The 243527-nt window shown below is 46.5% G+C and overlaps 14 protein-coding genes, 2 long non-coding RNA genes, 3 other non-coding genes and 2 pseudogenes across 47 annotated transcripts; 10 read left to right on the plus strand and 11 right to left on the minus strand.

Moving 5' to 3' along the window:
- The first annotated feature begins 6168 nt into the window (after window positions 1-6168).
- FAM222B (family with sequence similarity 222 member B) lies at window positions 6169-82097 on the plus strand. Of its 3 annotated transcripts, none has more exons than XM_019423744.2 (3): window positions 6169-6311; window positions 67681-67802; window positions 78161-82097. In XM_019423744.2, exons 2-3 carry the CDS (start codon window positions 67721-67723, stop codon window positions 79765-79767), a joined length of 1689 nt encoding a protein of 562 aa, XP_019279289.1. In that variant the 5' UTR covers window positions 6169-6311; window positions 67681-67720; the 3' UTR covers window positions 79768-82097. The 3 variants fall into 3 exon arrangements, with proteins under 3 accessions (XP_019279289.1, XP_019279290.1, XP_019279291.1); XM_019423745.2 differs by lacking the exon at window positions 6169-6311 and adding an exon at window positions 35817-36061; XM_019423746.2 differs by lacking the exon at window positions 6169-6311 and having other exon boundaries at window positions 67688-67802; window positions 78273-82097.
- Window positions 47924-48465, minus strand: LOC109251834 (small nuclear ribonucleoprotein G-like; annotated as a pseudogene).
- On the minus strand, window positions 60581-62111 carry LOC128774301 (60S ribosomal protein L28-like; annotated as a pseudogene).
- A 2108-nt stretch (window positions 82098-84205) lies between the features above and the next one.
- TRAF4 (TNF receptor associated factor 4) lies at window positions 84206-90314 on the minus strand. The gene is made up of 7 exons (XM_019423749.2): window positions 90048-90314; window positions 87059-87110; window positions 86347-86451; window positions 86115-86276; window positions 85866-86027; window positions 85613-85768; window positions 84206-85336 (listed from the first exon to the last, which is right to left on the minus strand). Exons 1-7 carry the CDS (start codon window positions 90188-90190, stop codon window positions 84704-84706), a joined length of 1413 nt encoding a protein of 470 aa, XP_019279294.1. The 5' UTR covers window positions 90191-90314; the 3' UTR covers window positions 84206-84703.
- Window positions 90315-90859: 545 nt separating this feature from the next.
- Window positions 90860-99686, minus strand: NEK8 (NIMA related kinase 8). Of its 4 annotated transcripts, none has more exons than XM_019423756.2 (15): window positions 99577-99686; window positions 97550-97755; window positions 97077-97309; window positions 96715-96846; window positions 96017-96225; window positions 95770-95849; window positions 95506-95687; window positions 95252-95402; window positions 94491-94567; window positions 94045-94162; window positions 93015-93165; window positions 92617-92780; window positions 92353-92511; window positions 92029-92187; window positions 90860-91643 (listed from the first exon to the last, which is right to left on the minus strand). In XM_019423756.2, exons 1-15 carry the CDS (start codon window positions 99621-99623, stop codon window positions 91615-91617), a joined length of 2097 nt encoding a protein of 698 aa, XP_019279301.1. In that variant the 5' UTR covers window positions 99624-99686; the 3' UTR covers window positions 90860-91614. The 4 variants fall into 4 exon arrangements, with proteins under 4 accessions (XP_019279301.1, XP_053749269.1, XP_019279296.1 ...); XM_053893294.1 differs by having other exon boundaries at window positions 93015-93102; window positions 94491-94663; XM_019423751.2 differs by having other exon boundaries at window positions 94491-94663.
- On the plus strand, window positions 99327-101773 carry LOC109251838 (uncharacterized). Of its 2 annotated transcripts, XR_008418868.1 has the most exons (3): window positions 99327-99867; window positions 100190-100286; window positions 101185-101773. It is a non-coding gene; the product is annotated as an uncharacterized LOC109251838 (long non-coding RNA). The 2 variants fall into 2 exon arrangements; XR_002073722.2 differs by lacking the exon at window positions 101185-101773 and having other exon boundaries at window positions 100190-100482.
- A 51-nt stretch (window positions 101774-101824) lies between these two features.
- TLCD1 (TLC domain containing 1) lies at window positions 101825-103590 on the plus strand. Its single transcript, XM_019423771.2, has 4 exons — window positions 101825-102198; window positions 102532-102614; window positions 102701-102783; window positions 103048-103590. Exons 1-4 carry the CDS (start codon window positions 102005-102007, stop codon window positions 103429-103431), a joined length of 744 nt encoding a protein of 247 aa, XP_019279316.1. The 5' UTR covers window positions 101825-102004; the 3' UTR covers window positions 103432-103590.
- Window positions 103591-104035: 445 nt separating this feature from the next.
- RPL23A (ribosomal protein L23a) lies at window positions 104036-107131 on the minus strand. The gene is made up of 5 exons (XM_019423772.2): window positions 107020-107131; window positions 106234-106417; window positions 104811-104987; window positions 104306-104375; window positions 104036-104095 (listed from the first exon to the last, which is right to left on the minus strand). Exons 1-5 carry the CDS (start codon window positions 107042-107044, stop codon window positions 104081-104083), a joined length of 471 nt encoding a protein of 156 aa, XP_019279317.1. The 5' UTR covers window positions 107045-107131; the 3' UTR covers window positions 104036-104080.
- On the minus strand, window positions 104450-104498 carry LOC128774350 (small nucleolar RNA SNORD42). Its single transcript, XR_008418930.1, has one exon. It is a non-coding gene; the product is annotated as a small nucleolar RNA SNORD42 (small nucleolar RNA).
- On the minus strand, window positions 105074-105145 carry LOC128774355 (small nucleolar RNA Z17). The gene has a single exon (XR_008418933.1). It is a non-coding gene; the product is annotated as a small nucleolar RNA Z17 (small nucleolar RNA).
- LOC128774348 (small nucleolar RNA SNORD42) lies at window positions 106502-106568 on the minus strand. The gene has a single exon (XR_008418928.1). It is a non-coding gene; the product is annotated as a small nucleolar RNA SNORD42 (small nucleolar RNA).
- Window positions 107132-108500: 1369 nt separating the features above from the next.
- On the plus strand, window positions 108501-112535 carry RAB34 (RAB34, member RAS oncogene family). 5 transcript variants are annotated; one of them, XM_019423768.2, is made up of 12 exons: window positions 108578-108660; window positions 109328-109540; window positions 109748-109839; window positions 110748-110813; window positions 110917-111018; window positions 111125-111189; window positions 111301-111352; window positions 111540-111621; window positions 111706-111796; window positions 111929-112036; window positions 112118-112188; window positions 112288-112535. In XM_019423768.2, exons 2-11 carry the CDS (start codon window positions 109487-109489, stop codon window positions 112183-112185), a joined length of 780 nt encoding a protein of 259 aa, XP_019279313.1. In that variant the 5' UTR covers window positions 108578-108660; window positions 109328-109486; the 3' UTR covers window positions 112186-112188; window positions 112288-112535. The 5 variants fall into 5 exon arrangements, with proteins under 5 accessions (XP_019279315.1, XP_019279314.1, XP_019279313.1 ...); XM_019423770.2 differs by having other exon boundaries at window positions 108501-108650; window positions 109451-109540; window positions 112118-112535; XM_019423766.2 differs by having other exon boundaries at window positions 108579-108660; window positions 112118-112535.
- A 2646-nt stretch (window positions 112536-115181) lies between these two features.
- Window positions 115182-123598, plus strand: PROCA1 (protein interacting with cyclin A1). 5 transcript variants are annotated; one of them, XM_019423759.2, is made up of 5 exons: window positions 115182-115654; window positions 118537-118620; window positions 121868-122003; window positions 122280-122429; window positions 122532-123598. In XM_019423759.2, the coding sequence occupies exons 1-5, from the start codon at window positions 115567-115569 to the stop codon at window positions 123208-123210; spliced, it is 1137 nt and encodes a 378-aa protein (XP_019279304.2). In that variant the 5' UTR covers window positions 115182-115566; the 3' UTR covers window positions 123211-123598. The 5 variants fall into 5 exon arrangements, with proteins under 5 accessions (XP_019279304.2, XP_019279309.2, XP_019279303.2 ...); XM_019423758.2 differs by having other exon boundaries at window positions 115184-115654; window positions 122280-122438; XM_019423763.2 differs by lacking the exon at window positions 115182-115654 and adding an exon at window positions 115881-116312 and having other exon boundaries at window positions 122280-122438.
- Window positions 123599-124705: 1107 nt separating this feature from the next.
- SUPT6H (SPT6 homolog, histone chaperone and transcription elongation factor) lies at window positions 124706-157428 on the minus strand. Of its 3 annotated transcripts, none has more exons than XM_019423773.2 (37): window positions 157288-157428; window positions 147619-147751; window positions 146678-146836; window positions 146505-146581; window positions 145956-146148; window positions 145638-145722; window positions 144481-144754; window positions 143996-144097; window positions 143632-143748; window positions 143200-143289; window positions 142876-143018; window positions 142083-142231; window positions 141834-141932; window positions 141195-141324; window positions 140959-141109; window positions 140628-140782; window positions 140239-140434; window positions 139749-139888; window positions 139514-139631; window positions 138297-138373; window positions 137884-138019; window positions 137445-137582; window positions 137200-137367; window positions 135454-135581; window positions 134112-134319; window positions 133373-133520; window positions 132794-132936; window positions 131885-132025; window positions 130644-130839; window positions 129786-130024; window positions 129131-129244; window positions 128835-128959; window positions 127045-127157; window positions 126689-126766; window positions 126430-126596; window positions 125786-125973; window positions 124706-125503 (listed from the first exon to the last, which is right to left on the minus strand). In XM_019423773.2, exons 2-37 carry the CDS (start codon window positions 147725-147727, stop codon window positions 125317-125319), a joined length of 5181 nt encoding a protein of 1726 aa, XP_019279318.1. In that variant the 5' UTR covers window positions 147728-147751; window positions 157288-157428; the 3' UTR covers window positions 124706-125316. The 3 variants fall into 3 exon arrangements, with proteins under 3 accessions (XP_019279318.1, XP_019279319.1, XP_019279320.1); XM_019423774.2 differs by having other exon boundaries at window positions 157247-157428; XM_019423775.2 differs by having other exon boundaries at window positions 157292-157427.
- A 61-nt stretch (window positions 157429-157489) lies between these two features.
- Window positions 157490-166730, plus strand: SDF2 (stromal cell derived factor 2). 3 transcript variants are annotated; one of them, XM_019423778.2, is made up of 4 exons: window positions 157795-157908; window positions 158175-158335; window positions 161047-161258; window positions 165795-166730. In XM_019423778.2, the coding sequence occupies exons 2-4, from the start codon at window positions 158227-158229 to the stop codon at window positions 166080-166082; spliced, it is 609 nt and encodes a 202-aa protein (XP_019279323.1). In that variant the 5' UTR covers window positions 157795-157908; window positions 158175-158226; the 3' UTR covers window positions 166083-166730. The 3 variants fall into 3 exon arrangements, with proteins under 3 accessions (XP_019279321.1, XP_019279322.1, XP_019279323.1); XM_019423776.2 differs by lacking the exon at window positions 158175-158335 and having other exon boundaries at window positions 157490-157908; XM_019423777.2 differs by lacking the exon at window positions 158175-158335 and having other exon boundaries at window positions 157502-157908; window positions 161047-161243.
- A 1415-nt stretch (window positions 166731-168145) lies between these two features.
- Window positions 168146-169691, minus strand: LOC109251852 (uncharacterized). Its single transcript, XR_002073729.1, has 2 exons — window positions 169406-169691; window positions 168146-168271 (listed from the first exon to the last, which is right to left on the minus strand). It is a non-coding gene; the product is annotated as an uncharacterized LOC109251852 (long non-coding RNA).
- Window positions 169692-169794: 103 nt separating this feature from the next.
- Window positions 169795-197042, plus strand: BLTP2 (bridge-like lipid transfer protein family member 2). 2 transcript variants are annotated; one of them, XM_053892396.1, is made up of 39 exons: window positions 169798-169949; window positions 170821-170944; window positions 171454-171503; window positions 171801-171948; window positions 172126-172244; window positions 172477-172537; window positions 172704-172893; window positions 173031-173154; window positions 173563-173687; window positions 173933-174000; window positions 174114-174259; window positions 174876-174994; window positions 175106-175269; window positions 175429-175687; window positions 176797-177002; window positions 178348-179440; window positions 179875-180066; window positions 180197-180399; window positions 180541-180659; window positions 180774-180994; window positions 181287-181477; window positions 181600-181699; window positions 181825-182027; window positions 183051-183345; window positions 185770-185927; window positions 186196-186402; window positions 190475-190574; window positions 190786-190968; window positions 191305-191426; window positions 191909-192064; window positions 192150-192271; window positions 193566-193746; window positions 194389-194479; window positions 194680-194786; window positions 194923-195058; window positions 195163-195293; window positions 195474-195575; window positions 195922-196056; window positions 196479-197042. In XM_053892396.1, the coding sequence occupies exons 1-39, from the start codon at window positions 169885-169887 to the stop codon at window positions 196659-196661; spliced, it is 6699 nt and encodes a 2232-aa protein (XP_053748371.1). In that variant the 5' UTR covers window positions 169798-169884; the 3' UTR covers window positions 196662-197042. The 2 variants fall into 2 exon arrangements, 1 of the variants encoding a protein (XP_053748371.1); XR_008418593.1 differs by lacking the exons at window positions 195474-195575; window positions 195922-196056; window positions 196479-197042 and having other exon boundaries at window positions 169795-169949; window positions 194907-195058; window positions 195163-195278.
- A 128-nt stretch (window positions 197043-197170) lies between these two features.
- On the plus strand, window positions 197171-205185 carry RSKR (ribosomal protein S6 kinase related). 5 transcript variants are annotated; one of them, XM_053892402.1, is made up of 12 exons: window positions 197171-197723; window positions 198117-198365; window positions 198458-198541; window positions 198658-198726; window positions 199104-199173; window positions 199400-199504; window positions 199681-199721; window positions 199967-199994; window positions 200104-200193; window positions 200277-200365; window positions 200502-200612; window positions 204920-205185. In XM_053892402.1, the coding sequence occupies exons 1-12, from the start codon at window positions 197667-197669 to the stop codon at window positions 204992-204994; spliced, it is 1068 nt and encodes a 355-aa protein (XP_053748377.1). In that variant the 5' UTR covers window positions 197171-197666; the 3' UTR covers window positions 204995-205185. The 5 variants fall into 5 exon arrangements, with proteins under 5 accessions (XP_053748377.1, XP_053748376.1, XP_019279334.1 ...); XM_053892401.1 differs by having other exon boundaries at window positions 205007-205185; XM_019423789.2 differs by lacking the exon at window positions 204920-205185 and adding an exon at window positions 200992-203293.
- A 957-nt stretch (window positions 205186-206142) lies between these two features.
- Window positions 206143-238455, minus strand: LOC109251849 (uncharacterized). Of its 4 annotated transcripts, XR_008418594.1 has the most exons (3): window positions 238193-238455; window positions 216967-217929; window positions 206143-208825 (listed from the first exon to the last, which is right to left on the minus strand). XR_008418594.1 is itself a non-coding variant. In XM_019423785.2 (2 exons), exons 1-2 carry the CDS (start codon window positions 209638-209640, stop codon window positions 208495-208497), a joined length of 768 nt encoding a protein of 255 aa, XP_019279330.2. In that variant the 5' UTR covers window positions 209641-210525; the 3' UTR covers window positions 206143-208494. The 4 variants fall into 4 exon arrangements, 1 of the variants encoding a protein (XP_019279330.2); XR_008418596.1 differs by lacking the exons at window positions 216967-217929; window positions 238193-238455 and adding an exon at window positions 216499-216960; XR_008418595.1 differs by lacking the exons at window positions 216967-217929; window positions 238193-238455 and adding an exon at window positions 209149-213085.
- SPAG5 (sperm associated antigen 5) lies at window positions 217388-237850 on the plus strand. 3 transcript variants are annotated; one of them, XM_053892397.1, is made up of 24 exons: window positions 217388-217503; window positions 217745-217870; window positions 222672-223759; window positions 223853-224030; window positions 228768-228842; window positions 229082-229174; window positions 229266-229400; window positions 229619-229738; window positions 229858-229950; window positions 230053-230166; window positions 230541-230634; window positions 230839-230986; window positions 231066-231168; window positions 231358-231491; window positions 231691-231836; window positions 235302-235406; window positions 235579-235665; window positions 235929-236049; window positions 236159-236270; window positions 236647-236727; window positions 236892-237047; window positions 237135-237209; window positions 237341-237421; window positions 237654-237850. In XM_053892397.1, the coding sequence occupies exons 1-24, from the start codon at window positions 217453-217455 to the stop codon at window positions 237723-237725; spliced, it is 3588 nt and encodes a 1195-aa protein (XP_053748372.1). In that variant the 5' UTR covers window positions 217388-217452; the 3' UTR covers window positions 237726-237850. The 3 variants fall into 3 exon arrangements, with proteins under 3 accessions (XP_053748372.1, XP_053748374.1, XP_053748373.1); XM_053892399.1 differs by having other exon boundaries at window positions 229085-229174; XM_053892398.1 differs by having other exon boundaries at window positions 223856-224030.
- A 37-nt stretch (window positions 238456-238492) lies between the features above and the next one.
- Window positions 238493-242082, plus strand: ALDOC (aldolase, fructose-bisphosphate C). The gene is made up of 9 exons (XM_019423794.2): window positions 238493-238615; window positions 239674-239795; window positions 239884-240095; window positions 240207-240261; window positions 240356-240516; window positions 240637-240720; window positions 240937-241111; window positions 241238-241437; window positions 241586-242082. The coding sequence occupies exons 2-9, from the start codon at window positions 239684-239686 to the stop codon at window positions 241679-241681; spliced, it is 1095 nt and encodes a 364-aa protein (XP_019279339.1). The 5' UTR covers window positions 238493-238615; window positions 239674-239683; the 3' UTR covers window positions 241682-242082.
- The last annotated feature ends 1445 nt before the right edge of the window (window positions 242083-243527 follow it).

Below are 243527 nucleotides of genomic sequence, written 5' to 3' on the forward strand. Positions count from 1 at the left end.
CCGCTGTCCCCCTAAGGGCCTTTTTAGTTTTCTCTAGCCTCAGGCTTGCAGGATCCTCTCCCAGTGCCACCCCTGGCTTGGTCTAGCGGTCGGCAGCGGCCTCCATTGCCACCCAAGGAGTAGTCAGTCCGTAGGTCTGTGTTTCCGAGGAGCAGCAGACGCGATTTCCCTTCTGTAAACCTCCATAACTATCTCATCTCAGAGACCATTCCTTTCTGGAGAAAAAACAGAGGGTCTGTAAAGGGAGAAGCTGCTCAGACACCTACAATTCCCCAGACTGACTCAGCGGCCTGCAAAACTTGGTATATCTTAGCTGTTTGTGGCCTTAAGCCTTATTCATCCTTTGAAGCCTCTGGATTAAACTCGAAATTGAAGAGAGAGAGAGAGAGAGAGATGTTGGCGGGGATTGGGGGAATGGGGATTTACTCAGCATATGCTATGTACAGGCCATGTCCAGGTGCTGGGGATACATGAATGAAGAAAATGGACAAAAGCTTCTTATCACAGGACTTGTGTCCTGGGGACTGTGGTGGGAGGGTGGTGAGGGAGAGAGAGAGAGACATTTGTTAGTGACCTGACAGGAACTGTTCAGTATCATGGTCTGGGTGAAAACCTAAATAGAGTGTATTTAAGAGAGAATGAGAGGTGGGGGCCCCTGGCTGGCTTAGTAAGTAGAGTGTGTGGCTCTTGGTATCGGGCTTGTGAGTTTGAACCCCAGGTTGGGTTGGGCCAGAGTTTTATTTATTTTTTTAATGTTTATTTATTTACTATTTTTGAGAGAGAGTGTGTGAGCAAGAGTGGGGGAAGGGTAAAGAGGGGTGGGGAGCGAGAATCCTAAGCAGGCTCCATGTTGTCCGTGCAGAGCCTGATGCGGTGCTCGAACTCACAAATTGTGAGATCATGACCTAAGCTGAAATCAAGCTTCCCGATGGTTAATGGATGCTTAACTGACTGAGCCACCCAGGCACCCCAGGCTGTAAAGCTTTAAAAAAAAAGATATAAAATCTTTCTGGGGGAGCAGAGCAAAAGGGAATGGTAATAGAAAGGGGGGAGAGAGAAGTGAAGTTAAAGGCTTTTCTTTTTTTTTTAAACATTTTTTTTTTTTAACATTTGTTCATTTTTGAGAGACAGAGCATGAGCAGGGAGGGAGCAGAGAGAGAGGGAGACATAGAATCCGAAGCAGGCTCCAGGCTCTGAGCTGTCAGCACAGAGCCCAACTGCCTGCCTGCCTGCCTGCCCCTGCAGGGCTCGAATCCACAAACGGAATCCACAAACTGTGAGATCATGACCTGAGGGGAACTCAGATGCTTAACAGACTGAGCCACCCAGGCACCCCTAAGGCTTTTCTTTTTTAAGATCAGAGATTTTTTGTTTGCTCATGGCATTGACAAGGTAGAGAGGAGAAAATTGATGATATAAGACAGAAAGGAGAGGATTGTTGGGAGGATGGTGGAAACCAAATGACTGGGCTGCTCTTTTGGGAATGGCAGTGGAGTGTCCAGAGAAGCCCTGAGTGACACAGGATTGACAGAGACTGGGCAGCCAAAAGCACTGGTGGTTTGCAAATGGCGCCAGGCTCCAGCTTTCAGGCTGCCTGCTCTGTTAGTGGAAGAAATAACCTTTCTGGAACACGATATTCTGGATGTTCTTTGGGCACCCATATGCCCAAAGAACAAAATATCACTAAATATAGGACAGCTGGCAATCAGAAAAATATGAATATTCTTTCATCAACAATAAGGTGAAATTCAACTGCAATTTCAACTGTAATTAGGGTGAAGGGCAACTTCAGGTTAAGCAGTGGGTGAAGAGTTTAATTAAATAAATGCAAAATCACCCAAAGAACACATACTAAGTACTACAGCACTGGCAACAGATAACACCTTGAAAGAATCCCTGGGCTATCATGAAAACATAGAGGAAATATGTCAGTCAAAGTGCCTCATTAATTCTCTTCTTTCCCGGAGATTTTCCCTCAAAGGATATTGCGGGGGAATTTTGTATTTTGTGAGATTAGGAGAGAGGTTAATCAGATGAAACAGACTGCCTAGGTTCATATGTCAGCTTGCCACTTATCAGCTGTATGAATTTGGACAAGTTATTTCAACTCTCCAAGCATCAGTTTCATCATCTGTACAATGAAGAAAATAATAACAAACACATCTTCCTAATATCATGTGTTCATTTGAGTCTAGGATTTGGAACAATGTAGGATTTAGAAAAGTGTAGGCTCTCAATAAATGTCCTTATCTTAAGGCTAATTGTTTTACCCCTTCTGGCACCTTGTTACATGAATTATTCTCTTTTCTATATAGACAGTTCCTCTCTGTACTATATTCCTCTCATCAGCATTTAAAATTTTTTTAATGTTTATTTTTATTTTTGAGACAGAGAGAGACAGAGCATGAGCAGGGAAGGGGCAGAGAGAAAGAGAGACACAGAATCTGAAGCAGGCTCCAGGCTCTGAGCTGTCAGCAGAGAGCCAGACGCGGGGCTTGAACTTATCAACTGCAACATCATGACTTGAGCCAAACAAAGTCAGACGCTCAACCGACTGAGCCACCCAGGCACCACTCCTCTCATCAGCATTTATTTTTAAAATGCTTAATCTCGGGGCGCCTGGGTGGCTCAGTCGGTTAAGCGTCCGACTTCAGCTCAGGTCACGATCTCGCGGTCCGCGAGTTCGAGCCCTGCGTCGGGCTCTAGGCTGATGGCTCAGAGCCTGGAGCCTGCTTCCGATTCTGTGTCTCCTTCTCTCTCTGCCCCTCCCCGGTTCATGCTGTGTCTCTCTCTGTCTCAAAAATAAATAAACGTTAAAAAAAATTAAAAAAATAAATATTAAAACGCTTAGTCTCAAAATAAATAAGTAAAAATAAAATGCTTAATCTCAGGTGCCTGAATGGCTCAGTTAGTTGAGCATCTGACTTTGGCTCAGGTCATGATCTCATGTTCATGAGTTTGAGCCCTGCATCAGTCTCTGCACTGATGACAGCGGGAGCCTGCTTGGAATATTCTCTCTCTCTCTCTCTCTCTCTCTCTCCCTTTCTCTCTCTCTCTCTCTGCCCCTCCCCTGCTCGCACTCTTTTTCTCTCTCAAAAGCAAATAAACATTTAAAAATGCCTAATCTCTTCCATTTGAAAAGCAAAAACCCCAAACTCCCCTGATCTGAAAGTCCTTTTCTAACTAGGTGTCATTGTATGTTTCTCACTAAGATAATACAGTGAAGATGGTGGAAAGACACAGATGGATTTTAGAGATTTAAGGAGATAGCAATTGAAGGATGTGACTAAAACCCCTCAATGGCTTCCTATTACAACTAGATTCATCCAATGTCCTTGCATACATTGAGCCCTGCTTCTACTCTCAAGGCTGCCAGCACATTAGCTTTCTTTCCATCTTTTGAATATACCAAGCTCATTTCTGCCTCAGGGCCTTTATATCTGCTACTCCTGCCTTCTCTGTTCTTCTAGATTTGGCTTCTGCCCCCTATTGAGGTCTCAACTTAAATGTCACCTCCTCATAGTATTTATCACTACCTGCAACGATCCTATTTCAAAGCCTGAAATGCTCTATGAGCCTCATTAAGAGTCTTCACAGTCTCACCAACCTCTCATGGCCCCAATCTGAACAAGTCACTCCTTTGCTTCACTGCCCTCAGAATAAAGTACAAACTAACTTGGCTGTAACTGACTTTGCTGATCTCATCTCTCACTTTCTCTCTTTTAAAGTTTTTTTTTTTTTTTTTTTTTTTTTTAGTAATCCCTACACCCATCGTGGAGCTTGAACTCACAACCCTTAGAGCAAGAGCTACACACTCTTCCAACTGAGCCAGCCAAGCGCCTCCACTAGTCTCGTCTCTTGTTGTTCCTCTTTTTCAGCTCAACTGAAAAATTTCCAGTCCCCCAATTGCCTGGTAGTCTTTCTCACTTCCAGGTCTCCCCAGAGGCTGTTCCTTCCATGACTGGTTAAATTCTTAGGACCCTTTTTTCCCCTCCTGTGATAAGGCAGTTTATAATAGAGTGATTGAGCACAAAGATTGTATTTCTGGGTTTGATTCTCAGGTCCATTATTTACTGTGTGCCTCAGGGCAATGCCCCAGGGCAGGTAACTTCTCTCTTCTTCAGTTTCCTCATCTATAAAATGGGGATAATCATAGTACCCTCATAGGGTTGTTGTGATGATTGAAAGAATTCACATGTATAAAGGACTTGGAACAGTGCTTGGCACATAGTAAATGTTATTCAAGTATTTGATGTTTTTATTATATGTCCCCTACTAGACTCTAAGCTCTAGGAGGACAAAGATTCCAGCAGGACACTGACTGTGGTGATAGAGTTAGGAAAGTCCAGTTCCCAGAAGATTCAGGGTCAGCTTTGGCCTTCTTTTTAGTATTCCATTCATCAGAACATAGTGTCAATATCAATTCTTCCTCTTTTCTGGCTCTGCAATTCCCCCATGGTGCCAAATGTGCTCATTCCAAAGGGTAATATTTTTGCAAGTAATGACAACTATTCTAAGTTAGGAGCTAGCCTCTGGAATTAGTCCTGGGCCCCACCACCCTACTCTTGTCACCAGTTACATTTTACTGTATGTATGTCGAGAGATGGGAGGCAGTTCATACACGAGGCATGCACTTTTGTGTAGATCTGCTTTTCTAGGGACGGATTATGCTAATCTATATACTTTTCCCACAGCAACATATAGGTATGTACGTAAAAGTTACATGCATCTGATGAGAAAAAAATCCTCAAACTCCTAGGTGCTAGAGCGAGTAACCTCATTTCTTAGTGACTTGAGCATTCCATTATATGCATTTTAAATTAGTAATCTGTAATTAGAAATATTAGTGACACTCCAGTTTCAGCATCCTCAAACTTTACTCTAGGGCCTATTCTTGCTTCTTTCCAAAGAAGGAAAAAATTTCCTTAGTCTTAGATTAGGACTTTAAATATTCATATCAGATCCTGGGATCAGGAGTAGCTTTTCTTTCTCCAGAAGTACAGAGAATTTAACACCTTTCACAGAAAGAATGGAACTGCTTTCCTCCTCCTCCCCCCTTCTCTTCCTCGAATTTTTTTTTTTTTTTTTCCTGACATTATATCTTGGTCCCTATCTCTGCAAACTCTGGGCTATAGAGGTAAGACTGGGCTAGAGGTGGGATGAGGGTCATGGTGATAAGGAGAGAGTTTAGTTCTGTATCTCCTCTTCCCTTCTACTGCAGTGCATTGCCCTCAGCTGTCAAATCTGTATTGCTGAATTTCCAAGACTCAACTGAGCCTAGTATATTTTTTTTCTTTTTAGGTTTGCTTATTTATTTTGAGAGAGAGAGAGAGAGCGAGAGCAGCAGAGGGCCAGAGAGAGAATCCCAAGCAAGCTGTCAGCAAGGAGCCCGCGCTGGGCTCAAACTCACAAATAGTGAGAGCATGACCAGAGCTGAGATCAAGAGTCCAACGCTTAAGGACTGAGCCACCCAGACGCCCCTAGCCTAGTTTCTTGTTCCACTATGCCAAGGCAGCACAGTGGTCTAGGGGCTGATGGTTGGGTCTCCATGGGCTAAAGGTCTAGTTTTTTTTACCAGTTTGCAAAAGGGCCAGGCTCTGTAGTGAGAGCTGTAAAGTAAGAAACTATAGGCCTGCAAGTTCCTCGATGGCACATATGAGATGCCCAGAACATTTCTGTCCAATAAACAGTATGCCCTTGATAAACAGACTGAACTTTGCAGTGTCCCAAAGAAGTTTAAGTGCCGCCTTGACAAGATCCCCAGGGGCTTCTGAGCACCTCCTGGCCAGTAGTGTATTCTGGGATGTCAAAATTACCTCTTACACAATTACCTCCAATGTATTCTAGATGTGATCGTCTTTTTGAAAGAGATCCAAGTTCATTACCAGTCACCTCAGAGCACCTGCATTCGGGCCTTTAAGTGCAGGTAGGATCCAGAATCCTGGAAGTGTCATTAAGTCTATGATCGAGGTCCAAGCGTTTAGTAACCCTAGGCAAGGTAACCCAGAGGCCTTGGACCTAAGGGCGGCCATCGAAGCCTGAAAACCTAATCAGTCCTCGAGGCCAGCGGCCATGTCCACCTGAGACTCAGGGGTGCAGAGCATCAGGCACTGAAGAAGACGCCTCGGCTCCGGCTACGCATGCGCGGGCGTCCATAGAGGGCCCCGGCAATCCAGGCTGCGCATGCGCAAGAGCGGCTCCCGGCTAGTCCCGACGGCGGCGGCGGCTACTGAGGGGCCGGGGCGTGGAGTAGCGGTGGCGGCGGCGGGCAGCAACGGAGCAGCCATGAGGGCCGGGCCCAGTCACCGACAGTGAGTGATGGTGGAAGAGGGGTGGGCGGCCGGAGAGAAGAAGGGTGGCTTGGTGGAGGGATACCTCGACTTGGTGGGGGGGGGGGGGGGGGTGGGCTCTGCCTGTCGGAGGCGAAGGGGCGTGGGGGAGGGACAGTTTGAGGTGATGATGGGAGAATTTGGGGCATAGGTGGCCGGATCGCCGGCGCCAGGGCTGGACCGCTTGGCGGAGGGAAGGAGGTGAGTGCGGCAGAGTGAAGGAGCCCACGGCAGGGGCAGTGTCCCGCGCTTCCCCGTTTGTCATCGTCCCTTCCCCCAGGAGCTTTCGGTCGCCTCTCCCTTTCCGCTTCTTTCAGAGAATGGTCGCGGGGGGAGGGTGGTGGAGGATGAAAGCCTTGCTGGAGCTGAAGAAGCTAACTCTGATCCAGGCAGGGAAGGCCGGTCGCCTAGAGTCATGGGCTTTTCTGGGCGGAGGATGGGAGTCAGGAGCCCTCTGTTTAAAGCTGGGAGGGGTCTAGGGAAGAAAGCTAGGGGCTTAGAGTCTGACAGGTTCGAAACCACGTCCACCATTGATAAAGCTGATAGATAACCTTGGGCAGGTCCTACTTAACCTTTCTGAACCTCTGAAAGATGTAGTGCTTCGGTGGGCTATTGCAAGCATCAATGTACGTGATTGAAATTGTGTATGAAAATTGTAAATTTCATTGGTTGGTACTATTGTCACCAACAATATTACTGGATTTTAGACCTTACCGTTATTAGTAGAGTGATTGATTTCTTTGTCAAGGCGAAGCATATTGTTTGTAAAACCTCAATAGGCACATATGTGCGTTTTACGTAGGCACAGTAGATCATGTGCAAAAATACCAGTTTGTGATGTGACTAATTAGCCATCAGACTTGTGTAGGAAAAATACCATACTCTTGGGCATTTTTACAAATGGTGTGTAGCTCCTTACTCAAAAGGAAGAAATAAGAGAATGGAGGGCCAATCTGTTAAATGCTTCGTGAACATAGCTCACTCAGGTTCCTTGTCTTGTAACACAGTTGGTACTAATGTGCTTTATTATGAGTCGAGAAAACTAGTTGGAGACAAGCTGGGAGGGCTGCACAAAGAGGGGCGTGCAAATACAATTTGCTATTTTTAAATTGTATAAAAGTTTTCTCTTGCTAGGGAGCCTCTGGTTGCCCCAAGGGCCGTGTCTCCGTTTTGGAGGTCAGATAAGCGTATAGCAGCTTTGGAGCTCCACTTTTTGTTACGCTGCCCGTGGAACCTCCAGGGTGGAGTGTCTCTGAGAGAAAGACAGAAGCAGCTGTCCAAGAGGTGGCTGGTTCTTTTCTGAGAGGCTGAAGGAGCACTCCTGAGGCTTTGTTGTTGTTCTTGTTGTTATTTAGGGTAGACAAAGCAGAGGACAGAGTTAAACTGTGTGCTTCTAGAGAGAGAAAATGGCTTTCTAGCCACAGCTTTTGAAAGAGGTGAAACTTCTTTCAAAAGGACAGAATGAGGTGGATGCTTCAGCTTTGCTGGCCCTAAAGATGAAGAGCTTGAAATAGCGAGGCCTTTTGGAAATTAGTGAGTGGTTTGTCTTTCATCTGAGCAAAGGTAGGGAGTGGCTGTACTAGGTCCTTGAAGATTCACAGATAAGAACAGTGAATTATTTTATAGGAATGGGGGAAATGAACCCTAGTTGTCTTTAACTTCTCCATCTGGTAAAACGTGTTTTACCTCTTTTTCTTGGAAATATACAGTGATATATCATTTTTAATTTTTTGCTCTAGTTCCTTGGCTCTCCCAATAACTGCCCATAACCCCAATTGTTCTTTTTTTTTTTAATTTTTTAATGTTTATTTTTTTATTACATTTATGCATTTTTGAGAGACATAGAGAGACAGAGCACAAGTGGGCGAGGGGGCAGAGAGAGAAGGAGACACAAAATCTGAAGCAGGCTCCAGGCTCCGAGCTGTCGGTACGGAGCCCTATATGGGGCTCGAATCCACGGACTGTGAGATCATAACCTGAGCCAAAGTTGGACACTTAACTCACTGAGCCACCCAGGTGCCTCCAATGATTGTTCTTTTTTAGAGGATAGTTTTGAAAGAAAGCGCTTGTTACTGTTGTCATAGGGCATTTACAGAATACAAATTTATTTTGTCTTTGGTCACCAGATGGAACCTGAAGTAGAGGTATAAAAGTAGAGCTGGCTTAGTTGTCCTATTTTATTTTAATAATTGGACATTTATTTTTAATTTTGTAATGTGTTTTTCCCTCTACTGAAAATTTCCATTGGTTCAAATGAGTCCCTAATGCCATTCATGTCATGTTAAAATGATAGAGGCTTGTTCAGTTGTGATGAGAATTTCCTGTCCTCTCTATTCTTTTTCCTATTTGTGGTTATTTTTATGTGGTAGATGACTTACCAAATGGAGAGTCTTCCCTTGGGAGAGACGGCATGGTCAGTGCCTTGATTACCTGTTGTGGGAGCAGTCTATCTAAAGTGGGGATGTAAGGACTACTCATGAATCTCTGACACAGCAAGGGCTAAGAAAAAAAAAAGGAATTAAAGGTTACTAGCTCATTTTTATTATGATAAAATGAATAATTTTTTAAAAAGTATCTTCTGCCTCAGAGGAAAACTTTTTTTTTTTTTTTAAGTTTATTTATTTGTGTGTGTGTGTGGGGGGGGGGGTGGCGGGGGGTGGTGGTGGTGGTGGGGAGAGGGAGTCCCAAGCAGGCAGCACAGAACCAGATGCAGGACTTGAACCCACGAACCTGAGATCATGACCTGAGCCAAAATCAGGAGTCAGACGCCCAACCGACTGAGCCACCCAGGTGCCCTCAGGGAAAACATTTTAAAACAGTCTATTTAAAGACAACATTATGGTGTTAAAAAAATAATAAAAAATAAAACAAAATTATGTGTTTTTACCTTTTTTTCTTTGAATATTTGCTTATGAACAGAACCTTTGTTCCTTTAGAGCCCTTTGGATCTTGCCACCCATTCCTTAACTGAAGTCTTTTGTGATCTTTTCACAGCTGCTAATAATTGAGTACAAAGGTTTTTGTTGTTTATGTTTTTGGTTTTTGTCCTTTGGTTCTTGATAGAGCGCTAAAAACTTTAAAAAAGGGCTATATGGGAAGATGTTGAAAAGTAAAAGAGAAGAGCAGATTTAACTTAGTGAGTTTGTAGGTTGTTCTGATGTTTGGAGGGTAAAGGATTCAAGAATGGATATATGATTCAGAGTAGCCTCCAGAGGCCAGGTTTTGCTTACCCGTGTTTAGCACAGTACATAGTTGGCCTGGAGTAATTGCTTGTTAAATATTTGCTGAATGGAAAAATGATAACAAACAATATAAAACATAATCAGCAGAGATGAGTTCAGATCTTCTGGAACTTTGTGTACCTTTGAATGAGCTTCCCTATGTTTCTTTAGCTCAGTTTCTTCATCTATAATAACTGTACTTCCTGCACAGGTTGTTGTGAGGGTTAAATGTGCTTAATACATGTAAAATGTTTACACTACTACTTAATACTTAGCAAATGCTAAATAAATAACTATCCAACTAGTGTTTGTTGGATGCACCCTCTTTTTGTGCTCAAATCTATGCTGGTCAAAGATGTTTGTCATATAGCCCCGACCCTCTCAGTACACAGTTTGGCCTAGGAAACAGATGTATACAAAGTAATTATTATAGAATGTAATACTTTATTTCATCAGTTCTGTGGTGCTAATGATTGTAAGGCTCACAATTACTTTACATGCAAGGAAGAAAGAAGAAATGTTAAGAAAGACTGGCATGCTATCAGTTGTAAGATATATCCTATTTTCAGAGAAATGTGGAGGGGAAAGTATGTCTTACAATTGATGAAATACATTAAGCGCTCTACTAGAGGGAGGTACAACTTGTGAGAGTTGATGGATGGCTGGGTACAGGTATTCTCAGTAAAGACCCTTTGTATAACATGCATGATACACCCTCATAGATGGACGAGGAAGATAGGGCATTACAAGCAGACAGTAAAGTCTGAAAATGTGAAGGGGAGGGCATTATTGATGTGTACCACCATATCAGGACAAGGAGGAGAAGGAAATGAGCTAAGTATTTGGCAGAGTAACATTGTATAATGCAGCAGAGCAGGACAGGAAGCTTGGAACATTTTCAGAAAAGACATGAGCCTCATTCTTGAATTTCAACTCCTAAAATGTAATAGCAACTCCAAAAAGATGATACTAATATAATAAAGTGGAAAGTGAGAGTAGTGTGAGAAGCAAAGTGGCCAGGGGAAGGGTTGAAGCTTCACAGCTGACCAGAGTGGGGATAAGTGTGAAGTCACTGTGCTCATGGTGAGAGGTGAATGCTTTCTCAGCAGAGAAGTGTTTAGTATCTATTTCTGTCTTTTCACTGCCTATCAAGGTCTTGGTTATGTCCCTATTAGAGCTTTGTAACTTAGAGTGAAAGGAAGTACAACTCAAGTGGAAAAATGCTCAATTTTCTTTATGAAAAATGCATTTATTTTTATTTTATTATTTATTTATTATTTTTTTTTAATGTTTATTTATTTTTGACAGAGAGAGAGAGAGACCGAGCTTGAGTGGGGGAGGGGCAGAGAGAGAGGGAGACACAGAATCCGAAGCAGGCTCCAGGCTCTGAGCTGTCAGCACGGAACCTAATGTGGGGCTCGAACTCACAAACTATGAGATCATGACCTGAGCCGAAGTCGGACGCTCAACTGACTGAGCCACCCAGGCGCCCCTATTATTTATTTATTTTTAAGTATCATTTATTTAATCTCTGCTCCCAACATGGAGCTTGAGCTCATGACCCCGAGGTCAAGAGTCTCATGCTCTTCCAACTGAGTCAGCCAGGTACCCCTAAAAATCCATTTACTACAAGGAGGATAATAAATTACCAGAATTAAGGTTCAGTTATCAAATAATGGCTTAGTATTATAGCACTGGATTGTACTGTTTCATGGGAAAATATAGGTCATTTAAGGAGGGATTTAAAAGACTCAGTTACTAATTTTCTTTTTTTAAAAATTTTTTAAGTTTATTATTATTTTTTTAGCATTTATTTATTTTTGAGAGACACAGCGTGAGCGGGGTTGGGGCAGAGAGAGAGGGAGACACAGAATCTGAAGCAAGCTTCAGGGTCCAAGCTGTCAGCACAGAACCCGACATAGGACTTGAATCCACGAACTGTGAGATCATGACCTGAGCCGAAGTCAGACACTTAACCAGCTGAGCCACCCAGGTGCCCCAAGACTCAGTTACTAATTTTCTGGCAACCAGCCCTGAAGCTAGTGGGAGAAAGTATGAAAAACTAGAAATAGCATAAGCACAAATTTGTCTAGTGTTTTTTCTTTTCATCAGTAAACCAAAGCTAGGTTTGAATCTCTTAAGCTTTTTGGTCTCTGGTCTCATTAGAAAATGAGTTGGTCCTTTCAGCAATCAGTCAGCAGACATTTAAGTGCCTATTGTGTGTTAGGAATTGTGCTAGGCACTGAAATTAAAATATGAATGACATAATCTTTGTAAGGAGTGCACTTTTATTTTTTTAGCTTTTTTAATTTAGAGATAGTGTGTTTCCATGCAAGTTGGGGAGAGGGGGAGGGGCTGAGAGAATTTTTTTTTTTGTTAAGAATTTTTAAGTTTATTTTGAAAGAGTGAAAGATCGGGGGAGGGGCAGAGAGAGAGGGAGGGAGGGAGGAGGGAGGTATGGAGCCCGATGTGGGGCTCAGACTCAGGAACCATGAGATCATGACCTCAGCCGAGGTCAAGAGTCAGACAGCTTAACTGACTGGGCCACCCAGGTGCCCCAGGAAAGAGAGAATCTTAAGCAGGCTGCATGCTTAGTGCGGAGCTGGATGCAGGGCTGGATCCCATGATCCTGGGATCATGACCTGAGCCAGAATCAAGAGTTGGACGCTCAACTGACTGAGCCACCCATGTGCCCCTGAACTTTTTTTTTTTTTTAAAGTTTATTTATGTATTTTGAGAGAGAGAGGGAGGGAGAGAATCCCAAGCAGGCTCCAGGCTGTCAGCACAGAGCCAGATGCAGGGCTTGAACTTACTAACCGTGAGATCATGACCTGAGCTGAAACCGAGTCAGATGCTTAACTGACTGAGCCACCCAGGTGCCTTCTTTTATTTTCTTTTATTTTTATTTATTTTTTTAAGTAGCCTCTATGCTCATCACTCATCATGGGGTTTGAACTCATGATGCCAAGATCGAGTTGCATGCGAGACAGGCACCCCTAAAGAATGCACATTTAAAAAAAAGATTTCATTTAATTTGTTTATGTATTTATTTAAAGTTTATTTTTTTAGTAATCTCTATACCCAACCTGGGGCTCAAACTCACAACCCTGAGATCAAGAGTTGCATGCTTTACCAACTAAACCATCCAGGTGCCCCAAGAGTACACATTTTGTTTTTTTAATATTATTTTTGAGAGAGAGAGAGGGAGAGCATGCGTACACGTGTGTGCACATGGGGGAGGGACAGAGAGAGAAGGAGACATAGAATCCAACACAGGGTCCAGACTCTGAGCCGTCAGCACAGAGCCCGACGGCCTCGAACCCTGAACAGCAAGATGATGACATGAGCCAAAGTGGGTGCTTAACCGACTGAGCTATCCAGGCACCCCAAGAATGAACATTTTAATTGGAGACTAACACAAATAATTATGAATTATTAGTACAGTAAGTGCAATCATAGAGATCTGTACTAAGTGCTATGGGAGCACAGGTTCTGTGTGGTGGGGTGAGGGGAAGGTTGGACAAAGCTTCCTAGGGAAAGAGTCAGTTGGGTTTTAAAGGATGAATATAATTTGGCTATCTCAACAAAAAAAGATTGGAGAGGGTAGTGTTTCAAATACAGAGAACAGCTTGCACAAGGGTAGAGAGTATATGAGTATGGACCTGTGGGCCAGTGGTTTAATGTGGCTAGATCATGGGGCATGAGGAAGAAATGGAAGGAAGTGAGGTGAAAGATGAGTTGGAGCCCAGTTGTTGATGGCCTTGGTGAGGGGTCTGAATTTTACTTTGTAAGATAAAATGCCAGGGAGTCATGGGAGAGTTTTGTTTGTTTGTTTGTTTAAGTCATGGGAGAGTTTTGAGTCAGGTAAGGAACAAGTTCAGATCACTGTTTAAGAAAAGTAACACTGTTGGCAGTATGGAAGTTAGATTTTAAAGTGTGAAATTGGCTACGGCGGGGGGTTGCGGGGGGGACTAGTTGGTTATGAGACATTTGTGTGATGATCATTTGAGAGAGATTGAAGATCTCAATTACAGTGGTAATGGTGGAATTGTAGACAGGTTAACGAGCTTTTTAGGAGAATCACCAGGAGGGTCTTATTGACTTTATGTTGAGGAGTGGGTAAGGGGGAAGGAGTTGTCAAAGATGGATTTGAAATTGCTTGCTTGGGCAAGTGGATGGTGATATTATTAACCAAGGTAGGGAATACAGGGGTGAGAGGGTGTTACATTTGAGGGACAATGATTTTGGTATATTAGATTTGAGGTGTCAGGAAAATCTAGGAGCAAATGTCCAATAAGCTTCTGGGTATTTGGGTCTTGAGTTTAGTAGAAAAGTTTAGAATGGAGATGCAGATCTAGAAATCATTAGGGTATAAGTGATAGTTAAAGTCAGCGTAATTACTCTGTGAGTCAGTTCTAGTTGCTTTATTTGTTGTTTATTCACATCATCTGGAGGGATTGGTTTTATAATAATGTGGCACCAAGTACCTTCTCGATAGTAGTTCATGCAGTGCTAAATCTTTTCCTTATTTCCCATTATTTATTTATTTATTGAAAAAAAACTTTAAGGTTATTTATTTATTTTGAAAGAGAGTGAACCAGCAGGGGAGGGGCAGAGAGGGAGGGGGACAGAGGATCGGAAGCAGGCTCTGTGCTGACAGCAGAGAGCCCGATGTGGGGCTCAAACTCAGGAACCATGAGATCATGACCTGAGCTGAAATTGGATACTTAATCGACTGAGCCACCAGGGTGCCCTATTTTTCCATTTTTTAAAAAAGTTTTTATTTAAGTAATCTCTTTGACCAACACAAGGCTCGAGCTCATGACCACGACGAGATCAAGAATTGCATGTTCTACTGACTGAGCCTGCCAAGCTTCCCAGTGAAATTTTCAATAAAGAATCAGTGTGCATGGGTGCCTGGGTGGCTCAGTCTGTTAAGCATCGACTCTTGATTTCCGCTCAAGTCATGAACGTGAGGTCATGGGTTTGAGCCCCATGTCGGGCTCTGCACTAAGTGTGGAGTGTGCTCGAAATTCTCTCCCTCTCCTTCTGCCCCTGTCCTGCTTGTGTGCATGTGCACTCTCTTTCAAAATAAGTAAACATTTTTTTAAAACATTTATTCATTTTTGAAAGATGGAGAGAGACAGAGCATGAGCAGGGGAGGGGCAGAGAGACAGATGGAGACACAGAATCTGATGCAAGCTCCAGGCTCTGAGCTGTCAGCACAGAACCTGATGCGGGGCTCGAACCCATGGACCGCGCGAGATCATGACCTGAGCTGAAGCCGGGCACTTAACCAATTGAGCCACCCAGGTGCCCCATTACAAACATTTTTTGAAAAAAATGAATTGTGTGCATATTAGCTGTACATCTTTGTTTTCCCCTATTCTCAATGGTTTACCAGACTTAGGAAATCTGCCTTTTTAAATTTTTTAAATTATTTTTTTAGTTGTTTTTTTTTTTTTTAAATAGTCTCTATGCTGAACATGGAGCTTGACCTCTTGACCCTGAGACCGAGAGTTGCATGCTCTACTGACTGAGCCAGCCAAGAACCCTGCAACTGCCTTGTCTAACATCAGTTCTATTATAAAGATGGAGGAAAAAAGAATCTATTTCCACTGAATGCCTCTGAAGCCTGAATGGTTATTATGAATTAGAACCTCAGCAGATTTGTTTTGAGGACCACAGGACAATTTTGAACCAGTACCTGGTTAGTTCATAGTTGGGATTAGGAATTCAAGCTAACTGTCTAGTTTTCTGCTACTCCGTAGCTTTTTCACCAGTTATATAAGAACTGAAAACAATGAAATAAATATACCTGATGGTAAGTGAAAAATACACATGCTGTTGTTTTCTGGAAGGACAGTTTGGTATGATTTAGGTGCTTTTTTTATAGTTCATGATTTTGAAATAAAAGCAGAGACATGTTTTATGAAAGGAAGGAATATGCAGAGTATCTGTAGTTGTTGGTTGACTTTAGCTAAACATTTTTAATATTGACATTAAACAGGATGTCTGGCTTTGACAAGAAAATCAAATACTGAGAATCACAGACATCCCTAGGGTCTCACCTTGATTCAAGGCTTAACTCCCCATACTTCTCATTTTCTCCCTTACCTTAGGGATTTTATGTTAAAGAGAAGATTAATTCTGTAGATAGGCTTTCTTTTTACTTTTTTATTATGAAAATTTCAAATATATGCGAGAGTAGACATCAGTATAATGAACCCCTATCACTCCGCTACAGTAATTTTGAACTTGTGCCAATCTTGTGTTATGTTTCCCCATCTACTAACCCACCTAAGGTATTTTTAAAGAAATCTCAGATTCATAAGTTAATAAATATTTCCATATATATCTCTAAAAGATAACTAAAAGAAAAATCCCACAAAATTAACAAGCATTTCTTGAAAAAAATTTTTAGTTATATATATATTTATTTGGATGGGGCTAAAGATTTTAAAGATTTTAGGGGTACCTGGGTATCTCAGTTGGTTGGGCATCTGACTTCGGCTCAGGTCATGATCTCATGGCTCCTGGATTCAAGCCCCCTTTGTGCTGACATCTCAGAGCCTGGAGCCTTCTTCAGATTCTGTGTCTCCCTCTCTCTTTACCCCTCTCCTGCTCACAGTGTCTGTCTCTCTCTCAAAAATACATTGAAAAAACATTGAAAAAAAACAAAACATTGAAAAAAAGGTGGGGGTGCCTTGGTGGCTCAATTGGTTGAGCGTCCAACTTTGGCTCAAGTTGTGATCTCATTCATAGTTTGTGGGTTCAAGCCCTGCATCTGGTTCTGTACTGACAGCTCAGAGCCTGAACCCTGCTTTGGATTCTGTGTCTCCCTCTCTGTCTGCCCCTCCCCCACTCATGCTTTGTCTCTCAGAAGTAAATAAATGTTAAAAAAAACAAGAAAGAAAAAGAAAAGCAAAGGGACCAACATAACCAAAATTATTTTGAAAAAGGACAACAAAGTTGGAAGACTCCCACTACCTGATTTCAAGACTTACTGAAGAGCTATGGTAATCAAGACAGTGTGGTATTGGCGAAAGGATAGTTTGACAGATCAATGAACAGAATAGAAAGTCCAGAAATAGACCCACAGTATTAAATAAAGCCATTTGATTTTTGATAGAGGTACAAAGGCAAGTCAAAGGAGAAAAGATAGTCTTCTCAACGAGTTGTTGAAACAACTGGATATCTAAAGTAAAAGAAAGAAAAAATGTGCCTCAAACTATGCTTCATACCATTTGTAAAAATTAACTCAAAATCGATCATAGACCTAAATATAAAATGGAAAACTATAAAATACTTGGAATATTTTATACAGGAGAAAATCTTTGTTACCTTGAATTAGGTAAAGAGTTTTTAGATACAACACCAAAAACAAGATCCAAAAAAATTTTTCTTGATGAATTGGGCTTCATCAAAATTGAAAACTTTTACTCTGCAAAAGATACTTAAGTGAATGAAGAGAAGACACAGACGGGGCACCTGGCTCAGTTGGTAGAGATGTGACTCTTGATCCCAGGGTTGTGAGTTTGAGCCCCATGTTGGGCATGGAGTCAACTTAAAAAAGACAAGACACAGAGTGGGAGAAAATATTTGCAAATTGTGTATCAGACATACATAAACCTGTATCTAGAATGTATAAAGAGTTCAGAACTCATCAAGAAGCAAACAGCACCACAAAAAAATGAGTGAAAGATTTGAGTGACTTCACTGGAGCAGATAGATTGATGGCAAGTAAGTGTGTGAAAATCTCAACATCTCAGTCATTAGAGAAATGCAAATTAAAAATAATGAGATATGCCATTAGAATGGCTAAAAAAACAACAAAAGAAAACTGATTAGATTATGGGCTGGCAGGGACGTGGAACAACTAGAACTTAAGGAAACACTGTGGTAGTTTCTTACTAAGTAAAACAAACATTTAACATGTGACCCAAGTATTTACCCAGTGGAGTGACAACCTAGGACATAAAAACCTGTATGTGAATATTTATAGCAGATTTATTTATTTATTTATTTATTTATTTGTAAATGTATCTTTTTTTAAATATGCGTATTTTATTTTATTTTTTTAATTTTTTTTTAACATTTTTTATTTATTTTTGAGACAGGGAGAGACAGAGCATGAACAGGGCAGGGTCAGAGAGAGGGAGACACAGAATCCGAAATAGGCTCCAGGCTCTGAGCTATCAGCACAGAGCCCGACGCGGGGTTCGAACTCATGGACCGCGAGATCATGACCTGAGCCAAACTCAGCTGCTTAACTGACTGAGCCACCCAGGTGGCCCTATAAATGTATCTTTTAAAAAATATTTATTTTTGAGAGGGGGGAGAGAGAGACAGAATCTGAAGCAGGTTCCAGGCTTGGAGCTGTCAGCATAGATCCTGATATGGGGCTCGAACCCATGAACTGTGGAGATATGACCCGAGCCAAAGTCGGATGCTCAACCCACTGAACCTCCCAGGTGCTCCCATATTTATAGCAGCTTTTTATTTGTACTCAACTGAAAACTAGAAACAACCTGAATGTCCTTCATCTTTGGTATGGATTAACCAACTGTAATATATTCATATAGTGGAATACTACTCAGCAATAGAAAGGAACTATTTATATATGTAATAACATAAATGAATCTCATATGCATTATGGTAAGTGAAAGAAGCTAAACTGAAAAGGCTACTCACTATTTGATTGAATTTATATGATAGTCTAGAAAACTTAAAACTATAGGGACAGTGGAGAGCAGATTGATGATTGTCTTGCTCTAGGGGTAGGGGAATGTTTTACTACAAAGCAGTAGAATGAGGAAATTTCTGGAGGGTAATGGAACTATTTATTCTGTACCTTGATTGTGGTTACACGTCTGTATGTTTATGAGGACTTTTAGAACTGAGCACTAAAAAATAAATTTTACTGTGTAAAAATAAAAGAACAGTCTGAGGGCCCCTGGGTGGCTTAGTGGGTTGAGGGTCTGACTCTTGATCTCAGTTCAAGCCCCGCATTGGACTCCATGCTTGGTGTGAAGCCTACCTTAAAAAAAAAAAAAAAGTCTGGGGGTGGAAGAGGGAGACTTTAAAGAAGAATTCCAAAAATGTAATTTCCTAAATATATTTGAATTTTAACTTAATTTTCTTTCTTTTTTGAATATATTTTAAGTAACATAAAAGGTACACAGTATGGGAATGTCTGGCCGGCTCAGTCAGTAGTGCATGGGACTTTTGGGGTTGTTGGGTGTAGAGTTTACTTTAAAAAAAAAAAAAAAAAAGATACATGGTGAAAAGTGTCTGAGTGACAATTTAAGATCCTTTAGAATTTATTTTAATTTGTAATGCAGTTGTGTACTCTAATTCTTTTTTTTTTTTTAATTTTTTTTAAACGTTTTTTATTTATTTTTGAGACAGAGACAGAGCATGAACGGGGGAGGGTCAGAGAGAGGGAGACACAGAATCCGAAACAGGCTCCAGGCTCTGAGCTGTCAGCACAGAGCCTGACGCGGGGCTCGAACTCACGGACCGCGAGATCATGACCTGAGCTGAAGTCGGCCGCTCAACTGACTGAGCCACCCAGGCGCCCCTCTAATTCTTTTTTTTAATTTGTTTAATTTTAATTTACATCCAAGTTGGTTAGTATACAGTACACAAAAATGTTTTGAGTAGATTCCAGTGATTCATCCCCTACGTATAATACCCAGTGCTCATCCCAACAAGTATCTTCCTTAATGCCCCTTATCCATTTAGTCCATCCCCACACCCCCTCCAGCAACCCTCAGTTTGTTCTCTGTATTTAAGAGTCTCTTATGTTTTGTCCCCCTCCCTGTTTTTATATTCTTTTTGCTTTCCTTCCCATATGGTCATCTGTTTTGTCTCTTATGTTTTGTCCCCCTCCCTGTTTTTATATTCTTTTTGCTTTCCTTCCCATATGGTCATCTGTTTTGTATCTTAAATTCCTCATATGACTGAAGTCATATATTTGTCTTTTTTTTTTTTTTTAATGTTTATTTATTTTTGAGACAGAGAGAGATAGAGCATGAACAGGGAAGGGTCAGAGAGAGAGGGAGACAGAATCTGAAACAGGCTGCAGAGCTGCAGGCTCTGAGCTGTCAGCACAGAGCCTGATGTGGGGCTCGAACTCACAGACCATGAGATCATGACCTGAGCCAAAGTCGGACGCTTAACCGACTGAGCCACCCAGGCGTGCCCCTGTTTGTCTTTCTCTGACTGACTGACTTCGCTTAGCATAATACCCTCTAGTTCCATCCACATTGTTGCAATGTGTACTCTAATTCTTAAGACTTCAAGAATATTTTGCTGTTTATTTTCTACTTTAAGTTTGCTTATTCTCAAGCATAATGCTACTAGCTTTCCTTCCCTACTCTCTTTCTATCCTAGGACACTGCTGTGTTATCAGTATGTTTTCCACTTCAGTGCATGAAAAAGTATAGGGAGAGATTTATGAAGTTAATGGGGGTATATATGAATATTATCCAAAGTCTAGCCAAGCTATTCTCCCAGGGATTACTTAATGAACTGAATGAAGCTTGGACACTCGGAATATTGTGGCAGGACACACCCTTCAAATTCTTAGAAGTATTACAACTTCCAGGTTAGTGTGGATTTTTAGATTTTGTAAGACACAGAAAAACTTGGCTGTGATTTTTGGTCAGCTGGACCAGGTCCAATATTGATTAACAGCGTTCCTCCTCTGCTTGCATCCTTCCTCTTCCCTCTGCTATTGCTTTCTTGTGAGAGGCAATTTGAACTATTTGCTAGTGTTTCTGGATCGTCTCTGCTCTTTCTTTCCACAACTACTCTGATTTTCCATCAGATCTCAAATTTCCAAGTAAGAACTTTTATTTAGATAAAGTAAGATCAGGGGCGCCTGGGTGGCTCAGTCAGTTAAGCGTCAGCTCAGGTCATGATCTCATTCATGGTTCGTGAGTTTGAGCCCTGTGTTGGGCTCTGCTGACAGCTCAGAGCCTGGAGCCTGCTTCAGATTCTGTGTCTCCCTCTCTCTCTACCCCTAACCCATTCGTACTCTGTCTCTCTCAAAAATAAATAAACTTAAAAAAATGTTTTTAGATAAAGTAAGATCATTGTTCTTAGTAGGGGGTTGTGTGGGTGACTGGTTAGGCTCCCGTGTCTCACTGGAATATTTATTTGCCTGCTCTTTGTAAATTGTTAACCCAGCTGATCTCTAGTCCTTCAATGTTATTCTCTCCCCCACCTTTCTCTCAAAGGCTATCAAGTGGAAGTTATCTTCATTTTTTTCCACACCTGCAGACTTTACTGTATTCATCTGTTGGCCTTTCCTTTCTTCTCCATATTGTTAATCCCTCTGCGACCTTGTTATATCACTGTTTTTATGTTCGTATTTATTTCTTTTCCCCAATTCTTTGTCCCCACCCTACCCCCAGTTACTGCTCAGTTTCTCTACTATTCCTAAAAGTAGTCTTTCTCCTGCTCTCTTTACTTTCTCATAGCCTATTTATTCCTCAAGCATGTAATTTGATTTTGTCCCCAACACTCCACTGAAATTGCTCAGTGACCTAATTGTGAAACCCAGATGATGCTTTTCAGTCCTTGATTTATTTTGCCTTCTGCTTTTATTAATTTTTTTTTAATTTTTAATTTTTTAATTAAAAATTTTTAAATGTTTATTTATTTTTGAAGGAGAGGGAGAGAGAGAATGACTGAGGGAGGGGCAGAGAGAGAGGGAGACAAGAATCTGAAGCAGGCCCCAGGCTCTGAGCTGTCAGCATAGAGCCCAGTGTGGGGCTCGAACCCACAAACTGTGAGATCATGACCTGAGCCAAAATCAAGAGTCGGATGCTTAACCGCTTGGGTGCCACCCAGGCACCCCTAATTTTTCAGTTTTTGCTTCTCTGCTTCTTTAAACTGTCCATGCTTGGTTTTTCTTTTCTATTTCTTTTTAGTCTCCCTTTCTTCTATCTAGTCCTTAAGTGTTAATGTTGCTGACAATTCTGTTCTTAGCCACCCTCTTCTTGTTTTATTTTTCACAGGTAATGTAATTCATATCTCTATATTTAACTCAAATCTCTGTCTCCTGGGATCCAGACCTATATTTCCAGAATCCACCTGGACATCTTATGGGCATCTTGGAATTCATTATTTTTGCCACAAAATCTAAACCTTCTAGATTCCCTGACAGGTTGAATGCTATTAATAGCCATACAGTTGCTAAATCAAAAATATTGGATTTGACCTTGCTCCTTTCTTCTCCCTTACCACTCATATCTGCCTGATCCCTAGATTTGATTTTAGCGTTGAAGATCTCCTAAATCTGCCTCTTTCTTTCCAACCATATTGCCAAAGTCATAGATTAGACCATTTTTATTTCTCTCTCTCTTTTTTTAATTTTGTTGATGTTTTATTTATTTTTGAGAGAGCGAGAGACAGAGTGTGAGCAGGGGAGGGGCAGAGAGAGGGAGACAGAGAATCCCAAGTAGGCTCCGCACTTTCAGAGCAGAGCCCAATGTGGGACTCCGACTCATGAAACTGTGAGATCATGGCCTGAGATGAAACCAAGAGTTGGAAGCTCAACCGACTGAGACACCCAGGTGCCCTGACCATTTTTATTTCTTACTTGGTCAGTTGCAATAACCTCCTAACTGGTCTTCATGCCTCAAGTCTTACTACCCCTTCGGTTGATCCACCACATTGGTACAAGAGCAATCTTCCTAAATTGGAAGACTACTTATGCTCTTTCCCTTTAGGATTCTTTATCATTCACAGCACACTTAACACATAGATGATTGGTTCCATCTTCCTTCCTCCTTTCCTCATTACATTTTTGCTCAAGCTATTTTCTTTTCTTCCATGGACGTTTCTTCCAAAACAAGCAAACATAACCAATAATGTGGTGAATCTCCTAATTAATCTTTAGGATTTAGCTCATAGCTCATTTCTTCTGTGAGGTCTTCCTAGTTCTCAAGGCAGAATTAACCACTCCTGCTGCTGGGCTACTGTAACATTTTATTATACTGCTAGCATTACATTTATTATTTAAGTGTTGTTTTGTTTCTTCAACTGGATTGTGAGCTCTTTGTGGGTAAGGGTAACTAAGCCTGCCAAATTTTTTGAGTTTCTAGTATGTGTAGAGCACTAGTAATACACTGCTAATCAAGATGGACAGTCTGTCCTCTTATGGAGCTTGTATTCTAGGGAGGGTAAACAGACAACAGACAACTTTTTAAAACCCAGTTATGATAAATACGATGCAGAGAATTAAAATAGACTGATGTGTTAGAGAGTGAATGGGCAGCTACTTTAGGTTAGAATAGGGAATACCTTTCAGAGTATGGCAGTTAAGATCTAGGAGAATTCAGAGATTACCAGATCAAACATTCCAGTGTAGAACTAAAGAGGAATGAACTTCATATCTTGGAAGAACAGAAATAAGGCTAATGTGACTTGAATGTGGTGAGAGGGAGAGTGGTGCCAGAAGAAGGCAGAGACCAGATGACACTGAGGTTTGAAAGCTAGGGTAATGTGTTTCCTTCAGAGGTTTTTAAGCGGGCATATGATGTGAATTGATTTGTAATTAGAATGTTCTGCTTTCTGTGTGGAAATGGATTCATTGTAGGGAGATCGTGAGTAGAGGCAAGGAGACTAGTAACAAGGCTTGCACTAATTTAGATGAGAATTGGTGGTGACTTGGATTGGAGTGATGGTAGAAGAGCTGTAGAGAAGTAGATTTGGAATTTCTTTTGGAAATGAAGTCATCGGGACTTGCTCAGGGATTGGCAGCAGCCAGGGGGAGTGAGGCAAAGAGGAATCATGCCTAACTTATGCATTATTGGCTGTGGAAACTAGGTAGGTGATAATATTTATTGAGATGGGTAAGATTCTGGTGGAAGGATTTTGCTTTGGTCATATCAAGTTTGAGGTGCTTGTTAGATAGCCAACTGGAGCTATAAGATAGAAAAGCCTGGAATTCCTGGGAGAAATCTGGGCTGGCATTGAAGACTTGAAATCAACATGTAGGTAGAGTTTGAAGTCATGAAATTCAATCAGGAGGTCACCTAGGAATGGATTGTGGCTAGAAAAGAGGTATGAAGGAGAAGGAGCAGCCAGTGAGGTAGGAGGAAAACCAGTGATGCTATGGAAGCCAAGTAAAAAATATGTTTCAAGGATGGAGTGGACCACTGTATTGATTATTGTCTCAGAAAAGAACAGAGAAGTACGCGTGGGGTTTGGCAACCTAGTGGTTATTGGTGACCTTGACTAGAACCACTCATTGGAGTGATGGAGATAGAAGTCTGATTGTAGTGGATTAAGAAGAAAAATAAGATGAAGAAGCATTTGATCCTTTTTTTGTTTTCGTATGATGACATAGAGGTTTTGGGAACCAATTTCTGGAAACTCCTTGTGTCATTGTTATTAAATCCTTACTTATTTATATTCAAATGTGGTTGTGTATTTTTGGTGAAGTGTTATAACAATAATTTAATGTTTTTGTACCCTCATTTTAGGTGGGTTTCTGTGTTCTAAGAACCTACTAAAACTAGGACTATGAGCAATACAGATACACTGGTTGAGTGAATGATACTGTTTATAAGAATTAGCTTCCTGGTTTTGGAAAAGCAGACTGGCTTGACCTTGGCCTTATAATACATCAGTTTTTTCAGCTCTCAAATGAGGATAACAGGACCAGTTTAGCTCACGGGTGGTTGTGAGGCATGACTACTAATGAAAATATTGTAAAACACTTCTGCAAGTTAAAGTGTGATATAGATGCTAAATAATAGTTCTTTATTGGGATGTTGTGAAAATTAGCAACATGCTGTCTGTTAGAGGCCATAAGTTCCTTTTGAGAAAGGTGATATATTTTTATAAATACTATTTGAAGAAAAAATAGTTCCAGATTTGGGAAAAGATACTGCTACCCTAATTCTGGAGTGTAACAATTATGGAACCATAATGAAACAAATTTTAGTTAGAGAATATTTCCAAAAAATTTATTATATCACTTCAGAGGATTTGTATCACAAGATTTTTTTTTACCATTCTTGGCTTTGTGGTTCAAATGAGGGTATGACTGCCAGCCTATGGGATTATTTAAAAAAAAAGTTTTTTTAATGTTTATTTATTTTTGAGAGGTGGGGGAGGGGCAAAGGGAGAAGGAGACACAGAATCTGAAGCAGGCTCCAGGTTCTGAGCTGTCAGCACAGAGGCCAATGCGGAGCTCGAACCCACGAACTGCGAGATCATGACCTGAGCTGAGGTTGGACCCTCAATCGACCCAGCCACCCAGGTGCCCCTAGCCTATGGCAGTTATAATGCTGAATATTTAAAGGACCAGTAGGGGTGATTTATTATCTGTATTTAAAGCATCATAGCCAATTAGTAGAACCACTCACAAAAAAGCACTGAAAATGCACTTTAATTTATTTTAGATGACACCATATAGCCACTTTGATGAAAGCTTAGGTGATGGTTGCAGTTAGGCTTGGAGGAGGGACATGGTGCCATTTCAGCCAAAGCTAGCACTCCTTGTTCCACACCTGAGGTTAAATATAGAATCTGTGGCATCATTACCTATAATGCACTTAGAAAATGCTTGAAATTTGAATCGGATGAACTAAATTTTTCTCAGCCTCTAAACTGGCATTAACAATAGAAGAAACTTGGGATGTGGGTCTTTTATGTCTGAAACCGATAAGGGAAAACTGAAATGGTTAAGCAATAACGTGCTGACGTGCTTAGAACTTTACCCTGCTGACAGCTCAGTTGGGATCTTGTGTATTGTTTTTTCAGTAGGGACCTGTGTATTGCTTATTTTAGAACAAAGCGACATGAAGTTCTTAGCTTTACATAGGTTGGAATTGAATCCTTTTTTTCTGGAATTTGAGTTCTCCCACAGTTCTTTCCCTCTTTGTATCAAGGACAAGCAAAAGGCTTAGCTTTCTTTTCCTCTTTGATGGGAAGACTTTTGTCCCATCCAGGCATTATTTGCTTTTCTTTCGCATTTGGTGACTGGAAAGGGGGTCCCAGAATGGCCTGCTTCTACAGCAAGGCAGTTGAGTAAGCTTACTTTGTTAGAGATGCTTTACCTCTGTGGTTATATTTAGACTTTCTTTTATTTACTTCTATGATCTCCCTTGTTCATTGTAGGCTTGGGGATTGGCTTCAGCTGTTTTATGTTCACAGGTAAAGGTTCATCTTTCATTCTTATTTTAGTTCCTTTAGTTCGCAGTTTACCTGTATCCATTTTTTTAATAGTTTCCTTCCCAGAGTAGATGTTTCACAAAGCTTCTATTCTAAATATTTTTAGGTATGTATTACTTAGCTAGGCACCCTTATCTCCCCAACTCCCCCAGCTTATTTGGGCTATAATTGACAAATAAAATTGTAAGACATTTAAAGTGTACAGTGTGATTTAGAAAAAAAAAATTTTTAACGTTTTGAGAGAGAGAGAGAGAGAGAGAGCAGGCATGAGCCGGGGAGGGGCAGAGAGAGGGAGAGAGAGACAGAGAGACAGAGAATCTCAAGCAGGCTTCACACCGTCAGCACAGAGCCCAGTGTGGGACTTGATTTCCCAAACCTGAGCTGAAATCAAGAGTTACACACTTAACTGACTGAGCCCCTGTACAGTGTGATTTTAAATATCATTATCTTTTGTTTTGTTTTTTTTTCATTCTGAGTAGCCAAGGTTTTCTCTGAGGCTTGCAGTTGGCAGTACTATTAAGCCAAAATACCCTTAGGATTGTATGGAGAAGCACTTTCTTTTCTTTTTCTTTCTTTGGTGAAAGAAGGTGGTTTTATTAAATCGCCCATATGGGACCCAGGGGCAAAAAGAGCTGCCTGTATGGAAAAGTCACTTTCTATTGCTTTTTTTTTTTTTTTTTTAATGTTTATTTATTTATTTTGAGAGAGAGCGAGCACAAGCAGAGAAGGGGGAGAGGGGGAGAGGGGGAGAGGGGGAGAGGGAGAGGGAGAGAGAGAGAGAGAGAGAGAGAGAGAGAGAGAATCCTGATCAGGCTCCACGCTGCCAGCACAGAACCCAATGTGGGGCTCAAACTTCTGAATCATGAGATTGTGACCTGAGCCGAGACCAAGAGTTAGACGCTTAATGAACTGAGCCACCCAGGTGCCCCTCTACTGGTTTTTAACAATATAGAATTATATATAATATTTGACCTTACATATTTCTTCTGTGACTACCAGTTCATGCCCTTTGAAAATGTACCCTTTGGGAAAAAAGAAGAAAGAAAAAGAAAAGAAAATTTCCCCTTTGGTTGTCTTTTTCATATTGAATTGTAAAAATTCTTTGTATTTTGTGGCCATCAACTCTTTTCCATAAATGTTGGAAATTATTCTTTAAGGCTATGACTAAGAAGTGAGAAAGCAGACTATTGCATCAAATGCTTATCCAAGATGGTATTTGGTTAAAATGTTTGCCTTGGTTATTTGAGCAATAGTAAGCTTCTTTTGTCTCTCTCCTTCCAAAGATGCATAGAAAAGCTCCTTCTGTCTGAAGTAAAGTGTTGGCTCTGTGTTGGTTATAATTTGCTTTTTCTGGCTGGCAAAGCCTTCTTTTTGTTTTCTGTCTTCTGACAGATTATAGGATTGTGGGGAAACAGCGTCCAGGGCTTTTTCAGGAACTGTGCCATTTCATCTACAGGAGAAGCCATTGGCTTTGGCACTAGAAGAGAATCGGCTCTGCATTTAAAGATGCCAAATCATGCTTGATTCACAAGTTTGCCGCCTCATTTTGTGTATGTGTGTGAAACTTTTTCAAGATGCTGGCTTTTACTTTTTCTACCATGTGCCACCCTTTGAATATGAGAAATTTACCCTCAGTATGAGAAGTTAACAACTTGTTCCTTGTCTCCAACTCCCCAACCCCAACACAAACAATCCAGACATCCCAAACCATAGCAAAGGATGCAATAGTTATTTTAGGATTAGGGAAAAATACACCACACAAATGTTTCCATTCCATTCCATGGTGACTTTGAGTTCAAGTGTTAGTCTTTCCTGTGTAGGCTTGAATTATTTAGGTGTGGAAATGATTTGCTAAGCAAGATGTCTCTTTACAAAGGCATCAGTGAAAGCTAATTGTCAGAGAATTCTATTTCCTGACTCTGGGAAACTTAATTTGTGTAAGACAGAGCACATTTAGGAAACCTCTATTTTTTATCCTTGACACACTTTTCAGGGAGCTGTATAATTTATCATGATTTCAGATGAGAATTTTTATTATGTAAGCAGTCTTTTTTTTTTTTTTTTTTTTTTAATGATTATTTTTGAGAGACAGCATGAGTGGGGAAGGGGCAGAGAGAGGGAGACAGAAGATCCAAAGTAGGCTCCGTGCTGACAGCAGAGAGCCTGATGCTGGGCTCCAACTCACGAACCCGCAAGAACATGGCCTGAGTTGAAGTCAGACGCCTAATCTGCTGAACCACCCAGACACTCCTATTAAGTAAGCAGTCTTAACTCCAGTTGTATCTGTTATCTTCATGTTTGTTTGTTTTAAGTAGGTTCCACACCCACATGGAGCCTGTTGAGGGGCTTGAACTCATGACCCTGAGGTGAAGACCTGAGCTGAGATCAAGAGTTAGACACTTAACTGACCAAGTCACCCAGGAGCCCCAACTTTCATGTTTTTAAAACTGTGTATAATAGGGGTGCATGGCTGACTCAGTTGGAAGAACATGTGATTCTTGATCTCAGGGTTGTGAGTTTGAACCCCATGTTGGTTGTAGAGCTTACTTAAATAAACTTTTTATAAAAATTTTAAAAACTGTGTATAATAGGTTTTGAAACCTAGTCAGTTCGATATTTTAGCAAATCTTCCACACATGTTAACACTTCATGCCTCTCGTTTCTATAGATAATTGTTTAAAGTAACTTGTAGTTATATGTTATTTCCATTTAGATTAAGATGGGGAAGATAAATAGGGGAATAAGCCAGTTTGGATATGCTGGTTTGTCTAGTGTGAATTATTATATGGACATGGTTTTTTTTAGTCCCTCTGCCAGAAATGCTTCCCCTTCTGTCCTTCCCAAAACCCACAGTCTTGTAAAAAAGTTGAGGTTTGGCTCTTTCTTGTAGTTTGCTTTTTTTTTTCTTTTTTTTTTAACTGTTGTGTTTTCCCTCACTGGACTAAGCACCTTAAAGACAGGGACTGTAGCTTATTCAGTTTTGATATGAGTGAATGAATGAATGAATCCAAAGATACAGTGAATGGATTTTAAACTTCCCTCTAGTGTCCGAAAGAGAAAATACAGCCAGCTTAAAAAAAAAATACTTTGCTACATTGACATAATAAAGGCATCCTCATTTTTTTTTTTAAACTTTCACACTTGTTCTTTTTCAGACCTGCTGTTCTCTTTAAGACTGGTGGATAATAAGGGTTTTGTTTTTGTTTTTTGTTTTTGAATCAAAGTCTGTTGTGTCACATGGGTGTTTGAATTCTATAAAATGTCTCATAGCAGGTCTTTATGGTGAAAATGTGCTTTTAGTAGTTTCAGCTTCTGGGCACCTAGGTGGCTTAGTCAGTTAAGAGTCTGACTCTTGATTTCAGCTCGGGTCATGATCTCAGGGTTCTAAGATTAAGCTCCACTTTGGACTCCGCTGGGTGTGGAGCCTACTTAAGATTCTCTCTCTCTTTCTACCTCCCTCCCTCCCTCCCTCCCTCCCTCCCTCCCTCCCTCTCTCCGTCCCCCTCTCTGCCTTTCCCCCTCCCCTGCTCAAGCTCTCTCTCTCAAAAATAAACAAAAAAAAAAGTTTCAGCTTATGTTCAGGATAGATCGTTTTTATTGTTTTGTCCTTGTTATTCAGTTCTGAGTTGTATATATATGTATATGTATTTTAATGTTTATTTTTTGAGAGAGAGAGAAAGAGACAGAGTGTGAACCAGGGAGGGCAGAGAAGGAGACACAGAATCCAAAGTGAGTTCCAGTCTCTGAGCTGTTTGCACAGAGCCTGACCCGGGGCTCAAACCCATGAACCATGAGATCATAACCTGAGTTGAAGTCGGCGCTTGATCAACTGAACCACCCACGTGCCCCTCAGTATAGTTATCGTGATTGGAATAAATTGTCAAAGGCACCTTTGACACTTTTCAGTTTTGTTTTGTTTGTTGGTGTTTGTTTTTTTGTTTTTTGGTGTGTGTTTGTTATAAATGTCATTTGGGAAATATGCCAGAGTACTTAAGAAATACTGAAGTGTGATCATACTGGATGGATATTAGTTACTTGAACTAGTTTTCAGTCTAGCTTATTGATCTTTTCTTTCTGTTTTTAAGAGCCAGTGTGGTTTTGTTTCAGCATCTTTTACTGATTATAAAAGTTAGACATGCTCCGCATAAAACGTTTAAAAACTATAGAAAATGTTAGTTCCACTACTCAGCTAATCTATTAAAATTACAAAATTAATGCATGTTGCTTACTTTTTGAAAGATCCAGTGAAACAAATATTTAAAAAGTTCTTTGTGGGGGTGGGCACGTGGGTGGCTCAGTCAGTTGGGCATCCAACTTCGGCTCAGGTCATGATCTCACAGCTCGTGGGTTTGAGCCCCACATTGGGCTCTGTGCTGACAGCTCAGAGCCTGGAGTCTGCTTTGGATTCGATGTCTCCCTCTTTCTCTGCCCCTCCCCTGTTCATGCGCTCGCTCTCTCTCTCTCTCTCTCTCTCAAAAATAAACATTAAAAAATTTTTAAAAACAAAAATAAATTTAAAAAGTTCTCTGGGGGCGCCTGGGTGACTCAGTCGGATAAACATCCGACTTCGGCTCAGGTCATAATCTTGCGGTTCGTGAGTTTGAGCCCTGTGTCCGGCTCTGTGGGGCTCTGTGCTGACAGCTTGGAGCCTGGAGCCTGCTTCAGATTCTGTGCCTCCTTCTTTCTCTGCTCTTCCCCCATTCATGCTCTATCCCTCTCTCTCTCAAAAATAAATAAAAACATTTTTTAAAAAATTAAAAAAAAATTTCTGTCCTTTGTTCCCTCTTATTTTTCTAATCTTCCTCTTAGTGATAACCACAATTGACAGATTGGTATATATTATATGTTCCAATATTTTCTTGGACCTACAGACATATATAATACTACTATGTGCTTAAAAATAGATGTGATTATTTTATAATCTGAAACTTGATATTTTAAAACTTCATTGAGACAAAATATATACAGTATAGAAAAGTGCATATAAGTGTACAACTCAGTGAATTTTCACAAACATTACCGGGGTGCCTGGGTGGCTCAGTCGGGTGGGAGTCTGACTTCGGCTCAGGTCATGATCTCACAGTTCGTGGGTTCAAGCCCCACATTGGGCTCTGTGCTGACAGCTCAGAGCCTGGAGCTTGCTTTGAATTCTGTGTCTCTCTCTCTCTCTACCCCTCCCCTGCTCACACTCTGTCTGTCTCTCTCTCAAAAAAAAACAACAACACATTAAAAAAAAAAAAATTAAACATTACCTATGTAACTAGTTCCCAGATCAAGAAACACTACCAGCCCTTTTGAAGCCCCTCCGATCAGTTTGTCCATGATACTGGATAAGTAAGTAGTTAGTAGTGGCAGAGTTAGAACTTGATTGTTGTATCTTGAAGATGAATGAAGAGTATTATTAATGGTTTCAACTTTGGTGGCTTTTTTGAGAACTTGGGTGGTTTAAGTGATTTGGGTTATTCTTTTGCTATAAAGTTTACTGGTCTAAATATTTATTGAGGACTTTGCTATGTGTGCCTTACTGTGCATAATTGGGAAGGGAGACAAAGGCAAATGTAATACAAGTTCTGAGTTACAGTCTAAAGTAGGAAGACAAATCACATATTAGATAACAGAATAAGTATTCTATTGGGGTGCCTGGGTGGCTCAGTTGGTTGAGATTCCAGCTTCGGCTCAGGTCATGATCTTACGGTTTGTGAGTTCGAGCCCCAAGTCGGGCTCTGTGTTGACAGCTCAGAGCCTGGAGCCTGCTTTGGATTCTGTGTCTCCCTCTCTGTCCCTCCCCTGCTTGCTCGCACGCGCGCGCTCTCCCTCTCTCTCAAAAGTAAACATTAAAAAAATTTTTTTTAGGTATTAAATTGTGTAATAGTGATTCAGGAAAGGAATCATTGCTGACAGCATCAAAGAAGGCTCTACAAGGAAGGTGGAATTTGAACTTGAAGAATGGGTAGGATTTGAATGGCATGGTTATAACAGCACAAGTCATGTCATGAAAATAGAAATGGATGAACATGATAGACAGTGAGCAAACAGATTAGTTTGTCTGGTGTGGGGAAACATGCTAGGGAAAGGTGGGAAGTAAGTTTGATAGTGTAAGATAGGGCCAGATTATGGAACATGTAACAGCTATAGAGTGGAAATTTAGCTGGATGACATAGGTACCAGAGAGCCACATATAGCTTAGTGCATAGGAGTATTAGATTTGGAGCCAAAATGACTCAAATTCTTTTTTTCCCCCCAAATTCTAATACTGACTCTTCCATTTACCAGCCATATGATTTAGAGAAGATCTTCAACCTCTCTGCACCTCAGTTTCTTTATCTATAAAAATGGGGAAATTTTCATAGGCTTATTATGACAAAATAATAAATATAAATATATAGTTCTTGCCACAGGGCCTTGGCCCTAGTAAATGTGCAATAAATGTAACTTTCTGTGTTTTAAAAATTTTTTTTTAATGTTTATTCATTTTTGAGAGACAGAGAAAGACAGGGTGTGAGTGGGGGCAGGGCACAGAGAGAGGGAGACACAGAATCCGAAGCAGGCTCCAGGCTCTGAGCTGTCAGCACAGGGCTTGAACCCACAAACTGCAAGATCATGACCTGAGCTGAAGTCAGACTCTTAAACCAACTGAGCCACCCAGGCACCCCAATGTTTGTTTATTTTTAGGGGAGAGAGAGAGAGAGCACGCGCACGTGCCAAGGTGGGGGGAGGGGCAGAAAGAGAGGAAGACACAGGATTTGAAGCAGGCTCCAGGCTCTAAGCTGTCAGCACAGAGCCTGATGCGGGGCTCGATCCCAAGATCCGTGAGATCATGACCTGAGCTAAAGTCAGACACTTAACCGACTGAGCTACCATGGTGCTCCTAACTTTGTGTTTTTAAAAAAAAAAAAAATTTTTTTTTTAACGTTTATTTATTTTTGAGACAGAGAGAGACAGAGCATGAACGGGGGAGGGTCAGAGAGAGGGAGACACAGAATCTGAAACAGGCTCCAGGCTCTGAGCTGTCAGCACAGAGCCCGACGCGGGGCTTGAACTCACGGACTGCGAGATCATGACCTGAGCCGAAGTCGGCCGCTTAACCGACTGAGCCACCCAGGCGCCCCAAACTTTGTGTTTTTTAAGAACAAATACTTGAAAGCAATGGTATGCAGAATGAGGAAGACTAGAAAGAAATTATAGTTACCGCACAGACATGTTAAGGGTCTCTGTTAGGGTTATGGTAGTAAGATAGAGTACATTTGAGGGTCGTGAAAAGAAATTGGACTTGAATTCTTTAGAAGAAAATGTTTTGGGCTTCCCCAGTGATCTTTTATTAAATAGTTGTAATTCTTCTGTGGACTGTATAGATACTTGGGCAAGGTGAATTTGACTTTTTAATTTAGTTAAGGTATTTGAAACTCCCTAAGAGTTCCACGTTTATATTATAGAAGAGGATATCAGAAATTTTATCGGAATTATCCACTTTCCAAGAACATTTGTGATAATAGTGGTGAGACTGGTATGTTTGGTTCCTTGTTTTTGATGTCTTGGCAAATTAATTGGTACATGTGTGTTCTCGGAACAATGTAAATTTTAGTTTCTAGTTTAGTCCTTAAAGAGAAAAAATTTTCCTTTATCGAGAAGGCTAGAATCTGAAGGAAGGTACTGACACAGAAGTTTCCCTTAGACATCAAGATTACCTTTATGGTTAGCTACTTTGAGCAGTAGTTTCTTATTCTTTAGTTATTTTAATATGGAAAATGCCAGGGAATTGCTAAATGATATGAATTAGAGAGCTCGTGAATTTTTGGTTTAAGTCAGGAGATGATAGGATGAGACTGGACTTACCGGCTGGCTAGCTAGCTAAGCTAGCAGACTTTAAAATCAAAAAGTTTCACATTTAGTTCTTTTCATATGGAACCTAATGAATGCTACTCTATGAAACATCAGTGAAGTTCCTCTATAAATCTGTTTTAAGCCAGTCTTTTAATTTGGGTTAGAAAGAAGAGCTGTCTTTAAAATGGGCATGTCTGTACAGCTCCTTTTCCATCTTATAAGAAGACTGAGGTTATAGATATGAAATGCTTTGAACTCCAAATTAAGAAAGGACTACTTAGGGGCACCTGGGTGGCTCAATTGGTCAAGTGTCCCAGGTCATGATCTCATACCCTGTGAGTTCTAACCCCACATGGGGCTCTGTGCTGATAGCTCAGAGCCTGGAGCCTGCTTTGGATTCTGTCTCTCTCAAATATAAACAAACATTGAAAAAGAAAGGGCTACTTAAATTACAAATACCTTTTGTTGTCTTTTAAAAACTATAGTACTACTTTGGGGAACTAAGTGGGATTGTAGAGTATGATGTAGGTATTTAACATTAGTTGCAAGAATTCTGTGGACAAAAATGACAATATAGGTAATAGCTTACTTTCCCTGATCCCCATTTTCTTTTTCTTTTTTCTTTCTTTTTTAAAAAGATGTTTTATGTTTTTTTTTAAAGTTTATTTATTTATTTTGAGAGACAGAGCAAGCGGGGGAGGGTCAGAGAGAGTTCCAAGCAGGCTCCATGCTTTCAGCACAGAGCCTGACGCAGGGCTAGAACTCACAAACCACGAGTTCATGACCTGAGCTGAAACCAAGAGTTGGACACCCAACCGACTGAGCCACCCAGGTGCCCCAATGTTTTATTTATTTTTGAGAGACAGAGCACGAGTGGGGAGGGACAGAGAGAGGGGGACAGAGGATCTGAAGTGGGCTCTGCACTGACAGCAGAGAGCCCCATGCGGGGTTCGAACTCCCCAGCCGTGAGATCTCATGACCATGAGATCATGACTTGCGTGAAATCAAGAGTCGGACACTTAACTGACTGAGCCACCCAGGTTCCCCTCTATTTTACTTTTATTTAATTTTTTAATGTTTATTTGTTTTTGAGAGACACAGAGAGAGAGCCAGAACGTTAACGGGGGAGGGCAGAGAGGGAGGGAGACACAGAATCTGAAGTAGGCTCCAGGCTCTGAGCAAGCGGTGTAGAGCCTGATGTGGGGCTTGACCTCAGGAGCCATGAGATCATGACCTGAGCCAAAGTTAGACACTTAACGGACTGAGCCACCCAGGCGCCCCTATTTTTCTTAAATGAGTCCCATGCACTGCTCCACCACTACACCTAAGAAAATATTCTACAGTCTTTGACATATTCCATCCCAGCTGTGTTATGCCCCTAACGTTGGCATTAGTGATTGAAGTGTTGATGCAGCCTGCCAGTTATGCAGCGACCTGGCGGTTGCTGAGAGTTTTTTCTGAGATTTGGCATATGGCTTGAACAAGACTTAGATACTTGTTGCCTGATTGTAATGAAACCTGCTAAAGGAATGGTTAGCTTGGATTTAAATGGATGTAGATGTTTTATATCTGAACTGGATTCGAGCCAACTGTGTGTTTTGGTGTGTGTGTGTGTTTGCAGATTATTTGATGTATTCCTTCTCCTACCCCCACCAACTTCGAGATAACTACCTTCCCGATATGCCCCCTCCCCTCTTAATTTCTGCGTCACAGGAAGCAGGAGTTTCAGACAGGGTGGATTGATGTTTGCAGCTGATCTAATATGCAACCTAAGTCTATCCACGGTGTGAAGTTGATTAGCCTGAGAAAAGAAGGGCGAGGCAGAGGCCCCAGGAGCATCTTTTTAGTGTCGGGTGTCATCTGGTGGCTATTGCTGTGGAAGTCTGAGGCACTCTGGGAGGTATTGTCTGGATAGGGGCACTCTAGCACCCAGGCAGAGAGTGGGCTGGGGAGCGATAGAAGGGGCGCAGCATCACTTGGCCCAGCTGTGGTATGCTTGCCTCCCGGCTTTGGGGTGGTAGTCAGGAGAGATCCGGGCAGCTCTAACAAAGAGGAGCCGCGCAGGGGCCGGGGCCGCGGGTAGCTGGCCTATCCCCGGCGGCTGACCTCCCAGTGGGCCTCCCCAGTTGGCTGCTTGGCGGGTCGCTCTCCTGGCTCCCTAGCTTGCCATTGGCTGTGCGGGCAGGAGGGGGTTTGCGGAGGGCCGGGATGGAGTTGAGGGGGCGGGGCTGGCTTCCGGCAGCAAAGGGTAGCAAGCGGCTGCCGGCTGGGGGAGGGGGTGTCGGCGCACCGCGGAGTGCTGTGCTCCGAGAGCCTGGCACTCGGAGCTGCCACCTCCCCCTCCCCCAGCCAAGACAGCTATAAGCCCCTTCTCATCCCTCCTGCCCGGGCGGGGCGAGGAGGGTTCAGCTGCCCCAGGCGGGCGGGGCGGAGCCTGGAGCCCCACCGGGCGAGCGCTGCGGAGCGATCCTCACCTCCCTTCAAGGGCTCAAGGTGTGTGTGCGTGTGCGTGTGTGTGCTTTTTCTAATGCAGCCCCGACTTCAGCCGACTTAACCTTGTGAGGAAAGGGGAAATGGAATGGGAAGTAAGAGCTCCACATCCCATCAGTTTATTTTGATTTTCTGATTCTACCCTTCATTCTTCTTTCCCTCCCATCATCTCACCCCTGCAGCAGGGTAAGGAGATTCAGGACTCTTATCTTTTTTTACTGATACATCGATGTCGGTCTCTTATGAAGTAAAATGAACAGAAGAAAAGAGGAGCTCTTTCTTGCGTGGCATCTGATGCAGTAAACCGCAAAGAAAGAACGAAAGAGAAAGAAAAAGAAATAAAGAAAGAAAGAAAGAAGAAAGAAAGAAAGAAAGAAAGAAAAAGCTAGGAATGGGTTTTTGGTACTGTACTGCATCCATGTCCATTAAGGCTGTCTTCACCATTTTCCTACTTGGGACTGCCTTATTCAGCAAAAACAATCTGAAAACGGAGATGCTAGTGGAAAGAGGGAGCAGCCCATGTCAAACGGTGGTTAAAGGAAATCCTAATAGTTGTTAGCGATTAACTCTGTTAAAGTCTTCTCCTGAGTATCTTGTCACCTGCTTTGTTTAGTACTCAGCCCTACTGGAGAAATCTATCAAACGAGCAAACTTACCTTACTGTTACTGAAACCTAAAAGTCTTGTCTGTTTCTCCATCAGTTTATTTCTTATATCCATATGTTCAGAGAGGTTAGTTTCTGTCATGAAAGACAGAACCAAACTTTAAAAAAATCCAGGTGAATTTTGTTCAATTATTTTTTAAAGTTTCCTCCCTCCCAAACTTTATGAAATTGGGTGGCTGTAGCATTAACAATTTAAATTATATTTATTTCTTTTGAGTTCTTTTACTTCTACAATTTATAGATCTCTTCTTTCTGAAGGACACAGAGCTTATCTTCAGCCAAAATCAGGAGCCTCTTTATTAAGTTTTTAATTGAGTGGAAAGTTATCAATTGAAGATAGAAAACCCAAATTTTATGTGTTAGAAACAAATGGTGTGTGTGTGTCTGTCTGTCTGTCTTTCTGTGGTGAGTGGCAGTGTTCGTGATAAACTTGCTTAATCTAACTGGGCATTTTCACCAAAGGTGTTTGGACCAGATTTATCTTGATGTTGCTTAGCAAAGAACTAGAATACCAGACGGGATGAATATCAATTTTTGGCAGCATTCTTTGCTAAATATTAATTGAAATGATTGAGAGATTCTTATAATCCAGGTTCAGTTTCCACAGATTGTTCTAACTGGAATTCAGTTTTGAAGACAGAATTGATATGCTGGAGCTGTCTTATAGTTTTAATTGGATCAGTGTTTTTTCTTTGCATTGACCTATTGGATCTCTAATAAGGGGCAGTTTGTGGTGAAAGCCAAGTATTATGAGGAAGAAGTGTAATAGGATAGGCAACCATCTTAGTTGTAGAAGCTTACTAGGGATTAGGAGTCTGTCTCTCTGTTTGTCTGTCTGTCTGTCTATCTATCTATGTGTCTGTCTACCTTTTACATTTCAAGTAGCCTTGCTATAGAATTATACAAAAAAGGGGCACCAAACTGGCTAAGTCAGTGGAGCATGCAACTCTTGATCTCGTGGTTGTAAGTTCGAGCCCCATGTTGGGTGTAGAGATTACTTAAAAAATCTTTAAAAAGAATTGTGCAAAATAGTAGACTCATAGTAAACCTTTGTTGGATTTGGGTTGTCTTATTACTCATCTATCCCATACAACTCCATAATGTTTAAATTGAAAGGCCCCAGATGTTTTTAGTTTTTTTTTAACCTAACTTGTTACTGAGAATGAACTATTAAAAATCATCGAAGCTTTGACAGCTAGCTATTGTGTAAAACAACGTGCACTTTGATGTCTAAGCTAGCAAACTGAGGAAGTAACAAAGAAAATATTTGGAGGCTATATTAAAGCATGTATCACTTCATCTTGATTCTACTAAAAAATAAGTTGCCGGCCCATTTGGAATCCTAGGTGGTTTTTTGTCTACCCATGAGTAGACAGTTAATACAGCTTTGTAAAGTTATATTACACTTTGTTCACTTAATATTTTTATATATTTTCTTGCCTGATTTGTGTAATCAATATTTTGCATGGTACAGTGATTTCCCCAGAGAATTTCCCCCAGGAGCAAAGGCTATGTATAGAACTAATCATAGGTATATTTACACTGATCTCCAAATATCATTTAAAGGGGCTGGAACTCCTCAAATTTGGTCCTCTGCAAGGAAACCATTATATGAAGCCATGACTTCCCATAATCTCTTAGTTGAAGGGACATGGTGCTGCTGAAGTTAAAGTAGCTGATTTAATTTTCTTTAGCAATCTGTTTTTATCCATCCTGATTATTTCTGTGAGTCACAGCTTAGGATGTGTTAAGAAAAAGGGCCCTGTGTTCTCTCTAAAGGGAGATTCAAGCCCAATCCCCCATTCACATCAGAAGTATAAAATGATCCCCTTGAGAAGGTAAAGGAAAAGATTGGACCCTTGGCGTTGATTCTCATAATAATCAGCTTGAGTGTTGTACGGTTTGGAATTGGGAAAAGGTTGCTTGAGATGAGAAAATATTAGAAGCAAAAAGAGCTGGGAACGCTGTTATGTGAGAGACGTATTTAGAGACAATGAATGCATTCATATGGAGATGTGACTGGTGGTAGTTTTTAAGCTATTCAGCTTTGTCAGGTGTCTGAGACAATATTATGTGTGTTTTTAAACCCAACCCCCTCCCCCAGGGGTTGACTCTTGGAAGCTGAATCTTTTGAGGAAGTTGTTTGCTGTAAGTCTGAATACAGAGGGTAGAGGACTTGGTAGAGTCTGTTATCTGTTCAGATAAAGACATGGAATCGATTGTTGGTGAGTTACTGAACTCTTCCTAATGAATGGTTGCTAGGCAAAATGCATCTCAATCAGTTTAATCCACAGTAGTTTACAGGTCTGCTCTCAGTGAGGGCCAGAGCTGCCTTTCTAATGATACTGCCCTTTAAGAATCCTGTTAGATTTGCATATATGTTGCTCCATGGCTCACCAGAAAAAAAGGGGGGGGCGGGGGGAGGCTAGAATGACAAATGGATCTCACTTCATCCATCTAAGAGAATTAGCTTTTGGTAACATTGGGTCAGCATTGTCATTAACTTCTCTCCTGGATCAAGTGGTGGGTAGGGTTGCTCTTCAGTAGTAGGATACCATTTTGTTTGATTATCTTTGGTTTTGTAACTAGTTAGGCAGTGAACTAATAATACATTCATTTTGGAAACAGGCCAGTGATAACACTGCCCTTGGGCCTGGATGGATGGAAAATAGGACAGAGTAAACAATTGAGGGCATAAATAATGAATCTTCCAACTGAGCCCTGGGAGAGTGAAGGAGATTATCCTCAGAGCTGTTCAGTCTGTCAGTGAAAGGGGAAAAGTCCACTGAATTAATTACCCTATGTTTGATACTGCACTTATTATGGGATTGTTAGAGCTATTCAAAACAGTTGCCTTTTATTTAGATATAAACTTTTAACCCATCTTTTTGTTTTTGTTTTTTTAAACCACTCAAATTGCTCATCTTTTTAGAATCCAGGTCTTTGCTCCTTCCCCCAACTTTGTTCTATATATTAGCATTCTGTGAATACTGGACAGTCCTCCTTTTATTTAGCTGGATCTTAGAATTTTACTTAATGGGAGTTTTCATTATCTGTAAATACATATGGTGATAGAAGAAAATGGAGAAAGCCTGTGCGTGGTTTTAAAGAAATTCTTTGGTACCTTTAGTACATATTATATTTTGAAATTAAACGTGGAGTTGTAGGGTGCAATTATATAACAACTCACAAAAGGTTAAGACCAGAGTTTCTTCAGCCCAAGAATCATTTCCAGCATTAACATAAATATTTTTACTTTTTAGATTAGTTTTCATTCAGTGAATTAAATAAGCAGTCTCTCAGTGGTCTCAGCATTTCTCTGAGGTAGAAAAAATAATGTCCTGAGAATGTCTAAATAACTTAGTGATTTGGTAGTAAAGCTAGACCCAGAGCGAAGGTCTCTGAATACTTTAATTTGTTTTTTTAAGTAAGCTCTGTGCCCAAGGTGGGGCTTGAATTTACTACCCTGAGATCAAGAATCACATGCTCTACTGACTGAGCCAGCCAGGTGCTCTGTATTTCTAATATATTTAATTATTTTCTCTAAGAACTCCTTTGAGGATCCTTATTTGAAATGACTTGAAATTTTCCTGTTTCTGCTGTGAGAGACTGTTTTTATTTCTCTAGTCATGAAGGGAATCCAAAGTCCAAGATGCCACTATCAATCAAGAGAAGGAGGAAGGTTCAGGATGAGGTGGTAGAGGAAAAAAAGATAGAACCGTAAAGGAAAGGCCAAACTGAAGTTTTATTATATTTGGTGCTGATGGATCTGAGGGAGGGAGCATTGAGCTGATTAGATCAAATTCAGTCATCGGCTGAGTTGTTACATCTCAGCCTAGCTGAAAAGGGCAGAGGCGTCTTTACCAATACATGGGCAGAACTGTAGTTAAGGATTCATTCCTGATCCAAAGAACACAGTCAGTTCTTGATTATTCATGCAGAAGGGCAAGCAGACAAAGTACAGACAGGTAAAATCCAAAGATATTCCTAGCAATAGCTTTAGTAACTTCTTCTGCTTTTTAACTGGGATTTTCTAGCGGAACAAACTGAGTATTAGAGATTTGTTTTCTTTCTCTGGTCATTCAGGAGACCAGTAAGATACAAGCTTGGATTAAACTTTGTTTGTTTCTTTCTTTCTTTCTTTCTTTCTTTCTTTCTTTCTTTCTTTCTTATTTTTTTAAATATTGGTTTATTTTTGAGAGACAGAGAGACAGAGCACAAGCCAGGGTGGAGTGTAGAGAGAGGGAGACACACAATCCAAAGCAGGCACACAATCCAAAGCAGGCTCCAGACTCTGAGCTGTCAGCACAGAGCCCAGTGCGGGGCTCGAACTTAGGAACTGTGAGATCATGACCTGAGCCAAAATTGGACGCTTAACCAACTGAGCCACCCAGGCACCCCTAGTTTTTTTTTTTAATGTTTATTTATTTTTAAGAGAGAGAGTGTGGGGGAGGAAGGGCAGAGAGAGCGTGGGGAACACAGAATTCAAAGCAGCCTCCAGGCTCTGAGCTGGCAGTGCAGAGCCTGATGCAGGGCTCGAACTCATGACCTGTGAGATCATGACCTGAGCCAAAGTCAGATGCCTAATCAATGGAGCCATCCAGGAGCCCCCTGTTTATTTTTTAAGACTTTGGCCCTTGTCACCTAATTACACGGAGTCCTAGGGAGAATTGAGATCTTCCAAGTAGATCATAGATAAACTAGCTTTTGATACTAGCATGCTTTCTTTCTTGGCATCTTCTGGCCCCATGGTATTTGCCAGTCATTCATCATATGTGGTCAGGCCACAGATGGACAAGCCAAAGAAGTGTTATCAAAGTAAACCCCTCCTCTTAACACTGTGTATATACTCTAATGATGAGAACTGTTGGCCAAAATGAAATCCATTTAGAAGTCAGATACTAGGTTGTGATTAAAGAAGTACTATACATTATAAATTTTAAAGCTCAGGATTTCTTTAAGTGCTATTTGGTGGGAAAATGTTCTCTCTCTCTCTTTCTCTCTCGATCAACTGAATATTACAGCAGATTTAAAAAGCAAGGTTTCCATGACCAGTTGCTAATTCTTTGCACTCAGCAAAGTGGTTTTGAGGATCAGTTGCTGATCTGAATGAAAATAAGATTTTATGCCACTTGCAGAATTGAAGATTTAGACATCATCCCTGTTGCTTCAGAGGAGAAGCATAAGCGTTATTAGTCATAACTTAAATTTCTTCTTTCCTTCCAAAAGCTAAAGCATTCCTTCCATTGGCATTTCACTTATCACTTACTATGTAAAGGATAAAACTTAATCTATTTTGAAAGTTAAGAGGTATCAAGACTATGAGAAGTTAAAGGCAGCTCATCCCAGGTATATCAGTGGAAAAGACACATTTCCTGGGTTCCTGAATGGGCCTTATGTATTACCTAACTGTTCAGCTGGGAGTGGTTGTACTATTGTGAAGACATTAATTTTGTAACTGTGAAGGTTCTGGTTTGCCTTTTGCTTATCTTATCCTCCCAGAAACTTTTTCATTCAACAGAAAGACCAGTCGATTAATGAAGAATCCCGTATCTTGGTTTTAACCTGTCCTGCTAAGTGTTACTGTGCATTCACTAAAGTGCTTTACAAAGGATTTTAGTACTTAGGCTTCATTCAATCCCTGTGAGGTTATCGTGCAATTGGAGTGTGATAGTGTGCTAGAACATTTCCGCAGAGAGACAAGAGGAACCTTTCCTTTTAAGGAAACTCCTTTGGGGGCACCTGGGTGGCTCAGTCAGTTAAGCACCACGCTTCTTGGTTTCCACTTGGGTCATGGTCTCACAGTTTATGATATCGAGCCCCATGCGGGGCTCTTGCTGATAGTGCAGAGCCTGCTTGGAATTCTCTCTCTCTCTCTCTCTCTCTCTCCCCCTCTCTCTCTAACCCCTCCCCAAAATAAATAAATAAACTGAAAAAAAATTAAAAAGAAAAAAAAAAGTCCTTTGTTTCCATGGTCCATGGCAAAATTAAGTTGGAACAAGTTGCTTTTTCAGGAAGCTGTATTTTAATTTTTGCCTCTTCTCTAAGCTAAACAAATGTCCCAAATGAAATGTATCATTCTTATCATTCATAGTACATTTTCGGGAGATTGTTCCAAGTGCACTTTGAAGTGAGAGGCTGATGCCACTTAAGCCTGCACACCAATTCTGTAATTCTTTGAAATTGTTTCCACCAACTCCCTCCATCCACCTGTCTGTCCACATCTGCTCATCTCTGAGCTTTCCACAGCTACTTAAGAAAGAATATTGCTCAACCAGGGAAATGCTAGTCCTTAATCAAAGTCAGAGGTGTGTGTGTGTGTGTGTGTGTGTGTGTGTGTGTGTGTGCGCATGCGCGCGCACATGCGTGTGCACGCACTGGTGCATGTCTGTGCAGACTTACATTATTTTGTTGCATTATTGCTTGAAGAATATTTCTACATCACAGAAATAAGATTTTTTCTTCTAAACAAGTTGATGAATTGCTTTTTATTAAAAGTGCAAGTGTCAGGGTGCCTGGGTGGCTCAGTTGGTTAAGCGTCCAACTTCAGCTCAGGTCATGATCTCGTGGTTCACAAGTTCAAACCCTGTGTCAGGCTCTGTGCTGCCAGCTCGGACCCTGGAGCCTGCTTCAGATTCTGTGTCCCCCTCTATCTCTTTCCCTTGTCTGCTTGCTCTGTCTCTCTCTCTCTCTCTCTCTCTCTCTCTCAAAAATAAGTAAAAACATTTTTAAAAAGTGCAAGTGTCTAAGAGTTAAATTTGAAATGAGAGAGGGGAAAACTATATTGGTTGTAGTTTAATTGCTTAAAAAAATTCTGTTATGTAATTAAAAGCTGTATTGCTGTCTTGCACTGAAACTAGCAGATAAACCATGGAGAGAACTACAGTTTCTCAGTGAGGACCACTCTATGCTATTTAGAATGGCTATCTCATCCAATACTCCTCATCTTCTTATTCTGCTTTATTTTCCTTTTCGTAGCATTTATCACCTTTTGAGAGTAACTAACCTATTCATTAAATTTGTCTGACCCTCCCACTCTATACCATGTAAAAATGGAAGCATGAGTTTTTGTCTGTTTTTTTCTTTGCTGAGTCCCTCACTCCTAGAACAGTGTCTTGCTACATTGTAGGCTCTCAGTAAATATTGGTATGAAGTACTTGGAGAGGCACTTTTAATAGATACCTGGGGATTAGAATTGGAGTCTATGGGAAGAGTTTATTGTCTTCCTGGAGCTAGTACAAAATTGGGGATCACATTACTTGACGAGTTTAAGGAGGGAAAGAATATATGAAAAAAAAAAAACCCTCAAGGAATTGGGGGTAATTAGCCAGGATTAGGGAAGTGACAGACTTTTTATAGTATGCAAATATGAAGGAACATTATATAAGATAGATGACCAGCTCTTATTCACCTAGAAGAGGACAAAGGAATAGGCTGGAGCTTCTGGGCAATGAATATAAGACATGCAGAATTTCCTGATTTTGAAATAGACCTTGGAACAAGTGACCAAAGAAGGATGGTTTGTCAGAATTGATTTTCAGCAGTGACACTGTTGGAGGCAGTGATGAGAATGGAAAGAGCACAGAGCTAGGGGTTGTAGTCTAGGCACTTATGAGCTTTTCCTACTTTATCTCTGAAAAATGGACTGAGGATCCCTGTGCAAACTATCTCATAGGGTATTTGGGAAAAGCAAGTGAGAGAATCCATGTGAAAGCACTTAGAAAATTACAGACCTTTCTACAAAATAAGCAGTCATAATGACTTTATAAAATAATCACCTTTGTAAGTGGTTTAGAATCTTGGAATCTGGAAGTTGGTTTAATGGTCATCTATTCCAAATTCTGAGTTACTGAAAATAAATTATTTTCCATCATTCTTAAGGAATAGTCATTGCTTTTGCTTCAGCATTTCTATTAGTATGCCCACTATTGAATAAGCTCAAATTGTTGTTTATGTTAGTCTAAAATTGCCTGTCTTCAGCCTTTATTAACCTGTGTTTGAGCTCAGATATAAATCTAGGGGCACCTGGCTGACTGAGTTGGTGGAGCATGTGACTCTTGATCTTGGGTTTGTGAGTTTGCACCCCACATTGGATGTAGAGATTACCTAAAATTAAAAAAACCTGAAAGAAAGAAAGAAAAGAAAAGAAAAGAAAAGAAAAGAAAAGAAAGAAAGAAAGAAAGAAAGAAAGAAAGAAAGAAAGAAAGAAAGAAAGAAAGAAAGAGAAATCTACTCCCTCCTTTGTATGACGGCTCTCTTACGGCACCCTTAAGATCATCATCTCTTGCCTTGAAATCACTATAGCCACTTAACTGATTTCTGCCATTTCTTGTTTGTCTTTCACATTTTCAGCAGATTTATTTAAAATAGACATCTGAGGGGCACCTGGGTGGCTCAGTTGGTTGAGCATCTGATTTTAGCTCAGGTCATGATCTCATGGTCTGTGGGGTCAAGCCCCGCATCAGGTTCTGTGCTGACAGCTCAGAGCCTGGAGCTGCTTCCGATTCTGTGTCTCCGTCTCTCTCTGTCCACCCCCCCCCCCCCCCGCACTCTGTTTCTCTCTCTCAAAAAAAAAAAAAAAATACACATTAAAAAAAATTTTTTTAAAACAGACATCTGATCATGTTACTCTCCTTGAAACATGGGACTCCAACCCAGGTTTATTCTTAATCTGTTGTTTTGTCCCTCTAGTATGAAATGTAAGGCTTTTCATAATTTGGCACATCAGGCTCAGTCTCCAGGTTTGGCACATACATCCAGCACCCACCTCTTCATACTATACCACTTGTGGTTTCCCAAACATACATTTAGTTAGGCTACTTTTCTTTATAAGTAGGCTTCACACCCAGCATGAAGCCCAATGTGGGGCTTGAACTCATGACCCTGAGATAAGGACCTGAGCTGAGATCAAGAATTGGATGCTTAACCTACTGAGTCACCCAGGAGCCCCTAGTTATGGTAGTTTTCTAGCATAGTTGTGCATGCCTTTCATTATGCTAGTTTTCTCTGCCTAGAGTGGCTTACCCTTCTCAATCTGGTAAATTCTTGCTCGGCTTTCAGTGACCCATGTTATTGTTCTCCCTTCTTTCTCACTGTTCCTTGGAAGTATTTGTTTCATTATTTTGGTTTTCAAACAACTTTATCCACTTTTTTTTTTTCTTTTCAAAATATAATTGACACACAGCATTGTATTAGTTTAAGGTATACAACATAATTTGATATTTATATATACTGTGAAACATTCACTACACTAATCACATTTCTCATTTTTGTTTCCAAAAAATAGTACTGTCACAGTGCCTAGTGCATCACAGATGCTCAGAGAGCAAATGAATGAAGGATGTTCCTACTAAGTGTTCTCTTTTTCAGGTTAAGCTCTTTTTCCCTTTACTTAGCCATATTACAGTTTCTAGATCCTCTGTTTTTTTACATCTTGGCTGAGCTATTTCTAGGCTTTCCTCTATTTCCATCAGAAAGTGTATTTTAATGACTGCAGGAGTGAACTGAAACATCCTAAAATAACTTTTTTTTTCAACCCCCTTCCCCCCCCCCATAACTTTTAACAAAAAATGTACCAAATGAGCTGGTTGTCCAGCTACTGCTTTGGGAAAGATTCTGAACGCATTAATTTCTAGCCACCTCCTTGCCAGAATAGAGCCCAAATAAAATAAGAAAAATAAGCAGAGAGGTGGCACCTGGCTGGCTCAGTTGGTAGAGTATGCAACTCTTCATCTCAGGGCTGTGAGTTGAAGTTCATGTTGGGTGTAGAGATTACTTAAAAATAAAAAAAAGAGGCAGAGAAAAAGTAAGCAGAAGTGAGCATTGTGCACCTGCTTTTCTCTTTTACTTTTTTTTTAAGTTTTTTTTTTTTGATGGGGGGAGGGGCAGAGAGAGAGAGAGAGAGAGTGAGGGAGGGAGAGAAAGAATTCCAAGCTGTCAGCACAGAGCCCACATGGGGCTCAATCTCACAAACCACGAGATCATGACCTGAGCTGATATCAAGGGTCAGACGCTTAACTGACTGAGCCACCTAGGCGCCTCTCTTTTCCTTTCTGTCACCTTAGCAGTGTCATCCCACGTTATAAGTCACTGTTGATATAAAGACTACAATTTTCCCATTCTGTAAAACAATGGCTTCCTAAGATTCCACAATAACCTTAGGGGAGTGTTAGTCCCTTAGGCTGTAGACACAGTTGAAAAGCAGAGAGTGGTACTAAACTCCAGGGGAAAGGATGCAGCTCGTATCCAGAATTGAAGGCAGATGAGTCAGGCAGCAGGGATCTATCAACTCCAAAATCCATTCAGAAGTAATTTAATCTTTGCTGTTGAAGCAGATCAACAATGCCATTTGCCTGTATAAAAAATGAGATTACCCAGGATTCTCTTAGAAGAAGATAAATTATTAGTGTAATAGTAGCTTCTGGCCTTGTATAATGTCTCTTCTTAGTACTACATGGTAGTGGCACAGGGCACATCTAGTGCATAATACAGTGTATAGAGATCAGGCCACAGTGCCTTACTTAGGGTGTTTAGGGGAAATTTAACAATTCTCAGCAACCCTCAGCCTTAATGGACTTGGTTATTGTTAAAATTCATCTTTATCAAAGGAAGCACTGGTTAATGATTTTTCTCCTGGCTCAACATGCTGGGCATTAGCTGGAATTGCTGAGTGATTTGCACTGGGGAAACCATGAGAGCAATTTCTTGTTTGTCCACAAATTATCATTAGCAGTTTCATTTGCAGATTGAAGAAGCAAGAGGAGTGGGCTGTTTGCCAGTTGCAGCTTCCCTCCGATTAGGGCGTTAGTTCAATTATGTCCAATTAACTTTTATTGCAGATAGTGGTGATAATTACTTGCAAGTCAGTTTTTTGGCTGCAGTTATCCCAAGGCTGAAGTATGAACTTGATGGATTTTAATAACCAGAATGACACATTTTACTCCCTTCCTCCACTGTAGTTATTTCTTTTTACAGACCTCTTTTAGACAGGAGATCAAAGCATTGTAAAAATTCATCTCACAATTAAAACATATTGTCCTCCTTTTGAAGAGCTGTGTAGGATCATATTTTAAAAGAAGCTATCAGGAGCAGCCTTAATGGCTTTTTATATTCTGAGATCAGACCCTTGAGTTCATTGCTCCTTATCATAAGAGAATAGAGTGAGATGGAACTAAATGTCATTCACAGCAATTTGTGCTTATTGTAAGATTATAGTAATTGGCAAGGTGAAGTTTAGTCTTCTGCTTGCCTATGAAATTCTCTTCGAAATGCAGAAGTAAACTTTTGTTTGGGGCACTTTTAAAATCAGTGGGACACTGAGGATACGTTTCGTTAGTGCTATAGGAATTTTAGTATGTTTTTAAAAAAAAATTTGGGCTATTACAAAGGTTTATTCAACAAAATAGTTCAGTGTGAAAATGCACATGATCTTATTTTTATATTATAGTAAAGCAGGTGCTATGGAGAGGGGACATGTAGAAGCAGTTGGTTTCTTCCGGTGAACACTCCCATTGTTTATACTCGTTCCAAGGCTTCTAACATGATGGTACTATTTCCTCATATTACCACCTTCCAATATTATTCTGTTGCTCATTATTTGCCATCTCCACACATTCATTCATCACAAGATTCATAAAACGATTGAACTCTTACAATATTCCTTGGACATGTCTGCCACCATTTAATTTTGATGATAATTTCTTGTCCATAAATTTTTTAACTTGGAAGGGTGAGCTTTGCTCATGGTGTCTACCTGGAGAGCTCAAAGATGCCTCTCTAAAATATTTTTTTTTATTGTAGTTATTTTATTTTTATTTATTTTAAAAAAAATTTTTTTAACGTTTATTTTATTTTTTTTTTTCAACGTTTTTTATTTATTTTTGGGACAGAGAGAGACAGAGCATGAACGGGGGAGGGGCAGAGAGAGAGGGAGACACAGAATCGGAAACAGGCTCCAGGCTCCGAGCCATCAGCCCAGAGCCTGACGCGGGGCTCGAACTCACGGACCGCGAGATCGTGACCTGGCTGAAGTCGGACGCTTAACCGACTGCGCCACCCAGGCGCCCCACGTTTATTTATTTTTGAGACAGAGAGAGACAGAGCATGAACGGGGGAGGGTCAGAGAGAGGGAGACACAGAATCCGAAACAGGCTCCAGGCTCCGAGCTGTCAGCACAGAGCCTGACGCGGGGCTCGAACTCATGGACCGCGAGATCATGACCCGAGCCGAAGTCGGACGCTCAACCGACTGAGCCACCCAGGCACCCCTGTAGTTGTTATTTTAATAGGAAGTTCCATACATAATATCTTTGGAAACATCCTTGCTAGGTAAAAAAAGGGATAAAAGGAATAGTTTGTCTTTCTCTGAAGATGACAAACTCCCTTTGCTATTTTCCTTCAGACTTTCCCTTCAATGTTGTTTGATGGTAACCCTGAAAGTAAATGGTCTTATAAGTAAAAGCTGATCTTCTTGACATGCGAAAGACTAAAGTCAGTTCCAAGCTGGGGCTATTCCTAGATCTTCAGGTAACTTACTGTTTTTTTTCATTTCAGATGTCCTTGCTCACCTTAGTGTCTTTGTTACTAGGCTCTCTTCGCAAGGGCTCGTCAGTCTCCTTAGATACTTTATGGATGTGGCTGCATAAAAGCTTTGTTGAGAATAAGTGGCCAAGGAGTGTGGCAATGCATTTTAAGAATCTGTTTTTCTTAGTGTTTGTGTGAAATAAGGGAAGAAAGTTCATGGCTCCTTGGAGAAGAGCTGTCTGTAATACAGTTGTTTCTCCTCCAAAGCTTCCCTGATCACACTAAAAAGGAAAGAAGAGGAAAGGGTGAGTGATAAACATCATCCTTGCACTACTTCAAAGCTCTTCATTGATTGTTACCGAAAACCTTTGCTGTAGAATAACCCAAGACTGCCTGCCAGCTGCTGTTGGTGTGAAAGTGGAGAAGCTGGTTGTAGTGGGTAGTTTTCAGGAAGTCTGGAGATAAAGTTTATGATGTCATTTGAAACTTTTTGTATGGTTGGAGGAAGGAATGTCATAACTCTGTTATACTCTGGAAGGTATAACAAGGATTTCCCTTAGAGCATAGAGGTTTGCAGGCAGTATTGATGAGGTTCAGGATGTGTGCTTAGAAAGAAAGGGCTTGCTTGCAAAACTCTTACTGAAACATGAACTTGATGGAAATGTTAGTGAATGTCAGGCCTGAAAACGGAGGGTTATTAATAGCACCTTGTTCAGGAGACATTTCTTTTGGAACCTTTCCAGAAGTGAAATTCTCCTTTTTTGTTTGTTTTTTACATTTTATTTATTTTTGGGAGACTGAGAGCATGAGGGGCTGGGGAGGGGCAGAGAGAGAGGGAGACTCAGAAGCAGGATCCAGGCTCTGAGCTTTTGACACAGAGCCTGAGGCAGGGCTCAAACCCACAAACTTCGAGATCACGACCTGAGCTGAAGTCGGATGCTTAATTGACTGAGCCACCCAGGCGCCCCTGAAATTCTCCATCTTTAGGTTAAGAGGGTTGCATTGAATGCCACACAGTGGAAGCATTGCCAGAACAGAGTGGAGGTTGGGGGATAATTTGAAATATAGGCACTGGAGAAAATGTTATTCAGGTAAGTGTTGAAAAGAAATTGGAAGTTGATGAGGCAGAAAGATACAGGAAACCTATTCCAGATGGCAAGAACCCCAAATGTCAGCACTCACCAGTGTAGAGCTAAGTTACCTGCGTTAAGATGAAATGATAATAGTTACCAAGAGACCACTTTCTCCCAACTCTTCTTTATGATCTCCAGCCCCCACACCCTTTCTAGACTTCAACACTATCTTTTTTGTTTATTTTATTTTATTGTAAACTTCATTTGTTTTGAGAGAGAGAGAACAAGCAAGAGAGGGGCAGAGAGAAAGGGAGAGATCAAGCCCTGCATCACGCTCCACACATGACCTGAGCCAAAATCAAGAGTTGGACACTTAACTAAGCCACCCACCTAGGCACCCCTGTTTTGTTGATTTTTTTCTTACAATTTTTTTTTTTTAATGTTTTATTTATTTTTGAGAGAGAAGAGATAGAGCGTGAATGGGGGTGGGGCAGAGAACAAGGGAGACACAGGATGTGAGACAGGCTCCAGGCTCTGAGCTGTCAGCACAGAACCTAATGCGGGGCTTGAACCCGTGAACCAATCATGACTTGAGCCAAAGTCGCACGCTTAACCAACCGACTGAGCCCCCCAGGCGCCCCTGGTTTTTGTTTTGTTTTGTTTTGTTTTGTTTTGTTTTGTTTTGTTTTGTTTTGTTTTGTTTTGTTTTCTTTTAAGCTCCTCTGTGCCTTGCATGGAGCCAAACGCAGGGACTGAACTCACAACCCTGAGATCGTGACCTGAACTGAGATCAAGATTTGGACGCTTAACTGCCTGAGCCACCCAGGCACCCCATATTTTTTGTTTTGTTTTTTAAATAAAATGTGTAGAAACAATCTTAGATTTACAGAAAAGTTGATAGTACAAAGAATATTTTTCTTCCTTGGATCATTTGACCTGATTGCTTCATCATATCAGAATACTTTAGTCTTTATCTCAACAACAAACAAGGACACTCTCCATCCAGCATTACCACAATAAAACCATCAAAATCACTAACATTGATACATTATTGTCATTCTCAGACCCCTCTCAGATGTTGCTATTTGTTGTTGTTGTTTTTTTGTTTGTTTTGTTTTTTAACGTTTATTTATTTTTGATTCAGAGAGAGACAGCATGAACGGGGGAGGGTCAGAGAGAGGGAGACACAGAATCTGAAACAGGCTCCAGGCTCTGAGCTGTCAGCACAGAGCTCGACACGGGGCTCGAACTCACGGACCGCGAGATCATGACCTGAGCTGAAGTCGGCCGCTTAACTGACTGAGCCACCCAGGCGCCCCGTTTTGTTGTTTTAAAGTTTGTTTTTGAGCGAGAGAGAGAGAGAGAGAGTTTGTGGTGATGTGTGCATGAACAGGGGAGGGGCAGAGAGACAGGGAGGGGGGGAGGAGAGAGAGAGAAAGAGAAAGAGAAAGAAAGAATAAGAGAGAGAAAGAGAAAGACAGAGAAAGAGAAAGAAAGAATATGAGAGAGAGAGAGAGAGAGAGACAGAGAAAGAGATAGAATATGAGAGAGAGAGAGAGAGAGAGAGAAAGAGAAAGAGAAAGAGAAAGAGAAAGAAAGAATATCCCAAGCAGGCTCCACACGGTCCATGTAGAACCAGACCAAAGGCTGGAATCCACCAACTGCGAGGTCATGACTCAAGAGTTGATTGGGGGCATCTGGGTAGCTCAGTCGGTTGAGCATCCAACTTCAGCTCAGGTCATGATCTCACAGCTCATGAGTTCAAGCCCCATGTCGGGCTCTGTACTGACAGCTCAGGGTCTGGAGACTGCTTCAGATTCTGTCTCTTGCTCTCTGCCCCTCCCCCACTCATGCTCAGTCTCTCTCAAAAATAAATAAAACATCAAAAAAAAAAAAGAGTTGGTTGCTTCACTAACTGAGCCATCAAGCCACCCCAGATGTTGTTGTTTGTATGAGTAATGTGTTTCATTTCAGTAAGGACCCAGTTCAGAATCACATGTTGCATTTTTTTTTAATGTTTATTTTTGAGAGAGAGCACGAATGGGGGAGGAGCAGAGAGAGAGGGGGACAGAGGATCTGAAGCAGGCTCTGTGCTGACATCAGTGAGCCCCATGTGGGACTTGAGCTCACAAATCATGAGGTCATGACCTGAGCCAAGGTCAGACGCTCAATCAACTGAGCCACCTAGGCGCCCCACACATTGCATTTTTTAATTTATTTTACTTTTTTTTTTTCTTTTTAAGTAAACTCTGCTCCCAACTTGGAGCTCGAATTCGTAACCCTGAAATCAAGAGTCACCTGCTCTACTAACTGAGGCCAGCCAAGTGCCCCACACATTGCATTTATTTGTTGTATATTCTTGGTCTCCTTCAGTCTGGAACAGTTCTTCAGGCCTTTGACTTTCATGACTTTAATACTTCTGACAGTTAATTTGTAGAAAGTCCCTAAATTTAGGGTTGCCTGGTGTTTCTTCATGTTTAATTTAGGTTATATATCTTCAGCAGGAATATTACGAGTAATGCATAATTTAATTGCATAATTTCAAGAAGTGCAGAATTTTTATGTGTCCTATTACTGGTAATGTTCAATCACTTGATTAAGGTGGTGCCTGCTAGGCATTTCTAGTGTAAAGTTACTCTTTTTCCCTTTGCAATTAGTAAGTATTTTGGAAGGAGATACTTTGAAACTCTGCAAGTATCCTGTTTCTCTCCCCCCTTTCAATTTATTACTTTATATATTTACATTAGTATGGACTCATGCTTTTCTTTTTTTTTTAACTTTTTAAAAAATCTTTTTATTTATTTTTGAGAGAGGGAGACAGAGACAGAGAGAGAGAGAGAGATCATGAGCGGGGGAGGGGCAGAGAGAGAGGGAGACACAGAATCCGAAGCAGGCTCCAGGCTCTGTCTTAGCTGTCAGCACAGAGCCCAATATGGGACTTGAACTCACAAATGGTGAAATCATGACCTGAGCCAAAGTCTGCCACTCAACCAACTGAGCCACCAAGGGTAATTTGAGTATAGTTGATGTACAATGTTACATTAGTTTTCAGGTTATAAGAATAGTTATTCAGGGGCCACCTGGGTGGCTCAGTCGGTTGAGCTTCTGACTTTGGCTCAGGTCATGATCTCATGCTCTGTGAGTTCGAGCCCTGCATCAGGGGAGCCTGCTTCGGATTCTGTGTCTCCCTCTCTCTCTGACCCTCCCCCGTTCATGCTCTGTCTCTCTCTCAACAATAAATAAATATTAAAAACTTTTGAAAAGAAAAAAAGAATAGTTATTCAACTTCTTGATACATTATGGATTTTCTGTTTTATTCAATAGAATATAATCTTTTATCATTATTTGTTTGATGTTCAAATTATCCCAGAATTTGTCAGTATATCAGGAAAAAATTATATGTTTAATCCTAAAGATTATCAAATGATTTGCTGTCCTTTTATTTCATAAATAATTTTTTTTAATGTTTATTTTTGGGAGATAGAGAAACAGAGTGGGGGAGGGGCAGAAAGAGAAGGAGACACAGAATCCAAAACAGGCTCCTGAGCCTGTCAGCACAGAGCCCGACGTGGGACTCAAACCCACGAAGCTCGGGATCATGACCTGGGTCGAAGTCAGACACTTAACTGAGCCACCCAGGTGCCCCACTGTCCTTTTATTTCAAAAGATTGGCTGATACTCCCCAAACTAACATCTTATAAACAGTGGTAGAAAACAAGAGTTCATAATTCTTCTATTGCTAGGACATGCTTCCTTCACTCATGTACCTATTCGTTGTTCTTTTTGGTTTCTACTGTGTAAACTTCTCTTTCAGAGGTTTCCCTCACCAGTTGAATATCCTAAAGCTTCTGTGTTCTTCGACATGTCACCGTTAGTCTTTGAGCACTTCCTTCCTTTCCTGCACAATGAGATCTTCCAGAGTCATTTCTGTGCCTCAGCCATTTCTCCAAAGAGCCTCTGTTCCTGTTAGTAGAGAGATTTGGAAATCAGGTATCTAGAAATCAGGATCTGATTTGACCGTATTGGGGCTCATTGCTGTTAGATGGTGGAGTAGTCACTGCATCCCTCTGGGGATGCTCTCACACCATAGTGGGCCCCCCACCACTTTATGGCTGCCATCCTTACTCTGTTTGGGTACCTTCTATTTCCAATCTAGTTAAAGTGATTTAACAGAGGGAAAAGGGTGAAGGTTGGTGAGGACATTCAGTTGGTGAGGGAGGCCATGGAGAGAATTTACAGAGGAGAAATTAGGAGAGTGAATGGGTACACTGAGTGAAGGAAGCAGTGTACCAGGAATAGAAGAGTTGGGTGCTTTTGTTTTCTGCTCCTGTCATAGATGTTAATTTGGGTAGTGTTAGTCATATTTCTTTGAGGTATCTTTGAGATAAAGGAAAGCACATCATTTGGACATCTGTAGGATAAAACATCTACAATTTTTTCCCTGATTTATTCAATGCTAAAGTAATCTTGAGTTAAATTGCTTTGTTTGGGTGGGGCTTAATATGGTATAAGACATATTTGACCAGTTAGAACCAGCCACACACTGATTAAAAAAACAAACAAACAAAAACAGTGCTGAGTGATTATGGAATTTTTCACAGCTACAGAAAGGAGCAAAAGAATTCTGCTGATCAGTGTATGAGTTGTGTACTTTGAATCTTTGAGATGTTTAAAGGACTACTTTGTTTTTATTTTGTTTTACAAGGCAGTTCCTGGAATAAGGAAGCCTCTTAAACCTAAGTTCAGAATTTTATTTCAGTGGGCGTTTAGCTGTAAAATACTCTTCCAGCAGGGACTCTCTGTTCTCTCTCTTTTATTTTTTTTTAATGCTCATTTATTTGAGAGAGAGAGAGAGAGAGAGAGAGCCAGCGCAAGCCAGGGAGGGGCAGAGAGAGAGGGAGACACAGAATCTGAAGCAGGCAGCACAGAGCCCAATGTGGGGCTCGAACAACTCAGACACATAACCGACTGAGCCACCCAGGCTCCCTGTCTCTATTCTCTCATCTTCCTGTGGATTGAACCAGTATGCCACATCATTAGCTAGTTGCAGTGGTTTGTAGGATGTAGAAGGAGGAGGTGCTCCTGTTCAGTAGGCTTTCAGTTCCTGGGTGCTTTCGAGACTTAGCAGTCTCTACTACTTTCATAGACCCTTTAGCTTCAGAAACCTGGTAATTCCTTGGGTATGTGGAGTGTGAGCCAGAAAGCTTCAAGTTATAGTGAATCTCAATGAAACAGCAAGGTAAGATCTTTCGATTTTTACTAAGGCTACAGAAGCCCTCACCCAAAATTGTTACACATCAGGATTCCTCATGGTCCTCTACTCCTGTCCTCTACTCCCACTAGCAGAGAAGAAGGGAGGGCCTAAATGAACAGAATGTATTAAGATAGCAATTATGCTTCGTTTCTCCTCTTACCTTAAAATCTGCCTACTGTCAAACTAACCCTGGATGGCAATATGTTAACTATAAGTAAAACTTTGTTCCCTGTCGGCACTGAATCTGTTAGCCTTTCTGAAACTTCACTAGATATGTAAGGCACATAAACTCAAGGTATTGTGTACAGAGAACAAGTTCTGAGAAAGTAGCAGACGAAATGAATATATAGTGGATATAGTAGATGCGTGGCATTGAAAGGTAGGAGTCCAGCTTCCCACCCCCCACCCCCGCCCAAATTTAAAACACCTGAGAAAGCAGAGGGGTATTTCCTGTCAGAGACCTGGGTGGAGTCTATGATGCCCAGCTTCCAAATGCTGTCATGGCAGTGTCCAAATGGAAGCTGACTTTGAAAAGGTATGAGTTGAAGTAGGTTCAGAGTTCGAGTGTACTTCTAACATTGAGGGAACAGCATTAGGATGGGAGGGACAGAGTTTTCTGTGCCAGGATTGTTTGAGAATGAGAGAGAACGTTATTTAATCGTTACTTGTATTACTCTTGGATATAGTTTCCTCAGTGTAAATTCATACAACTTTTCCCTGAAAAAAAAAAAAATCTGACAAGTTGAACATAAAGTCTTTCTTGCCTTTATGCCCAGCTCATTCTTACCTTGGTTATAGTTGCTGGCTTTATAGTTCACCTTGAAAGGATTTTTCACTAAGAAATGATTGCTAAGTGTTAGGCTAGCCAACGTATACTAGAGTTCTAGTGAAGTGCTGATCTGGGCAATTCCCCAAATCCATAGGAAAGTCAATAATTACATTCACACTTAAGCAAAACCGTGGCTTAGAATTATATGTTTTTGTTGTATATAATAGTGTAAGAAGAGGGATATGATAGGTGGTCAGTAAATACTGACATGAGAGGCAGCTATGGCATAGTGCCATGTTTTTCAAACATTTTTGTCTGTGTTCACAATAGGGATTGCACTCCCAATAAATACACACATATAATTGAGATAATTGAAACGAGAATCATGAAACAATAAGCATTTTTGACTGTGAATTTTTTAATTAAAAAAAAATTTTTTTTGTTAATGTTTATTTTTGAGAGAGAGAGTGTGCACAAGGTGGGAGGGGTGGGGAGACACACAGAATGTGAAGCAGGCTCCAGGCTCTGAGCTGTCAGCACAGAGCCCGATGCAGGGCTTGAACCTACAAACCGTGAGATCATGACCTGAGCTGTAGTCGGATGCTTAACCGACTGAGCCACCCAGGTGCCCCTAATTCATTTTTTTTAAAAAAAAAAGACTGGTCACAGGGATGACTGGGTGGCTCAGTGGGTTAAGCATCCGACTACGGCTCAGGTCATGATCTCATGGTTTGCGGGTTCAATCCCTGCATTGGGCTCTCTGCTGTCAGCATGGAGCCCACTTCGGATTCTCTGCCCCCCCCCCACTGCTTCTCTGCCCCTCCCCTGCTCTCTCTCTCTGAAAAATAAATATAAAAATAAACATTTTTTAAAAATTGGGGGGCTTCTGAGGTTCAGTCGGTTAAGTGTCCGACTTCAGCTCAGGTTATGATCTCACAGTTTGTGAGTTGGAGCTCTGCCTCAGGCTGTGTGCTGCCAGCTTAGAGCCTGGAGCCTGCTTTGGATTCTGTGTCGCCCTCTCTCTCTCTGCCCCTCCCCTGCAAGTGCTCTCTCTTTCTCAAAAATAAATAAACCTTTTTTTTTTTTTTTTTTAATTGGGAGGCTATGGGGCCCCTGGGTGACTCAGTTGGTTAAGTGTCCGACTTCAGCTCAGGTCATGATCTCATGCTTCATGAGTTCGAGCCCCATGTAGGGCTCTGTGCTGACAGCTCAGAGCCTGAGTCTGCTTTACATTCTGTGTCTCCCTTTCTCCTTGCCTCTCCCCCACTCGTTTGAGTACACGTGTGCACGCTCTCTCTTTCTCTCAGAAATGAATAAACATTAAAGAAATTTTTCTTTAAATTGGGAAGCTCATGCTAACTTCATTAGATGAATATCCCATAATTTATGTAGCTATTTCCTTTTAGACATTTTAAATTTTTTTTTCAAAGTTTATTTGACAAACAGAGCGAGTGTGGGAGATGCAGAGAGAGAGGGACAGAGAATCCGCACTACGGGCACAGAGCCCGATGCAGGGCTCAATCCCACAAACCATGAGATCATAACCTGAGCTGAATCAAGAGTCAGAAGCCTAACCAACTGAGCCACCGGGCACTCCTACTTTTAGACATTTAGATTTGTTTCCAGTTTTTACTGGAACACTAGAGTGAAGAGAATCGTATGTAAATTTTTGTTTGCATCTCTGACTGTTCCTTAGGTTAGCTTTTATTTTTATTTTTGTCTCGTTTTTGTTTTTAAGCAGGCTCCATGCCCAACATAGGGGCATGAACTCAAGACCCCGATATTGAGTCACATGCTTTACTGACTGAGCCAAATGCCCCAGTTCCTTAAGTTAGATTTTAGAAGTATGGTTACTGTATCAAAGAATATGAATATTTTGGGGCGCCTGGGTGGCTCAGTCGGTTGGGCGTCCAACCTCGGCTCAGGTCATGATCTCGCGGTCCGTGAGTTCGAGCCCCGTATCGGGCTCTGGGCTGACAGCTCAGAGCCTGGAGCCTGTTTCGGATTCTGAGTCTCCCTCTCTGACCCTCCCCTGCTCATGCTCTGTCTCTATCTGTCTCAAAAATAAATAAATGTTAAAAAAAAAATTAAAAAAAAAAAAGGAATATGAATATTTAAGAAACTGTGCTATGGGGCGCTGGGTGGCTCAGTCGGTTAAGCGTCTGACTTCGGCTCAGGTCATGATCTCACGGTTAGTGAGTTCGAGCCCCGCGTCAGGCTCTGTGCTGACAGCTCAGAGCCTGGAGCCCATTTCAGATTCTGTGTCTCCCTCTCTCTCTGCCCCTCCCCTGTTCATGCTCTGTCTCTCTGTCTCAAAAATAAATAAACGTTAAAAATTTAAAAAAAAAAAAAAAGAAACTGTGCTGAGGCACCTGGATGTCTCAGTGGTTAAGCATCAAAGTCTTAATTTCAGCTCAGGTCATGATCTGGAGGTTCATGAATTTGAGCCCCACATTGGGGCTTTGGATTCTGTCTCTCACTATAGTGAGATCCTGCTTTGGATTCTGTCTCTCTCACCTTCTCCCTTCCCCTCCCCTATTTGTGTGCTCGCTCTTGCTCGCTCGCTCTCAAAATTAAAAAAAAATTAGAAAATTAAAAACTGTTTATGCTAATTTCCAGAAAGAATGTATCTATCAGTTTAAACATGTCATTTTAGTGACTCATCGCTATATCCTTGACTCTGTGAGTTTTAGGTTTTTTTCCAAACATTTTGCCATTTTATAAGCAAAAAATAAAATCTCATTCCATTTAATTTACATTTCTTGAATTATTAGATAGTTGTACTGTTTCTTAAAAATTTTTTTTAATGTTTGTTTTTGAGAGAGAGAGAGACCAAGCACCAGCGAGGGAGGGGCAGAGAGAGAGGAGAAGACCAAGGATCCAAAGCAGGCTTCAGGCTCTGAGCTATCAGTGCACAGCTGGAGACAGGGCTCAAACTCACGAACTGTGAGATCATGACCCGAGCCGAAGTCTGACGCTCAAGCGACTGAGCCACCTAGGCGCACTGTCTTTATATTTGTAGTTGCTTATGTTTCTCCACACAATTTTGGTGGGAGCCATGTCTTCACTCCCCTTACATGGATTCATATGTTGCTGTGGATCATGTCTTTTTCACTGCTTCTATTCATAACTCTTCAACACCTGTTCAAAATTTCATTTAAGCTATTCTTTGCAGTTTTGATAAACTACCCTCTTAAGTATTGTAAATCAATGTTATTACATAGCAAAAATTTTTTTAATGTTTATTTATTTATTTTTAGAGACAGTAGGGGGAGGGGCAGAGAACGAGGAGAGAGAGAATCCCAAGCAGGTTCCACAATGGGAGCAGAGAGCTCGATTCGGGGCTTGAACTCAGAAACCATGAGTTCATGACCTGAGCCAAAATCAGGAGTCAGATGCTTAACTGACTGAGCCACCAGGTGCCCCACATAGCGAAAATATTGATATAAATGTGTCTTGAAATTTCTAAACCCAGTAGTGAGCTTTGATGAGGCACTTAGACCCAGAAAAGAAAGACACCTCTGTACCAGGGTTAGGAAACATAGGCAAACGTGGATTCAAACGCTCTCACCTAGACTTGTTTCAGAATAACACCTTGTAGTTACATACCCAGAATGGAGCCAGCCAAGTGTCTTCCCTTAAGCCTCTTCAATTCCTGTCCCCCTTCAGACTTGAAAGTTGGACTGTAGACTGGGCTAGAGGGCCTGCTCTCTGGTGAGGTGATTCTGGGTCACTAGAGAAATCTAGCGAGACGAGAAAGGGCATGAATAAGCAACTTGTTTAGCTGTTCTGTAAACACATGATTGCCAAAAGTTTTTAACAGCCTGCTAAATTCTTAAAATTCTTTTTCTGTGTTGTGGCTGTTGGCTCTCTAAGTTTACAGAAGCTAACTGGGGAACCGCCTTTTTTATTTTTATCATACCTGTCTGCGGTCTGACTTGTTTTGGGCTCAATCAGGGCCTATTAAAGGTCTTTCTAGACACCCTAAGACTTAAAATTGCACCCAACTTTGATACCTTTTCAACAGATTCCCTTTAAACATTTTTTTTCTTTTTTAAGTTTATTTTGAGAGTGTGTGCAGAGGAGGGGCAGAGGGAGAGAGAGAATCTTAAGCAGGCTCCATGCTCAACGCAGAACCCAACGTGAGACTTGATCCCAGGACTGCAAGATCATGATCTGAGCCGGTATCAAGAGTCAGACATTTGGGGTGCCTGGGTGGCTCAGTCGGTTGAGCATCTGACTTCTGCTCACGTCATGATCTCATAGTTTGTCAGTTCAAGCCCTGCATTGGGCTCTGTGCTGACAGCTCAGAGCCTGGAGCCTGGTTCGAATTCTGTGTCTCCCTCCCTCTCTGCCCTTCTGCTGCTCATATTCTGTGTTTCTCTCTGTCAAAAGTAAATAAACATTAAAAAAAAAATTTACAAAGTGACGTTCAACCCACTGAGCCACCCAGGCGCTCCAACAGATTTCCCTTTTAAAAAAAACAGTTTGGGTCTTTTGCCTCAGTTTTTCCATCTAGATGTGAGATCATTGTTTCTCTGTCACTGGGCAGCTTTTCATGGACTTGTATGAGACTTGGGCTTTGAAGATTAAAAATTGCCACAAATTGTAACATATTTGCTGAATTACATCTCATCTGAATAATAATTTGAAACTTTCTGATTCAGAACGAGTTTCTACAGAAAATTGTAAAAGGTAAAAATCCAATATTTGTGTCTTATCTCAAGGAAGTGGTTTCTTGTTTTCATTGTCTTGCTAGGCACAGTCTCAGGTACTTGTGAGTAAAATTCTACCCGCTCTGACAGCTCTGCTTGCAGTTATGAATGTGGTTAAATGCAGAGTCAGTCTAAGATGGTTCATCTTAAGTGATTCATCCTTGATAGGCCTTTGGAAACTCAAACTATTACATACCATAATGAAAAGTTACAAGTTCTGATTTCACTGCCTACAATAAACACAGCCTGCATTTTCACATTTTTAGGAACACTGATTTCTACTTAATGGAGATTAAAGCACAGAAATCAAGTGATACTTTTTCAATAGAGTATATAGATAAAAGTAGTAGCTGGGCTTTTTGTTTCAAGTGCCCAGGCCCCCCCTTTTTTTTTTTTGGTGGTTGATATCTTTATGGCTTTGGAGGTGGGACACAGGTGCTCAGGAGCTCTTGGTGGGCAGCCAGCTTCCTCTTCACCATCTCGGGCTTCTGGCTGCAGAGGATGGCACTGGCTCTGCGGATGGCAGCCGTGCACAGATCTGGGCAGTGCTTGTTCTTAAGGATCATGTGCCTGATGCTGCAGAGGCTGCCCCGGACATTCTTGTTAATGGTGGTCCAGTCCTAGGAGGTGCGGGGTTTTCACTGGTGGGATCTCGGCCGCACGACCACCACTAACCTCTACCGTCAGCCACCGGCTCCATGCCCAAAGTCTTGTGGTGAACTCACCGGTTGTAGCAGGAGTTGTGAGCCTTCGGGATATTGAGTTCAGTGCTGTATGTCTGCTTGTTCCTTTTGGTCAGGAAGCTGGAGCACTTCTGCAGGACCATCTGTTGCAGGTAGGCGGATGCAGCATCAGCTCCTCTCACCATGGCTGCTGGAGGTGGAAAGAGCTGCCCAGGCATTTTTAATCCCCTCTGTTCTCTCACAGAGTGAAGGTACCTGTACACGCACAGGCACAGGCACTTGTCAGCACTCGTATTATCTATATGATTCAAGGATGCAAATTCAGATAATTTCCAGAGCGTGAGATTAAAGTATATGCTATCTTCAGGAATGTGAGCCAGTGATATTTATTCAAGATCTGTTATGTGATAATCTGGTTCCTGACTCTCTAACTTAGAAGGATAAATAAAAGACAGGTTCTGGTGTTAGGAAGCTCACACACACCTAAGTTGTAAGGTTAGAATGCCCAGGGAGAATACTTTCCCAGTACCTGAATAACACATTCAAGAGAAAGCACTGGGTCATGGATGAGTTAAATAATAAGAGGATCCAGGAAAGAGCATCCTTGCTGAAGAAAGCACTGGTAGAGAAAGTACCTTTTGGACTAGGATGGAGTGGGACCCAGGACAGGAAGATGACTTTGTGTGGCAGGTTCTGAAGGGTAGTTAGTAGGAGTCGTGTTTCCTAAGTGGGGGTGACTTGAAAAAATAAGCCCTGGGGCTCCTGGCCGACTCAGTCCCTGGGGCATGTGACTCTTGATCTTGGGATCCTGAGAGCCCTGCACTGGTTGTAGAGATTACTTTTAAAAAAACAAATAATTTTTTAAAAGTCCACGGACACCTAGGTGGCTCAGTTGATTTCTGCTCAGGTCATGATCTTGTAGTTTGTGAGTTCGAGCCCCACATCGGGCTTGTGCTGACAGTGCAAAGCCTGCTTGGGATTCTCCTTCTCTCTCTACCCTGACTCATGCGGACGTGTGCTCTCTCTCTCAAAATAAACTTAAAATAAAAAATAAAAGTGTAAGTGTTAAAAAAAAAAAAACAAAAAAACAACCCAGACTGAACATTCACCATCCCCCCACACCCCTCCTAGAGTTGTGAGGTCACGATTCCAAGTGAATTTTAACTCGCTGATGGGTTAAAAATAGAGAAGAAAGATGCCTTTGAGCAGTGGCTGAACTTTATTCAGGTTGGGTAATTAGTGAAAAGTAGAATTCAGCAGAAGTTCACAGTTAAATCTGGACAAAGTTACCTGTTGAATAGATTGTTTTATTGTAACAGACCATAAAGATGACTGATTTTGCAGTCTGATTTGATAAACATGTAATTTTTGCTGTCTTTTGCCCTGTTGATCCCCCAGAGCAGTAGTTTGGCGTTTCCGTTAGGTTTTAGCCTAATTTCTTGGACCCCAGGAGTAAAGGAACAGGGAGCAGTAGGATAAAATGTTTTTCCCCATTATCAAAAAGTAGTCTTTTTATTTTTTTGATTGATTTGAGGGGGAGCACACACACATGCAGGTGAGTGGGGGAGGGTCACAGAGAGAAGGAGAGAGAGAATCTTAAGCAGGCTCCATGCCCAGCTCTATCTCAGGACAACTATGGGCTCGAGTCTGATGCTTAACTGCCTGAGCCACCCAGGTGCCCCAATAAGTAGTCTTTTTAGATAAGCCTTTAGCTCTTGGATGAGAAGGCTTTAATTAGAGATACTAAGGACTATTAATGCAGTTTCTCAGTATCATATTCTCTAAAGATGCATATACATGGGGGGTACCTGGGGGGCTGTGTTGGTTAAGTGTCTGACTCTTGATTTTGGCTCAGGTCATAATTCAACGTGTGTGAGATTGAGCCCCACATCAGGCTCTTTGCTGACAGTGTGGAGCCTGAAGGTTGGCGGGGGGGTTGCAGGGAAGGGAAAGCAGGAGAGAGAATTGGCAAAGAAGTGTAGTGGGAGGCAGTGGATTGTGGGTGTTGAAACTGGGCTGGAAGTGATGGCTGTAGACCACTTCACCTCACCCCAGAGCCCTCTGAGTAAAAATAAATCCTTTTTCCAGCACTTTATCTTCTCTCCTCCTATCCCTACCTTTCAGTGGTCTTAAGCATAAACAGGGACAAGTAGCACAAACCCAGCTGAGGTTTTCTTACCTGCGCAGACCTGCCCTAAGGTAGAGGTAGTCCTTTATCAGATGCCACCCAGGAAAGCAGAGTGTGGCATCACAACTCTAATGTAACTGCTGGCAGTCTTCTGACTGGGGTGGGGGGTGGGGGTGGGTGGGAGGGCAGATGAAAGTACTTTTGAGTTTTCCCAGTGGGCACAAGGGTTTTGTTCCTCAATTAGAGATAGTCTGGAAATGCTAGCACTGGTGCGAATGCCCCAGGAGAGTTTGAACACCTTTCTGGGCTTACTGTGATACCATAGTCGCCCTGCTTAGGGAGCAGGCCAGCTGGCGGTGGGAACGCTGGCTGAGAGCGCACAGAGAGGCTTTGCCAAGGAGATCTTTTTTACTTTCTCTGTAATGTGTGCAGCTCATTTGGCCTGAGCTCTAGATTACTACTTGATTGTTTAGAAGTCAGAACTTGAATTTTGAGGCCTCTTCAGGAGGTAGTGCTAGCGTTGATTTCTGGCTCTCCTTGGGCTTCTGGAAGTGTCAACGGTAAACTTATATTGGGATTTTCTTTTTAGAAAAAGCCAGGTGGTAATCAGAATATGTGGGTGGTGTGAAGTTTTAAAAGAAAAGGCCTGGGCCCAGCTGCCAGCTTCCAGAGAAGTACTTTATACTGCACATCCCTTCTTTCTAGAATGGGTTGTGGAAGGGAATTGTTTCCGTCCTGTTTCATCACAACTTTCATGATTTTGCCACATTCCCTGCCTTCCCTGACGTAGCAGAATCTGATTCTTTTTTTTTTTTTTTTAACGTTTTTATTTATTTTCGAGACAGAGAGAGACAGAGCATGAATGGGGGAGGGGCAGAGAGAGAGGGAGACACAATCGGAAGCAGGCTCCAGGCTCTGAGCCATCAGCCCAGAGCCCGGCGCGGGGCTCGAACTCACAGACTGTGAGATCGTGACCTGAGCCAAAGTCGGACGCTTAACCGACTGAGCCACCCAGGCGCCCCAGAATCTGATTCTTAAGTGAAAACTGGTCAAGGGGCTTGAAGACCTCCTTAGTACAGAGAGCAGTCTTTTGGAAGGGATGGCAGATAGAACCTTGAACTCTTAAAGGGTCGCAAATTAGGGCTGTACTCTTAGCAGCCTCGATAATGAGTTTTCTCGAGTTGCTGGGTGGTTCTCGTTGGGGACGTCATCATGGAGGGCCCCAAGCTCTGGTATCTTCTTCTTCCTTCACCCCCTCCTGCCCAAACGAAAAATTGATTTCCTAGGGTCTTTTTTTCTTTTTTTAAAAGTAATCTCTATACCCAACGTGGAGCCTGAACTCACAACCCTGAGATCAAGAGCCACATGCTCCACTGACTGAACCAGCCAGGTGCCCTGACTCTCGAGTCTTTACAGAATTCACCTATTATTTTTGCTCCTTTGTTCACTATCAGTAAATCCATTAATGTGTCTTTGCTGCAGTTTAGCAATTTAGCTGGTTTAATTATCTCCTGTTCTTCCTATTGGAAATCCAGAGTTGTGGTTTGAGGTGCAATATGTTATGGTCAACTCTTAGGATCCACAGCCCCCCTCCCCCCCCATTCATCTCTTCCTGGTTGTAGGCATCAAGATTTAGTAGGTATGTCAGAGATTGCGGTGATCATGCTAGATTGGTTCTTTCCAGAAAGTACAGGGTAAGAGTGTGTCTGCAGGACAGCTTAGTGAATGTGTCCTCTGTAGCTCTGTCATCACAGTACTGCTGCTGTCCAGATGGAGTACAAGGCATGGAGGTGGAAGTGTGCTTGGCTCATTGGAGGAGCTGCAAGGAGACCACTGTGGCTGAAAGTGGAATCAGAAAGAAAGAGGGGCAGGGGAGGTTAGAAGATGAGGTCAGAGAAGGAGTAGTAACAGATCATGGAAGGCCTTATGGACCTGGTAGGATTTTGAATTTTATTCTATGGGAAATCATTGGAGATTTTTGAGTTGATAAGGTTTCTAATTAAAAAAATCAATTACTCTGGCTTTTGATTTTGATCTAATCTGGAGAGTAGATTGGGTGATAGGGGCAAGGGTGGAACAGAGAAACCATTTAGAAGGCTATTGTAGTAATCCAAGTGAGAGATGATGAGATGACAGGTGACAAGTGGAATTACCACCTGTTTCCAGGAAAGCCTGGGAGACCTAATTGAGAAAACATCACTAAAGCCCCTCATACAGCCCATTTCATAATATTAGGCTCCAGTATTTGTTAATTCCCTTCCTTTCCTTGGATTTTGCCTTCTCCTACATTAGGGCCATAGGGGAGAGGTTATTAAACAGAGAACAGCATTCACAAGAGAAGGGATTGTAAACTGTACCTCAGTCATTCGACCCCAACAGAAGCCTTTTTATTCCTTGAGGCGCTGCAGTTGGCACCCTGTGTACATTCTGTTATCCCACCCACCAGAGACCTGAAAAGGCTGAATCTGTGCCAGAACTCTTGGACAGCTCTATTCTCATTGAAGCGTTCGATCTTCAGTTCTTTCCGCAGTTGCTATCTTAGACACAGTTTGAGCAGCCCCTTTTACAAAGTGTCTTTTTAGCTACCTGGCCTTGCAAGCTGGAGCTCTCAGATACTCCTCGTGACAGGTAGTTTCACATAGCTGAGAGGGCCCTTCAGAGAGAAAGAAAGAGGGTTTGCGGTCTTTGTTTTACACTTGAGCTTTCCCCCCACTCCGCTTTTGTTGGGATTAAAGCTTTAACATAGCCACCTTGATTTCTGGGTTTTGCAGCTTGGGAAAGGAATTTCATGTATTCTAGCATAAGATATTTATTTGAAAAAGCTTGGTCCTTGGTACACAGGGAGCTTGCATTGCTCTTCCCTACAGAAGGCCACATCAGGTCTACTCTCTTGGGCAGGTCTTGTCGGTAGACACCACAGATGAAACCATGCCGTCTTGACATAACGTCAGGATTACCTGCCTAGAGAGGGTTGCCGGCAGCCTGCTACCTCACTGATTTACTCTGGGAACAATGTAAATTTTTTTTCTTTTCTGGGGTCCAGGGAGACTAATTGTGTGGTAGACAATAGGAAAGGTAAATCCTCAGAAACTTACAAACAGAATTTGCTTTAACAGTAGTTAAGTGTCTCCTAGGATGCTTTGCCCCTTCTTCCTAATAAAAGTAAGCTCAGATTTCTGCCATAGCCAGTTGGACTTTGGGTGTCTCTGCAACTTGTATACTGTACTGCCTCTGGAAATGTCTGACTGCCCCTGCCCCAACCAGGCCTGTAAATAGACTGAGCCAGGCCCTATTAGGGCCAGCTCTCTTCAGGAACCCTGTTCTATTTTCAGGGAGAAGTCATTTTTCCTTTCACCTCCGTTAGAATCTGCCCTAGCCTTTCTGCTCCTGCCTTAGGAGCTGGGACACAGAGGAGAGCTAGAATGTCCTGTATCTAGCTAGCAACCCCATGGGCCTATCCAAAAGCAGCAGGGAGAGGCCATCTACAGGAAATGCAAATGCCAAGAGTGCATGTAAAGCTTATGAACCGTAAAAGACTTTACCAGTACACCTTATTCTCCAGTTATTTGTGTGGTTAGGTATTTCCAGGTTTTATTTCCCCTCGTGGCCCATGTATCTGTGCTGACTGAAACAGAATTTTAGCCATAGTAACAGGGGCAAATTGTTGCTGTAGATATATTTTCAACCAACATCCTGCTAATTAAATTGCTTATCTATCTAAACTTGGGCCTCTGCTACTCATATCCAATGTCCCTGGTATCTTCCTTGAGTGAGTTGCCTTGTATTCCATGACCTTGTTTTTGTGTTCATTGCAGTGTGAGTGACTGCCTCATGTTGTGTTGATGCCAGTCTGCCATGCTAGCCTGTCTACCAGGGCCAGGTGACCTGTCCTTTCAGCTTCTTCCTCACACGCAGATGAACACTGGACTTCAGAAATGTAAGTAATCTGGATCCCGGAGTAGGAAGTAATCCTTATTTTGTCCCTACATTTGAGTAATCCCAGGGGAACATCAGGGGTATGTTGACTGTGAACTTTGGTACTTCCAAGATATTCTTCACAGACAGCAAGAAAGCAGCTACAAAACTTGTCCACAATGTGAACGCTTTTATAATCAGAGAGATCCTCTTAAATACTAGATTTCCCCAGTGTCTGTCATCTTAATTGTAATTGTTGCTGCTATCTGTTGAGCACCAAAGCCGTAAGGGGTTTTACAGGGATATATATATATATATATATATCACCTTTCAAAGGTGTTTCACTTTGAACCCCCATGAGGAATTGAATGAAAACTCACAGTCTTGATTACTTACTGTATCTTAGAAATAAACTATTGACCCTTTTCTGTTATTTTGGACTCTGAGCATTCTCTACTATGGAAACAGCTCCCTTTGACTTTGCTGTCTGCTGAGCCAGTGACCTCAGTTTACAAGTAAAGAAGCTTTCACCTACAGAAGGGATAGGGAGCTAGCTTTCTCAGTCTCTCTGGGTATACTCCTGCTAATAAACTTGCCCAAAAGATTGACCTTTTGAGAACTAAAAAAAAAGGAATCTAATAAAGTAAATTGTGCCCAACGTGGGGCTTGAACTCATGACCCTAAGATCTAGGAGATCAAGGGTCACATGGTCCACTGACTGAGCTAGCCAGGTGCCCCAGATTCCTGTCTTAAACTGGCTGGAATTGGAGCGTTAGGCCTCATATCTTCCCAGTTTCCTGGCTTCTGTCCCTGCACTACAATGATGTGCAAGGAAAAGATTCTATTCCTAGCTCATTACCATGTACAGTGTCTTCAAGTATAAAAATGGCCCTAAATTTGGGATAGACCTTCCTTTCAGAGCAAAAGGGGAAATCACTGAGGCTTAGGCTTACCCTTTAATAGAAAAGGTGCTTCAGCACTTTACCCAAATCCTTTATGGCAGGGGTTGGTAAACTTCTCCCGTAAAGGGCCAGATAAGCAAATTATTTTAGGCTTTGGGATCCCTGTTGCATCTACTGTTGCAGGGCAAAGGCAGCTATAGACAACATGTAAACAAATGAGTGTGGCTGTGTCCTGATGAAACTTTTTACAAAAACACAGCAGCTATATTTTATATTTTGGCCCACAGGCAGTAGTTTGCTGAACCCTGCTCGGGGAGATCATCTTCAGAAGTTAAAAGTGGTCTAGCCTCTTGACTTCATTTCTTTGAAGGAGAATAAGACCCAGAGCCTGATGAATTCTGGGATTTGGCCAACGATTCCAATTCCTGTAATGACAAGCTAAAACTAACAGTCTTCCTCCTGTAGCTGCCTGACCCAATAGGCAAGCTATGCTATGCTGTACCAGCTTTCCTCCCCATCTTTCTCTCAATAAATGATATTTGGGTGATAAAGTTGTCTGTGTTCCCTGGCCACTGAAATCTGCATGCTAACTGCATTTTGATTGCTTCTGGGGTTCCAGGGACACAACTGGATAAGGGAGTTTACTTAGAAGCATGACAGAGTAGCTCGCTGACCTTGCTTCTAAGTTCCTTCGTGTACTCAAACAGCTTTACCCAGAGATGGAGTATCAAGGGTGAGCCATTTGTGAAGAAAGGCAAATAGGCAGCTTTATCTTGGGTGCTGACTTCGGATCTACACTCCTTCCCAAAGCAGCCTCAAAGTATCCTCTGCCAACCACTGTCCTCAAATTTGTATTCAAGAATTGCAGTAACCTTCCCTGGTTTCAGGCTTGTCTGGGGAATAGCGTATTGGAATCCCTTTGTCTCACTTGATTACTATCCTTAACTACACACAAGCCTTTGCAGAGAAGAAAACCTGTTTTAAGTTGACTTGCTTTCTTTTCACCTCTCCCAAAATGTAGAAGAAAACAAATTCTGCCATATGACTTAGAGCCGTTAGCATTGAGCGTTTAAGGTGAGATGGAGCATCAACTCTACCCTTTTGGAGCCGGCACCAAGACCCACTCAAAGCCCAGGCTTCTTAGCATAGAGACCTGAGAACCAGTTTTGTAGTTGTGCTCTTCTTTCCCTGCCCCTCATCCTCAGGAGGGTCTTACAAAGTTGTTAGACACACAGAGCTTGGTATTGGGTGGGGAGGGCACAGGGATGGGGCACAGATGTTTATAGATTATTGTGCTTTATATTGTAAGAGCTCAAGGCAGGAGAGACGGGACATGTGGCTTCTTGGCCAGCTCTGTAAGTCACCTGGCTAATTGCCTTCCTCAGGCTAAACCCACCACATGTATAGAATCACAGAATTGGTCCCTTCCGACTCCAACATTTTCTCACCTCCCCTTCCTTTTCTGTGTGTGTAGGAGAATGTAACGCATTTCTCATCCTGCCATGGGGTAGTCTGGATTAAGGAACATCTTGGCTTTGGTAGTTCTTGCATTTGATACAGGACCACAGTTGGGGTTAGGTAGATACCCTTCTAGAGCTTTTATAGGTTTTATATTCCACACTGTCACTTGCTTTGAGAGTTCTCAGCTGTTTTGGAACTTTACTTGGCAAAATTTCCTCTGACCCATCTTTTCCCAATTCACCAGAAAATGTGTTTTTGGACACCGCCCCCCCGCCCGCCATTAACCCCAAGCCTCTGCTTCTCCTTCCCCAGCTCACTATCAGGTATATCGTAATATTTCTGGTTGAATGGCTGAAATGACCAAAGGTTCTTGGTCCTCAAATAATCTTTTAGACAACAACTTTGACCTCCTTCATTGTAGAGTAACAGGGCCTGAGACAAACATCAGAATCACCCACTTTCACTACTACTTTCTGTGCCTGTCCGCCCCCTAGTGGAAGGTCCTGGAAATGGTGCATTGACCCAGTAACTGGATAAACCCATAGAAATCTCAGAAATTAGTTAATATTTGTTGAGTGCTTATTGTATGCCAGGCAGTATTTTGAGTATTGTTATCTTTGTTCTCATTCGTTCCTCAGTGATTCCATATGAGAGACTCTCATCTTTCTTTTGAGGAGAAGGAATAGAGTAGCACTTGCCAGTGTCACATTCCTGTTCAACTGGGCTAGAAGTCATACTCGGGTCAGACTCCAGAGCCAGTGTTTGAAACACACTGCCTGGGCATCTCCCACCTATTGATAGTTTCCTGCCGCATATGGTACTTGCATCTTCTGACCTTCAAAATAAAACAAACAGGGAGGTCCCTGTGGGGAAGCTGGGATTCAGGGAGATTGCCCACTCTCCCCCAATCCCTGGCATAGACAGCAGTGCTTTCTGCTGCATTTAACTCCCAGACTCAAGACCAGCGGGCTTTCTTGGTCAGGTTACTTTTTCCTGTCTATGCACACACTCAACCAAACCTACTATCTTTGAATAATAACTTTCAATAGTCATGGTTCCTGTTCTCAGACCTTCTTCCTATTCATTGAATCTCTTGATCTTAGTGGTTCTATGAGGTACACCAGCAGGTATCATCCCTGTTTATAAATGAAGAGTGACTGGGGTGCCTCAGTCAGTTAAGCATCTGACTTTGGCTCAAGCCATGATCTCGTGGTTCGTGAGTTTGAGCCCTGCATTGGGCTCTGTGCGGACAGCTCAGAGCCTGGAGCCTGCTTCCGATTCTGTGTCTCCCTCTCTCTCTGCTGCCCTTCCCCTGCTGTTTCTCTCTCTCTCTCTCAAAAATAGATGAACATTTAAAAAAAAAATCTTCAGAAATAGGGGTGCCTGGGTGGCTCAGTCAGTTAAGCATCCGACTTTGGTCATGATCTCATCGTTCGTGATTTCGAGCCCTGCGTCAGGCTCTGTGCTGACAGCTTGGAGCCTGGAGCCTGCTTCGGATTCTGTGTCCCCTTCTCTCTGCCCCTACCCAGCTCATGCTTACACTCTATCTCTGTCAAAAATAAATACTTAATAAAAAAATTTTTTTTAATCTTCAGAAATAAAAATGATATTATGAGCAATTATATGCCTATAAAATGGGTGATCTAGAAGAAATGGACAGATTCCTAGAAACATATACACTACCAAAACTGAAACAGGAAGAAATAGAAAATTTGAACAGACCCTTAACCAGTAAAGAAATCGAATTAGTAATCAAAAAATCTCCCAAAAAAACAAGAGTCCAGGGCCAGATGGCTTTCCAGGAAATTCTACTGAACATGTAAGGAAGAGTTAACACCTAGTCTCTTGAAGCTGTTCCAAAAAATGGAAATGGAAGGAAACTTCCAAACTCTTTCTGTGAAGCCAGCATTACCTTGATTCCAAAACCAGACAGAGACCCCCCCCCTAAAAAGGGGAACTATAGACCAGTTTCCCTGATGAACATGGATGCAAAAATCCTCAACAAGATATTAGCCAACTGGATCCAACAATACATTAAAAAAATTATTTACCATGACCAAGTGGGATTTATACCTGGGATACAGGGTTGGTTCAATATCCGCAGAACAATTAACGTGATTCATCACATCAATAAAAGAAAGGACAAGAACCATATGATCCTCTCAATAGATGCAGAGAAAGCATTTGACAAAATACAGCATCCTTTCTTGATAAAAACCCTCAAGAAAGTAGGGATAGAAGGATCATACCTTGAGATCATTAAAAGCCATGTACAAAAGACCCAACACTAATATTCTCAATGGGGAAAAACTGAGAGCTTTCCCCCTAACATCAGGAGCAAGACAGGGATGTCCACTCTTGCCACTGTTATTCAACATAGTATTGGAAGTCTTACCCTCTGCAATCAGGCAACACAAAGAACTAAAAGGCATCCAAATCAGCCAGGAGGAGGTCAAACTTTCACTCTTCACAGATGACATGATACTCTGTATGGAAAACCCAAAAGATTCCACCAAAAAAACTGCTAGAACTGATCCATGAATTCAGCAAAGTTGCAGGATATAAAATCAATGCACAGAAATTGGTTGCATTCCTATACACCAACAATGAAGCAATAGAGAAATCAAGGAATCGATCCCGTTTACAATTGCAATAAAAACCATAAAATACCTAGGAATAAATCTAACCAAATAGGTGAAAAATCTATACACTGAAAACTATAGAAAGCTTATGAAAGAAGTTGAAGACACACACACACACACACACGAAAAATATTCCATGCTCCTGGATAGGAAGAATAAATATTGTTAAAATGTCAATACTACCCAAAGCAATCTACACATTCTTTTTTTTTTTTTTTTTTTTTAATTTTTTTTTTTTTTTAGCATTTATTTATTTTTGAGACAGAGACAGAGCATGAATGAGGGAGGGTCAGAAAGAGGGAGACACAGAATCTGAAACAGGCTCCAGGCTCTGAGCTGTCAGCACAGAGCCCACCCGACGCGGGGCTCGAACTCACGGTCTGAGAGATCATGACCTGAGCCGAAGTCGGCCACTTAACCAACTGAGCCACCCAGGCGCCCCAAGCAATCTACACATTCAATGCAATCCCTATCAAAATGATACCAGCATTCTTCACAGAGCTAGAAAAACCATTCTACAATTTGTATGGAACCAGAAAAGACCCCAAATAGCCAAAGCAATCTTGAAAAAGAAAACCAAAGCAGGGAGGCATCACAGTCCCAGACTTCAAGCTGTACTACAAAGCTGTAACCATCAAGACAGTATGGTACTGGCACAAGAACAGACACTCAGATCAATGGAACAGAATAGAGAACCCAGAAATTGACCCACAAACGTATGGCCAACTAATCTTTGACAAAGCAGGAAAGAATACCCAATAGAATAAAGACAGTCTCTTCAGCAAGCAGTGCTGGGAAAACTGGACAGCGACATGCAGAAGAATGAACCTGGACCCTTCTTACACCATACACAAAAATAAACTCAAAATGGATGAAAGACCTCAATGTAAGACAGGAAGCCACCAAAATCCTCGAGGAGAAAGCAGGCAAAAACCTTTGATCTTGGCAACTTCTTACTCAACACGTCTCCGGAGGCAAGGGAAACAAAAGCAAAAATGAACTATCGGGACCTCATCAAAATAAAAATCTTCTGCACAGCAAAAGAAACAGTCAGCAAAACTAAAAGGCAACCAACAGAATGGGAGAAGATATTTGCAAACAATGTATCAGATAAAGGGTTTGTATCCAGAATCTATAAAGAACTTCTCAAACTCAGGGGCGCCTGGGTGGCTCAGTCAGTTGACTGCCCGACTTTGGCTCAGGTCATGATCTCGCTGTCCATGGATTCGAGCCCCACATTGGGCTCTGTGCTGACAGCTCAGAGCCTGGAGCCTGTTTCAGATTCTGTGTCTCCCTTGCTCTCTGACCCTCAACCCACTCATGCTCTGCCTCTGTCTCTCTCTCAAAAATAAATAAACATTGAAAAAAAATAACTTTAAAAAAAAAAAAAACTTATCAAACTCAACACCCAAAACAGAAATAATCCAGTGAAGAAATGGGCAAAAGACATGCACAGACACTTCTTCAAGGAAGACATCCAGATGGCTAACAGACACATGAAAAAATGCTCAACATCACTTATCAGGGAAATACAAATCAAAACCACAATGAGATACCACCTCACACCTGTCAGAATGGCTAACATTAACAAGTCAGGCAACAACAGATGTTGGTGAGGATGCGGAGAAAGAGGATCTCTTTTGTATTGCTGGTGGGAATGCAAACTCTGGGGCAGCCACTCTGGAAAACAGTATGGAGGTGCCTCAAAAAACTAAAAATAGAACTACCCTACGACCCAGCAATTGCACTACTAGGCATTTATCCACGGGATACAGGCGTGCTGTTTCGAAGGGACACATGCCCCCCCCCCCCCATGTTTATAGCAGCACTATCAACAATAGCCAAAGTATGGAAAGAGCCCAAATGTCCATCAGTGGATGAAGGGATAAAGATGTGGTACACACACACACACACACACACACACACACACAATGGAGTATTAGTTGGCAATCAAAAAGAATGAAGTCTTGCCATTTGCAACTATGTGGTTGGAACTAGAGGATATTATGCTAAGCAAAATTAGAGACAAGTATCATATGACTTCACTCATATGAGGACTTTAAGACACAGAACAGATGAACCTAAGGGAAAGGAAACAAAAATATAAAAACAGGGAGGGGGACAAAACATAAGACTTTTAAATATGGAGCACAGAGGGTTACTGGAGAGTTGTGGGAGGGGGGATGGGCTAAATGGGGAAGGGGCATTAAGGAATCTACTCCTGAAATCATTGTTGCACTATATGCCAACTAATTTATATGTAAACTTAAATTTTTTTTTTTTTTAATCTATAAATGAAGAGTCACTGAGACAGACCCTGAGTAGTCAGATAATAAAGCCAGTACTTGAATCCGGATCTCTCTAACTTTGTTCTAACCACAGATTCCCTATTCTCTACCCTGCCTTATTCCCCGTTGATGACACCTTTGGTACCAGCTATTTAAATAAGTTGCTTACAGGGGCACCCTGGCTGACGTAGTTGGTAGAGCATGTGATTCTTGATATTGGAGTTGTGAGTTTGAGCCCCACTTGGGCAAAGAGCTTACTTTAAAAAATAATAAATAAGTTGCTTACAAAGCCATGGTATTTGTGTTAGCTGTACCCTTAATTAAGGGAAGATGTTACAGAAGAAAGCAAGCTTCCAGGGTGCCCTTGTGGGACTGAGATAAGAAAGTGTTTAGAAAAGAAAAAAAAAAAGTTTTCTTAAGTGCTAAGCTCAAGTCTGGTACATGAGGTAGGTGGTGCTGGATTCCAAGAATGTAGCCAGTTTTTTTGTGTCCAATATACTTATCTCATCCTTGAGATTCTTCCTTAACGAAGATACTGTAGGGCACCTGTGTGGTTCAGTCAATTAAGCATCTGACTTTGGTTCAGGACATGATCTCAGTTTGTGAGTTTGAGCCCCGCTTCTCTGTCTCTCCCTCTCCCTTTCTCTCTGCCCCTCATGGGATTTGCGTGCGCTCTCATGCTCTCTCTCAAAACAAAGATACTGTAGCCTGTATCCACCCTTCCCACCCTTATTTCCTTTTGATTCTGATTCCTTTATCTGACTACTGTCATCACCATGGTCAACATCAGCAGAAACAGGGAAAAGAGAACTAAAAGAGAACCAATCCGGTGTAAGTGTCCCATTCCATACTCCTGAATCAGGCCAAGCTACCTTCTGCCTCTGCTAGGAGAAAGAAAACACCCTGAGAGTTGGTACTGACTTGGAACAAAGGAACTCTATTGTTCAGTAAGCCAGTATACCTCTCTCACACACCTGGTCTTCAAGGAGAAAAACCTACCACTGTGGAGGAAAGCCCAGAGGCAGACCTGTATTACCTGTCTGAAGTAAAACCCAGCAGCTGTTGACTGCCCATTACTCAGCTGAGCCCAGAGTTGTTCAGTTGATTTTGACCAGACACCCGAGTGCAGCGGCTGACCTAGGCAGCTTCTAATGGAATTCTGGTGTCTCAAGGGACTATGTCTCAGTGATCCCAGACTTCTGGTATTTTCTTGTCCAGGAGAATGTAACAAGGGTCAGAAAAAGGCCCTACTTAATGGAGACTGAAGCCCATTGAGGGTCAGTGGCTTGTAAGAAGCAGCGGAACTGTCAGGGCTTTGATTCTGCTCACCAGCTAGTAATACCTAGTGGATAGGAGATTTCTGGGCCTCTCTGCCTCCCTCCCCTTCTTGCCCTCAACTGTCACGGTCACATTCATCCTTTTAAGACCTTCTTCAAATCGGTCATCTAACGAACATTTGTGGACTGAGCGTCTAACCTGTACAGTTAATAAAGTAGAACTTAAACGTGTGAGTCCTTGCTACTTCGAGGCATGGTGCCCCTAACAGCACAGCTCTTTTCCACTCTGTACTCTTTTGCTAAGTTCTCCATTGGTGAGCATGGGACCAAATCTCGCTGTGCCTTGTGGATGTCAGCTCTCTTTTTTCCTGCCTCCAAGAGCAGCATTTTCTAAGCAGTTGCTGGCAGGCTAACCAGCAGTGCCACCAAATGAGGGCAGCTGTGCCCTCTTCCTTCTGGCACACTCTTTGGCCCCCTTCTCTTGTAGTTGATGCCCAGTGACGTGACTGAATGGGGTCTTCTTGGGCCAAGGCAGCTGAGGCCACAAGCTGGGCATTCAGTCAGCTTGTTCCCTGCTCTATCCTGGCTGCCTTCTGCAAGGGGAGGAAATAGGGTGGGAGTTAGCTAGCTGAGCCTAGGTTCCCAGCCAAGCCCCTTCCTTCTGCTTGGGCAGACTGGGTACTTACTCACGCAGCAAGCCTTTATTAGGCACCTTCTGTGTACACTTGGGAGACACCCTACCTCAGAGAGGGAAAACAGAGCTGAGACCTTTTGCAGGAGCCTGGCATCCTTAAAGAGCTCTTGTTCTCAGAACCTTTTCCTTTTTGACTGGAGGCCCAACATCCGCTGGAGCCCCCTGCTGGGTGGCCCCTGGAGATGAGAACAAAGAAACTGTTAACATTAATGAGGCGCATTGAGTAGGTACTTCCGCCTTCTCCAAAGGCAGGCAGGTTTTTCCTCTTTTCATTTTGGAAAGTGACAGCTGACAAGGGCCAAACAGACTATTTTTGGCACTCGGGACTTAAAGATTCTCTGAAACCTTTCTTTTCAGTTCCCTCCCTGCTGCCCTGTCATTATTGCCACCCCCCACGAGGAAATAAATAAAGCCTTTTGATCTTCACCCAGTCAGGCCAAGGGTAAGCTGTAAACAAAAGTGAACTTGTGACATAAGGCTAGGGGAGGGATTTTGGCAGCTTATTCCTCTGCTCCTGAAAAAAAGACATCCTGTTTGCTGAGCCAGGATGCCCACCCAGTGGGTATGGTGCCCCAGCTGCCAAGGCACAAGAGAAAGCTGCTGCCTCACTGGCCACTGCAGACTGAAGGGCAGTCACTCCGGGCACCGTCTTTACCAGAGCGTCTGCCTAGAGCCTTCACTGCTGAGGCCAACAGGTAGGAACTTGGAGAGATTTCCACTTAGAGGAGCAACCTTCAGTTACTTCTGTGAGAATTGGCCAAGTTCAGGCTCTCCAAAATCCGGGACTTTGAAAGTTGCTCTGCTGTTCTGATCTTTGGTGGCCTCATTTGTAAATGAGAAGCCTGATAGTACCCACCTTCTAAAGCAGTAGCGAGGATTCACCGAGAGCCTGTCACCTGGCACAAGGCCTGGCTAGTTGTGAGCGCTGACTGAATGTTAGCAGTGCTTGTTACTTGGGGGCACAGTGAGGCCGGGTCTAAAATGAAGACTAGGGATAACTTCGTTAACCCCTACTCCACCATAGGCCCTCAAAAGGGGAATCTAGAAGGGCTGGTTGGCTTGGCACTGATGAGCTCCCTCTCCTTCTTTGCTCTCCTTACCCTTCTCTCTCTCTAGGGGACACTACACAGAAAATGAGAGCTGCTCACTATCCTACCCCAGCCGAATTGGACGCGTATGCTAAGAAGGTCGCAAACAACCCACTGACTATAAAAATCTTCCCCAACAGTGTGAAGGTTCCCCAGCGGAAACACGTTCGTCGTACTGTGAACGGCCTCGACACATCAGCCCAGCGCTACAGCCCCTACCCGACTCAGGCAGCCACCAAGGCAGGCCTGCTTGCCATTGTCAAAGTGCCAGCCAAAAGCATACTCAAGGACTTTGACGGCACCCGAGCCCGATTGCTCCCTGAGGCCATCATGAACCCCCCAGTGGCGCCCTATGCTACTGTGGCACCCAGCACTTTAGCCCACCCCCAGGCCCAGGCTCTGGCCCGCCAGCAGGCCCTGCAGCATGCACAGACCCTGGCCCATGCCCCTCCCCAGACGCTGCAGCACCCTCAGGGTATCCCGCCACCCCAGGCGCTGTCCCACCCTCAGAGCCTCCAGCAGCCTCAGGGCCTGGGCCACCCTCAGCCCATGGCCCAAACCCAGGGCTTGGTCCACCCTCAGGCCCTGTCTCACCAGGGTCTCCAGCACCCCCCCAATCCCTTGCTGCATGGAGGCCGGAAGATGCCAGACTCAGATGCCCCCCCGAATGTGACCGTGTCTACCTCAACTATCCCCCTTTCAATGGCGGCCACCCTGCAGCACAGCCAGCCCCCGGACCTGAGCAGCATCGTGCACCAGATCAACCAGTTTTGCCAGACGAGGGCAGGCATCAGCACTACCTCAGTGTGTGAGGGCCAGATCGCCAACCCCAGCCCCATTAGTCGCAGTCTGCTCATCAATGCAAGCACCCGGGTGTCGACCCACAGCGTCCCCACGCCAATGCCTTCATGTGTGGTCAATCCCATGGAGCACACCCACGCGGCCACAGCCGCGTTGCCTGCCGCAGGCCCTGTCAACCTGCCCACGGGCATTTCTCGAGCCCCTGCTGGCTACCCTAGCGACCTCAAGCCAGTCGCCTGGAACCAGCACCAGCTGGCCCACCTACAGCAGATGTGCAGTGAGGCCGGTGGGACGCCGGCCCCTGGCCTGACAGGCAAGCACGCAGCAGGACGCGAGTTGGCAGGGCCTGGCTTTGTGGGCAAGGCCCCTGCCTACCCGCAGGAACTCTGCCTGGCACAGTCCTTCCATCTGAAGCCACCCCTGGAGAAGCCAACCCCATCCCCACCTGTCAACGGCCTGGCGGCCCCACTGGCCTACCCCAATGGTCACTACTTCCAACCCCTGTGGAACAACATTCTGCCCACTCCCAATAGCGACAGCTCGGGGTCTCAGGACCTCGCCATGCCGTTCCACGGTGGGCAGCCCACGGGTGCACCCCTTGACTGTGGGACGGCTGCTGGGGCCCACTACCGAGCAGGGGCCGGGGGCGGTCCAGTGGCAACCCAGAACAGCTTGATGCAAACAGTGGATTACCTAAGCGGGGATTTCCAGCAGGCCTGCTTTCGAGAACAGAGCCTGGCTATGCTGAGCAAGGCCCACCGAGCCCCTGGCAACCGAGCCCCTGATCCCGCAGATAGTCGAAATCTTCATATTCAGCACCCTGGGTATAGATAGGTAGCCCCGGTGCCCTCCACAAGCTACACGTCATACATCACCCTCCTAGGTTTAGACTTACTTTTGAGTAATTGGATAGTTTCAGAGTTTCGCTGCTCCGATGTGATCATTCTTAGAGGTCTAAGAAAGGGAATTTGGTGGGATCTATTTGAGGACAGCAGGGGATCCCCTGCTGCCCTCACCCTCCCCTCCACCATCCCCAGCAACTTCTGGGTTTATGTTAGGACCTAATCCCAACTCCAAGCTTTTGTCTCTACTGCCTATCAGTCCCTCCACCTTGACCATTTCCCCCCAGCCACCTCCTGCCTTTTCTTGCATCTCTGCCCGTTTTCCTTAGGACTGAGGTGTGGGGTAAGGAAGGGCCCTAGGTGAGGTGGCCGTAGGTGCCCAGCCCCTTAAGCTAGGACTTTCCCTGTCTGCCTCTGTCTCTTTGGGACTAAGAACCCAGACTTCCCAAGTGCTCTGGAAGTTAATTCCTTCTTCACCCAAAGATCTCAAAACTGACCCAATCTTCACCTCCTCCCACCCCTCTCCATTCCTCAGGGCTTTGTTTAAATGTGGATTCCAGAGTCACTGCATTTGCCCTTGCTACATTCAAGGGCACCCTGTAGGCACTTGGCCATAGCCTTGAGACCTGGGGGGAAAAATGCGTCTTTGTGTTGGTATCTTAGTTCCTGACACCCCTTTCCAGCCCTAGAGAAAGGTAGTAACTGTCCAGCACACCCAAGGTCCCTTTCTCACTGTTGTCTCTCTCCCAACTCACCTGCTGCTCCCATCCCCCACACCCCTCCAAAAACACAAGCAAAACAAAATAGGATCTTGAGATATTAGGTAGGTAAAGAAAGGATGATCACATTGGAGTTCGGAATTAAAAACACCAAAAAAAAAAAAAAAAAAAAAAAGTTAAAATGCATTTGGTTCTCTACACTGGCTAAGAATATTGCTCTACACTGTAAGTTTTAAATGTCCTGTTTCTGTATGAATGTAGTGTGGGTTTGAGTAGCGTTGTGTGAGCGGCCCCACAGGTACATTCACCCTCTAGTCACCTCCTTTTGCAGCCCCTCAGTATAATGAAGAAAGAAAGAAAAAAAAAAAAAAACACAAAGCCTTAAGCTCTTTGAATTCTTCCTTTACCAAATGAGCATGGTTCTAACAGCTGGAGGCGGACCTACATTGGAAGCAGCCCCTCCTGCCCGCGCCCATCTGTCACGTGCCCATCCTCCACCCCACGCTCAACGTGTTTCATTCCCAAGTGGCAATTAGTTGGCTAGAAATTTAAAACTTTTCTGTAACTTTAAATTTAGATCATGTTTTGTAATTTTTTGCACCCTTCTGTTAAAGTTGGGCTCTGCCTTTTTTTTTTTTTTTTTTTTTTTTTTTTAAACCAAATAAGCCCTTGCCTTTCCTCTTGTCTCTGGGGAATGTGAGCTGATGTTCTTATTTAAGATTTGGGGTTTTGTTTACTATACTATCCACTGTTCTTTAGCCAGAAATTCTCTAGTGATCTGAAGCAATGTGACTGAAGACCAGTTTTTAAATTATGTGTTGGCAAGTTGCCTTATATTTAAAAAGAGAAAAAAAAAGAAAAAGAAAAAAAAATGCCTGATTGTGTTATGCCAAATGATAGCAACATGAAGTCCTAATTTATTTTCCTGCCGTCTGTGAACACTGGTACCTCCCTGTCCCTGAGCCCTCAGGAGCACCTGCAGCTTCTGGCGCAGCGCATTCTCCCAAGGCTTCACCGCCACCGTCTCACCCAGGGTCCCTTCCGGTTCTCACTTTCTCTGAGAGAACCCCACCGTCCCCCCTTATCCCTTGCTTGATCTCCAAACCAGATATTTTTGCTGTGAGTTTTTCCAATGCCTCTCCCCAAAAGGTGAGCTGCTATCTTAGGAAATGGGACCGGACACCAACTTGGGGGCTTTCAATCAAACCTCAAACCCTCAAATCTCTTCCTGTGTAGGGGTGCAAATCTCTGAAGCTCTCACTCCCACCCCTAGTCTGCATGGAAAAATGTACTGTGGCCCCTCTTCCCCCCCCCCACCCCCACTGCCCTTGCCTTTGGTGTGAGATGTTTCCTAGTTCACCCTGAGCCTCTCTTCCCCCCTCTGCCAGCCAACCCCCAACCAGCAATAAGGGTCCAAGCCAGGGCCTCCTATCCACACTCCCTGCCTCCATCCCACGCTGCCCCTAGGGAATACCCGGATTCCCTACACTGTCCACATACTGTAGCATTCATTCTCCATCTCCCTCATCTGCTCACCTGTGGTGGTTTATGGGTGTGATGGGGTTTTTAAGATTATTATAAACCAGTAAAAAGAAAAAACTCACCAGAACTTGTCCTATTCGTTGAATGCTGTGAATGTTTGAGGTGACTTTTCTTGTAATGATTTCTGACGTCCCTGCTCTCCACGAGAGAAGCGGGTCCTCAGTTGTAGGACGCGAGCCCTTATAGTGTTGGGCCCACTTCCCAGTCTGTGATGCCAGACCAGGTGCTGCGGTGATTGGGCAGCCGGCACGTGATAGGGCCTCCCCTAGGCGGGGCGCTCGGGGCGTGTTGGGACCCATGGGAAAGTGTGGTTTACCGCCCCGCTCTACAGGCTCCATGTGCTGCCACTTTCAGTCCACGGACCGTTGAAACACCAGGATCTGCTTTGCTGATGAGCCAGCCGAAGACTAAAACGCCCCTCCCTCCCCTTCTCCCACCTCCACCACTTGGGGATTTCTGAGGGCCTTTGACAGCTGGAGGTAATAGGTGCCGCAATCTGTAACCTGAAAAGTGGCCCCTCCGAGTACTGATGGAATTGAAAGTACAGTTCCCTTCGGAGCACGCCCTTCTCTGTAAGGTCCCCTTGCCTCCTTTACTCCTCACGCCATCCTTGTGAAAGAAAGCCTTCTACCTGGGTCCCCTACCCGCAGTCGGCCCAAGGTCCTGCAGCTAAGTAGACAGGTGAACCCAGCTCTGCCTGGCCTCTTTGGGCAGATGCGCTGGGAGACCAGCACCTCAGGTTTTGCATAGTTCCACATAGCGATTCTGACCGTCTGCCACAGCACTGGAATGAGGTCTAGGCCTGGGTGTGGGGGCGACTCTGGGAGGCACCATCCGGCTTTCCCAGTCCGTGCGTCCCTGGAGTGGTGCAGTGACACGGTCCTGCCGGCAGAGGGAGCCCAAGCTTGACCGAGGATGTACGGCCTGTCTTGGGAGACAGATGCCGGCCGGGTGGCCTATTACCTGCCGCAGGAGCTGAAGAGAAGGCATTTGCTGGAGCCCCTGGCAGCCGGCGGTTTTCCCTGCGGGCTTCCAGGCATCGCTGTGCCAAAGATGGCTTATCTGGAGAAGGGGCCATCTTTCCCAGCCGGCAGCCAGGGCCCCATCTCCCCCCACTAGATCAGTGAATTTGACCTTTTGAAGGCTAATAAGCTGGTAGTTTCCCAGGCTGAATGTCAAGGGTCTTTCCACCTCAACCTGTGTGTGGGAGGGTGGAAAAGGCAAACACTAGCACCCTTGAACCTTCTCCTTAGTAGATAATAGTTGCCATACATCGGGCCTCTTCACAGGGCCAGGCAGTAAGAGTAAGGGACTTTATGCTGATTAATCATAAAGTTTACAAGTCTAGGTAAACAGGGTTACTTTCATTTTACCAATGAGAGTAACGGTGCCCCATGTAACTAAGCAACTTGGCAAAAAGCAACCACAGCAAGGATCCAAACCCAACTCTGCTGCCATTATTGAAGGGAGCTGTATTACTAGGGATTGCTAGAGCTTAAAACCGAATCCAGGCCCTGTCCCAAACCAGCTGAAAGACACTGAGAAATCAGTTCACTCCTCTATTCCTATTTCATCAAATGAGGATAATCACAGGCACTCACTGAGGGCTGTATGAAAAATAAATGAACATGGATGAGAAAATCCAAATACCCTTCAAAAGGCCCTCGGCTCAGCCTAGTCCTGGGTATGGGCTGGGCTTTGGAGTTGGATTAACATTCTGTCAAGCACGTTTTGCGCTGGGAACAAGCATCGTCTCAGTAAATCTTCACTACAGCCGACTGAGCCGTCCTTTTAGTATGGTGATAGAAGCGATTTCGTTTGCCTGTTGTATTAAACGAATAATGTACATTCGTGCTTAGGAGTGTCTGCTACACGACAGCTATGATCATTGGACCAAGAAAGACTTGCCTGGGGGCAGAAGCAGTTAGTCTTTGGTGGGGTATGGATCAAGGACTGCAGGCTCGTAAAATGCACCTCCCCCATTTAACCACCAGATGGCAGCGGCAGGCAACTGTCTTCCGCACAAAGCCTAGTGCAGTTCCCGAGTCGTCCGCCAGAGGGCGATCCAGCAGCGCAGAGCGGCAAGCAGCACGGCGACCCCACGCCTTCCCTGTTGGGCCCAGCCTTAGGCGGCCCTAACCATCCCAGATAAGTCAGGCTGGAACCAAGTTAATAAATACAATTCAGGATTTATTAAAAACCAGGGCTCCCCTGCCGTGCCCTCCTGGCACTAAGTAAATAAATAACCAGAGGGGGCACAGCTGGGGAAAGGGGAAGAGAAATCAGATCTCAAGACAGATTCTTTGAACTACCCCTCACATCCCCACTCCCACCCCCCACTATGGCTCTTGGGACATAGCACCAGCAGGCGCCTCAGTCCTGGGTAGAGTGTGGCCGGCACCAAGGCATGTCTTCCCTGCCCAGGAGAGGAGACAGGCCCTGGGATCACTTTTTCCAAGCCCTTGATGACCCCAAGACCTGCTCCCCCCAGGGGCCAGGGCTGAAGCACCAATAGGAGGCACCTGAGGGTGGTAAGGAAGAGGAGAGGGGGAACAGAACCTGGGCAGCAGAAGCAGCTGAAAGGGGGTCCGGCCCCTTCTCCAGGTTCAGCCAGTTCCTGGCTGAGGTCATGCTCCACCCCCCTTTCTCCTGGAGCCCCGTCTGCACTCAGCTGAGGATCTTTCGGGGCAATTCAACAGAGGCACGGATGAAGACGGCATCATCCCGCACGTAGTTTCGCTTGCGGATATCCTGGTGGGAGATGAACTTGGGGTAACCAAAGCCCAGGGAACTCTCATCCAGGGAGCCCCGCCAAGTGCCCGGTTTTTGGAAATTCTTCCAGTTTGGGTCAGGGTGAAAGGTCTCAGTGACATGCTGTGGCTTAGCCAGCCCGGGGTCGCTCTGATCCAGCAGGGAGAAGGTGACGCGGCGGGCAAATGGCCACTCGAGGAGATTGTCAAAGGCACCCGGCAGCACGCGAATGTAGAGCGAGAGGTGCGTGCCCTCACCGCTGCCATTGCCATTGAGGAACGCAGACACCTGCAACTTGTAGCCATACTTGTGTGTGTAGAAGGCCGGGCTGAAGCACTCCAGGTTGGGCTTAGCCTTGGCCTCCTGAAGCCGCCGTCCGTAGCTGCCGATCTTCCAGATGAGCACGCCGTCACTGCCCACCGACAGCTCCTCCAGCTCTCGCCGCAGCTCCTGCAGCTCCTGCCGCTGCCGGCTCACCAGGGCGCACATCATGGCCAGGTGCGGCTTCACGCTCTCCTCCACATGCCGGGCCATCGCCAGCTTGGGGCACTGTTGGCAAAGCCCCGGGCCATGGGGGAAGGGAGAACAGTGATCAGTAGGGACGTGCCCAGGGGAGACGGGGGACAGAGGGGAGCGGCGATGGGGCTGCAGGCACCCAGCTCTGACCGGGGACGGTAGAGGACACTTGGGAGGCCGCTGCCGGCCAGCAGAAGGAAGGACCGAAGGCTTCAGAGCAGCAAGGCAGGGACCAGAGAGGGCCTGGTCTACATCTGAGGCTTCAAGGACTAAGAAGGGGACAGACAGGGAAGAGGAGGGGCATCTCACCCTGTGTTTGCAGCCAGAGTCTTTGAACGGACACAGCACCAGGGCGGTGCTACAGCTCTCCTTCAGGTGGCCCGGCAGGTCCTCCCGAGCCACCGTGCCCACGCCACACTGGTTGGGGCAGGGCACGGGCAACCTCGGGCACTGGTACTGGTGGCTCTACGGCCACAGGGGCGGAGAGACAGCGGTCAATAGGCTGACCCCCACCCCCACCCCGCCACCTGCCCCACGGCCCGCGGCTCAGGGAGGGCCTCACCTGGATGGTGTCAAAGACGAACTCCTTGGCGCAGTAGGTGCAAGGCTGGGTACGCTTGGGGCACTCAGAGGAGGCATGCTGGGCCAGCAGGCGCCGCATCATGCGGGCACCACACTTGTTCTCACAGTACACGCTCTCTTGGGGGCATACGCCCTCGTGGCTCTAGAAACGCCAGAGAGGCCGACTGAAGGGATCCCTGGGCCACCAGGCGCCCCACTCACCCTGCGCCCTCCACTGGGCCCCACCCACCTCAAAGGCCTCCCCGCTGAAGTCGCAGCCACAAAACTCGCACTTGAGGCGCCGCTTGGGGCAGTCGTGCTGCAAGTGTGCAGGCAGGTCCCGGCGGCTCAGCTTGGTGGGGCAGCGATTGGGGCAGGGGATTACATTGAAGCTGCAGGTGTTCAGGTGGCTCTGTGGGGGAGCGAGACGGTCAGTGCCTGCCAAGGAAGGGGGAGCCCCCTCCCTCCCACCGGAGACTCACCTGTAGGTGGCGCAGCGGCCCGCTCCAGCGGCAGCCCTCCTCACTGTGGATGCAGCGGATAGGCAGCCCCAACACCTGCACCTCCAGCTCCGGGTCTGGGTAGATCTGGGTAGACGGGGAGGAACCCGGCAGGGTCAGAGCCCGCTACAGTCCCCAGTTTCCACCCCCACCAGCCCCAGACGGGCCAGCTCTACCTTAGAGTCGGTAACAGCCTCTCTTGAGCTATAGTCCCCTCTGTGCCGAGGGATGGAAGGCAGAGCAGGTGGTGTCTGCTCCAAAGCTGGATACCAGGGTCCCCAACATGCCTGCACGGGACACTGCCTCCTTTTGGAACAGCAGCCAATCAGCCTGCTCAGTTCCGGGCAGCCTCCGCATCCTCTGCTTCCTTCCTCTTGGTAGAGGGGTCTTGGCCCTCAGCCAGGGGCCTGGCTTGCCACCCAAAGGGGAGGGGAGCACTGCTTGCGAGCACAGAGCCGCTCTGTGCACCCCCTGGCACCCCCACAGGCCGGGCATTGTGCCTGCCCTCCAGGGCAAACACAGGCCTCATTTGCAAACCGGCCTGGTGGGAGGGAAGGGGCCACCTTTGTGGGGGCACAGGATTCCACAGGACCGGGTTGACACTGGCCCTGAGCCAACTGGCTGCCGGCAGCTCCAGCCTCCACCAAGGGCAAAAGCCTGTAACTGGGGCCTCTGCCTGGCACTGTGGACTCACCTTGGCATAATCCAAAGGAAGTTGGTCCTCAGGGCATTTGAAGACTCCTTCACTGTGAAGGGGGAGGGGACAGAGTCAGGCTCCAGCTATGGGAAAGGAGAACCCAGGTCCCACCCCTCAACCAGGGCAGCCTCCCTCTCACTAGACCTGTCCTCAGCCAGAGGCCTGCAGGTACCCACTTGCCTAGCACCCCAGAAGATCCTAGCTCTTGTCCTGGGGAGAGGGTTGTGGGCCCAGTGGAGACAGACAGCTGCCTCAGACAGCATTTGGCCAACAGGTGGCAGCTGGTACCCCTCCCCCCAGGAGGGCAGCTGGACTGGGAGAGGGACAGGACACCTGCCCTCCACGCTGTTAAGTTTTCAGCGGCAGGGGGTGAGTGCTGAGACGGAGTGCCAGGGCTGCCCGGCCCCCAGCAGGGATCTCATCCCAGAACCCAGGGCAAAGGTCAGCTTGGGGCCACTTTACCCCATCCCTTCCCTCCTCCCGTGAGGGTGTGCCTCCTAAAGCAAGGAGGAGGAGAGGCTCACTCTAAGGCACTGTTCACACTCTCATCCAGTCCTGACCACCTGCCTCTGCGAAGGGGCTGCATGTTCCCATTTTGCAGATGAAAGAACCGAGACGGGGGGAGCAGTGGCTGGACATCGGTCTGACTCCCCGCCTCACACAGGTTCTACTACCCCACAGACACCGAGGAGAGGCTGGGGCGACAAAAACCGCCCAGACAAGCACAGCCAAGACTATGGTCACTGCAGGGCACGCGCTGAAAGCCTTCTGACCCTGCACCAACGAACCCACTGACACGCCTTCTTCTACCAACATGCCCTTGCTGACCCCAGCCAGGACCAGTCACACACACCTGGCATGGCCTGAGCAGAGCGAGGGCTCACCCAGTAGGGCTGAAGGCCCTCAGGCACGGCATTCCTGGCAGGTCTGAGTCAGGTAGGTGGGAGACAGAGATCAAGGCAGAAGCAGAAGCCACATGGCAGCCCTGTCCACGACAGAACTTTGTAGGCCCTGGGCAGTCTGTGCCCCGGCTGCCCAAAGGATTTCTAGCACCCATCTCCCCTGACCCCCACTACCACCACCGGCCATGCCGCCAACACCAAGAACAATACGTGTCCAGGCACCGAAGAGGTGTGCCCGTGCCCACAGGGCAACCAGTCTTCCTGGACCAACCTGAGTAATAGCCCCAGCAGGAATGGGGAAAGAGGGGGGGTGGGCCATGGGGGAGGGGTCTGCTGGGCTGCTTCAGGAATGTGCTGATTTAGTGGTTTTGGAGACAGGGAGGGGACTAAGGCAAGTCCCCAGGCTTCAGGCAGAAGATTAGTCGGAGCAGCTTGGGGCCCCACCAGGACAAAGGTTCTGCGGGGGCTATGGACACCCTTGCTTGTAGGATAAGGGGTGGTGGTGAGGGACAGAGCCTGCTCAACCACTTCTTTCCTTCGGGGGCCTCAGCAGCATCGCTCAAGCTCTAGGGGAGGAGGCAGTGGAGGGGGGGGCGTGGGGAAAGCAGGGGCCAAGACTGCTCCAGGCGGTGCAGTGGAGGCCCAGGCCCAGGGGAGAAAACAGGATGGGGGGAGGGGGCTGTGGGAGAGGAAGAGGGGATTTCCGGGAGGGGGAGGGGCAGAAGCTGGGGAGAAGGACGGAGGAGGTGGAGGGAAACGGCCTGACAGCCCCCTCCCAGGCAGTCGGGGTGGGTCAGCTGGGAGTGGGGGCAGGGGCTCAGCTGGCCTCATCTGGAAACCAGAGGGCCGGGGTAGGGCGCCGCGGAAGACAATGGGACTGTGTGTCTGTAGGGGAGTATGTGTGTACACTGAAGGGAGGAGGGAGGACAGAGGAGGGTGAGGGAAAAAGAGGAGGGGGCAGCACAGCAGCTCTTGCAGGAGCATATGTGAGGGCAGGAGCCGGCCCGGGCTGCGGGGAACTGAAAACAAAGGGCCTGCTGAGATTTCCGCCAGCTAGGGGCTGCGGAGGGCTGAGAGAGGGAGGGGAGCAGCACTGAAGGCAGGAGCCCCAGAAGCGCTCCCTGCCTGCGCCCCTAGAACCCCTCAGCGAACAACCTCCAGACAGGCGGCAGTGGCTGACCTAGCTTTTCCCTGGGGAAAAGGGAGCACGACCTCTTCTTGGGGCACGACCTCCCCAGGAATGAGGGCTCCCTCGTCTTGCCTCCCCACACCTGACGTGAGCATTTCCCAGCAAAGGCGTTAGATTCGGGACACCGCAGGGTGCCCAGAACTCAGCAAACGCCCCACGGGCCAAGGGGCCACCTGGTTCAGTAACACTCAGGGTGCGACCCCCTCCCTAACGATTTATAGACGCCCCGCGGTACTGAAGATCCCCAGGGGCAAGGAGGGACACCCAAGGGGTTCCACTGCTTCAGGGGCGATCTGTATCGTCACAGTCCTCCCACTGTTGTGGATCCAAAAGCAGCCCGGGCTTAAAACCCAGTTAAGCCTTTAAGTAACTGTGTGACCGTGGGCAAGCCGCAGCCTTTTTTGAATCTCTCGTTTCATCATCTGTGAAATGGGAGAACAATAGCTGCCGTTCTCGAATTGTTAGAATCAGAAGAGGTTAGATGGGCGGAAACTCCGGAGGCTTAAGGTACTGCCCGGGACAGAGGGTTTTGTCCTCCTCTTCCCGTAAGGATTCAAAGTTCAAGGATGAGGCCGCTCCGGCTTTCAGGTGAGGGGGAGGGCCGGCCACGGGTCAGGAAGGGCGTCTTCTCCCCCCTCCACCCCGCAGGCTGGCACGGAATTCTTCCGAACGGGCGTGGGCGCCAGTGGGCCCCGGGCCCCTTCGGATTAGTGCGTGGGGTCCTCCCTCGGGGTCTGACGTCACCGCCGCCCCGTGACGTCACGGTGGGCGCCCCTGAGGTCACGGAGCCGCGGCTCAGACAAAGGCCCAGCATGTCTCCGGCCCGGGCCCCTCCCCATGCGTCGTCCCCCCTCGCCGTCGCCACCGGCCGCTCCCCGCTACCCCCGGCCCGCACCTGAGGAACTCCTGCAGGCAGGTGTCGCAGAAGCGGTGGCCGCAGGTAGAAACCTGCACAGGCTCGCGCATGGGCTTCCCGCACAGCGGGCACAGCAGCCGCCGCTTGGGCTTCTCCAGGAACTTGTAGTCGAAGCCGGGCATGGCGGGCGGGCGGGCGGGCGGCAGGCACGGGCGAGCGGGGCCGGGCACGCGGCGGCCCCACAGCCCGCGCCTCGCTCCGGCCGCGCTCCCGGCTCCGGGCGGCGCCGACTGGCGGCCGCGGCCTGCGCCCAGCCCCCGAGCCCATGAGCCCGCCCGCCGGAAGAGGGGGTGGAGCCGCGCCCGCGCGGTCCTAGCGCCGGACACTCGCGCTCCCACCCACCTCGCGGGCTCGCGGCTTGCGGGGTGGGCGGCTGACCAGCCTCGCGCCCTCCAACCGCGTACGGGCTCCTCTCTCCCCTTCGGAAGGGAGATCGCGGCTCCGCTTCTCCCCAGGGCTGGGAGGCCCTGAAGCTGGATGGGGCGGAGGGCCCCGGCGGCCGGACTGGGCCGCGCCACAATGGTTCCTTCTCCCGAGTGTATAGTTCGGTCTCGGGGGCCACGTGTCGCCTAGGGGCCCGGGACTCCAGCTTGCAGGTGCTAGGCAGCCGAAGCTTGGCAACCAGATCTGGGGAGCTCGGCTGGCGCGGGGAAGGCGTGCTGGGCGCTAGGCCAGAGGAACCTCGGCCCCAGCCTCAGGCTGCGCCTACATTCCTCCCCAGGCCGGACCGCGGCCCTGCCCAGCCCTGGGGTGTCGCCACCCCCAACCCTGAAGAGACCACATTCTAGGCAGGCAGCTGATGTTTTTATTGGCGCTATTTCCCAGTCATCTGGAAAACTGGTCTGGCCCAGCCAGCAACCTTTCTCCCAACCTGCTTTGGGGGAAAGGCTGGGGTGTGGGGTGAGAGGCAACCTTCAGCAGGGATTAGCTCCGCAGTAGACACTTTGGTACCCTTGGCAGATGCATTTCCAGTCCACAGGGGACGAAAGAGCTCAGAAGTTGTGCTAATCCGTGCCTCAGGTTACCGAGCGGGGGGGTAAGGTGGCAAGACTCCCTGCCCCAGGCAATGCAGAAGCCAGGCTGCCAGAATGGCCAGTCCAGGCAGGACTGGGCTTGCCCTGCTCCAAAGTAGAGCTGCTCTCGCAGGGGGCACCAGCGATTTCTTTTCTAACTGGGCTGGGGGAAAGGGCATGATCTGGATGGAGCCACAGCCACCTCCAGCTTTTTTCTGCCAAGAGTCGGGAGACCACCCTGCTTCCCAAACTTAGGTCTGGTTTCCAGGTCTAGCCAGCCTGGTCCCTGGGGACACCAACTTAAGAGAAGAGGGGTGGGGAGAGAAAAGAGAGTTGTTGGGGGAACAGGGTGGGTTGAGGTTTTCATATCCAGGGCCAAAGGAGAGTGGGCGCTTCACTAGTTCTTCTACCGGGTTAATGACCAGCCAGGGGCTGGTGGGGACAGTCTTGCTGCAGGCATCCGCACATTTCAAGAACGTTCAGAGGAGAAGCAACAGCAGGGTGGTCCAGGTCCAGAGGTGTATCTAGGTGCCTCAGGGTGGGATTGGCTCATCCGTAACCGCTGGAAGGTATGGAAACTTGCAGCGACCCGGAGGGCAGTGCCTCAGCAAGGGATCCCCACCTCCGCTCCCACTCCCACACATGGCCCTGGACTCTGGACCCTGACAGGCCAGAAACAGAGGTTCAAACTAAACTGGACTGGAGGTAGGAGGAGAAAGAAGGCCTTTGGGCCCTGGGAAGCACCGGAGCAGCCCTTCAACAAGGCCCAAGACGCAAAAGCCCCTGTCCTCCCCAGGTAGGAAGCTGTTTTACCCGGCAGCTTCCGCTTTCATTTATCTGGGGGCTTTTAGTGATTTGGGCTGTGACCACTGGGGATGGGGGCAGGAGCAGGGCCCAGCTGGATTAACCCTGGTGTAGATGAAGTGGGAAAAGTTATAACAACTCACGGCGAACGGCCAGCAGAGTGTTTCCATGGCAACAGGACACAGAAGTCACTGTGTAAGGGTGCGTCTCATCCAGCTGCACTGGCCGAGGGAGTCCAGCATCCTCATCCCTTCTTCCCAGTCGACCTCGGGCCCCTTTGCCCCAAGAGTACACTTCGCCTTCTGCCAAACAGAATCCCAAGCACGGAAGTAGGAGGAGGACACGGCTCAGCGAGCAGCTCTCCTCCCGGATCGCTGCACGGGCCCCATCACGATGTTCAGCAACCCTGAACGTGATAACCACGGACTGCCCACACCCTATCCGCCCCCACAGTGCCCACTAATCACCTGCCCCAATGGCTACAGTGAAGGCATCCCCACAGGCCACCATCGCTGTCTTGATGTTCTGCAGGCCTCGGACTTGACAAGGTGCCCGGATGACCCGGCGGGCATTGGTGCCCAACTGCCCATGCTGATTGCTGCCAAAAGTGTAGCAGTCACCAGAGGCTGTAGGGGAGGAAAAAGGGAAGGAAGGAAAGGGATGCCTCAAGTGAGATTCCAAGGAGGCCAGGAGAGTCCACCCGTGGCCTCCCGTGCCCAGGTCCTACTCACCAGTGACGGCAGCTGAATGAGCAGTGCCCAGGTCCACACTCAGCAAGGGCTCCTGGTCCAGGGGTGCGGAACCTAGCGGTGTGAAGCTCAGGGCCTCCTCTACCTGCTGGTCGGGGGCAGGCTCCTCCCCCAGGGAGCAGTGGTCCAGGCCCAGTTTGTTGAACCTGAAGGTACAGGCAAAACCCAAGTGCAGCTGACACTTTGTATAGTCTCTCCTGCTCCCAGCAATCTGGGCAAGAGCCGGTCACCAGGGCACAGATCCCACCCTGGGTTGAACCCAGCAGCACTCTCAGCGCCCCCTAGTTCTGCCCCTCGGTTGGTGGCAACGACATGTCATGTTGCCTTAGCAGCCAGGGAGGGGAAGGGGACAGGCTAGTCATCCCGGTGTACCTATTTACCTGTTACTCCCACAAGCCAGGGCTCGGCCAGGCACGGTGAGGATCAAGGAGGAGTCAATGCCACATACAACCCGCTGGGCTTCCTGTCCTGGGGGTATGGATACCTGCTGGGGACAGCTGTGGGACTCCCTGGTGCCCAGTCCTAGCCGGCCTACAATGAGAAACCAGGATGGGGCTTGTTTGAGTTTTAGGGTCGGTGATGCCAGGATGAGGAGTCACAGAGAAGAGGGAACAGCGTGAGTGAAGGCTGTGCCCTCAGCCTGAAATGCCCATCCTTGGCCCCTCTATGGTCAAAATCCTACTCCTCCTCAAGACCCCGTTCAGATGCCACCTCTGCCTCCTCCAGGAAACTCCCATGCCATTCCTTGGGTTCTCACATCTCTGGACCTTGGGAGGAGCCCTCACACTGTCTGTCCTTTTTTTTTTTTTTTTTAACGTTTACTTATTTTTGAGACAGAGAGAGAGAGACACAGCATGAATGGGGGAGGGACAGAGAGAGAGGGAGACACAGAATCGGAAACAGGCTCCAGGCTCTGAGCCATCAGCCCAGAGCCCGACGCGGGGCTCGAACTCATGGACCGCGAGATCGTGACCTGAGCTGAAGTCGGACGCTTAACCGACTGAGCCACCCAGGCGCCCCTGTCTGTCCTTTGTCATAGGGAGATGTCATCCCTTCCATTAGAATGAGTCTGCCAGGAGGACAGAAACCCCACGTAGGTCTTCTCTAGTTTCAAAGCCCAGCGGGACATGTGACCCAGAGAGGGCCACCAGAAGTATTGACTGATGAAAGAAATCTCCCCCGTTACAACATAAGCCCCTGAAGGAAGTGACTCTTGTTCAACTTGTCTCTGCACCCAGCCCAGGGGGCTCACAGATGTGCAGTAAAGTTTCATAAGTCAATAAATGAATGGAATTGAAGAGAAAAGACGGAGAACGAGTCATGGGGTAGAAGGTGGGTATGAAGGGAACAAATCATGGCCAGGGTACTGGGAGATGCAGCCAAGAGGCTGGAATTGGGTGGAGAGCTTACCACCATCTCCGCGGCCCCACGCAAATAGTTCTCGCTCTGTGGACAGGGCCAGCACGTGAGAGGCCCCACAGGCCACCTGCACCATCTCATAGCCCAGCAGCGCCTCCACAATGGTGGGCTAGAGAGGGGGGGAAGCGAGAGAGACTGGGCAAGGGGCCTAGACTAGCTGCCTGGCCTCAGCATCCCATGTAAGGACGAAGTTGGAAGCGGCGAATTCTCACAAGACACGGCTGTCTCTTTAACTGCCCTCCCACCCCCACTGCAACCACTGGGGAAGGCCGGCCTTTCGGTACTTCCCCTGGTACTGCCTGGGACAGGTGCAGCCTGGAAGCTAGAGGGACCTAGCTGCTGGGGATCCCCTGCCCCCAACCTGGGTGTCAGCTCTCAAATGTGGGCTCCATGCCATCTCCCCACTTCCTCTTCCCCAAGGTATGTGCAACACCCACCTGGCTGATGTCATTGAGGCTGCCATGGCCTAGGCACCCGTTACTGCCACTGCCAAAGGTCATGATGATACCTCGGTCTGGAGAGTGGGGGGTGGTGAGGAACGAGAAGGGAGAGAGAGGTTGGGCTGTTTTTCCAGATAAGCCAGTCCATGGGTTGGGGGAGCAAGAAAAAGCTGGAAGAATGGGACAGGAGGTAGAAAAGGATAGGCAGAGGTGTCTCTTCTCAGATGTGTGAGTTGGGACAAGTGACAGTCTCTGAGCTTTATTTACTTTTTTTTTTTTTTTTTTTTTTTTGAAGTTTATTTTTGAGAGAAAGAGAGTGCGAGCTGGGGAGGGGCAGAGAGACAGGGAGAGAGACTCCCAAGCAGGCTCTGTGCCCTGAGCGCAGCAGCAAGGTCTGTTGCCCTGATGCAAGGCTCCATCTCCCCAGTTGTAAGATCAAGACCTGAGCCCAGATCAACAGCCGGGCGCTTAACCAACTGAACCACAGAGGCGCCCCTCTCCTCTTTGAGCTTTTAAGATCTGAGCTTTCCAGATCTCTCTCTCTCTCTCTCTCTCTCTCTCTGAGCCTCCCTCAAATGAGTACAATATACTGTAACTACCCGGCCAGGCCCTTGTGAGGGTAAAGGGGAGTGCGTGAGTAAAGAACCTGGTGCCAGATAAAGAGCAGAGAGCAGTATTGAGTGTGCAGATTGCAAATGACAAAGCAATGAGGGAAGGTGCTCTGGGGGTGCCTTCCCATAGTCCCCTGAAGGACTCACCGGTCAGGCAGGCTGTGAAGAGGTCCCCGCAGGCCACATGTTTGATAGTCACGCCCGACTGGCCCTCCAGGAAACGGGAGACGAACTGGGGCTGCGGCTGCTCCACCGCCCCGGGCAGGAGCGCGCCCCCTCCAGCGCCTAGGGGCGGGGCCTGTCGGAGGCCAGGAGGGCGTGGGCGGAGCCCCGGCCGCCCCTGCTTGGCCCCTGCTTGGCCGGACCCCCCTTGCGGTCCAGGGCCACCCCAGCCTGCTCACCTCCCAGAGGATAAGGCGCCCCGAGCGCGTGACGCCCGCCTTCTGCGTGCGCCCAGCTGCCACCTGGACCACCTCTGTGTTGAGCATCGGCAGCCGCAGTGGGGCGCTGAGCCCACCGCCCCACGCGTAGACCGCCGACAGCGGTGGCGGAATGGCCGGCCGTGCGGGCCCCCGGGGTATACCTGCGGGGACAGTGCATCAGGCCTATTAAACTAGTGGGAATGGCTTGGCGGCCGTGAGCACCGGCCGGGGGCTCCGACTTACCCCTGCAGCGGGCGCCTGTGGTCCTGCTCCCTGTGCTGCCGGGGGCCATGGGTGGCCCTGGGACCAGGGACTTCTCTGCCCTGTGGGTCGGGGGTGGGGGTGGGGGTTCAAGACCTGGCCCATTCCTGGCACTCCCACACGCAGGAATGGAGGACTTGCCCGCCCGGAGCTCCCTCTGCCCCAGGCTTATTGTGCTCCCATTGGGTGCTCCCCTGGGCCCAGAGTCCCCCTCCCTCCCTGCACAGGCCTCCTCATGCGGATGCTCCCCAGGTCGGTGTGGAGGTTGAGGAGGGCGCGGATGCAGAGTGGCTGTGCCATGATGTGGCTGAGCGGTGGCCGCTGTGCGGGCTCCAGGCTGAGCAGACTGAGGACGAGCTGGCGCAGCTCAGGGCTGTACCGGTCAGAGATAGGTGCAAAGGTGCCACTCATGATCTTCAGCACCAGCGCTGGCAGGTTCTGTGAAAGCATCAAGTGTGAGGTTGGCCACAGCCGGAGTCATGCTCTTGGGTGGCAGCGCCTCCCCGCCCCAGGTCTAATGGGGTGGTCATTGCCCTGCACTCAGAGCGTTCAGTCTGAAGAGGGGACTCCCAGTGATACAGTTGCCGAAGCCTGCTCTCAAGAACTCCTGATAGGGGAGCTTGGCTTCAGTTATGTCCTCAGGAACCCTAGGTTGTTGGGAGAACTCAAGCCTTGCCCTTAGGAGGGTCCCTAATCTGATGGGAGAGCTCTGCTTTCAGGAGTCCTCAGTTTAGTGGAAAGGCCCAAGCCCTCCCTCAGGAACCCACAGGCAGAGGGAAGTCACAGCCCTGCCCTGGGCTGACCTACTGGTCTGATGAGGGAAACATAACTCAGCCAAAAGAGAAGAAATAAGAGGTGGCTGGAGCCGAGGACTTCCTGAGGAGGGACAGAGATGTCCTAGTTGTCCCCATGGGGGTGCTAACTCACCGCAGCTTCGAAAGCCCTCTTGAGACTGGCCAGTTCATAGAGGACACAGCCCAGGGCCCAGATGTCACTCTTCTGGTTGTAAGGCTTGCCCTCACACAGTTCAGGGGAGATGTAGCACGGAGTGCCCACCACCTGCAGGGCGGAAGAGGATATTATTGTAGCCTGAGGGTGGGGGAGGGAAGGCTCTGTTCAAGGCCCACTGGGAGACAGCTTCTTCCCAAAGCAGGCCCAAGTGCTTCTTCCTGCAGCCAGCCAGGGCCTAAGGGGCCAAGGTCTTATGGTGGGGAGAGAGTTGGGACACAGAGTGGGCCTTGGCCATCAAAACCTCCAGCACCCTTGAGTTCCCCTCCACGCCCAGGCACCGTGTAGGCCTTGCTCTTGCTGCTAAGGATCTTGGAGATGCCGAAGTCCCCGATCTTGACAACCATGCGGTGTTTGTCAAGAAGGATGTTTTGAGTCTTAAGGTCCCGGTGCAGGATGAGATGGGTGTGCACGTGATGGAGCGCGAGCAGGATCTGCACAAAGAAGTGCAGGATGGTCTCCTCCTCCAGCAGGGAGTTACAGCGTTTTTGGATGAACTCAGCCAGGGTGCCACCTGCAGCCACAAGGAACCGCTTCAGATCCAGGTCTCCCCATACCTGGGACTCTCCTTTTATGAAACTGAGCAGCCCAGACAGGGCAAGGGCCTGCTAGCCTCACACAACTGGGATGAGAACTCTATACCTCTGACCCTCCATCAAACTCATTCTGAGGAGGGAAGCCGGCTGATCTGTGTCTGCCTGTCCCAGAAGTGAGAGGCCCTTGGAGCCAGGACAATGCAAGGAGGCTGGCCCACCTGGTGCGTATTCCATGGCAATCATGAGGGCCTTGTCCTCCAGGAAGTTCTCATAGTACTCAATGACGTTGGGGTGATTGAGTAGCTTGAGGACCTGGCACTCATTTTGGGCTGCCTGCCGCTCTTCCTTGGTCATCTGCTCCACTGGGATCTGCTTGATGATCACCAGCTTCTGGTCAGCCTTGCGCAGGCACAGGTGCACAATCCTGGGGACACAGAGTACAGGGGTGGGTACCAGCTGAGCCTCCAGCCACACATCAGGCAGGGCAGACCTGGTTACTGGATAGTACTGAAGAGAGGGGAAAGGAAACCCAGACTAAGAGATCATCTAACTAAATGCACAGAACACTGAGTTTAGGAACAGGGAGAATTGACCACAAACTCTGTGTGAGACCTTAGGCAAGTCATTTAACTTATTTGAGATTCAGTTTCACCAAAGACACAGTGAAGTTAGTCTTGATCTCCCTACGTTCCCACACACCCTGGAGTTAACTGCCTGGGTTCAAATCCTGGCTCCTCCTCTTACTACTTATCTGCTCTTGCATTATATGATGTTATCATCTGAAAAACAGAATCAACTTCCCTGGGTTGCTGAGAAAATGCATGTAAGGCACTTAGCACAGCGTTTGGCACATCAAAAATGCTCAATGAGTAGAAGCCATTTACACTATTATTTTCTTCCAGCTCTGGTTAGTATCCATAAAAAGCAGGATTCTTGTTCTCCTTCGCAACCATATCCCCAGAGCATAGCCCAATATTTAGCACACAGGAACTCAATAAGTATCTGCTGAATGAATGGATGATATGAATGAATGATCATCTAAGTATCAAATTTATATTTGATATCTCTCTCCTCTGAGCCCCAGACTAACAAATCCAACTACCTGCCTTGCATCTCTACCTAAATGGCTTGCATGCATCCTAAATCTTAACAAAAAAATCAAAATAGAACTTTTGATTCCTGCCCCCAAAACCTTTCCTTTCTCAGTCTCTTCCATCTCAGTAAATGACACCACCACAAAGTCAGACACCCTGAAAATCATGCCAAAATCTTTCCTCCATTTCAAACTTAACACATCAACAAATCCTGTTTCTACCTCCAAAATATTGTGAACTCATCCATTTCTCTCTCTGATTTCTGCTACAACCCTTGGCCAAGTCATAATTTCCTGCCTAAAATACTGAACGAGTCTCTTTAAAATGGTACCTTCACTTTTTGTCATCCTCAAATCTAAGTTCCATACAGCAGCCCGAGTGACATTTTAAAAATGCAAATCACATCAAGACCATTCTGCTTAAACCTCTTCCCTTTACACTTCAAATAAATTCAACCCCTTTATCTCCGCCCATAAGGCCATAATCTGGTCCCTGACCTCTGTGACAATCCCATTTTATACCATTCTTTCCCTTGGCCACTACATTCCAACTTCAGTCTTTTTCTCGGTTACTTGAATACTCTGAATTCTTTCTCACATGAGGTCCTTCCCATAGACGGTTTCCTCTGTTTGAAAAGCTCTGCCTTCACCTTCGAATTACTGGTCTTCATTCCTTAAGTCTTGGCTTCAAACTTCACCTCTCAGGGAAAATTTCCTTGACCATCCCAAATAAGTACTCCCTGGTGTATACTATGCTCGCAGCTTGTTAGTTACTGCTTTAATATCTTGTTTATTGTATTATTTCCCTACAGTCTGTAGGCTTCGAGAGAGAAAAGGCCACGCCTATTTTGGTCTTGACAGTATACTTGGCGCCAAGAGCCAGACCGGTAGAGTTGGCGCTCAGTATTTGTAGAATGAATGAATCAGGCATCAAAGAACAGAACTCTGTGGGGGCGCACAGGCTTGTTGGGGGCGTGACCTCCTTAGAGGCGGAGTCTCCCAGCAGGGACTGAGACCGGAAGTCTGGGCGGGGCTTTCCAAGTGTGCGCTCACGCCTCGGGGCGGGGCTAACCAGGCAGAGAATTCGCGGACAGAGTTGGGACTTACTTTCCCTCTCCCCGACCAGTTTCCTTCCCCAGATCCCTGGCTCACCCGAAAGCACCTCTCCCCACCACTCGGATCCGCTCGTACTTCTCCATCTCATTTCTCAGTCACATTTCCGGAACCCCTACACTCAGACGCGGCGCGTGCGCGGACCCGCCCACCCTAGGGCCACGCCCCCTACGTTGAAAGATAATTGGGGGCGGAGCAAGTGAGATTGGAGTTGGTTCGGCCTCGTATCTGTTTTGTGCTGTTTACTGGGTCTTACCAGCCCCCACCCACAGTTACTTTTTCAGGGTCCGAGGAATGGAGTGTTAACGCCGTTTCTTGGCGCGGTTAGCGGTACGGTACCAGCCACTTCCCACACACATCTCGGCAACCGGCCCTCAAAAAGCTTCCTTAGAGCGGAGGGGTGCCCTGCACAACCGTGTGAGGGTGGAAAGCCAGGACCGACCTCTCAGCGCAGCACCTCTTTGCCCACTAGTGACGCTATTTCGAAAGGGGAGAGCAGATTCTCATTGGCACGCAAATGATGAACTACCAAAACTGTACCGAGAGCGTCAGCACTCTCGGTCTGTGGGGCAGGGAGCAAGGTTAGCTGAGTTTCGTGTTTGCCTAGGGAGGGACCGGGGCAACCCCGAGCTGTGCAAATTGATTCACCTAGGGTGGAGGAGACACGGTCTCCAGGCCGTCCGGACTTGTGAGCACCGCGCTCGTCAGCACTTCCAACTTCCCCCTGCACACACACAACTTTGCCTCAGGTAATCTGCCTTCAACGCTCAACTATAGGGAGAATCTCCTTGAGAGGGGGATGAAAGGGAAGTGGACCATTATCTGAAAACATCAGAGAGAGGAGGAAAGGGAGCTGTTTGGCCGATGTGGGTTCAAAGCTTCTGCCTAAACGTAGGGGGCTGGTCAGTACGACTGTCTTGAACAGGAGTGAGTTTAATTCCTGTTGTCTCCCTGTGCCGCTCCTCTGTGTGAGCTCCATAAAAGCTCAAAGAGCGAGAGGATGATTATTAGCTAAGGGATAGCGTCCCTATTTCTGAGTGAATGAGGAATGTGAAGAAAGGATTGTTTATGTTCTGTCCAGCCCCACCCCTCAAAAGGGTACTCAAACCTACCCAAGTGGAAGGACCACTTGAGGGTCCCCACGAGGGGCCCTCGGTCGCTGCCTCAGGCTGCTCTTGGCTGATAAACAAAGCTGCCCTGTGACTAAAGGGGAGCACAGAGGGGAAAAGCCGCTCAACCCGGGACACTCGTGCTCTCACCTAGAAACCAATCGGGCCGTGGTTGACCCAGGAGCCCCACAGGGGTTAATATGTAACCGTGGAGCTATCAGGGGAGGCAGAGCAAACACCCAAACCTCTTGGTCCCCTAAGGCTTCTAGCTTTCCCTCCCTCTCGCAGCAGCTTTTCCCTAGCTCCCCCCTCCCCTCCAGCTACACCCTTCCACTCCCTTACCGCCACCCCAGCCCCAGGTTCTCAGCAGTTCTGGCGTTAGCTCTTCGTTCCACTGGAGGCGGGAGGGGATCCCGCCCCAAGGTGGGGATAGGCTGACACCTAGTGACCGCGAGCTGCAACTGCCTCGGGCCGCTGGCCTGAAAAGTAAGGGTCACCCCAGCAGCCCCGGCAAATCCGCGGTCTTTCCTCGTCCCAGTCTCCAGGGAGCCAGGAGAAGAGAGCTGGGACTGTCTGAGGGAGGATTGTGACAGCCGCACGGCCCCGGGAGCCCAAGAGCGAGCTGGGAAGAGGAGTGGTGATAGATTAGTCGATCCTTTCCAGGCACGGAGTCGATGCGGGGCGCCATACACGCAGAAAAACTGGCCTGAAGAAGCTAGACATCCAGTGGAAGAACAGGGTATGGGCGGAGATCATTGTCGAAGTGAGGCTCGGATCCATCTGCAGGACCAGGGCTTAAAGGACCCGGGTGTGTGACGGGCCCCGCCCCGCTCTGCCAAGATTGGAGTTGAGGGAGGAGAGAGAGTTCTCTCAGTGCCCGCCCAGGAGGGGGAGCCGGTAGCCCCGGGGAAAGTAGGGACGCGGGTTAATGAGGCCAAGCGAGGGAGGCGGGGCTCCATCGGCAGTCGGGAGGCGCCAGAGAGGGGTGCCACGGGGGCGGCGGCGCCCCCAGTACAGCTCCTTTTCGCCCGAAGTCCGCGGGAGCCAGGCGGGGCCGGGAGACCCCGGGAAACGGCGCTCTCGCCCTGGGTGCAGCCTAGGAGCCGGAGGGGCGGGAGCAAGCGGCCGGGGCGGGGCGGGGTGGGGCGGGGTGGGGCGGGGGCGATAGGGGGCGGGGACAGAGGCCCGCGGGGAGGGCCCGGGAGGAGCGCAGGGGCCTAGAGGGCTCCACGAAATCTGTGCGAGGCTGGCGGCCGGCAGCGAGGCGGCCGGGGTGGACTGGCCCGAGAGGGAGCCCCATTCCGGGAGCAGTCCGAGGAGGCCGCCTCGAGGGCAGACAGACGGCAGGGAGGGCCAGCATGCTCCCACTGCTTCACCCCGCCCTGCCGCTGCTCCTGAGCGCCACGCTGACCTTCCGGGGGCTCCGGAGAGCGCTCTGCTGCCTGCCGCTGCCGGCGCACGTGCGCGCCGACCCCCTGCGCACCTGGCGCTGGCACAACCTGCTCGTCTCCTTCGCCCATTCCATCGTGTCTGGAATCTGGGCGCTGCTGTGGTGAGTAAAGGACTGGGGTTTTGAAGGTGGGTGGCTAGGGATCCCGCGTTACCCTCCGCATCCCTCTCGGGCAGGCCGAGGCCATGCAGTCTTAACTGATTTCCCTGTTTGGAAAACTCTCCAACTAGGAGCGGCAGAGGACCCAGGGGGAGGGGAAAAAAAAAATCCCATCTGGGAAACGGGAGACACCTGGGTTTCAGCCAGGCCTCTCTCCTCACTGCCCAGTCAGCCAATAGCGCGAGCTCAGATCCCCGGGGACTGGGAAGGGTAATGGGGGATTAGAGGGTCCTTAGGGATGCCGAGATGTTGAGAGCCTGCTTTCTTCGCTCCCAGTATATGGCAGACCCCGGAGTTGCTGGTGGAGATTGAGACGGCATGGTCGCTTTCTGGCTACCTGCTAGTTTGCTTCTCCGCAGGTAGGTCTTGCCCAGAAAGCATTAAGTAGGTGGGGGACGGGGAAAAGCTTGTTCAGGTCTTTTCATGACCGTTTTCTCTCTGCTAGGGTATTTCATCCACGACACGGTGGACATCGTGATTAGTCATCAAGCCCGAGCTTCTTGGGAATACCTGGTTCACCACGTCATGGTAAATGAGACGCAGGGGATATGGTGTAGGCCTGGTGCTAGCAATCTAGTCTCAGCCTTGTCTGTCTGAACCTGGGAGGTAAAGACCCATCTTTTTCTTAACCCCATTTCTAACCTGTGTCCTACATTCCATTGCTGGGACAGAGGGTTGGCATTGTTTCTGTGCCCTTGGCTATTTTAGGCCAGCAATCCCTGGCCTTACCTAGTATCTCAACAAACTGATGGTATCTGGGTTCCCTAACACATTCTCACCCTTGTCTTCCAGGCCATGGGTGCCTTCTTTTCAGGCATCTTTTGGAGCAGTTTTGTCGGTGGGGGAGTCCTAACATTGCTGGTGGAGGTCAGCAACATATTCCTCACCTTCCGCATGATGATGAAGATCAACAATGCCCAGCACCTTCTCCTCTACCGGGTCAACAAATATGTCAATTTGGTCATGTACTTTCTCTTCCGCCTGGCCCCTCAGGCCTACCTCACGCACTACTTCTTGCGTTATTTGGGCCAGAGGACTCTGGGCACTTTTCTGCTGGGTATCCTGCTCATGCTGGACATCATGATTCTCATCTACTTTTCCCGTCTCCTCCGCTCAGACTTCTGCCCTCAGCGTGTCCCCAGCCAGCAACACAAAGACAAATTTTTGACTGAGTGAGAGGCACAAAGCCTACAACTTGTGGCAAGAGCAAACACAGCCAAGAACAGAGCCTCACACATATATGAAAGAATTAGCCCCAAGCCTGGGGCATCCTGGGGATAACCTCTCCACCTTTGAAGTCTGCACCTACTATTGAAAATGCTAATGAAAGCACTCCTCCGAAGTCCTTGTCCTTTCTTGGGCAAGGGGTGAGGAAAGCAGACAGACCGGTTGGACATGCTGGTTGGGTGCGGGGACAAGGTGCTATGAAAGGCAGCCATCCCACACTGCCCTGAAGTGGATGCTAATGAGAATTGTGTATTGTGTACTGGTTTCATACAAAGCCTCTTCCAGGGATAAAGGGAGGGGTTCTTGTTTTTTCTCCTACCACTATGATGGTGGCAAATCGTAGTTGTCCTAGGACAGACAACCAACCCTCATCTGGGCCACGAATATTTGAGTTCCTGTTGCTAAAATGTTAACAAGTGTGGTGAGGTACTAAAGCAGAGTGTTCCAACAGGGTAAATAGATCAAGGGTCTTGCCCAAGCCTTGTTACTGTGGTGTGTATACACCACGGTATGGCCTTCCTGAAGCCCAACCAGAAATCAACAGAGAAACATATATGTTGAAAAAATTTATATTTAGATTTAGCCAGCTGGACTCAGTTTAGATGATCCCAATCTGAAAAACAAAAGGGGAGCTTTATTACTGGGAGATAAAATGTGAAGATTAAGCTGGAAGGTCATGAATAAAAAGCAAAAATAAGGCAAGGAAAGGGCCTATTAAGGATAGGGGTTTAGTCATTTAAGACTAAATCAGCAAGTCAGGTTTTGGTCAGAATGGACACATCACTTGCACTTCAGGGGGGAGTTAACAGCAAAGGAAGCTTACTTTGTTGGCAACATCCAAAGCATCATAGTCAGGAGCCAGTCGAACATATGCTTTCTTTTCTCCATCGGGCCTAGGATGAAGGAAGCTTTAGTTCCCGCTGTTCTCACAGCCCCCAAACCCTCCCTTCTTCCCCTAGTCTTTATAGCACATCAGTGGTTCCTTTGTCCATGTCACTCTTTTCCAGCATTTGCATAAGAGGCTAGGGATGCCACCAAGCCACAAATGAAGTCAACTCCCTTTTACATGGAACACCATATAACATTTTAAAACTTAACTCCAAGTAATCTGACATAAATTTTATCTTACTCTAGGGCCTGTATGTCTAGAGGTATAGGGATCAAGAAAATGAACACTAACTCCATACATCAAGTCCTAAAGGCAGGAGAACTAATGTGTCCTCTAAAGTCTGTATAGATACAAAGGACTAACTACAGCAGAAATCACTCATTTCTCAAGGCTTGCAAGCTGTGAAACCTACTGACTCCATGCAGATTTCTTGGCTCACCTGATCAGAGTGTTGACCTTGGCCACATCAATGTCATAGAGTTTCTTCACGGCCTGTTTGATCTGGTGCTTGTTGGCCTTGACATCCACAATGAACACAAGAGTGTTGTTGTCTTCTATTTTCTTCATGGCCGACTCTGTAGTCAGGGGGAACTTGATGATGGCATAGTGGTCAAGCCTGGGGAAGAGGCAAAATGGTGTCATCTGGCCTGGGTCCAATAAAAGGATTAGGTCTCTTTTAGATCTCAAAGACAGAAGAGCCCAGGTGCATCAGACAATAAAGTAGCAATCATTTTTGTCAGACTTTGGTCGCTAAACAGTGTCATCATCTGCACCCTGTAACTTAGGGACCTGGAACCTCAGCCTGGGGGACAGAACCCTGTACTCTTCTGCTTGAAGGACTTTCACCCTTTAAGTGATTAAAGAATCAGCTGAGTTTCAAACCCCTCCATTATTTATTTGACCTCAACATTTTGGAGGGCAAACTTCTGAAAGAAACTTGACACCTCTGAGGTTAAACAACTTACCCCTATCTTAAAATCCAGGCTAGAGTTCCAAAGAATGTTGGTGCTCCATTAGATTAGCCAGACATTTCTGCTCCCTTTGGTTGGTGAAAATTGGTTTGAGGGCCATCAACTGAGAGCAACCCTTATTTACAGCCTCAGTTAAAATTACGGTGGCTTGAACACCCTACAACACAGCTTTCCCCCTGAAATTCAGAGAAACAAGTCTCCATTCACCTGCTTCCTGTTTTGAAGCTCGACATCAGGTCTCAACCTCTCCTCACACTAACTCCTAGGTCCAAATGGGGCAGAACCCACTCCTGCCTTTTTCTTAGGAAAGCAGTGGGAGGTGGCAATTACTACTGTTGTTTTAATCTGTGGCCCTTAAGGTCAGTTATTACCAGTAATGTGGCAAATACTCAAAAACTTCAACCTTCCCCTCCCCCCAACTATTCCTTGAGTTTAATGAGTTGAGAGTAAATGAGAAGAAGCTTCTATACACCGCTGCAGGCCTTCTGTGATTAATACAGATTATTAAATATCCTTATCAACCTAGAATCATCCCACACTGTCACCATCAAGGACTGTCCCCTACAGTAATAGGGAACTCCAAAACAAAAGCATGTATCAAAGTCATACTATATACTCCAAAAAAGCAGACTTTAAAACCCTGACCATATGTGAAGCAATAATTAACCTAATAACCAGAAGTCACTGAGTTGTCTTAAACAATGCCTGCCAATGTTGTAAAAATGCCTCCTCTTGTCCTTAAATAGGGCATTAACAATCTCTTCACACTATTAAGAGACGCACACTAGGTACCAACAGATATTTGACAAGGCGTGCTGTAGGTCTGGTAAATTTCCAAATTACGAATGGAGGATACCCAGTATCTTTTCATGGGAAAGGGGCAGTACTGACTTGTTTCTCCTGGGGGCGCTCTTTCGAGGATATTTGGGCTGTCTTCGGAGACGCAGTGTCTTGGGCCGTCGGAATGTAGGTGACGTACGGATCTTCTTTTTTTTATGACTGTGGACGCCTTTCAGCACTGCTTTCTTGGCCTTCAAAGCCTTTGCTTTGGCTTCGGCTTTGGGCGGGGCAGGGGCTAAAATAAAGAATATGAAGGCACGGGATTCAGAAACCATTCACTTCCGTCCTTAAGACCCCTAGCGGGCGCTCCAAGGCACACGTGCATCAGCGGTTCCTTTGAAGACATCACAAGTCTCAGGAGGTTACAATTTTTCCATCATATGCACGGTACTGGGGCGAACTTGGAATAACTCCAGCGACACGACGAAAAAAAAAAAAACACCTAGCAATGATCGAATGCTTGATACTTGACAACATATACTCTAGTAGTTTTAACTGTTCATAGCCCCGTCTAACACGTGGAAAAAAGGAAAATTAGGTGCGGGCAACAACTCAGGTCTGGAGACATTAAACTCCGGCCTATGGATGCGTGTAGTTCCCCAAAGCCAACAGTCTGGCAGCCCCGACAGGTGGTGGCGGCCGGACTTGCCTCCCCAAACCCTGTCACGGAGCTCAGTCCATGCGGCTGGGCCCACGCGCGCCGTAGGGGGGCAGAATGCTAGAAGCAGCTCCGGAGCAGACACCCCAAGAATTAGCTCAACCTCCATCCTCCCAGTTTGTTCACTCTGCGGGAATCCCAGGCCACCTAGCTGCGGTACCCCCAGCCCCAGCACAGACCTTCCTTCTTCGCCTTCGGCGCCATCTTCGTGAAAGGGATTTCCGAGGCTTGTTTCCAGGGGCTTATAGAGCCAAGTCTCACGGAAGAATCGCGATACTTTTCATTTAAAGCTCATTGGATAATCTATGGCGCGGAGGCCGCCGGGAATAGTAGTTAGGTTTAGTTTCCTCCCCAGAGTGATTAAGCATGCTCCACCTCTTCCCTCGAAAGACACTATAGCTTCTTGGGAGTTGTAGTGTTTTGGAGACACGTGTTTATTAGCTGCTGCGGGTGGATGGTGGATGGTGCAGCCAGCTGCCGCTTGCGTTTGGTCCTGAGCGCTTTCCATCTTGAGGAAAGAGGATCGTAGTTGCAGGAGACAGTAACACTGAAAACTGAAGTGAATATAATTAGGTTGATTTGGAGAGTAAAGCGAAGTTCTAGAACGTTAGAGCAGAGTTTGGTTCAAGTCCTCCAAACAACATCTGTAGAAATTTGGGTCCAGAGAGGGGATGTGGTTTATCAATAACAGTGATTTGGTGTTAGAAAAAGTCAAGGGGAGCCTAGGTGGCTGCCGGTTAAGCGTGGGACTCTTGATTTTGGCTCAGGTCATGATCTCACGGTTGGGGAGTTGACAGTTCGGAGCCCGCTTGGGATTTTCTCTCTGCCACGCCCCCATGTTTGCGCGCTCGCGGGCTCTCTCTCTGTCTCAAAATAAATAAGTAAACATTTTTTAAAAATTTAAAAAAAAAAAATAAAGAAAAGTTTGAGTCAGGCAGAGGGGAAGAGGAAAGTATCCGAGGAGGTAGAAGGTGGCCACATCTGCCCCTCTTTACCTGTGACAGTCAGATTTTGTGTGTTTTCCCAATAATACTCTTGAAACTCTACCAATATTCCAAACACCCAGTGTACAGATTTCTTCAGGATTTGCTAATTCTTGTGAATAATTTCATTTACAGTCCCCTCCCTTTAAGTAGTCCTCCCATCCTTGCTTCAGTCATGTTTGCATCCTCAAAATCAGTTCCTGACACAGAGCAAGTTTTAGTAAAGCTCAGGTTTGCTTCTGTGAGGGTCTGTGTCTATCCCACCTCCATCCTGACCTTTCTTTCTTCCTCCTCTCCTCTTTGGAGCCAGGGCTCCCCCTTTGACAGTGAGAATTATTGTGTGCCACACCCCTCTTTTATCCTGCAGAACTGCAGAATGGAAAAGTTGTCCTTGAGGGTTGGTTCCAATGGGACTAGAGAGAACGCCTATACCAGAGCGGAGGCCCCATGTCCCAAAGCGGTGACCTACCCAAAGGGCAGAGTTTCAGGTCTACCTACCCCTTCTTTATCTTCCATCCAGGCGTGGTCTTCAGCCTCCCCACCCGTCAATCTACACCGCTTTGAAGGAAAAGACACCAGACTTCAGACGTCTCTTTTCTCGGTGAGCATCCCATTCCGACCCTGGCATCTCCAGTGTGCTTCCCCCCACCCCATCCTATCCCAGGGCAGAAGGGCGAGCGAGGGCAGACTCTATGAGTCACGTCCTGGGCCTGGAGTTGAGGAGGGAAGCGCCGCCTCTCCTCGGGCCCCTTCTCTCCTCCTTTCCCCTCCCCGCGGGTTCCTGGCCTAGCCAGATACTGCGCAGCAATCACGGTTCTCCATCACCAGTTTGCCTGGGTAAGGGTCCCCTTGAAGCCGCAGCCCGGCACAGAGTTGCAAGGGAGAGCAACCTGGGAGACCTCGATCTGGACAGGTTCCAGCCTGCGTGGAGGCGGTCCCGGTGCCCGTGGGGCATCTGGAAGGGTAGCCAGAGCTGGGGCAGCGCAGTGGGGAGGAGAGGAGGGGAGGTTGGGACAGCCCGCGAGGCCGGGAGCTGCCGGGAGAGGGGCGGGGGGGCGGCCCTTCTCCAGGAATTTCCGGGGATCATGTTACAGCGCTCGCGGAGGGAGAGCTGAGTGGGACGCCAGGTCCTGCTGCGGTCTGGGACCCAGGCCCCCTCCTCCAGCAGCCCGCGGGCCTTGCAGCGCCATCCCTGAGCACACTGACCCCGTGCGGCGGGGCCGCTCCGCGCCCCCAGGCAGCTCTGTTATGGTAGGGCCGCCTGAACCCCGAGTTGTCGTCGGGTCACCGCGGCCCCGAGTCATTGTAGGAACTATCCGACCCCGAGTTATTGTGGGGTCTGCGCGGGCCCGGCCCCCTCCGGACGGGACTTCCCGCCCCCATTTGGCGGCGGAGGAGTCTCCCCGCCCCCGAGTCATCCTCGGGACCCCCCGGGCCCGGGTGATTGTGGGTTCGTCCCGGCCTCGGATGATTGTTTCATCCCCGTGGCCCGCTGTGGTCGTAGCGTCTCCGAGGCCGCGAGCTCCTGGAGGCTCCCCGTGGCCCAGAGTTATAGTCGGGACACCTCGGTCGCGGGTGATTGTCGGGTCTCCACGGGCCCGGGTCGCTGGGGCGGATCAGGCTCCAGTGCCTTCTCGGGGCTCCCCGCAAGGCCGTAGGCGAGATGAACATTCTGGCGCCGGTGCGGAGGGACCGCGTCCTGGCGGAGCTGCCCCAGGTAGGCTCCAGGGCCACGTCGGGCTTCTGGCTGCGGTGGGGTGTGGGCGGGAGGAGGCGGCACCAGATCAGTTAGAGGCTTGGGCCCAGCCCTGCCACCCGGCTAGGTCGGCTGCTTCTGGGTGGTCCCCTACCCCCGCCCAGCGCAGCTTGGCTGCGGGACATGGGCCAGGAGTGGGTGAGTCCCATTCTCTTCGATCCCTCTCAGTGCCTGAGGAAGGAGGCCGCTTTGCACGTGCACAGAGACTTCAACCCCCGCGTCACCTGCGCCTGCCAGGAGCACCGGACAGGCACCGTGGGGTGAGTTAGACACCCTTAACAAAGAAAGGAAGGCTAAGGAAACCCTGTAGTCAAAGCTAGGGTGCACAAGCACCCCTGGGGCTCCATTTCAGCTTCTCCCAGCTGTATGGTTATTCCCCCTTTTTATATCCATGTGTTCTCCCTTTTCTTCCCAGCAAGCTTGTGGTGAGTCCTATGAAATGGGGTGGGGTAGAAAGGTGGTAGTTCAAAAAAAAAAAAAAAAAAGAAAGGTGGTAGTTCACTTCCTGAAACAGAAGGTGTGCAAGGGAGAGGTGCGGGGCTGGCGTGGTCACCAGCTCAGCTTCCCACATACCATACATTTGAGCCCTAGGGCAGGGGGAAGTGCCTGGAGGGATGTGTCCCATTATGGGTAAAAGAAGCTAATACTAATAACACTTGCCAACCATTAACTGAGCATTTACTATGTGCCCAGGCAGTGTGTTGGTAACTATTATTGTATTTTATTAAATGGAAAACACCATCACTTTTAAGCTGTATCCTGATTTCAGAGATGTTATCAAATGTATGTGTGGAGGCTGAAGGGGAGGTATGTCTCAGAATATAGGACATTGATCTTACTTCAATTGTCACAACAACCCAATAGAATATATACTAAATCTTTACCTAACACATGTTGAAACTGAGGCTCAGAGAGGCTAAGTAACTTGTCCAAAGTCACAAAGCTAGTAAATGTAAGAACTGGGATTCCAATTCATGTTTCTTTGATGCTGAAGCAGAAAACACTGCTCCCCCGCAAGTGTGTCCAGGCAAGCTGCCTGGGAGGCCCCGTGCCTATGGTAACCTCAGCCTGGGTGCTGCTAACGTTATAGATCTAGTACGGAACATTGAGACTCTCTAGGTTGCAAGAGTTAGTGCTCATTCCTCCTGCCCACCTTTGTGTCCTGCAGATTTAAGATCTCCAAAGTCATTGTGGTGGGGGACCTGTCCGTAGGGAAGACTTGTCTCATTAATAGGTAAGAAGGCACCTCTAGTTGGGCTGGTTTGGGCCGGGCAGGGTTCAGCCAGACCTAGCCAGGTGGACTGGGCTCAGGGCCAGAGCATCTGGTACTCCTGCAGGTTCTGCAAAGATACTTTTGATAAGAATTACAAGGCCACCATTGGAGTGGACTTTGAGATGGAACGATTTGAGGTGTTGGGCGTCCCCTTCAGTCTGCAGCTGTGAGTGCTTTCTCCATACCTTCCAGCCATTCCTTCCCCCAGCACCTATACCCCACTTCACAGGCCCCTCCCACATACCCGTGTTTTACCCCCTGCTTCCTCCCAGCTGGGATACTGCTGGACAGGAGAGGTTCAAATGCATTGCATCAACCTATTACCGAGGGGCTCAAGGTAAGGGCGGGGGTGAGATGGGGCAGGTGGGTGTTCCTGGCCTCCAATCTAGGACTTGGGGGGATTTGGGAAATGAGCCAGTAATGTCAGCTGTTTTTGCCACTTTTCCAGCCATCATCATCGTCTTCAACCTGAATGATGTGGCCTCCCTGGAACATACCAAGTATGTAGGGATGCTGCACTATAATGGGGGCTTTGGGAAGACAGGGTTCAGAAAAGAGGGGTGGTCAGGTATATCGGTAGTGAAGAAGAATGCATCGGGGACCAGAGAGAGGGTAATGGGCATATGAGTGACAGCAGGAGGAGCCTGTCCAGCTCACTTATCCTTGATTGTCTACCCTCTATGGCAGGCAGTGGCTAGCTGATGCACTCAAGGAGAACGACCCTTCCAGTGTGCTTCTCTTCCTCGTGGGTTCCAAGAAGGACTTGAGTGTAAGTGTGCCAGTCAGGGGGTACTTCCGTTTTGGTGAGGGGCTCCTCCCCAACCTTTGCCGTCTGACTCTGCCCTTCTGTCAGACTCCTGCTCAGTATATGCTAATGGAGAAAGACGCACTCAAGGTGGCCCAAGAGATGAAGGCTGAGTACTGGGCGGTCTCATCTCTCACTGGTGAGTCAGCGGCTTCAGGTCTTTTGAAATGGCACTCCCGCCTCCCTGGCCTCTCATTCCTCTACCTTCAGCTGTGCCCAGTGACCCCAGGCTTGGAACTGCCCCTAAGCACCCATTTGCTCCACGTGTCAGGTGAAAATGTCCGGGAATTCTTCTTCCGTGTGGCGGCACTGACCTTTGAGGCCAACGTGCTGGCTGAGCTGGAGAAATCGGGGGCCCGGCGCATTGGGGATGTTGTCCGTGAGTGCCTACCTGGATGAGGGTGGCAGAGAGCACGGGGAACCTCTCATCCCTGCTTCACATATTTCCCACCTTCTTCAGGCATCAACAGTGATGACAGCAACCTTTACCTAACTGCCAACAAGAAGAAGCCCACATGCTGCCCGTGAGCGGTAAGGGGACGGTCGAGAGACTGGCCAGCCCTGGGGCACTGTGCCACCTTGATTGCCCTAGAGCTCGGCCCTGGACATTTGCACTGATTGTTTTTCCAGACCAAAGAGCTGCCCCTTCGTGGCAGTACCCCTGCAGGGGTAGCAGGGACCATGTTAGTCACTTCCTGCCCCAGACACCATGCCAAAGACTAGATGTCCTCCCTCCCCAGGGGCTCTCCAGGCTGCCCAGCAGTGGGAAGGTAGTCCCTGCTGCTTTTGCTTAGCCTGCTGGACCCCTTGAGTATGAGGATGCTTAATGATCCAAGCCTTACACTGTGCCTTATGCATTAAAATCTCTGTTATTAGCAGTTTGGGGACTGGAGTCCTTTGTTGGGGATGAGGGATGTGGAATGGGCAGAACTGTATGACTGTCTTGGGACTGGAGCTTCCTATGGGATTCTGGCCATACCTGACCCCTGGGCAGGGCTCAGAAAGGCTGGGAGCTCAGGAACCAGATTTGGAGGGCTATCCTGGACTCTCAGTGTTTGGTTTTGAGAGCTCTTTCCTTTGGTTCCTTATCCCCACCTGTGTCCTCCTACTTGGCGCTTGTTCCCAGATTTCTTCCACTGGATACTTTCTTCTTTTTTTTTCCATCCTCTTCCTACCTTCCCTTTAAAATATACTTCTCTGGGGGCGCCTGGGTGGCTCAGTCGGTTGAGTGTCCGACTTCGGCTCAGGTCATGATCTCGCGGTCCGTGAGTTTGAGCCCCGCATAGGGCTCTGTGCTGACTGCTCAGAGCCTGGAGCCTGTTTCAGATTCTGTGTCTCCCTCTCTCTCTGACCCTCCCCCGTTCATGCTCTGTCTCTCTCTGTCTCAAAAATAAATAAACGTTAAAAAATTAAAAAAAATATATATATATACTTCTCTGGGGGCGCCTGGGTGGCTCAGTTGGTTAAATGTCCTACTTATGCTCAGGTCATGATCTCATGGTTCGAGCCCCACATTGCACTCTCACCTGTCAGCGTGGAGCCTGCTTAGGATTCTCTGTTCCCCCCACCACCACTCCCCCCCCTCAAAAATAAACATTAAGAAAATAAAATAAAATAAAAAATATTTCCCTGAGGGGAACACAGTAAGGAGTGACTGAGTTTTGCATGCTCTTTGGGTTGACCAGAAGGCCCAGAGTGGGTATGGGCTTGGCTTTTACTCAGAAGATGTGTTATCTAACAACTAACTATATTAATGATATAAACATAAATGTATGAGTAGTATCATTTAAAATTATTATTATTCTTATTTTTTATTGTTTATTTTTGAGAGACAGAGCAATAGAGTGGGAGAGGGGCAGAGAGGAGACACAGATGTGAAGTAGCCTCCAGGCTCTGAGTTGTCAGCACAGAGCCCAATGCTGGACTCAAACACACAAGCAGTGAGATCATGACCTGAGCCAAAGTTAGAGGCTTAACTGACTAAGCCACCCAGGTGCCCCTCATTTTACATTTTAAAACAGGATTAAAGGGGCGCCTGGGTGGCTCAGTCAGTTGAGCCTCCGACTTCAGCTCAGGTCATGATCTCATACTCTGTGAGTTCGAGCCCCGCGTCAGGCTCTGTGCTGACAGCTCAGAGCCTGGAGCCCGCTTCAGATTCTATGTCTCCCCCTTTCTCTGCCCCTCCCCTGCTCATGCTCTGTCTCTCTCTGTCTCAAAAATAAATAAAAACATTTAAAAAAATGAAAAAAAAAATAGGATTAAATAACTAAGTTCAAAACAAAACAAAACAGTCTGGCTGGTTCAGTCGGTGGAGCATGCAACTCTTGACCTCAGGGTGTGAGTTCAAGCCCCATGTTGGGCCTAGAGCTTACTTAGAAAAAAGAAAAAGAAAAGAAAAACAGCCCATTTTTTCCCTCTTCAAAAAGAAAAAGGCATGCTCTGAGTCAGGAGGTTCCCCCATTTAAGTTCTCACTGTTCCCCTCAAAGAAGTATTTTTTTCCATCTCTCTTCCCTAACAGGACTGTGGTCATCACCTCTTGTCTTGTGGTCTTGCCCAGAGCCTGTATGTAACTCAATGGTGTGTGTGTGTGTGTGTGTGTGAAGCCTGCACTGCGGAACTGCTGTGGAATGTTTGTGCTGCATAGGGTGTGGGAGCAAGGATATGGTTCATGTTCTGGGTGATGTCTGTGAGGGGCATGTGCATGTGTGCATATGGCATTAGTCCATGTGTGATGAGTAGACTTTTTATGTATGCATAGAGCAGGTTACTATGAATGCAGCCGGCCCTGCTCCCCCTCACAGGCAAGCCTATGGAGACACCTGAGTTTGCGGAATAAATTAAACACTACTAACACACATAAGAAGAGTTCTAAAAAAAAGGGGGGGGGGGCGCCTGGGTGACTCAGTCGGTTAGGCGTCCCACTCTACATGATCTCACAGTTTGTGAGTTCGAGGCCCGCATGGGGCTCTGTGCTGACAGCTCGGAGCCTGCAGCCTGCTTCGGATTCTGTGTCTCATTCTCTCTCTGCCTCTCCCCAACGTGTGCTCTGTCTCTCAAAAATAAATACATGTAAAAAAAATTAAGAAGAGCTCAAAAGCCTTAACTATTTTAATAATTGTTTTGGGGGAATTGTAACCAAGATCCTGGCTCTTTGTGGACATCTTTATTGGCTGGTATTGTCTCTGGGACAGGGCGCCTGTGGGGGCCAGGAGCTGGGAAGGGGCTCTGGGGTGGGGGTCGGGTGCCACAAGGGGCTGGGAGCCGACATCAAGTCCTCACCTAGAGTGGTGGGCCTTGGACTCCTGTGGAGGGGCCTGAGGGCAGAGAGAGAGAGAGAGAGAGCGCGAACGCGCGTGAGTCGGAGACTGTGCTCCAGAGCGGGAGGGACCTCGGTAGGCTTGGGGGAGGCGGGAGGGGCTCAAGGGCCGGGGCTGAGTTCCGAAGGGTTGGAAGGGGCTGGATTGCGACCGAAGCTTGAAGTTGAGAGAATGGCTGGGGCGGGGCTAAGAACGGGGATAGGGGCGGGGCTAAAATCTGGGGACAGGACTAAGAGCTGGGAGTAGGTCTGGAAAGAAACTAGGGATGGGACTGAGGGCTGGGCCTCAGCGGCCAAGCTAAGGTTTAGGCCTGAGAGAAAGGGGAGGTACTAAAATTAAAGGTGGGACAAAAAGGGGCCTGGAAGAGCTGGGAGGCCCCGGATGAAGAGCGCCGTTGAAGTTTAGATTGGGCTAACACAACGCAGAACCGGGGGAAGGTGGAGGGAGGGGTGGGGAAAGCATGAGGCGGAGTTAAGGGCTGGACTGGGGTGAAGCGGAGATTGGGGTTTATGGTTGCCTCGACCAAGCTGAGGTTCAGGATTGGACTTCTGCAAGGAAGAGTCTTGTAGCGACGAAGAACTGGGCTGAGCGATGTGGGTCAGGACGACACTGACGACTGAAAGGTGGACTAAGGAAAAGGCTAAGGACAATACCAGCGCCTGGGATGAGAACAGCACTGGTAAGGAAGGGGCGGGGCAGGAGTTTGGGGGTGGGTTTCGAGCTGGGGGCGTGGCACACAAGGAGAGTGTAGAACTGGAAAGAGCCTGGAGAAGGAGGCGGGACCAGAGGCCGGGCTGGGTGGAGTTAGGGCCTGGGGGCGGGCTCACGCCGAGCCGCGGACCAATGATTGAGGACTGGGGTGCTGAGGCTCTGGGGAACGCCTGCGGGTTCGGCTGTGCCTGTCTGGCTGGAGCCCGAGCTGCTAACACCGGTTCTGTAGGCTGGAAGGCCTTGCCTTGTCGCAGCCGGGCCCCGGCCGCTGCCTAAGAAATTCGGGGCCTGTCTGGAGTCCTTGGTCCAGCACCCACCCAGTCGCCAGGCTGGGGCAGGAGGTTTCATTGACTCTAAGGGGAGGAAGGAGTCTGGGGGTTCCACGCGTGACATCACAATCGCCTTCAGATGTGGGCGGAGCCGGAGCTGCATTTCCCAGGAGACTGTCCTGCCTTGCTCCCTCCTTCTCCCTTCTTCCTTTCCTTTCTCCCTTTCCCCCCACCCTTCCTCCCCCATTCAGCTGCTTTGGTGCCCAACCTGGAACTCCGCCCCACCTGTGCCACAAGGTCAGGGGGAGTTCCTCAGCCCGCAGGACTGAGAAGATTCTGTACAAATGAGCATCACCTGTGAGTTTTGAGTTAGACCCCTGTTCTCCGGATGAATTACCTACCGAGAAAAAGACCACAAGCCTCCCTCTTCCTTTCAAGCTATCACTCTCCTCATTTCATTATGAAGCTCGCTCTGTGTCCCGCCACCATTATTTCTCCTGCAGGAGCGATGGACTGCTGCTTCAGTAGGAGCTCTCCTTCTGTCTGTGGAACTAGAGAGCAGATTGCCTTCCTCAGATCCGAGGAGAGTTACTAAATCTCACCCCTTGGCAAAAGGAGTTATGATTGTCAGAGCTTCTTGGGGGTTTGGGAAGAGTTAGTCAGTGGATCCTGTCTACAAGCCTCCTTCATGGTGACTCAGGAGACAGCAAAAACAGTGGAGTCAGATAAAGCAGATTTTGAATCCTGACACTGGCTCAGGTTCCTCTGACTCCTTCCGTCTGACCTTAGGGTGGAGGCTGGATATGGGAGGTTGTGAAGTCAGGAATGAGTAAAAACAGAGGATGAAGAATTGGCTGTGTTGGAGCTGGAAAACAGGTGCAGTAGGAAGTGACAGCTAGCAGGATGGGGTTTGGATAGGAACCCCAAGTAGACAGGGCTACAAGAGCACAGGTCATACAGAGCTCTTTCCTCTGCCATCTATTAACTTGTCTTTTTTTTTAATGTTTTTTTTTTTAATTTTTTATTTTTGAGACAGAGACAGAGCATGAACGGGGGAGGGTCAGAGAGAGAGGGAGACACAGAATCTGAAGCAGGCTCCAGGCTCTGAGCTGTCAGTACAGAGCCCGACATGGAGCTCAAACTCACGGACCATGAGATCATGACCTGAGCTGAAATTGGACACTTAACCAACAGAACCACCCAGGCACCCCTATTAACTTGTCTTTGAACAGGCTCCTTCCTGAGTCTCTGAGTCCCCATCCACAGACTGGATTGTGGTGGTGATTTAGAATCAAAAGCAGGGGCACCTGGGTGGCTCAGTCCGTTGAGCGTCCGACTTCAGCTCAGGTCACGATCTCAGGCTGTGAGTTCGAGCCCCTCATCGGGCTCTGTGCTGACAGCTCAGAGCCTGGAGCCTGCTTCTGATTCTGTGTCTCCCTCCCCTGCTCATGCTCTGTCTCTCTCTGTCTCAAAAATAAATAAAAACATTAGAATCAAAAGCATATTCTAAAAGCCCAGCACAGTGCGTTAACATTGGGAGGATGCTCATCCTGGGTTAATTCTCTTTTCCTAGAAAAGTCCCTGGCTTTGAATCCTGGGCAGAACCTCCAATGCTGTAGCTTCTTTGTGTGTGGTTCCAATAGTGGGTTTATTCTATTTTACTCATGTATTCTTCAAAAAAAACCCACAAAAAACAAAAAACCAACCCAGTATTTACTGAGCACTTTTCAGAGGCAGATAAAATATGGGTTTGTTCTCAAGTTGCTGTGGAATAACTTGATGAAGTACCATGGCAGGGTAAAAGGGTATAAGACATGTGTGACCAATTCTACTTGGATAGCTAGCTTTGTTCTTTCCAAGGTGAACGGGTATTTCTGGGGAGTGGGAGGCAGGAGAGAAAGAATGGAGAAGGGAGGGGTGGGAGGAAGGATGGATGGGTGAGAGAAACTTGTGACTGAGGAAGGAACCAGGGGCTGGGTCCTGGAGGGCCAGTTATGTCATGATAAGGAGTTTGCACCTCATCCTGAAGGCAGTGAAATGCTGTTAAACAGAAGGAATATAGTGGGCCAGTGCCCACTATATTGCAGGAGGCCCCTGCAGCTGTCTTAGAGATAATGAAGGTTTCAACCAACATAGAGGTAGGTATGGCGAGACTCGGATCATCAAGGTGGTGTGGAGGTGAGGGAAAGAATGATCCTTAGATTCCTAGCTGGGATGCCTATTCCTCTCTGAAATGGAAGAGACAAGAGATGGTTCATGGAAGGTAGGGAGAAGATGATAGGTTCGTGTGGGACATGCCAGCCTAAGAGATTTGGGGAACGCCCAAGAGGATATTGACCGTGTGCTCAGGAAAAGCGGGCTGGATTGGAGACCCTGATTTGTGTCATTTTATTGGTGGATGTTTACTGGCCTCCCTCTCCTCACCCCTCCCCCAGCCCCTTGAGAGCAGGGATTGTTGGGTGCCTGTTTTAATTTCTGTATCTCCAGGGGGCTGGTGGAGCTTCTCAGGAGATGTTTGAAGAGTGAATGGCTGGTGGGAGGAAAGGGGTGCTGCTGCTGTTGCCACTCTGTACTCTCTCAGATGTAAACAGGTTACCCAGCTGGGAGAGACGACACCTGCTGGCTGGCGTGGCGTCTAGCACTGATGCGTCTACCTTCTCCGAAGGTGGGTTCAGGGAATCTCTGGCCCCAGGCTTCCTTCCCCACCACCCCTCACTTGGGAACGCTGACACCCCATGGCAGGCAGGAGGGAGGGAAGTGTTTGGTCCAAAAGGGGTCCCTCAGCTGCCCCGTCCCCACCCCCATCCCTCACTTCTGCCAGGCAGGGAGGGCCCCTTCCTGGAGGCCACCATCACTCCCCTTTTTTTAAGTTTATTTATTTTAAGACAAAGGGAGAGAGGGAGAGAGGGAGAGAGGGAGAGAGAGAGAGAGAGAGAGACAGAGAGAGAGAGAATCCCAAATAGGCTCTGCACTGTCAGAGCCTGACACAGGCCTCGAACCCAGGAACCTTGGGATCATGACCTGAGCCTAAACCAAGAGTCAGACACAACCGACTGAGCCACCCAGGCGCTCCACCCCTGTCTTTGGCAAAACACTTTATCATGCACAAATTTCTCTGACATATGTGAACAGAGTCCTCCCAACAATCCTGCAAAATTAGGGATTTCCTCCATCCCCATTTTGTGGATAAGGAAATGAAAGCTCGGAGAGGTTACTTGCCCTAGGACATCCAGCTAGTAAGTGATGGAGCCAAGACTAGTACTGAGGTCTGTCTGACTACAAGTTCAGGGCACTTGCCACTATGCTGCCTCTTGCCCCCAGTCAGCCAGCAGTGCTGAAGAAGGTGGTGGTGGTCTAAGGTCGGGCCTTACATGCCTTATTCCTCCCAGAATGGAGAAGGGGCATGGGAGAAGGACAAAGCGGTGCCATCAAGCGTGTACAGGGGACCTGGGACCTTCATAGCCTGGTGGGGGAAGGGAAAGGTGGAGGAATGTGGGGCAGAGCTCACACCAAGCTGCTGCTCCCTTATCTCCCAAGTACTTTTTTAAAATTTCATTTTTTAAATTTTTAAATGTTTTATTTTAGAGAGAGAGAGAGAGAGAGAGAGAGAGAGAGAGAGTAGCTGAGCAGGGGAGGAGCAGAGAGAGACAAGGGGACAGAGGATCCAAAGCAGGCTCTGTGCTGAGACCAGACAGCCCGATGTGGGGCTCGAGCCCATGAACTGTGAGATCATGACCTGAACTGAAGTTGAATGCTTAACTGACTGAGTCACCCAGGTGCCCCTCAAATACTTTTTAAAAAAAGTTTATTTTGGGGGGCACCTGGGGGGCTCAGTCCATTAGCTGTCTGGCTTTGGCTCAGGTCATGATCTCACTGTTCCCCAGTTCAAGCCCCCCATCAGGCTCTGTGGTGACAGCTCAGAGCCTGGAGCCTGCTTCTGATTCTGTGTCTCCCTCTCTCTGCCCCTCCCCCGCTCATGCTCCATCTCTCCCAAAAATAATAAAACATTTAAAAATAATGTTTATTTTTGAGAGAGAGATGTGTGTGCAGGAGGGGGAGGGGCAGAGAGAGGGAGAGAGAGAGACTCCCAAGCAGGCTCCATCTGCACTGTCAGCACAAAGCCCAACTCGGGGCTTGATCTCATCAACTGTGAAATCATGACCTGAGCCAAGATCAAGAGCTGGACACTTAACTGACTGAGCCACCGACGTGCCCCTCAAGTATTTTTTTATTTTTATTTTTGAGAGAGCGAGCACACAGGGGAGGGGCAGAGAGAGAAGGGGACAGAGGATTTGAAGCTCTATGCTGACACCAAAGAGCCTGATGGGGGGCTCTAACTCAAAAAGTGTGAGCTGAAGTCAGACCTTAGCCGAATGAGCCACCCAGACACCCCACCCCTCAAGTACTTTTAAGGCCACTTGGACTAACACACCCCCAGGCTGGGTTAACTCCTGGCTGGTGGTCAGGGTGAGGTTTTGTCCAGTTCCACCCCTCGTAGAGGCTAGATAAAGGCTTGGTCCTCCTGGCCTGTCTGGAGGGAGTAAGCCAGCCAGAGGACCCCATACCAGCTTGTCCTGGAACTCATCAGTGCCTGCTCACTCCTTCCTCCAGGGGTGGGTGGAGCTGGAGTTCAAGGGGGACCTGCAGGAAGGTGCCCTGTCCTCTCTGTCCTGGTTCATGGAGCCACTTGCAGGCTCACCTTTAAAAAAAAATTTTTTTTTTTCAACGTTTTTTATTTATTTTTGGGACAGAGAGAGACAGAGCATGAACGGGGGAGGGTCAGAGAGAGAGGGAGACACAGAATCGGAAACAGGCTCCAGGCTCCGAGCCATCAGCCCAGAGCCTGACGCGGGGCTCGAACTCACGGACCGCGAGATCGTGACCTGGCTGAAGTCGGACGCTTAACCGACTGCGCCACCCAGGCGCCCCTAGGCTCACCTTTTAGATGGTGGCCTGAGGGAGAGCCATTGGTAGACTGGAGCTTTAGGCGGGGTCAGAGGGGAGGTGGTGGGGGTAGAGGCCGGGAGATTCCAGTGTGTCCAGGGCTTATGTTCGCCTGGGCGAAAGATGTGGAGCCTTTCTCCAGGGCCTTCCTCAAATCCCAAATCCTCACCCCAGCGGCTTCTCCCCTGTGCCCTGGGACCTGTGGTGCCTACAAGAGGTGGGAGGGGTCAGGCTGGGGGCCGGTGTTTAAAGTCTGTGGCTCTGAGGACTGGGAGCGGGAAGAGATGGGATGGGGAATGGGACCTTGATGAGTGTGGAGCAGAGAAAGAATGGAGGGTGAGCATGTGGACAGAGAAGCGAGAAAAGTGAGGAAAGGTGTCAGGGGGAGGAGAGGCTTGGAGAAGAGGAGGGAAAGAAAGCACCAAAGTCAGGAGAGGCTGAGGAGCGGGACCTAATCTGCCTTTCACAGCAGGTCTCGGGGCTGGAGTGACTTCGGGGCTGAGGGGTAGGGGGTGGGTTTCCTGGCCTGTGCAGGGCAGGCTGGGGACTCTGAAGGGGTGTTCCTGTCTGCCATGTGGCTCCACAGTCTGCTGGCCCGAGGACCTTCCACGACCCAGGCAGCCCGTGGAGGGCCTGGGTAGGATAGGCTCCCAGAGGAGGCAGAGAGTGGGAGAGGTGGGTGGCACAGGGCAGCAAGGGGGACTCAGTCAGACATCTTCCTGGGGGTCTGTGGGGGGTGGGGTGCGGAGCGCGAGGGCAGACAGGCAGATGGGCGCAGGGGACCTGAGGGGGAAGAAAGGTACATAGTTCCCACTGGAGGGTTACCCGCCTGAAGCAGAAAGCTGCCAGAGGTGGTGGGGTGGCAGCAGGTGCATTTGGTGAAGCTTTTAGATTGAGCTATGGGAGGGGAGACCCAGGGGCATGCTGCTGCCACTGCCCCGGTGTGACCCAGACTCCCGCCCCCTCAGGTGAATTCAAGGACCCGGACAGGTGCTGCTGGAAACACAAACAGTGCACCAGGCACATCATCCACCCCTTCACCCCTGACTGTGGCCACTGTAGCCTGCACCTGCACTCTGTCAGCCACTGCGACTGTGATTCTAGGTAAGGGCCCTCCTTTTTGGGGGGCCCAGAGCCCAGGACAGACTCCTGGGCAGAGCCAGGCCCAAACTTCCCCTGTGTTTCCCCGCTTCAGCTCTAACCTGGCACTGCCAGCCCAGCCCCAGCTTTGTAAACCTTGCTCTGCTCCAGAGCGATGGGAAGGTCTTTGGGCAGCCGGGGCTGAGCCGGGCAGAAGCCAGCTGTCCCTCAGGCTCCTCCCTCCAGGCCCCCGGGGGGTCACGGAGGCCCGGGAGCCAAGCTGAGTCCTCTCTGTGGCAGGGCGAAGGACTGCTCAGAGAAGGCCAACAGCAGCAGCTCCCGAGACGTAGGCCCAACCTGCTCCCGAGATGTGGGCTCAACATGTTTAAACATCATCCAGTCCCCTTGCTTTGAGCTCATCCCAGAGGAAAAGTGTGTGCAGCGGTTCTGGTATGGCTGGTGAGTGCCAACAGGCTGACGGGGTGGCACTAAGGGGCACCAGGCCCCCCACTCTGTGACAATCTCCTCTTTCCCTGTCCCCCTCCCTCCCAGGTGCAAAAGCTATAGGCCTGTCTCTGTGGCAGTGATCCACCATCCCATCCACCATGACTGTGGGGCAGACGATCTGAATGAAGAGGAGGAGGAGGAGGAGGAGGGGGAGGAAGAGGAGGAGGAAGAGGGAAGCAAGCCTCCCATCCCGACCCAGGTGGGGCCTGCCACCACACCCGCTGACACAGGCATGGGCGCAGTCACAGGTACCCCGGACTCAGCAGCTCCCATCACTATCTGGCGCTCTGAGAGCCCCACAGGGAAGTCCCAGGGCAATAAAGTGATCAAGAAGGTAAAGAAGAAAAAAGAAAAAGAGAAAGACAAGGAGGAGGAGACAGATGAGAAGGCAAAGCTGAAGAAAAAAGCCAAGAAGGGCAAACTGATTAAGAAGAAAAGCCCAGTTAAATCGGAATCTCCACCTCCAGACTTGATCCGATCAATAAGCCCAAGAGAGTTGGCCAGGATGTCAGAGTCCAGCCCAGACAGCCGGGAAGACCTGGAGAGTGAGGACAGTTACAATGACCCCAGGCGGGAGGAACCCTCCAGCGAGGACATCGTGGAGTCTTCATTGCCCAGGAAGAGAGAGAACGCGGCCCAGGCTAAGAAACCCAGGGCGAAGGCCTCACCAGTCAAGAAGGTCAAGAGGAAATCTCCCCCAGCATCAAACCCCAATCTCAGTTGAGGCCAGGGCATCCAGGGTGAAGAATAAATGAGATCAAGCCTGTAGCTGACCCCCTGCTGCTATTCTCTCTCCCTCCAACCTGTCACTTCTGTGGGGAGGGTGCGGGTTCTGGACACAGCTGGAGCCAAGGGGTCAGGGGGCTGCAGGAGTTTCTGAAGGGTAATCTATCTTTCAGGAGGCAGTCCATGGGAAGGCAGGAGGGACGGCAAGGGAGGGGCACAGTCTGCTTTTCTGTAACATCCTAGGCTCAGGGCAAGAGAGGAGTACACCTGGGTGGGGTGGGAAGGAGGCGTCCCATCTCCTGGGAGACTGGCCTGTGTGAAATCCACTCGGGGACAGGCAGTACTGTCTGCAGTGATAGCCCTAATAAACTGAACCTTTTAACCCACTCTGTGCCACTGTGCCTGGCCTTTCCCTCCTCTAAGTGGCCCTTAGGAGGATGCTGGTAACACCAAAGGGAACATGATCTTCCCAGCTGGTGCTCCTGCTAGGCCCTTCTAGACCTCTGTGCTGAAGGGAATAGAACTGAGTTCCTGGCAGACCAGCCCTTCCCTCCCAACTCTTGCCAACAGCCAAAGAGATCTTGAATGACAGGATGAAGTCAAGACGGGAAGCTCACCAAGTGTGGGCAGCAGTGACCTTTTCTGATTTCTCTGCTGAGCCCCAAATAGAGGAAAGGGAGGGAGAGAACCTCACTTTCTTAGCACCAACTTGCAAAGCTAGGAGAGGAGGCCCTTCTGAAGGAACACAGGAGACCAGGAGTCTGGAACAAAAAGAGGCAGTGAGGCAGGGGGAAGAGGCCAGGGCCAGGGTGTTGGCCGGTCCCAAGCAGGGAAGGCGGGGCGGGGACTGGCTTCCCCCACAACATCCCAGCACTTCCCTTTCCAGGGCGTGCGGGTGTGGTAGCAGGCGAGCTTGGGGCCCATCCTGGGGCAGACATACTGGACTTGTGCAGAGGTATTATCGGAGACTGAGGCTCAGCTGGCAAAAAGAGTGAGGTAAGAGGTACAGGGGCTCAAGCTGAGAAGGGCCAAATTTACTCATGGCCCTTCCTTGCTGTGCCAGAGAAGGCTAGTGGGCAAGCAGATGGGGCGGGTGTGTGAGAGTGTAGGGACAGCGGCTAACGTGTACAGAGGACTGATGAGGTCCCAGGCCTCCTCTTGGCAGAGCGCTTTCACACATTCTCTGCCTCTGCAGCTGCCCCAGGGAGGCAGATGAGGCAGGTCTCGCTAGCTTCACCATACAGAGGAGATGGCTGGCTCGAGGACAACAGGAGTTCCCTCGGTTCCCTTAGGGCACAGGGCACAGGGCACAGGGCTGGGAAGTGGAGCACGGATTTGGCCGGGGGCGGTCAGATACAGAAGCTGCTTGCTGTTGAGTCACTGCCTCTCTGGTGGCCTGGAAGAACCAGGGGGAGCTGTCAGAGCTCCAAACCCAGCTTGGAAAGCCACCCTTCAAGAGCCGGAGCGTTGGAGAGAGAGGCTTTGCCAAATGCTCTGTAGAAACACTGTTTATTCAAATGACAGGCAGGAAGCGGAGGCAGCAGCAGGTGGGTGAAGGCGGCCAGGCGGGGGCTGAGCAGGTTAGCACTGCTCCCGTGTCCCCTGCAATTCTGCTTTGATAGCCACCCAAGCTGTTGGCATCTGGGTCAGAAACACCTTCCCTCCTCTCCCTCCTGCCCGAAACTGAATAAATAGCATTCCTCTCCCCACAAGAGCTGGGGGAGACTCATGTGCTGAGCTTGGTGCCCCGGGGTCACAGCCCAGAGTCAGGTGAGGGCAGAAGCTCAAAATGGCTTGTAGGGAGAATACAAAACTGTTCCACTCTCATTCTCGTCTTCCTCTTCTTCCTCCCCGCCACACTCCCCGCCCAGCCTGGTCCCAGAACAGGTGGTCGGTGAGGGCCTGGAGTGGGAGAATTGTCGTCTAGCTTACACTGAGCTCAAATTCCCAAGGCCATCCAGCTTGTCACCCATCCAGGCTGACCACCAGAGAGAACGTCAACTCACGCCACTTTATGGACAGAAAAGGCGGGACAGGGAGTGAGGCAGTGGGCGGCTGGGCTCTCCCAGCCTCAGAGGTAACCAGAGTCCTAGGAGCAGGCCCCCTACCGGTCCATCTCGTCCAGGAGTGGGGTGGCATCGCCAGCAATGGACATGGGGGTGCTTTCGATCATGGGGCTGGGAGAGGGCCGAGGTGTTAGCCTCTGCTTCTGTTTCCGCCGCTCCGCTTCCTTCTCCTGTAGCCACTGCTCTGCCATCTTCCCCCAGTCGATGGCTGCATGGCTGTTGGACCTGGGAGGGAGAAGGGGCCTCTGAGATCAGGAATCTCTGGGGCCTCACCGGAACGAAGCCTTCCCACCAAACACTGCCGATCGTCTATCTTTACAGAAATGGACCTCATGTTTTTTGTCACATCACCTTCTTCTGTCTTTTCCCAGAAAGTGGTCGTTCTGGAGACATTGCTTGGGTCACGGCTTTCACAAAGTCCAAGCGACCTGCTTATGTTGAACTGCTTGGCCTCTTGACAACACCTGCCCCTAATAACCTGCTCTGTGCCACAAACCGCATACTTACTTTGGCTGCTGCTGCCGTTGCCGAGAGCTGGAGGAGGGCTGGGGCTGGGCCTGGGCAGACTGTGGGGTGGTGCTGGCCTGTAGCTGGTGGTACTGTGGTGTGGTGATGGGCTGGCTTGGGGTTGTGTAGGAGTAGCTGGGGGTCATTAGTGGTGTGGCCACTGGCTGCTGGGCTGGCGTTGGGAACACCTGGAGAAGGGTGAATAGTTAAATGGGGATGGGTTTGGGGCTTATTTGGCCTTGCTATGAACTTCTGGCAAGCTGAAAACCGGGGCTCAGCACCGAGCTTTCCAGCTGACCATCTCTTGAGCAATGTGTGGTCCCAAGTGGCAGAGAGAGGTCAGCAGGATGGGACCTGGCACAACAGGGCTCGCCAGTGTGGACCACTTGAGGGTTCCAAAGATCCCAAAGGACCACGGAAAAATCAGACTTTCTCTTACTCCCTCTACCCTCAAGAGGGCCCAAAGAAAAGGAACATGTGTTGGAGACCATTCCTAAGGCTGTGGTGGCCCCATCTGTACATATGAAGCCCCTTGGGGTAGACACCGCCAGAGGGCAGTCTATGTACACAGGTTGGCAAAGGATGAATGTTCCCTTTTGCTCTTCTCCACCCTCTGCAGGGAGCCTTGTCCCCAAGCCACGTACGTGGTAAGCGCTGCTGCCCCCTCCACTGCCGCCATAGCCATACTGGCTCGAGGCCCACTGGGCTGGCGTGGCGTTGGGGTTCTGTCCTTGGCCTGTCACGGCTGCGATGGCACTGAACATCTGCGAGGTCATGTTCTGAGGCAGGGCATTCACAGCCCGTGTCAGATCTGTAGGCACACAGAGGTGGGAGATGGGCATGTTAGAGGTCAAAGTCTTCTAGTGCCATCCCTCCAGCTCCCAGTCTCAGACGTGAGCTCACCTGCAAGATTGATATTGGCTGGGGTGGCATTGATAGAAGCAGGTGTCCGGGTCCTACTGCTGCTACTGGGGGTGATGCCTGTAGGAAACAGCCAAAGTTAGTTATGTCCCTCCAGAAACCTGTTTCTGTTTTCACAATGAAGGGGGCTGGAGGAGGTCCTGAGGTGGGAGGAAAGAAGGGAAGCTGCATCAGCAAAGTGGATGGAGGACCTCCTTGATGCTAGGAGCCTGGAGCAGGAGTGAGACAGCTTCAGTGACAGCCCAGGCCTCTTCCTTTCCACCAGTGGCTAGTGATCACCTTGATTCAGGACCTTCGTGTCCCTCTAAGCACATCCCAGAACTCCGAGCAGAACTCACCTGGTACAGGATCCTGGTAGTGATCCTTAAACCATCGGAAAAGTCCGTTCACAGTAGGGAAGATTTGGCCCCGGTACCGGAATCCTTCTGGAGTCACCGTTACGTATTCTATCCTGGGATTTTAGAAGGAAACCTGTGTCAGAGACCACTTGGGGCCGGCTGTGAGAGAGCGGCCAGAACAGATCTCCACCATGTGAAGTAGCCAAAGTGGGTGCTGGGGGGAAAGGAGAGATGAAAGAGCCCTGATCCTGTCAAAGGAGGCTGCACTGTGAGGAGGTGAGCACAGTCAAGGCCAGGAGTCAGCAGCCCTGGTGTGACAGGTACAGGCCATCAGAAGAAGGCCTGCTGGGGGCTGGGCCACCATGCTGGGGTGCAGTGTGATGGCAGCACACTGCAGGTGGTGGCAGGAGTTGAGGCCACAGTGTCAGGGCTGTTGTCCTGCTGTCTCCCCCTGCGCTGGAATCTTGAAATACCAGTTAAGGTGGTTAGTCTGACCTTACTCGACACTGCAGGGCAGAGAGTAGATAAGACGATGGGCTCTGGGTTCAGACCAGTTCTACTTGCAGTTTTGGCTGTCACTCACTACCTATATGGCTTTATGTGAAGTCACTAAACCTGAACCTCAGCTTCACTTGAAAAACAAAGGCAACAGCACTTAAACCTACAGAACTGTGTGTGAGGAATAAATGAGACAGCATGTATGAGGCACTTGGCACAACACCTAAGACAGGGTTCTGTTCAATAAAGGACAGCTGTCAATTACCAACAGACAATGACAAACATTGAAAAGGTCTCATTTATGTTAAGTTGAACCGTGCTTTCTAAATCATCTATCAAGTGTCATTAATGCTGCGACACAAGGAGTCTGCACACCTTTCTACGGGAAGTGATTGCGTTGCCTCTACTTCCTCATTTAAAGATCCCTCGTTTGCTCAACTGTTCCTCGTGGGACAGTGTCCAGCCAACAGCCCTGGCTGCCATCCTCTGGAAGCATGATGGTAAATCAGAAATGGCTTCTCAGAAACGACAACAATATTCTAGGTGTGCCCAAGGCAGTGCAGGGTCTGGAGTCCAGAGCTTCTTGTCACCCAGCCACTGAGCCCAGACTAACATAGTCTATGCTGTTTATCTTGCACAGGCAGTATAGGGATACGAGCAGAAACTCACTGGCCTTGGCCACGAGCCGAAGGGAAGGTGGGGGCGTAGAGAAGACTGATACGATTATCAGTCTGGGTAACAGACAAAAGGAAAGCAGATCCCAAAAAATGAGACTTTGATTCAGAGTGAGCTCTAGAGGGATCTAGACAAAGGCATGTCTAGGAAGGCCAGCCTGTTAGCCACACATAGAAGGGAGCAGAAGGGTCAATGATAGGAAGGAGAGCAGCTCTCCTGACCCACCCCTTCAGTGCAGGCAGAAATTATTCGGCACACCACAGCAACAGTGAGCCACCTTGTGTCAAACCCCCTGGTGAGGGGGAAGCAGAGAGTGAGGAGACACCTGTGTCCTGGCCCTCAACTTTGCCAGTCAGGTGGAGAGTGTCTGGTAATTTCCATCACTCTTTGGGAGGGAAAAACGGTGAAGGAAACTTTTCACAGGGTTGGGGAAAATATCTTTCTTTGCTTTTTACCTCTAAATCGTCACCCTCTTTCCCCACCTCCAACCTCCAACAGGTAAGAGGGAAAAGACAGTCAAGCAGAACCAGAGAGAGTACTGCTCCGGGGGTCTCTAACTCCCCTGCTAGCCTATCCGTGGACCCCAGTGGCAGCACCTTCTCAGGACTAGTGCTCACCTGGGTTTACCCCGGGGCTGGTATCCCAGTAGGAACTTGCCGGGCAGTTCCTTGCAGGCACAGATGAAATAAGGGATGAAGGTGGGCTTCTCCTTCTTAGTTTTGATGAGCAGCTCCTCTAATTTCTGGGGGTAGAACGAGGGGGAGAGGTTGGGATAGCAGCATGCTTGGTACACAATGTCTGGCGCATACATGAGGTACACCTCCTTCACCAGCTGAACGTCCCCTACGCTGAAGGGACACCATATATCCTGAAGTGACTGGGAGAGGTCATGCCTCAAAGAGCCCTGGCTCACCTTACGATCCCCACCACTGCAGTCCTGATAATACTTGTGATTCAGAAGGTCCCGGGCAAAGGATGCCATGGGCTGGACATAGCGAGCAACAATCTCATCCAAGTCTTCAAATTCCTGTGGGAATATGGTAAAGGCCCCATGTGTCACATTCAGAGCTGAGACTCCTTCATCTAATCTATTCGGAAGAGAACCCATGGGAGGGAGTGGACTTCCCAGCCCTGCTGTAGCCTCGCTCCCCTGCAAAGTCCCCTCAATTTATACATCCTGCTCAGATTTATCAGCTTACAAGGCATAAAATCCTTTAAATCATAACTTTGATTCTCCTCTGGTGCTTGGGAATAACAAGGAGCTTCATAAAATTTCCTTCTACTGAAAATGAGAAATGGTGTGTGTACGCAATCATGTGTATATATGTTTTCTCCTCTTCCTCCACTGGCTCTCTATAGGTAGTCTATTTTAAAATTGGGAGGAGAGAGAGAAGCAAAATACACAAAACTGTTATCAAATGATTCCTTTCATAATCAACCTCCTATTCTGTTCTACACAGCTAAAATATATGTAATGCATATAAGTTACTAACGTCACATGAAAGTAAGCAGAAATGGCTTGTTTCTGGAAGTAGGAGAGGGGATGGGAAGCAGGAGCTGGCTCTCACCTCACTATTGATCCACAGGGTGGCTCCCAGGCTGAAGGCATTTTCCTTGCCCTCTTCCCGCACGTCCACGTGCTGGTAGATGCCATCACTGACCTTCCAGGTCACTGTCAGGTGATTCTCACCCTTGCTGCTTGGTCGGATGATCACATCACCCTGGTCCATGGTCTCCATCATCTTTTCTGCTTGCTTGAAATTTATATTATGGAAGGATGGGTGTGCGATCACTCGCTTGATGTATGCTGAGGAGGCCAAGAAAGAAGTACAGATCAGGGGAGGGGACTGGGAGTCCACAGCAAAGGGACAATTTGTGGCTTTATTTCTGACCTGCTATCAAATTCTGAGACTCTTTTGCCCTCTCTGGACCTGAATTCTCTAATGTGAAGGTTTTGTGTGTGAACCTGGGTTCCTCAAGTGCTGAGAGAACGAAGCTTTAAAAGTCACAGTGTAGGGGTGCCTGGGTGGCTCAGTCCGTTAAGTGTCCGACTTCGGCTCAGGTCATGATGACGCAGTTCCTGAGTTCAAGCCCCACGTCGGGCTCTGTGCTGACAGCTTGGAGCCTGGAGCCTGTTTGGATTCTGTGTCTCCCTCTTTCTCTCTAACCCTCCCCCGTTCATGCTCTGTCTCTGTCTCAAAAATAAATAAACGTTAAAAAAAAAAAAAGTCACAGTGTACTAGCAAAGAACACGTGACCCAAGAAGACCCTGGCTTTCAACCCTGCCAGTGACTCCATCCATGATGTCTCTGAGGTGCAGCACCTCAAAGCCGAGCGCTCACTCCCACTGGGGTATAGCCATCAGCACATGAATCCTGCGGGGGGGCTGCCAAGACTTGGGCTGCACAGGTGGTGGCCACACTCACTGGTCCGCTGCTGCTTCCGTTTCATGTCCTCCTCCTGCTTGTGGTCTGCTGCTTCAGCGTCAAAGTCATAGTACGTGTCCTTGGGCAGTTTCCACTCGTTGTTCCTGTCCATGAGGTCTGAGGTTCGGCAGGTAAGGTCTGCGCTGAACTTCTCAATGTCAATCTTCATGATGCGGCAGTGAACGGTCATTCCCACCTAGATCCACAGAACATTTGAGCTGGAAGGGACAAAGATGATCTAGCCCGATGCCCCATTTTACACGTGAGAAAACCGAAGTCCAGGCAGAAAGATGGAGTGACTCGCCCAAAGCCAGCGAGCTAGCAAGTGGCAGGTTAGGAGTTCACAGGTGAGTCTGGTCTGCAGACCACCAGCCATGCCCTGCACAGATGCCTCTCACTCTAGACAGGAAAAACAACCGGAGCTTACTGGGATCTACCCCGCCACTGGCGCTGTTCCCTTTCCCCATAAAGTTACCTAATTATTGTTCCTGGGGTAAAAGCAAAGTCTGGCTGCCCTTTTTGGAGGAGAGGCAAAACAACAGCTTTCTGTTCTTTCCCCCTGACTTGAGCCCTTCCGTCTAAACACTGGCAAAAGCCAGTCACTGCATGGTTCTTCTTTTGAAAATCTCCCTGGCTTCCTTGATTGGGAATGTTTTCCCCAATCTTCCTAAGTCCACGGTTCTCAGGGGTTCGTGACACTTAGAACTAGAGAGTTTGGCAGACACGGTATATCAGCCATGTCACCAACTAACTGGGTAATCCTGGAAAAGGCACTCAAATTTCTCTGAAAAAGGTTTCCTTCCCCATCAAGTTGAGAGATCAGAGACAACACGTGTAAACGTCAAGTGCTGGTATCTACTGGGTACATAATAGATGGCAGCTGGCAGGAGAATACTAGAACAGAAAGGAAGCTCAGCCTTTCTGTTTCACAGCATGTAATGCTGGGCCCTGCTTCCTGCCTACAGACTAAATCACAGCCTCCCACATGGGAAGAGAGAGCCCTCTCCCAAAGGGCTGGCAACCCAATGAAATAATCACAAAGAGAACAAAAGCTGCTACTCATTTACATGCCTCTCACCCTGGCTTCTTTCAGCCAGTTATAAATCCTCCTGACTCTCTCCCCACCAGCAGCCACTGGGAACCAAGCCTCACTTCTAGGGAGGCGCAGCCCAAAGTTCCGGAGAGCCCCATTTGGGCAGCTGAAAGTTGCACTAGATGTCTTAGTTTAGTCTTCCATCTACCTTCACTCGCTCCTCGGGCCGCTTTACCACTTTGTCACTGAGGAACTTGGTGGGGATGAAGCCGGTGACACCATTGTCTAGCCGTGTTTTGACACCAATGGCCTGGCCTGGGCATGAACCGCTGTCAAAGTGGTTCCAGACCTAAAAAGTGCATCAGGAGAGGAGCTTGGTCATTAAGGTTCTGGAGATCTACGTTCAGAAAAGAGCTGCTGGGGTGCTGCAATTTATCTTGCCATAACACCTGGCAACATGGTCTGAAATGCAATGAATAAGCCACCCACCAACACAGATTTTGAATCCCTAATATTAATTATTAATTAAATTATTAATTTATATATTAATATAAAATATATTAATCTATTTGTATGTCTCTCTAGCTGCCACAGAGGCCCATCTCTCCCAATTCTGTTCTGACCTAGTGGACATATGAAATACATATGCCAGTCTCCCCAGAACAATCCACTTCAGGGAACCAGGTGCCCCTTGGCTTTATTATTGGGACAAATCCCACCAGCTTATTTATTGGGTAAAGTCTGGAAACTTTCTCGTGTGGAAAATGGAAAAAAAAAATCAAGAGAGCCTATAGATTCCTTCCAACTAGCATGTACAGGAACACCGTACCTGCCCTGTAGTAAGAAACACACGCCCTCAGGTCTATAATCTGGTTGAGTTAGATCCCCAGAAAATAGGAAACATGGGTTAAAGGCTGAGCCATAATAGAAGGAAGCACACTGATTGTTTCTGACCAGCATATAGAAGGACTTCATGTTAGACCTGTATGTGTTCTAGCCCTCGTCCCTGTTTATTTGTTTGGGAAAAGTGTGATCTAAAATAGCTGTATTCTAGACTCCGTTCTAGAGACATTCAATGGAGGAAACTCAGTGACCACAGTAACAGTGCAGCACATACCTCGCTTAGTTCAGGGAAATTGTCTTGCTGACAGAAGGGGCACTGCCACAGCCCTGTCTCATCGTTGCGGATCGCCTGGTCATAGCTCTCACCCTGTGGACGCCTGTGGGCAATGCCAGTGACGTTGCAGATGATGAGCTTTCCTGCAGGAAAGGGAGAGGACAGGGAAGGAAAGAAGAGAATGGGGACCAGGCTAAGAGAACTGGAGAGGTGTTCTTCCCACTGGCCTTTTAGTGTCAGAACATCTGGCTTATGGCATCTCTACTGATTTCCCTCACATCCTTAAGGAGATCTTCCCCTGATTTGATGACGGGGGAACATGATGCCTATAGAAGTGACTCCTTGAAGATCCTGAAGCAGCAGGTTAAGAAGCATAATTGGTCCCTGAACTCAGTTTTGACTTCTAGTTCAGGGCTGCATATATTAATAATAATCTTAAAAGCTCCCCCGGTCTTTTTTACCTACAGTATAAACCTGCCTCACTCTGCTGGAATCATCGCTTGGTTTGAACATAGACAGTAAATGCACCCTTCCACCCCACAAATTCTCCTCCAGCTGAAAACCAGACCCAGCGTTTACCAATGTAGAAGGTCTCTGGTGTTTCTTTGGTTAACATATTGAAGATTTCCTCTGTGTTGGGAGAGCGGTAGGCTGTCCGCAGGTCCTTATACCGACAGCTCAGCTCCGCCCGGATGTCATACAGGGTGATGTGTTTGTCACCATAGCCCTGGGGAAGAAGCCCAACAGGAAGAGCCTTGCAACCCTCCCCAACTGGAGCCATGGGGGGCTTGCAACAAAAGGAGTAGGACAGTTGGCTCCGCTCCTGTCAGGGCTTCTCTTCTTTCCCATCAAGATTTACCATAGAATTTTCTCAAACTTTCTATTTATTTTTTCATTTTTATTTTTTTAGAGAAAGTGAGAGAAGGCCCACAAGCAGGGGAGAAGGGCAGAGGGAGAGAATCTCAAGCAGGCTCCGCGTTCAGCGTGGAGCCTGATGCAGGGCGTTAATCCCACGCCCATGGGATCATGATCTGAGCCAAAATCCAGAGTTGGATGCCCAACTGACTGAACCACCCAAGTGCCCCCCCAAACTTTCTCTGTTATAACATGGAATGTTCTCGGATAAAAATGCTTCACAGAAACCCAATGTGGGAAACAGATACATGCAAAGCTACATGCAGCCTGGGCAGAGAGAAGAGACAATCAAGTCTCCCACATTAACACCATTGGAGGTTTTCTGGAGATTTGCTGCCTGAGTCTCCTCCCAATTAAGCCACTGCGGGTGACTTCTGTGCCAAGCCTCTACACTGTCACCCACCTGCCTCTCCAGTTCTTCTGCAAAGGCATCAAGGTCCAGATCCTTGAGTCGCTCTGGGTTTTCCAAGATCTCTTCGAGGGCTCCTGCGGGGTTAGCGTCCTCAGCTGATTCATCATATTCCAGAGCATCCACTGCCATCTTCCTGGCCCACTCATAGGTCTCAGGGTGGACTCGGGAACCATCAAGAACTTCAATGTATGAGTCGGTGCTGAATGAAAGGCAGAAAAGGGACAAGGATATAGAACAAGAAGCTTCTAGTAACAACCCAAATGTCCACCAATGGGGAACTGGTTAAATAAATCAGGGTACCTCCATACAATGGAATACTATACAGCCATTAAAAATAATGAGGTAGATCTATGTGTGCTGACATGGAAAGATGGCCACAATATACTGGTACGTGAAAAATGCACTGCAAAACACTATGAACCGTATGATCCCATTTTTGTAGTAAATGGGTAGTTAGTAAATGCATAGCAAAAATAAAATTTAGGAACGTTGTAGTACACACCAAATTGTTATGGTAGTTATCTCTGGGGGGTGGGATTATGGGGGACTTCCACTTTCTGCACAATATTGCTATACATTGGATTTTATATAATGAACTTAAACAAGTCTTATATAATAAGATAAAACAAGAAGGGGGAAAAGACCTCTGACAATTTGCTGACAGCTATTTTCCCCCATAAAGCCTTCCCAGGCTGGTCTTGCCCGTGCACTCACATGGACCTATGTTATTCGTGGAGTGTTACAGCAAAGCTGGGTGGAAAATGAAGTTTTAGAACTTGAAGCCTATTTCCCCACTGATTTCCATTACTGAATGAGGAGCTATGTGCCCGTGGAAAAGATCCTCCAAAGACTGAGTTGATAACTTCTGGAGAGGAAGAGGTCAATAGTGAAGTCCAAAGTCCAAGTGAATAGAACTTTCTCTCAATAACATCATCTGAAAACATACTGAATCTCTATCCCCCTTCCTTATCTCCTCATACCCCCACACTCCTTTTCCATTGCCCCTGCTAGCCCCACCCTTATCTAGCCACGGCAAATCATAATAACAGAACATGTTTGTGTTTACTGAATGAAATCTTGTATGTTTTCTGTCCTTAATTTATAAAATAAGTTGGTTCTTTTTATGTTTTCCTCATACAAAAAAAGCTTCACATAATTGAACCGATCTTTTCCATAGGTCAGATGCTCTTGACTTAATAAAGGGTTGCTCACCTTTGCTTTAAAATATTTCCTTATTCAAATACCTTGGGCCCTTTGACAGCCCTAATCCCCTGAATCCCCAAAGCAAAGCCCAAGGGAATTCTGCCTGGCCCACCCAGGAAGAGGGCATCACCTGTCCCCCAGGGAGGCCGTGTCGATCTTGAGGAAGCCAGCACAATTCATGAAGACTTTGGGACCCATGTGGCACATGGTGACCAGCTGGGTCCGACTCTCCAGCCTGGTGTTGTTCTGCTTCAGGATCTAGGAGAGAGGTGTGGGCTTTCAGGTTTCTGGGAAACCCTTTGTCTCCATGCCTCAATATCTAACTGAGCACTATACCGTACTGTCTGCTACTTAAAAAAAAAAATTATTTTAGTGAACTACATTACACCTAATATAGAACTAGTATGTAAGTTAAAAGTTAATGATAAAACATACACCCAAGTACCTTTCACTCTTCTTAAGAAAAAGGACGTTACCAGTACTTCCGAAGTTCCTTAAATCCTCCATTAACTTGACGGAAATCCTTTTTCTACCCACTGGAATAAACCACTATCCTGAGCTTTGCGTCTGGCATGCTTGCTTTCACCCATATTATTTTTTTGAAGCTTTTTTAAAAATTCATTTTGAGAGAGAGACAGAGAGAGAGGGAGAGAGGGAGAGGGAGAGGGAGAGGGAGGGAGGGAGGGAGGGAGGGAGAGAGAGAGAGAGAGAGAGAGCGCGCGCACACATGTGCACACATGCATGGGAACAGGGGAGGGGCAAAGAGACAGGGAGAGAAAATCCCAAGCAGGCTCCTTGCTGTCAGTGCAGAGCCCCACGCAGGGCTTAATCCCACAAACTGAGATCATAACCCGAGCCGAAATCAAGAGACGCTCAACCAACTGAGCCACCCATGTACCCCTCCTTCCATCCATTTAAAAAAAAAAAAATTTTTTTTTTAACGTTTTATTTTATTTTTGAGACAGAGAAAGACAGAGCATGGATGGGGGAGGGTTAGAGAGAGAGGGAGACACAGAATCCGAAGCAGGCTCCAGGCTCTGAGCTGTCAGCACAGAGCCCGACGTGGGGCTCGAACTTACAGACCAAGAGATCATGACCTGAGCCGAAGTCTGAAGCTAAACTGACTGAGCCACCCAGGTGCCCCCCGCTAAAAAATTTTTTTTTGTCTTTAGTTTTTTTTTTTTTAAATTTTTTTTTTCAACGTTTTTTATTTATTTTTGGGACAGAGAGAGACAGAGCATGAACGGGGGAGGGTCAGAGAGAGAGGGAGACACAGAATCGGAAACAGGCTCCAGGCTCCGAGCCATCAGCCCAGAGCCTGACGCGGGGCTCGAACTCACGGACCGCGAGATCGTGACCTGGCTGAAGTTGGACGCTTAACCGACTGCGCCACCCAGGCGCCCCATTGTCTTTAGTTTTGAGAGAGAGAGAGAGAGACAGAGACAGACAGACAGACAGAGTACAAGTGGGAGAGGAACAGAGAGGAGAGAGAGGGAGACACAGAATCCAAAGCAGGCTCCAGGCTCTGAGGTGTCAGCACAGAGCCCCACGCGGGGCTCGAACTCATGGATGAGATCATAACATGAGCCAAAGTCTGACGCTTAACTGACTGAGCCACCCAGGCGTCCCTTCTTCCATGCATTTTAAATCCTAGTTTATGGCTATCTTTTCCATGAGCCACTATAGTAATGAAGTACAGTAGTACACATAGTAGCTGTGGCCACTTGGGTCTGAAGTCTGACTTGGACTCTTACTAGCTGGATGACTCTTATACCAGTCTCTACTTCTCTGACCTCTGACCTCAAAATTATACTGGCAATTGTAAAGACTCAGTGAAATAGAACTTTTCTTACTTTCTCATTCAACCCAATCTTACCTTTAGGAGATGGGTCCCTTTTCGAGGTCCCAGACCACAGACGTACTGGATTAAGGCCTGGCTATATGGGTGGGCGATGGCACGGTTGACATCGACCCCAACCTCATTGACTCGGTTGATAAATTCACAGTATAAGGCATTGAGCAGCTCCTCTTTCACCACATGCTCCTGCCGATAAACAGCAGACAAGGATAAGGTTACTGTGCCCTTCTGCCCGCTAAGCCTGCCTGTTGAATCATACTCACTTGCAAGGGATGAAACTTGAGACACAGGATGTCTTCATCAGAGCTGCACACCTGGGCAAATTCAATCAGAGGGTCCTGGATGCGCCGGGCCAGGGAGACGGCCTGTCTCAGCACTGGAGGATAATCCCGGAACTCTGCCTAGAGTCAAACAAGGACCAGCAGGACCATTAAGTCCCCTCCGTTCCGAGAGCAAAAGGAGATTCAAACCGTTCTGGCTTTAAGTCACTTTCTTGTCTCCTCTGGGACCCCTTTTTCCTGGGACCAATTTAATTTGCAGGGCTCCCACTCCGAAGCATGACTGGCAAAATGAAGCAACTGCACACGGGTAACTGAACAAGTGCAGTCCTGTGCCCTCGATAACCTTCGTTTTCCTAGTAAATCTCCTAGGGATTGACAGCTCTTGCTTGTGCAGGTCTTAAGAATGGGGTTCCAGCATTACCTCCGATTTCTTGCTATTCATGTAGAGAATGGCCAACTCATTGTCAACCAGCTCCACCCCAATAGAGGACAGTTGTTGGCCCTGGTCCAGCTCATGCACAATGCGCTTCACATCTTCAATTAACATCTGGGCGTCCCTGGAGGGATGAGGGGTGTTGGTCAGGGCTCTTTCTGAAGTTTCTCAGGGATAGACAGACTCATGGCTGAGGTGGAAGTGGGGGTGGGGATGGGGGAGGAAGGGGCTTTGAAGACAAAGAGATACCCACCCCCCTCCCCGCCACCACCCCGGGGATGGGAAATTTACCAAGGGTCTACATGCTTATTGCTCTGTTAGAGGCATATGCCAGGTTCAACAAGAAGGAATGAATGAATTTAAGCCAGGTCTAGTCCCTGGAGTTCCCCTGGAGCCCCTACCTGTTTTCTCCTGCAACTGTCACCACATGAGGCTTTTTATTCAGAAGAAATTTCTTTAGGGTTTCAATGTCTTGAGCCTGGATTGAAATAAAATTGGAACTGAATGGCTTTGAAGACAGGGAGATTTCTAACAGTTCTCTCTCCCTAAGTAGCACAAGACCTTGTAAGACCAGAGAACAATAAACTCCATAATGCATAGACACGGTCTAGTGCACAAAACAAGGAGACTAAGACCTCTGGTTTGAATATTATGTATCTGCTAACGTTTCCTACAATTACTATACTTCTGGCTCATACTTGGTCGTGATGGTCTAAACACATTGGGTCTTCCTTTCTAATTAGTAATCTCTACACCCAATGTGTGGCTTAAACTCACAACCCCAAGATCAAGAGTCACATGCTTCTCTGACTGAGCCAGCCAGGTGTAAACATACTTGGGTTTTTTCTACCATAAACCACTGCTTAGCTATCAGGACTATTCTAATCTCAATTCCTTGTTTTCTTTTTCTATTTTAATTGTTTTTTTTTGGGTTTTTTTTTTTTTTTTTGAGAGCATGAGTGGGAGAGATGGGAGAGATGAGAGAGAGGGAGAGAGAGAAAGAATGGGTCTTAAAATCTTAAGCAAGTTCCATGCTCAGTGGGCAGCCCAACCCCATGACCCTGGGATCATGACCTAAGCTGAAATCAAGAGTCAGACGCTCAACCAACTGAGCCGCCCAGGCGCCCCGATGTTTCTTTTTAAAAAATGGTTGCGAAAAATTACTCTAGAATGCAGGTCTCTCGCAAAATTGAAAGATACCATTAGGTTAAGAAAATCAGAAGCATATACATGAGATGAATTCAAATTCCTCCTTCCTTGGAAGAAACACTGAAAGGCTAAAGCAGGCAAAAGGTTGGCTTAATGCCTCACTGGCTTTCAGCTACTGGAACAGGATGACCCAGATGCTGGGAAGAACAGAGGCTATAATGGCAGCTTCCAGAAGAACACAAGACCTAGGAATTGGCCTCCAGCCAGAAGTAAATTCTGCACCAGAACGTGAGTGCCATCTACTGCTTATGGAAGTTGAGACTTATCCCAGGACTCCAGTATTCAGCAAGCACGTGGAGATCAATCAGGGTCTTGCAAAGGATGTCGTGTAGACCATAAACACATACCCCCACAGAATTGTAAAACGCACTTAAGATGTACACTTGGTTGCCCTATCCTAGCCACTTGCCTTCTTTTCCCGTTCTTCCTCTCTCCATGCAGTTCGCCGTTTGGTAAAATGGGGCAGTCGAAGGAAGTCTGTCACTTCTCCTTCACCGTTGACCAGGGCGCAGAACACAGGGTGATCTCTGCCGACCAGACAAGAGTAGTGCAACAATCAGAAATAAGAAGATGTAAGTAAGAGTAGAATGAAATTAGGAAGACAGGTAAGGGGTGAGGCTGGGCAGGCACAAACAGGCAGTTACCTGGCAGAGGAGAAAGCAATGCCTAGGACGCGGATGCCCTTCCCTTGGTTCTCATCCATAAAGTCATCATCTTCCTCTACCTGTTGATCTGGCCGGTAGGGTGCCACCCTCAACCAGTTGTAGAGTTTCCGACTACAGGCCTGGGGAGGAGACACACCAGACACTATGGCCAACAGGCTCACCGAGTGTGCAAGGGAACAGATGTGGGTACACATGTGCACAGGCTGCGTTGACGTGTGCACGTGTTCCTAGCCCTTTGCAGGCTTACAGTGTGAAGGCATACCTTAATTGTGGAAACAGGAGAGTATACAGAGAACAGCAATATAAACAAAGAGTGTTTGGGCTGGGGGTGGGAAGCCAAGAATCTCCTCAAACGGGGGGGTCTTGAAGTGACCCATGGCTTGTTTGCTAGAAGACTACTTGTAAGGAGTTCTTTCACTCTCAGCTCTAGTTTGGGGAAATCACAGGCCTAAACACCGTGAGTCTTAACCTTTATGACATATTCTTTGGCTTCGGCCAGCAGCTTGTTCTTGAGCTCTTTGGCCATCTGCACATAGAGGAACTGCTGCAAGGCTCGCTCGATGGCCATGGTGCGCTGCCGGTTCCACTCCTGCACCTGGTGGCTGAACTCATCTCGGTAGTAAAACTGTTTGATCTCTTCGAAATAGGTCTGGTCGTTGCCGTAGCTGAGGAGAAACAACACTGCAGGGTCGGGGATGGAGGAAAGATGACACTGAAATGTCCACAAACACTGTGAACCAGGGACAATGGCCTGCTCACCTCTCAAACTGTGGTTCACATTCCTGAGGGACCCCTCCACCCAGCTGACCCTTCATCAAGCCCTCCCAGAAAGAGCTCCCACCCCAGAGCTTTGCTTACCCTTCTACCCCCTTCATATCTATGCTGATGTCAATGGTGAGCAGCCCTTCATCTTCAGCCAAGCAGATCTTGAGGAACTGGTCATCTCTCAGTTCCTTAACAGGCTTGTTCTTTAAGTACTTGAAGGAGTAAGCATAGTGGGCCTCATCCACATCCTGTACACATTAAGAGGAATCGTCAGCTTACCGACAGGCGGGGCTTGACCCTGGGAGAAAAGACTGCCTCTCTGCTTGCCAGCAGATAGCTCAGCTGAGCATGAAAGCGAGAAACTCAGTTCAGTCGAACACAGAGCTGGGCCACGTGTTGGATCAAAGCCCTTCACCCAGCTCACCTTTCTACCTTTCTTGGTGGGGGTTATATTTAGCTTGGCTCTCTCCTGGAAGGTCTGCCTCAGCACCTGTCGGACGAGGGGCTCTCGGGCAATCTGCAGGGCTACCATGTAGCGGGCACCTTCCAGCACAGCTTCAGGCGTAGGGAACTGGCTGTGGGGAAAATGCGGCAGCTGCAGGATGACAGTGTCTTTGCCCGCGGGCCCCTCCTCCTGCCAGCCACGTGCCACAAGCCTACCTGCAAACATAATCCTTGGCCAGCTCCAAAGGCTCTGCAGGGAACTGCTCTGTCTCGTGCCGCTGGTAGCTGTCCCGCAGGTTTTCCCCAAATTGTTCAGGAGTCAGTCCAAACTTTTTGGCCAGGCCATCTAAAGCAAACAGGAGTGTGAAAGGTAAGGCAATTGCTGGGCTGACAAATCTCTTTGGTCTCCCAGTCCAGAGCAGCTATTCTGGGCGCTAGACTTTAAGAGGGTCATGAATAAGCAGCACCAGGAAGTTTACAAAGAATAGTAAAAAAAAAAACAAAAACCAAAAAAACCTGTCTTTAAACACCTGACAGGCTGTTATAACCCAGAAAAACAGTAATTTTCTGTGACTCCTGGGCTCAGAACTAAGGTGGAAACTACAGTTTAATAAAGAACTTCTCAAGGCTAGGATGAACTCTGTCCCTCTGATTATATGAGCTTCCCATTCCTCTGGGAAATTAGGGAGAGGCTAGACCATTACTGTGGGTGGGCGTGGGTGCTGGGGGGGCCAGTGTTCACAACTGGATTAGTGATTCGCTCAAAAAAGTCCTCTTCCTGCCCACCAGTGACCATCTGGGAACTCCCCTTGCTCAAGGCTGGAACGCCCAGGACACAACACAGCTAGCTTTTACCTAGGCCAGCACTCTGGCAAATGGTGTACATGTCTCGGCGGGAGGCCTGCTTGAGCTCTGGGCCCCTCTGCTCCTCGTCTTCTGCCTCTTCACCCTCACCTGGGAAGAAAACATGAGTCAGTGCTCTAGTTTCCAGTCACTCCCAAGGAGCTGCCACATGCAGGGAAGCCCCAAAGGGCACTCAGCCAAGGGCATCCTTGGGGATGGAGTGGCCATCAAGCCTCCTGGGTTTTCTGTTCCAGCACTCACCTTCCTCATCTCCCTCTTCCCTCACACGCTTCAGCTTCTTGCGGCTGGCTTTGGCAGCATTCTGCATCTTGGGGATATCACGACCATAATATAGCAAGAAATGGTTGTAGACATCTTTCAGCTCATCCATTGACTGGACATCCTTAAGCCTGGAGGAAAAGGGATGTAAGACCTCAACTGTCACTAAGGGTACACCCCAGTTCTGCTACAACAGGTCCAATTCCCAGGAGGGAAGGTCCCAACTAGGATAGGTGTCTGTATTCTTCAATTATTAGAGACACACAACAACCCCAGACGGTGACTTCCTTGAGAGCAAGGTATCTTAAAGAAGGAATATGTCAAACAAATGGTGGTTGGTGGTTGTCAGAAATGGAGATGAAAAGGGAGAGACAGATGAAGTACCACGTCTCTAGCAAAGTTCAGAGTTCTTGAGATGGTCTGTCCCTCCCCCACCAGCTCATGACACTGGCCACTAAAGTCATCTGCACCCTTCCGGCACTCCACCGATTCCAGGCTCACCAAGCTCCTTTCTGGTTATAATTTGGTTTTCCACATACCCTTATGTACAGGGAATTTTCAGATCAGCAAACGTGAGTATCTTATCCTTTTCACCTTTTATACCCATATAGGTAACTAAGATGAATTTGTTTGCCAGAGAGATCACTTTTGGTGTGGTGACAAGTTGGGTTTCTAAGGGATGGGCCCTGTGCTGAGGATTCTGTAGGTTACACTGCTCCCTGGGGGCCTTTGGTCTGAGGGCACCCTGTAATGGAATAAACCTTGCATACTTTACCTCTCCATGTCGGTGGTATCTAGAGCCCGGATGCCATCAGCCAGGGGTTTGTCAGGATCAGCAGAGATCTGCTCGTACTGATAAGCTTGCATCTTCTCAAACAGCCGTGTTAGGTTCTCTTTGCGGATCCTCAGTTGGGTCCACTAGGATAGGACAGGGCACGACTAAGGGCTGGTGTTCAGCTTTGGAGACTCAAGGCTGCTCTGTTTCTTACCAGGCGACCCCGGGAAGGGTAGCCACCTGATATGTACAGGAGGCTTGGACTTTGGTAGTAGTGGTGCCCAAGCCACACCTCAGCCCCTTAGGAGCATGGATCCATCGTACCTTTTCATCCCACTGCCACACCCTCCATAGGTCATTGATGTGCAACTCAGGCTCCACATACTCCTTACGGTAGAAAGCAATAAAAGGCACCTAGGGTGGCAAGGAGACTGCAGTCAACCAGAGTGGAGAGATCTGTAAGGAGCTCCTTTGCTAGAGGGGTAAACAGCTCCAGGAAATTCAACAGTCAGAAGCTTGGACTCCCCCACAGGCTCATCCAGGGCATGTGCTCTCCCCCACGGGGGAAGATAACGCTGCAGACAGGTAGAACAAGTGTTCTCCTGGTTACCAGAGTCTCCTTTGGTTCGCACACTCTTGAGCCAAGGGACCATGCCTGAAGACAGAAGGGGACTCCTCATCTCACAGGGCGCTACCTTTTCCCTCATCCCCTAGCTGAATTTCTAACCAAGGGACCATGATAGCTTGAGGTGCTACCTCAAAGTGTTGATTTCGCATGAAACCCAAAGCTTCTTTAATCTTCTGAATTGTGCTGGGCCCTTTACGACTGAAGCTGCTGGTTGGCTGCCCTCGGTCTAGGTAATCACAGCTTTCCTGGAGCCAGAAAAAAAAAGAAACAGCAATAACACCATTACTTGCTTTGTTTTACCATACACGAAACTACTCCATGTCAAAAGAGAACTCCGTCAGAAGAGTTCTAGAAAAATCTCTCATACACCTGTACACACCCATACTTGTTCTGTACTAGGCACATATAGATGTTTGGGGCATGGTAGGAGCAGGTCTTCATCTTGAAGTGGCTTCTGGTTCATGTCAAACATAAGGATCTTTTTTTGGGTACCTGAAGAGAAATGGTTGGTGTGGCAAAGGCATTCCTGTAGATCCAGTCAGCTTCCTCTTCTAGTTCGTCATCTTCAGCCCCCTTAACTGGGATGGAGCGGAGCTGCACAGGATAAGACAATAGTGAGACTGACTTTATCCTGTAACCCCTGTAGGGTAACACATACACTGCTTCTGGAAAGAAATGTGTGCTCCACAGACACATTCCAGCACCCAGAAGAGCACTGTCCTGGCACAAAGTGGACATACTTTGTGTATTTGCTAAAGAAAGAGTGCCATTTCAAGTGCCATAAGCAGCAGAAGAGCCTTCTCTAAGACCGGGACTCCCTGCACTACCTGGTCAGATGGAGTTCAAAAGCCAACTTTCTATATATATTCGATACCAGATTGTTGCTAGATTGTTCCTCTGATACAACCCTTGAAGCAAAGAGGCTCAGGGCAGGTGATGACACATTGGCAGAAGGACAGAAGCTGATGCTTTCTTACCTGGAACCTCTCAGGCAGGTCAGTGGCTCGGATTTCATTGTCCTGATCTGTGAGGTGGCTGCTTTCTAGCTCGCTGGGCTCATACATCTCAAAGATGCTCCTGCGGCTCACACGTTTCTTGGTGGTCTTCTTGGGGCGCACTCGGATCTCACCCTCGGCCTCATCATCCTCATACTCATACTCTTCCTCCAGTTCTTCGTCATACTCATTGTATTTCTCAAACTCATCATAGTCAAAGTCCACACCAAAAATCTCCTGGGCTTCCTGTAGGGCCCTGTGGGTGAGAGCAAGACGGTTTGGCCCAGGTTCTGATGAGAGGAGAAATGCAGCCCCAGCACAGACCCTTTACTTGCCCCAAAGGAAATTGAGAAGGTTAAGAGAGAGGTAAATTTAAAAAGTAGGGGCACCTGGGTGGCTCAGTTGGTTAAGCATCAGACTCTTGATTTCAGCTCAGGTCATGGTATCATGGTGGTGAGACTGAGCCCCGTGCTGGGCTCCATGATGGGCATGGAGCCTGCTTAAGATTCTCTCTGCCCCTCACCCACTTGCACATGCACGTGCACGCACACACACGCTCTCTCTCAAAAAGAAAAAAATGGGTCTGCTCTATTTTAAATAAATAAATAAATAAATAAATAAGCAAGCAAGCAAGCATGTTCGCTTTGGAAATAAAGGCTCAGTTGGGGGAGGTTTCTGGGAAAACTATTACTTATGAAAGATAAAAAGCCCATTGCTGGTATGTGCCAGTCTCTGGGGTCAAACCCAACAGGGCAGATAGATCCATATTCTGCTCAGTGGGTCCATCTTCTGCTAAGGTATTACAGTATTCCCTCAAAGCAAAAGCTTTCTTCCGACAAAATTAGACTCAGAATGCCAATACATAAATGAATAGACGTGGAGCTTCAGGTGAAGAGGGAGGCTGATGGAAGCCTACACACGTGTGGCTCCTAATCCCACAGTGGCTCTATTAATATAGACAGTTCTCAGGGCTTCTAGGAGCAGTCTGAAATTCCTGCCCAGTAAAGGTTAGTTGAGTTAGGAAGCAAAATGGTTGAGAGATGGGATGTCCCATTTTTGGCAGAAGCCTCTGATTTCCTCCTTCCTGATGGGGTCTACTCAGGCGCCCATATCACCACCCTGTACCAGCCCCGACTCACGCATCTGTGTATCCAGGAAGCTTTTTCCGCCACTTAGGTTTTTTCAGAGGCTGTCCGTCATCATCCACAATGAAGTCATCGATGTCTGGGTAGGGAAGGAAGGGATTAGTGCTCAGAGGCAAGGGATGAGCCAGGACTGAATGGCTTTAGTTCCTACTATGTGAGTGGCCAGTGAGAAGAGTAGGGAGGCTCCTAAAAACGAACTTCTGTCAAATGTTGGGGGCCCGCAGGTGAAGAATGGTTTCCCATTCTGCTCCTAAGGGCTAGGAAATCCCAACACCCACCCAAACACTGGCTTTCTTGCCTGATGCCACATACCTGATTCCTCATCATCTTCTTCCTCCTCCTCTGGAGGAGCCATGGGGGCCTCCACAGCCTCCTGCCCTTCTTCCCCTTCCCCATCCTGGAAGATTTCCTCGGCAATAGCCTCTTTTTCATGTTCCTCTTTGCCATATTCCTCCTCGTCGTCATCCTCGTCATCTGACATTTTTTTGACACGTCGGTATTTTTGCTAGGGGTGGAAAAAACCTGTCTCAACAGGGTCTGAGAGGACCGGCCTCAGGGTGCCTGCTCTCTAGTCTCACTCCCATTTTCCCCACCACAGTTCTGCTGACCAAGGGAGATGACAAAGAACACACTAAGACATGCTCTTTCAGCACCAAGGCCCACCCTTCAAACCCTGACAAGTCTTTCTCTAACAAGCGCCCAGACCTGGGATGCAAATCTAGTCTCCGCAACACAATGACACTGAGCAACTTTCTCATCCTCTATGCTTCCCACACTGTTCCGGAGGTGCCTCGTCCCCCAGAAGTCACTGAATTTCAAGAGCTTTTTCCTTCACCCCCAGGGACAAAGAATGACACTTACTCCTCTTTTGACTTTGACACCCAAATTCTCCTCAATGAGGTCAAAATCATCATCCTCCAGGCGGTCGTCAAAAGATGCTGGAGAAAACAAAGTGTTACCCATGGTGATGGAGAGGCCCCTTGTCCACTGTAACTTCCACCCCAGCCTCACCTGACTGAGGAGAGACTACTCACTGCGTTTTCTCTTCTTGTGGCCAACATCATCTTCTGAATCACCAGAGTCACTACCCTCATCCTCCTCCCCTTCATCTTCATCGTCATCATCATTGATAAAGCCTTTCAGATTGCCTTGCTCATCCTGATCATCTAGGTTCTCCTCCTCCTCCTCCTCATCTGGAAAATACACATGTTTGAGGCATGGAGTTTGGGAAATGGGCTGGGGTGGGGCAGGACCCCCTGCTTAACTGTGATTCTCCATCTGCTCTAAGCCTAATGATGTGGATGCCATGTGAACTCTTCAGCTTCATCTAAAGATGTAAAAAACATGGCCACTGAGTTCGAGCAGGAGCATCTGGAAAGGACTACCTCATTTCTATGCTCCTCATCTGTCTTTAGGCAAGATAATCTTCCTAAGTACTATGGCTTTTCAAAATCATTACTAGGAGTTTTACAGCCACCAGTAATCTTTGTTTTCCTCTTAATTTATAAGTTCAGCGGCTATATTATTTCTTTCATCCATAATTCTTTTGATAACACTTAAATTTACCTTCCTGTCTTTAAAGCCATTTCATGGTTCTACTCTGCTGAGGATCCTAATGGTTGGGTTTGGCCAGAGAAATAGGAAACTGGGCTCATAAATACCAACACTGCGGGGTCTCTAAAAGAGGAAAACGTTACGCATGTATTTATTTGTTGGTTTCCTGTCTGTCCCCTCCCGCCAATGTAGACTCCATGACTGCAGGGTCTTCCTTTCACATTTCTAGCTCTAGGCGCAGGACCTGGCACATAGCAGACAGATGCTCAGTTAGGTATTTTCTATAAATGACTGAAAATTCTCAAGCTGGTACCTCATGTGTGATAACTTCTGTGCTCAGCCTGAGCCTCTCATCAGCAAGAATCCAACTATCCAAAGCTTAGCAATAGTGGGGAGAAGCTTGAGGCTGGGGCCTCCTCACCGTCATCCTCCTCCTCCACAAATTTCTTGGTGACTCGGGGCACCACTTCGCCTTCATCATTGTACTCTTCCTCTGACTCCTCGGCCTCGCTTTCCACAAAATCAGACATTTTCTCACGGCCTGCCTAAGATGCCTAGAGAAGGAAGGAAGATGGGGATAGAAAAAATGAGACACATGACTTCACAGAGCACTTTAAACCTTTCCACAAACAGCCTTTTAGCCACGTGCCACTGCTCTGCCCCTCAATCATTTCCACCTAGGGAGGAGACAGTAAGAATCAGATGGCTTTCTCTCTTCCATTTTCCACTCTTCCCATGGTTACTCCTCTCGCATGTGCCTTGAGAAAGATGACTGATTACACAGAACTTCTCTACATACAGTTGACTCGAAAACAGCAGGAGTTTGAATTGCACGGTCCACTTATAGGCTTTAAAAAAATTTCTTTTTAATGTTTTTATTTATTTTTGAGAGAGAGCACAAGCAGGGGAAGGGTAGAGAGAAGGAGACACAGAATCTGAAGTAGGCTCCAGCCTCTGAGCTGTCAGCACAGAGCCAGACACAGGGCTAAAAATCCACGAGCCATGAGATCATGACCTGAGCTGAAGTCGGTGCTTAACCGACTGAGCCACCCAGGAGCCCCAGGTTTTTTCCGATAAACACAGCAGAGTACTGTAAACGGATTTTCTCTTCCATACAATTTTAACTTTTTTTTTTTTCTGGTTTACTTTAAGAATACAATATATAGTACATATACAAAATGTGTTAATTGAGGCTTTTGTAAAGTTTTCAGGGAGTCAAAAGTTATATGCAGATTTTCAACTGTGCGGGAGGCCAGTGCCCTTACCCCCTACATTGTTCAAGGGTCAACTGTATGCCAAAGAATTTTATTTCACTTATCATTTGGGAGCAGGAATGGGTGAATGAGGAAAGAATTAGTGTATGGATAATTATATAGGTTGGCATATGGTAGCAGTGATGTTATATGGCTTCTCATAAGAAATTTGGGAAATGAGTGATAATGACAGGCACTTTCATGTACACTATACCTGGCTACTGGCAGAGCCAAAAGGAACATCCTTTTTAATGGATTAAACAACATTTCATGAACTTGAGCCCCCTTATGTGAGTAGTGGTTGGGAGCAGTAGTGGCGTGGAGAAGGGATCTCTTCAGAACCATTAGAACCATAACCCTATTTTTACCATTGACCTCTGCAGCAAAAAAACACTTTGAAAGCAACTTCTGTGGCCTACAAAATAAAGGCAAGATACTTAACTGCAAAGATTGCTGGGCTTAAGAGGAGAAATCATATCCTGGTTCCACCATCTGCCAGATATGTAAACTAAGCAAATTATTCAATTTGTCTAAATATCAGCTTCTTCATCTGGAAAAGAAGAATAGCACTACCTGCCTACCTTGCACAGTAGTTGAGAATATCACATGACACAAGGGAAAGAACCTAGTTTATGGCTTCAATACATGTTAACTGAGTTTGAATTTGAAACTTGGGCCTAATTTTCCTTAGCATTCTGTAATTCTGTACCAACTGATCCCAAATTTGTCTTTTGCTTCCCCATTTTCAGACTCATCCAAAGCCTGGAAATGGCAGTGGATAACCCCAGAACCCTAACCCTAACATGGAGTTTCCTGTGTCTTGTTTGACTTTAAAGTTTTTATTTATTTTTGAGAAAGACAGCATAGCATACATGTGCAAGCAAGGGAGGCAGAGAGAGAGACAGAGAGAGGGAGAGAGAATATCCCAAGCAGATTCCACACTATCAGAGCAGAGCCTGATACAGGGCTCGAAGTCACGAACTGTGAGATCACCACCTCAGCTGAAATCAAGAGTTGGATGTCTAACCGACTGAGCCACCGAGGCCCCCAGACCTTGTAGGACTTTAAAAAACAGCACGCATCTCACAAATCATAACATCAAGATCTTATTCTGGAATCTTGAAGCTGGCTGCTGATAAACTCAACATCACCCCTCACTTTGTCCTGAATGATGGTCCACTGTATTTGTGCCCATTTTCCCCACTTAGACCATATCTAACTGAAGGGCTAATGAAAACCAAGAAAACATAAATGGCAACATGAAAGGCATTACAAGGCACTTGGTGACCCTGTACCAAATAAGCTGTACCTTCTAGGTGCTCTGTACAAAACAGGAACTGCTAAATATCTATCAAATAGATTACTTACTTTTCATATTAGTGCCACCTTCCCAGTGAAACATGGCAGTGGGATGGAAGAAAAGAGGAGGCTGGCTAACAGCTACTTGAAATGCTCTGAGCTCTAGAAGGAGCCTTAAACTCTGTGGCTCTAATTCTTCTGAAAATTACTCTTACTGGTATCAATTGATACCACAATCAATTAACCAATGAACTCAAAGAAACAAAACTGAAGGTACTGAGTTCTGTGTAAAGGGAGGGGCAATGATACGGTCTTATGTTCAATTTCAGGCTGAGGTTTCTTTTCAAGTTTTAATGAATGTCTACCATGTACATACATTCTGCTGAGACGTGGGGGTTTGAAGAGAAAAAGAATTGTTTGTTATCAAGGAGTTGACTTCTAGTAGAAAGACACAGATATGAAAACAAATAAGGACCATAAAATAATTTTTTGTATTATATGCAGAGAGCAGGCATAGGAAGAGAACCAACCCACAACATTCACACAAAACCCAACCAAAACTAATACAGGCCTTTCCTTTAAGCAGTTAAAATAAAAAAAAAAAAAAAGTGCTCAGAGGAATAATAATCACACACCTACCAAGTTCCAGACACTTCAGAAATACCAATTAACCCCTACACTGATCTATGAGTTACAGTACACTTCTCTCTCCATTCAACAAAGGAGAAAACAGATCTCTTCAACAGGGATGAAGTCACTTGTTCAAGCTGACACAAATATCAACTGCAAGAGCTGAGATCTGGGTTAAGGTTTGTCTGTCTCCAAAGTCACAGTTGTTCTACTCTATCAGTAGATCTCTATGTGTGGTCCAGGAACCACCTCCTCCCTTATCTCATGAGTGTACAGTGGAGTTTTCTAGAGGTAACATGATGTGTAGTATCACAACACTGAATGCAGAAGCAGGTATGAAAATCCAGCTATATTCTATTAAGGCAGACGTTAAAAAGAACTGGTGGGAAAAAAAGTAGAACAGTGTCACTCTTTTCACTAATTTTGAAGACTACAGTTTCCATAAAAGTACTGTTTATGTTAAAGTGTAGTGGGCTTATTTTTCCCTCCAGCTTTATTACACGATAGACATATGAAACTGTAAGTTTAAGGTGTATATTGTGTTAATATACCCCTATACAGCAAAATAATTTCTTTTGTGGTGCACTTGTTATAATTTTTAAATGAATTAATATACCCAATTTTAATTTGTAATCTGGTAAATATCAAAATATAAAAATCTCATAAACAGTGATAGATACAACTCAGATACACAAAATGTCTTTGGAGTCTTAAATCATCTTTAAGACTACAAAGGGGTCCTGGGGCACCTGGGTGGCTCAGTCGGTTAAGCAACAGACTTCAGCTCAGGTCATGATTTTTGTGGTTTGTGGGTTCGAGCCCAGCCTCGGGCTCGATGCTGATGTCTTGGAACCTGGAGCCTGCTTTGGGTTCTATGTCACCTTCTTTCTCTGCCCCTCCCCCCTCACACTGTCTCTCTTTCTCAAAAATATAGAATTATATATATTTTTACTTTTGAGAGAGAGCGTGTAGGCTGGAGGAAGGGGCAGAGAGAGAGAGGGAGACAGAGGATTGGAAGTGGGCTCTGGGCTGACAACAGATGTGGGGCTTGAACTCATGAACTGCAAGATCATGACCTGAGCTGAAGTGAGATGCTTAACCAACTGAGGCACCCAGGTTCCCCATCTCTCTCTCAAAAATAAACGTAAAAAAAGAAAAAGAAAAAGAAAAAAAAGGATAAAGGTGTCCTAAGATCAAAAAGTTTGAGAGCTGCTATACTATATGATTGTGACACACCCCACAGGGTGGTGATACGGAAAGTCTTAGACTGATGCTTTTTTCCCCAAGAACTGTGTCCTTAAGGTAATTTACTTGAGTGCTGCCAAAAGTGAGTACCTAAAACTGCTAATTAAATCTGGTGCTCTAATTTTAATCTTGACATCACTCCCCCCCTCCCCCCAGCTCTGAACTAAACCATTAAAAATAGATTTGGGTACAGCAGCCCCCACACACAGCTTGCTTTAATTAGGCTATCAGACCCACAAATTCAGTCTGATAAAGTCTTAACATCTTCACATTAAATGCCAGCTCCTGCAGACCAGATGCCCTCCAGCCTACTTAACAGAGAGAAACAGACAGCCTACCTGATGAAAACAACAGCTTTCTTCTGTCCCGGGGGGCAGCTGGTGCTCTGTGCTACACACAGCTTTCCTTCCAATCCCTAGGTTAGCAATAGAGTACATGCTGTGCCATAGCTGGGGAATGCTTCCAATCTAGCTCACTGCCAAGACTTCCAGCTAAAAGATGTGTGCCAGAAGCAATCCTGACTTGCTGCAGCTTGTGGGAGCTAGATGGGCAGAAGGTGCTGCAACAGCACTGCAGGCTGAGACTGGCAAGCAGCAACTATTCCAGAACAAAAACATTATGTATTTTTTTAAAGTTTATATACTTATTTTGAGAGAGAGGAAGTGTGCACACACACATGAGTGCAGGAGGGGCAGAGAGAAAAAAGGATGGAAAAAGAATCCTGAGCAGCCTCCACACTGTCAGGGCAGAGCCTGATGCGAGGATCGATCCCACAAACTGTGAGATCGTGACCAAGCCAAAACCAAGAGGTGGACACTTAACCCACTGAGCCACCCAGATGTCTCCAAAATACTATTTGCTAGCATAGGATTATTATTAATATGATATCTGAGGTGGGCCCAGTGTAGTTCAGATTTTTTATTTAGTACTTGTGCTCTTGAATTTTCCCCATATTCAGACCATAAGTTAAATCTGATACTGAAATAGGTCTGGAAGGGCCAGGGGTAGTAAAAGGAAGTTTCTCCAGGCAGAAGCACAGCTGCAGTACAAGATGTGGCTCAAAGGGAGAGGCTGGTGGTTACCATGACACTCTCAGGATGAGGAATGGAGCTAGGATCAGATTGCCACAGGGAGGCCCTTGGCAGTCCCTCCTTTTGAACAAGATGATGTTGGAGGCAATTAAAAGGAGACCAGACCAGAGCGAAGATGTCTGTTAATTCCCTCCACTGGCAGCTCAATTAACATTTACTTTTTTTTAAGGATTAAGCTCTGTGCTGGGACTTGGATATATGAAAATGAGTAAAATATGCCTTTTACCTTGGTAGAACTCACACTCTTTCTCAAAAACCTTGTAAATAAAGTTATGATAAAGCATAGTGAACATTGTATTACAGTTATATACCAGGACTATGAGAACAATATGAAGAGAGAGGTCAGAGAATGCCTCAGAAAAGGTGATGCCTGAGTTGAGAGGAGTTAAGAAGATAATCTGGAAAAAGGCAACATGAATAAAGGCTTAGGTCTGAAAGGGCCTAATGGTCTGGGGAATAGCCCCACAAGTCTGATGTGGAGTTTAAACTATAAGGCAGTCTGTATGTTATGAGCAAAAGCCTAGGACTACCCAATTTGAAATTCAAAAACCTAAAAGTTTAATCAATGAAGTATACAGAGTTCACTTATGACAAGTTCTTTTTAACTCAGAACTATTAAAAAAACCCTAATCGCATCAAATCAAGATGTTAAAATAAAAGGTTAGGGGTGCCTGGCTGGCTCAGTCAGCAGAGCATGCAACTCTTGATCTCAGGATCATGATTTCAAGCCCCATGTCGGGTGCAGAGATTACTTTAAAAAATACAGAAAAGGTTAGCTCTACCTAAAATCATTTTAACGTGCACACCACATTTACAGAAAATAACAGCCTTATGATCTTTTCAAATACATAGTATAAAAAGCATTATCGTTGGGGTGCCTGGGTGGCTCAGTCGGTTAAGCTAGATCTCGGCCCAGGTCGCGATATCATGTCATGGTTCCTGGGTTCAAGCCCTGTGTCAGGCTCTGTGGTGATGGTGCGGAGCTTGTTTGGGATTCTCTCTCTCTCTCTCTCTGTCTCTCTCTGCCCCTCCCCCACTTGTTCTCTCCCCCACCCTGCAAAATAAACTTAAAAAAAATTATGGTTAACAATGACTACCAATATTAAGTAATTTAAAATATCAGTTATCTCTTTTCTTTCCACATTTCCTTGGGGAATAAGGAAAGGGCAAAAGAGGAGCAGAAACAACTGAAACATGTAACCGAGTCAGAATCCCTGCAACACAGGGAGTAAGTTACTGAGCCTTGTGCCACACACACTGGGGAACATATAGTTCCTGTCCTAGCACAGGGGCTATCAAACCACAGAGGGCCAGATCTGACACTGCAGTACAAAATCAGATACTGATAACGTATAAGTGAACAGGAGTGGCCTGATTTGGCCAAGGGGCTTTAGTTTGGTGACCCCTGAGCTACAAGTACAGGAGTAATTGAAAGAATTAGTGACCAAGGTACCATGGGAACCTGTGAGAGTAGACTCCAACTTGGGTCTTGAGGAAATGACTTTTTTTCCTTAAGTTTATTCATTTTTGAGACACAGAGACAAAGGGTGAGCGGGAGAAGGGCAGAGAGAGGGAGACACAGAATCCAAAGCAGGCTCCAGGCTCTGAGCTGTCAGCACAGAGCCCGTCGCGGGGCTTGAACTCATGAACCGTGAGATCATGACCTGAGCTGAAGTCAGACACTTAACTGACTGAACCACCCAGGTGCCCCTAGAGGAAATGACTTTGAATAAACACCTTAAGAGTGTGGAGGAGTTAGCAAGGGGAGGAGCTGGCTTCTTTGGTGTAAGTGGTGATGATGGAGAAGGGCACTTCCAGCACAAGGCCCAGAATGTGCTGTGGCAGGGACAGTGAAGGCCAGTTTGACTGGAGAGATGGAGAAGGGTTCATAATGAATTGGGAGTATAGTCATAAGGGCCTTGACAGGATAAGTTAAAGATTTTGGACTCTAAAAGGTGCTGGGAAGTCCCTGTAGGGTTTTAAACAGAATTGACTTAATTTACTTACTAACGCAACAAAGATTCATTTGATGGGTGCCTACTACATGTCAGGCATGTGCAAAACAAAGTCCTTGCCCCTAGGATATCTGTATTCTGGTGTGAGAGACAAACTGCAAACAAAATAAGCCTCTTTGTAAGTACTAGGAAGGAAATACTCTCACCTCTGAGAGGGTGACGTTAGGCTGAGATGTCAAGAATGGGTAGGATGTGGTATGAAGAGCCAGGGGAAGAGGTTCCTGGTAGAAAAGGTGGGCAAGAACTTGGCATGTCCTAAGGCCAGTGTGACCAGAGAATGGTGAAGGCAGCAGAACGGAAGGGGGTTGAGGGGCTGCACAAGTGGGGCTATGAAGGCCAAGGAAAACCACTGGAGTGTTTTAAACAGACTTGACCTGCTATGTGGAAAATGGACAGCAGGGGTATCCGAGTGGAACCAGGGAAAATTGAGGATACTATTGTTGGAGCCCATGCAAAAGACGATAGTGGCTTGGAAGAGGGTGGTAGAAGTAGAAATGGAGAACCTAAGATAGATTGGAAATATACTTTGGAAGTAGAAGTGACAGGCCTTACTAAAAGACTTGGGGGAGGAGAGTGGTAAGGAAAAACAACAACAACAACAACAACAACAACAACAACAACAACAACAACAGGATAACTTTCAGAGGTCTGGCTTTGGTAACCCTGTGGATGAGAGTTAACACTTAGAGAGAGGGAAGACAAGGTTTGGAATGATGGGAAAACTACAACATTCTTTTTGTTATGTTAGATTAGGGACGTCTAAGAGACATCCAAATGGAGCTATTAAACAGGAATTCTGTGTACGATTCTTGAACACAGAGAAGGCTGGGCTAGGGGTTTGAACTTGAGAGTTGCCAGCTTTCAGATGGTTATTAAAGATATGAGACTGGATCATCTAAAGGACGCATGCAGAGAATCCAGGATTAAACTCTGAAGGAAATTCAACATTTAGACAGTAGGCAGAAAGCAAAAGTGGCTAGGAAAGGAGACTGAGAAGGAGCAACCAGAGAAATGGAGACAATCCAGGAGTAAACTGTGTTGCATATTCCAGGGATTGAGGAAGACGACGAGAACAAAGTATCCATGAGATCCAGCAATACAGAAAACACTGGTAACCTTGACAGAAATTTCAACCAAATGGTCAGAAGAGAAGCCAAACTAGTATAGCCTGAAGAATGAATAAAATTCAAGAAAGCTGATACAAGGAGAAATCTGGCTATGAAGGGAAATAAAAAACTAGTAGTTGGAGGGGGATAAGCGGGATACCAGAGCAGAATGTGTATGTGATGGGAGCAGGTTTGGTAGGATTGGGTGACTAATTTGATCCAGGAGTAATAGGAAAAATCCAAGGATTTTACACAGGATTCTGACCATGGCACCATTTATTGAGACCAAGAACACAGGATCAAGGGCAAATTTACGTGCCTCCAAAGCCCATTTATTTCCACTATACTGGGTAGGCTTCTTTTCTTGTGAAGATCTATTGAGAAAGAACTGTGAAACATGCCCGAGCCTCTCTAGACTGCACCACTTCCAGATGTGATTAATCTCTTAATGAGGTTTAAACCTCTTAGAGTAACAATACTATGCTAATCTAATCCAGTAGCCATACAAGATTAAAAGAAGAACATATTTGTATTGGCAGAAGGAACACTAGTGATGGAAAAGGCTCTAAATTCGGCTGATAAGGGAGTAATCATACTTTTGCAATAAATACACTGAAGACTTTAAAACCAGTAACATCCAGATACATAGTGCAGGTAGGCTTTTTTCCCCCGAATAAATTAATCAAATTCAAGACTGTTTACATTCTCCATGTTCATTAATAGCAGCGGTGTAACTTAATACTCCCTTGCTACTTCTGATATTACAGTGAATTTCCACGGATGCATTTTCAGAGAGTTTAGGCCTCCTCTTAAATAAAAATAAGTATCACTTCTTCAAACAACCTAGAAAAAGAACTGCTCCTGCTGGTTCAAGGTACTGCCTGGGGAGAAAGGCAGAAAATGGAAGAAAATGAAGTTTTCACTTAATAGCTCATTCTGATGTTTGGGGTAGGCGGTTGATGAATGCAGGCATCTATATAAAAAGTTCTAATTTTATTTTCAACAATCAGAAAAAAATACCATTTGGCATCACCCTCTAACTTGATGATCGAGCTGCTGAAAGCTCCGTAGGTTTAACATCCCCAGAACAATAAATTCGATCACCTGATCCTGACTCAGAAGCCTTAAGTCCCTTCCATTCCCAATCTTTTGGCGTGGCCCAATTTTCACAAGCTGCGAGAGAAGGACGGAATCCCGGGAAGCCTGTTGATACAACAAGGCGACCAATTCACCGGTTCCGGGTAGCACAGGGTTGGGAAAAGCGCTGAGACTCTAGGCAACTACTCCGGTTTCCTCCTCCTTTTCCTTCATAGAGCAGTGAAGGCCGGGGGCCCCCCCTTCTTCCCGCATACGGCTCCCCAATACCTCTTCCCTTACGGGACCAGGCCCTAGGAGCCTAGTTCCTCTCACCTGCCCCATTCGAGGAACACGCTTTCCAGTCCGAACTTTACCTGCCTGAAGCCCGCCGCTACTCCGGTGCGCTAAGCCCCCACCGACGAAAATGGAGTCGTCGAACCGAGACTGGGAAAAGATAGTACGGACCCACCGCACGGCCCCTCCGCCGCCACCGCCGCCGCTGCTGCGTCAACGTGCTACGTCACTTCCGGCTCCCTGTCACCGGGAGTGGGCGGGCCATTTCTTGCTCTCTCCTCTCACCCGGCTCTCGAGGCTTCGTTTGGGAGGGCGCGGAAACTGGCAGAAGTGGCTCAGGAAGAAAGTGTCGCAGAGGCTTGGGAACAGAGCTTGGGGATCTAAAACGTCAGGCCTGGCTTCTTCCTCAGGCCGCTCTAGCCAAAGGAACCATAAAGACTAGACTAGGGCGTCTCCGTTTCCTCCTCTCTGTGGTTCCGCCCGCAGCTTCCGCTTCCGGGGAGGGGCCTAATTTTTCTTCGAAGATTAGGGTTTCTGCGCTATAGCTAGGATGGCGGTGGTGCCGCTACTGATGTTGGGCGGTTTGTGGAGTGCTGTGGGAGCGTCCAATCTGGCTGTTGTTACATGCGGCTCTGTAGTGAAGCTACTCAATACGCGCCACAACGTGCGACTGCACTCACACGACGTGCGATATGGGTCAGGTACTGCCACCCGGGTTCGGGTGGGCTGGGAAGGCCTGGTAGGCTCCGGAGGGGGCGGGGCCAAGAGAATATCTGAGGGGTGTGGTCTGGGAAGGTTAGGGGATCCTGGGGTTCCTGAGGTTTAGAGGCGGAGAATCGGAGAATTGGGCGTAATAATTATACTAGCTTCTGTCTGGTGAGTTACGTACCGGGCACATTGCACGGATGCTTTTTTGGATTTATGACATTCTTACGAGGTAGAGACGATTGTTACCCTCATTTTACAGATGAGGAAACAAACTCAAATAAATCACATGCTCAGAGACTTGCAGCTAGTGAATGACAGAGACGGGGTTCGAACCAAATCTGTCCAGTTTCAAAGCCTGCTTTCAGCTACTCCAGGCTGGCACTACTCAGTGCGGGAGAGACAGACATGTAGAAAATTACAGTAAGTGCTGTTATCTCTGAAGTCTTGAACTCCAAGACCTCACTTTTTAACTATATTTCCTCTGTTCTAGCTATTTTGTATTTTATACTCGCTCTTCAATCCTTTTCCTTTGTCCTGTTTTTACTCAAATTTACCCTTGTAGAGAATTTAAAGCACTCATTGGAATTGGGGAGGAAATCATTTAGAGGGCTTTTTAACGTAGGACATTAAAATGCTTAGTTGGTGGGTTCATTCAATAAAATTTTATTATGTCCCTAATATTGTTCTAGATACAGGAGATATAGTGAGCCAGTTAGCAAGTTACAGGAAAACAAAAACTGACCAAAAAAAGTTCGGCTAGTGAGATGTGAGAAGCATCTAAGATGATTGCTAGATTTCTGTGTTGGATGACTGATGATATTAGCTAAGAGAAGATGGGGGCTGGTCCATGGCTCAGGATTCTCAAAACTCGTCTGACCAGTTAAACTAGGAAAGGAATTGAGTTGTCACTGTTGGGATGTTTTATAATCCTAGCAGCCATTCAGTGAACACCTACTATGTGCCAGCTTGTTACTTTTTAATTTGATGTAGTTTCCTAGTTTGGATCTACTAAATCAGAATGTGGGAGAGAGGCCTGACAATAGTAATGTGTAGATTTGAAAGTTTTTCAGGTGCTTCTAATGGGCAGCCAGATTTTAGAACCAGATTCAGTCTGGATCTCAAAAGAAAGATCTGTGCTGAGCCTGAGGTAGAGAGTTAAGTACAACATCATTGTACCACAGGGCGGGGAGTTGAAAATATCTGGAAAGTGAGATTGCTCAGGATGAACCGTGGTTCTTCTCAATCTGGTGTCAATTTGAATCCCTTGAAGAACCTGTTGAAGCATGTATCAATACTTTTGTCCTGACCTCCAACGAGTATTTAAGAATAGATAAGGATAGGGGCACCTGGGTGGCTCAGCTGGTTAAGCGTCCGACTTCAGCTCAGGTCATGATCTCTCGGTTCGTGGGTTTGAGCCCCGAATCAGGCTCTGTGCTGACAGCTCGAATTCTCAAATTCTGTGGCTCCTTCTCTCTCTGCCCCTCCCCTGCTCACACTCTGTCTCTTTCTCTCAAAAATAAATAAACATTACAAAAATTAAAAAAAAAAAAAGGACAAAGGTAGACTCTGGGTAATCCAAGATTTAAGGGTGGGAGAAAACTCTACTGGCCATACTACTCTGAACACACTCAATCCCATCTGATCTCTGAAGGATAGGAGAGGAAGTGGAGAGTTGAATGGAATATAAAAAAGTGGAAGACACCAAGTGTAGACCATGATTTAGTGAAGCCTGGCAGTGATCCAGGACAAAGAGAGCTGTAAGGCTGTAAGGCAATAACCAGAAGTCAGGAGGGAGACTTGATTTTCTTTCTTTCTTTCTTTCTTTCTTTCTTTCTTTCTTTCTTTCTTTCTTTCTTTCTTTCTTCTTCTTCTTCTTTTCTTTCTTTCTTTCTTTCTTTCTTTCTTTCTTTCTTTCTTTCTTTCTTTCTTTCTTTCTTTCTTTCTAGATGTAACAAAGTCCATTGTGAGTGGAAGAGGCAATAGCGAGAAACTGGTAGTTTGGCTACATTCACCCAGATAACTGTGGTATAAGGCATAATGTGTTAAGTGGTAAAAGGCGAGTATCGCTAGGGTACTGAAGGCAAAGCTAGGAGGAAAGGTGAGAGTAGCTAGGAAAGTGTCTTGAGTACCTTAAAGAACTGAGTAATAGATGAAAGCCTAGGGAAGAGAATATTCCTGGAGTTTATAAGAGAAAGTGGTCTCTGATATAACTTTACAGAAACTTGACAGGAAATGAAGCTTCATGGGAGGCCATGTGGTAGAGTGGTTAAGAGTGTGAGTTCTAGAGTTGGGCCATCTAGGTTCAACCCCGGCCCTGTGTGACCTTGGGTGTACCTTTCTGACAATGCAGTGTAAAATGGGGATGATCGTAATGATAAGACCTACCTAAGAGAATATATGCATGTATGAAATAAGAATATTCAGGCAAAAGGTTTGGATTGGTATTTGATGTTAAGAAAGTGCTCAGTACACGTTAGCTACCTGGCAACTTTTATTGTATGTTTTACTTTTTCTTTATAACCTTGTAGCTATGTATTTTTAACCCATAGAATTGTACCTCTTGAGGCAGCATCAACCAAATTCAGAGGACTCAAGAATACTTTTATAACATAGATCACTTACAGGAATTAAGGAGCTGCAACAACCGCTTGGATTAAAGTTGACAACAAAAGCTAATCTCCTTTTAATTGTGAAATGTGACAAAAGTAATACATTGTAACGCGATGTGACAGTAATAAACCGTTGAATAATAGTAAATACGTTTCAATTGTATGATTAGACACCTGACAAATCCTAGGTGCTATCCAGGATATTATATATAGGTAAACAATACTCATGCTTCAAAAAAATGAACGTAAGTGCATTTATTTAGTGCCCTTTGATGCAAATGCTTAGAGTTTTCTGACACAGTACAGTGTTAATTACAATTTATCAGACAATACTATGTAAACATGTTTAGTATTTTTCACATATTTTTTAATGCTGTAGACAAAAAAATATTATCAAGCTCAGGGTTTCCTCTCTACTCCTCCAAACCTATTTTATGCACAGGGTGCATTATTGGCCTTAGGAAAGAGAGTGACTGGTTGAGCTCACCCTTTTCCTTCCTTTTTTTTTTTTTTTGACTGCAGGTAGTGGGCAGCAGTCAGTGACAGGTGTAACCTCTGTGGATGACAGCAATAGTTACTGGAGGATACGGGGGAAGACCGCTACAGTGTGTGAGAGGGGAACCCCCATCAGGTGTGGCCAACCCATCCGGCTGACACATGTCAACACTGGCCGAAATCTCCATAGTCACCACTTCACCTCACCTCTTTCTGGGAACCAGGTGTGGTGGCATCCTGTGCATTACTCCATTGAGTGGTCTGATATCTGGGTTCTTAGCTCTTTCTTTTTTAGGTGTAGCTGTTATTTTTGTACAGATCTGGAGAATTGGCTTTGTCTCAAAAGTGTTGAAGGACATTGTTTCTGGTCAAAGTAGAGATTGTGCATCTAGATGAAATCAAGAAATGAGGAAAGAATAGGTATATGTTAGCATATCATAAGTCACCTTGATAAATCCTGCAATAAAGAAGCCCAGTGTTGACACATGAAAAGATGCTGAACATCACTCATCATCAAGGAAATGTGAATCAAAAACCACAACGAGATATCCTTTGTCACAATGGCTATGATCAAATAAAAACAAGCGTTGGCAAGGAAGCAGAGAAAAGGGAACCCTTGTGCACTGTTGGTGGGAATGCCAACTGGTGCAGCCACTGTGGAAAATAGTATGGAGTTTCCTCAAAAAGTTAAAAATAGAAATATCGTATGATCCAGTATTTCCACTACTATTTATCTAAAGAAAAGGAAAACAATAATTTGAAAAGATAGATGTACCACTATATTTATTGCAGCATTATTTGCAATAGTCCAGATATGGAGGCAACCCAAGTGTACATCAGTAGATGAGTGGGTAAGAAAGATTTGGCATAGACATATATACACAATAGACTCAGCCATACAAAAGGATGAGATCTTGCCATCTGTGACAACATGGATGGACCTAGAGGGTATTATGCTAAGTGAAATAAGTCAGAGAAAGACAAATAGCATACGATTTCACTTATATGTGGGATCTAAGAAAACAAACAAAAAGCAGAGTCAGACCTATAAATGTGGAGAACAAACTGATGGTTGTTGGAGAGGAAGGGAGTGGGGAGATGGGCAGCATGGGTGAAGGAGTGTGGGAGATAGCAAGCTTCCAGTCACAGAATGAATAAGTCCCTTTGACATGGATGAAAGCTACAGGATAGGGAATATAGTCAGTGGTATTGTAATAGCATTGTATGGTGACAGATGTAGTTACGCACTTGGGGTGAGCATAACGATATATATAGACTTGTTGAATATACATCTGAAACTGATGTAACATTGTGTTTCCACTATACTTAAAAAAAACAAACAACAGGGGAGCCTGGGTGGCTCAGTTGGTTAAGTGTCTGGCTTCAGCTCAGGTCATGATCTCACAGCTTGTGAGTTTGAGTCCCACGTCGGGCTCTGTGCTGGAGCCTGCTTCTGGATTCTCTGTCTCCCTCTCTCTCTGACCCTCCCTAGCTCGCTCTGTGTCTGTCTCTGTTTCAAGAATGAATAAATGTTAAAAAATAAAAAAAAAAAAACAACAAAACAATGTTTTCCAAACTTTGAATAAAAATCATTATTTTAAATGATGCCAAGTAACCATATTAAGAAAATGAATTAGGTTTTGTGCCACTTTCTTATTTTTATTTTTTAAGTAAGCTCTGTGCCCAGTCTGAGGCTTGAATTCATGACCCCCAATATCAAGAGTTGCATGCACTACTTAGTGAGCCAACCAGGTGCCCTAGTATCATGCTACTTTTTCAAGCCTTGAGCTTTTAGGAGATATGGACCCCTTAATGCCTACTTCCGTCCTACCCCCACTCTGCACATAGTTTTCCATACTAGCATCTTACATTAGGTAAATTTCATGCAGTCTATAAAGTAGTATGGATACACTGATTTTTTTTTTTTTAATTCATTTATTTAGAGAAAGTGCTAATGCCAGCAGGGAGGAGGGGCAGGAAGAGAATCCCAAGTAGGCTCCACACCCTCAGCACAGAGCCCAGCTAGGGGGGTTGAACCCGTGAAACGCGAGATCATGACCTGAGCTGAAATCACGGGTGGGATGCCCAATTCGCTGAGCCACTCAGGTGCCCCTTGTTATCAACCAGAGTCCGAGGTTTGTTTTGATTTCCTTAGATTTTACCTACCGTACTTTTTCTGTTCCAGGACCCCATTCAGGCTACCACATGCCATTTAGTTGTCCTGTCTCATGCTACTCTTAGGTGTGATACTTTCTCAAATTCTTGTTTTTGATGACCTTGGTAGTTTTGAGGGATGCTGGTCAAGTGTATTATAGGGTGCTCCTCTAGTGAGCTCTGTCTGATATTTTTGTCACAATAGATCAGATTTACAAAGGTTTTTGGGAGGAAGGCCACAGTAAAGTGGCATTTTCATAACAGAGTCAAGGGTACATACTGAGCTGCATGATTATGTTGGTAATTGATTACCTTGCTGAAATAGTGTTTGTCAGGTTTCTCTAGTAAAGCTATTCTTTTCTTCCTCCTTTTCATATTGTGTTTTTGGAAGGAGGTCACTGTGCACAACCCACACTTAAGGAATGGGAGTTATACTCCCTTTCCCATAGGATAGAGTAGCTACAAAATTTATTTGGAATTCTTCTGCATGGGAGATTTGTCTCTTTTTACTTATTTATTCAATCATTTATTTATATCAGTATGGGCTCATGAATATTTTATACATTGAGTTATGATCCCCTAACACTGCCTTTATTTTTTGCTCAAATTGTTCCAACTTTTGCCATTGGGAGCTCTTTCATTTGTCTCCTCCGTCCATTTGACATACTCCCATTTTTGTGTATGTGTGTGTGTGTGTGTTTTAAACTGTCCTTTCTGGCACTCAAAGATATTCTAGGCTCATCTTGTATATTTCTTTTTAGTTTTTTCATCTTGTATATTTCTTGCCCCAGTCCTTAGAATCAGCTATTCCTCCAAGAAGGTCTGTTTCCTTTTATCGGAGGATGATATTAGAAACCATGATCTTAGCTCTTACATGAGTTTGTTGCTACTGGGGTGTGTTGGATCTTTTAGGCCTTCTCACCTGACAGAGCAAAGAAACGTGTATATGTATACACATATTACTAAATGTTTATATGCGTAAGGACCTGTATCTGTATTATGTTAAACATGAGTTCCTACTGACATCTCCAACTGCATATAATCCATTACCACTTAAGTCATTCTAGCCTCTTCTCTTTACTTATTTGTAAATTTCCACGCTAACAGATAATCTGGCTCCCACCACTGTTAGTTATTACTTGTTCAGTTCCATATGCAAGTATAGTAGAATTGTTAATTATGTATAGTTCCTTTTGCCTTTAGTCTTACAGACTCTGTTTCCAAATGACTGTTTTATTTATTTATTTATTTATTTAATCTTTTATTTTTATTTATTTTTAAAGAAATATTATTTTGAGAGAGAGAGCGCGAAAGGGGGAGGGACAGAGAGAGAAAGAGGCAAAGAATCCAAAGCAGGCTCCAGGCCCTGAGCTAGCTGTCAGCACATAGCCTCATGCAGGTCATGATCTTGTGGTTCGTGAGTTCGAGCCCCGCATCGGGTTCTGTGCTGATAGCTCAGAGCCTGTAGCCTGCTTCAGATTCTTTGTCTCCCTCTTTCTCTCCCTCTCCCACACTCACGCTTTCTCTTTCTCTCTTTCTCAAAAAATGACTAAACATTAAAAAAATTAGGGGCACCTGGGTGGCTCAGTCACTTGAGCGTCTGACTTCGGTTCAGGTCATGATCTTGTAGTTCGTGAGTTCGAGCCCTGCATTAGGCTCTATGCTGACAGCTCAGAGCCTGGACCCTGGTTTGGAGTCTGTGTCTTTGTCTCTGTGTCTCTGCTCCTCCCCTGCTTGTGTTCTCTCTTGCTCTCAGACATAAACATTAACATTTTTTTTAAACAATTAAAAAAAGGACATGCTTAACCAACTGAGCTGCCCAGATGCCCCTGTAACTTTTCTATTGCAGTAGAAATTCTGAATATTTGGCTTTAAGGGGAATGGGATTAGGAGAGAAGTGGAAGAGAGACTGCTATCACTTATTCTATTATTTCATTTAGTTCTTACAATTATTCTATAATGTGATACTGTCATCATTTTTTAGATGAGAAAATGAAGGCTCAGAGGAGTTACACAGGAAGGAATGGAGCTGGGGTTCAAGGTCTGCCAGTCTCCAGAGCCCATCCCCCTTTGTAACTTGTGTTGCTCACCAGGTCACTTAAAATGTAGTTAAGGGAATGGGGCAGGAATACTTCAAGTCAAAGAACAAGAGTAAGACTGTAATAGAAAACATAAGGCAAGCATTGGATTTCTTGTAAAGTAAGTGTTTGGAACATAATCCTAGGGCAACTGATTTCATGTCCTTTGTGTCTTTTTATTTATTTATGTATTTTAATGTTTTTATTTATTTTTGAGACAGAGAGAGACAGAGCATGAGCAGGGGAGGGGCAGAGAGAGAGGGAGACACAGAATCCGAAGCAGGCTCCAGGCTCCGAGCTGTCAGCACAGAGCCCGACGTGGGGCTCGAACTCACACACCGCGAGATCATGACCTGAGCTGAAGTCGGACGCTCAACCGACTGAGCCACCCAGGCGCCCCACGTCTTTTTATTTTTAAATAACCCTGGAAAGCCTCTTATTTTTCACCTTGGGTAGCCTTAGTTTTCTTCCCATTCCCTCTCTGTCTCCTTTCCGAGCCTATGTGTCAGTCATGCTAATATTGCAACCCTTTGTGTCTTTCAGGAAGTGAGCGCTTTTGGTGAGGAGGGTGAAGGCGATTATCTGGATGACTGGACAGTGCTCTGTAATGGGCCCTACTGGGTGAGGGATGGTGAGGTGCGGTTCAAGCATTCTTCCACTGAAGTTCTGCTGTCTGTCACCGGAGAACAATACGGTCGACCCATTAGTGGGCAAAAAGAGGTACATGGCATGGCCCAGCCTAGCCAGAACAACTACTGGAAAACCATGGAAGGCATCTTCATGAAGCCCACTGAGTTGTTAAAGACAGAAGCTCATCACGCAGAGCTATGAGTCTGGAAGCTGTGAGCCAGTGCCACCGCACAGTGTTCATGACATTTGCTGCTGCTGCTCCACCTTGGGATCCCTGCCACAGGCTCCCCGGGCAGTGGCCTTGTCACCACTGAGATGAAGATGCATGACAGAATACAGTGGCTGTGGCTGGAAGCTTCAGCCCTTCACACTTGAATTGGTTGTTCTCCCAGACTTTGGGTCAGTTCTTTTTGAGTACAGGACTTGCTGGTGAAGGAGCACATACTTTTTGTTCGTATTGATAAAACAGAAACTGAGGGAGATACCTCTCTTAGTTGGGAAATTTTTACTCCTCAGAAGCTTGGCATCATGGATTATTGATGTGTGACTTTTCTCCTACTTTCTCCAGAATGATAAAGAATTTCATTATTAGTCATCATGTTGTCATTTATTAGGTGTGCTATTTCATAATCTGATTGATCCTTGAGTCTTACAAGAGTCACCGCTACTACTCTTGAGATGCTGGAAACCTTTGGTGTGGGCCCTTTTAAGAGCCTTATTTGCATCCAAACTTTTTCTCTGTTTCCACTTTCCGAGCACCTCAGTTTTACTAGATTTTTGACTAATTATGGCTAAAGACCCTCAAGGAATACAGCTTAATAAATAGCCAATAAAATGTTTTACTCTGAATTTGTTACTGCAGTTGAGAGAAAGGGTTAAGTGTAGTAAGAAGGAACCAATATTTATTCACTGCTAAAACTAGATACCGTACTATAGTTCTTACCTCATTTAATTTTCACAGAGGTATTGTAGGGTAGATCTTAACAGTTTTACCAATGCAGAACATAAAGGTTTAGTAACTGTGTGAATTTTTTTTTTTTTAAGTTTATTTATTTTGAGAGAGAGAGAGTGCAAGCAGGGTAGGGGCAGAGAGCGGGGGCGGGGGGGGTGGTGGAAATAACAAGCAGGCTCTGTGCTGTCAGTGCAGAGCCTGATGCAGGGCTTGAACTCAGGAGCCGTGAGATCATGACCTGAGCCGAAATCAAGAGTTGGACCCTTAACCGACTGAGCCACCCAGGCACCCCAACTGTGTGAATTCTTATTTTATTTTATTTTTTTAACGTTTATTTATTTTTGAGACAGAGAGAGACAGAGCATGAACAGGGGAGGGGCAGAGAGAGAGGGAGACACAGAATCTGAAGCAGGCTCCAGGCTCCGAGCTGTCAGCACAGAGCCCGACGTGGGGCCCGAACTCACGGACCGTGAGATCATGACCTGAGCCGAAGTCGGCCGCTTAACCGACTGAGCCACCCAGGCGCCCCAACTGTGTGAATTCTTAAAGCTAATAATTTAAGGATAGGAATCCAGCTGTGTCTCTCTCTCTCTTTTTTTTTTTTTTTTTTTTTTTTTTTTTTTTTTTTTTTTTTTTTTTTTTTTTTTTTTTTTTTACTGCATTACACTTGTGTTTTGCTCTTGGATGATAACTGCTTCGTTTTGGACAAATGTAGGGATATCTTTCTCTGAACGGGGGGTAGAAAACTTTTGTTCTCTGCTTACCTCATTTCTTCCTTTTTGTTTCTGGGTCAATTCTAAAAAGTTTGCTCCTAGGTCTTTCAAGCATGGTTGTGGTGAACAGAAGTGTCTGCCATCTGCTGGAATTTCAGTGACTAGCAGGTCTTTTTATTTTTAGAAACATTTTTTGGGGGGTAACTGGCTGGCTCAGTCCATGGAGGGAGGGTGTGACTTGTTCTCGTGGTGGTGAGTTTGAGTCCCATGTTTTTGTTTTTTTAACGTTTATTTTTGAGACAGAGAGAGACAGAGCATGAACAGGGGAGGGTCAGAGAGAGGGAGACACAGAATCTGAAACAGGTTCCAGGCTCTGAGCTGTCAGCACAGAGCCCGACGCGGGGCTCGAACTCACGGACCGTGAGATCATGACCTGAGGTGAAGTCGGCTGCTTAACCTACTGAGCCACCCAGGCGCCCCTTGAGTCCCATGTTTTAAAAAGAAAGAAATACCGATTTTTTTTTCCTCCTTTGCTTTGGGGACTCAACGTTAAACATTTGGGGATACCTGGTATGTGCCCATGACATTAAAAGGCTTGGTGTTTTTTACAAGGACTTGTTTCAGTAAGTTAAGACCATGAACTAGTTGGGCTCTTATCTCCATCTTCTCCCCCATTTTCCCACTTCAGTTGCATTGATCATTTGAGATCTCTCCATGGTGACAGTCTGGGAAGAAAAAAGAAAGGAAATGCTAGGAATCAGCTGAATAAAGGGAACAGATTGGACAAGATGAATGCGAGTAGGGAGGTTTGTTGCAAGGTACCTCTACATGGCTTGAACAGTGTTTTCACTGAGTCGTTGGGCCTTCCCTTAGGGTTAACAGAATCTACCCTGCTGGGAAGCAGATTACAAGGAAGATGGCGGAGCGGTAGAGCTGGAGAGAGAAGTATGGATTTGAAACAAATGGTGGAGTATTTGCAGAGATATGACAGGCAAGAGGACTAAGAAACCAGTTGGAGGGGTAAAAACTATGGGCGATTCTATCTGAAAGTTGGAAATGGTGCTTTATCTGAAATAGTGGAAAAGTGTCCAAGTAAAATCTTGAAGGGTATTTATGGAGATTAGGATGAGAGAGCAAAGGGATATGAAGTACTTATTTTGAAGTCCTCAGAATTTCTTTAGTTTGTATTTATTGTATTAGCATCACTGTATTAGAGTTGGAAGGGAATGTTGTCCAATTTCCTCACTTCACAGAGAAGGAAACAGGCAAAATAAAGTTGGTCCTGAATTATTTCTCGCAATTATGTTTGCTTCCCAGATAAAGTATTTGTTCCTCAGGGGCAAGAACAATATTCTCTATTTCTGTCATATTCCCCCAGCCCAGTGCCCAGATCGTGCTGTACAGAGAGACACCGAAAACTTGTCCAATGAAGCTCACACAGGTCAATATGTAGTAAGTGACTAGAACAGTATTCAAATAATAAAATGAATGAAAAACTCATTCCTTTTTGGATAGAATGAGGTGGGAATTTTAACTGATGTCTTTTATTAAAAAATTTTTTTTAATATTCACTTTTGAGAGACAGAGTGTGAGTGGGGGAGGGGCAGAGAGAGAGGGAGACACAGAGTAGGAAGCAGGCTCCAGGCTCCCAGCTGTCATCACAGATCCCAGCGTAGGGCTCGAACCCATCGAGGGTGAGATCATGACCTGAGCTGAAGTTGGATGCTTAACCAACTGAGCCACCCAGGCACCCCATAACTGATGTCTTTTAGTTCTTGGTTTCCTCCTTAAGGATTTTAAGATAAGGTTCTTGAGTAAAATATGACAGCTACTTCGTAGGACCCAGGGGTATAACTTACGCAGCGCCCTCAGCCCGGGCCTTCAGTGGCCAAGCCGACTCTATGCCTCCGGAAAGTGCTTTAAAGTGGAACTCCCGGGCCGAAATGAGACAGCGAAGTCTGCTGCCAGCCAGGGTACGGGCTCAGACTCCGGTCTCCTGCAAGCCCGCATTTCCGGGCGCGGAAGGGTGGGTCCACGGGCGGGGCCTCTGTGTCAGTCGGCGCGAGGTCCGCCCACCCTTCTCCGGAGCCACGCCCGTACTTCGCGCAGGCAGCCGGTCGGCCCTGCCGGATCGCTGTCGCGGGGAGAAGTGGGGCAGGGAGACAGCGGGCTGGCTGGCGGGCTGTGGGGGGCGGGGTGCACGCGCTCCAACGCTTCCTTGTCCAGTGTTGTTCCTGCGCGTGCGGCTGGTCGGCCCGCGGCGGCGCAGAGCGGAGCCGGCGTGGGGAGGGGGGGCCCGGCAGGGCGGGGGCCAGAGCCAGGCCGGGCCGGGGCCGGAATGCCCCTGTTCTCCGCGCTGTTGGCCTTGCTGTTGGTTGCGCTCTGCGCCCTCTTCTTAGGCCGGTGAGGGGATCCCGGCTATAGCGGGCGGGGGCTGGGGAAGGAAAAGAGACTGAGGAGGGGGGGCGCGCTAGAAGGGCGCGCGGGAGGGGAAGGGGTCTGGGGGGGACGGTGTGCAGGCGGCGGAGGGGGAGGGCCCGAGGAGGGCCGCGGAGGGGTCGCGCGGCGAGGAGAGGGCTTGAGCGGGGGCGTAAGACCCGAGCTGGCGCCGAGGACCTGGGAGTAGGGAAGACTGAGGGAGCGGGCGAGGCCTGAGGAGATGCTGAGGCTCGAAGCTGAATAGGTTGTGTGTGTGTGTGTGTGTGTGTGTAGGGGCCCCGGCTTGGTGGTGTCTCTTTCTCCCTCCACACGCCCCTGAGTGCACCCTTCATCGAGTGCAGAGGGCACCTGCAGCCTCGCCCTAGGAGCCGGAACAGGTCTGGCTGCCCAGGAGAGAACGGCATTTGAGCCGGCCGGGTGTGACCCCACCGCCTTCTCGCTGACACCTGTCTAGAGGGCGGAGACATGGACTGTGTGGGGGAGTATTTGATGGCACATCTGACACAGCTGCCTGTACTTCGAATCCTATTGGGGCCTCTTCTTTCTTCATCTGGGGTTCCTAAGGGTTGGAAGGATTGCTTTCTTTGTCCCCAACTTAGGAGGTGGACTGTAGTTTGTCTGATTTCATCTGGGTGAAGGGGACACTACAGAATTAGGGTCTTGATCTTTGTGGCTGAGTGTAAGTGACAGAATGCTGTTTTGGGAGACTGGAGAGTTGCTCAGAAGATCCAGCTTTAGGACATGACCTTTTTGCAAGGCCTTCTAGGACCAGCAAGGAATGAGGAAAGCCCAAATTGGGAGAGGGTCCTGTGAACTCACAAGGATTTTTCTGCAGGTGGTTTGTGGTCCGGTTGGCCACCAAGTGGTGTCAGCGGAAGCTGCAGGCGGAGCTAAAGATCGGCTCCTTTTTTTGGATCCAGAATGTCAGCCTTAAGTTTCAACAGCACCAGCAAACAGTGGTGAGTCTTGGGCAACTCCCTGGGTATGTGTGTGGGTGGACCCAGCTGAATTTCAACTTTTTATTACTTTTTAAAAAAATTCTGGGTGACTTTCCTGGTTAGCCCAGCCTTGGCACCCCTTTGCCAAGATGATCTTAAGAGTTAGTTTGGAAACGCTGGGATCAATGCAAGTTGTTGAGTTAAAAATCCTTATAAGGCACAGAGTGTGCAGGGTACAATAAGAAAGATACAGAAGTAAGGACAGAACAGAGATAACAGGAAATAGAAGAGCTTACTGTTCTAATTTAAGAGGGGAAACAGCAACATATCCATGAAAGAGGAATACTAACCAAGTTGAGCCAATGTCATTGTGAGGAGCAGGATATAGTGCTCAGGAGAGAAGTTGGTGGAAATGGAGTGGAAAATATTTAGTGGAAGGGCTTCCTCCTCGTAGAACTTTTCCTGTCTGTCAAGCCGCTAATGGTTTACCTGGCAGCTAATGTACAAAGCTTTCTCCCACACTGTTTCAGGAAATTGATAGCCTGTGGATTTCCAGCAAACTCCTTAGCCATGACCTGCCGTGAGTACTCTACATCCTTACTCTTCCCTTGGGGAATCTTTTGGAATTGGAGTTTGCAGAATGACATTCTACAGAGGCCTCACAACCCAAGGAGGGGTTTTGCTGATGTCTCCCTCTCCCCCTCCCCTTTAGCCTGGAAGCTGTTATTTCGTGAGACAGATACTGATACCTACTATGAGACTGTTATCCATGATTTGAGCTATATTTCTAGGGAGGTTGAGAGAGTGAAGGTGAGAGGGGGAGGAGACTGCTAGGGAAGGGTGGACCTGATGATAGTGAGGTTTCTCTTCTGAACAGACGCTATGTGGCATTGTGCTTTGGAGAAGTGCGTATCAGAACGGATCTACAGAAGGTTTCTGGCCTGTTTGCCCCATTTTCTCAGAGCACTGGGGTGCATCAAAAGGAACTGTCCTTTAGTCCATCCTTACTGAAGATCTTCTGTCAGGTGAGATACTTCTCCCAGTTTCCTGGACTGTAGTAGGGATGGCTGGCTTTGTAGTCATGGGTGGATTTTTCCACTCTTTTGGGAACGTCATATCAAGAGCTACCTGTTATTCTTTCTCTGTTAGGAGGGAAAGGTAGTGCCTTGATATTAATCATTATTCTTCTTTGCTTCTTCTAGCTGTTCTCCATTCACGTAGATTCTATAAACATCATGGTTCTCAAGGTGGCTACTTCTGAGTCCTTGTGGCACATTCAGATCAGAGAAAGCAGCTTTCTTTTGGACAGTGATGGGAAAAGGTAACCATTGGGTAGAAGAGGGTCAGGTAGTTCCATTCTTGTCTTAAAATTGTTTTAGGGTGGGTGAATTTTCTTATTAAGGTGTCAGATTTTCATCCTGTAGCAATTGAGGAGAGGTTGAGATTAGGCACTTCTCCTTGCCTTGTTCCTTTCAGCCAGCAAAGCTTGACTGAACTTAAATGGTGAGGAAAGGGGCCAAGTACTCTAATTTTTTTTTTTTTTCCTTTCCCAGGCTGAAATGTGAGGTGAGCCTAAATCAGATCAACAGCAAAGTTCTAAAGAGTGGCCAGTTGGTGAGTATGCCATGGTCATTCAGATGCCTTGTTTCCTTCTGGGTGCAAGATACGAAGGAGCTTCTGTGTTCTTATGTGGATTCTCTCAAGGTGGTGTTCCAGACCATTGCATTTTGACCCCAAACTGCCTACTTTTTAACACCTCAGAGGCTTATCCTCCCTGTAGGAGGACACCTGCCTAGCGGAGCTCTCACTGGCCCTAAAGTTGTGTCTAGAGGTGGGCATCAGCAGTCGGCAACTGAAGGTGATCGCTGTGGATATGTGGACACTCCATGCTGAACTGCATGAGGGCCTTTTCCATAGTCAGCTGCTGCGCCAGAGCCCAAGCCTAGCACCCAAACCTGTTCCTTGTTCAGGTAAAGCCCCGGCCTAATATTGGGCATTGGGTTAGCCTATTTTATCTGGAAGACGTGGCCAAAGAGGACGGGGCATTTTGGGAGACCTGAGTGTGTTCAGGATTCATTGCTCTTGTGTTATTCATTTATGTTTTCAGAGGTGACAGAGAACTTGGCTGAGCCAGCTCTGCCTGGCCTGTACCTCCTTCAGCAGCTGCCAGACCAGGTCAAAGTGAAGATGGAGATCACAAGTGTGGTGCTGTCCATGAACAGTCAAAAGAGGTGAGATCTCTCCTGGCACAGAAGTACGGAGAATGATAACTGGAGCTATATGCTGGGGTCTCTGTAACCAGCCTAGTAGCTGCACTGAGTTTGTCTGTGGGGAGAAAGGGAGTAAGAATGGCATGTATTTCTTTTTTTTTGTTTGTTTTATTTTTTAATTTTTTTTTTAATGTTTATTTTTGGGAGGGAGAGAGAGACAGAGTGTGAATTGGGGAGGAGCAGAGAGAGAGACCCAGAATCTGAAGCAGGCTCCAGGCTCCAAGCTGCCAGCACAGAGCCTGATGTGGGGCTCAAACTCACGGACTGCGAGCTCATGACCTGAGCCAAAGTCAGACGCTTAACCGACTGAGCCACCCAGGCACCCCAGAATGGCACGTATTTCTGAGCCAGAGTCTGTCTCTCATCCAGGCACCTGAATTGGACACTGAAGCTGCTGCAGTTCCTGTACCACCGTGATGAGGACCAGCTGCCTCTTCGAAGCTTCACAGCAAACTCTGATATGGCACAGATGAACACTGAACTCGTACTGAAAGGTTCACGGGTGGGGATGTCGGTACTGAGAGTACCAGACACTCTTTCCCCTGTGCCCCATTTGGTCTTTTTAGTTTAATATCAGTGTAACTGGAGATGGAGAGGAGAGAACATACTGAGAGAAAATAGCCCCAATTCATGAGTTTGGGTGATAATCTGTTCATCTGCTTGCCTGCCTCTGACCCTCTCCTAGTTTTATGTTTTGTTTCCCCAGTGTTCTTCTCTGATCTGCTCTTTACCCTTACAGATGGGTTGTTGCTGTCCCAGAGCCGCCAGCGCATTGTCTGTCTCAACTCCCTCAAGGCCAGTGTGCAGGTGTGATGACTGTGATACCAAGAATCGTTCCTTTCTCTACTCTCTCCCTGTATCGTTGCATTGTGAGCTAATGAGATAAAACCCAAGCCCACAGTTCTGGTATTTATTTTCAGGTGACCACCATCGACCTCCTAGCCTCCCTGGTTTTGAATACTTGCATTATTCATTACCGGCACCAGGAATTCTCTCACTGGCTGCACATGCTAGCACTGGAGACCCAAGGGTCTAGTTCATCTGTTCTTACGCAAAGAAAAAAAAGGTCAGTGTAATCTTTTTCAGCCACCATCTTACCAGGTGGATTCTCAGATTCTTTTGGTCTAAAGTGGCATATTGTGTTAAATGTGTATTTGATTACTTCAGTAGCAATTCTATTTTATAGATCTTCCCCATTATACTAGGTTCTTTGACGGTAGGATGAGGTCCTTTTTGTTTCTATGTCGTTATTGCTCAGCATAGTGCCTTATTATACAAAATAAACAATTGTTGAACTGAACTTAAATGATCCACAGTATCTTGTCTGCCTTAGATTTTAAGGTGGTCGGTCATGTCACCTTCCATGGCTAGGAAGGAATGCCCCTTGGTTGTATTAGGTTGAATCATACGATATGCCGATGTCTATATTTGACATTCATATCTGACCTATGAAATGGCAGTCTCATGTGGTTCAACCTAGTAGCTGTGGCATTCCTACAGATTACTGTTGGGAGTAGCAGTAAACAGCAAACTGAAAATTTCAGTCTTTTAATTTTCTGGTTGTTTTCCATTCTAAGAATCACAACCAAACTCACCCTGACTTTGGAGAGCTTCAGGTGTCTCTCCATAATGGGAAGCTGGAATTCTTTCCTTACCAAACAGTGATGTCTGTCCCTTTGCAGAACCTTCCCCCAGATCCTGGCTCCCATTATCTTTAGCACTTCCATCTCCAATGTCAACGTTTCCATTCAGCTTGGTGATACACCACCCTTTGCCTTGGGATTCAATTCCATCTCTCTAGGTAAGGCTCTGGTATGGAAAAGGAGTAAGAATCTGTCCATTAGTGAAGCTGGGCCCAATTGATGGCCACAGTGGTTCCACAGAACTCTTCTCTCCCACCTTCTTTGTTCAGATTACCAGCACCTGAGGCCACAGAGTATCCATCAGCGCGGCGTCCTAACTGTGGACCACCTCTGCTGGCGGGTGGGCAGTGACTCTCACATTCAGCGGGCACCCCACCCACCCAATATGCATGTTTGGGGTGAGGCACTTGTCCTGGACTCCTTCACACTACAGGTAGGTGGGGACTTTGGTGAACAGGAGCCCCATATAGTTTCCTTGTCCTGCCCTGCTTTAGAGCATGGAGCCCCTTTTTGGCAGAATATGATGCATCAGGGTATTATAGAACTGTGTGTCTGCATGCTCATAATGGGGCTCCCTCTGCTTCTTTTCTAGGGTAGCTATAACCAACCTTTGGGCCTGTCTAGCACCCAGTCAGATACCCTGTTTCTTGATTGTACCATCCGAGGACTGCAGGTAGAAGCATCAGATACCTGTGCCCAGTGTCTCTCTCGCATTTTATCCTTGATGGACATACAGTCTGGGAAGTCCGCTGTCTCTAGAGAGTCTTCATTTGGGGAATCTGTGTCACTACTGTGGAAGGTGGACTTGAAGGTGGAGGACATGAACTTGTTCACCCTTTCTGCCCTGGTTGGTAAGTGGGACAGGAAGTCTGTACCGAAGTGGGTAGTTTCTAACCTAAGCAGATTATGCTGGTTCAGTCTGTGCCTTTTCATTTAATGAAGCTGACTATGTGAATTTTTCTATTTTATTTATTTATTTAATTTTATTTTTTTAATGTTTATTTTTGGGAGAGAGAGCAAGTGCATGTGCATGTATGAGCAGGGGAGGGGCAGAGAGAGAGGGAGGCACAGAATCTGAAGCAGGCTCTAGGCTCTGAACTGTCAGCACAGAACCCGACTTGGGGCTGGAGCTCACCAACTGCGAGATGGTGACCTGAGCTGAAGTTGGATGCTTAACTGACTGAGCCACCCAGGTGCCCCATGATTATGTGAAAAATTTCTAAATTAAAGGCATGAGATACTGGAAGGTCTTACATAACTATTGGGTTTCTTGATGTTTCTTAAAGGTCTATAGGAGCTATTAAATATTAAGCAAGATTTATTTAAAAAAGGGGGTGGGGGAGAGGGAAAAATGGGTGATGGGCATTGAGGAGGGCACTTGTTGGGATGAGCACTGGGTGCTGTTTGTAAGCCAATTTGACAATAAATTGTATTAAAAAAATAAAAAGTCAAATCATTATTTAAAAAAAAGCCTTGAGGCACCTGGGTGGCTCAGTTGGTTAAGTGTCCAACTTAGGCTCAGGCCATGATCTCACAATATGTGAGTTCAACCCTGCTTTGGGCTGTCTGCTGTCAGCACAGAGCCCTCTTCTGATCCTCTGTTCCACTCTCTCTCTCCTTCTCTCTCCCCTGCTCAAAAAGAAAATAAACATTAAAAAAAAAAGCCTTGATAGTTGATCAAGAAATTGATTTTTTTTATTTCCGTGTGTGTTTAGTTCTAGAGAGTAACTGGTACATCTCCGGGCACCTTGTAGCAGTTAGGGAGCTTCTTTGGGTCTGCCAGATTTAGGTAGGTTAATTTAGGAAAGGAAAAGTTTCCCTGAAACATGAGGAATGATCTTAGGGAGGTATGGGTAACACAGAAAGCTAGAGTGGAGGGAATAAATAAGAAAGGAGAGTGAGGGCTGCGGTTGCCATTTGAGAGCTGCGAACCGATGCTGACATGGTTTCTGGATGTTAGGTGCTTCCGAGGTCCGACTGGACACGCTGACTATCCTGGGAAGTGCTGAAACCTCCACTGTGGGTGTCCAGGGACTTGTGCTTGCGCTGGTGAAGTCCGTCACAGAGAAGATGCAGCCGTGCTGCAAGGCTCCTGACATCCCCACTCCCGTGCTCAGCCTCTCCATGCTGTCCATCACCTACCACAGCAGCATCCGCTCCCTGGAGGTAATGCTTCTTTGGGGAGGTGGAGTCAGGTTGGCTTCTCCCTAGGCTTAGAGCATTTCCCAGTCTTTTGAGTCTGGTGTGAAACTCAAACTGTGAGAAATAGGACACCTTGTGTTATTCTTTTTGTCCTTGCTTGTTCTGTACATTTTTAACTCTTTATTGTGGGATGTAAAATATACACACAATTAGAACATATGAACTTGTACGTATCCATACCCAGCTTCAGTAATTGCCAGCTTAGGACCAATGTGTTTTAGCTACACTCTGCCATCCACCTCCCGCTCTGGGATTATTTTGAAGCAGACCTATACCAGACGTATAATTTCAACTGTAAACATTTCAGTGCATATCTCTGAAAAATAAGGAGCTTTTTTTTTTTAAAGATCATGATCTGGTGTTACTTTCCTGAAGCACCCAGCTCATTAAAAGCCTGGAAGGGAGGGGTGCCTTGCTGACTCACTTGCTGGAGCATACATCTCTTGATCTTGAGGTTTTAAGTTCGAGCCCCACGTTGGGTGTAGAGATTACTTAAAAATAAAATCTTTAAATATAAGTAAATAAAAATAAAAGGCTGGAATGGCTCTAAAGATGGAGGCACTGGCAAGTTTTAAGAGGCTTTCCAAGATTTTTCTCCTCAGACTATCAGGTGGACATGGAATCCTCTTAGGAGAGGTGTGGGATATCTTCCTAATTGTCAGGCTTCAGCTTCCCTTGGAAACTGAAGAGTTGCCTTTTTAGAGGCTGGAACTCAAAGGAATTTTTCTGTTCTGGAATTTAAATTTTCTCTGCTTCACTATTCAGAATTGATTTTGTTTTCCAAGCTGACAAGGACTCCCTTCTTTGAGGCATACTTTTGTGTAAATCAATTGCTGTATTGATTTGTGTGGTCAGTCTTTTTTATATTTAAGAATTGAGATGCAATCAATGCATAAAACATTTTCAAATTGATTGTTGCAGTGGTTATTATGCAGAGTGAGCCTGTTATAGAAAAATAACTCATAGACAGAAATATAAAGCCAAATGATTAACTGTCTGCTGTACATAGCTGATATCCTATGGTAGATATCAAAGAATCAACACACATGATCTCTACTCTCGGACAATTTAGAATCCAGTTGAGAATTCAAAAGTGTGAGTGCTCTTACACATAAGATAAACAAGAACCGTTAGCTCAGCACATTCGTGCTAAGGGGAACAAGGCAAAGGAGTAACTAATGAGGCTACTCAGGAAATACTTCCTAGTGGAGATGGTTCTTGACCCAGGTGTGCTTGTATAATATTCCCGGTCAGCTCTCCTATTTTGGGATATTGTAACTGACAGATCCTTTTCTCTTGCTCCCTGAAGGTTCAGTGTGGTGCAGGGCTGACCTTACTTTGGAGCCCCCCAGATCACATGTACCTGTACCAGCACGTCCTGGCTACCCTGCATTGCCGAGACCTACTAAGAGCCACTCTGTTTCCCGAGACTGTTCCACTCCTTGCACTAGAGACTCCAGAGGCTGCGTCTGAGCCAGAAGGTCATCTACCTGAGCCATCTCCTCCAAAGCGGCTCCTAAACCTCACACTAGAGGTGAGCACAGCTAAGCTGACAGCTTTTGTAGCTGAGGACAAGTTCATTACCCTGGCTGCAGAGAGTGTGTCGCTGAGCAGGCATGGGGGTTCACTGCAGGCTTACTGCCCAGAGCTGGCTGCCGGCTTTGATGGCAATAACATCTTCAACTTCAAGGAGGTGGAAGTACAGCTGCTACCTGAACTGGAGGAGATGATCCTCCACCGGAACCCCTTCCCTGTGCTGCAGACCCTCCGGAACCGTGTTTGGCTCCTGTCCCTGGGATCAGTCTCAGTGGAGTTTCCTTATCAGTACGATTTCTCTCGAACTCTGGATGAGGCTGTGGGAGTTCAGAAATGGCTGAAGGGACTGCATCGAGGAACGCATGCTCAGGCTTCTCCAAGCCCTGCCCCACTCCCACCGGATCTACTCTTGAAGGTTCAGCACTTCTCATGGGTTTTCCTGGATGACATTTTTGAGGTGAAACTTCGTGATAACTATGAACTGATGAAGGATGAAAGTAAGGAGAGTGCCAAAAGGCTGCAGTTGCTGGATGCCAAGGTGGCTGCCCTTCGGAAGCAACATGGGGAGTTACTGCCAGCCCGCAAAATTGAGGAGCTCTATGCCTCTTTGGAACATAAAAACATTGAAATCTACATTCAGCGTTCCCGTCGTCTCTATGGCAACACACCTATGCGCCGGGCCCTGCTCACTTGGAGCCTGGCGGGGCTAGAGCTGGTAGCTCTGGCAGATGTCTCCTTCCATGGCCCTGAGCGTGTGGTAGAGCAAGTTCAAGAGCTTGATCCAAGCAGCCCTTTCCCTGCTGAGGGAGTAGATCTTGTCATTCAGTGGTGTCGTATGCTCAAGTGCAGTGTTAAGACATTTTTGGGTAAGTAGTACTTCCTTATTTGCAGAGTCTGGTGTTTGCCCTCCCAGCTCCAGGAAGCTCTTTGAGTGGATGCAGAGGAGCTCAGTTATATTGGGAACTCTGGTGGTTGTGGGATGGGTGGAGTGGGATGGGTGGGCTCCTCTTCCCTTTCTTTGTTCCTGAATTTCACCCTGAAACTGCTTGGCTAACATAAAGGGACAGCTAACACAGTCATCTTCAGGGTTGGTGTACCCCTTGGATCTCAGTGGTATTCCCCTCACCATCTGCTCAGTGTCTCCATGCCCTTTTTCAGCTTTTCTGTCAATTGCCAGCTCTTGTTCTCTCAGTTGACTTTGTTAAATAGATGGGTAAAAGTAGTGGTGGGGGAGAAAAATGTTTGAGAATATTGAGACAGTCCTCTGAATAGCCATTGTATATCCTCCCTGTAATAACAGTTCGGATAAGAGATTATCCCCGATACCTGTTTGAGATCCGTGACTGGAGGCTGATGGGTCGACTTGTGGGCACCGAGCAGAGTGGTCAGCCTTGTTCCCGGCGGCGTCAGATCTTGCACTTGGGGCTTCCATGGGGTAATGTGGCAGTAGAGAGGAACATGCCCCCACTCAAGTTCTACCACGACTTCCGCTGTGAGTAGAGGAAGACAGTTGGTTTGGCTGAGGGATGTTGTGGTTGCTAGGATGGGAGATGAGCTGAGGCCCTTCTGGAGTGAAGAAAGAAGTTGTGTAACAAGCTGTACCCTTTGCCCCTCTGTCCCAGCGGAAATCTTCCAGTACACAGTGGTATGGGGCCCGTGCTGGGATCCAGCCTGGACCCTGATTAGCCAATCTGTGGACCTCTTGACCAAGCCTTCAGCTGACCCCAGCCCACCCTTGCCCTGGTGGGACAAGAGCCGTCTACTGTTTCATGGGGACTGGCACATGGACATAGAACAGGCAAATCTGCACCAGCTGGCTACTGAGGTGAGGGGTTCCAGAGGAGTTACTAGGATGGTGTGGTTGGGGCCTGTGTAGCACATGGTAGGGAGAGGAAAAGGTACTGATTTGGGAGGTTTGGAGGATACTTGTATCCAGATCTCACCAAGTTGTTGGGGATGGTTATAGGACCCGTACAACACAACTGAAAATATGCACTGGGAGTGGAGCCACCTGTCTTTTCATTGGAAACCTGGTCAGTTTGTGTTCAAGGGTGACTTGGATGTCAACGTGAGAACAGCTTCTAAGTGAGTGGAGTAATGCCTCAACGGGGTGAGGGACTCAGGTTGGAGGGAGTGGGGAAGGGCCAGGGGGTTGCAAGTGACCAGGGCACTGAGGGCTGGGACTCTGTTGTGAGACAGGTATGATGACTGCTGCTTCCTTCACCTGCCTGACCTCTGCATGACACTGGACCTGCAGTGGCTGTGCCATGGGAACCCCCATGATCACCATGGTGTCACTCTGCGGGCTCCAGAGTTCCTGCCTGAGGTGCCCTTGGGCCAGCTCCATGACTCCTACCGGGCATTCCGCTCTGAGAACCTCAATCTCTCCATCAAGATGGATCTGACCCGGCACAGTGGGAGTGAGGCTTGGGTCTGGGGCAGCGGGAGGAAGGGTTGGGAGGATGGGCTTAAACACCGAGGACTTCAACTTGACCCTTGGGGGAGGGGATAAGGAAAGCAAGGGAGGATTTGGATTAGGACCTTTTCTGAGAGAGGGTTGGTGAAAACAAAGCTTAGATCTTTAAAAGGAATGGGTGTTGGGGATAGTGTGAGGCTGAATGCTGTTTGGATTTTTAAACCTCTAAAAGCTGAAGCTAGCTTTATCTCTGTGTTTTAACCACAGGTAGGAAATGTCTATCCTTTCTTTTGCAGCGATATCCCAGCCCCGGATTCTGCTATATAGTAGTACCCTGCGCTGGATGCAAAACTTCTGGGCAACTTGGACTAGTGTCACAAGGCCTATCTGTAGGGGAAAGCTCTTTAATAACCTGAAACCTAGCAAAAAGAAACTCGGCCAGCACTACAAGCAGCTTTCCTATACTGCACTCTTTCCCCAGCTACAGGTCAGGCTCTGACAGTCCTGGTGACATCTTCAGTTCTTTCCCTTTCCCTCGTTTTTGTGTTTTTTCCCATCTTAATCATCTGATGTCATTCTTTGTTCAGTATTATGCTCTCTTGTTGCCAGGTGCATTATTGGGCCTCATTTGCCCAGCAACGGGGCATCCAGATTGAGTGCAGTCAGGGCCATGTCTTCACTAGGGGAACTCAGCGGCTTATACCTCAAGGTAAGGTCAAAGACTGCCTTCATTTTTCCTACCCTCTTTGCCCTTCACATTTCTCTTCCCTCTATGTGTCCCACACTGTTCTTCTGTACTGGTCTGCATGGGCTCTGTATGCCTCCTTTTCTCAGCGGGCACAGTGATGCGGCGTCTCATCTCTGACTGGAGTGTGACCCAGATGGTTAGTGACCTAAGTCAGGTGACTGTTCACCTTATGGCTTCACCCACTGAAGAAAATGCTGATCACTGCCTTGATCCCTTGGTAACAAAGACCCACCTACTGAGCCTGTCCTCTCTCACCTACCAACGGCACAGCAATCGCACGGCTGAGGAGGTACCGCCTGACACAGTCTCTTTGCTACCTTATTTTTATCAGTAGGTGTTTTAGTCTGCTGTTACAGGGCTGCTATAACAAAACACCAAAGAATGTGTGGCTTGAACAACAGAAATTTATTCCTGACAGTTCTAGAGGCTGGAAAGTCTAAGATCAGGGGCCAACATAGTCAGATTCTGGTGAGGGCTCTCCTCCTGGCTTGTAGACAGTTGCCTTCGCTGGGTCCTCACATGGCAGGAAAAGAGAGGGAGAGAACACGCTCTCTGGTGTCTCTTATAAGGGCACTAATCCCATCACAAGGGCCTCACTCTTGTGACTTCATGTAAACTTAATTACCTCCTAAAAGTCACATCTCCAAATATTATCACATTGGGGATTATGGTCTCAACATATGAATTATGGAGAGGGACACAATTTAGTCCATAGCAGTAGGTTTTAAGCTAAGTCCCGGGTAACGTTTCTGACTGTATTCCAAGTAAAAATATCATTACTGTCTGATGAACTCGCTATCATCATTTGTATCAGCGTACCTCTTTTTGAATATTCCTTCTCTCCGTCTCCTAAAGATAGTCTCTTGCCTTTCAAGAAACAGTAAAACTTTTTTCCTAGCACCTTCTTTGGCATTTTTTGTTGTTGTTTTTTCCTAGTTAAAGAAAGATTTTTTATGTTGAAATTTTCTTTTCTTTTCTTTTTTGTTTTTTTTTTTAAAGTAGGCTTCACACCCAAGGTGGGGCTTGAACTCATGACCCGGAGATCAAGAGTCGTATACACTACCGAGTGAGCCAGCCAGGCGCGCCCCATGTGTTGAAATTTTCTAAATCATTTAAAATATAGCGGATGTAGTCAGAATGCAATCTAATGCACAAACTAAGACCACTTAGTTTTTCTTTCTCCAGGGTCGTCTTTTCTCCCCCAGAACAGATTTCTTGTTCAACAAGCTTGTTTTCTTGCCTCTGCCTTTGTGGTCCAGGAGAAATAGTGGGAATTTCCATGCTACCTTGTGGTTCTTTTCCTGTTTCTTAGGAGCTCTCTACTCGAGTTGGGGATCCTGCCTTTCATACACACCAGCTGCACTTGGTAGATTTACGGGCTTCCTGGACAACCACCAATCGGGACATTGCCTTTGGTTTATATGATGGCTATAAAAAGGCAGCTGTACTCAAACGTAATCTCTCTACGGAGGCCCTGAAGGGGTTAAAGATTGATCCCCAGATGCCAGCTAAAAAGCCAAAGCAGAGTGTTCTGACCAGTGCCCCAGCCCCACCTCCCGTCAGCACTCCCAGCTTTAGTGGACAGCCTGATAAGGGGTCCTCAGGAGGTAAGCTGGGGGAAATAAAACTTCATAGAGTTAGGTGTAGGATATGTGCATAGGATTGAACAAGAACTGGGAGGACTAAATCATGGCTGGTTCCATCTAGATATAGAGATGAAAACTATTCTTTTTCCATATTAGGTCACCTCTGACTTACATAGCCGTGATATAGGGGCAGTTAAAGGGTGTCATCCTGTGGGAAGGAGGAGAGGATCATGAAGGAGTGATGGGGCCAGAACGGGATGAGTAAGGGAGAAAAATGATTAAAGAATTGTTATGTGGTTTGATGAATTAATTTGTTAACAAATATTGAGTACTTAACAGGCGTAAAACACTGTGCTGGGTTCAGTGAGAGATATAAAACGAATGACATTCTACTTGCCTCAACAAGTTTATCATCTCTGGATGAGCTTAGTTCATTCATTCATTCCCAATCACTCATTCATTCATAGATTCATTTTAGCTTATTGTGGGTTTATAATATACCAGACATAACCCTAGACATTAGGGATATAAAAATGAGGAGAAGCTCAGAAACTAATAGACAGACATGTAAATTATTATTTCATTATGAAAATGCTTTTTAAGAATGTTTAAGAAGAAAGTATTTAAATCAGCATAGGGAAATCTAGAAAAGCTTCCCAGAAAAGATCATTGAGATGGGCCTTAAAAAATAAATAAGAGTTCGGCAGGCAAGAAAAGAGGAGAGGGTGTTTTAAGGAGAGGGAATAAGTATAGAGGAATGCAAGTTCGTGGTAAATTTAAGAACAAGGTGGAAAGTGATATCAAAAGAGAAGTCAAAAGAGAAAAAAGTATATGGGAGTTCTTGACTGGAATGAAGGAGGGAGTGCAATCAGGGAAAGGTTTATCGAGGAAAGTAGCATTTGAGCTGGACCTTGAAGGCTGAGTATGGTTTGAACCTGTGGAAATGGGGAGGAAAGGCATTCAAGGCATCCTGAATAGGAGTAGATTTGGTAAGGCTCCATATGTTCAAAGGAGAGCGAACAATCTGTTTCAATTGGCATAGAGAGTAACTAAGGCGAGGAGCGAGGGAAGATCCTGGAAAGGAAAGCTGCACATAGACCATCACAGGTAGACCATCACAGGTCTTTTATACAAGGCTAAGGAGTTTTTGGTCCTTATTCAGTAGACAGTGGTGAACTACTGAAAGTTTTTGAATGGGGATGTGTCATCATGAGACTTTACTTTTAGGAAGATAAATCTAGCAGTGCTGTGGAGGAGGACTGGAGAGGAAGAAACTGGAGGTGGAGAGACAGATAAGGAAACTATTATGGTGTCCCAACAACATGTAATGAGGGCCTGAACTTGGTAGAGGCAGTGGGAATGGAGATGAGGGGATGGGTGGAAATGTTATTGTACTAAGAAATTTGGCAACTGGTTGGAAGAAAGAGTTAAGATAGAAAGCAATAATGACTGAGGCTTTGAGCCTGGGACTAGCATGATGGTAACAGTAATATCAGAGATAGGAGAGCCGGAGGATACTAAATACTAAAGTTCGGGGAGGAACAGGGTTGTTGAGTTCAGATTTGGACATGCTGAGTTTGTGGTGCAAGTAGTACATCTAGGTAATGTCTAACCAACAGCTGGAAATGAGGATCTAAAAGCTTAGAACTAGAGGTGAAGACTTTGGGAGTTTCGGCATAGAGCTAAAAGTTAATCCCAAGTAGATAATAATAGTTGCTTTCTGTGTGGCAGGTACTCTGCAAAATACTTTTGTATGTTATTGCATTAAATTCCCTCAACAACCTTATGAGATAGTTACTATTATTTTACAGACAAGGGGACTGAGACACAGGTTAAAGCAAGCTGCTGAAAGTCACAATCGAGTAACTGGCAGAGATAGGATCTTAAATACAGGACAGGCAGACAAGTCTGATTCTGGATGCTGCTAACCATAACACTCTGTTAGAAAAACTCATTAGAAGAAAGAGGAAGAGAAGGGAACCCGAGGAGATACTTATTTCTAAGACATGGGAGAAGAGGATTTAGAGGCATAATCGTAGGAAGCAGTAGAGCTATGAGAACACAGTGGCACTAATGGCAAAGGAGTGGTTTCATATGGAAAGGAGTGGTCCACAAACAACATTTAAAATAATATAAAATGAAAAATATAAGGAACAAAATGAGAAGAAAGATCCTAGAGTAATCAGAGGTTGATATACCTAAGAGAAAAAAATGCTGCTATTATATAGCACTCTTGGGAATCTGTTATTTTTGTTAAAATTGAGGAAATGAAATGACAACCCTTATTTTGCCCTCAGAGATCAAGGAGGGGAGTGGGTGGGCTGGAGTTGCAGGTTGGAGAGAGTATTTTCTAGAGAAATTGAAGGAAGATCGGTTTGGCCCTAGATGTATTGCCCATATTCCTTTGAGATTGTGACTTTCTTCCACTTCCTATTTCTCTGCCAGGTGCCTACATGTTGCAGAAGCTGATTGAAGAGACAGACAGGTTTGTAGTGTTCACAGAAGAGGAATCAGGTGTGAGTGATCAGCTGTGTGGCATCGCTGCCTGCCAGACGGATGATATATATAACCGAAACTGCCTTATTGAGCTGGTTAATTGCCAGGTAACTTCTCTTTACCAGAGCACCCTAGCATTGGGCTAGATCCTGATCATATGTGTTCACCTTCTCCCAGCGCCAAATAAGAATGGGCAGATAGAGCTCCAAACAATTATTCCTTCCACCAGGTATCCAGGATAATCCTTCCATTTCTAAAACCATAGTGTAAGCCAGAATTAGATCCAGCTGCATTCATTGATACAGTCCTTTCACTGACCTTCTCATCTTCCCTGGTGGCCCTTGTGCTATGATTCTGCTCCTGTCTATGGCATAGATGGTTCTTCGTGGAGCGGAGACAGAAGGCTGTGTCATTGTGTCAGCTGCCAAAGCTCAGCTGCTGCAGTGCCAACACCATCCAGCCTGGTATGGTGACACATTGAAGCAAAAGACATCCTGGACTTGCCTACTGGATGGCATGCAGTACTTTGCCACCACTGAAAGCAGCCCCACTGAGCAGGATGGCCGACAGCTCTGGTTAGAGGTTAGTCAAATACAGGAATTGCAGGCAGTCTCTGATTTGTGGTCTGTGAGCACATAGTGCTTTTTTCTTTTTTTTTAATCTCTTGCTGTTCTTTTTTATTGTGAGGGAAATTCTCGTTTCCCAGCACTAGAATAAAATGGGTTGGAACTTTTTTACGTTTGAGAAGATTGCTGACCTCTGCTAATAAATCACACTAATCAGCAGGCAGCCAAGAAAACAGGCAGTAAGCCTGAGAACTTTAGATAAATTCTTTATCTGCCCTTTCTCTGATTTCTCTTATGAAGATGTTTGATTAGTTTCAGCAAAGCAGTAAGGTTGAATACAAAGACTGCTTGTCTAGGACTCAGGTGATGTGAGTTCTAATGCCACCTTTGCTGTTATAGTAGCCATGAGCCTTTGGGCGAGTCACCTTTATTTACTTTGTTTGTCTATTTATTTTGAGAGAGAGAGATGAGAGCAGGGGAGGGGCATAGAGAGAGGGAGAGAGAATCCCAAGCAGGCTCTGCATTGTCAGCGCTGAGCCCAATGTGGGGCTCAAACTCACAGTTCTGAGACCATGATCTGAGCTGAAATCCAGAGTCAGAGGCTTAAACTGACTGAGCCACCCCAGGGCCCCAAGTTGCCTTTATTTGTAAAATTGAGTTAATACTTCCCCCTCACAAGATTGTTGAAAGGATCAAGGGTGAGAAACTGCTTTGAAAAATACAAAGCTTCATTTAGATGGAAAATAATTACACCATTTTTAAAAAGTTATGTCAGAGGAGGTCTAAGTGTGTCAAGACAGCATTTTGTTAGATGGTGGAATTATGAGCAGTTGGCAGGGACTAGGCTATAGATTTTCTTTTCAGTGTAGTAAAACTGAATTTGCTTTATAATTTCTAGGATATTCTCCCAGAATAATAGGAGATCTAATAGTTATAAGATGTACCTAATACTCAGCATTGTTCCTACTTAACCGGTGTGAAGTGTCCACATTGTGCTGGGCATGGTACACCCAAATGAGTTACTGGATCCAGCTACCTCTTTAAGGACCAATAGGATAACTTCATTTACCATTCTACTCAGTGGGGAAAAAGCTAATCCCTTTTCTGTCCTCCCTGCCTGGTGCTTCTTACTCCAACAACCTTAGGGCTCAATCTAAGCAACCTCAGGTGTAATTACACACAAGGTAATCATTTAATCAGATGTCAAGCCAAGTAAGGGTCAAGTTATTGGTACTATGAGAGGTCATGCTGATATATTACATCTGTGATTCAGGCAAGCAGTGCTCTTTACCACTAATCTCAGGAGGTAGGCATAGAAGGTATACTCAGGCAGAGGTGGGCAGGATGAGCTATGCAAGATCTCTAGCATTTTCCGGGCCTCTGCTTCTTTTAGGCATGCCCTCTTTTACATGTGAACCCTTTTTTTCCTCAGGCTGTGATATTAGCATTAGAGTAGAATATCCTAGGGTTTTTTTTGTTTCTTTAATTGAAGTATAGTTGACATATTAGTTTCAGGTGTACAGCATAGTGACTTGACAATTACAAACATTATAAAATGCTCACCAGGGTAGTTACCATCTGTCACCATATAAAATTATTACAGTATTATTGACTATTTCCTGTACTGTACTTTTCATCTCTGAGTTATTTTATATCTGGAAGTATGTACCTTTTAATCCCCTTGATTTATTTCACCTATTCCTCCCACCCTCCTCCCCTCTGGCAACCACCAGTTCTTTATGGGTTTATTTCTGTTTTTGTTGTTTGTTTTTTAGATTCCCCATATAAGCGAAATCATATAGGATTTATCTTTGTCTGTCTGATTTTACTTGGGATAATACCCTTAGATCCATCTGTATTGCCAAAAATGGCAAGATTTTATTCCTTTTTATGGCTAGTAGTATCCCATTGTGTATATATAAAATACGTCTTTATCCATTCATCTGTTGAAGGACATTTAGGTTGCTTCTGTATCTTGGCTATTATAAATACACATAATAAGCATTAAATATAGGGCTTTTCGAATTAATGATTTCATTTTCTTCAAATAAATACCCAGAAGTGGAATTATTAGATCGTATGGTACTTCTGTTTTTAGTTTTTTGAGGAATCTCAGTATTGTTTGCCAGAATGGCTGCACCAATTTACATTCCTGCTAACGTTGCACAGTTTCCCTTTTCTCATCGTCCTTGCCAAGATGTGTTATTTCATTTTGATACTAGCCATTTTAGTGTGAAGTGGCTTTGATTTGTATTTCCCTGATGATTAATGAATTTGAGCATCTTTCCATGTGTCTGTTAGCCCATCTGTATGTCTTCTTTTGGAAAAATGTCTACTCAGGTCCTCTGCCCATTTTTAATTGGATTAATGTTTTTTTTGGGGGGGGGGTTTTTTGGTGTTGAGTTGTAGGAGTTCCTTATGTATCATTTGCAAATATCTTCTCCCTTTCAGTAGGTTGTCTTTTCGTTTTGCTTATGATTTCCTTCACTGAGTTTGGTGGGAGTACTTTGATCTTGCCTTTCCCATATGAAATTTTTTGTGACTTGGCAGATCTGCTTATGGTCTTCATATCACTCATTCTACTATTCACTTTGACTTCAGCTTGGCAGAGAGACTCAAAAGAATTCATTCCCTTTACCCCATGGGCAACAGTGTCAGGGTGGTTGTCTGAAAACAGAAAACAGCAAAACCACAATTGCATGAATATCAAAGTGGGTGGGAAAGTCACTGGTTTTGATGAAATTTTTTGTGCTTGACAGGATTGACTTTTTCCTCAAAAATTTTTTTTTATTGTGGTAAGATATAAAATTTACCATTTTAACCATTTTTAAAGTTTATTTATTTATTTTGAGACAGAGTGTGAGCAGAGGAGGGGCAGAGAGAGAGAAGGAAAGAGGGAATCCCAAGCAGGCTCTATGCTGAGCGCAGAGTTCGATGTAGGGCTTGATCTCACAACTGAGATCGTGACCTGAGCTGAAATCAAGAGTTGGATGCCACCCCTGGTTTTAACCATTTTTAAGTGTAAAGTTAAGTTTGTATTAAATACATTCATAATGTTGTTCAACCATCACCACCATCCATTTCCCTAACTCTTCATCTTATAAAACTGAAATTATACCCATTAAACCATAACCTCCCTTCCCCTTTCCAGTCCTCAGCAACCACCATTCTACTTTCTGTCTCTATGATTTTGGCTGTTCTTAAGTACCTTGTATAAGTGGAATCATACAGTATTTGTCTTTTTGTGACTAGTTTATTTCACTTCCTATAATCTCTTCAAGGTTTGTTCGTGTTCTAGCATCTTCCTTTTTAGGATTGGATTCTGTTGTATGTACAAGAAATTGCTTATCCATTTGTCTATCAGTGGATACTTGGGTTGCTTCCATATTTTAGCTATTGTGAATAATACCATGTGAACATGGGTGTACAAATCTCTTCAAGACCTTGCTTTCAGTTCTTCTCAGTGTATATCCAGAAGTGGAACTGCTAGGTCATATAGCAAAAATTCTATTTTTAATTTTTTGAGGAATTGCCATACTGTTTCCATAGTACCATTGTACCATTTGACATACCCCAACAGTGCACAAGGGTTCCAATTTCTGCACATCCTTGGCAACACTTTTTTTTTTTTTTTTGATTGTAGCCATCGTAATGGGTGTGAGGTGGGATAGGATTTTTTTTTTAATGTTTATTTATTTATTTTGAGAGCACAAGTGGGGAAGGAGCAGAGAGAGAGAAGGAGACAGAATCCCAAGCAGAGCCTGATGTGAGGCTTGATCCCAAGAACTGTGAGATCATGACCTGAGCTGGTATCAAGAGTCACTTAACTGACTGAGCCACCCAGGTGCCCCCAGATAGGATATGATTTTAACCTAGCTTGCTTTTCTGGTCTTAGGCCTGCAGACATGTAACTCATCTGGGTTTGGAGAATTTAGGTGGTGGGCCAGGAGGGAGTCATGTATGTCTTCTACCCTGGGAGATCCTTCAAGCTGTTCCAGGCAGTGGAAATTTAGATAGTATTACTTGCATCATAATCATCTGTGTCCCAGTTGGCTAGGAGTTAAAGGTGCCTGTATCTCTGTCTTCAGGTAAAGAATATTGAGGAGCACCGGCAGCGTAGTCTGGACTCTGTGCAGGAGCTGATGGAGAGCGGGCAGGCAGTGGGAGGCATGGTTACCACCACCACAGGTCAGCTCTCCCTTACTCCCCATCATGTTGTTAGATGTGCATTTTCTTACATACTCTTAAAATTAACATATGCTGGAATAGGACCATTTTGTTTTAGGCTAGGGGGAAAGCAAGTGTCTGGAGTTCCCTAAACATCACATATGGCTGGGAGGTTCTCACAATACCTCCATTGAAAATGTTTTTCTCTTATCTCTTTCCCACCTCTTCCCAGATTGGAACCAGCCAGCTGAGGCGCAACAAGCCCAGCAAGTCCAACGGATCATTTCACGCTGTAGCTGCCGAATGTACTATATTAGTTACAGCCATGACATTGATCCTGAGCTAGCAACTCAGATTAAGCCACCTGAGGTTCATGAGAACCAGGAAAAGGAAGATCTCCTAAAGAAACAGGAAGGTATTCAGGGCTTGAAAGGCTTTTAGAAGGGAACTAGAGAATTTTTGAAAGTAGCTATTTCCTTAGTGGTTTTGAGTTAGTAGTGTTATTAGAAGTCCCACTGTGCCCTGGGCATTAACACTTTCACTTTGCTCTACATTGTGTAAGTTCTGCTATAAGAGAATAAACTGGACTGTTGGAGGGAACTGGGATGAATGGATATTGTTTAATTCTAAAATAAGAAAACCTATTTCTACCCATGAGCATCTCTCACTAATACCAAATATGGGTTAGAAGATGGGGTCGATATTTAGAGAGAAACTTGAGTTTCTTACCTAGCTGCTATCAATTACCTAGGAGCTGTGGATACCTTCACCCTTATTCATCATGAGCTGGAAATCTCCACCAACCCGGCTCAGTATGCCATGATCTTAGACATCGTCAACAACCTGCTGCTCCACGTAGAACCTAAGCGGAAGGTGAGCATGGGCCCTAATAGAATGCCAGTTAACCTCACAGGAACTGACAGACCTTGTGCTTTATTTGGGGTCCAGTAAGAAAAGCCATGCTTCAGACTGAAAAAGGACCTTGTGGTGAGTACATCCTGTGTTAGTCAATAGCAGCAGTTGAAATTGTCTAGAAAAGGTCTGAGTGTTTCTGAGACTGCAGAGCTTGTTTATGTGTGGTTTTTCTTGGTCAGTTCTCTGCTGAGTCACTTTAATACCTCTAAAAACAGTAACTGGTCCCCACTATCACCTCTATCCCTACCCTGTGGCACTGGCTTATTGTGAAATCTTTATGTCTTCTGCATTGGCCTACCCTTTATGCTTGCTACTAATGGTAACAGATACAAGTAAGCTTTCCAGAAGAGGTCCCTGTTTCTTGTTCCTTTCTGTATTTCACCTTACTACAAGACATGTCTATTAAGAAACCTTGCTCATTTCCTTTTCCATTCCTTCAGGAGCATAGTGAGAAGAAGCAGCGAGTCAGGTTCCAGCTTGAGATCTCTAGCAATCCTGAGGAACAGCGCAGCAGCATATTACACTTGCAGGAGGCCGTGCGGCAGCATGTGGCCCAAATACGGCAGCTGGAAAAGCAGATGTATTCTATCATGAAGGTAGTCACCAGGGCAGTTTGAGGAGAGGGTGTTCTCCTAGGACAAAGGAGATCTCCTCTCAGTTTCTCCTGCCTTGGCTCCCTAGTCTTTGCAGGATGACAGCAAGAATGAGAACTTGCTTGACCTGAACCAAAAGCTTCAGTTGCAGCTAAACCAGGAGAAGGCCAACCTACAGCTGGAAAGTGAAGAGCTGAATATCCTCATCAGGTGCCATAGCATCCTTTCCCTGCCCTTTTCTAGTGCCCCAGCTGGAATTGATTTCTCTTCCTTGCTTTAGATCTATTGTGCATTATCAAAGGCTGATGTAGATTTGGGCACTTCCCGAATGAGCGTTGCTGGTCTTGGCCAAGAGATTGAGAACAGGAGAGCCCCTGCTTTGGCTCCTCATTAGAGTACCTCCTGGGAAAGGAGAAAATCAGCTCAGAAAGATAGCTCTTGTGGCCCTGGTGCTATGCAGGTGAACTGAAAATAAAATATCTTGGAAGTTGGTCAGTAAGGAGCACAATTGCAGATACAATTGTAGGGGTTTATTAGTGGGCAGAGATTACTTTATTAAGAAGTACCTGGAGGGCACTTGGGTGGCTTAGTCGGTTGAGTGTCCAGCTTTTGACTTTGCCTCAGGTAATAATCTCACAGTTCCTGAGTTTGAGCCCCACGTCGGGCTCTGAACTGACAGCGGGGAGCCTGCTTGGGATTCTCTCTCTCCCTCTCTCTCTCTCTCAAAATATACCAAAAAACCCCCAAAATAAAACCTTGGAAAAAAAAAAAAAAGCAGCACCTCTATGGCTCAGTCAGTAGAGCATGTGACTCTTGATCTCAGAATCATGAGTTCAAGCCCTATGCTGGGTGTGGAACTTACTTTTTTTTTTTTTTAACATGGTTAGCATGTGGCATAGTTAGCGCATATATATATACTTGTGTGTGTGTGTGTGTGTGTGTATACATATATACATATATGTATACATATTTTTATAATTTATTGTCAAATTGGCTAACATACAGTGTGTGAAGTGTGCTCTTGGTTTTTGGGGTAGATTCCCATGGTTTACCACTTACATACAACACCCAGTGTTCATCCCAACAAATGCCCTTCTCAATGCCCATCACCCATTTTTCCCTCTCCCCCACCCCCTCCCCCATCCACCCTCAGTTTGTTCTCTGTATTTAAGAGTCTCTTATGGTTTGCTTCCCTCCCTCTCTGTAACTGTTTTTTTCCCTTTCCCTTCCCCCATGGTCTTCTGTTAAGTTTCTCAAGATGGGTGTGGAACTTAAGAAAAAACAACAACAACAACTGTGGAATTGAAAAATTTGAAAGATGGGATTTATTCTCCCATGGCCCAGGGTGTGAGGAGCATGAATCCAGTGAAAAAAATAGGGAATAGCTGTCCCAAAATAGGTCCATCTCTGGGTTTACCTCCTGCATCATTCTAGAGCATTCTACCCCACCCCCAACCCAAATGCTGTTACCCTTATTGGCTTTGGCCCTCCTGTCCATTTATAGGTGTTTTAAGGATTTCCAATTGCAGCAGGCCAATAAGATGGAGTTGCGAAAGCAACAAGAAGATGTGAGTGTGGTTCGTCGCACTGAGTTCTACTTTGCTCAGGCACGATGGCGTCTGACAGAGGAAGATGGACAGCTAGGAATTGCTGAACTGGAGCTGCAGCGGTTCCTCTACAGCAAGGTATCGGGTATATACAATCACATAAAGGCAGCTGTATTGAGAGACATTGACCTATCACAGGAGTCTTAACTCGGAGAAACAAAGAGGCTAATTATTATATGATTACTAATGCTGGTATTAACGGTTATTAATGATGATACATGAGCAGAGTTCCCTTTAGACACAGTTGTTTGTAATATTAAATAATACAGATATAGATGAGCTTGATCAAATGCTTCTTTCATTGAATAAGATTATCCCTAGAAATATGGCCCAGAAAGAAGTAATCTTCCAATACCAGCTTGGAATAGAATTAATTCTATACTGACATTCAGCTTTCCTGCAATAAATAACCAGTGGAGGAGAAGACATGATTCATTATTCCACACTCCTTCCCCCTGGGAGTTTGGAAATGAGTGAGACCATTTTTGACCATCACAGTAATTGGGAAGGATTACTGGCACTTAGTGCTCTTGTTAGTGTCCATGAGAAACACTGGATTAAAGGGTGAATTGACTGTATGGAGATGAAAGGGATACCAAAGGTTGGGGTTAAACATATGGAGAACCTGAAAACAGGATATGTAGCAATTCTCTAGCAAGCTCCTGAGAAAGACTTATAATAGTGTGTGGGGTGGGGTTGGGGGGGAATCTGTCTTTATAGGTGAATAAGTCTGATGACACAGCAGAACATCTTCTGGAATTGGGCTGGTTCACTATGAACAACCTCCTCCCCAATGCTGTCTATAAGGCAAGTCTTATTTCCCCATTCCTGCCCCATTCTCATGCTTCCTAACACAGGGCATTTGTAATGGCCCTTCCCCATAAACCCACTAAGGGAAATACTGTGGTGATCTGAGAGGTGAAAGCTTGTCTAGCTTAGCAAGACTGTTGCTTTTCCTCTTAGTCTGCAGGGATTTGTGGGTAGACTTATCACTCTTTATCTTACAGGTAGTCCTACGGCCCCAGAGCTCCTGCCAATCTGGGCGACAGCTAGCCCTCCGCCTTTTCAGCAAAGTCCGGCCCCCTGTTGGGGGTATTTCTGTTAAGGAACACTTTGAGGTTAGTAAACAGTCCTTTGGGGACCCAGGAACAAAGGGCACTCAAAAGCTATCTGTGTGTTATGTTACATTAGGGGTAGGTAAACTGAGGGATGATGTCTGAGCTTAATTGCTTCTTCAGCCTTTTTCCTCTTTAGGTAAATGTGGTGCCTCTCACCATCCAGCTGACACACCAGTTCTTCCATAGAATAATGGGCTTTTTCTTTCCTGGCCGAAGCGTAGAAGATGATGAGGTTGGTGATGAAGAAGATAAGTCCAAACTGGTGACTACTGGTGAGAACTTTTATGGTGGAGATCCGGAAGACTGGGGTAGCAGCCTCAGAGATAGCTGAAGCTTCAGAAAGAGGACAACAGCTGGTGTGCTTGCTTTTTCATAGGAATACCAGTGGTTAAGCCTCGGCAGCTGATTGCAACAGATGATGCAGCACCACTGGGCCCTGGGAAGGGTGTTGCACAAGGCTTAAATCGGAGTTCTGGTGTCAGAAGATCATTTCGGAAAGTACCTGAGGTACCAGACATGCCCCTAATGACAGAAAGATGGAAGAATCCTAGGGTTCTGTTTGGGTCAGCTGAAGATTTCTTCTGTTTCCTGAGTCTTTTCCAGGGATGAAAGGAGATGGAGATGTTTGGGGTTCTAAGTTTCTTCTGATGGTTTCAAGAACTCATATTCGTTTCCTGCCTTTCCTAGCACCCTGTGGATGATATTGACAAGATGAAAGAGCGAGCTGCCATGAACAACTCCTTCATCTACATAAAGATTCCACAGGTTCCTCTGTGTGTCAGCTACAAGGTCTGCTCCTCCCTAGTACTTTCTAGAACAGGGTGGGAAGGGAACCAGATAAGATCAGAGATTACAATTAGGCACGACAGTCTAAATTGTGAAGATGGTCTTTGGGTAATAATCTGCTGTTCCCTCTGCTGCCTTCAGGAGTCAGTACTGTTACAGGATGAGGTAAAGGGAAATCAGTATCTTTAGATTGCTGCTGCAGGAAAGTGCTAGACTTGGGACTCAAGTATTAGATTGGACTGTGTGTTCGCTTCAGCAGCACATATATTAAAAAAGTATTAGCTTTGGACTAAAAATGGCAGCTGATCTTTTCGCTCTTTTCTCTCCCCTCTCCCTCCTTCTCTTGCAGGGTGAGAAGAATAGTGTGGATTGGGGTGACCTTAACCTTGTGCTGCCCTGTCTGGAGTACCACAACAACACATGGACATGGCTAGACTTTGCCATGGCTGTCAAGAGGGACAGCCGCAAAGCCCTGGTTGCCCAGGTATCCTGCCAGAGTTCATGGCTGTTTGGTTAGCAGGGGCTGACAAACAGGTCCTGTGCTCAGGAGCATTTCATTGTAGGACATATGTAGGACAAGTAGCCTTGGCAACGGGCAGGTGAATGAAGTGAGCAACTTCTATCCCTGCCCTCTCCGTGACTTTGGTCAGATGTTTAAATGTTTACACTTATATATGTTAACTGCTGTTGAGTTTTAGGGAACTGAGGGCTGACGCAGCTTCAGGTTTAGAATAGGTTCTAATTAGACTGTAAGCTTCTTGAAAGCAGAGATCATTTTATAATTTGAATTGCCACATTGTGCCTTCATGTAAGCTTAACAAATCTTTTTTGACTTGGTTCACAGTGATTTATTCTGCCTGTTCCACTAATATTTACCTTCCCTTTTACTCCTCTCTAACCTACCAGGTAATCAAAGAGAAGCTAAGGCTGAAGCCTGCAACAGGGTCTGAGGTCCGGGGAAAGCTAGAAACTAAATCAGATCTCAACATGCAACAGCAGGAAGAGGAGGAGAAAGCCCGGCTCCTCATCGGTTTAAGTGTGGGCAACAAGAACCCTGGCAAGAAGTCCATCTTTGGCAGGCGCAAGTGATCCAGCATGCAAGAGTGGCTGCAGTACAGGATCTGACTTTGGCTCAGGCCCCAGGGACTTGTGGGGTGGGAGGCGCTTCCCCTCATCCATCAGGATTTGTGGTGATCAGGAGCTCACAGGGTACTGTGGAGAGAGGCACTGCTCTTTTAGCAGCTGGCCTGTTCCCTGCAGAACACGGTGGATAATAATGCTGAGTTCTACCTCACACTGATCAGCAGGGCCAGAGAGGCATCAAGAGAGCAAGACCCAGGGATTGGGCCCAGGATCAGGATCTGGTTCCCTTGGGGCCAACTGAAAGGGTGGGAGGGACAGTTCTGATCAAGTGTGATAAATTTTTATAGACCTATATATAAATATATACATATATATTTCTAAGTGTAACTGCTCTCCCTCTGTGCCAGAAAGTTGAGGGGAGGATCCGCTCTCTCCCTCATTCCACTGCCTTGTATAGGAGGTATGAGGGTTCTGGGGGGAAAAAAGCCCCTCCTCAATCTGTGCCAAGTTCACTTGGGAAAATGGCAATAGGAGTCAGGGCTGGCCATGGATCCCCCTGGGGTATGCCTGGAGAATGGTAAGAAAATGACTTAAAGAGAAAAAAATCTATTTTAGTTATTACTAATTTTTTTTGGTGTGTTAAGTGCATGGGTTCAACCTGTGTCCTTCCCTCCCCATCAACCCAAGACACATCCTCTAGGTGCCACTCTAATGAGGATGGCCTCTTCCCTCCTCCATGAAGCCCTATCACAGATACTTCCCAGCTCTGGTGTGACACTGGCCCCATGCTGATAGGTCTCTGCACATTTTAGTTCTGGCTATAAGCTTATTCATAACTGGGGTGGGCAGATAGGATTTGAGGATGAGTGGGGTTTGGCTGCATCCACTTGCATCTCTAGTCATGAATAGCAGGGAAGAGGCGGGGCTCATGTGTAATGTAGCATCAGGGGGAGGAATCGCTTATGTAACTGGGACAGCAGATTTAGCAGGTAGAGGAGGCAGAGGCTTTGGATGGGAACAGTAAGCTGTCGGCAGGGGCAACATGCCCGGGTGGTTGCTTCTCATAAGGTAGGCTGTGGGGCTTTGGCAGCCTGTTTAGGGGAGGTGAAGGGCGGACATGGGCTTGAGGCCTGGGAACTGACCAGTGAGGAGAATGTTAGTGATGCCCACTGTGGAGGTGAATCAGGAGGCTATACGGTGAAAATATCCCAACCCCATACTGAGAGGTACAGGACGAATTTCTGATGCTTCATGGAGAAAATGTCTACATACTGATTTCCTAGAGGATTTGAATCATGTCCAGGAAATCTAGGCCTTGGCCCAAAACAAGTGTAGTAGCAATTTTGCCTGGTGCTCAAAAACATATCTCTAAGGTTAAGATTTGAGGGTGTGCCCTCTAAGATGGGCAGAATTTGTAATGCCTCAAGCGCAGAGGTTTAGAGTGGCTCCCTTGGTTCTCAGCAGGGTGGCAACATCCAGGGTCCCTGGGTCCGAGGCTGGAAGAGCCTCTGGTCAGGTGTGGGAACTACCAGGTCAGGTCTGGAAGAGCTGTGGGGACTACGGGGGCATCAGTGCCTACACCAGGAGCCCCTGGAGCCGACCCGGTTGCTAATAGAGAAGCCTCTGTCTGAGTGGCCAGTGCCTCAGTTCGTCAACCTTTTTCTGCCGGAGTTTCCCATTAGGCCTCTTACAGGGCATCACCAGCTGAAGGTAGGTCAGTCCCTGGAAGGGGTCTCAGTCTTGGGGAGACATCTAGAAATGGCCAGAGTTTCAATCACCCCATTCTTAATTTCTCTGTACAGATTTTAGGACTTGTGGCTAAAGGCTCCTTTGGAACAGTCCTCAAGGTGCTAGATTGTGACCAGAAAGCAGTATTTGCAGTGAAGGTAGGGACCTAGGTATCCTTCCATATCATTCTCTAGTTTCTGCTTCTATTCTTGGTTTCAGAAAGGTTGGGAGGCATAAACAACGCATAGGAGTCATCACTCCTCTCCTTTTATAGGTGGTGTCCAAGGTAAAGGTCCTACAGAGGGACATCCTGAGGCAGTGCAAAGAGGAGGTTAGCATCCAGGTATGCACAGAGCCCAGGAATGGAGCCTAGGAAGAACTAAACCACAGATGGAGAAAGCACCTTTCCTGTCCAACTGCCCTGCTCTTCCTTATTCTGCCCCCTCCCTCTGCTTCAACCAAAGCAGATCCTGGGAAAGGTAGTTAGCAGCAGCTAATTCTAGGTCCTTCCAGGGAAACCTCTCTAGCATGTCCTGGTGTGTTCATAGTATCATGCTGGTTTTGGGATTACCAGACAGGCAGTCCCTACTATTTTGTTCACCTCAACTTAGAGGTAGGGCAGCAGCTCCCTTTCTGCACAACTAGGTTAAATCCTGACTTGGCTGTCTTGATCCTCAGTGCCCTTTTTCCTCCCTAACTTCCTGTTTTTTTCATCCCTAGCGACAGATCAACCATCCTTTTGTACACGGTTTGGGGGACAGCTGGCAGGGAAAACGACACCTCTTCATTAGTGAGTGACTGGTCTCTCTCATTTCCAAGAGTTGTCCCATTGTACTCCACCTGAGATTACCTATCCCTTTGGCTTGTTCTCCCTTGGCTGTTTCCCTTCTCTGAGTGTTTCTGTCTCCCAAAGGGAGGGAACAACATGTGGCATCAGTTTGGGCAAGAGGCCTAAAATGCCTTTGAGCCCAGGCACATTACCCCCCAATATCACCTAGACTTCTGGTCCTTTGCAGTGTGCAGCTACTGCAGTACAGATCTGTGCTCCCTGTGGTCCTCTGTCGGCTGCTTGACTGAGGCTTCCATCCGCCTCTTTGCTGCTGAACTGGTTCTGGTGCTGTGTAAGTGAAACAGAAATGGTAATGGAAATGAGGGAAGACTTAAGGGGGAGGGGCAGAGAGAAGTGGTATTAACTCTGGAGGTCAAAGAACAGGAATAGGGATGGGATGGGAACTACCAGGGAAACTGGAAAGACAGGAGAGCTTTAGCACACCCCATTACTTGCTGTCATCCACAGGCTATCTCCATGATTTGGGCATCATCCACCGAGATGTGAAGGTAGAGTTAAGCACTTTTTCTCTGTCTGAAGTGGGGCATCAGTAAGAAGTACCAACAGATCTAAGAAGGGAGAGGGGAGCTGAGGATAGCTGACCTTGGGGCCCTCATGGGTGCTAAGGATTTGGGCAAGAGCCCTCAAAGTATAGACTTGAATGCTGAATAGGGCATCTTCCTCAGCAGACAGGTATATATGATAAAAGAAGGTCAAAAGGAAGATGAATAACCTCTCACTTGTGATTTTTCAGATGGAGAATATCCTTCTGGATGAACGAGGTAAGTCCTTTTCTTTTCCTAGCCCCAGAATTAGAGGTACTCTGTTTGGGAATATGTCACGGCTGACAAGGGGTGGAACAGAGTGGTGCTGTTGCCTTATCTTTCACAGGCCATGTGAAACTGACAGACTTTGGTTTGTCCCGCCACCTGCCCCAGGGAGCCCGAGCCTATACTATCTGTGGCACCCTTCAGTACATGGGTGAGACAGGGGCTAAAACTGGTGGGGAAGCATTGGCAGAGGATAGCCAATTGATGTCAGTGACACCTGTCTTTCAAATCTAGCCCCAGAGGTCCTGAGTGGAGGGCCTTACAACCATGCTGCTGACTGGTGGTCCCTGGGTGTCTTGCTTTTCTGTCTGGCAACTGGGAAGGTGAGAAAATGGTAGGGATGTTGGGCAAAGAGAGGAGCTCTGCCCTGTAGTGGGAAGAACTTAGGAAATCTTGCCTTATTCCTACTAAACAATGCTACCACTGCCCCCCACCCCCATTCCCCACCTCTTAACTCAGTTCCCAGTGGCTGCAGAGAGGGATCATGTGGCCATGTTGGCAAGTGTGACACACTATGATTCTGAGGTCCCAGCTTCTCTTAACCAGGGGCTCTCACTCCTGCTCCATGAGGTAAGAGTGAACACTACTTTCCTTCTTGACTACCAAAACATTCAATTCTCTCCTTTCCCTATTACTGAAATGAGATTTCCCCATTCCTCTAATAATTTGGTGAGTGTGTGTATGTGTGTGTGCGTGCGCACGTGCTGTAACTTGATCAAGTACCATCCTCCCCATGCATAATCAGTCACTTCTGAGAGAGAGGGCCAGTGCTGCTCTCTTACCAGGACAGTGCCTCTATTCCCACCTCTGCCCCCAATAATTTCTCCCTCTTTCAAATCCTCTTTAGGATTCTTCTTCCTGCCCTCCACAGCCCATGAACTTCTTTTCCAGCTTTTCTGGTTAGCCCCTCTCCTATCTCATCTATCCTTCATGCTCTATTTGCCTTCAGCTCTTATGCCAGAATCCCCTCCACCGTCTACGTTATTTGCATCACTTCCAGGTCCACCCTTTCTTTCGGGGTGTGGCCTTTGACCCAGAGCTCCTACAGAAGCAGCCAGTGAACTTTGTCATGGAGACACAAGTTACCCAGCCCAGTCCATCGGAGTCCATGCTTTTCAAGAACTTTGACTGTAACCTGGAGTCCTACCTGGTCCATCCCAGCCTTGCTTGAGCCCCTCTACTGTAGATTGGGGCCTGAGAACCCAAGGATCTCCTCCACTGCCAACTCAGTATGACCACTTTGATGATCTAGTTTGTTTTTACTCTGTAGCCTCTTACTATTCTGTTCTTCTACTTGTTGGACCAGAGTTCAAATGTTGTGCATTCTGCTATTGGCAGCCACAATTGGCCCTACCCCTCCCTACTCCCTAATACAACCCACCTCTCAGTTCAACATCTCAGATCTGTGTTGACCTTTTCCTTCGCTGCATTTCTCCAATGCTCATACCCTGAAGCTTTCAACCAGAGGCTTATTCTACTTTTCCCTTTCCTTGTTTCTCTGTCGTATTTCCTTTCTTGAGAAGTAACACTTCATGGAGTCTCAAGGTGCTATTTATGTGTTTTATAGGTTTCTCAGAAGTAGTATGAATGTTTTTCAAAAGTCTCAAAAGCTGGCATTTTAACCCCTAAATATGTAGCTAAAACATATGATCTGGGGGCTCAAAGCCAGTCTGTGACAAATCTAATGTTTAAAAATTTCAAAAGTGAATCTAATAGCCTAAATGTGAGGAATAAGAACTGAAATATGGATGGGTTAATGTCTTTTCTAGGGCTAATTGGAACAGCTATTGAATTTTTTTTCCAAAACAAAGTCTCCTCGGAAGACACAAGGATTATTAAACTGAGTATTTCCCTAGATGACCTGGGATTCAGTTTCTGATAGGCAAACCAAGGGATTAAGAGGCATGACATCAGCCTTAAGATCTAAGGTTAGAGATGTATTTCAAAAACCTTTTCCTTTTTATTTTTTAAATATATATTTTTTAGTGTTTGCTTTTGAGAGAGACAGAGCGTGAGCAGGGGAGGGGCAGAGAGAGAGGGAGACATAGAATCCGAAGCAGACTCCAGGCTCTGAGCTGTCAGGACAGAGTCACATATGGGGCTCGAACTCACAAACCGTGAGATCATGACCTGAGCCAAAGTCGGACACTTAACTGACTGAGCCACCCAGGTGCCCCTCCTTTTTATTTTTTAAAAAAATGTTTATTTTTGAGAGAGAGAGAGAGAGAAGGAGAGCATGCAGGGGTGGGGCAGAGAGAGAAAGAAGAGAGAAATCCAAGCAGGCTCCACACTGTCCCTGTAGAGCCCGATGCAGGGCTCAAAGTCACAAACCAGGAGATCATGACCTGAGCCGAAATCAAGAGTTGGATACTTAACCAACTATGCCACCCAGGTGCCCTGAACCTTTTTCTTTAGTAAGGAAAGTCATCTGGACCTTAAATTTTATACATTTCTGGCATTTATAATTTGTTTTCATTTTTCTAAACTTCTCAAAACCTTCATTTAAAACAAAATTTTTTTTAAACTGTTCATTGAAGTAATCTCTACACCCACTGTGGGGCTCGAACTCAACCCCGAGATCAAGAGTCACATGCCTTTCTGACCAAGCCAGCCAGGCACCCCTCAAAGCCTTCATTTTATTATCCTTCAGTTATATTTAATCTCTCTTTACAAACCAAAGAGAGTCTGGAAAGTACTCTGTGTACTTGTGTTTATTAATTCTGTCCCTGGATTAAGCCAGATTTTCCCTGTATAGCTGGCATTTTATTGGCCTCTGCAGAATTGCTTTTTCTGGATTGTACTTTGGCAATCTGTAGGAAAATCCCTGTGAAATTTAATAGCTGTGGCTATTGTAAAGGGTGTTTATCATTACAATTCATAATGTTCTGTTTAAGGATGCATGGGAGAAATTTCCTCTGAATTCAGCTGTGCTTTTCCTGAATTGCTGTTTGATTTTACCTTAAAGACACTAAATATTCAACTGACTGTAATTTTTTCTTCATATCAGTGCTATGCCACTTAGAGCCTAATTTGTGGTCCATTTCCAGCAAGTGTTTAGGACTTCACATCGTATATTTTGTATGCTAGCCACATTCTTGGTTCCATCTTCCTTTCCTATCTTTATTTTCCTTATTTTCATTTTTCTGTTTTCATCTTTTTTTCTTACTATATTATCTGCATCTTTGTAAGCCTTTTTTGGAATGAGATTGGGATATAAATGAATAAATAAATGTAACAGTAGCCCTTTTGATGATCTAATTTGTTTTTCTTTAGACATTTTCTTTTTTTTTTTAGCTTTACTACATTTTTTTTTTAAGCTGTAGTGACCAGAACTGCACATTGGATAAAAACCCTGAATACTTGTAATAGGAATTAATGGTTTCTAAAGTAGTTAAGCATATTAGACTGGTGCCTGGATCCACCAATAACTATTTTAAGAGTCTTTACACAAGTTATCTTAACTTCTCTGAATTGTAGTTTCCTACATATAAAATGAGGGGGGTTATAATCACTGATTCTTAATTGTAGAGAATGGGCTTCTGAGTTCTGTGATGCTTTTTCAAAAAGCAGATGCTGATGATTTTATGATACTGTGTGTCCTGGTCCAGAGTTAATGTTCAGGTCACCCAACATTATATAGCCTCTCTGATCACAGCATATTGGGTTAAGGTCTTTAGGACATGGTTAACATGTCACTAGGGTCCCTTTCTTAGGTCACATCAGATAGCTTTGAGACCATAATCATGTAAGTGCAGTTTGAATTATTTCTTATCAAGTGCCATTTTTAACATACTCTCTTCAATCAGTGGGGTACTAGAACAGTGATTCTCAGGGTAGAGTGGAGGGGATGATAGAAAAATCAAAGTTTCAGAAAGTATAATTTAAAAAACACTGTCCTCACCCATAGTTTTGATATGCTCATCCCTGGAAGGTATTCTTTCCTGCCACCCCTGACCCCCACTTAGAATCACTGACCTATGAATACCTTTTACTTATTCATGATAAAATTTTTTATTAAAATTTTATTAAAAAATTTTTTTAAGTTTAGTTATTTTGAGAGAGAGTACACACATGCACACCCGTGAGCAGGGGGAAGGGCAGAGAGAATCCCATCACAAACTGTGAGATTATGACCTGTGCCAAAATCAAGAGTAGGATGCTTACTTAACCGACTGAGCCACTCAGGAGTCCCTAAAAAATATTTTTATATACAACCTGAAATCCTCTTTTAAATTTAACCCTATGCTTTGATTTTTCATTACCTAGAAGAAATCAAATATACCTATCAAAGTGGATATTTTATGCTGCACTCCCTTGTATCTTTTCTAAGAATGTAAGATTAGTCTTAACACCAATCTGTATATTCTCCTTCTAGAAAAGTGTCTTTGTAGTTCTACTCATTGTTTCTTACCTCTAAGTTTCTTTACCATGTATTGATCTGTTTATTAGTTCGTTCATTTAACAAACTGGTAATCACAATTCCTTAGTTACTTCTTTAAATTCTTCAATATAAAAATCTTGTCAAAGCTTTTTAAAAATAAAATCCTATTTAATGCATTATTAATCCCTGTTACGCTGAATTGTGTCTCCACCATACCCCCCCTTTTTGCATTCATACATTGAAGTCCTAACCCTCAGTACTTCAGAATGTGACTGCATTTGAAAATAGTCTTTAAAGATGCAATTAAGTTAAAATGAGGTCATATGGGTTGGCCCTAATCCAATGATAGGTGTCCTTATAAAGAAGAAATTGGCAGGGGTGGGGGAGGGGGCGCCTGGGTGGCTCAGTCGGTTAAGCATCTGACTCTTGGTTTTGGCTCAGGCCATGATCTCACAGTTCATGAGTTCAAGTCCCATGTTGGGCTCTGTACTGACAGTGCAGAGCCTGTTTGGGATTCTGTCTCTCTGCCCCTCCCCTGCTCGCGTGTTTTCTCTCTCTCAAACATAAATAAACTTCAAAAAAGAGGAAGAAATTAGGACACAGACATACAGAGGGAAGACCATGTGAAGATACAGGGAGAAGACAGCTATCTACAAGCCAATGGGAGAGGCCTCAGAAGAAACCAACTCTACTTGGTCTACCTTGATCTCAGACTTGTAACCTCCAGAATTGTGAGAAAATAAATTTCTGTTGTTTGAGCCACTCAGTCTGTGATACTTTGTTACAGCAACCCTAGCAAACTAATACAACCACTATGATGAGTTCTAATATATTAATCAGGACGTTTTATTTACAAAAAAAACATGCTACCTTCCTCCCTATAGTTTGGTTTTGTTTATATTCTGAGGAACATATTATTTCAGATTTCACTGGCCTGTCTGAGTTTTGCTAGTTTATGGAGCCCCACTGATTAGCAGCTGTTACACTGCCTCCTTTGTTCAGAATTCTCATCATACATATCATACACATACTCCATCATATATACATACACCATTCATTGAAGCAGGGCTACTAATTCCACAGTTTCATTCTTGAGTTCACTTAGAACTGCCTGGTGCAGTTCTCAGAGTTGCTGATTTGGCTCATGTAATTGCATTTTTACAAAATAAGTAATATCTAATCCTAAAATTAAAAACTACAAGTGTTGGGCACCTGGCTAGCTCAGTTGGTAGAGCATGCAACTCTTGATATTGGGGCTGTGAGTTCAAGCCCCACAATGGGCATAGAGATTACCTAAAAAGAAACAAAAACCCAAGTGTTTTAAATATTTGGACCCCTACTTAATATTATATACAAAACTTAATTCCAGATACATTAAGGATTTAAATGTGATCAAAACATAAAAATTTTATAAGAACATTTGGGGGATTAGATCTACAATCTGTAGGGGTGCCAGGGTGGCTCAGTCGGTTAGGCATCCGACTTCGGCTTAGGTCATGATCTCACGGTCCGTGAGTTCGAGCCCCGCATCGGGCTCTGTGCTGACAGCTCAGAGCCTGGAGCCCATTTCAGATTCTGTGTCTCCCTCTCTCTCTGCCCCTCCCCTGTTCATGCTCTGTCTCTCTCTGTCTCAAAAATAAACGTTAAAAAAAATTAAAAAAAAGATCTACAATCTGTAATGCCCCCGATTTCGAATCCGAGAGACCACCAAGGAACCGATACCGATGCAAACGCACAAGGGTTTATTTGCAAGCTCGAGCTTGGGCCCAAGTATACCTGACACAGCTGAGCAGGGACTTGGACCCCTAGGTTAAAAGGCATAGCAGTTTTATAGGGGCCAGTGGCCAATGAGATTGTAACACACACAGAAAGTTGCATAGTCTTGTCAGTCCACACGCAGGTGGCCAATTGAATTACAATTTACCCTCTAGTAACTGAACTAGACTATCACTCTGGTCAGAATTGGCGCGCAAGTTTGGCGGGCAAAAGGCGGAGTTTACATTCTTTGGCGGTTAGGGGTTCTGCATTCCTATATGAGCCAGTTTCCAGTAAGGGTGTGCTCAGCGGCTTGACTAGGGTGGGGGAGTGTCTTAAGCAATAAGTAGGTCATGTGGGGGTTATACATGACATGGTGGGTGTAGCACAAAATGGAGTTAGTCTTGCCTGCTTGTCCAGGGGTAGGGGATTTTTGTTAAATTCCTTGGGTCCCACATTCCCCCCTTTTCCAGAGGATCCTATGCAGGACCCAATCATGGGTTCTGGGTTTCTGTTGAGAGAGTCAGTGGTTGGTATTGTTGCCTGAGTACCATGAGTTGAACTGTATTGACTAGGTCCCTGACAAAAGCCACTAGTCTATTAATGAGGCAGGGCCCAAAGGTCAAAAGGAGGAGAAGGATGATCAGGGGACCGGCTAGGGAGGACAATAAGGTAGTCAGCCAGGGGGAATGATTGAACTATGATTCAGACCATCCCTGTTGCTGCTCTCACTCTCGTTTTCGCTTGGCTAATCTTTCCCTTACCTTAGCCATTGATTCTCGTACTATCCCTGAGTGGTCAGTGTAGAAAAAGCACTCTTCGTTCAGGGCAGCACAGACTCCTCCTTGTTGTAGAAAAACTAGGTCTAATCCCCTCCTATTTTGGAGCACCAGTTCAGACAAAGACATTAGGGATTCTTGGAGGTGGGAAATGGAGGTTTCTATGCGTTCTAGGTCTATATCAATGGCAGCTCTAAGGCTACTGTAGTGGGAGGCCTGGGTGGCTAGTGAGGCAATACCCATCCCTGTGCCAGCCAATCCAATTCCCAGTAGGGAGGCGATGGTGATAGCGGAGATGGGCTCCCTTTTATTTTGCCCGTGGGTATCTGCGCCCTTCCACTGAAGTACTTGCTCATCTGAATGGTAGATGATTCTAGGGAGTAGCTGAGCCAGCACACAGAAGCCCCCAGTTCTGTTTATAACCTGACCGTGAGCTCAGGGAGTTAAACCCTCGGAACAAGCCCACCAACTGTCTTGGGGCGGTAGATAATACCCTGTATTATTTGTAGGCTGTGTAATGTTGCACAGAGCCTGGTGGTGGTGTGGAGGAGTGCCTATACAGAGTCCCTGGCCGAACACGGACTGCAAGGTGAGGCCTTTACTACCAGGCTTTGGGTTCCACCTGCAAGCATTAGGGTCCATGGTTGTGTTATATTGACCCATTATTGCGATACCCTCATAGAAGGGGGGGCGGATGTCATAGCACAGCCAGCGGGATCGGGTAAGATTGGGCTTAGTTGCGTTGAGGAATTTGTAAGCCTTGGACATCAGGGCCCAAAGAGGGTGCTGAGAAGGGTTGAGGGGGAGGGGAGGGGAGAGGAGAGTCGGGACTGGGATGCCACCACCGGAGGTGTTGTGGGCAAGATTCAGAGGGTGTGCTGCAGGTGTTGCCTGAGGTTGAGGAGGTACTAGCACAGTGTTGGGACCTATCCCAAGGGTTTCCCTTGACCTTTCGGTTTCTCTAGTTGTCTGATCATGAATAGGACTCCGTTATCATACCCGCTTTGGTGAAGCCGGAGTCCCCACAGAAGTCCTACCCCCCAATTTGTTTCTTGTTTCCCGGTCTCCGTGAAGGAAATGGTGACTGGATTACAGTAAGGGCGTTCCGAGCATGAGGGGTGTGTAGCATTCAGTTGGATTTTTATGAGGCTGGATGGGTTTTGTGACAGCCAATTGCATGTCCCAGTTTGTTCGCAACCCCATGTTTTGCAGAAGTAGTCTGTCCAGCCACCGCATTTGGAGGCCTTATTATGGTCAGACTGAGAGGGGGCCGGACACACATAAAAACAGGTATCTTGGAGGGCCATCTTGGCCCTCTCGGTGCCACATCCTGGTATTCCTATTCTGCCTTGGTGCCAGGGGTCCTGACTGAATAGTTCACACAAGTCAATAGTCAGATTAGGCCACCAGGTCCCTCTAGGGTGTAGCTCGGACAGCTGGGTTACTACCTGATTAGAGCTTGGGGTGATGATTTGCCAGGTTAGATTAAGTGGTTTGGGGTTGGGTTTAGCCGTGAGGGGATACAGCGCAAGTAATATTAGCAGGGTAAGTGGGAGCGACGCAGCCTTAGCTTTAAGGGATTGTCCTTGTCGGGCTGACTCTTCCATTCCGGAACAAAGTCCTTGAGGACGGCGTGTGGATCAGCTGGCTGGATGTGGGTGTAGTGGACCCAGGGAGTTATTCCGTTGACCTTGAGAGCAGTGGGCGTGGTCAGGATCACAATGTAGGGTCCTTTCCAGCAAGGTTGGAGCGTCTGCTGTTGGTGCCTCCGCACGCACACCCAATCGCCTGGTTGATACTGATGGGGGTCAGGAGGCGGCCCGGTCTCGTAGAGGGCCCTCAGCTTAGGCCACACCCGCTCATGGGCTCTTTGTAACATTTGGAGGGAGAAAAGAAGTTGTTGGTCATTGAACTCAGCAAGCACTTCGGGTTTCAAGACAGGAATGATAGGTGGGGGTATACCAAACATGATTTCGTAGGGAGTCAGTCCCATCTTATATGGTGAGTTTCTCACCCTATATAGGGCAAAGGGGAGGAGAGTGACCCAGTCCCCGCCAGTCTCCAAGGCTAATTTAGTTAAGGTCTCTTTTAATGTCCTATTCATCCTCTCTACCTGACCTGAGCTCTGGGGTCTGTGAGCACAATGTAATTTCCAAGCTGCCCCCAGTATTTGTGCTACTCCCTGTGTTACCTTAGAAATGAACCCCGGTCCATTGTCGGATCCGATCCTGGCAGGAAATCCATACCTTGGCAGAATGTCCTCCAGCAGCTTTTTGGTCACGATTTGCGCTGTTTCGTGCTTGGTGGGGAATGCCTCTGTCCACCCTGAAAAGGTATCTACGAAAACTAGCAAGTACTTGTACCCATACTTTCCAGGCCTTACCTCAGTGAAATCTACTTCCCAGTATATTCCTGGGCGGTCTCCCCTGAGTTGGGTTCTGGGGTTAGACCCATGGGTGGTGGCGTTGGTTAGCTGGCATGCATGACAGCTTGCCACAATCTGCTTGATCTTTGCTCGAGAGTCTTTAATAATGATCTTAGCATGTCGTATGAGGTCTTCTATCTTTCTTGTTCCCATAGGAGTACTCCGATGCATTTTGGATAGGACTTGTCGTCCTAGTTCCTCTGGCAGGATGATGCTGGAGTCTGCGGCCCTCCACCAGCCATGAAAGCATTGGGTCATAGGCAAGCGTTTAATCCATTTTAAGTCAGTGCCAGTATAGTTGGGGGTGTCCGGCAGGGTCAGTGCCCCTGGATCGGGTAGCGTGGTTGTTAAAACCTGGGTCACCGAAAGGGCCGCCTCCTTTGCTTTTGAGTCGGCTAGCCGGTTTCCCCTGGCTACTGGTGTTATCTGCTTTTTGGTGTCCTGGACAATGGATGATAGCTAGTGCCTTGGGCAGCCAGAGGGCCCTTAGGAGTTCAAGAATCTCTGTTTCGTTTTTAATAGTCTTTGCCTCTGCTGTCAGAAGCCCTCTCTCTCTATAAAGGGCTCCGTGGATATGAGTGGTGGCAAAGGCATACCTGCTGTCGGTGTAAATGTTTATTCGTTTACCTTCTCCCATAGTTAGTGCCTTGGCCAGGGCGATCAGTTCTGCCCGTTGAGCCGATGTTCCGGCTGCCAATGGCTCTGCCCAGATGATCTCCATCTCTGTGGTTATGGCTACCCCCGCGTATCTAATTCCTTCTCGGACAAAACTGCTGCCGTCCATATACCAGGTGGCGTCCGCGTTCGGCAGTGGCTGGTCCCGGAGATCAGCCCTGATTCCGTGCACCTGTGCCAAAATCTCTTGACAGTTATGCAGAGGGGGGTCCCAGTCTGAGTTAGGGAGTAGTGTTGCCGGATTCAGGGTTGTAGGTGGCTTGAATAAAATTCTGGTGGGGTTTAGCAGTAGGCTCTGATAATGGGTCAGACGAGCATTGCTGATCCAGCAGTCTGGGGGCTGTTTGAGTACCCCTTCAATAGCATGTGGGCTGGTAGCATATAGTTCTTGCCCCATGGCTATCTTCTCTGCGTCTTTGACCAAGTGGCCACTGCGGCAATAATTTTTAAGCATGGGGGCCATCCAGCGGCCACCGTGTCCAGCTTTTTAGAGAGATAAGCTATGGGTCTTTTCCAGGGACCTATGTCCCTGGACCCCTTTTGCCACCCTTTCTTGTCTACTACATACAGGTAGAAGGGCTTGGTTAGGTCAGGCAACCCGAGAGCCGAGGCAGACAGCAAGGCCTGTTTAAGGTCATTCAAGGCCTTATTCATGGCCTCTGTCCATTCAAAATTTTGTTGGTGCCTGGTAGCGTCATAGAGGGATCTGGCCATCTCGGCAAAACCCAGAATCCATAGTCGACAGAACCCTGCCGACCCCAGGAATTCACGTACCTGACGGACGGTTTGCAGCTGTGGGATCCTTAGGACGGTTTCCTTCCGCACATCCATCAACCATCTTTGTCCATCCTTTAATTTGTACCCCAGGTAGCTCACCTCTGCTCTGCAGATTTGGGCCTTTTTGGCTGAGGCCTGGTATCCTAGAGCTGCTATAGTCTGGAGTAAGTCCTTGGTGCCTCGCAGGCAAGTGTCCTGGTCCTCCGCCGCCAGCAGGATATCATCTACATATTGCAATAAGGTCAAATGAGGGTGCTCAGAACGGAACTCACCCAAGTCTTCATGTAAGGCCTCATCGAAGATGGTGAGTTTTTGAATCCTTGTGGTAGTCGAGTCCAGGTGAGTTGGCCATTGATGCCTTTCTTGGGGTCCGTCCATTCAAAAGCAAAAAGGTCTTGGCTCTTGAGTGCTAAAGGCAGGCTGAAAAAGGCATCTTTTAAATCTAATACCGTATACCAATTTTTGTCTGGAGGCAAGGTGGAGAGGAGGGTGTATGGGTTTGGGACCGTGGGGTGCACATCCAATTACTCGCCGGTTGACTTCCCTTAAGTCCTGGACTGGCCTGTAATTGTTAGAGTGCGGTTTTTGCACCGGCAGCAAGGGAGTGTTTCATACCGATTGGCAGAGCCTTAATATGCCTGAGTCTAGTAGTCGCCGTATGTGGGGCGTGATTCCCGTTCGCGCCACAAGAGGCATGGGGTATTGGCAGACCCTGACACGGTCTGCCCCCGGTTTTAGTTCTATGTATATAGCCGGTTGGTGTCGGGCCAGCCCAATTCCCCCAGTTTCTGCCCTGCCTGAGGAAATTCCTGTAGCCAATAGTCAATGTCAGTTAATTGGACTGGGGGCATCTGGTGGAGACGATATTCATCTTCCAAACTCAGGACAAGCACCTGAATCGGTTGCCCTTCTTTGTCTAGGATTTTTGCCCCTCTGGGGTGGAAGCAAATTTGTGCCCCCATCTTGGTGAACAAGTCCCGACCTAACAACGGGTAGGGACATTCAGGGATGACCATGAAGGAGTGGGATACCGGCCCATGCCTAGGTCCACAGTTCTTCGGGTAGTCCATGAGTACTCTTTGGTCCCCGTGGCCCCTTGCACCCATGAGGTCTTGCTTGCCAATTTCCCCTGGGGTTGTAGTAAGACCGAATGTTGTGCCCCAGTGTCCACTAGAAATTCAACTGGTTGCCCCTCCACTCTGAGAGTTACCCTAGGCTCGGGGAGGGGTACCGAACCCCGACTCCCCTAGTCGTCCAGGTCCTCCATCTCCAATATCTTGGCAGGGGCCTTAGATCTTTTGTTAGGGCAGTCTTTCACCCAGTGGCCCTCTTCCTTGCAATAAGCACATTGGTTTTGTTTAGTTTAGGGCGCTCCCGTCGGGGACCAGGGCCATCCTCCTTACCTGTTCCTGAAGTCAGCTTCTTGAGGTGCCTCCGTTTTTCCTGTGGGTCATCCATGGTTGTAGCCAGCAGGATCTTAGCCAGATTTCGGGTCTGCCGGTCGCTTAGTTTAGTCTGTTGCTCCTCCGGGCTTTCTCTATTATTGTAAACTCTTTCTGCTACTATTATTAAGTCCTGCAGGCTCTTCTCTCCTAGCCTCTCCACTCTTTGTAATTTCCTTTTTGATGTCTGGAGCGGCCTGATTAACAAAAGCCATGATAATTGTGGCTTTTGTTTCTGGGGCTTCTGGGTTCATAGGGGTGTACTGCCTAAAAGCCTCTGTGATTCTAAGAAGGCTGCTGGACTCTCATCCTTACCTTGTCTTACATCATATACCTTGGCCAGATTAGTAGGCTTGCGCGCTGCAGCCTTGAGACCTGCCATTAGAGTCTGGCGGTAGACCCGGAGTCTCTCCTTACCTTCAGCTGAGTTGTAGTCCCAGGTAGGGAGGGATAAGGGGAAGGCAGCGTTTATGAGATCTGGGTTTTGAGTCGGCTGTCTGTCCTCTCCCAGGACAGACTTCCGAGCTTCCACCTGTATTCGTTCTCTCTGTTCGGTGGTGAAGAGAACCTGCCAAGAGCTGCTGACAGTCATCCCAAGTAGGCTGGTGGGTAAAGAGAACAGTATCTAAAAGCCCAATTAAATCTTTTGGGTTATCGGAGAACTTTGCATTTTGAGTTCTCCAATTATATAAATCACTGGTGGAGAACGGCCAATATAACACTGGTTGTTCTCCAGACTCGTCGGGAGGCCCCATGGCGCGAAGGGGAAGAGTGGTGGAGTCGGCCGGCCACGTATTTGAGGGTGGGGCCGCCCACGTGTCCCTGCTGCTGGCCCACGCACAGGAATTCCTTCGTCAGGGAGGGGTGATGCCCTTCCCGCAGCCCCTGGTGCTTCCAATGGAGGGGTGGAAGGGGGAGAGGGAGCCTGGTAGGGCGGCGGATGAATCAGGTCTTCCGGAGAGGAATCCTGTAAGACGGGAAAAAGGGGCGTTTTGGCCTTTGTGTCAGTCTCCTTCTCAGCTTTCCCGCAGGGCTAGAATCTTGGTAGGTCCTGCTTTGGGGGGTAAGAATGGTTTTAGCCAAGAAGGGGGGTTTTCAATCATGTCCTGCCAGACCAGGATGTAGGACACCTGGTCAGAGTGGCCATCCGGTTTGTCCTTGAAGATTACGGCCTTGACCTGCAAAATAATAGGTAGGTGGAAAGTTCCTTCTCAAGGCCATCCCACGTCAAAGGTTGGCCATTCTGACATGCAGTAAGTCTGAAATTTCCCTTTTCTTATGTCTGTGCTCAAATTATGAGTCCTTTCCTTAACGTCCGAGAAGTGGGAGAGCATAAGAGACAGGGGGCTGGTTTGGGTCTGCCCCATTTCAATCCACACCAAGACACAAACAGTTATGACGATTAACAAGGACACAATAACACAAACGTTCCAGCGTGGCCACGGAGACAAAACAGAAAGTAAAACGAAGGGCTGGCTGTCCGTAATGGCAGCCGGCCCTCTTCACAGATGAGGACTTCATCCTCCTGGTGGGGGCAAGGGACATCTCCCAAGACCTCTGGTCGACGGCTCGCCAGCACGTCCGCTTAAGCCAATGCCGACCCAAAGACAGTTTGGAATTCCTACAGGTAGAGATACAGTATAGAGCTCTCAGAAAATATGTGCGCGAAAGGTATAAGCTGAGTGCACTCACCAGACGTGGGACCCTCCGGGTGGGGTCCTGGGGGGTCTCTTGAATCCCGGGACGAGCCCCCAAATGTAATGCCCCCGATTTCAAATCCGAGAGAAAACCAAGGAGCCGATACCGATGCAAACGCACGAGGGTTTATTTGCAAGCTCGGGCTTGGGCCCAAGTACACCCGACACAGCGGAGCAGGGACTTGGACCCCTAGGTTAAAAGGCATAGCAGTTTTATAGGGGCCAGTGGCCAATGAGATTGTAACACACACAGAAAGTGCATAGTCATGTCAGTCCACACGCAGGTGGCCAATTGAATTACAATTTACCCTATAGTAACTGTTTGAACTAGCCTATCACTCTGGTTAGAATTGGCGCGCAAGTTTGGCGGGCAAAAGGCGGGGTTTACATTCTTTGGCGGTTAGGGGTTCCATATTCCTATATGAGCCGGTTTCCAGTAAGGGTGTGCTCAGCGGCTTGACTAGGGTGGGGGAGTGTCTTAAGCAATAAGTAGGTCATGTGGGGGTTATACATGACATGGTGGGTGTAGCACAGTCTTGCCTGCTTGTCCAGGGGTAGGGGATTTTTGTTAAATTCCTTGGGTCCCACACAATCAAGGGATGGAGGAGATGCCTAAACCAAGACAGAAAATGAAAGCACTATAAAAGAAAAATATATTTGTGTAAACAATTGATAAATGAATGACTCAATCAACTATCTTGAAGACTATCAAGATAGTCTTAAAGGAAAGATAAACAACTTGACCACATAAAAGTATTATATGTATGGCCAAAGATACCATTAATAAAGTCAATGGACAGGGGCACCTGGGTGGCTCAGTTGGTTAAGTGTACAACTCCTGGTTTTGGCTCAGGTCATGAGCTCAGAGTTTGTGAGTTTGAGCCCCAAGTTGGGCTCCACGCTGACAGCATGAAAATAAATCAATGGATAAAACTAAATCTAAAAAAATTTTGCAGTGTGATGACAGTTAAGGCCTATAATATAAAACTCCTACAAATTATAATAGAGAACCTATTTTTTATAAAAGGGCAAGGTATATGAAGTGACAAATCAATTAATTACATCTGTATCAGCTGAGGTAGAAGGCTGTATATAAGGACACCTGGTTGGCTCAGTTGGTAGAGCACATGACTCTTGAGAGTTCAAGCCCCACGCTGGGGACAGAATTTACTTAACGAAACAACTCTATACAAGACACTGAGTGAGGGGAAAAAAATGTCAGCGTAAGAAATGATGCCATTTTTGTGAAGAACTCAATGCCTTCTTCCCCTCCGTGTGTGTGTGTGTGTGTGTGTGTGTGTGTGTATGTGTGTGTGTGAGAGAGAGAGAGAGAGAGAGAGAACATGAAAAAATGGGAGAGAAGTGGAAAAAAAAAAAAAGACACTAGAGACCCCATTCTATGAATCAATTAATTTGGGGTGGGCGGAAATGTGTGTGTAAATAAAGACATACAAAACTTCTGTGTGTATGTGTATGCACATGTTTTTACAAAAGTGTACACACTATTGATTACCTCAGGAAGGTAGAATGGACAGGAGGGGAGGCTTTGCCTTTAATATATCTTTGCATTGCATTGTTTCACTTGCCATAAAAAAAATCGAATACTTTTATAATTTGAAAAACACCACCACCAAACATCCTATTTATGTTTATGTTACCTACTTATAATGGTATTTTCCCACTCATCTACCCTTCCATATCCCTCCTCATTTGCTGCTGGAAGCACCATATCATTTTGGCTACTCACCTAGCATCTGATACACCAACTGCGACAAGAACTAAGCATTCCAATACACACATTTCTAAAATACAAGCTTTTACCACTCGCACTTGGTTTTGTTTTGGTTTTTCTGCCATTTTCCACCCTTGTTTTATTTGCTGAATCTTTTTGATGGAACAGAAGTACATACACCTTGGGATTCTCTCTGCTGAGTCTTGGGAAACCCCAGGCTCAAGTTTGTGTGTGCTCTTACATTGTCCTTCTTCCAGTTTTCCATTCAAGCAACTGTTCTCGGTAGTGCCTGCACGCTGGGACTCTTATGTTTCTAGAGCAGTGCTGTCCAATAGAAGTACAATATAAGCTCCCATGCGTCATTTTAAATTTGCTGGTAGCCACATTAAAAAGGTAGAAAGAAACAGGTGAAATTCATTTTAATGCATTTTACTGAACCTAACAGACCTAAAATAGAATCTCAACGTGACATCAATATTAAAAAATATTTTATAATCTTTTTCTCAAAGTCTTCGAAACCCAGATTTTGTATTTTACACCTATAACACATCTCAATTCGGACTAGCCACATCTGAAATGTTCAGTAATCACATGTTGGCCACATGGTATCAGACAACAGGGTTCTAGAGAAGCCCATCCCCTGAGGGCCCTGCAGTTCATGACAGATTAATAGTTCCTCCTCTTTGGATGATTTCCTTTTCCAATTCATTAAGACTCTCAAGAGTGTGAATAAGGCGCAGTGACTGTTGCAAAGAACACACTTTATCATAAACTATTAATTTTGAATACCTACCGTTAGGCTGTTTCCAAAAATCAATTCCACCTTCCACAGCGAGATTTCCCACGGAAGGGACTCAGGCTGACATGAGAATATAGTACTTTATTGGTAACGCGGGTTGAAATCTCGACCCTTGCTGTTTAACTACCTGCGGGGCACTGGGCCAATTTCATTATGACTGCGTTTCTTGTCTGTAAAAGGGTGGTATTTACAGTACCTACTTCACAGGTTCCCGGGAGAATTAAAGCAGTTAATAGATAATAAAGCATTTGGAACAGTGCCAGGTACATAACAAATGTTCAATACTCGTTAGCCGCGGTTCCCGCAAACTTGTTGCAGGCCCCGAGGGAAGTCCCAAGAAAACACCAGAAACCGTGAGGAGGCTCAGTAACAGCGCGGGTGAATCCCGCCTCAGGCCACCACCGCCGCAGGGCCTAGGCGCCAAGGCCCCGAGGAAGCCAGATTCCAAAACGCGCCACTCACCTCTCCCCTCCGCCCTCGCGGCCGGCTCCTTCCGGTCGAGCCTGAGGCGCCAGGTAACTAAGGGAAACCTGAGGAGAGACTTCCTGAGGCCAGGCAACCGAGACAACTTTTCTTGACGGTGTGTGTGTGTGGGGGGGGGGGGGGTTGGGGTCTACCGGAAGCGGGAGGGACAGGATCCTCGACTCTCCAGCTGCCAGGGATACCCTCTCCTCTGGGTGAAGCAGCCCTCCAGCTCACGCCCGAGCTGCTTGGGGGAGGCGTCGGTCAGGGGAACGAGGGCGGCCCGCGGGCCGGTGGGGGCGGGGCCGGACCAAGCCCCGCCCCCTGCCCGCCGGGCTCGAGCCCTGAGCGGACGCGTCGGGCCGACGCACGGAAGCCCCAGCAGCCAATCGGGAGGCGTGGAGCGGGTTCAAATAAAGAAGGCGGGTGAAGATGGCGTCACCTCTTGGGTCTGGGAGGTGATCGACCCCGTATTCTGTGGTGAAAATGTGGCGGGTGAAAAAAATGAACCTTAGCCTGTCGCCTTCGCCCCAGTCGGTGAGCAGGAGAGCCTCAGGGGCAGAGAGAGCTGGCTCGGGGCTTCGGTGGGGGAGACGCCGGCGACGCCGAGTGTCGGGGAAAGCTGGGTCCAGCCTGGGGACCACAATGTGTGTGGAGTCTTATTGGTCCCGTAACTTCAGCGCCATTGGGGTGGAAGTCTACTCTTCCTATTGCCCCCAGGAGCTTATTAGAGAGGGAAGACCCAGCTCAGGCTTTCTCACACTCTGTTCTTTCTCAGGGAAAACCAGTTATGAGAACTCCTCTCCGAGAACTTACCCTGCAGCCTGGTGCCCTCACCAACTCTGGAAAAGGGCCCCCCGGATGCTACTCGCCGACTTCATCACTGTGCAAGCTGGGACTGCAGGTGAGATTCGACTGGGCTCTCTGCCGAGGCCGAGGGCTCAGAGGAACAGAGGGCCAAGGCTGGAACATAATTAATAACGGTAATGAAGTCTTCTACCTTAGTGACATCCATTTACAGCTATTCAGGCCAATAGAGAGGTGCCCTAGGGTGGTTAAAGGAAATCCACTGAGAACCCGGACCTCTATTTGGCTGTTAGTTTTTCTCACCTCTTCCCCCTTAAACTTTTACCAAAGTACTGAGAAATACTATCGCTTTGATTAGTGGTTTCCCCCTAAACGTGGGCTCACTCAAGCAGAGATCAGTTGGCTGCGGTAGTGAGGCAATATTCATATCCATTCCAAGAAGTAGTCAGAACTCTTCCTGGAGTCAAGTTACCCCACTGGAAGGCAGGGTACTTGGATCATATTCACTTAAACTAGCCCCTGGTAGAAGTGCCCTCACTGAGTTGTCCATGTGTCAAAAGTCTTGAGAGAAGTACCCATGTATAAACTGCTTTTCAGTTGCTGTAAAAACTTGCCAAAGAAGGAGATTGACCCCTCTATAAGGTTCCTTGAAGAAATTTCTTTTAGAACTTAACTGCCTGGGAAAATTGTTTTCCTGAAGAAATCACTTTTTCTTTCTTTCTGATAACGAGAACTATGTAGGTTACCATATTTTCCCTTTTGCTCTGGCTTCTAAAAAGCTCAGGGTCAAATTTGATCATCAGATGTAGCTACTATTACTCTTTGAAATACGAAAATCTGCTTTCTTTTTCTTTCTTGACTATGATTTTGTATTCATTAAGTTGATCTGTCCATCTATCTTCTTTTTTATGCAGTCTGAACTATTTTTGGAAGATGGGATATAAATAAAATAGGTTAGAGGAGGAAAGAAGAAAATGTAAAACAGAATCTTAAGCGGCCTGAATAACAGATGTATGAAGGTAGCAGCCTTTCTTGAAAACACTCTAACACCAAGAGAACTTTCTGGGATGAAAGGGGTCCCTGGGTGGCTCAGTCGGTTAAGCGTCCAACTCTTGATTTCCTCTCAGGTCATGATCTCTCAGTCGTGAGATCCAGCTCCGTGTTGGGCCCTGTGCTGAGCCTGGAGCCTGCTCGGGATTCTCTTTTGCCCGCATGCGCGCTCTCTCTCTCTCTCTCTCTCTCTCTGTCTTTCAAAATAAACGTACATTAAAAAAAACAAAAAAACTTTCTGGGACGATGGAAATGTTTGATAATCTGTGCTGTCCAATCTGGTGGCTATTAGTTATGTGGGTATTGAACACTGGTAGTTAATGTGACTGAGGAACTAAATTTTTAGTTTTATTTAATTTTAATTTACCATGTTAGATAGTACAGCTTAGACAAAAAGAAAAGTACCTAGTGGGAACTGATCTTCATAGAACTTGATAGAATGTAACCATAGCCATTTAATCACAGTAGCAGAATAGAATGGAATGGAATTTAGGTCTCCCTTCTGCTACCTCCTGATACGCTCAGCTACATAGACAAAAAGAGTTTTTCTCCCAACAAAATAACTATTTATTGCTTACAAAAAATTTTTTTAATCTTTATTTTAGAGAGAGAGAGAGAGAGAGACAGACAGACAGGCAGTGTGAGTAGGGGAGGGGCACAGAGAGAGGGAGACACAGAATCCGAAGCAGGCTCCAGGCTCTGAGCTGTCAGCACAGAGCCCAATGCAGGGCTCAAACTCACCAACCATGAGATCATGACCTGAGCTGAAGTCGAACGCCCAACCGACTGCACCACCCAGACACCCCACTATTTTTTGCTTTTTAAATTTTTGATTATTTAGGGGGACCTGGAGGGCTCAGTGGGTTAAGTGTCTGACTCTTGATTTTGGCTCAGGTCATGATCTCACGGTTCTTGAGATCCGGCGTTCCTGTTGGGTTCTGTTACAGCTCAGAGCCTGCTTTAGATTCTCTCTCCCTCTCTCTCTCTCTCAAAATAAACAAACATTAAAAAAAAAGAGAGATAATCCTTTCTTGTTTTTTTTTTTTTTTTTGGCGGGGGGCGGGGGGTGGGGTGCAGTACAGGGGAGGAGAGAGCAGGGGAAGGGCAGAGAAAGGAGAGAGAGAATCCCAAGCAGGCTCTATGCTGATAACCCGAGGGCAGGGCTTGAACATCAGAACTGAACCGTGAGATCCTGACCTGAGCCGAAATAAAGAGTCAGAAGCTTAACCAACTGAGCCACCCAGGTGCCCCCTTTCTTGCATCTCTTTATGTGTTATCTGTCTGTATGTGTTTATATCCACACACATCCATATATTATCATACTTTTATTTTAGAGGTAGAGTGAGCAGGGTAGAGGGGCAGAAGGAGAGAGAGAATCTTAAGCAGGTTTCCCACTCAACGCTGAGCCAACTTGGGCTTGATTTTACGAACCTGGGATCATGACCTTAGCTGAAATCAAGAGTTGAATGCTCAACCAACTGAGCTACCCAGGCGTCCCTCCTTAAGTGATATTTAAAAAGAATAAATAGGAACTTGATAAACACAGCAAAAACTGTAAGGTGCACTTTTGCATTCCTAAAAGTCTTTGGTTTGTTTAGTCTCTGGGCTATTTATTTATTTTTTTAACATTTATTTATTTTTGAGACAGAGAGAGAGAGCATGAACAGGGGAGGGTCATAGGAAGAGGGAGACATAGAATCTGAAACAGGCTCCAGGCTCTGAGCTGTCAGCACAGAGCCCGACGCGGGGCCCGAACTCACGGACCGCGAGATCGTGACCTGAGCCGAAGTCGGACGCCCAACCGACTGAGCCACCCAGGCGCCCCTAGTCTCTGGGCTATTTAATGCAGACTGATTTATGTTTTGTATATCCTATATCTTCACTTACGTCTTTTATCACAGTAGTGCTCTAACCTTACTAATATTGCTGTCTTTCTTCTCTTTGTTGGTTTTTACCTCATATCTTTTTGACATCCCTTTTATTTTCTACTTTTCCTTTAAAACACTTTGAAAGAAAAACTTCAAAATTGAAATAAAATATATGAAAGTACATAAAACATACAACTTAACAAATTTGTATAAAGTACCCATCATAGTAACCAACACCCAGTCAGTATTTAAGACATTGCCAGCATATCGGAAGCCCATTTTAGCTCAACCTTATTTTTTAAAGCTTCATCCACTGCTGTAAATGAGATTTCATGTAAGTCTGATTTTTTTTTTTTTTTTTTTTTTTTTTTTTTTTTTTTTTAAATAATGGGTCTTTATATCAAGCTTCTAAAATGGTTTTTATCATCTGGGGCTCCTGGGTGGCTCAGTCAGTTAAATGTCTGACTTTGACTCAGGTCATGATCTCGCAGTTTGTGGGTTTGAGCCCCACTTTGGGCTCTCTGCTGTCACCGTGGAGCCTACTTCGGATCCTCTGTCCCCTCCCCCCCCCCCACTCATTCTCTTTCTCCTTCTTTCTCTCTCCCTTTCTCTCAAAAATAAATAGACATTAAAAATATTAAAATAGTTTTATCTTCCTTATGGTTCAGAAATTTTATTTTTTCTTATCAATCTTGCTTGGAACTTGGTGAGCCATTTCAATATGCAAACTCTGGTCTTTACCTCAGAGAAATTTTCTTCTAATATTTGTTAATTAGTGCCTCCTATAAGTGTTCTCTTTTTTTCATGGAACTTCTTTTCCTCGTGTGTTAGGTTTAGTGGGTTTATCTTCCAGTTCTTTTAGCTTTTCCCTAAGATATACATTTCTTTGCATTTTTGTCTTTGCTTTAAAATACTCTTTCACTTGGGCATCTGGGTGGGCTCAGGCAGTTAAAGCCTACTCTTGGTTTCCGCTCAGGTCATGATCTTGTGGTTCGTGGATTCCAGCCCACATCAGGCTCTGTGCTGGCAGTGTGGAGCCTGTTTTGGACTCTCTGTCTCCCTCCCTCTCTGCTCCTCCCCTGCTTATGTATGGTCTCTCTCAAAATAGATAAATAAACTTTTAAAAATGATAAAAATAAAAAAGATATTTTTCCACTTGATTACCCAGGCCAGTAATTCGAGCCTCAACTCTGACCATCCTCTTTCAGTTCATTTAATGAGTTTTTTTTGCTTAAAAGTTCATTTTTGTTGTTGTTTAAAAGTAATTTTTATTATTTTCAGAAGGTCTTGGGGCATGTGAGTGGCTTAGTCGGTTAAGTGTCCGACTTTAGCTCAGGTCATCATCTCGTGTTTCGTGAGTTTGAGCCCTGCATTGGGCTCTGTGCTGACAGCTCAGAGCCTGGAGCCTGCCTTGGATTCTGTGTCTCCCTCTCTCTCTGCCCCTCCCCTGCTCATGCTCTGTCTCTCTCTCAAAAATAAACATAAAAAAAAAACCACATCTTTGTGTATGTGTGCTGTATTTGAATTGTCTTACCTTGTCGTCTGTTTCTTCCATCAGCTGTTTATTTTATTTTATTTTTTTGATTTTTTTTAACGTTTTTTATTTATTTTTGAGACAGAGAGAGACAGCATGAACGGGGGAGGGGCAGAGAGAGAAGGAGACAGAATCGGAAGCAGGCTCCAGGCTCGGAGCCAGCAGCCCAGAGCCCGACGCGGGGCTCAAACTCACGGACCGCGAGATCATGACCTGAGCTGAAGTCGGACGCTTAACCAACTGAGCCACCCAGGCGCCCCTCTTTAGTTAGGGTTTGGTTTAGGTTTAGGTTAGGGTTTCTTTAGTGAGCAGCCAGGCTTAGCCAATTTTTACCTAAGCAGAGGTAATGAAAACTCTTTGTGTTCAGACAGTATCCTATACCCGTAATTATATGTTGGGAACTAGAAATGACTGCCTTGGCCAACTACTTTTGTTTCTTTTGGCAGGAAGGCAACAATAATGCATCACCAGTGGATTTTGTCAATGCCAAGAGGACAGATTCCCCTTCAGAACAGTTCAGCCATCCCTCAAAGTGGCTAGAAGCTTGTCAGCATGAATCAGATGAGCGGCTTGTAGATCTGAATCCCCAAACCAACTCTACTCCCAAAACATCTGAGGAAGCAGTAGGCCCACTGGACAACAATGTGGTTAAAACCATGGTCCTCGTATCCTCTCCAGTGGGGCAACAGCAAGTTACCCTTGAGGCTCATTTAGATTCCATGACAGAGACAAACAGCTTCTCTCCAGATGAGTCTTTGAGGCCAGGAGATCTGCTAAGAGAGGGGGTGGCGGCCTGCATAGAAGACAGCTTTTCAGAAGTTGTTCCTGCTACGTCTGAGAAATGTACATTTCAGCGTCCTCCATCCCATGTCTTGGAGTGTCTGCCAAATCCCTGTTCTGGGCAACAGCCACACTGCTCCAAAGAAAGCCTCAGGGATGATAGGATTGAGGCTGTGCCTGAGGACTTAGTCCCTTCCGAAAGTAATACCTTCTTGCCTTCCTCCATGCTCTGGCTCTCCCCTTCAACTGCCTTAGCAGCAGATTTCCCTGGCACTCATGTGGACCCAGGGGAGGAAGTTGTAGAGCACAGAGCTGTAGAGGAAAGAGAACTGAGCTTTCCCACACTCCCTGAGGAGGCTGAATTAGGAGAACAAGCACTTGTCTCAAGTATGGAAGATATTCCATCCACATCCCTGACCCCAAATCCAGGAGAAATGGAATCCCAGGCTGCTCCAAGCCCAGCAGTAAAAGATGCTGGTAGGATTCTTGTCTCTGATACAGGGCCGTGGATGTCCCCACTGGCTTGGCTGGAAAAAGGTGTGAATACCTCGGTCATGCTGGAAAATCTCCGCCAGAGCTTATCCCTCCCCTCTGTGCTTCGGGACGCAGCCATTGGCACTACCCCTTACCCTACTTGCTCAGTGGGGACTTGGTTTACTCCCCCGGCAGCGCAGGAAAAAAGTACAAACACCTCCCAGACAGGCCCAGTGGACATCAAGGATGATACTTCTGAGACAGAGCATGTCCTATGGGGGTAAGTGTCCCTGTAACTTTGTGCCTCCTGGGTTCCATTAATCTGGACCTGCCACTCCCATCCCTTTCTTCTCCTCATGTTCTTTTGCTGTAGCAGCCATCCTCCAGATCTGACTGCCTTATCTCGACATGACCTGGAAGATAACCTGCTGAACTCTCTTGTCATTCTGGAGGTTCTCTCCCGCCAGCTGCGGGACTGGAAGAGGCAGCTGACTGTCCCTCACTCAGAAGTTCAGGACAGTAGCACACAGACTGACACCTCTCCCAGTGGGGTAAGAAAGCTCTTCCCAGTGGGCCCTTTTCCTTAGAATATGTATGCTGAGGATCTGGAAAATCCCTTAAAGCTGTGGGTACTCACTTTACTCCTGGGATACATCAAGACTTTCCGAGGGAATATATGCAAGGAAAATTTTAAAGGAATCAGTTTCTAGGATTCCTAGAATTTTAAAGGAATCAGATCAGGTCTTCATCTTCCACATGTACTTTTGACCAATTTTTTTTCTTTCCTACTTCCCCATTCTCTACTGCTCTTGCCCCCTTTACTGAAGAACAGCATATTTACTACCTATCCTGAATCTTACATTGTCAAGGAATAGCAATCAAAGGACAATAGAAAATGTTTGTGTACATGCTGAGAAAGCAAATGACTGCAATGGTTGTGTAACACCATTTTTGCATGCTTTCAGCAAAATTGAAGAAAGACTTTAATTATATTTGTGGATCATTAAAAATTTTTGATGAAAGTTTACTATGAGATTTTTGGCATGGATCTCCAAAGGAGCTCGTAGATTGGGTGACACACCCTCCTCTCTTTCTCCATTCCTCCCTCCATTCCTCCCTCCATTCCTCCCATTATTTATGTGAAGAAGATTCTGGGTGCTTATATCTATAAGAAAAGAAATAGGTATAGAATTGTCACTGAGCCATGTTTTATTGTAGGAATTACAGTAATCCACAGACACATGAACTAATATGGGGAAGGAAGCTATATCCATTTCATTAACAGAGGATTCCCAATAAAGTTTTTACTGAGTAAAATGGACTTCTGCTGTTGCATCGATATTGATGAATAACAGACTTTAAGTATGTTACAGACTTACGATATATTATATTAGGATAAAAGTCTGAGAGGAGTAAACATGCAATTTTAAGGAGAAGGGCTGATAAAAAATGTCTGACTGTTTAAGAAGAGTTTGTGCCTGGGTGCCTGGGTGGCCTAATCGTTAAGCATCTGACTTCGGCTCAGGTCATGATCTCACGGTCGGTGAGTTTGAGTCCCTCATCGGGTGAGCTCGTGCCCGCTTCAGGTGAGCATGAGCCCTGCATCCGGTGATCACCAACCCCACTTTGGGTGAACACAAGCCCTGCTTCGGGTAAACAAAAACAAAACATGAGCCCTGTTTCAAGTGAGCCCTGCTATTCTCTCTCTCTCTCTTTCTCTGGGTGCTCACTTGCACCCTCTCTCTCTCTCAAAAAAAAAAAAAAGAAGAGTGTGCATTTTTTTTCAAAATATTTGTTTTAAGTGTATTTATTTATTTTGAGAGAGAGAGAGAGAACGCATATGGGAGGAGCAGAGAGAGAGAGAGAGAGAGAGAGCGCATCCCAAGCAGGCTGCACACTGTCAGCACCGCATCTGATGCAGGGCTCTAACTCATGAACCGCAACATCATGACTTGAGCTGAGATCAAGTGTCAGATGCTCAATTGACTGAGCCACCCAGGCACCTGGTTGGTGCATTTTTTTAATGGCATCAAATAGGCTTTAAATCATTATGCTAGATGTAGTATACCACTGGATATATTTAAGAGTGATCTAACAGTTTTATTTCAAATTATCGGTGTTTATAATATGGTTGAAATTATAGCCTTTGTAACAATTTAAACTTAAGCGTACTCAGTCTTTCAAAATTATTCTGAGAGATCTGAGAGAAAAATAGTTTAAAGACTACTGTTCTAGAGGATTCTGGTTGTGACAGCACAGACTGAGGAAGGAAGGGAATGGTGTCCAGGGAAGGAATGGAGAGCCTCAGTACTGGGGCCTTTGGGGTAACGGGTGGCTGCTGCTAAGAAGAGATGGTCTCCAGACGCCCAAAGACCTTGGGTTGAAAATATCCTCAAAATAAGACTTTACCTTTTGCCAGAATCCTGACCTTGTTCCCCATCCCTGAGTCGGCCTTGTACCCTCTTTCCCTGAAGCTTGCCAAATCCCTTTGGAGGCAACTGAAGCACAGCCAAAGAGGGGAAGTGACAGCACCTTCAGCCATTCCCCATCACAATGCCCTGTCCTTGCCGCTTGGGTGCCCCCTTCACGCTAATCTCATCACTTGCCTGACTGCCCACCTCTGAGCACTAGTTGTACTCATAGAATACTCCGTGCCCCACTGCACAATGCAGGAGGGAATGATGACCGCCTCGCTGGGGAAGGGAGTGGTGAACTCCTCAAGATTATCTCCTTAAATCCAGACTTCTGTAACATCGTGACTCAGCACTGCTGCTCCGGCAGTGGGTTTTGTCTCAGACGATGGCTGCCTTTCAGCAGTAATGATGGCTCCCTGCTTTTCTCAGAACTTGAAAGTCCTCTGCATAGCATACTAATTTTTATCTGTGCCAACACAGTGAATAGATAGAGAATGAGAAAATAAAAATGACTAATAAATATTTGAGAAAGTTACTGGTAATCAGAGAATTGCAAATTGAAACAATGAGATGCTATTTTTGTCTAACAAAATAGTAAATAATAAAATAGATAATGCTGGCTAGTATTGTCCTGTTGTCAGTAGGATATATAAATTGGTTCAACCTTTTTTGAAAGTAAGACCCTTAAAGCATTTCAAACTTTTTGACTCAGTAGTTCTTCCTCAGATATATCCTTTTTTATTTTTTTAAAGTAATATTGTTCTTAAAAAAATTTTTTTTAATGTTTATTTATTTTTGACAGAGAGAGAGACAGAGCATGAGCAGGGGAGGGGCAGAGACAGAGGGAGACAGAATCTGAAGCAGGTTCCAAGCTCTGCGCTGTCAGCACAGAGCCCGATGTGGGGCCCGAACCCACAGATCGCGAGATCATGATCTGAGGTGAAGTCGGACACTCAACCAACTGAGCTACCTAGGCGCCCCAATATTATTCTTTAAAAAAATTTTTTTTCAATGTTTATTTTTGAGATAGAGAAAGAATTAGTGGGGGAGGGGCAGAGAGTGAGGGAGACAGAGGATCTGAAGCAGGCTTCAAGCTGACAGCAGAGAGCCCAATGTGGGGTTCGAACTCCCAAACCATGAGATGACCTGAGCTGAAGTCGGACACTTAACCGACTAAGCCACCCAGGTGCCCCCCCTTTTTTTTTTCAATTTTTAAAAAATGTTTATTTTTGAGAGAGAAAAAACGCAAGAGTGAGCGGGGGAGAGGCAGAGAGAGAGAGAGACACACACAGAATCTGAAGCAGACTCCAGGCTCTGAGCTGTCAGCACAGAGCCCGACACAGGGCTCGAACTCATGAACTGCCTCCCTCCCCCTGCAGTCATGGTTTTTAAAGAAAGGAAATCAGAGTTCAGATAATCTCTGAGAAGTTTCAATGTGAGGTAAAATACCAGCAGAAGTTAAAAATGGGTGGTACTCTACTTTGATAGGTCCCCCTAAGCAGATGTCCCAGTTTCAGGCTATTCCAGTGAGGACAGTAAATAGAAATTCAGGGCTAAATAGGGGCGCTTGGGTGGCTCAGTCGGTTGAGCATCCGATTTTGGCTCAGGTCATGATCTCACAGTTCATGGGTTTGAGCCCTGCATCGAGTTCTGTGCTGACAGTTCAGAGCCTGGAGCCTGCTTCAGGTTGTGTGTCTCCTTCTCTCTCTGCCCTTCCCCCACTCACGCTCTGTCTCTCTCTGTCTCAAAAATAAATAAACATTAAAAAAAATTTTTTTAGGGGCGCCTGGGTGGCTCAGTAGGTTGAGCGTCCGACTTCAGCTCAGGTCATGATCTCATGCTCCGTGAATTCGAGCCCCGCGTCGGGCTCTGTGCTGACAGCTCAGAGCCTGGAGCCCGCTTCAGATTCTGTGTCTCCCCCTCTCTCTGCCCCTCCCCTGCTCATGCTCTGTCTCTCTCTGTCTCAAAAATAAAAAAATAAAAATTAAAAAAAAAAAATTTCTTTAAAGAAATTCAGGGCTAAATAACATTAGTATAATAAAATTTAATAATAAAAGCAGGACCACACATTCATTTTTATGTTATAATCTCAATTGTAGTTTTCTTAAGCATTACTGTCATTTATCATACCTAAAACACCATCAATATTAAGATATATACCAATTTCAGTGGCATTGTGTAAAAAGATAATCATCTTAAAATTCATTGAATATGGTAGTTTCTTTCTAAATCAGTCTGCAACTTTTTTTCTCTCTGACACCTGAGGGAAGTAATATATTCCACTTAGAGCAAATCCCTATAGTAAGGAAATCTCTGGAGTTATGTGGAAACCTTTTGGGGGTGGCTGCTATACTGTTGGTAAGATTCATTGCTCCAGGGGCGCCTGCCTGGATGCACAGTTAAGTGTGTGACTCTTGATCTCGGCTCAGATCATGATCTCATGGTTCCTGAGTTCGAGCCCTGCATTGGGCTATGTGCTGATGACGTGGAGCCTGCTTGGGATTCTGTCTCTCCTTCTCTCTGCCCTTTCTCCTCTTGTGTTCTCTCTCTCTCAAAATATAATCATTGCTCCAGGTGGTAAAACTAATGGTTTCTTTTTCCACTTTATTCACTCTATATTTCCAAAATTTTACAATAAATGCATGTCATCCTTATAGTTAGAAAAAAAAAATAAGGTTATTTTGAAAAGGAATTTTTATGTGCCTCGATTTTTTTTTTTTTTTTTTTTTTTTTAAACTTGGCCTCATTGAGCTGTGAGCCTTGCTCTTGCTTTTAATAGGAGAGGCTCCTGTGTCTCAGTGGGTGGGAGGGGGAATGTGGTGCTGGCTGTGTATGATGCCTATGCAAAAGGCACAACTTTGTTTCTCTGACTAGATAAGTAAGAAACCTCAGCATCTTCAGGAGAGTCAAGAGATTGGACAGGCTCTGCAGCAGGGCAGGAATGCCATGGTAAGTTTTGATTATACCATCACTGGGTCTCCTGTGAACATCAAGCATGGAAAACCCTGGGTGGTTAGCAAATGGTGATACTCAGCTATGGTAGTAAAGGGAGGTTTCCAAACCTTTGTTAAGCACATCTCCCTCCTGGGAGCTTGAAATTGGGGTCAGTGGTTTTCCTCCCCAGTGTCCCTGTTACTTCCTACTTAGTGACTTTATTTGATCTAGCCTAACCACCTTTCCCTCTACAGCAGTCATGGGTGCTGGTTTCCAAAGAGCTGATATCCTTGCTTCATCTGTCTCTGTTGCACTTAGAGGAAGATAAAACTACCGTGAGTCAGGAGGTAAGCAGCATGAATGTGAACGCAGAGGCCTCTGGTGAGACTGAAAGCCAAAAAAAGGAACTAGACACCATGTCTGAGTCTTGTCTTGTAGTCTCGGCGTGCAGAAACCTTGGTCTCCTGCTGTTTTGATGTGTTGAAGAAATTGAAGGCAAGGCTCCAGAGCCTCAAAGCAGAAAAGGAGGAGGCGAAACACAAAGAGGAAATGGCCGTCAGAGGCAAGGATGCGGTAAGGTGTCAGGCTTTTGTTCTTGGATGTGGGAGGTGTCTTCCCCAGGGTTCCTGCAGGAACATAAATTTCGCTTGCGACACAGGTGGGTGGCCTAAGAACTGCCAGCTCTGAGGAGTAATGAACTAAACTAAACTAAATAATGGTGGAGAGTTATGGCTTTTTGTGCTTTTTCACTCCTCTGCCCACCATGTCCTCGCAACCTCTCCCCTTAATAGGCAGAGATTGTGCTAGAGGCTTTCTGTGCACGTGCCAGCCAGCGCATCAGCCAGCTGGAACAGGACATGGCTTCCTTGGGGGAATTCAGAGGCCTTTTGAAGGACACCCAGACCCAGCTGGTAATTTGAAGGCATTTTCTTTCCTGGGGTCCATACTGACATACTGGGAGGATGGCCATATTTCCCCACTTTGTTCTTTCCAGAGGAAAGGATCTCCATAGTCAATCCTTCTTGTGTAGGTAGGGCTTCATACTGAGCAAGAAGAGTTGGGTCAGCAGACAGCGAGTCTTACATCAAACTTACAACAGGACTGGATATCCATGCAGTTGGATGTGAGTATTTGGGGCCATCATATCACTCCTTTATGCACAGTCAGCCCTGTTGGGAGCCTTGCCTCAAACGTGCTTCCCTGACCTGCTTGCTTCCCCCGGTAGTATAAAACATGGACAGCTTTGCTGAGCCGGTCTCGAAAACTCACAGAGAAACTCACAGCCAAGAGCCGGCAGACCCTGCAGGAACGTGATGCTGCAGTTGAGGAAAAACAGCAGGTACAAACCATGAGTGGGGGACTACTTAGGCCTAAGGCCTAGTTTCCTCCTTCTCTTCAGAAGGACTTTCTAATGAGTGGTATCGTTAGCCTCTTACACTGGACCTGTCTTTTTTTTTCACTCTGGGTTTGGAAACCAGCCAGGTCCCTTCACTATAGATGGCCTTGGGCCCAGTTGTTTCCTTTGCTCTTTAGCACCTTCTTTAGCAACTTTTCTCCTCTTTCTACTTTTTCCTGAGGACCAGCCTGTTTCTGCAGTGTTGCTGCCCAGGAACAAGGTGCTTTGCTGTCCTGTCCAGAAAGAGAAGCTGGGCTGAGTCCTAGGATTCCTGATTCAGGAAAACCTGTGGGAGAAAAACGATCTTTTCTTCCTAGGTTTCCAGGGAGCTGGAACAAGTCTCTACCCATTTAGAGGAGTGCAAAGGCCAAATAGAACAACTGGAATTGGAAAACAGTCGCCTAGCAACAGGTAGGGGTGTGTGTGTGTCTGTGTGTGTCTGTGTGTGTCTGTGTGTGTCTGCACGCGCACATGTGAAAGCAGTTGTGCCCTGCTGAAGCTTGGGGTGTGACAGTAGAGCCAGGGGGTGCTCTAGAGCACTTGTTTTGGAGCAGAAGTATGGGGAGGTTTTGGCCTAATGACTACATAGTGTCAATTAGGATACTTTTGGTTTAGATCTTCGGGCTCAGCTGCAGATTCTGGCCAGTGTGGAGAGTCAGCTAAAAGAGCTACAGAGTCAGCATGCCCATTGTACCCAGGACCTGGCCGTGAAGGATGAGTTGGTCTGCAAGCTTACCCAGAGCAATGAGGAGCAGGCTACTCAGTGAGTTCTGATCAGGCTATTGTGGCAGTAGGCGCCCAGGATATAGGACTGAAGGGGTCTAATATAAGGTCTCTGGCAGATGGCAAAAGGAAGAGGTGGCACTAAAACACATGCAGGCAGAGCTGCAGCAACAACAAGCTGTCCTGACCAAGGAGGTGCAGGACCTGAAGGAGACGCTGGAGGTAAGAAATGTGGCTTGGGGCAGGGGAACTGGTAGGAGTGTGACTTTCACCTAATGGTATTGAGGTGAGGTTTGAGACCGTGGACCGGAAAAAGCCTCTGTTCCCAGGGCTCTAAAATTTCCCACTTAGTCTCATTTTCTCCCCTCCCTCTCTTGCTCCTTGCCTGCCTTCCTTTTCCTGTGTCCCCAGTTTGCAGACCAAGAGAATCAGGTTGCTCACCTAGAGCTGGGCCAGGTCGAGTGTCAGTTGAAAACCACACTGGAAGTGCTCCGGGAGCGCAGCCTGCAGTGTGAGGGCCTCAAGGACACTGTAGAGAACCTGAAGTAAGATTTCTACCTTTTGGTGCTTCCCCTGCTAAGTGTTTATGTTTCCCGGGAACGTTTCTGGAAGCTAAAGTCTCCAAGAAGGAAGAGAGTGTCTTGTTTCCCTTTTTGAATGCAGCTCTGTATGGGGATTTGGGAGAGGTGTTCGGAGAAGGTTGCTTGGTCTTTGGCTGTTTTCTCTGTTCCTTCCTTATTTTAGGGCTAAACTGGCTAGTACCATAGCAGAGAACCAGGAACAAGACCTGGAGAAGACACGTCAGTATTCCCAAGAGCTAGGGGTGCTGACTGAGCGACTCCAGAGACTGACTCTCTTCCTACAGGCAAAACTAAAGGTAGGATCCAGGGGTTCCTTCTGTTCCCTTCCAATGATATCTTCAAACAAAGACAGTTTTATTTCTTCCTTCCCAATCTGTATATCTTTTATTTCCTTTTCTTGTCTTACTGCGTTAGCTAGAACTTCCACTATGATGTCGAAAAAGAGGGGTAGAAGGGGACATCCCTGCTTTGTACCTGATCTTAGAGGGAAAGCTTGGAGTTTCTCTTCATCAAGTATGATGTTAGCTATAGGCTTTTGTTTAATTAAAAAAAAATTTTTTTACATTTATTTTTGAGAGACAGAGCACAAGTGGGGGAGGGGCAGAGAGAGAATGAGACACAGAATCCGAAGCAGGCTCCAGCACAGAGCCCGATGTGGGGCTCAAACTCACAAATTGTGAGATCGTGACCTGAGCGAAAGTCAGATGATGCTTAACCGACCGAGCCACCCAGGCGCCCCTAGCTATAGGCTTTTGTAGATATTCTTTATCAGGTTGAGGACGTTCCCCTCTATTCCTAGTTTACTGAGAGTTTTTCCAGTTGTATCTTTATTATATAGAATGGTCTTCCTAAAATGCTACTCTTGTTTCGTCTCTGACCTGCACTGACTTTCAGTTGCCTACAAGACTTCTTCGTCCTGTCACTTAAACTTTTCTTCATCTGTCTCCTGCCTCTCTGTTATGAACTCTTTACTCCAACTAGACTGCCTGTATACTACACACAGGTCCCATTTCTATTCACACCCAGGCTTGGGCTGTTACTGCGTCCATTTTCCTCTGTCTTCAAACTGGAAATACCTTTTCCTTTCCTTATTTTCCTATTTCACCTTCTTTGAAATGTTCCACAATCACATGGACTCAGTAATCTCCTATTGTATTCGTCATGAACTTGCTCTCCCTTTTGCACTTGCCTTAGTTTCCCTTGGATATCTGGTCTCTTCAACTAGACTATATTTAAAGAAAGCAGAAATTTAGCCTTGCTTCTTTGACTTTCCCACAGTGCACACTAAACAATAAACTGTTGATATCTTTCCGAATAGAGACCTAGGGGCTCCTGGGGGGCTCAGCTGGTTAAGTGGCCAACTCTTGGTTTTGGCTCAGGTCATGATCTCAGGGTTCATGGGATCAAGCCTTGCATTGGGCTCTGAGCTGATAGCATGGAGCCTGCTTGGGATTCTCTTTCATTCTCTCTCTGCCCTTCCCCCGCTTCTCTCTCTCTCTCTCTTTCAAAATAAATAAATAAAGTTAAAAAAAAAAAAGAATAGAGAGTTAATTAGCTTATTCAATAGTAAAAGATACACCCACGGTCCTAAAACCTGGAAGTGCTTATGATTTGACCCCAGTGTGTGCTGAGCACAGGAAATGCAAAGAATCCACAGTCTTACAGGGAAGACAGATAGGTGTAAACTTGACATCTTGACTTGTGATCATGATAGATGTCTGCATGGATGACCACTGTGGGAGTACAGAAAAAACATCAGTTCTACCTTTGACAGTTAATATGTCTTCTCAAAGCAGGTAACAATTGGGCAGTCTTCAGGTTTGGAAGTTTGAAGGCCAAGGTGGGTGGGGGATTATGTAGGAAGACCTACCAGGTAGAGGGGAACAGTCTGTTAAAGTCAGATACTGTGTGTACTTTTTTTGTAGTATCTACCTTGTAACATGACCTGGGTGAGGTGCTGGGACTACAAGTGAACAAGGCAGGGCCCTGCTCATATGGAATTTGGCAAGTTTGGGGACTGGGAAGTAGTTCTTCATAAATAGAGTATAAGAGCTACATGGGGCAAGAATGACAAGGAGGGGCACCTGGGTGGCTCAGTCGGTTCAGTGTCCGACTCTTAATTTGGCTCAGGTCATGATCTCACAGTTCATGGGATCAAGCCCCGCATGCCCTCTCCCTCTCTCTCTCAAAATAAACTTAAAAAAAAAAAAAAGAATGACATGGAGACAAGGCTAGGACAGTAGGCCAGAGGCCTGAAGGCTTGAACTAATGGCAATTATAAAAGGTAGAGGAGAGGATGGACTGGATGAATTCAATACCTATTAGGGAAATAGAAATAATAGACCAATTTGGTGTAGGAGTAAGTTGCAAGAGTGAATGATTATCTCTAGATTGCTGGAAAGATGATGATACTTTCTAGAACTGAGGGTGGCAAACTTTTCCTCTAAAGTACAATATAATCTTTTTGGCTTTGTGAGCCATGTTGTCTCTGTCTTAACTACTCAACTCTGCCTTTGTAGCTCAAGAGCAGCCATAGACAGTATGTATATAAATGGGATGGTTGTATTTCAATAAAACTTTATTTACCAAAACCGGTGGCAGGCCAGATTTGAACTGCAGGCTTAATTTGCTGCCACCTCCAGCCCCCCCTCTCAGATCGTAAATACAGGAGGAGGACCAATTTTTGGTGGGATGGGACAGGGAAAATGGTGAGCTCAGCTTTATACATCTGAATGTCAGATTAACTATGGAGCATTCTGGTAGATTTTCACAGGGATTTGAGCCTTTGGGTCTGGAGATTGGGAAAATAATACAGTTGAGAGAGACAGATTGGAAGGTTATCCACATAGAAGTGGAGGTTGTGGAGTTCCCAAGGTGAGGCCACATGAGGAATGGATTAGAGTAGAAAGAAGGCCAAGGATGAACCAAAAGGACTCCCAAGAGTTTAAGGAAGGACCTATGGGTAGGTGAAATAGGAAGGTATGAGGCCTACCTGTGAAGGAGAGAGAGTCCTGTCCCAGAAGCTGAGGAAAGGACGTTTCTAAAGGAAGAACATGGTCATCGATTATCACATAGGTCAGGTAAAACAGCTGAAAAGTGTCCATTGCACTTGAAAGTAAGGATGCTGTTGGTGAACCAAACAAGAATTTTGGTAGAATGGTGGGGCAGAAAAGGCTGAGTGTAGTGGGCTAAGGAGTCAGTAGATAGTGGCAATTTTAGGCAGGAAATGTAGGGTTTTTTGGGGTTTAAAAAAATTTTTTTTCAATGTTTATTTTTGAGAGAGAGAGAGACAGAGACAGAGCATGAGCAGGGGAGGGGCAGAGAGAGAGAGGGAGACACAGAATCTGAAGCAGGCTCCAGGCTCTGAGCTGTCATCACAGAGCCTGATGTGGGGCTCGAACCCATGAACCGTGAGATCATGACCTGAGCTGAAGTCAGACGCTTAACTGACTGAGCCACCCAGGTACCCCAGGAAATGCAGGGGTTTTTTTTATTTTGTTTGTTTTTCTTTTTCTTTTTTCTTAATAGAAGGGAAAGAGAAAGGGCAATTTTAAGATGGGATTTAAGGTAAGAAGAAGGTTTCTGTTTTTAGTTGTTATTGTTTTAGTGAGAGAAGTTGTTCAGGGAAAGTTGCTGAGGAGTTGAAGATAGAGAAAAAAAGGAGGAGATAGAATAACATTCCAAAGGAGACGGCTGGTGAGTACCTGGAAGTTTAGGAAATCATGAACCCCGAAGAGCAGGTGATAATTTTTCTCCTTTATCTTTAGGCTGAAGCAGAGACCCTCCCAGTAAGCACAGCCTGTGCTCCTACCCAGGAATACCCTCCACCTGCTGACAGTGCCTTCTTGGGAAACATCTTGACAGCAGTGGCAGATGAAGGTTAAAGGCCCTGGAATTTAAGGGTGGGAAAGTTGTGACCTTGCCCCTGATATCTTCAGCTGTTGAAGATACCCACCAACAGACTTCTGTCTCCCTGGCTTCTATTATGGCAGACCCTTGACTGGGTCACCAGTCAAGAGGAGCCTTCTACCTTGGTTGGTTTTTGTTTTAGAGCCAGAAGCAGCTCCTGTGCCCGTGCTTGGAAGTGACAAGAGTGCTTTCACCAGAGTAGCTTCAATGGTTTCCCTTCAGCCTACAGGTTAGGATGGGCTCCAGGGATCCTGCCTCATTTCTAGATCTGGTACTAATGATAAAGACTAAAGCAGTGAGAGGTGCTTTGCTCTAAAAACCTCAATTTTACATGGGCTCATTTTGTTTCTGCCTTTTGGGATCTGCAGTGTTCCGGACATTCAAATCCTATGGGTGGGGAACATGGATAAGAGTTGTGGCAATGATGGCTACACACACTTCTTCCTTCCAGAGCCAAAGGGCTCTATCTCCAGCTAGGACTTGCTCTTTCAGAGACCCCAGGCATGGAGAAGAGCCTGGCAAAAATGGGTACAATGACTCTGGAGCTGCAAAGCCTGTGTTCTCTGCTGCAAGAGTCTAAAGAAGAAGCCATCAGGACTCTGCAGCGAAGGATGTGAGTGGAGGGTAGTCTTGATTAGAGAGGACAGGTCAAGTGAGATAGGTCAAGGGCCCAGCCAGTGCCTGAGAAGACAGAAATAATGCTGAATTCTTCCCTCCCCTAGTTGTGATCTGCAGGCTAGGCTACAGGCCCAGGAAGAACAACATCAGGAAGCCCAGAAGGCAAAGGAAACAGATATAGAGAAGCTGAACCAGGCTCTGTGTTTGCGCTACAAGGTGAAGGAGGGGCCTGAAAGTGGGGCGATCAAGAACTGGGGCAGCTCTACTGGCCCACTGGGAGCCATGGTCTCTCTAGGAATCTGGGTGGTGGGGATTTTCCAACCATTGCCCTAGTTTTGCCCTTCCTGGGGTCAGACATTTCACATGTTTGGGAATTAGCTATGGGCTGACCCATCTTCCAGGCTGACCTAGAAGTCAGGAACTCTGGCGGAACTCTCTCAACACTGAAATGTGCCTGTTTAACATAGCCCTGGAGGAAGAACTGGGGTGTTATCAATTGGTATTACTGGAGTTAAACATGGGTCCTATCTCCTGGCAAGGGCTGCAAAGAAGCCAGCTCTTCCAGTACTTCTTACCTCCCTTTCCCTCACAGAATGAAAAGGAGCTCCAGGAAGTGATAAAACAGCAGAACGAGAAGATCCTAGAGCAGATAGACAAGAGTGGCGAGCTCATAGTACGTTCAGGATGATGCCTGGCCATCTGCCTTCTGTGTCATTGATAGCTAGAATCTCAAATATGGGAACTGGATCCCCTGGTCTACCCTTGTCCACTACATGGGATAAAAAGGATAGAGAGGCCCTTTGAGGGCACTGGGTACCTCTCCATTCTCATCCCCAGAGCCTTAGAGAGGAGGTCACCCAGCTCACCCGCTCACTTCGGCGTGCGGAGACAGAGACTAAGGTGCTACAAGAGACCCTAGCAGGTCAGCTGAATCCCGACTGTCAGCCTATGGCCACTAACTGGATCCAGGAGAAAGTGTGGCTCTCCCAAGAGGTGAGAGGTGACTCAGAGTTAACAAAGGAGCTGGGCACCTGGAGGGAACCCTAGGCTGTGCCTCTGCTGATCTGGACATATCTACAGGTGGACAAGCTAAGGGTGATGTTCCTGGAGATGAAAAATGAGAAGGCAAAACTCATGGTCAAGTTCCAGAGCCATGTAAGAATTCCCTTGTCATTCCAGGGCCATTTCCCACTACTACTAGCAAGTGGTCTGCCATATTTTCCTTGCCCCACAAGCTATGCTGTTCTTCTGAGTATAGGACTTAATGCAACCTACTTGCTTTCTAGAGAAACATCCTGGAGGAGAATCTTCGGCGTTCTGACAAGGAATTAAAGAAACTAGATGACATCGTTCAGCATATTTATGAGGTAAAGGAGGGAAGGAGTTGATGCAGCTAAGTCTCCTGGCACAGGGCTTGGCCCCAGGAAGTGCTGATGAGCATTGCTCTGGTTTTCAGCCAGTGCTGAGCACTGGGCCTGACTCACTGTTGCAGGCTTCCCTGTGGCTTCTGCTTTCTCCCCTCTAACTCAGTTGGTGCTCCCTGGGGCTGAAAGCCTTGGACTTGTGACCTTGAGCTGCCTTTTCTGTTTCTTTTTGCAGACTCTGCTATCCATCCCAGAGGTTGTGAGGGGTTGCAAGGAGCTACAGGGATTGCTGGAATTTCTGAGCTAAGAAACTGAAAGCTCGAATCTGTTTCACCCCTTTTTACCTACTATACTCCCTTACCCCAACATCAGGACCAACCGGCATAGAGCTAGCTATGTTTAATGCTATTTAAATAAAGTATATTTAATGTATTTCTTCAGGTTAACTGAATCTTATTTTTGGGGCATGGGAGGTGGATGAGGTCAAAGAAGCTTCTTGGCCTACTTTCCCTAGGCACCCTTCACATAACCCTCTGGCTGCATCCAGAGCCAAAGTTGGCTGCCCCTCCTCCCTTCTCTTGCTTCCTCAATATTCTAGGCACTGGACTGCTTGTTCCCTGGCTCTTAGCCTGGGGGCGGTACAGAAGAGGATTCATTCTCCTACCTTCTCCATCCCCCTCTAGGCTAGGTCTTGGTAAATAAGGGCACGAGAACAGAGAAACTCAGTTCCTACTCCCTGCGCTGGACTGCCACCCTTTGTTGGTGCCACCTTACCTCACCAGTTGTGACTGGTTAGGCGACTCTCCTTCACCAGACCAGGCTCAATCCCCAACATCCAGCACAGTGCCGGGCACACGGTGAAGGCGATTGTGGCAGAAATGAGGGCAAGGCCGTTTCTTGCCCCTGGGGCCCTATTGGCAGGGCTCCATGAGGTAGGAGGGGACAACAGCCTCCGAGAACCTGGCCGTGTAGTCACTCCACCTCGTCGCCCCGCCTCTGTGGGCGTGGCCCTGCTAGGACACCAGTCTGGGGGAGGGGGCGTGGCTACGGCGGGGAGGTGCCCGCCCCTCGGGGGTGTCACGTAGCTCTGCGGCATCCGCAGCCTCATTTATCGGAGCCTGAGCTGGGAGCCACAGCTGTCGCCGACCTTAATCCGTGCTGTTCCTGTGGCTGCCGCTGCTAACTCGCTGCGGACAGGTGAGGCTGGAGCGAGGCCGGAGCTGCTCAGCATCTCCGCTTCCTCTCTATGACTCTAACTTCTGTCCCCCTTGGCCTGCTCCCAAGGGTGACTGGATGTGCCTTCTCAGCTCTCTCCTTACATCCTGTCTCCTTTCTGTCCACCCCAAACCCTGTGGTTCGGCCTCATCCACAGCACCCCTTCCTCTCAGCCCTCAGGCCCCGACTTCAGTCTTCCTCTGCCTACTGGATTTTTTCCTTGGGGTCAGCCTCTCCCGCCCAGCCCATTTTCATCTCAGCCTGCTCCCTTTCCTGGGCTAAGTCCTTGTCCCGTTGTCTTGCCTTCTCTGTCCCCTGGTTTAGTTAGCCTGCCTCCCTATCCGCTCCCCACAGGTCTCCCCCCTGCTCCTGCATCTCTTCCTCCCTTCCTCAGGCCCTCTACTCACTCCTTTCAACTCTGATCCTCTGCTCCCATTCGGTTGCAATGACCGACAGCTTTGAGCTATGGAAAAGAAGCGGTAACAGAAGCCTATGGCAATTTTTTGTGCCACTCCTGCTCCCCACTTGTCCCCCACTTTTCCCCCGTGAAGGTGCAGGAAGAGGGGTGATAGGTACTTTTGCCTCATTCTGAAGCCTGGGAAGTAAGTGCACTTTTCCCTAGGGGCCCTGCTGAGGCTGACAAATGGCAATTGGAAAGGCCAGGGCTCATGCCCTACCTCACAGGGCCAAATTCAGTAAAAGGAGGACTGGATCTTCGTTTGGGCAGTAGTTTCACAAGAAGACCTGTAGCTTCAGGGCCGCTCACGTCCCCACCCCCACCCTGCATCTTTCCCCAGGGCTGGGAAGGGTGCCCACCAGTGACAAAAGGAGATGTGGGAACTGGGGCCCTAAGCCTGCTAGCTGTCAGAGGGATTGGTGCCACTGTGTTGCCCAGGACCTATGCCAAGGACGACTGCCTTGTTCCTAGCTCCATGCTGGTTGGGAGGTGGGGGGAGGCCATTTGGCCCATATGGCCAAGAGAGGAAGCAGAGGAGGTAGTAGGTCGGGTCCAGCTTTTATATCTTGCCTCAATTCCGCAGAGCTGTCACCATGCCCCACTCGTACCCAGCCCTTTCTGCTGAGCAGAAAAAGGAGTTGTCTGACATCGCCCTTCGGATTGTGGCCCCAGGCAAAGGCATTCTGGCCGCGGATGAGTCTGTAGGTAGGTGAGGGCCTGTGGCTAGGTGGGGTAGAGGTGGCCAGAGAGCCCTGGGGATGAGCTTGCTTACCCTTCTTTTGTTTGCCCCCAGGAAGCATGGCCAAGCGGCTGAGCCAAATTGGAGTGGAGAACACAGAGGAAAACCGCCGATTGTACCGCCAGGTCCTGTTCAGTGCTGATGACCGTGTGAAGAAGTGCATCGGAGGGGTGATCTTCTTCCATGAGACACTCTACCAGAAAGATGACAGTGGTGTTCCCTTCGTTCGTACCATCCAGGATAAGGGCATTGTCGTGGGCATCAAGGTGCAGCCACTGGCCCTCAATGGGGGCTGAACACGGAAATAGGTGTGTGTGAGAGAGGTGACAAGGGGAATCCTGCCTGGGTTCAGCCTTCTGCCTGTGTTTCCCCTACAGGTTGACAAGGGTGTAGTTCCTCTAGCGGGGACCGATGGAGAAACCACCACTCAAGGTACAGGATGGGTGGGCTTCAGGACCACAGGGTTGTTGGATGGTTGATGCTGGCACAGAGGGGCAGAGTGATGAGGCTGGCACTATGCCTGCAGGGCTGGATGGGCTCTCGGAACGCTGTGCCCAATACAAGAAGGATGGTGCCGACTTTGCCAAGTGGCGTTGCGTGCTGAAAATCAGTGAGCGCACACCCTCAGCACTTGCCATTCTGGAGAATGCCAACGTGCTGGCCCGCTATGCCAGCATCTGCCAGCAGGTGTGTGTATGTGTGAGGGGGGGTCAGATGGGTGCCCTGTGCCTAGTGGGGAGAGGGTTACCAGGGCTTTCTCCCCTCCTACCTACTGCCCCTCCCAAGTTATTCTGCTCTTACCTGCAGAATGGAATTGTGCCTATTGTGGAACCTGAGATCCTGCCTGATGGAGACCATGACCTCAAACGCTGTCAGTATGTTACGGAGAAGGTGAGTCCACACCTGGCTACAGACACTGCAAGGACAGTCTGACAGGGGAGCCTGTTCCCCATAGTCCTTGGCTTAGATGCAAGCACTTTCCCCAAGCATTCTTTTACTTCATCCAAGAACACACCTGTGAATTTGAGCCTGTACTGACCCTCCCAGTCATGGCTCACCTTCCCCTAAACAGGGAGGGTTAACCTTAGTAAACCTCTGATTCCCCAGGTCTTGGCTGCCGTGTACAAGGCCCTGAGTGACCATCACGTGTACCTTGAAGGGACCCTGCTTAAGCCCAATATGGTGACCCCTGGCCACGCCTGTCCCATTAAATACAGCCCAGAGGAGATCGCCATGGCAACTGTCACTGCCCTGCGTCGCACTGTGCCCCCGGCTGTCCCAGGTACCACCGTGCTTCCTAACCCGTTCCTATCCCTAAGACCCATCCTCAGGTTCTTGTGGTCTTCATGGGTCCTGTACCCTGGAAAACTTGAGAGTTGACCACTTTGTCTTCTCTACTCTACCCTAGGAGTGACCTTCCTGTCTGGGGGTCAGAGTGAAGAGGAAGCATCACTCAACCTCAATGCTATCAACCGCTGCCCCCTTCCTCGGCCCTGGGCCCTCACCTTCTCCTACGGGCGTGCCCTGCAGGCCTCTGCCCTCAATGCCTGGAGAGGGCAACAAGACAATGCTGGGGCTGCCACTGAGGAGTTCATCAAGCGGGCCGAGGTTGGGAGCTAGAGGTGGTGATTGGGGGAGAGGGGTATAGCTAGGCAGGGGGCACTCAGAGGTTACAGCCTGGGCAGGGTTTGGCCCCTGTGGGCTGGGTCAGCCTGTTTACTCCCCCCGAACCCCCCTCCCGCCTGCTCTTTTGCAGGTGAATGGGCTTGCGGCCCAGGGCAAGTATGAAGGCAGTGGAGAAGATGGCGGAGCAGCGGCACAGTCCCTCTACATTGCCAACCATGCCTACTGAGTACGCATCCCATGTCACAGCCCTTGGCTTGGCCACCTGCACCCAGTTTCACCTATAGTAATGGCTAGCGCCAAACAGTCATGCAGAGCAGACATGCCTGCATCCAGCACAGAGTCATCTTCCTTTTTTGTCCTCCCCTCCCCTCTCCCATTGCTGCCACCTGGGACCATTAGATGGATGGGGTGCCCCTCATGACTGAGGGCAGAAGAAGTTGCTAGAAGCCAGAGCAGGATGCTTCGGTTTCCCCCTGCCTCTGCTAGCCCCCACAATTTCCCCATGATGTGGTAGTTTCTCCTTGGGCTTTCCTTGCCTGTCTTCTCTCCTGGGATCAGAGGATAGGACACCAGACATGACTCACACCTTGGGTACATACCATATAGCAAATAAATGGTAGCAAAACATGCTACTTTGTCTGTCTGTTTTACACATCAGATGCCTCAGACGCCCACTTCTCAGTTTCTGATTTCGGCTGACTGCCTGGGCCCTCTGACTGTGGAGGACAGAGTAGGTTTTGAGTTTTACTGGGCTGGAAGTGTTGAGGGGAGGGGCACACCCAGTCACCATTCCCAGCTCAAGCTCTTGTGGGTTAATGTCCAAAGTTGGAAGGCTGCTGCAGGTCTTTCAGGACCGCCACATCAGAGGCACTAGGCTGCGTCTGAAGGATGGAGTAAGGCGAGACTTGTGCAATTCCTGAAGGCAGCTTTTGCGAATGGCCCAAAACTGGGATAAGGGGGATGGCAGTCGCTCACTTCTGTGTGCTGAACCCTGCTGGGGCTTGACACATTCTGCTGGGGTGGGGGTGGCACTGCAGGAGGAACACCTGGGCTCCTGCCCAGCAAGGAAAAGCCCCAAGGCTCAGGACTGCCAGACGGAGCAGGGTACCTAGGAGGTTGCCAAGGGCTATTGCCCATTCCCGTTTGGGGGAGATGAGGGCACAGAGAAGGCCAATTTGAGGGTCTGGGCAAGGGAAGCCCTGGTGAGGTTTCATGCTAAACTTTGACCACTTGGCTGGGGTGTGGGGGGTACATACATCGAACACCTGGGGCCGTCTGAAGGGATGAAAAGTTGAAAGAACTTGCTAGGCATGTTCTGTGTGAACTGGGCAGCCCATGCTCTGTGTAAAGTGTGCAATCAATGCTCCACCCACCAAATTATTGCAATATGGGAATGTAGGTCCAGTGTGACCTGACCTCATATTAACAAAAATAGCTAACACTTATATAGCACTTGCTATGTGCTCCCACCATGCCCTATTCTAATCACTTTACATTTACTAACTCATTTACTACAACACTGTATGAAGTAGATACTATTACCATCCCTATTTTAATATGAGGAAACAGGCACAGAGAGGTTAGTTAATTAACTTCTCAAGATCACTCAGGTGAGGTGATAAAGTCAGGATTTAAACCCACGTGATCAGGATCCAGAGTCTGTGCTCATGAATTTTCAAGAATTTTAAGTGAAGTATTCAGACTTTTACAACTTGGAAATGAATTCAAATGAATAAAAAAAAAAAAAAAAAAAAAAAAGGCTGAATGAGCCAAATATGCTAAAAAGGTACAACCAGCTTGCTGTCTCCGTATCTGAAGCTTAAGGAGAAAGAGTGCTCAGAAGAGGAGCTCTCTGAAACGGACGATAAACAGTTATCCTGATAGGTGATATTTGGGTGCTTTCCGTGCCAGGTTCTTTACATGAATGACCTAATTTTATTTTTTAAGTAATCTCTACACCCAATGTGGGGCTCAAACTCAGGACCCAAGATCAAGACTCACCTGCTCTACCGACTGGGCCAGCCAAGCGCCCCTGAATGACCTCATTTTAGTAAATATCTCCATTATCCAGA

Source organism: Panthera pardus, unplaced genomic scaffold, assembly GCF_024362965.1.
Source record: "Panthera pardus isolate Hobbes unplaced genomic scaffold, ASM2436296v1 HiC_scaffold_3, whole genome shotgun sequence".
Lineage (NCBI taxonomy): Eukaryota > Metazoa > Chordata > Mammalia > Carnivora > Felidae > Panthera > Panthera pardus.

Excerpts from the sequence above, each read along its gene's own strand:
- RPL23A (XM_019423772.2), bottom strand. The coding sequence starts at position 107,044 with ATGGCGCCGAAGGCGAAGAAGGAAG. Across the intron at positions 106,418-107,019 it reads GCCGAAGGCGAAGAAGGAAG|CCCCTGCCCCGCCCAAAGCC; the intron begins GTCTGTGCTGGG and ends TCTTTATTTTAG. Across the intron at positions 104,376-104,810 it reads AAGGTCAACACTCTGATCAG|GCCCGATGGAGAAAAGAAAG; the intron begins GTGAGCCAAGAA and ends CCTTCATCCTAG.
- TLCD1 (XM_019423771.2), top strand. The coding sequence starts at position 102,005 with ATGCTCCCACTGCTTCACCCCGCCCTGCCGCTGCTCCTGAGCGCCACG. Across the intron at positions 102,199-102,531 it reads GGAATCTGGGCGCTGCTGTG|TATATGGCAGACCCCGGAGT; the intron begins GTGAGTAAAGGA and ends CTTCGCTCCCAG. Across the intron at positions 102,784-103,047 it reads ACCTGGTTCACCACGTCATG|GCCATGGGTGCCTTCTTTTC; the intron begins GTAAATGAGACG and ends CTTGTCTTCCAG.
- SDF2 (XM_019423776.2), top strand. The coding sequence starts at position 157,758 with ATGGCGGTGGTGCCGCTACTGATGTTGGGCGGTTTGTGGAGTGCTGTG. Across the intron at positions 157,909-161,046 it reads CGACGTGCGATATGGGTCAG|GTAGTGGGCAGCAGTCAGTG; the intron begins GTACTGCCACCC and ends TTTTGACTGCAG. Across the intron at positions 161,259-165,794 it reads ACCAGGTGTGGTGGCATCCT|GAAGTGAGCGCTTTTGGTGA; the intron begins GTGCATTACTCC and ends TGTGTCTTTCAG.
- BLTP2 (XM_053892396.1), top strand. The coding sequence starts at position 169,885 with ATGCCCCTGTTCTCCGCGCTGTTGGCCTTGCTGTTGGTTGCGCTCTGC. Across the intron at positions 173,688-173,932 it reads CACTGAACTCGTACTGAAAG|ATGGGTTGTTGCTGTCCCAG; the intron begins GTTCACGGGTGG and ends TTACCCTTACAG. Across the intron at positions 194,480-194,679 it reads CAATGCTGTCTATAAGGCAA|TCCTACGGCCCCAGAGCTCC; the intron begins GTCTTATTTCCC and ends TCTTACAGGTAG.
- SUPT6H (XM_019423773.2), bottom strand. The coding sequence starts at position 147,727 with ATGTCTGATTTTGTGGAAAGCGAGGCCGAGGAGTCAGAGGAAGAGTAC. Across the intron at positions 138,020-138,296 it reads ACAGTTGCAGGAGAAAACAG|GGACGCCCAGATGTTAATTG; the intron begins GTAGGGGCTCCA and ends TCATCCCTCCAG. Across the intron at positions 135,582-137,199 it reads AAGGGACCCATCTCCTAAAG|ATCCTGAAGCAGAACAACAC; the intron begins GTAAGATTGGGT and ends CCTCTCTCCTAG.
- FAM222B (XM_019423744.2), top strand. The coding sequence starts at position 67,721 with ATGCTAGCCTGTCTACCAGGGCCAGGTGACCTGTCCTTTCAGCTTCTT. Across the intron at positions 67,803-78,160 it reads GAACACTGGACTTCAGAAAT|GGGACACTACACAGAAAATG; the intron begins GTAAGTAATCTG and ends CTCTCTCTCTAG.
- SPAG5 (XM_053892397.1), top strand. The coding sequence starts at position 217,453 with ATGTGGCGGGTGAAAAAAATGAACCTTAGCCTGTCGCCTTCGCCCCAG. Across the intron at positions 217,504-217,744 it reads TGTCGCCTTCGCCCCAGTCG|GGAAAACCAGTTATGAGAAC; the intron begins GTGAGCAGGAGA and ends GTTCTTTCTCAG. Across the intron at positions 229,739-229,857 it reads AGGACACCCAGACCCAGCTG|GTAGGGCTTCATACTGAGCA; the intron begins GTAATTTGAAGG and ends CTTCTTGTGTAG.
- TRAF4 (XM_019423749.2), bottom strand. The coding sequence starts at position 90,190 with ATGCCCGGCTTCGACTACAAGTTCCTGGAGAAGCCCAAGCGGCGGCTG. Across the intron at positions 86,452-87,058 it reads TTCCTTTGGATTATGCCAAG|ATCTACCCAGACCCGGAGCT; the intron begins GTGAGTCCACAG and ends CCGTCTACCCAG. Across the intron at positions 86,277-86,346 it reads GGCCGCTGCGCCACCTACAG|AGCCACCTGAACACCTGCAG; the intron begins GTGAGTCTCCGG and ends GCTCCCCCACAG.
- NEK8 (XM_019423751.2), bottom strand. The coding sequence starts at position 99,623 with ATGGAGAAGTACGAGCGGATCCGAGTGGTGGGGAGAGGTGCTTTCGG. Across the intron at positions 92,781-93,014 it reads CTGGCTTGTGGGAGTAACAG|GTTCAACAAACTGGGCCTGG; the intron begins GTAAATAGGTAC and ends CTGTACCTTCAG. Across the intron at positions 92,188-92,352 it reads CACTGTAGCCATTGGGGCAG|AAGGCGAAGTGTACTCTTGG; the intron begins GTGATTAGTGGG and ends TCTGTTTGGCAG.
- RAB34 (XM_019423770.2), top strand. The coding sequence starts at position 108,516 with ATGAGTCACGTCCTGGGCCTGGAGTTGAGGAGGGAAGCGCCGCCTCTC. Across the intron at positions 108,651-109,450 it reads ATCACGGTTCTCCATCACCA|TGCCTTCTCGGGGCTCCCCG; the intron begins GTTTGCCTGGGT and ends ATCAGGCTCCAG. Across the intron at positions 111,019-111,124 it reads GTCCCCTTCAGTCTGCAGCT|CTGGGATACTGCTGGACAGG; the intron begins GTGAGTGCTTTC and ends GCTTCCTCCCAG.
- LOC109251849 (XM_019423785.2), bottom strand. The coding sequence starts at position 209,640 with ATGACCCAATGCTTTCATGGCTGGTGGAGGGCCGCAGACTCCAGCATC. Across the intron at positions 208,826-209,203 it reads CTGGAGGACATTCTGCCAAG|AGCCCATGAGCGGGTGTGGC; the intron begins GTATGGATTTCC and ends AATGTTACAAAG.
- PROCA1 (XM_019423758.2), top strand. The coding sequence starts at position 115,567 with ATGTGGGTCAGGACGACACTGACGACTGAAAGGTGGACTAAGGAAAAG. Across the intron at positions 122,004-122,279 it reads CACTGCGACTGTGATTCTAG|GGCGAAGGACTGCTCAGAGA; the intron begins GTAAGGGCCCTC and ends TCTCTGTGGCAG. Across the intron at positions 122,439-122,531 it reads CAGCGGTTCTGGTATGGCTG|GTGCAAAAGCTATAGGCCTG; the intron begins GTGAGTGCCAAC and ends CCTCCCTCCCAG.
- ALDOC (XM_019423794.2), top strand. The coding sequence starts at position 239,684 with ATGCCCCACTCGTACCCAGCCCTTTCTGCTGAGCAGAAAAAGGAGTTG. Across the intron at positions 240,517-240,636 it reads ATGCCAGCATCTGCCAGCAG|AATGGAATTGTGCCTATTGT; the intron begins GTGTGTGTATGT and ends TCTTACCTGCAG. Across the intron at positions 241,112-241,237 it reads TGTGCCCCCGGCTGTCCCAG|GAGTGACCTTCCTGTCTGGG; the intron begins GTACCACCGTGC and ends ACTCTACCCTAG.
- RSKR (XM_019423789.2), top strand. The coding sequence starts at position 197,667 with ATGGGAACAGTAAGCTGTCGGCAGGGGCAACATGCCCGGGTGGTTGCT. Across the intron at positions 198,366-198,457 it reads CAGGGCATCACCAGCTGAAG|ATTTTAGGACTTGTGGCTAA; the intron begins GTAGGTCAGTCC and ends TTCTCTGTACAG. Across the intron at positions 199,174-199,399 it reads AAAACGACACCTCTTCATTA|TGTGCAGCTACTGCAGTACA; the intron begins GTGAGTGACTGG and ends GGTCCTTTGCAG.